At 34.0% G+C, this 255,417-nt stretch overlaps 10 protein-coding genes, 3 long non-coding RNA genes and 1 other non-coding gene across 20 annotated transcripts; 6 read left to right on the top strand and 8 right to left on the bottom strand.

Moving 5' to 3' along the window:
- The first annotated feature begins 88,754 nt into the window (after positions 1–88,754).
- On the top strand, positions 88,755–88,825 carry Trnag-gcc. Its single transcript has one exon. It is a non-coding gene; the product is annotated as a tRNA-Gly (tRNA).
- A 31,356-nt stretch (positions 88,826–120,181) lies between these two features.
- LOC124531112 lies at positions 120,182–121,191 on the top strand. The gene is made up of 2 exons (XR_006966494.1): positions 120,182–120,682; positions 120,893–121,191. It is a non-coding gene; the product is annotated as an uncharacterized LOC124531112 (long non-coding RNA).
- Positions 121,192–121,750: 559 nt separating this feature from the next.
- LOC124531083 lies at positions 121,751–123,088 on the bottom strand. The gene is made up of 3 exons (XR_006966493.1): positions 122,523–123,088; positions 122,057–122,226; positions 121,751–121,897 (listed from the first exon to the last, which is right to left on the bottom strand). It is a non-coding gene; the product is annotated as an uncharacterized LOC124531083 (long non-coding RNA).
- Positions 123,089–133,768: 10,680 nt separating this feature from the next.
- LOC124531174 lies at positions 133,769–134,953 on the bottom strand. The gene has a single exon (XM_047105659.1). It carries the CDS (start codon positions 134,789–134,791, stop codon positions 134,033–134,035), a length of 759 nt encoding a protein of 252 aa, XP_046961615.1. The 5' UTR covers positions 134,792–134,953; the 3' UTR covers positions 133,769–134,032.
- Positions 134,954–161,315: 26,362 nt separating this feature from the next.
- On the bottom strand, positions 161,316–164,268 carry LOC124530813. Of its 3 annotated transcripts, XM_047105126.1 has the most exons (6): positions 164,038–164,268; positions 163,321–163,521; positions 162,636–162,840; positions 162,260–162,490; positions 162,028–162,183; positions 161,316–161,860 (listed from the first exon to the last, which is right to left on the bottom strand). In XM_047105126.1, the coding sequence occupies exons 1-5, from the start codon at positions 164,125–164,127 to the stop codon at positions 162,059–162,061; spliced, it is 852 nt and encodes a 283-aa protein (XP_046961082.1). In that variant the 5' UTR covers positions 164,128–164,268; the 3' UTR covers positions 161,316–161,860; positions 162,028–162,058. The 3 variants fall into 3 exon arrangements, with proteins under 3 accessions (XP_046961082.1, XP_046961083.1, XP_046961081.1); XM_047105127.1 differs by lacking the exon at positions 161,316–161,860 and having other exon boundaries at positions 161,900–162,183; positions 162,636–162,804; positions 164,038–164,264; XM_047105125.1 differs by lacking the exon at positions 161,316–161,860 and having other exon boundaries at positions 161,900–162,183; positions 164,038–164,262.
- LOC124530978 lies at positions 161,900–173,153 on the bottom strand. The gene is made up of 4 exons (XM_047105351.1): positions 173,012–173,153; positions 170,766–170,962; positions 170,308–170,431; positions 161,900–161,945 (listed from the first exon to the last, which is right to left on the bottom strand). The coding sequence occupies exons 1-4, from the start codon at positions 173,081–173,083 to the stop codon at positions 161,916–161,918; spliced, it is 423 nt and encodes a 140-aa protein (XP_046961307.1). The 5' UTR covers positions 173,084–173,153; the 3' UTR covers positions 161,900–161,915.
- Positions 164,771–169,412, top strand: LOC124530812 (importin subunit alpha-4). Its single transcript, XM_047105124.1, has 6 exons — positions 164,771–165,076; positions 165,167–165,865; positions 166,747–166,989; positions 167,434–167,706; positions 168,102–168,278; positions 168,420–169,412. The coding sequence occupies exons 1-6, from the start codon at positions 165,014–165,016 to the stop codon at positions 168,501–168,503; spliced, it is 1,539 nt and encodes a 512-aa protein (XP_046961080.1). The 5' UTR covers positions 164,771–165,013; the 3' UTR covers positions 168,504–169,412.
- A 765-nt stretch (positions 173,154–173,918) lies between the features above and the next one.
- Positions 173,919–183,837, bottom strand: LOC124530847 (cytoplasmic protein NCK1). Of its 2 annotated transcripts, none has more exons than XM_047105178.1 (7): positions 183,326–183,837; positions 180,634–180,827; positions 179,997–180,254; positions 179,832–179,919; positions 179,541–179,749; positions 179,317–179,464; positions 173,919–178,823 (listed from the first exon to the last, which is right to left on the bottom strand). In XM_047105178.1, the coding sequence occupies exons 1-7, from the start codon at positions 183,428–183,430 to the stop codon at positions 178,611–178,613; spliced, it is 1,215 nt and encodes a 404-aa protein (XP_046961134.1). In that variant the 5' UTR covers positions 183,431–183,837; the 3' UTR covers positions 173,919–178,610. The 2 variants fall into 2 exon arrangements, with proteins under 2 accessions (XP_046961134.1, XP_046961136.1); XM_047105180.1 differs by having other exon boundaries at positions 179,541–179,731.
- Positions 183,838–184,059: 222 nt separating this feature from the next.
- Positions 184,060–189,184, top strand: LOC124530925 (transcription elongation factor SPT5). Its single transcript, XM_047105296.1, has 6 exons — positions 184,060–184,404; positions 184,478–184,556; positions 184,969–185,100; positions 185,584–188,079; positions 188,215–188,382; positions 188,564–189,184. The coding sequence occupies exons 1-6, from the start codon at positions 184,193–184,195 to the stop codon at positions 188,696–188,698; spliced, it is 3,222 nt and encodes a 1,073-aa protein (XP_046961252.1). The 5' UTR covers positions 184,060–184,192; the 3' UTR covers positions 188,699–189,184.
- A 373-nt stretch (positions 189,185–189,557) lies between these two features.
- Positions 189,558–238,069, bottom strand: LOC124530819 (long-chain-fatty-acid--CoA ligase 4). Of its 3 annotated transcripts, none has more exons than XM_047105134.1 (13): positions 237,924–238,069; positions 214,175–214,214; positions 198,873–199,008; positions 197,076–197,291; positions 196,163–196,340; positions 195,490–195,741; positions 194,843–195,061; positions 194,394–194,509; positions 193,949–194,092; positions 192,915–193,093; positions 192,611–192,710; positions 191,866–192,019; positions 189,558–191,327 (listed from the first exon to the last, which is right to left on the bottom strand). In XM_047105134.1, the coding sequence occupies exons 2-13, from the start codon at positions 214,195–214,197 to the stop codon at positions 190,897–190,899; spliced, it is 2,148 nt and encodes a 715-aa protein (XP_046961090.1). In that variant the 5' UTR covers positions 214,198–214,214; positions 237,924–238,069; the 3' UTR covers positions 189,558–190,896. The 3 variants fall into 3 exon arrangements, with proteins under 3 accessions (XP_046961090.1, XP_046961089.1, XP_046961091.1); XM_047105133.1 differs by lacking the exon at positions 237,924–238,069 and adding an exon at positions 230,818–230,968; XM_047105135.1 differs by lacking the exons at positions 214,175–214,214; positions 237,924–238,069 and adding an exon at positions 211,765–211,875.
- A 495-nt stretch (positions 238,070–238,564) lies between these two features.
- LOC124531327 (E3 SUMO-protein ligase ZBED1-like) lies at positions 238,565–241,463 on the bottom strand. The gene is made up of 5 exons (XM_047105846.1): positions 240,748–241,463; positions 240,451–240,538; positions 240,216–240,364; positions 239,920–240,135; positions 238,565–239,814 (listed from the first exon to the last, which is right to left on the bottom strand). The coding sequence occupies exons 1-5, from the start codon at positions 241,060–241,062 to the stop codon at positions 238,585–238,587; spliced, it is 1,998 nt and encodes a 665-aa protein (XP_046961802.1). The 5' UTR covers positions 241,063–241,463; the 3' UTR covers positions 238,565–238,584.
- An 87-nt stretch (positions 241,464–241,550) lies between these two features.
- On the top strand, positions 241,551–242,518 carry LOC124531326. The gene is made up of 2 exons (XR_006966510.1): positions 241,551–241,661; positions 241,979–242,518. It is a non-coding gene; the product is annotated as an uncharacterized LOC124531326 (long non-coding RNA).
- A 492-nt stretch (positions 242,519–243,010) lies between these two features.
- On the bottom strand, positions 243,011–249,211 carry LOC124531325 (sentrin-specific protease 1-like). 2 transcript variants are annotated; one of them, XM_047105844.1, is made up of 7 exons: positions 248,996–249,211; positions 248,687–248,784; positions 248,198–248,457; positions 246,846–247,930; positions 246,076–246,262; positions 245,276–245,500; positions 243,011–245,109 (listed from the first exon to the last, which is right to left on the bottom strand). In XM_047105844.1, exons 1-7 carry the CDS (start codon positions 249,079–249,081, stop codon positions 244,948–244,950), a joined length of 2,103 nt encoding a protein of 700 aa, XP_046961800.1. In that variant the 5' UTR covers positions 249,082–249,211; the 3' UTR covers positions 243,011–244,947. The 2 variants fall into 2 exon arrangements, with proteins under 2 accessions (XP_046961800.1, XP_046961801.1); XM_047105845.1 differs by lacking the exon at positions 248,996–249,211 and adding an exon at positions 248,856–248,986.
- Positions 249,212–249,775: 564 nt separating this feature from the next.
- On the top strand, positions 249,776–251,526 carry LOC124531094 (dTTP/UTP pyrophosphatase). The gene is made up of 4 exons (XM_047105549.1): positions 249,776–250,037; positions 250,119–250,360; positions 250,547–250,693; positions 251,159–251,526. Exons 1-4 carry the CDS (start codon positions 249,948–249,950, stop codon positions 251,298–251,300), a joined length of 621 nt encoding a protein of 206 aa, XP_046961505.1. The 5' UTR covers positions 249,776–249,947; the 3' UTR covers positions 251,301–251,526.
- Positions 251,527–255,417: the final 3,891 nt, after the last annotated feature.

The raw sequence follows: 255,417 nt of genomic DNA, 5'->3' as shown, positions 1-255,417 counted from the left end.
TCTCTCTCGAATCAAATTCAGGCGTTTGTTACTTTACATTTAAATTAATTTCGTAAATTAAAGATTTAAAAGTGCAATTGAAATAGTGATTGAAATACTTCTAAATATATTTTAAAGACACGTCATGTAACTGACGTTAATAGGTACTTACTGAGATAGGATACATTTTTCGGATAATGCCTAGATACTTCCATACTTATACACTTGCAACTACTCTATACTTGTTGGTACAATTACAAAAACAAAAATATCAAATTATTTTATCATCAGTCATCATAGTCATAAACTTTGATGGTTTTGTTAGCAGATATTAAATATTTATTTCTGATTACGCGCCCCAACCTTGGAAACTAAGGTGTTACCTCTTGAGTTTTTATTTGGTGAAACTCGCTCACCATTCCAACTGGAACACAACAATACGAAATCACTGTTTAGCGGTAGAATATCTAAGGCGTGGTACCCACTTTGGACAAAGTCCGACCACCAAGTAAATTTATATTACGATGAATAAATAAAATATCAAAGGGGAAATTAATGCCTAATTTATATGATTAAAATAATAACATATACCTACTGCTTCAGAATTATTTTTGGGTAGTTAAATGAAACGTATAACTGTAATAAATGATGTTTTTCAAACCCCTATTTATTTGGCTTATCTCCGTAAGGCAGTGGTCATATACTTAGTGCATATAAACAGTCGCTATTTTCACGTATAGCTCCGTATAGACAGTCGGTGTTTGACCAGCATTACTGCGGTGACATAATGAAGTGCACGGCGGCCGGCTCGGCCCCCGAGACGCGTCGATAACAACGCGTTAGCATTTGTATGGCGACCTGTTTGCCGCTAAATCCCGCAACTGACAAACGATTGCACACCACACGTCAATATACAGTGCACTGATTTATAAATTTTTTAGTATTGGAATGATGTTCTTTGACGCGGTATTCAAGAGAGTGAACTGATAGAAAGCGTCACGAAAGAGAAAGAAAGAAAATTGTTATTTACCCTCCAGACGGCCTTTCATTTTTTGTTTTTTTTTTCATATTTTGGACATAAAATTGGACTTCAATACATACTACCAATCCCTGTTGTAACCCCAAAATGGGGTTGATTTCTAAAGACATTATTAGTACACCATCACACCATCTCATCATCATTATAAGAAATCTACCTGACAAATTTCAAGTTTATAAGTGTAATAGTTTCAGAGATTTAGTGAATAATTTGTAAGTGTTTTTTTAACGTCTACTTTTGTATTCGTTGGCTAGCTAATGTCATTTGTAGCCAAAGTAGATTTTTTTCTATGTCAAGCATACACAATTAAGTACTAGACCGATCATGAACTATTGCATACACGTTGTCACGTTGCAACACTTAAATAGAAACATAATAAAAGCGATAAGGTGGCACTCTCATCGCCCGAACAGCAAATACGAGAGCAGCGTCTAGTCGTCGATGCGGCGTGCATAATGACAGTAACGAGTCACATTGTCGCCGACACCTGGTCGCAGAGCCACATCAGGGACCATCAGTGGTGCTGTGACCATGCATTAATTGATCAGCGTGACCATGACTAAACAACCGGCGATATTCAACACGTATTACGGCATGTTTATAATGGATCTTTACATTTAGCAAATATTATAATGAAGTTTGTATTATGAAAGATTTGTCATTTGTTAAGAAATTTTAGCTCAATTAAAATATTCAAGAAGTAGAAAATCGGCACAAAAGCATATTTTATTATGTGAGTGCTAAGTGGTAAGTATTTGTGGTAGAATAAAATATGATGTGTGGATGGTACCTATCCATACTTTCACAAAGCCCTACCACAAGGTAAAAATCATAAGGTTTAAAAATCATAATAAAATATTAACGGTATAACAAAATTTCGACGATTTTTTTAAGACCATCCTAAGTTTTGTTTAACAACTACGAACCATATTTGTATAGATCTTTAATCCATTGAAGAATTATATAGACTTTTATCTGAAAAAATGACCTTCTTATATTATGAAACAAAGGATTAATTAATATGTAGGTTTAATAAGTAACAAAGACGTATAACAGATCAAAGGAACAAACCAGGCATGTCGTTAAACATTAACTATGTATTGAGACAAGCCGACAAAGGAGCTGAAAGGAAAAGTCACTTACCATCTCGTTGATTGACTGTAAGTCTCAAAAACAATAACGTCGAAAAGAAACAATTTGTCAGCTCGCAAAACAAAGAGCTGAATTCATTATTTCCCCAAAACACCTGATTCAATTAGAAGGTAAATAAGTTGTAGACGTCGCTGAGGAAATACATAATTAAATTTCGTTTGGACTCGGCTCCTGCTAAACAAATAATCTATATACGTATAATTAAACTGTAACGGGGTCGTGCCTGACAATTTAATGTTTTCCTTAAAATACTTACCGTGTTATGGGACGAATTCAAATAACTTTACATTTATTTAGTTATTGATAATATCTGTTTTCAATCTTACTGGGTTTACAATGATTTAACAATATGACAAAGCGAGAACACTGACTTTCTAAGCAGTTTCCTTGGAAGAACCTACCTTCCGAACTTGTGTCTAAAATATTGTGTACATTTAATAAATATATATTTCAATAAATTATATTGTGATATTAATGTATTTATTTTTCTTAAAAATAACAATGTGAATCAATTTTAAATTCATAAACCTTTTTGATATTTTTTATAACTTATGGCTTGATATAACTAGTTGAGATAAGCTATTTTAAAACCAAGCAGATTATTTTTATTATAATAAGAGTTCATCGTGTATAATTTTTTAAGCCATAAATAGTAGCCAGTTAAAACTAGCTCAGAGCTGAACTTTGTTACAGAAACTTAGATAGTTAAGTTAAAGTTTCTTCGTGATTGATTGAACAATGTGTAAAATAAACTTAAAACTATTAAAACCTAACTTTAAAACTTTATCTAGGAAATATATAATAGCCAGTGAGTTTATCTAACATGCTTGCAATCGCTATCGATCTGAATTTAAATTGAATTTTCTGATAATATTCCAATACATTTTTGTTGATTATGTGCAAGCCAGTCTAGGACGATACCAGTGATTCATCAGATATTCTACAGCTAAGCAACAGTACTCATTATGGACGTATTCCAGTTTGAAGAATGAGTTAGGCAGTGTTACCACATGTACTAGAGGCGTAACATCTTAGTTCCTAAGGTTGGTGGTACATAAACGATAAAGAATTGTTAATTGTTATATTCCTTACGGTGCCAATGTCAATTAATAATGTGAGGCATTTGCCTCTCCGCATGCCAGTATTACAAAAAAGGTTGTATACGTCTTAGGTGGCTGTAAGATATTTCTTACACACACAAGCTTCCCATTACGTTATTGTAGAGCCGAGATCGCCCAGTGGTTAGAAATCGTGCGTCTTAACCGATGATTAAGGGTTAAAACTCAGGCAATCATCACTGAATATTCATGTGTTTAATTTGTGTTTCTAATTCATCTCGTGCTCGACGACGATAGAAAACATCGTGAGGAAACTTGCGTCTATCTTATTTCATAGAAATTCTGCAACATGTGTATTTCACAAACCCGCATTGGAACAGCGTGGTGGAATACGTTCCAAACCTTCTCCTCAAAGGGAGAGGAGGCCTTATCGCAGCAGTGGAAAATATACAGGCCGTTGTTATTACATCATTATATAATTTTAAATTGTCTTAAGAATATAACTCTAACATAAATAAAGTAGAATATAAAACCACAGTTACTACACTTATCTGATCCATTGTATCATACATTCTAAACGTTTTCAGTGATCACGTGACCTAGAAAGTAAAGTTGAACATTTCTATTAGAAGCGGTGTAATGCAAGGGTGAGATAACGAATGATGTATTTGTTGCTGAACTCTGAGACGGCGTGTGCTTTGAAGTAATTTGTAAGATTTTATTTCATTCAGTTCATTGCTTGCTGTTTGCAAAATGAGAAGAAATTTGATAGCCATTTTCATTAAGCATTAAATGGGTGGCAGGGCTTTGTGCAAGCCCGTCTGGGTAGGTACCACCCACTCATCAGTTATTCTACCGTCAAATAACAGTACTCAGTATTGTTGTATTCCGGTTTGAAGGGTGAGTGAGCCAATGTAACTACAGGCACAAGGGACATAACATCTTAGTTCCCAAGGTTGGTGGCACATTGACGATGTAAGGAATAGTTAATATTTCTTACAGCGTCATTGTCTATAGGTGATGGTGATCACTTACCATCAGGTGGCCCATATGCTCGCCAACCTATAACATAAAAAAAAGCTTTCATAGTTTAACGGTGTACGAGCGATCTGAAAGTCTTGAATTTTATCTAGACCGGCCATTGGCTACTATCTCAAATCTTAACACTTAATTTGAAGTATTAGGAATTAATTAATTAACACCATTAAAACACAATGCAGAAATATCATGCGTTATATACATATATATTTTATATGACTCATTACCCTATTTTAACTCCTAAAGTACATGTCATATTATATTTAAAAATATACCAAAGGGTCATCTACACAAGGTAACCTAAGTAAGGTAAATAATTAATCAATCAAAATATTCTTTATTCAAGTAAGCTCATAAAAGCACTTTTGAATCGTCATGTTTTAGTATTGGATTAAATTTAAAGTTAACGATTTGGAAAGTATTTTTAACACAGAAGAACCGGCAAGAAACTCAGTAGTTAATCTTTTCCATTGCTCTTACATTTAGCATTTGCTTTAATTAGATTAATAGTATGTTCCCACATCTGTTCACGCAAATGCTCTCTGCGAACATCAGCTGTGACTTAACCTACATTTTCAGTCGTCGGTTTGCCTTTACTACCTCCAGACTATGAAATAGAAGGTTAAGGCTTATAAAGGACACAACGTGCGTGCACTTTATGCACCTGTGTGTGTGTTAGTTGCACGCATTGCACAATATGTCCTGAGTAGTTGAATAGTCTTTTAAATTTGATTTTAAATTGTTCTTAGTGCACAACATAAGTTATTAAAAATAAGTAGCGACTCCTGTAATATTAAAAACAATTGTTAGGTTATTCTACTTTAAATAACGAAATAAAAATAATGAACGCCAAACCCACAGTGTAAATATAAAAATTCATAATTCATTAAAGGTATTTTAACAACCGAACAAAAAAAACAAGCAATGAATAACAAACAACAATAGATGACGTGATATAATTTGTACAAGTTAAACGCGAAACACTAAACCAGTATTAAGAATGACTTCGAAACATTCAATCCCCGTATCAAAAAATATTTTTACATTGCTAGCTTAGTATAGTAATATCAACATTCTTAAACCAAATATTAAAATATAGACGGCAATGCATAGTGTATTTGATAAAACATCGATTTATGTCTGTGGTTTATGGTGGTAGGCGTAACGGTATAATGGTGGTAGATATTACGCGATAGCAGAGCATCGCACGCGAGCACGTTCCGACAGACACCCTCATAAACTATGTAATACATATGTACAAATGTATCAACTATGTTATTTATAACCAAGCGTTTAATGTTATTTATGGAATATAACTACCGGTATGTTTTTAAGTAGGGTATGCTGATAGCGATGCGGTATATGTGCGGTTGAATTATTTAAATATTTTGGCAGATTTTTTTATAAATGCATATAAATTTCACTGATTTATTTGTAATATCAGCTCTATATAATTATGTTGGAAAATTCTGATATGAAAAGCTTTATATTCTGTAAGAATAAACTCGCAACTCACCGCGGCGAACTCCGCTAAACTAGTTGCAATAAACTCTCGGACTTTGCGTCGCGTTTAATCGTATATCATATATAAAACCTACATGGTATAAAATTATACAAAGAATAAATTACATCATACTTACAATTTAAATAAGAAAAACAGCTTGTAAATAAATATATGAGACAGCATCACATACATTAATCTGATCCCAATGTAAGTAGCTGGAGCACTTGTGTTATGGAAATTAGAAGTAACGACGGTACCACAAATACCCAGACCCAAGAAAACATAGAAAACTAATAGTAATCTACATCGACTCGGCCGGGAATTGAACCCGGGACCTCGGAGTGGCGTACCCATGAAAACCGTTGTGACACCGTTGCGACACATGGAGGTCGACAAATTTATAAATATTCCACTACTGGGCTAAGGCCTCCTCTACTTTTCAGAAGTTTTGGTGCTTAATCCACCAAGCTCAAACGCGGTTTGACGGATGTCTCACATGTGACAAAACATTTGATATACGAAGGTTTTCCTTCCTGAGCATGTTATGGCATATAAACACAAATACGAAAATAGATCCGAAAATTCAATTTGAAAATCATTTATATTGTACATAAGGTTCACTGGAAGTATTCATGTATATTGTTACAGTTCCGATTCGAGCATTACAGAAGTGATAAAGAAGAATTTAGCGTTACAGACAACCTGTAATGATACAATTTGTAACTACATCAGTAAGTGAAAAGAATCGAGGAATACAGGAAATACTACTCAACTCCAAGCGAATGCCCCAAATCAAATCGTAGATTGTGACATCAGTTACATTGTACATAAACGTATTAAACGTCAGTCTATATTTATGTACTAGCTCTTTATTTAACCGGACCAAATTAAAGAGCCTTATGGCTAATTGCCAAGGTCTGTTTTACCAGAACAAAATTAACGATTCCTCGAAACGAGATGGTGTTTAAGAAAAAAATATGAGCGCCGGAAAAACGGTAGCGGGCGATTTATTCCTTACATCTGGGACTCGTTTACAGTCGCTGTTCGCTGGCTTACAGTTTTTAATTGCTAAATTTTAAATACAGGAACACGCGATGTTTACCGTGAATCAAGATAACTTCCGTTTTAACCTTTTTTGGAAGTTTTCCAACTTTTTTATGTTTAACGTACTGATTGTGATCACGTTAATTATATATAACAACATACAGCAGGGCCATCTGATTAAAACTACATGATTATTATTGTAAGCTCCTGTAAATAATGGGAGATGACATCGTGTGGAAAATGCTTAAGATAAAACTATTTATAACGGATGAATCGCGTATATTAATTATTTTTAAACATCCCGACGTTTCGAGCACTTTGCAGTGTTCGTGGTCACGGGCAGACTAAGATGACATTTGTCTATTTGAAGAACAAAGGAAATATTATTAACAACTACCGCCACGAACCACCACGAACACTGCAAAGTGCTCGAAACGTCGGGATGTTTAAAAATAATTAATATACGCGATTCATCCGTTATAAATAGTTTTATTTAAATGTGTAATCATCGCGAAAATTTAAGACAACATAATGCTTAAGATAACTTAGCCGAGGCAAAAGAAACAGTTCTTCAAACGTCCAGCGCCAAGATGGGTCGACAATGGGCCGAGCAAAGAGTGAAGCCCACAGTCAAGATTTTTTGAAGATGGGAACCAAATATATATTCTATCTAGAGGAATCGCCAACAAACTCAATTGTAACTCTTTATCATCGTACATATTCACGTATATATAATCACATACGAGAATGTTTATGTTTCCTGTATGTAAATCAACGAAACTAACACGAAGTTAACGTTCTATGTAAATAAATATACATATATATATTTTGGAGGAGGAGGAGTTAGGCTTCAACTCGTTACCAGCCATGATGATATTCGAAATATAAGTCTTGTCGTTCTCGTTTGTAATATCCCTTTTTTTGATATTCCATAAAATATAATTTGTTGGCTGTCCTGTGTTCTTCTACGTCATACCGACGTTTCCAGTATGTGCGATAAAAAAATCCTAATTAAACTTTTTGATGCTTTTATACAGATAACACTCATTGCGAGTTCTCCAAAATGGGTAATCGTCTCTCGCGAAGTAAATGTTCACTGTAAAGGATTTTTAAAAATTTCAACTCATTTTACATTCGAAAGACAATTTTTTTTTCTTATTATATCCGATACAATTTTTACAGATAAAACCATGATATTTCTTATAATCTCATTTAATGATTCGTCACGTAAAAATGACAAGAAAAATGATCCATCAGCTTTCATGAATTACGGCGTAAATTCGCGGCCGTACAAATAGTCGCTTTGAAACTTTTAATAAGAATCAAATTTAAACTTTGCGTCGCATTACTTTTCATTTAAAAGATTGAATAAAGCAGTAACAGTCAAAGTTTGCAACGAAGCGTTATTTATAAACGAAAAACTAGAATTCATTTAGGCCGAAAAGTTTTCCCGTAAACAGAGAAGTCGAAAGGGGTGCCAACGTAAAAAGACCGCTTGATTTTAAGTTGATAACAATAGGCGTGGTTTCTGTACCACAAATATATCGTGATTAAGACGACGATTTAACAAAAAATACTCCTTCGATATCCATTGCGGTCTGAGTATTGGAACAAACATGGATCAATTCTACGTAACTTTCAATGGATAGGATATATGGGAGCTTTTTTGATTAGTGTGTTAAAGGAAGTTGTAAAGTAAACAGGGATGTTTATTAATCATTGTGAACTAGCATCGTAAATAAAGTTATTTACGTCGCTTTATTAAGGGGTGCAATTTCAAGACTCTCGCTTTGCAGGTATTTAAAAGAAATAATATTAGTGGTACCTACTACAATCTTATTTTTATAATTTTCTTTTAAAATTAAGGTAGTCAAACTATCGACTGGGCCTCCTGATGATGACCATCACACCAGACATTTGCACTCTAAATAATTGCAAATCATACATACCTTTTATTGCCAATACACCACAAACCTTTGGAGCCTTAACTCTAAAGGTTCAAATAAATCATCTTATTTTTACACTGGCAAACTCACCTGTCCAACCTACGCTACAATACTACGCGTTTTTGTTTGGCGACAGAACAAATGATGGACGCGTGGCATCTACGCAGATGGGCTTGCAAACTAAAGCGGAAAGCCCTACCACCTGGTGAAGTGCAGCGTATTAAGCCATGTCGCTAAAAATATGCAACATATTATTACACTATATAGCCTCTATACACTATATGTCCTATTAAAAATATATGAAATCTTTATATCATTCAAACTAGCAGCGAAACGAGAAAACACACGGACAATACACAAACGGCTGAATAAATAATTATCAATTCCACTTAATTCTGATTTCTGAATTCTGAAATAATTAGAATTTTATAAATATTAAAGTCAAACTTTAGGAAAAAAATGATAAGTTGGAATACAATTGGAATTGAGTACAAAAGTTTAGCAAAACTTCCAACCATCGTTTCAAGTTGAAAAATAACAGTAAAACTAAGACAAAACTAAGACTTCAATTATTTCTCTTAAAACAACTATAAAACATCAAAATCGTCTTAATTAATGCAGTTCTGTGTCTTCTTAAGACTGAAATAAAATTGAACGAGTCTGTGGACTCTCATTGCAAGCAAGGTAAGGCTAGTAAACTACTTAATATATAGTATGATATAGCGCCTGGTACAAAAACTGTAACATATCTTACATTTTAACAAATTTATGGCCGAACAAGGAGCCTATATTTATCTTTATTACATTCAGTATAACTAACCTACAAAAAAATAAACTTTCTTATCTTTAAATTTGGTTTATAACAAATGCACCTCTCTCTCTTAATTAACTTATCTGAATTGGAGCATCGTGGTGGAAAAAGCTCCAAGAATGTTTTTCAACAGAAGAGGAGATCTTTGCACAGCAGATATAGAAAGGCTTCGCTTACATCACGTCTCTTCCAACAACCTACTATGTTCATATACCTCAGTGCCGAATTTAGCGCATTTTAACTAACGTGTCCTTCAAAATATACTCTAATTTTCAATTTATTACAAAGTATTCTTAAGTCTTAATTAAAGCTAAAACAAACTAACCTCATAAAATAAATACTAATTACTTAATCATATTTACGTAAAATTATTATTATTGCAATATGAAGACCCGAAATTGCTTCAAGAGTCCACATGAATTAAGGTTAATTTGATATTAGTCAATACTAATACAATACCACAGTAAGTAAACGAATGTTTATTTACAAGCAAAACAAACTACAATATCCATGTTCAAACCTGGTAAACCAATCCTTTCATCAAGAGAAACATGCAGCTCAGTAAATGACATAACGCAAATTTGACCATTTATTGACCAGACCAGAAATAAGACATTAGAGAGATTTTCCAAAAATCACTTATATAAAGGAATGAATGACATATCTATGATTAATGCTTTTACGACTTAATAGCAGATGTCGAAAATGAAATCTACATAATACATAGCTATACAAGATGACGAGTACAAATTGCCTGAAAAGAAATCTTTGTATAGACGTTCTCGTAGTTAATAGCTTAATAGTGAATCGCACTACGCATTTACTGGATACACGTCATTATATTTCCAAGTTTCTGCTATCAAAGGATAAAATACCCATGAAGCTGCCAGAAAAATGTTTGCGAGGGCCTTTTAATTAATACCCTGGAAATATTAATCTGGACGATAAGTCTGATATTAATCCGTATCTCCTCGAGGAAAAGGAAACAAAAATCAATTTATTTATATCCTCAAGTATTTTCTGTGATTTAGGTTACCTTATTGAATTTAATCGACAATCGTAAAAGAGAGAAGCAAGACGAAAATAATATAACAATTGATTTAAAGGTATACGTTATCAAATAACTTCTAAATTATAATCGTCAAGTTATATTTCGTCTTGAAGGCGTCTGGTGATCGGATCAGGGCTGTTGTGAATAGGTAATACGGACTCAAAGTTATGTTACAAATTTAATATTCGACACGCACCACGAGACAGCGAATTCAATTTCAACACCTACCGACATAGTTTCAGAAACTTGCACTTGCCTGCAAATCGTATTAAATTGTACCAATTGACCGGTTCCCCCTTCGCCCCGAGTTTCTTGGGGCAATTAAACTTGTGCACGGGGACAGCATCAAGTGGAGAAAACAGCCTCCCCCCGTAAGTAAACTTGGAGACTGGGAGCAAGTTGCACGAAACTTGACCGGCTTTATCCGTACTTGCGAACTCCGTAACTATCCGATCGGCTCTCACAAAAGCTTTACGAGTAATTTGCTAAAAGTCCGGCCCTGAGATTCGAGATTAGGGAAACAGGATAATGACTGGCTATGTTTGTTCCGCTCGTTATAGTTGAGTCGTGATCGGTGATGTTTGTACTTGAACTTTTAATTGCTATTTATTTACTTTTTATGTTTTATTTAATACAGTAAAGAACTCATTACACAAAGTTAATAATGTTAAACCAATCACCAGTTAATTGTGTTTTTGTGACGTCATCACCGTATTAACGTTATGTCTTGATGTACTAAAAATCTCACTGCGCGGACTGTGTGGAAACGAGGCGTGACACCCCTAAAATCGAAATTACCACAAAATCTTTTCCTTAAAATCTTGCAGAACAAACTTTGTATCCACGTTTGGATCAATCAGGAAAGTCACATAGTTAATGGAACAAGATATAACGACACTGTATTAAAAAATAATATTATATAAACTTACAATACAATTAGTTATAACCAGTTATTATTCATTAAAATCTAAGTAAGTATTAAAGACTGCAATTAATGATAGCGGTAAAATTGAAGAATTAATAAAACGATGAGAACACTGTCGCACTTATAACATTAAGAACGATCAAAGGAAAAACCATAAAAAAATAAGTGCTTTTGAGGATCTGAAAAACTTTATTTCACCTTTAGCCGATAATGGATTCATAGCGCTTATTGAACATGCATTCAGAATAAGAATTAAAATGCAAGAAGTTCCTGCGACTTAAGAAAAAAAGTGAGAAAATTTAAAGTTCTCCGTAGTCAGCTTCGGACTCGTCAGCGGCATGAATATTCCACCAATATCTACATTAGAAAAATCCGGAACGCTGTCCACGTTTTAATAAAAATGGTTTTAAGAAATTCGTTCCCAATTAAAGAGATCACGGAAACGGAAAATGTTCGTCCTGATTCATTTATTGAAAAGTATCTCTGTCATGTTCTCGGTCAAGATGTTGTCTGTTTCGACATTTATATTAATCCCTTCAAAAACATAAAAGATACATATCCTAATTTGTAAGAAACATCATTATTTTACAGGAGTCGTATCGATGAACATAAATAAAAATGTTAGCAAAAAGAAAAACCGACTTCAAACAAAACACTATTTTAAAACAAATTAATGTGCACTAAAAAGTAATAAAAATAATTGCGTATTCAACATATTTTTTAGACTCGTCCTAAGTAAGATGAAATGAAAAATAATTAGACTACTTAAAAGTCGATTTACAATAATGTAACGTAGTTTAGTTATTGCTATATTTGGAGCCGGTTTACCAGAATCAAAAATTACCAAACGATTCACCCAGTGAAAAGTTATGAGGTAACAAACATAAAAAAGGAAATAGAGACGAATTGATAATCTCCTCCTTTTTGCTTTAAAACTTTCATAATTTGTGTTCATAATCAATCTCGAGACATGATAGTGGAGAGGATAAATTGAAATCTGCCAAAGGAGTGTCCACCAAATCACACCGAGGTAGCAAGGTAGGCTGAAAAAGTGAAACATTTAATAGGTGAGATAGATTTGCTTTACGTTAACACGAAGTCTTGCTATCTGTTCTATAGAATTACTGACTAGTATTTGTTAACTTCTATTTATACAAAACCAAGTTCTAAGCAAAGTGGTTACAGCGCTAGCGGTCTGGCACGATTTATCTAATATACGCAGTATCTCATTTACGATGTTTGAATAAATTACATAAGTAGCTTTGTTTCTGTATATTATTGACGATTTAAATATTTCGTAAAGTTGATATTGACGAAACGATGAGAACCATGACTTTTTAGAACGACTTTATTCTGATGTCCTTTAACTTGCTCTCAGGATAGGTGACGTTTCATACATTTTATTAGGAAAAGAAATTGTAAATGTATGTAACTATATTAAGGTATACATTACTCTAAAATAGTAAATGATTTGTTTTGGGCACTTGTACCAGGAAACCATGCATTCTCCCTCACTGAAACTCATCAGCAAGATAGTTTACTTAACGAGTATTTTTTAGATTATATAATCAAACCACACATAAAGCTCTTCCCAGTTATCGTATTTAGTATCGTAATTTATAAAAAAAACTTCTAAAGAAAGAAAATTTTCCAATAAAAACTGTGAAGACATTAAATTTTCTCGTCTCGTGCGACCGCGTCTATCCGACGGTATCGCCAGGAAATCTGTTACAAAAGCCCGGGAAAGTTGGCGAAAGTCAAACTATTGTAAAAATTGGATCAAATTATTCAATTTATGATTAAATATTCTGAACATATTATTATCTTTCTTCCGTTAAAAAACTTAAATATTCTCGTTAACTCGAATTTCCTACGAAGTATTGAGTTTCAACTACTTGAAGCAAGTGAATAATCTAAAGACGGTGGCTCTGGTGCGCCTTGGGGGAGCCCTATATACAGAAGTGCATTGACTGATTTACTGATTTGACACAAAAATAACCAATTTCCATATGCAATCTAATGATAATAAGTATTCCTAAAAGGATTTCAAATCGAATATATATATCTTAATGGATAGAATACATTAGGCTTAAACAAAAAATACGAATTCGAATTCGGTCCAGCACTGGACTTTCATATTGTGCATAACTTTTGTTTACCACGTCAATTCTCTCATGCTCGGTGTCGTGAAATGGACACTTCACAAGTAGATTATTGTTTTAAAAAATCCTTTTTTTTTACAACAAACAATTCAATCTCTACGATACATACGATAAGTTTACAACTTTTCATTATATTATCTATACAAATAAAAAGGTACACAAACTCACATAACCCATTCTGCAACCATGAACTATAATTATAAGCTCTAAAGTTATATGTATAAGGTTCATATTTAACCGTGTGCATTCGAGTATTCAAGATCTCGAGAGTGCAGTCTCTCGACAATGCATTGGTCCAGGAGGTGCGTTTATTGCATTTTTGAGCACCGCCAATGCAAAGGCCACATGTGATTTTGTTTTTAAGTTATCAGTGAAATTAGCCTTTATTCCTTGTGCAAGAAGGGTCATGATCGTGTTGTGTTTTTATATGTTTTCGTAAAGCCCCAATATTTCACTAGGAGTTGCAAAGCATCTGCATATTTGATGCTTGCATGGCGACATTGTTAAAAAGGTAGATGTCGTTGGATTCGTTGACTCTCGTATTGGCATACATAAGTTATGAGACGCTTTATAAATACTGAAATCGTAAAGGGTAAGACATCCGAACTCAAAGAGAATATGTTAATATGCAGAATGTTATTTTGTATGAAACCATCGAATGAATTTAGACGACGAGTCTCTGAAAGCGAGCGCCATGTGACACTAGAATTTGATATTATCAATATCATCGTAGCGCTTTACCGCTTAAGAAGTGGCGATATTTGAATCTTTAATTTTTTTTATGTGGACTGGCAAATGGGTCACTTGGTATGTGGCCACCAACCCCTATAGTCATTATAATCATTCCTTAATTATCAGTGTGCCACCAACCTTTGGAATTAAGAGTCCCCTGTGCCTGTAGTGTAGTAGTAACTGCCACGGCATGTGCGGCCTAATCTAACTTCTATACTAATATTATAAATGTGAAATTAAAACTGGCTGTCTAACGCTCTTTTGCTACCAAACAACTGAATCGCATTTGATGAAAATTGTTATGAAGCAAACTATTGGCTATTTATTTTTGCCTAACACATGAAAAAATAGCGTGAAAAAACTAGTAAAAAATAAGCCACTAGACTAACAAAGCCTTAAAAAGTTTAAAATATAAATTTAAATAGTGTTGGCAACTTGTCAAATCGAGTTGTAGTCTATTTATCGTATTTTTATAAAAAAATACAGCAAACAGTCCGCCACAGTGAAACGGCTGCATTAATACCTGCGACTGACGAATACCAGCGTCAAAATAAGAACTCAAAAAGTATACATTTCATTAACCTACACTAATATTATGAATGTGAAAGTAACTCTGTGTGTCTGTCGCTATTTCACTACTAAATCAATGAACCGAATTTGATTAAATTTGGTTTGCAACAAACTTAAACTCCAAGAAAGGACGTAGACTACTTTCGTACCTAACACATGACAACATACTCCCCAAACGCGAGCTAATCCGCGGGCGAAAACTAGTATCAGCATAAAACAGTAGATACTAATTAATATCAGGACAGTGGTAATTTTTCTCCGCCAACCTTACCAGAATATAGCTTATAATGAACTAAGTCTAAAACTCAACTACTAATTCTAGTTATTAATTAAATTTCAACAAAATTAAAACTTGTCTTCTAAAAATGAACTTAACAATAGAAACTTAAAATATTAAGCTGTTTTTTATGTCTTCATCACGAAATTCATGCTCGTCACGTCAAACGCCTAAAAAAGTTCAAACTGCTTTGTGAAACGGATAAGGAACCCTATTAGTGTGATGGTGTGGTCCGTGATCGCATCCAAGGGCATTGGGTGCTATACGTCGTGGATTGAACCATACAAGACCAACAACAACAACATCAACAACAGCTCGTAAAATCCCACTGCTGGGCTAAAGGCCTCCTCTCCCTTTGAGGAGAAGGTTTGGAACATATTCCACCACGCTGTTCCAATGCGGGTTGGTGGAATACACATGTGGCAGAATTTCTATGAAATTTGTCACATGCAGGTTTCCTCACGATGTTTTCCTTCACCGCAGAGCACGAGGTGAATTATAAAGACAAATTAAGCACATGAATCAGCGGTGCTTGCCTGGGTTTGAACCCGCAATCATCGGTTAAGATGCACGCGTTCTAACCACTGGGCCATCTCACTCAACAAGACCAGCCTAAGCGAATATATGTAATTACTAATTACTCGACTCCCACAGCTCGAAAAATGGTTTCCTGGTGATGACGAATACATTTTTACACACGACTCAGACCCAAGCCATAATGCTAGGAGCGTTTTACACATCTGGGTGATATAAAAGGTTACCATTTTATCCTGGCCGGGTAATTCGCTCGACATGAACCCTATTAAGAACATGTGGGAAACCAAACGGGTAGGCTTTTTAATTAGGCATAACAAAAAAAGACCCGCCATTAATATATACCTATCTATTTTTCTTATATATTAAAAGAGTAAGCCGATTGTTATCCCAGTGATTATGGGCCGATAGCCTCACTTAAAAGATTGGTAATGGTCTTATTTTGATGAGCGTCAGCCGCAGATCTATAAAAAATTAGAGAAGATTCTTAGTTCCAAATCCATCAACGAATAATTTTTTGAAAACAAGAAAAAACATACTGGCTGTTTAGAGAGCTGCGCCATGGTTGTACCTATATGAAAAAAAGTTAAAATTATAATTATATCAAAACATAACATCTCATTAGTACCAATAACTTCTGACTCCTGGTTGTTTTTTGAAAATATATTAACGATTTACATTAGTAGTAACAAATCTATCATTTGAGTAACCTGCCTTCAATTTTGTTTCTGAATTTAAAAGTACTGAATATCTTACCTGCGCGATTCAGAAACTTAAACAAACAGTACAGTGACATCTATTGGCAGTACCCTGCAACGCAAATTCTCGTAACACATTTTCTCGTTTGAAAATTTGAATAATTACTTAATCATCTTAATCTTATTACATCTTATTACATCATCTATTAAATCGCTGTTTCATACATTATATACATACAAACAAATAATTTTAATTTAATGTGTATAGTTATAAATCGAAAACTCATTACCAAATATCTTGCCTGCGCGATTCAGGAAACATAAACAAACTAATCAGCGCCATCTCTTGGCAGCATGTTGTAACACACTTTCTTTCCATATATATTATAGTTCGAACATTTGAATAACTATTAGATTACTTAAGTTAGTTGATTTAATTTCATAAATATAAACGTAAATTTTTACCTCGAATATTGATTAGCAATTATATAAAAGTAGGTCGAAATATACGTATACTCGGTTGTAGGGTTTTTGTACAAGCTCTCTGAGTTGGTACCACGCACATATCATATATTATACCGTTAACAATTATTGTTCTTCAGTTTATGAGGACCTTATTATTTAATATGAAAAATAAACTTATTAACTTACTATATTACGCATAATATTAACCTCAACTCTACATGTTTTCTAAAAGGTCTCCTATATTAAAAACTTTTAACAGTTCTTGATTGACACGAATATCTTTATTTAAATTTCAATTCCATTTAACTATTTATATCTTCTTTATTTAATTTACAAAGTTCGCAAAATACTATACGATTGCTTTAACTCTACAGTGAATATAATAACTATTAAAGATTTCGTTAATTGATATCACGTCTAAATCGTTTACATTTTGGCTCTATTGCTTACGAATCTGAATAGGTTATATATAATTTATCCACATTTACTAAATAGATACAGTAAGTATCGTGCTAAGCCTATTCGCCTGAACTGTGCTAACAAAACTTTTCGCTCGCCTCTTGGCTTTATTCAAATACCGTCTGATTTGGTATTATGTCTAAAATTATCGGTCTATATTGTACATCAAATTGAAACGGAAAATTTAATTACTTATCATTTATATCAATAACAAACCAATTGAACTGGGTTTGAAATATCTATTTATATAAGGTAATCGGAGACGCAATAGGACCTACAACCCTTTTGGATTTGGCTTTACACGAATTTATTACATATTATTTTGTCCAACTTCAATCATGAAAAGGTGATGATGGTGATAATTGTCCTCCTGGATCATTTCTGCTACGAGATACTCTATAGGAAGACTAGCTTCATCACTCTCAAAATTCGATGGGACGGACAATCTGGAATGACTTCAAGCAGAGGACCAATGTTTTTTTGTTCTCTTCGAGGCACGAGAGTGAGTAATTTCCTCTTAAATGGTTACTGGGAATGCTTTGACAGTAAGTTTTCACTAAATTGGGGCTTAAACTCAGGAACTGCGGCTTTACATCTAAACGTAAGGCCAACGATGCGGTCTATAAAATTAACAATAAAGATAGATAGATACCATTTTTTTGAAGGTCAAAACCTGCAATGAAAATTAAGTAACTCCAAATTGCAAGAACAAGACGTTCTAACTCTAACAAGCGATTTAAATAAAGTGACCTATAAAGGGGCCGCCTCCTGAATGTGACGAATTGTAAAATTCCGAAGTCGTAACAATTTCATAAGTCAATTTGCCGATACCTGGGGGAAATTACCGACCACTGATAGCTGCTTAGAGCCGAGGGGCAAGATCGCAATAATCGTTAAAGAATTTTGAAATAAACGCTATTTGTATTTTGAAATTATTTGATGACATGATAATACTTTAGCTATTTTGAAATTATTTGATGACATGATAATACTTTAGCTATGATCTGGGGGCACGGCAGTGCCCCCACCAAGTCGAGCAAAAAAGCAGCACGGCCGTACTATCCTTTTCTCGAAGCAATTCAGGCCATTTTCGACCCACTGTAACTTCGTTGTGGATAAAACTAGAAGACTGACTTTTCAGTAACCATGCAAACATTGTAAAGACACGGTATATTTCAAATTTCATTCAATTTGAAGCAGTAGTTTAAGAATTATAACGGGTCAAAGTTTCTTAATTTTGTCACTCACTCACTGACTCACCGATCATCAAAATTCTAAGGCACTTCTAGCAGACCTAGAAGCTTCAAATTTGGAATATAAGTAGTGTTTGGTGTATGAACCAAGGAAAAACTAAAATAATTAACAAAATGATAAAATTAAAAAAAAATCACACATTCAAAGGAAGATTATTTATTATATTATTATAATAACAATATAATAAATTATTATATTAATAAGCTTTCGAAAATGTTTGTTAATTGTGTAATTACGTTCTCAACTAGTGCACACATATCATTACAAGACCAGACTAAACTATGACCATGTTTCTTTACATATCCAAAGACCGCTTTTCCTGTATTTATTTATTATTTTTTAATTTATTTTATAATATTATTAAATATTTGGATATTATATATTATTATTATTAATAATAAAATTAATATTATTAATAATAGTATATATTATTAATAATAATATACATATTAATATTTTAGTGCATTAATTACATAAAATATGGATATCGGTTCTGCAGTATTGACATCCGGTCAAGCTTACGTGGCACTTTCGAGAGTTACAAGTCTGGGCGGTTTACATCTAATTAACATCGACTTTGGAAGTGTTAAAGCGCAGGAATCCTCAATTTGTGAATACAACAGACTAAGAAGCATTTACCATCCAGATTTGTCAAAAATTTTAACATCAAGGCCTCCCAGAAAAACACATAGAGACAGGGAGTGGGCTCTTAGAAAAACTGTAGCTGAAGCTCAAGAAGTAGTACCGGAAAAGAGAAAACGGAAGGCTACCTACAAAAATAAGAAAAGTTAATAAGTCAGAGAGAGGGCTTTAAGAAAATACGTTGCTGGTAGATATAAGTAGAAGGTACCGAAAAGAAAAAAGTAGAACTGTCTACAAAATACAAAAAGAAATGAGATCCCATCAAAAACAATACTTGTCAAAAAAACCAAGTCTCGCAACTCAGTTGTTCTACGGTAAAAAGTTGTGAGATCCATGTAATACCAAGTCTTATCCATGTAATACTTAAGCGACTTCCTGTCTTAATACGTCCACTCCATATATTGACTTGGTCATCGCACTAAATAATTTAATTAACACGTGTTTTCATGCGATGGCCGAGTCAATATACGGACCACGATCGTGGTCTTAAGGAGTGGACGTATTAAGACAGGAAGTCGCTTAAGTATTACATGGATAAGACTTGGTATTACATGGATCTCACAACTTTTTACCGTAGAACAACTGAGTTGCGAGACTTGGTTTTTTTGACAAGTATTGTTTTTGATGGGATAAAACATTTGCGAAAACTTTCAACGTTTGTGAGTATTTTTCATTTTTATGTACCGTGCTTCTTACCAATGTTTGTCTAGCCCTGTCATATGTACATTTATCTTCTTTGGAGTATAAAGTTACTGATGAAGGAAAGTAAGAAGAGATTTGGTCATTTGGTCATTGGGCTTAGTTTGCAGTTTTCTTGACAAGACTTTGTCTAACTACCTGGGTAAATACAAACAACCCATCACCATCAAAATTTAATTTTGCCCTATTGAAATTTAAAGGATGATTCAGGAAATGTGAGTAACATTTACCAACAAACAATTATTTATAATATTCAATCTGGGAGTGTATTTAATCTGTTTACTTTTATTCACAATGTTCTATTGATGCTATGAAATAATTCTCAGATCAAATATGTATACTAAATCAAGATACATTTTCATTATAAAAGGTAAAACAATAATGATAATGATATAACTAAAGTTCTTTAAGCCTGGTAAATCATACGAACTGACTGAACATATCAATAGCCAATTTTCCAGTTCGATTAACGATAATGGGTACTGTACTCCTGAAGGTCGCAGGGCTATGTGACACATTATAAGTCTTCCTCCATAAACGGAATACGGAAAGAAAAAATGTTTGATCAACACTTTCACTTATACAAATTCTCTATTTGACATTTGATTAACAATAGGAAATTTACGTTTGGTATTTCAGTAATCAAAATTTATGTATTAGCGACTCGCCTCAGCTTCGCATCGAAGCAATGCTAATACTAAATATACTTAAGAATGTCACAGATTTTCAGTCTTTAGACAATACAAACCGCTACATTATAAACTAAAATCATCCGTGTTTCTCCACTATATTGTGCGTGTGTCATATATATAAACCTTCCTTTTTAATAAATCTAGCTACTCAAAAAACCGCATCAAAATTCCATGTGTATTTTTAAAGTTCTAATCATACATACATAGGGACAGAAAGCGGTAAGCGACTTTGTTGTTTACTATGTAATGATGATAATTACTACTTTTTCCAATACTTTTCTGAATTTTGCCCTGATAGTTTTATGTAAATTGTTTTAATAGATTTTGCAATAACAAATAACAAAAAACAATACCACAATTATTAGTATACTGGATACATAACACTATAGAATAAATGAGAATGATTATATTTGTTAAATGCAATATCTGTTTACCAGACAGTGCTTGTCAAATGTTTATCTATTAACGATTACCGGTTTATTAACCGGCTCTATGGCTCCGGTAATTGAATTTAATGAACACTCCGAAGAACAATCGTTTATTAGTTAACCACATCACTGGTCACGTCAAGATGGCGTATATTTCGCGCTACTCAAACTTTTTTAATTTCAGTCAGAAACGTTCGAACGCCCGCACCGGATCGGCGTTTTTATAATCAAGTATTGGCAATTGATTAGCGAGTAATTCGAAGTTTTAAAATTAATTATGTTAACGCCGGATTACGGCTCGACTCTGATAGCCAATTATCGAAGCTGATGAAATGTGATTGTGGATCTCATTTTGATGCATAATTTATGTTTGTGACGTTGGAAAATCAAAATTTGTCTGAGAGTGATATGATTTGACAACATCATAGCGACGCCCTATCAATTTCTAATATAGATATAATGTGCAGTGAAAAAAAACTTTTTAATATATTATTTAAAAACTTTGTAATAACAATATTTAACACGTAAACTGGTAATAAATATAAATAAAATTTTAACAAAAAGAAAAACCGACTTCAAACAAAACACTATTTTAAAACAAATGAATATGCACGAAAAAGTAATAAAAATAATTGCGTATTCAACATATTTTTTAGAGTCTTCCTAAGTTAAATGAAATGAAAAATATTAGACTACTTAAAAGTCGATTAACGATTATATCATGTAGTTATAGTTATTGGTATATTTGGAGCCGGTGTCAGCCACGGTGCCCTTGCCCCAACAATCAAAAGAAAGAAGCGATACGAGCCCCTTGATTGATCCAGTATATTATTGTGTAAAAGGTAATTTGTAAAAAACATATTTGTTAAAGTATTCTCGTATTGTTTTTTGATAGATATACTGTAGGGTTTTATTGGCTGACACCGACTCCAAATATAACAATAATTATAACTACATGATATAATCGTTAATCGACTTTTAAGTAGTCTAATATTTTTCATTTCATTTAACTTAGGAAGACTCTAAAAAATATGTTGAATACGCAATTATTTTTATTACTTTTTCGTGCATATTCATTTGTTTTAAAATAGTGTTTTGTTTTAAGTCGGTTTTTCTTTTTGTTAAAATTTTATTTATTTTTTGATTTTAAGTGAAGCTGATGTTGACTAACTAATTTTTTTTAATATGGATAGATTAAGCGTTCCGTTTATATGAGTCAGAAACTACTTCGAGGACAATTTCAAAGGAAACTTGCGAATAAAGCAAAAATAGACTTTCGAAAATGCGGATTTAATACGTCACGCGGCGTAAACTACAAGGATCCCTCGAAAGAGCTGTAATCGAACTCAGCAAAAAAACTTTGAAAAAGACCAACTATATTTCGTACATCATATGACATCACATCACATACACAAAATTTGATTAAAGATAGTAAGAAATTCTGCCCCATATCGCACCCTAACTGCGAGCCGTATAGGAGTTCCATCACTACATAGTATAAAACAAAGTCGCTTTCTCTGTCCCTATATCTTTAAATCTACGCAACGGATTTTGAAGCAGTTTTTTTTAAAAATATAGTGTGATTCAAGGGGAAGATTTGTGTATATAAAACATGAACAATATAGTAAAGAAACACTGATAATTTTAGAAGTTTGCGATGTGATGTCGTATATAAACAAATTCTGTAGTATATTTAGTATCAGTATTGCACCCGTGCGAAGCCGGGGTGGGTAGCTAGTTGATTATAATATTCGACTATGATAATTACATAAACATAACCACATTACGGAAGGTGACTCAAATTTCCAAATAACCTATAAATAAAAGATTCGACGGAGTATCGCTAACGTGCTCCTCAGAATTGTTCCGTTCTCTTCCGTTCCGTTACTTTGTCATGGATCCTGTGATCAGAACGTTACCAAACTTTCACCAAATTACCCTTGAAGTATATATTTTATAATAAAAAAAGAATTATCAAAATTGGCTAACGTGATTTTCAGTTATTCACCTATTTGTCGCGCATATACATAATGCAAATTTAAGACTTATGTCGTTTTCACATGGATACCATCATCGGAAAAAAAAATAAAAAAAATGGGATCCCACGGGAAGCACTACCTTTCAAACAAAAAAAAAATTATCAAAATCGGTCCACCCAGTGAAAAGTTATGAGGTAACAAACATAAAAAAAAAAAAAAAAAAAAAAAAAAAAAAAAAAAAAAAAATACAGACGAATTGATAACCTCCTCCTTTTGGAAGTCGGTTGAAAAGCAGTTGCTTGATCGAAGTCAAAATATGGTGACCACTCAAGGCTACTGCTTTAAATATAAAAAAGTATATTGATTTATGTATACTTTGATAGTTTCTCCAATAAAGCTTTAGTAGAGTGACGTAGGTCAGTCAGTTAGCTATTTAGAATTTCACTAGAAAATCTTTAATGTCTCTAAAAACTGTAATACCAATTATAGTAAGATTTATATTAACTATTAATAACTAAGTAACTGTTGTTTTACATTAGGTAAGGAAAATAACAAACATTTTATTAATGAAAACCTGAGATTTTTGTCTCAAGTGGAAAGCTATTGGAATTAAGTGATTTTTTATAACCTTTTTTACCGTAATTTTCAAGCTTATATTATTATTAAGCGTTTCGTGTATTATATTACACTGTATGCAATGAAAATATTTAAAAAAAAAAACGGTTTTCAAGTAACAATACTTTTTTATTATTTAAAAAATTATGAAAAAGTAGTTTACAACTCCATCAATAGATGGCGTTGAACTGTTTGCTCATAAAGCTGAATCGCGCTGGCAAGATTTTCGGCAATTTAGTAAGTGTAGAATGTATGTATATTTAAATTGTATTATAAAAATCCTTTGCCCGAACGTTTTGGGTATTTATTATTAAATTAATATGACTATCATCTAAACTGTAATTGATTACAATTATTTTAAAATATATAATAATATAATATACTAACAATTGGTTATTCATTACTTAAGCCAAATACGATTTATAAGTAAAAAAAATAATGATTAGTACTAAATACATTTTATTGGTTTTTTCGAGTCGATTTAAGATAACAAGCTAAGCAAAAAACTAAAAACCTAATTGTGCACTCAGCAGCAACACCAATTATTTTTACGGCACAGAATGAAGCAAACGGTGTAAATCTTCAAAACAACATTTTCAGTTCCACTAATATTTATATCCATTAAGAAATAACCGGAACAATGTTAGTCATACAAAATTTATGATATTCAGTCTCACCTTTATTTTTAAAAATTGAAAACTGTTTTTTTTTTTTATTATAATATAACTCACAATACTCACATGACGGCATACATAATAATATGTATATGTACTAATTTTGCGAGTACACGGTTCAGTTACAATTAAACATTTATATGATTGTTCATTTATAGGCAACATTGTAATGCTTAACTACAAGTTGCACGTCTAAAAATTCTTTAAGCACGTTGAGACATAACATCTGACGAAGAAGGTTAGCCCAACGTATATAACGAAACGATCTGAACCAAACTATAGCGCGATTTAATCGACTACTAGCGCCATCTGTTATCAACCGAACGATCTAAACTCTCAACTTAATTCTACTTAATATGTAAAATATAACATGAAGATCGTATTAGAATGTGTATTATTTTTAGTAATACCGATATATTTTTATCATATCTATTTTTAAGAAAGTAACTAAATATGGTGTAGTCGTATAAATAATATATCAATAGCAACCAATCAGCGTCAAGCGCAATGAAGCATCAAGCAAAAGAGTGAGATAGGAATACTCAGTGACTTCAATATCGGCAGATGAGGTCGCGCCATACTTGTATTCCAGCTTTTTATTACAATTATTTCTTTTTTATTCTTGTCTGGCTGCAATTTTAGTACCGCTGAGATATGAATAGAGATGCCGTAAACTGTTTCCTATTGTAATATTTGAATAGATTAAAATAAAAAATCAATATTTTAATATACATTATACCACCATAATCAATAAAATAAAAATCTTGCTATATTCGTAGGCATAATCAAATAATAATATTGTAAGTCTTCGAAATAATTGCTTTATCACTTACAAATAATTAATTTAAATTAACGCCTAATGAAAAAAATAGCAATTTTGTATGTCATATCTTTGCTATTTCGTTCTTTAAGTGAGTTTTGAACGATTAATTTAAATCGATTAAATCGAATATATTTTTGAATGCGTTTTACCCGTGTATTTTTTCAGTGACAAAATTTTACTATTTTATATATAAAATCGTAAAAAAGTTTATGAATGTTTGCACTAAAATTTTTATTGTGAATCGCGCTAGTGTTTTGTTCCCCTCCATATATGTATATCTCGATACAAAAAAATGCAGATGTATTATAACTATTGTTATTTCAATATTTAAAATTCTATTCCATCAGATTAGAGTTAAGAGTCAGTATTTATATCTGAATACTAGGTGTTACCTGACTTACTTTGTCCTTATGGAAGTTGAATCGGATTTGGTAAAACTGTTGTGGGTTTTAATATTTTTACCATTTAATAAAAGTTATTCAACATAACGTAAACTATCCGTCAAAGGAAATCCGCCAGCCAAGTCAACAGGTCTTAATTCCAAGCATTTTATCATCTTCAAAATCGTGTATCTAATAATATGCCTTCAACGCCGAAGAAATTACTTAATAGTACATTTTGCATGCTTACTGAACTATTTTACACTAGAAGATCCCATTTCCATAAAAGATAAACAACGAGAAACATACCTACCCTAATAAAAGTTCACCTCTATGATTTTAAAGTAAGCTAAAAATATATAAAGTAAAAAAAGTTGTCCCGGGAAATTAAACAGAGTTAGAAAGCTATAAATCCAGGCAAAAAATCACAAGACCGGTCACGGGTTGAGCCCGTCTGAAAATAAAGTATAGTATAGTAAAGTAGGTATACGTAATAGAAGGAAAAGAAAAATTTAAAATAGTCCAGACACAGATCTTTTCTTTTCCTAATGCCCTTTCAAATGAAGAGGTTTACTAAGAATGCAATATAAACTCTATTTCTTGCGACTTTCACCCTTACACCGCTTGCAATAAGGAAGTTAATAAACATCACCGATTAAATTAAGAGGGAAATCAATTGACGCGGAAAAAGCGTTTTTTAATCAAATGGACCAGAAAGGGGCGTTCAAAAATCGGCCATTAATTTTAACGAGAAAGCATTGTCATATTTTCTTTTGAATCGTTCGTAATATCGAAACGCAATTAATCCGCGGCCATTCCACCCTTATCCCTAATTGGAATTGATGCATTCTTGGTCATTGCCAATACGATTCTAAAAAATACTCTCGATAAAATACGCAGTGAGGTATGAGGTTTTTTTTATTACTTTTAATCGTTTAACGTTAACATCACTTATCGCGTTACGTTTCAAGTAACGTTAAGTTAATATTATCACATTTCGTTGGTACAATCCTCGTGCGTTATCAGCGTTATATTTATATTCGTGTCTCAGAAACCAAGTAAAGTCAGTGGTCTTGGGCCTGGGTCTTGGGTTTCCGGTAATATCGGACGGCAGTCCCATCAAATCATGACAGACAGGGAATAGATAGTGCACCTGCGTTTGCGCATATACTTGAACATTACCAGATATCCTGTGAGTAGTAGTAGGCCATTGAAACTAAATAAAGAACCATAAAGATCCCATTGAAATTAGTAATCCGCTTCAAAGAGTAAATTTGTTTAAAGTGTTTCAGCCTGTAATTAATTTCTGTGTATAGTAAATTGTATTAATATATTGATAATACTACATAGAACGAGGTAGAAACTAACAATAAATCAACATACTTTTCACAACTAAAAACTCCTTAACGGTAATCCAGTCAAAATCGATGGAAATAACAGAAAGAGGCTTTCGATATTTACTTGTAATCAGTGTAATGCAATCCTCTTGTATGTCCGGAGAAAAACAGGGACATAACATAATTTATCTCATGAACAAACTAAACTCAATCAAACTATGTCAGTTTTTCCCGTATACTTAGGTACAACTACATCCTTTATATTAATATCTTAGATCGTCTCAGTAGATGATACAGAATGAAAACCACTTCGACAATTCTTATATTTATCCGGTTCCGGTTCGGTAGTGTTCCGTTTTGACGGGTGAATGAGTCTGTAGAACTACAAGCACAGTGTACAAAACATCTTTTTCCCCTCGGTTGGTGGAATTTAAAGAAAACTCTTCGGTTAAAATTGGTTGCGCGAAGTAGTAGTGAGAGGTATAAAAGGCTTTAAAAATTTCACTGTTACGGATTTCTCGATATTGAGGTGTTGTGGATGATGAATGATAAATTTGAAATTCTGACGCAATGCCGCAAAGTGATCTCTGATCTCTACACAGAGCCAAAAGAACGAGCCCGTTGAAAGAGGTTTGTTCGTCAACAAATTGAACCGCTCCACGTTGATCGCAGTCATACGGAAGAAGTTGGTAATGGGAAGCTTGGTACTTGCCCAAACAAGGGAGAGTACTTCATATGCGGCTGAGTTTAAGCCTTGTAAAGTTTTAGAAACAACAACAGCCTGTAAATACCCACTGCTGGGCTAAAGGCCTCCTCTCCCTTTGAGGAGAAGGTTTGGAACATATTCCACCACGCTGTTCCAATGCGGGTTGGTGGAATACACATGTGGCAGAATTTCTATGAAATTTGTCACATGCATGTTTCCTCACGATGTTTTCCTTCACCGCTGAGCACGAGATGAATTATAAAGACAAATTAAGCACATGATTCAGCGGTGCTTGCCTGGGTTTGAACCCGCAATCATCCGTTAAGATGCACGCGTTCTAACCACTGGGCCATCTCAGCTCAAACAAGTAATATCAAAATTATAAGTAATCTATCAATGAAATTACATAGAGTTGGTCAAAATTACAGTGAATTTTACAATTGGCATATTTTGTAAATCGTGAGCTATGACAGATATGAGATATGACAAAATCGTGCGCATCCACAAATATGTCGTGATATAAATTTCAAAAGCTTGTTGTCGTCATTGGAAAACATTTAGTATAATGGTTCAGTTGAAGTGTTAAAACGAGATTGGGTGTTTTACAAGTTAATGAATAAAACAATCAAAGTTTTCAGAATAAATGCTCTTTGCGATGGCCTGAATTACATTTAAAGTAGTCATTCTGAAGTTTTAACAGAATCAGTCGTGTAATAATGGGGAGCCCATGGGAAAACATTTTATTATTTGTCTTTTACTTATTAACAAAATATAATAATGTATCGAACTTCCAATATACAAACCCTAATTTCATTTGGTGATGAATTTTCAAAAACGCCATAAGAACCTTGATACCGATATATATAAATCAAACATCAAAAAGGCGATTTTCAATACGAACCTTCAACTAACATAAGCCTTTTTCGTCTACTAAGGCCTACTGTCCGTTATAGTTCAGACTTTTTAAATTTTAATTATTTATAACGTCAAAAACAATATCAAAATAAGTTTGAAAAAGAGAGTGAACTAAGTACTTATATTATACTAAATGTATACCCTCTACTGATAAAAAAACTTAGTTAGTTAGTTAGTCTATTTATCGATTGAGCAAGTGTGTGTTGAGGCAATTTGCATACGAGCAATGCAAAAATAATGTGATCAACTCGCTATTAGTTATGTATTAGTGGGATTCGGATCACAATATATGTGATTATGGACACCATAGATCCTTTGTTATCATGTCGATGTTAACTATGAATGTAAGTTCGATTTAAGCTCTGTTAAAGTAATTTCAAAAACTCAAAGTATTATCTATATACATATAATAAAATTGGAGTGTCTGTTAGTAATATTAAAATAGCCCTTTTTTACTCAATGCATATGTATATATGTATACACGGTACATATATCAAATTAACATTTTTTTTTTAAATTTTTGTCCGTCTGTTTGTTCTGGCTAATCTTTGGAACGGCCGGACAGATTTTGACGACGATATAACTGATATAATAAGGTGTAACTTAGGCTACAATAATGTATTTTTTGTTATACTCAAACGCGTACAAGGTCATGGGCGCAGCTAGTTAAACATAAAAAACCTACTTGATGATACATCTCTCTAGTTAAACGAATTAAGTATATACAATGCGAGTCTTTTGAAAAATAAAACACAATTAATTGATTTTTAAGTGATACGGGCCTAAGTTGATTAAACTGAGATTAAAGCACTTTTTTGAGAGGTAACGAATCGTTGTCCATTAAATTCTTTCTATCGGTATGCAGATTGTGTCTTGATTATGTGAGCTAACAAGATTGTATTCATTAATAATTTTTCAATCATAAAAGATTATCTGGTACTGCACATGACTCGTACAATTTTGATTAATAAAGTTAACCATGAATAATTAGACAGCGCGATTTTAATTGATCATATGCTGTTGATAAACAAAAAATTAAAACTAAAATTTCAAAGATTACAAACCTATTATATTTGATGTATTTTTTTTAATTTATTACAAAGATAAGAAATGAGAAAATTGGCCACCTAATGGTGATACATTTTTTATTTATTTATTTTATTTATTGATAAAGATTATTAAGTGAAATTACAATTGTATTATTTTATTTTTCCGATTGGACTTGCCGGGGCTAATACCTCTATATGTGATTAAGACTTATGTATTTTAACCGCTGGGCCTTATCGACCCCACAACGAGCACGGTAGTCTTAAAAGGTGATCGCATCCAATCCACGGCAGCTTATTCAAGCTACAGATGAAATACCCAGTGACCCCGATGGAGATGAAATCGTGTTTTTAGAGTAATATAAATAGAAATGGTATAAAAAATGAAACAGGTAAAAGTAACACTTAATGGTAAACCGTCGAAAAGGTTACCTGCTTCAAATATTAATCCCGCGATTAATACCTAAATCGCTCAAATGCTTTAGTTGATTTATTTAGTGGCAAGTAATCTTCGCGAGGTATCACCTTTACTTATTCTACAGCTAAACAACAATGTTCGGAGTTGTTGTAGTCCGTTTGGAAGTAAGTTAAAGGTTGTAACACTGATAATGTCAAGAATCTACACTGATATTAGACTTGAAGTATCTGTTTGTAATATTAAAATAAACGTTTTTTACGAAATGCATATGTTTATGTATGTGTATAGGGTAAATATAATATACAATTTTTTTTTAAATTTTTGTGTGTCTGAAAATAGCCATAACAAACAGTTGTGGCTACTTTCTTGAACGGCTGAACCCATTTTACCGGGACTTTCACTGGCACATAGCTGATGTAACTAGGAGTATCATAGGCTACAACAATAACTTTTTTGTTAATTTTTTTTTATATATTTTACGGCGCTGATACGGTACTATACATTTACGATAACGACTATTTTATAATTAGATTAATATACTTATTTATACTAGTTCTATTTTTAATAAATAATAATAATAATAAATAAACTAAAATAATAATATATTCCATAATAATGAATGCCACTTCCATTTTCCTCGACACTGTGTCCGCGCTTGTATTGTTGCATTTTATTAAAATTTTCAAATATACATTTCTCTTCTTGTATTCTTGTATTCTCAAACTACTTTTTATTACGAGTTCAACGTTTATCATCGCGATGAAACTTTGATTGAAGGCACTAAAGGAAATGCAACCGAGACTATGTATATGAAATCGTTTTCAAACATTGGTTCTAAGATTCTTATGATATATCTTTATCTATACATAAAATAAAATCGTAACTAATTAAAATGTGGGTATCAGGGAAAAATATATACTGAGTTTATTCAAAACTAACTTACTTGGAGAGGCCTGTGTCCAGCAGTGGACAAAAATGAACTGATGATGTGATTTAAAACTAACAACATATGTATGATTTTTAGAATTTTTGTCTGTTTAGTAGCGGGAACCAAGTAGCGAAAATATGAAATATCATAATGGAAATGCAAGGTTGTATCACTAAGAAACTAAGGGGGGCTGTCTACCAAAATAATCGGATTAAGGCAGCATGTAGCGATTGCAACTGATTCCAAATGACAATATCTGCTTTTGCTTTCTTAATGGTTTCGTAAAGTTGCATCAGCCACAATATGTATAACCGACCAGGCGTGGTTCGCAGTACTGAGTTGTTCCTAGACCATGCGTTGTCCTTAATTAATCGACGCCTCATTTAACGCCCTATCTAAATTCTGACTCAATTACAACGTTAATAGCCATAACATTAAGTTAAAACGTGTGCATTCCATACATGCCATGTAGTAGTTATCACTTCATAATATAAAACAAAGTCGCTTTCTCTGTCCCTTTATCCCTATGTATGCTTAAATTATTCTAATTACGCAACGGATTTTAATGTAGTTTTTTTTATTAGATAGATTGATTCGAGAAAAAGGTTTTTATATATAATACATGGAAAATTTAGTAAAGAAATGCTGATAATTTTAGATGTTTCTACTGTGATGTCATATCATTGTACCCGTGCTAAGCCGATGCTGGTCTCTAGTGTTTTATATACACGTGTAACTTATTATCATTGTTATCTGTTCTATAGTAATAAATGTTCAATGTTATTTAGGCAATTTAAAAAAAGCACTGAAAAAAGAATAGTAGCATCGCCCCATTTTAAGTAATTACTAATACTCCTATTCACCCTTTCAATTAAGCCTAAAGCTTGTGCTGTAAGGTCGATAATATATTGCGACTTTATATCACAGTAACCATTGCTACATTGATGTTTTAATTATTATTAAATGATTTAATTGTTATTTATTTATGTAATTTATTAATATTTGTTTGTTATTTAAAAATAGCCTTATTGTATTAATATAATTGTAATGAGTAGGCGTACATGCGTAGGAATAATCTTGCTCTACATTGTGTAAGCATGTTATATTAATGTATGCTATGATTGTATTATGTTTGTATATAAAATATATAAATAAATTTATTTGTTTAACTTCTATCCAAATGATTTATTATATATTGTATACAATACAACTAGGTTTAATACTATCAAACTCATGTTCCAAGTCCAAGACATAATGGTGATAAGAATACGTTAATTATTACAGAGGTTGGCCGATACAAATCGGAATGAGTATCTACATCACTGACCTGCACTTAAGCAGCGTGTTGGGTTGAGCTCCAAATTTTGTTCTCGTTTAGTTTAGCAGGAACCCTTGGGTAATGTACAAAGGCAGGAAACTATGATTGTTCTTTAATTAAGAGTGAGTTATATAATACGAGTGGTTCACCAATTTGTATGCGGAACTCTAAAATTGTAATAAAAAAGCGTCGCCTCATAAAGAGTCGGAGATGTGCCAGTTCTCTTTGATATTATCACATTAACTTTGTATGTCATAAAAATACAGCCTTAATAAGCTTTGTTTGTGAAGAGCACAAAATTCGGAATTATTTTTACTGCAACACTCATATTTTTAAATAAAAGTAGTTGTTTTTTTCTTATATGAGCACGACATACTACAATTATACTACTAAACAGTAGTATAATTGTAGTATGTCGTTACAGTACAGTTGTGTTCAAATGTGATCATCCCTTTAATAGTTATTAAAAAGTCATTTGTTTTATTTCAGAGGCATATGTACTATTTATCTATACATACTTAGCAATTAACTAATTGTTTCGAGGGTATCGCGATTTTGATCACAAGGTTGTGGTGTTACTTACACTCACAAATGAGCTCTATTTTCTCTCAAACTCCGATATCAAAGAAAGAGAGACTATCGGAAAGATTTCAGATACGAATTACGAACTTACAGTGTCTAGGGAGTAGCTTGCCGAGCTGTTGGAATATTAAAAATATCTGGACAGAAAACAACAAATATTTAAATAACTGTATAGATCCAATGGGGGGTTTGAATCCAAAGCCTTGTAAGTTAATAATTACATCAATGAAGCAATCAATCTTTAAGTATGTATGTGACAAAATACCTCGTGATTCTTTGCGTATGCTTATCGATCTTGAAATAATATTTACAAGCCTTGAATAATTACATTAACAGGAAACTCTCAGTGACATTTCGCATGAATTTTATGTTAAGTCTATTTGGCCGTAATTAAGTTGTACAGTGGTTGCGCCATTAGGCATTTTTCATCCAAAAACAAATGTTACATTTTACGAATTGTAATTCAGAGTTGTATATAAATAAAGTAAATAAAATGCAAGTACAATACGCGTTATTGAGTTATATCCGGGTGAAGTAATTTCACGTAACGCGAACAGCGAACAGGAATAGCCGACCGGGGGCTCGTAACGAAACACCCGCACCTAACATCCCGATACATTACTACCCGATACACTGCCAATATACTTTTATGTCACTGCATATTATAAAAATGTATGCGTCTGTCTGTACTGGCTAATAAACCGGTTAGTTTTTGTTTCACTTTACTCGAATTAATATTTATTGGGGTTCGTGTTTACCCTTATTGGTAATACACATAATTACTAACTTAATTTGATATTACTAACGTTATAAGGCTGGGATCGTAAAGTATCGGACCCCCTGTAAGGGTGGACGGTCTCGCCGCTCATAAAAGTATTCCCTTGCTAAAACCGCAAAGGGTCGTAGTGGTGACATCCATACGTCTTGGAAGGCGGGTGCATTTCAATCAAGCCTGGGAACTTCAGTGAAAAAGGCGATCTATTCAAGCATACACACATCGTCGGTGCGGAACCTTCCTTGGGAATTAAAATGTTATATAGTTACACTGAGTCACTTGCCCTTCAAAGTGGTACTCGGCAGCACTGAGTATACCTCTTAGCTGCTTGGGTGTAGAATTTATTATAAGTAGATGCTACTTACCCAGACAGACTCACACAAGTGAATCTTTTATGTATAGCTAATAAAAATATTCAACATATTCAGAGCAAAAATGTTAATAAACATTTTCATATTACGACCCAATTTAATACATTGTAAAGGTGTGTTGATAGGATTAGATTATAGTTAATGACAAATCTATTGAGCCCTCTGAACAGACTTTAAATGAAATTAAATCGCAAATATCTTTTTTTGTGCTATTAATCATTTCGCAATTTATCAATCAATATACTCAAAACATAATCTAATTAATATCTAAATCTGCACTATGATTTAAAATGTTCTCTTCGTAATTTCCATAAATATACATTAAACAATTCTCTTATCGTTATTTTAGCCAACGATATTAAATTCATTTCAATTGAATTATCCGAACGTGTCAGTCCAAATTTGTTTTAAAAAATTATGAAATATCCAATGTCATAACTATAAACACATACTCGCATAATATTAAATTAAAAATTTATACAAAACACCAAATCTGTATTTTACAGGTTTATTATATAAATAAACAAAGCTCGCTGTTGTAAACAGGTTTAAATAATTTATTTCTCATAAATAAATAGTGTTTCATTTACAGCGAGACACAAATTAATGTAAAGTTACATTTACATAAATTACATTTGTAATTTGTTGCAATCAAAAATTTTACAATTAAAAAAATTATGTCACATTAATTTAACTTAATAAAACACAGCAAAAACTAACACTTACAGAACTAAACAATACGCAATTGTGTTCAGCACCTGTAAATTAATTAAGGAACCCTTTTAAGATTACTTTTCGTCCGCCTGTCCATCTAAAACACGAAGATTTATAAAGTTGCAAATAATACCAAACACTGAAGTCAGCAGTTCCTTAGAGCTGTGATAAAATTAAACCTATAAATCTAAGCGGACTAAAGATATAAAGGTTTATGGTGCGTTTTCCATTCGATTTGGGAACCTTCAAAAAGAGAGTGTACTTCTTCCTTAAAGGCCAGCAACGCACCTACAAGTTCGGTGTTGCAGATGTACATGGGCGGTAGTAATCATTTTCCATCAGGTAAGCCTATTGCTCGTTTGCAAAACATCAGCAAAGGGAATCTAGACATATCGGGTATTTCCCGTTGACCTAGATAGGATAGGGTTTGACTGATTGTATCTCGCGAGGATGTATAACACTTACTTGTTTTTTTTTATAGATACATATTTACTGCTTCTGTTTGTTTTTGTGTATAATATTAGTAACGAATTCTGTGACAAGTTATTGTATAGTTGATAACGAGCGATGCCGCGTACAGCGACTAGTTTCCGCAGTTTCGGTTATATTAAAAGACGCTCGCTTATTTGCCATTGTTTTTTCAATTTCTGCAATCGTTTGATTTTACAGTTATCGACTCGAACCCGACCTGCGTGTGAATATCTCATAAACGATCGCTATCGAACGTGTGCATACTCGTGTAATACTATTACGTCAATAAATTTCGCTGGAAATAATAATGAAACGATCATATAAATAAATAATGATAGGACGGTTATTGTTTGTACAGGATCGTAAAAAAATAGCTAAGTTCTTGAAGTATATTAGACCAGGGAAAATGGACTTTTGCAAATCAATTATTTTTGTATGAATCGTTTGTTAATATAATTGCATATTATAATATTATAGACATACCCATTACATAGTGCCTTTGAAAGAATAATATTTTATTTAAACGAATAATATTTAAAAAAAGAATACTCTCTACTTTGAGTGCCATCAAACTACTAAAAGTTGCTTTTTTAAATAATTATGTCCCAAAATTAAAATCTTTAAAATAAACATCGTTACCAAGATTACCATTTGTATATATAAATATTATTTACTTACACTCGCAATTCAGCAAAACTCTTGATAGCGCGATTCAGAAGACTTGTAACGCCATCTAGTGGCAACCCAGGCACTAAAAGTCGCATTGAAGCTCACAAAGACCGAGCCTTGAGAATATATTCTGCCCTTGTGCTAGATAAAGTTTCAATTCTTTGTTGCCAGTTATATAAATCAGATATTTTTCTGTTGTAAAGGTTTTCACATTAATAATGAATTATAAATTATTCATTCAAACCATAACAATGTAATAATATTTATACTCGTAATAAAAATGTATACAATCACCATAAGATCTTATCTACATAACAGTTAATATCGGTGTAATATTTGTATGAGCTTTTATTTCAGGATAAACTCGATTCTTGGTGGTAGGACTTTGTTCAAGCCCGTCTAGGTAGGTACCACCCACTCATCAGTTATTCTACCGCTAAACAACAATACTCAGTATTGTTGTGTTCCGGTTTGAAAGGTGAGTGAGCCAGTAACTACAGCCACAAGGGACATAATATCTTAGTTTCCAAGGTTAGTGGCGCATTGACGATTTGAGGAATAGTTAATATTTCTTACAGCGTCATTGCCTATGGGTAATGGTGACCATCAGTTGGCCCATATGCTCGTCCGCCAACCTATACCATAAAAAAAATTCTCAACTGTAAATTAAATCTTCAATGTCAGAAAGTTAAATTCGACGTTGATTACAATAATTATAACGTGCGGATCGCATCAAATGGGTGTGACGCGAAGTGAGTTCTGTCAGAATAGGTACTTAAATGTAATAATCATAGTAAATATTATAATATAAATTTATTTAGGTGAAAAAATCGGAAAGTAATATTTTAATATTTTCAAATAAATTGGATGAAAATTTCGAAATGGAATTATAATAAAAAAGTCAGATTATTTTATTAATAATTATAAAAACTGACGTGTGTTTGACTAATAATCAAAATTCAACTATAATCATTATTGAAATTAACAAAATTATTAATTTACATTTCGAACATTTTTTATTTCCATAAAAAGAAAAAGAAAATTCGTTGATAAATTGTAAAGAAAGTCACGGCCTGTTTTTATAGACGAGTATTTATTATTATCATGTCAGATCTTAAATTTATGATCAACTAGTTGTCGTTCCCGGTTTTCTGCGCGTGTTAGGGAAACACCTGTAGCTCTGTCTCTCCTTGGAGTTTGAACTTGCTTCGCATATTCGCATAACCGCTTGAGTAAGCGATGGTTACCATACTTTTCCAGCAATAATCTATGTGTAACTTATACCTAATTATATACAATTTAAATTAATTACACAAACAAAAATGATTTATTTACTTGTAATCTATTAATTGAATGTACTGAACCGAATTAATAAAACCTTTCACCATAAAAAATCAACTTCCAGTACTAACATACAACAACAACAACGGCTTGTAAATTTCCCACTGCTGGGCTAAGGCCTCCTATCCTTTTGAGGAGAAGGTTTGGAACATATTCCACTACGATATTCCAATGCGTGTTGGTGAAATACACATGTGGCACAATTTCTATGTAATTAGACGCATGCATGTACTTACATGGGCTGTATTTTATTTCAATATTTTTATTTAGTATTTCTACATATGTGAATTTACATTGACGCGGACTTACTTACTCGGTTGTAGTATTGTCTGGGTCAATAGAGCGCGTGGTATCTTCACGCACTCTATTGATATTCACCGGCAGAACAGAAAAACTAAATATTATAATCGCAAGGGACATGACATTTTAGTTTCCAAAAGAGTTGGGTGACCATCTGACCGTTCACTTATTTATACCAAAAACAAAATAATTAAAACATTTTTATAATTATAGCAGATATATGAAATAAAGCGGTTCATAATGCAAATAATCTCTGTGTTTTGCTATTTGACATTCAAGAAATTGTACGTAACAATTATATACTTGTGTACCTACGTCTCTTTAATTAACATATCCGTTTAATATGAATCTTTTATTACCAGCTATATTAAAGTTCCTTTGACGACCCAACTAATTAGATTTGACTTAATTACTTTGTTAAATAAATACCCTTATATATAAACTAGTATGAAGACTGGTGGCCTAATTTAAAAAGCCATTTTGAATGTAACTAAACTTACTAAACATATGTTATCAAGTATCACTTAATATAAATTAATGTTTGTAATCATCACGGTTTTTTTTAATAATAATAATAATAATAAAAAGCCTTTATTAATCCAAGACATAGGTTACAGTAAAAAAAGTAAATTAAGTTAATAAATACTACAAGCTAAATATGTCATGGCCCCTTTCGGGTATAGGCCTCCTCCAGTTGCCTCCATTTTATCCTGTCGGTAGCTGTTTTCATCCAGTCCCTTCCTGCTACTTCTGGTATGTCGTCTACCCAGCGAGCTGTTGGTCTGCCCTTTTTCCTTTTTGCTCCGGGACCTTCGGGGCCCTTCCAATTAGTTGCTCGCTTGACCCATCTGTCAGCAGAGGAGCGGGCAATGTGTCCTGCCCATTTCCATTTTAAGCGTAGTGCGTGTTTCAGTGCGTCAATCACTTGGGTCTTTTGTCTAATTTTTTCGCTTTCCTGTTTATCTAAAATTTTTATACCGAGGATGCTCCTCTCCATAGCCCGCTGACACGCACGTATTTTCAACATATTTTTTTTGTTAAAGATCCAGGTTTGGGCACCGTATGTTAAGCAGGGCAGGAGGCATGAATCCATCACTTTCTTCTTTAGTTTTATCGGGAGTTTTGATTTTAATATTTCCTTGTTACTCCAATATTTTTCCACGTCATGTTAATACGCCTTTCTATTTCATCTAGGTGTCTTGTGTTTTGGAAAGAAATTTGTTTTCCGAGATATATATAGCTCTCTACGTAATCCATTGTTGTTCGGTTTATTGCTATGGGATCTTTAGTGCCGTTAGTAGCTATCTTTGTCTTTGCGGTGTTTAGTTGTAGTCCAATATTTTCGCTGGCAGCGCTTAGTTCTATCAGCATTTCCTGAAGTTGTTTTGATGACTTGGCAAAAAGTACTATATCGTCGGCGAATCTCAGGTTACTGAGGTTATTCCCGTCTATATTTATCCCTTTTTGATCCCAGTTTAGGTCTTTCATTATATTTTGTAGGACGGCTATGAAGATTTTTGGTGATAGCGGGTCTCCCTGTTTCACGCCTCTACGAATATTAAATTCTGGGCCTAATCTGTCCAATTTAACTTGACTTGTGCTTTTTCTATATATATCTTTGATAATATTGATGTATGTAGGTTCAAGGTTCTGATTCTCCAATGCGTCCCAGATACTCTTATGCGAGATAGAGTCGAACGCTTTCGCGTAGTCAACGTACGCTATATAGAGCTTTTTCTGGTATTCTACATATTTTTCAATTATTTGATCTAACGTATGTATATGGTCGATTGTTGAGTACCCTTGACGAAATCCAGCCTGTTCTACCGGTTGGTTCTCTTCTATAGTTGGCTCTATTCTTTTCTCCAGGCACATAGCAAACAACTTATATATTGTAGGCAGTAGACTAATAGGTCGGTAGTTATTTATGTCCTCTGGGTCTCCCTTTTTGTATAAAAGAATTATCCGTGATCTTGCCCAATTGCTCGGTATTTCTTGTTTTTCAAGTATTTTATTAAAGAGTGTAGTGAGCGGACCTAGCAATAGGTGCCTTCCAAGTATCAAAGCTTCATTTGGGATATTATCGGCGCCAGGGCTTTTTTCTTTTTTCAATTTTTCGATTCTTTTTAATATTTCGATGCCGTGAAAGGGTTGAATTGTCTGGTTTCTATCTGATGTTTTTGAAGACTTTTCGTAGCTTCTATTATCGGCAGATTTGTCATCATACAGTTCTTCGAAGAAGTTGGAGGCGATTTTTACAAGGTCTTTCCTAGTTTGTTGTTCTTTTGGCATATTTTTTGTCTTCAGTGTTGGAATCCATTTTTTCCCTGTATTTAATTGCTTATATGCTTTCCGTTGGCTTCCAGTGGTGCGTAAATGTTTTTCAATTATTTTCATCCTATACTTATCGTATTCTTTTTTAAGTAGTTTATTTGTATTTTTGTATAGTTCTGAAAGTTCTATTTTCTCTTCTTTCGATTTGGCGGATTTATATTGTAGATCAGTACGTCTTTTTATTAAGTTTTTTGTTTCTTCTGATATTATTTCTTTCTTTACTTTAATAGGGGTAGTGTTCTTTAAACTTTCTTGTATGGATGACTCTATCTTGAAATAATATGACTCTATGTCATCATTGTCTTCCCAGCTGAGTCGTTCAACTTTTGTTCTTAGGGCTTGAAGGAACATTTCTTGTGATTTCTCGTCAGATAAGTTGATTACTGGAAGTGAATTGAAGGTATTTCGGCTTTTCTTTTGTGTATTTAGAGTTATTGTTCCTCTCACAAGTCTATGATCACTTGGAAAGGAGAGATTGTTTAGAACTTCTATGTTAGTAAAGAGTTTTGGGTGGTTGCTCAAAATAAAGTCTATTTGGTTTTTGTTTCGTTTGTCCGGTGTAATCCATGTCCATAGATTCTTGATTTTTTTCTTAAATATTGTGTTTATTATGGTAAATTTATTTTTAAGAGCATACTGAACAAGTTTTTGGCCTCTGTGGTTTCTCTCACTGTAGCAGTATGGGCCTATTATTGTGTTTTCTTCGGGTTTTCGTTTACCTATCTTTGCATTCCAGTCACCCAATAATATAACTTTGCCAGTTGCAAGGCTTCGGGCGTTTTCTATTTGGTCATAGAAGGCATCAATCTCTTCCTCAGTTGCTTCCGAGGTGGGTGCGTAAACTTGTATAAGTGAAAGTTTCGTTATTACAAAGTTCAAGTTCAGCAGACATACTCTTTCGGATATGCCTGTGTAATTTTCTATATTATTTTTGAATTTTTTTTTTAATTAAGAATCCGACTCCATGGAGTCATTTGGACTGCCCAGTGTAGCAGAATATATGCTCATCGTCTTCAATGATATTGTTACCATTTCTTCTAATTTCTGCTAGTCCAATAATATCATATTTAATGTTCTCTAAAAAGTATAGTAGCAGTGTCATTCTTTGGGGTGTTAGTAGGGATTTCACATTGTATGTACAGATGTAGAGGTTTTGTTTGTAAAGATCTTGTTGTTGGCATGCTGGAGGGTTACAGTCTAGAGCTCCCGCGGTGACAAGCCGTGTTGGGAGTTCGAGAGAAGGCGGCGTTAGTTGCTATTTTGAATTTTGGCTAGGAGAACTTTCTTGGGACTTGCCTGGTAATGTGAGCGTAGGTTTCTTTATGATATAATTGTTTATGTTATTAGTCTTGTTTATCTTTGCAGGTTGTTTTTGGTTTTGTTTTTCTATGTTCATAAAATTTGATGTGTTTGTTGCCATCTCTGGAGATTCTGATAGGTTCCTTTTTTTATTTTGAGTTTTTTGCCATTCTGGATACTGTTTTTTATTGTTTTTAAGTAAAATGATTTTGTCGTATTTTATTACAGCTTTTTTCCCTTGTTCTTTCAGCATCTCTACTTCTCCTTGGAGTTCTTTCCGTTTTTTAAGCACCTCTAATGGGAAGTCTTCTTTTATATAGTAGGAAGTTGTTTCCAAATTCTTTTTGTTTTTCAGTATTTCTATTTTCATCCCCATAGTAAGTAGAGTAATAACAATAGGTCTGATTTTATCGCTATTTTTTCCAAGTCTTCTCACGGCTTCTATGTAGTGCTTTTCACATTTGATGTTCAAAATGTTATTTATGATATCTAAAACTTTTTTCTCTAAGTCTTGATAGCTAGTTTCTCGCTCTTCAACTCCAAAAAACAGCAGATTTTTTCTCCGGGTGAACCTTTCAAAATTTTCGATTGACAATTTTTGTGCTTCCAAAGTTTGCTCAAGTTGTAAGTTTTTGTTTTCCAAACTCTTAAATTTTTCATTTATATTATTGTTGATTGCGTTTTTAATGTCTTCTTTCATGGCTACCATGTCTTCTTTTTGCTGTCTCATTTCTTCTTGCATCTTTCTTAACATATGTTTAATTTCCTCCATTTTTAGTGTTAAGCGCCCTCTGGTGACAAGTGGCAGTATTATGTAGGCTCGTAGAGTTTTTGCTCGTTCCTTTTTTTACTTCGTTTTACTTCCTAGTTTTCTCGTTGTCCGTAAGATGGCGCTTTATGAATTCTTGATCGATGGATGATTTGACGTTTTTGTATTGACAATGAATCATCAACTTTTGAATTTTAAATATTAATTTTCACTCAAAAGTACATAGTTCTCAAGATATATACAGTTCTTGTAGACACCATACACGCGGAGACCGATTTTATAACTCTTTTTTCTTTTATCGTAAAGTCACTTTTCACTTGAGTAGTCCGATAGACCGACACTGGCACTTTGTCTTCAAAATCACTAAAATTGTCATTTCTTCACCATGTTTTCAATATTGTCCAGGTGAATTGAATCGTAATATATAAAATTTATCACTCTTCCACTGTTTTTATGCACTGTTTAATTTTTAAAGTTTATTAGAATACGGATACGAAGTGAACTGTGGCACGGTGGCGCCTCCTCTCTCCTCTCTTTTTTTTAATACTGAAACATAAATAAAATAAAATAAAAAAGCCTTTTATTTCTTGCACAGTGCTGCTTTTAGTACAATTTTGGAAAAAAGAAAGATTATGACTATTAAGAAAAGAAAGTTAATACTTATTTAATAATATTAGGAAAAATATAGTTAATTATTACTAGTTTTTTACAATGTTTAGATTTTTTTTTTCTTTTTTTTTTATAGCAAGAACCCTCCTCAGGTGAAGGTGAAGGCGTCCTCTAAAGAAGTCCATTTCTCTCGGTCTTGTGCTATTTGCGGCCAGCAGGGGCCAGCAATTTTTATGATATCATCTTCCCATCTCAGACAAGGTCTGCCTCTGAGGCCCCTTGCCCTGTGGGCCCTTCCATTTGGTTACCCTGTCGGTCCATCTCTCGTCCGCTAGTCTCGCAACATGCCCTGCCCACTTCCACTTTAGCTTTTTTCCAAAGCATAAAGCATCTTTGGCTTTGGTGATTTGCCTGATTTTTGAGTGGTGAATTTTTTGGAGCTTTTTAATATTCAACATGCTTCGTTCTATTCCGCGTTGGCAGGTAATTATTTTGTTTTTTACGGTCGTACTGTATTTCCAAGTTTGGCACGCGTATGTAAGGCAAGGTAAGAGGCATGAATTCCAGGCTTTTGTTTTTAAATTTATTGGCATGTTACTTTTAAATATTTCTCTTAAGGACCAGTACTTGTTCCAAGTATTTTGTGTTCTTCGTGCAACTTCTTGTTCATTTTGTTTACTGTCAAAGCCAATTTGTTTCCCAAGGTAGATGTAGTTATCTGTATATTTCAAAGTGTCATTGTCTACTGATACTTTTATATTTGTGCCGTTAGTCATGACCATTGTTTTGGAAAGATTAATTTCCAGACCTACCTCTTTGCTGGCTGCGTTTAGTGAATTGAGCATGGTTTGTAATTGTACGTGAGATTCTGAGAGAAGTACTAAGTCATCAGCGAAGCGTAGATGGTTCAAATATTTGCCTTTTATCTTGAGTCCTATTTTGTCCCAGTTAAGTTTGCTTATTATTGACTCTAGAATCGATATAAATAATTTTGGGGAGAGTGGGTCTCCTTGTTTCACCCCTCTTTTGATGGGAAACGCAGGGCCAGTATCGTCTAGTTTTATTTTTGCTGTGCTTCTCTTGTACGTATTTTTAATAACTTCTATGTATTCTGGTTCAACGCCTTGAGCTTGGAGAGCGGCCCAGATACTGGAGTGCGACACGGTGTCGAAAGCTTTTTTATAATCTATGAAGGCGATGTAGAGCACTCTTTGCATTTCCTTGTACTTTTCTATTAGTAGTGTGTGTATGTGGTCAATGGTTGAAAATCTCTTGCGGAAGCCTGCTTGCTCTATTGGTTGTTTTGATTCTAGTGTGACGCTTATTCTTTTATTTATGATGGAAAAAAACAGTTTGTAGATACATGAGAGTAAACTTATAGGTCTGTAATTAGTAATGTCCCTCGGATCTCCTTTTTTGTAGATAAGAATAATGTCTGATTCTAGCCATTGCGGCGGTATTTCAGCAGTTACTAAGATTTTGTTAAATAAATATGTTAAGGGTGAAGACAGTATCGCACTTGCTGCTTTAATGGATTCATTGGAAATTCCGTCGGGTCCGGTGCTTTTGTCTGTCTTTAGTCTTTTTATCTCTTGTAAGATTTCATTTTCTGATATTTGTATTATGTTTCCGCTCTCTTTGCTGTACGTAGGCTTAGCATAGCTATGGTTTTTGTCATTGGCGCTATAAAGAGTCTTGTAGAAAGTTGTGGCTACCCCTACAATTTCCTTGCGATTATTCACTGTCACGTCCCCTCGGTTTAAACCATCTATCCAATGCTTGTATGTTTTTAATTCTTTAAGAGCCTTTTTGGAACTTCCCGCTTTTTTTAAATGTTTTTCAAAAGTCATCGATCTGTATGTTTTATAGTCATGTTTTATGTATTTACTTATCAGTTTGTATAGTGCTGATAGTTCGTTTTTTTCAGCTCGAGTTTTTGACCTAGTATGTTGAAGCTCCTGTCTTCTCCTGATGAGTGTCAGCGTACGTTCAGTTAGGACTCTATGGGTATCTCTTGAAATTATTTTAGGCGATCGTGCATCACGTAAACTTTGAATTATGGCATATTCTAGTTTGTTATAGTAGTCTTGAACTGATGTTTTTCCTTGGCATATAATTATAGCTTGTAGATGAGACAGTAGGCTTTGTTTATAGTTTGATATTTCTGTGTCTGTTTTCAATGACGAGTGTTCCTTGTTTTTATATGCTGTTCGTTTCTTCTTTTGTTTTTTTATTAACAGGGTTGCTCTGATTGGTCTGTGATCCGACGGGTAATTAATGTTTAGGACTTCTATATTTTGGCATGCGTTTGGTGTATTTGTTAATATGTAGTCTATTTCGTTTTTGTGTTCTCCATTTGGAGAGCGCCAGGTCCATCTTTGGTTGGGCTTTTTTGGAAAGAAAGTGTTTAGAATAGATAATTTGTGTTCGAGAGTGAATTCAATGAGCCTTTGGCCTCTGCTGTTCCTTACGCCATAACCGTATCGTTTGGTTATTAGACGTTCGTCTCCTCCAGGTTGTCCTATTTTGGCGTTGAAATCCCCTAATATGAAATAATATTTATAAGCTTGAGTTATAGCTTTGTTGACATTTGAGTAGAAAGAGTCAATCTCATCCTCGTTTGCTGCCTCAGTCGGTGCGTATACTTGTATAAGTGACATGAATACTCCTTGAATATCTAAGTTTAGTAATGCGACTCTATCATTTATGCCAACGAAGCTTTCAATCCATTCTCTGCGAGTTTTGTTTATTATAAAACCGACTCCATTTCTGCCTGGTATTAGTCCAGTGTAGCATATAATGAAATTTTGTATTTCTTGAGTTAATGTCGCTTCGTGTGTTTTCGACATTCTTTGAGATTTCTTCTTTAGAGGATTTTGGTCTTGATCTTCCACGGTGACCAGCCGGGTTGGAAGATAAGGTTTAGTTTTTGTAGTTGATTGTTGCATATTTTCTGTTTCTGATTCCGAGGAGGGCGGTGATTGTTAGTAGTTGTTGCTTGTACTGCATTGAGCGCTAGGTATGTTGTTTGTGTTTTTACTGACAAGGAAGTTAAGTAAGCCTGGTTTCACTGTTCCTTCCGACAAACTAGACGTTCTTTTTATTTGGGTGTGGTGTCTGTTTTTCTTTCTAGCCTGTACATTTGTTACTTCGTTGGTATATGTTTCGGGAGATGGTGTCAAAATTCTTTTATTGTTATCTTTGGGTTTGGTTTTAGGTAGTATCACAAGTTTGTCATATTTGATCTTTACTATATTGCCTTTTTCTCGCTCGGTTATAGCCTGCTCTTGTAGCACTTTTCTCTTCTCTAATATTTGCTTGGGATAGTCTTCCATTAGATAGTATGTAGTTTTGCTTAGTGCCTCTTTTCTCTGTTTGAATATTTTAATTTTCGTGCCAAGTGTAGTGAATGTAGCGATTATTGGTCTAGATTTTTCCCCTTTTTTGCCGATTCTCTTCACTTCCTGTATATCCCTATGGTTTAGATCTAGAGAGAAATATTTATTAACAAAATCTATTATAATATTTTCCAGCATTTGGTATGAATTTTCGGTTTCCTCGATACCGAAGAAGACTATGTTGTTCTTTCTTGCCTGTTTTTCCATGAAGTAAATTATTTTTTCTTGGTTTTCTAACTTTTGTTTGAGGTCTTCAAACTTTTCATCCCAAATTTTAAATTTCTCTTCTAATATGCTATTTATATTTTATGTTACGGTTTCTGTTACTTTTTTGCCGCTTTGTAGGATGGTGTTCTTTTGTGAGTCGAGTTCGTTCTGGATTTTACGTAATGCAATCATATCTTCCATGACTATTAAGTTACTGGTTTTGTTGGTTTGTTTTGAAACTTCTAGCGCCCTCTGGTGGAATGCGCAGAACTAACACTTTTCGATCACTGACGGTTCAATACATTACTTGACGACGTAATTAGTTGGTTGTTTAAATAGATGGCGTTCGTTTGTAATTATAGTATAGTTTCATTTATTTTTTTATTTTTTAATTATTAATTGCCCAGCAATATATCGTATTTCTCTCTTATCTGTAGTAGAGAATTGAGAATTTAAAAATAAATATGATACTTCTGTGGATTCGGTCGGAATCGATCTCGGTTCTGTTGGTTATTCACAGTTCTTCAAAGGTATGTATGTATGTACCTTTACACCAAACGAGCTTTAACTTGAGTAATGAAATTTTTCATCAGTATCCGCTCGGTCTTAGTGACTTTGAGGGTAGTTCAATGAGGATGTTTTTTGACCACCTTCAAACTTTTTAATTTTTACTCTTATTTTTACTATTATAATAATAATTTGTTTGATATGATTTATTATTAACTTCACTCTCACTAGTGTTTATTGTTTTATTTTATTTTTTTATATAGTTCACCAATTATAACGATTTTAATGTTTTACTATTGTCAATTTTTATAATGTTTGTCGACACATATATAATCACTCCTTTTTTTCACTTTGTCTGAATATTCACTTTGGATAACGTTTCTGCATACGATTCATTTGTAGATATGTCTTTTACACAAAATAACAACCACTATTTCGCACATATATAATTTTAAAAGTTTATTTTTTACGGATCGAGTACTGTAAACTTTGCGTGCAGCGCCCTCTCCTTCCAAATCTGAAACATAAATAACTAATTTAAACTTATTCTTATTATTTATATATGCGATTTTCCCATAAAAACATTTAAAAAATCTTAAGAATGAGATAGATTTATAAGAGTATAAATTTGTACAATTTACATTAAAAATACATTTTATTATTTTGTTACTATGAAAGTTTTTCTTCCGCCAATTCGCATTGGAACAGCGTGGTGGAATATGTTCCAAACATTCTCCTCAAAAGGCAGAGGAAGCCTTGTTGTTGTTGTTTGTTGTTGTTGAAAGTGTTTCAGATAAAATAAGTGTCTTTCGTAGTTTAAGCTTCATATCTGATAATTTAAGAAACGATGTCAATCGTCAAAGATACCCTTGAGTACTGTAGATGTTTGATGTTAGAACATTTATAACGAGCGGTAAAGCCTTGTCGAACGGCTTATAGCAACTTCACTTTATGTAACTAATAGTGTCAGTAAAGATACCTATTTGTATCGATTCGAAAATTTTCAAGAACAACTTGTAAAACTTGTTCTCGAACAAATATACTTTAACTACTTACTTCATTTAACTATTTCTCCTACAATTTCGCTCGTATTTTAGGAGCGGTTGTCACGATATTAAATAAATAAAAAATACAAAATGAATCAAATTCGGTTTAGTGATTTGGCCATGAAGGAAAAAACACGCAAATAAATAGATAGGTAGATAGATAAGATAATTTCCCTCTCGGAAATTACTTTCGTATTTACAATATTAATATATATTGAGTAAATATATAGAACCAACAAATAAATAGAAAATGCCCCTTTTTATTCCAGCTTGGAATGCTGAAAGTATTGGCTTACTATAATATGCATTATACATATAAACCTTCCTCTTTAATCTGTTTATTGATAAAAACTGTATTAAATCGGTTGCATATTTTAAAATATCTGCGCACATACTATATAGAGATAAATAGTAAAGTAAAGTAAAGTAACAGCCTGTAAATTTCCCACTGCTGGGATAAGGCCTCCTCTTCCATTAAGGAGAAGGTTTTTGGAACATATTCCACCACAAATAGTTGCGTTTCACAATTTCACACCCTTTTACTTTAGACTATTGACATAATGGGCGTTACGTTCCTAATTATTATGATTTATTTATTTAAACTACTATAAAGTTCTAGTGTAGACGCAACCTTAAATCTCTAAAAAGATTATGCTAGTAAAATATGATTTATAACTTAATCACTTTCCATCCGCCAGGGAAAGATATCCATTAAAACATTTCGACTAATAAAGGGCTCGAAGGACCTAGCCCTCCCACTCGAAGGGCTCACTTAAGCTAATGGATTTACTTAAACATTTTTTTCGGATCTTAAAAACGTAATAATCCTTCCCTTTATTAAATAGAAGCCTCATTATCTATTCCGTCAGGCGAGTGCGTGGTTCGTGATACCCGGTTATATCAAAATATACCCGGCCATACCCGGCTACACGGCTACTAAGTAATTTATCCGGGATTCGACTCGACCGCTCTACATCCGAGTCGGATTTAAAATAAGGACGCCATTAATATGCGTCTCGCAGGCGGCAAACAGCAACAACCGAGTCGAGGGTGAAGACGAGAGGATCTTGGAGTATTTATTCGAATTATATTTAAAAAGGATTGTTAACTTGTTTATTAAGAACCTCTTTGCTTCTGCTTCGTTTATTTTCCTTTTTTTTTCAATATAATTAGACAAGGGGAGAAGGTAAGAGAATCATGGAAGTTCGAAAATAATTCAATATTATTAACAAACGCTGTCATACTTTATAATAGGTTTTGTTACTATCAGGCCAAATACCAACCAATCGTCAGTCATTTGACAAACAACACTTCTCAGAATTTCCGTAATCAGTTTAGAAATTTGTGAATCAGTTACTATTGGGACCAAGGGCATGACATAATTCCCAACGTTGGTGGTGCATTAGCGATGTAAGGCATGTTTAATATGCTTAAAGTGTAATCATAACGATATAAAATAAATAAAAAACCCTAATTTTAATAAATGATTCATCAGAATAAACTAGAAAATTAAGTTTAACTAAAATATTACGCGAGTTACTTACCTAGCTTATTCAAAATGTTTTGATTGAAACGTGGTTTCTAACATGTTTGTATTTCGAAGTATTTATTCGTCGAAAAAGTTTTAAGAGTAACATGGAAATTAATCAACAAGTTGTACAAATTAATTTACTCTGGTAAGACGTTATTTAACACCAACAGTTAATCTGTTGGGTCCAATGTTGCAACTAAATTTAAACTTGTATATTATATACCTACTTGTAATTTAAAAGTGTATGTAAGCTACAAAATTTGCAAATACGTTTGACCTTCATACAAAAAAATAAAATAGTATATTCATAGATTATTCAAACACAGGCAAGCACTGCTGTTTCATGTGCTTGATTTGTCTTTATAATTCATCTCGTGCTCAGCGGTGAAGAAAAACATCGTGAGGAAACCTGAATGTGACAAATTTCATAGAAATTCTGCCACATGTGTATTCCACCAACCCGCATTGGAACAGTGTGGTGGAATATGTTCCAAACCTTCTCCTCAAAGGGAGAGGAGGCCTTTAGCCCAGTAGTGGGAATTTACAGACTGTTGTTGTTATGATTGTGGAAAAAATGATCAAAATCGCTTTAGCGCTAGTACGCTTTTACAAGCATTTTTGAATTGTCATTTAACAATTCAGTGAACCTACCACGGGTTCGGAAAGAAGATTCTACCGAGAAGAACAGAAGTGCGAAGTGGGTCGCTAGTATAATCAGTAAGAAGAAGAGATTATGCTAGTATAATCAGTATGAATTCTGAGATAAACAAAACATGTTATTCTTCCTTAAAGAAACGAATTAATTTTACGCGGAGAAATGTTAAGTATAAACATTTTAATTGTGACTATTCAGCTCGCTGAATAAACTTATAAATCGCGGAGTCTGCGCGTCATAATCTGTGCGCGCCGGAGATGTCTAATTGTTTTATTGCAGCTAAGCTCCTCCATAATCACGAGATTCGTAAACACGAGACGCTTGTTCTTTGTAAACTTTTGACATTTTATACAAACTTTTAAGAAGTGTTTTCGTTAATTCTCGGATGCGTTCGTTGGAGGTTGATATTTGCTGCGGTTTAAATATCGTTTGCAATTTTGTGTCAAATCTAGATAAGTAATTGATCAAGAATTTTTTTTTTTTTTTTTTTTTTTTTTATGGTATAGGTGGCAAACGAGCAGGAGGCTCACCTGATGGAAAGTGACTACCACCGCCCATGGACATCTGCAACACCAGGGGGCTTGCAGGTGCGTTGCCGGCCTTTGAGAAAGGAGTAGGCTCTTTTCTTGAAGGTTCCCATGTCGTATCGGTTCGGAAAAACCGCCGGCGACAGCTGGTTCCACAGAGTGGTTGTGCGAGGCAGAAAATGTCTAAGAAATCGCGCTGTTGTGGATTTTCGGACATCAAGATGGTGCGGGTGAAACTTAGAATTTTGACGAGATGTCCGAAGGTGAAATTCAGCAGCCGGGATTAATCCGAACAATTCCTCGGAACATTCCCCGTGAAAAATTCGGTAGAAGATGCAGAGTGATCCAACATCTCTACGCAAAGCCAAAGGATCAAGGAGATCGGAAAGGGCTTGATCGTCGATAATTCGAGCCGCTCTACGTTGGATGCGGTCAAATGGAAGGAGCTGGTACTGGGGAGCACCCGCCCAGAGGTGAGAGCAGTACTCCATGTGAGGCCGAATTTGCGCCTTGTAAAGTTTTAGGCGATGGGCCGACGTGAAGTACTGTCTCGCCTTGCTGAGCACACCGAGCTTCTTTGAAGCCAATTTGGCTTTGCCTTCCAATTGACCGCGGAACTGAACGAGGCTCGAAATATCAACGCCAAGTATTCCGATACTACCTGTAGCGGCTATCGGGATGTTCTCAAATCGTGGAGATACGACAAATGGTGTTTTTTTAGCGGTTAACGCGCAAACTTGCGTCTTTTTGGGGTTGAAATGGACTAAATTTAGCCGGCCCCAGTTCGAGACTTCGTTTAACGAAGACTCGATTTCAGACACAAGTTTGTTCCGGTTTTCTTCGACGTTTTCCCGAGAAATATTAGCGCGGCCGGTGTATAAGGTGTCAACGGTACTGTCGTCTGCATAGCAATGAATGTTCCCGATTTGCAACAAATCATTGATATGCAGAAGAAACAGAGTGGGTGATAGAACGCAGCCTTGTGGAACACCAGCATTGACGAATTTTAAGTCAGAGCATGCACCGTCGACAACGACCTTGATGCTCCGATCTGCCAAAAAGCTGGTAATCCAATTGCATAATTTCCCGGGAAGCCCATAAGAAGGAAGCTTCGAAAGAAGCGCTTTGTGCCATACGCGATCGAAGGCCTTCGCTATGTCCAAGCTGGCTGCTAATGCCTCCCCCTTGCTCTCAACTGCTTCAGCCCACCTGTGAGTAAGGTAAACTAGAAGATCACCGGCTGAGCGACCCCGACGGAAACCGTACTGGCGGTCACTAATCAGCTGATTCTCCTCTAGGTACCGCAGGAGCTGGCAGTTAATAAGGGACTCCATTATCTTGGAGAGCAAGGAGGTGATGGCTATAGGCCTATAATTGGACGGATCTGAGCGGTTGCCTTTTTTAGGGATCGGATGCACCAAAGCAGTCTTCCAGGAGTTCGGGACGACGCCTAATGCGTAGGATTGCCGGAAAAGACGCGTTAAGACCGGTGCCAACTCGGGAGCACATGTCCGTAGCACGATTGGAGGGATGCCATCGGGTCCACTCGACTTGTGAATGTCCAAGGAAAGAAGTGCTTTCCGAACTGCACTTTGCCGAAATTTAACCTCCGGCATCGTCGTATCACATCGCGGGATTGATGGAGGTGACTTTCCTTGGTCATCCAGAGTCGAGTTCGACGCGAAGAGAGACCCTAAAAGATCGGCCTTCTCCTTCGCGGTATGGGCCAATGACTCACCGTCCCTGTGCAAAGACGGAAAAGAAGGCTGACAGAAGTTCCCTAGGACAGCCTTAGCGAGAGACCAGAACGCACGTGTTCCTGATGGGAAGCGCACCAGTCTCTCGCCAATTCTGCCAATGTACTTCGACTTCGCCTCAGCTATCACGTTTTTGAAGGACCTGGAGGCAGAGTTATATTCCTTTCTGAATGTGCTGGTGTTTGTATCACGAGACGCCGATGCGTTAGCCCAGTCTTGGTAGCGTTCCCATTTTCGGCGTGAAGCTGTCTTACAGAGGCGACCAAACCAGGGCTGGGACTTGCCACCAATGGGCACCGCAGAATATGGAATGAAAAGTTCCATACCCTGAAGCACCACATCGGCGACAGAGTCAGCAACAACGCTCGGATCATCCATCGAGAAACAAACTCGCCCCCATGGGTAAGATGCAAAGAAGGACCGCATCCCATCCCAATCTGCTGACTTGTAGTGCCACACGCGACGACAGCCCGCGAAACGAGGTCGTGAGTATCGTGTAACTGGCACTGTACTCCGGACGAGACAGTGGTCCGACGAGCCCAGAGGGGGATCGACGACAATCTTATAGCCGTCCGGATGCGAAGTCAGCAGAAGGTCCAACAGGGAAGGTGTATGATCCTCCACGTCCGGTATTCGCGTTGGCGAGGTGACCAGTTGTGTCAAATCATAAGCCAAAGCGAAGTCGAGAACAGATCTACCCGCATGATCAGTGGTGCGTGATCCAAGCCACTCTGTATGATGAGCATTGAAATCGCCCAGAATAATGATCTCTGCGGATGGAGTCTGCTGCAGCACGGAATCTGTAGCCAATTGGACGTGCTCAACCAGTCGGTCGGTTTCGGCATTACCGCTATGGGACCTATAAAGGCACGCGTAGATTCGCGGATGGTCGTCGCAGTCTACGCGCAGCCAGATAATTGATAGGTCCTGCCCTTCAAGGCTGCCGAGGCGTCGAGAGCAGATATCATCTCTGACGTAAACGCACACCCCAGCTCGTGGCACAAAAGTATGCTCCAATTTGTACCCGGGGTAAGAGAGAAAAGACGTATCGGCAGGAGAAGATATCTGGGTCTCGGTAAGAAAGAGCAAGGCCGGCTTCGCCGTCTCAAGGTGAAAGTGAACGGCATTCAAGTTGGAGTTGAGTCCCCTTATGTTGCAGAAGTCCACAGCGAGTGTGGTAGGGGTTGCCTTATGATGCCTGCTCCGCTTGCCCCGAACAGTGGCGAGCGCAAAATTGCCCCCCCCAGAATTCGGAGGGCAGCCTGGGCATCCCTGCTCAGGCGGTGTACGTCCTGAGCATGGATGCCCAGAGAGGGATTCTCCATCGCAGTCGCTGATGGTACCCTCCTGGGGTAATGTCACCAAATTCTGCACAACCATGTTTTGGGGGGAGAGGGATCGGGCCTCCGGAACTCTCACTTACCGGACGAAACGCGGTAGCATAGCTACCACTTCACGCCGATTTTAAGTGAGAGAGTGGTACTTCCCCGGGCGTGCCGGCCCATTCGACTGCAACCGAGAGGTATGCAGTGTGGCACTACCACTTGCAAATATTATAATACAGAGTATTTAGCGATAGACCGCGCATACAATCATGGAACCTCGCGAGGCAGAATTTTATTCGACAAATGCATGTCATGTCTTCCTTCAACGACAAGCATTTCATGAATGATTAATCTGGAATCTACAATCATATAAATTTAATATATTTAAGTGAATTCTATATGATATGTCAATGAATTATATTCAATATTTAATGTACATCCAATCAATAGATGATATCATGCGCTCGTTCGACGTCATAAGCTCAAACTACTTAGTCATCGTTAAACCGGCGATCCTAATTCGAGTCGGCTTTCAAAATGGCCGGATTTGACTATAATTTCGATCCCAGCCATATTTGAGTATAATGTGTATTTCTACATAGAATTAAGGCTTAGACTATACATGACAGTGCTACGCGGCGCTATTTGATATTAATATCGAACACATAAAAGGTTACTAGAAAATCAAGGTTCTTTAAAATGTAATGCTATTGTTTAGAGTTTTAAAAGGCTATGACTCTCTTAGCGCTTATTTCTCGAACGACGATAACTGATATCAGTGGCGATATAAGAAATTTTATTTTAAAATTATAATTTAGTCTAAATAATAATTCGATTATATAGAAACATAAGAGTTTCGATTATAAAATAATTTCATATATTTTTTTATGAGTCTAGTACTCATACTCATGAGTAGTACACAGACAAGCGTAAACGTAATAAATAGGTGTTTATGGCTACCTGATGGTAAGTGACCAGTGTCGCCCATACATAGGCGCTGTAAATATATAATAATCCTTCTTTACATTACGCAAACGCGCCAATCCTAACCCTCATATTTATGTTAGTCTAAAATAAATTTCTCCAAAGCGAAACGGTGTCTTCAAACGCTACAGTCCTAGTCAAGAATATACCTTTAGTATTGAAACGTATTCAATAGGGAGGGATTATCGTTAAGAGCACATCTGAGTTTATTTACTTCCCTATTACGAACTAAAATCGTAGGATAGTTGAGGCAAATACAGGGTCGACTTAATGCGGATGAGGCGAAGGAAACCCCCGGTAATAGGATGGGGTAACTAATCTTGCAATAGAAATCATTTTAAATCCTTCAATTAGTTATGTATCCAGGAAGTTTCTTGACTCGAGAAAAAAGACAAACGAAGTTAGCGTTGTGACGTCAGAACAAATGTTTTATTATGATACGACGACGAGTAAAGTGTACACTGGTTTTCATGGGTACGCTACTCCGATGCCTCGGGTTCGATTCCCGACCGAGTCGATATAGAAAATTTATTAGTTTTCTATGTTGTCTTGGGTCTGAGTGTTTGTGATACCGTCGTTACTTCTGATTTTCCATAACAAAAGTGCTTTAGCTAGTTATATTGGGTATTTTAGTAATGTATGTTATGGTTTCGCACGGGTGCAATGATACTAAATATAATACATAATGTCTTTATATGAAGCGTTCACAGCTTTTCTATCATTAAACAATACAAACCGCTATGGTCTAAATTTGTAATATCTTCGATAATATTCATTTAAGTCACACACTGTAAAGAGCCACATTGATCTGTATTAAATGCAAAATGCATTTAAGGTACAAATATTTTAGTAAGATGTGATTTGAGTAGAGTTACATGATTAGAAAAATCAATAGATTGAAATCATGTATCTACGTGAATATTTTATATGGCTTAGAATAGTAATTAGATACTGAATTTTTCTTTTCTTTGTTCTCTATATTCTATCTTCATTCAAAGCTGATGGTGGCTTATGAAATGTATCTGTTAATATAACAAACAATATGTGGATGCTACTTATAACTAACTTATATATAGTTCATTTTGATTTGATTTGACAAATATGTCGCTGTATTCAATTCGAAAGGTAAACAGTAAACCATTACACTTTATGACATTACATTAGATAACATGTTAGAAGGGCTTTGAACAAGCCTATCGGGGTAACCACCCAAACAAGTATTCTACCATCAAACCCAGTATTGTTGTGTTCCGATTTAAAGGATTAGTGAGCCAGTGTAACAACAGGCATAAGGTACATAAATCATCTTACTTCCCAAGGCTATTGATCCACATGCACATGCACATTATCTATGGGTGGTGGTGACCACATCAAGTGACTTATTTGTTCGGTTCACCCTACCTACATCATAAAAAAACATTGTCAACGATTACGATTTACACGAAAACTTACCATCAAGTGGTTGATTTGCATGTCTGCCTGTCCTGCTACGAATAAAAAAACGTCACCCAAACCTACAGAACACGGATATACATCGAAAAAACCTTAGTTCATTTTTGTAGCTAGGGTTTCCATGTTTCTTATTTTGATGGACATTTTTATAAATGTTTAATGTTTGTTGTGTATGGTTTTTTACACGATCAATTCAATTCATAATACAGAATATTTAGAGGCATATATATCCTTACTTTACACACTTGTCCACAATATCTGACCAATATCTTTTTTTTTTTATTTATGTCTAAAAACAGCAACAATTCGTATAGCTTGTATTCGTTTCATTATGAAGCAAAAATAAACCAGTTATGATATAAATAATAAATAACAAATAATTATTATAGGTATTAACAGTTTAGAAATCTTGCAGGTTACAAAGGAAAATCCGTATGATAGCCGTATTATTATCTATGCATATAAAAAAATTAGAAAAGTTTTCGTAATTTTAAAATAACAGCTTCCTACTGAATGTATATGTTCATGGTACAAAAAAATATTTTTTACAATTTTGGTCCCTCTCTCTGTTAATCTTATAATATTTGTATCGGTTGGCCCGATTTTGATGGGACTTTCACTGGAATATAAAGTTTTTAACACACGCTGCAATATCAGACTTCTTCTACACATGCCCTCACTCCACCGTCACGTGGGGTGCCTCTTACCAACGACTTAATAACACAAAATCTGCCTAATATTGTATAAATAAGCTATAGTAGAATCTGCAAATCAACAGTACCTTTTTCATCAAATTCAAACGTGCACGAAGTCGTGGGCATAGCTAGTTTGCTGTAAAACATTTATCGATTTGTCCTCCCTGTAATCATAGTCACCCCGAGCCAGATTTCCGACTATCCGAGGCATACATATTCAAGCAACCGAATTTTTGACGCAGCTCCCAAACTTGAAGCTTCACACCAACTTTCCACTTTTGAACCGAAGTACCAAAGTGTGGAACGATTATTCCCTTTGACTTTGGTGAAAAATTCGTAATACCTGAAACTGATGTTGGCGTATTAAGGCAGTTTTTGATGTTAAATTCTTTTCTAATATGTTGAATACAATTAAAACTTTATCTATAAAACAATCGCTGTTCTTTAACAACACGTAATAATCGCTGAATATTTTGACATAAAAATTTTGCCATTGTGCTCAACATGTCATGCGGTTTTTATATTAATACTAGTTGTCGCCTGCGGCTTCGCTCGCCTTTTAGGGGTTGGTTGTCATGTAGGCAAAAAAAAAGCCTATGTCCTTTTCCTGGAGTTGAAGATATCTGCATACCAAATTTCATCAAACTCGGTTCGTTGGTTTGGTCATGAAAGAGCGACAGACAGACAGACAGAGATACTTTCAGATTTAATATTAAGTACAGATTATCATACACTATACGCCATTACTATGATAATGCCACACTTTGATTATATGATGCTTAAAATAGCTTCTAACTTCAAATAACTGCTACTTGCTTCTTTTCTTTAACAAGCTTAAAAAATAGAACAAATTAATCATATACCCAATACAAAACTATATCAGGTCAAGAGGGAATCCTTCTCGTTCAGAACATCTTACCACTTCATAATATTGATATCATAAATAAATCTTTAAAGAAAATATTCTCCTTTATAGTGCTTAAACAATACAATATATAAAAACAAAGTTCGACCTCGAATCCAAAGATAGTAAACTAAGCACTCTTTATCAAATATCTTGGTTCTCAAAATCTACTTATTTATAACAAAAGGTACTCGCTGAAAATCCCTTTACAGGTCAACAATCGGGCAAATCCAGACATTTGGATTTAAAATCTTATAAAGCCGATCATCCATGGAGATTACTATGCGAGGCAACAAATCATAGGTATTATACGTTTTAAAAAGCATTCCTATCTCTCCAAGCTAGCTAATAGACAAATTTCAGTAGCGCCACATAACTTTAAAAAGAAGTGGCCGTCATATATGTCGGATAGCCTTACTTTTCAATAGTCAATCAAGTAACATCGCAAATGACCTGTTATAGAAATATTTTGTTAATAAAGAAATATATTAAATAGTAACATGGAATTACGCTTTTAAAATACAATATAAATAATTTAAATTTATAGCGATGGTAAATATGACAGCATTAGACAATGTTGTTTTCTGTATTAGCATACGAGCCGGTCAAACTCTCAAACCATATGTTAAGTATTAAAAAAAAAATTGACAAACTGCGTTGTGTAAGTAATGTTTACATTTTCTCATCATTTCAATTATACAAAATACTTGAATAATGGAGATGTCACGTTTACGACTTAAGGCCGCCTTGTGCAATACTTTCTTCTGCTTCTCTTGTTTTTTTGTTTGTTTTGTTGTTGGTGTAAAATAAAGTTTGCTTGTATTGTATTCTAATTGTTCTATTGTTTCATTTTAACGCCCTCATAAATTTCTGCTTAGCTTAAACAAGTTCAAAGGTTGAATTGTACATAATACCTTCAGACATAAAGCTTGCTCTTTGTTTTATTGTCTGCTTTTTTCAAATCAATCACATTTTTATATATAAGTAGGTGCGTATAGCATACGTAACGTATAACTTCGATATACAAACACCAGAATTACTTTTTAACTGAAAATGACGATGTGTTTTCTCTGATAAGAGTAATCTTGCAGAAATGTAGAACAATAACTTACATAACAATAGCTTGTAACGGACGCTCGTCCTAACGTCGTGTCTTATTTTTAACATTCACCTTAAGAGGATTAGGAGGGCGGTTAAGAAAATTCACAGCAGCCCTTGTGATTTATCTCGGTAATGACTGCGAGCTCGGCCACGCCTTTTTAAGATCTGTTTAAGAGAATCAAGACGAATTTAAAACGGGAATTTTCTTAAGCGTTCATTTTGCAAAACAGCCATGATTAAGTGGTGGGCGCTCTCCCCGGGACATGATGGATGCGGAGCACGGATGAAATAAATCTAGATTTGGATTGACTTTGTTTTTTGTTAATCGGACACAGGCCGGATAAGAGAGACTTATGGGAATATTTAATATTTGTCGTTTACGCGCAGAACGGTATTTTATTACGCAAATATTTACTCCTACTATTAAAAAATGTCATATCGTTATAGACTAATTGGATTATTATTTATTCAATTTTCATCCATCTATAACTCAGCTTCTATACGATATTATGCAATATATTAGCTATTGAATAAAATCTGACCTGAGAAGAACCGTTGAAAGAAACTCAGCTCGTTTTGTTTTCTGCCTAGCTTTGTAATTGCTTAATCTAATAAAGTAATATCAGTTAAGCGATCGTTTATTCCCAGGGCGTGCTATCGGCTATGATCTTGCTAATTGAATAATAACCTTTTTCACACAAACATTTCTTTGCCATTTTTAATTTAGCAATACAGGAATTTCAACCGCTTCATATTATAAAACCTTTTTAAGGGCTTCTTTTTATTCCACTACTAAATAGCAAGTTGTTTATAGAGTGACCATTGTCAGTACCGACTCAAGGGCCGTGACAGGGTTATGCAAGAAATAGTCAAATATTCGATTGACGCCAATAACTACGTACAAGGGAAGTTTGAAAGTGGCATCGGTAATCGAGAAGATATGTGGAAACTGGCTGCCATGATATGGGCATATTATGATGAGGAACGAGGACCATCTTGCAAGGAAGGTCTTGAGCATTGATGTCAATGGATACAGAGGTAGATGACGACCAAAGAAATGAGAGATGGATTGTGTGAAAGAAGATATGGTTAGGAAGTATGTTACTTGTGAAATGACGTCCGACAGAGAATATGGAAGGAGAAGACATGCTGCGCCCATCGATTTAGAATCAGGATAAGGGCAGGAGGATGATGATGCCAATGACTGTGTGCAGTGGTGACTGCTTACCATTCGGTAGCCCATTTAACCGTCCACACCAATGATATAAAAAAAACATACATACATAGTTCGACCAAATTATTACTAACTCTATATGGATAATAGTAAGTATATAAGTTAATTAACAGAGAAATAAATGATTATTATTATTATGCTATTTATACGAGAGGCGTGATCTTAAACGAAGGGTTCGAGAATTTGGGCGAGCAGCGCCGCGGTTTAGCTTAATTATGTATATGTCGCAATCAACTCGTTTAATAGGCTTTTCAATTAATAGCCTAGCCTTCCTACTAAGCGCCGCCATTTTACGATTAGACTGAATTACATAAATACATATAACATAACATTTAATGCTGCTTAGCCATTCGTTGAATAGGAAGTTTAGTTTTTAATCTCCTGAAGATAAAAATAATTATATGAATTGGTTTAGAACAGGTTGAAATAAAAAATATATAAATTAAATTGAAAATTTACTTGTTAGTAGGGCTTTGTACAAGCCCATCTGGGTAGGTACCACCCATTCATCAGTTATTTTACCGCCAAACAACAGTACTCAGTGTTGTTGTGTTCCGATTTGAAGGGTGAGTGAGCCAGTGTAACTACAGACAGGAGGGACATAACATCTTAGTTCCAAGGTTGGTGGCACATTGTCGATATAAGGAATAGTTAATATTTCTTACAGCGTCATTGTCTATTGATGATTTTCATCAGGTGACCCATATGCTCGTCCGCCAACCTATACCATAAAAAAAAAACAATTTTCAATATAAACAATTGCGAAGCGAGTGTTTATCTTTTATGAAACAATATATTTAATAAAAGATAAACATTAAGTGTTTTTTGGACGTAGTTACTTTACTCGGCTCCCGGTAGATTGAACTGGCATAAATCTTCACGTAAGGAAAAACGTTGAGCCACCTCTAGGCTATGTTACTCTTTCTTCCTCTTTCTTTTATATACGCTTATTTTTTTTTGTAACTGCTCTGATTCACAAAGAAATTTTAATAAAATTTTTTTGATTGGAATTTAATTAATAATTCTCAAACTTTGTTAATTTTTTTAGAGTTAAAGCCTGTAAATATCTCACTGCTGGGCAAACTGCCTTTGAAAAGAAGTATTGGATCATATTCATCCAAGCTTCTCAAAACGCTACAGGGTGGAAAAGGCTAGCGACTGTTTGGAATATAGATTCTACCGAAAACAACCGGCAGCTAACTCAATAGTTATTCTTTGCAATATTTTAACTACAATGATACAAAAATTAATTTAGAAGTGTTGATAACACGCTTTTTATCATCTATACAGGTAATAGCAATACTATTTAGTAACATTCAACAGAGTATATATAAGTCTAGTCGAAAATATTAGCTAAATCTTATGCTCATAAAAACAATGGCACAGGAAGTATGTAAATAGTTTGCGAATCTCTTAACGTGCATAACGTGGTAAGCGATAAAGAGTATAAGTAATAAATCCAACAATAGTAATTTAGTAAATTGCATTCTTATTGCGAATGCAAGATCAATTTGATCTCCAAATCTCAACGTAAGAGAAAAGTGTTTGGCTTACCGCAGGCGACGTTACCATTTTTCTCAGTGATGGTTTTAAAATCTTGAGGAAATCATACGCTTACTTCCTTTTCGATGTATATATGTAAATATGTTTGTGTGTTGTAAAAATCGTATTTAAGATCGTTCATAAAGTTTTGTCTATTTAAGATCTCTTCTAGTTACTTAGCCTTCTTAATCACATAGCCTTCATTTTCTACTTTTTAATCAGTCACTTTATTTGATTTAACAAAATCATTTAATAGATAACATTGCAAGAAACTATTCAGATCGTTATTCAACATATTTCTATCTCGTAGTCATAACAGCTTAACTTTGCGCAAGCAAGTTTGCATACGGTTCAGGTACTAGCGAGTTAAACTATTTTCAAACAGCAATGCTCGGTATTATTGTCTGTTTGAAGACTGAACGAGCCTGTAATTATAGGCACATGGATTTTAGACGGTATATTTGACGGTGGTTCAATCGCAATATCGATTATTTGCGTGAAATAATAACGAGGCCTTCTATCACCAGTGGTAATATCGTAATCCATATTTTAAAAATCTACAGCCCAATTTCTAATACCTGTACTATACATCAATATAAGTCCTGCTACTCATAGATACTTCAAGTCCAAACTCAAACACAAATTCCTTTAGTCAACTTAGAAATTATTACACTTATTTATTGATGGTCAAATTAAACATTAACACCGTTTTGGAAAAAGAAACGCCCTGACCTGAAAAGCACCGACGAAGGAAACTCAGCGATTTCCACTAGATGCTCCAATTATCAACAACTATTGTATTATCAACAACTTTATCCACTAATCACAAAACTACACTACGATTGACAAATAAAACACATTTCGAAATTTTCTACGATGTCAGAATATTTCATGTACCTACTCTAAATTTACCACGTCATTATGGCTTTAAAATGCATCGTATAGAAAATAGTTTCAAAAAAATTTGAAAGTGCGCTTAAAGATATTTAATAGAATGCACTTCGCACCTTGACTTTACATTTTGTTTAGATTTGCTTCGGGCAACGGAGAATCGAGTTGGGGCCATTGAACGGGACATTATAAAACTTATTTTTTATTTAATTTGTTTAAGGTTTCGAAATATATCAAGATGCATCTTGTGGGTAGTTATAAAGGCCAAGGATCCTCTCTAGGAATAAAGCCCGGAGTCCGGAAATACGAAGTCTCTAAACTCTCTTCTTTCGCATCGGATCAGATCGAATCGGACACGATTTCTGTTTCTGATTCTCTATTCTGGCATTCTCATAATGCAATTGGACGACACGGTGATCAATTGTCGTTGTATTATGAGAATGCCAGAATAGACAATACACATGCGAACATACTTGTGGATTATAATAACTAGTCAGCCAGTCGCTCTTGGGAATGGTCGATTATAAATCAATTCAATCGAAATATAATCGAAAAATAAAAAAAAATATTTGTGCTCAATTCTAATTTTATAGTTTATCTTATTGGTTTTATTATATAGTAGTTAAAAAAATGTATTATGCTACTTATTTTTAATTATTGCTTATGATAATGCATGGTGACTAACTAGTAGTTTTAAAATTTACTTTTCTTTATTTTTGATGTGATATTGTTGGTTGTCCTAATGACATTAAAATAAAACAAAATAAAAATATATCTTCGAAACTAAGCAATCTTGTTCCTTTCCTATATTTTAGCTCTATGTTTGCTCTTGCCAAGTGGTCGTTTATATAACCGCCACTTGCACTAATACTAAATCGATGGTAAAAAGTAGCAACCACCGTTCTAGTAGGTCATTTTCGGTCATACCAACATGATGATCAGCAGATAAATTCCAGTTTTATTCAAACATATTATCTCTGATTCCACTGTGTTTCTTTCGCCCATTTGGGCCTGTACCAAATCTGGCAAAGGCAGTATTAGGTAGATTTCTTATAAATTGTACCACATGAGAAGAAAAATCCGAAGGCGTGGCTCCACTAAGCCGAACAGTGGGCCGCGAGATGGATTGTTAAGCCGGTACTCAGACTGCACACTTTTGTTAGCTGCCGGCTTCGTTCGGTGTCGCCATTTAATAACTCCATCATTGTTTTCGATTTCATGACCAAAATACATGAAAATCTAAACTCATTTGAAAAATGTTGACTATTTTTCACGATTGCACCTAAAAAATACTTAAGACATCCATGAACATTATTTATGGTACATAAGTTAATTGCATTCCCAATGTACATTAGCAATATTTTATTGCAAGAAAAACAAAATAAAGGTTTCCACAATAGAGAGGCAAAACTCAGTAGTTACTCTTTAAAACTCATTATCATTAACTACAAAAGCTTTTCCACGACAATTTTTACAAGGCACTAGAGAGCTCTTAAATAATTTAGTGCAAAAATGAATAATGAAGCCGGCTATCTCTTTCGAAACAATTAAAAAGGCAGGCCTAGACCAGGCGAGCACAACGTGCCGTCATTACGCTTAATTTATGACAATTATAAAATTTTTAAAGCGAAGTAAAGTTGTGCGAGGGGAATTGTCTTAAAATATTTTATGTGGGATAGTGGCAAAAAATATAAAAATCGCTCCGACGCGGACGTTATAAATGGCCGGTAATTAGGGCACACACCGCCGCGTCTGGAGCAAGAGGCACACCGAGCGCTGCGTGACGCGATGAACTGAGCATAGGCTTACTTGTATAGTCACATCACGCGAAGATAAATTTGAAATTTTTAAGTAAACGCATAACTATTCTCCATATGAGATCAGAAAACCCCGTTGGTTGTTTATTTTGAAGCTATGATGTTCTTTCCAAATAATCCTGGTACATTTTAGTTCACTTGCATTTTCGCTTGGGATGGAAGACTATAAATGGGAGAATATTTACCCATAAACTTTTGGCATGGTTAGTGTATTCTATGTCATTTCCGCTGTAGATGTTGTATTATGTGAGATTGGCTAGTCATTTTCCTTGCTCACTCGCACTTACAGATATTATACCGAAGAAATAGGTTCCTCTCCATTTTGAGGATAAGGTAGGTAGTAATGTAATATGTTAATTAGTATTTTATAATACCTTCATTTAAGTACAATGTTGACAATGATGCGCCCTCATTCGTTAAGATTTACGCAGTATTCAAAATGTTCATGAATAAAATGTACGTACGTATACGCGTAGGAGTGAATCACTCGCTATGGAATTGCATCGATTTCGTTCGACGCGTGTATCATTATGTCAAAGATATATTGTTGTCATTGCGATGCGATATTTAGAGACTATGGTAAGCGTAATCGCCATGAAAATGAACCAATATCTTTTAAATCCTATCAAAAAAGAGGGATGACGTTTAATGATGACAGAACGTTAATATTCATATAAAGTGGCACACTGATATGCCAGAGGTTGTTTTTTTACACAGACAATAAGCCCGTGACCAAAGATCGAAACCCAGTCGATTATGTTAGAGTTATTATAGCGTAAAACTATGTACATGGACTCTGTTTACACAGGCTTCTCAACAAGGAATCAACAGCTTAATCTGCTAAGACTTGAGCTAAGGCCAAGGGGTGCCAATTCGACAACTTTTATCTCAAACAATCAAAAGACGTAACAAGAACAACTTAAATAGATAGTTTCATCATCAGCACCTGAAAGTCAAACCAACCAAGTCAGACAAACCAACTCCGAAACAAATATTATTACAAGTGTATCGGAGTAGTACTTTGTATTGATGCTAAGGAATTTAGTAAATGAAAGTTTGATTCACTTGTAATAGATGTATATATAACACAAAAAGTAACTTTTTCCTTATAAATTCCCTACGAATAGATCCGCTTTGGTCATCATCATAAATATTTTAAGTAGCTTCTGTTCCATGCGGAGAAAAACAAAAGGGAACATACAAAAAGAACACAATTCGCAACAAAAACATGTCTCAAAAGAATTGTATGTTACCTTTGTTTGCGCGGCCTCTCTCGCTGTGCCGCCGCCTTACAACTTACCTAGCCCAGTTATAGGGTTACGCGCACGGAACAGACGACTTTTACTGGATATGATATTCAGCACTTCGCAGAGTTTTTCTTTTAACGGCTAATTACCCATCTTGTAATATGTTCAAATTTGGAACATAATCGTTATCATGTTGAGTGATGTATATATATATATATATATATATATGTGTGTATATATATATATACATATATTGTTGGAGGAATACTAATATTTTAATTTAGCAACACCACACCTGCCTATATAAGACGAGATATTGGCGATAAGAGCTCATTCATTCGTTAACTTTTGAAGTGTGCGGAAGCTCTGCCCAAATAATTACCGATTACTAATTTTTTTATGTTTGTTTAATTTTGTTTAGTCATAAATTGTGTATGTATTTGAGGTCGAAGGCCAAATAAATCTTTTTTTTATTTTTATAACTGTTTGATTTATAACAATATAATACATATGTATTTCGAAGTTTCTATCTTTTTTTTAATATTAGATGTATGTGATCTCTACTATTGCTTACAAAAACTTTATACCATCTCCTTTTTTTAAATTTGAAAATTATAGTGATAAGGCACTCAAAATCTGTTATTTTTAGCAAAAATTAAATATTCTATTCGAGAAATCAACTTAACTCATAGGGCGGATAGTTTAAATCACACACAGAATATATATGTACTTGGAAATTAAACGAAATGACAGAGTAACAGTGAGTAATTCTAAGCGGCTTATTGGCCTCTATTGCTGATATTAAATCTACTACATATGTCACAGCCAACTGGTTAAATCAGCCATTCAATGTAACGCCTGAATGACCTTAGCCAATAACCTTCCCTGTATTGTTATCTCACTTGTGAAACAGTATACAACTATATATTACTTTTGAGTGGTTGAATATGTGATGAACGGGTGGTACCTACCCAGAGAAATATCCACAAGCTCCTACCACCAGGTAAACATTCGCAAAATAAAAATCAAAATATACTTTATACCACCTGTTTGGAAAGTAGATTCTATCGAGAAGAACCAGCAAGAAACTCAGTAGTTACTCTTTTTCACCATAATAAAATACAGTAATTTTAGTTAAATATAATTATATATGAATATTACGGTAGTACATCATTAGCGTACATCATTAGCGTATTAAACTTATGTATTATATAGCGCTATTATCATTACATAGTTATAACACAAAGTCGCTTACCACTGTCTGTCCCTATGCATGCTTAGATCTTTAAAATTACGCAACGGACTTTGATGCGGTATTTTTTAATTGATAGAGTAATTCGAGAGGAAGGTTTTTGTTGATAATACATGGTCAATATAGTAAAGAAACACTGTCAAATTTAGAAGTTTCTAATATGATGTCGTAAATAATCAAATTCTGTAGTATATTTAGTATCAGCATTGCACCCGTGCGAAGCCGGGGCGTAATAAATAATAAAAGCAATAAAATAATTAAGTATGAATATTTTAAAGGTCATTATAAGCCAACAGGGAGGGACAAGAAATGTAAATCGTATGCATATTCCACGGCCGCTGATCTGAGGCCGCGGCGGCCGGCCGGGCTTTTTGCAGATATTATCCTTTAGCACTCGTATTATAAGCGTTTGCTGAAACTCACAAAGCCAACTTTTTGCTTTCGCTGGATTTCCGCATATAAAAGTACTTATGTAATTATCGTTACACTTTTTTGAAATTTTCTAACGCTTCTCTGAAATTACTAACACACTGCGCGTTTTTATAAAGTTTTTGTGCGAGAACAACTTAATGAGTGAATGACTCACTGAAATAATAAAATAATTATACATAATAACTAGTTACAAGTATACTACGAAATTGTAATATCAATATATGTATCAGTTTGTATTGAAACTGTGTTACGTAATAGAGTGTTGTAGTCATGAATGTCAACAAATTGAAGTATTGTATAATTAAAGAGATTGATATTAAAATAATATTTGTCATAAAATATTTTACGTAAACATAGTTTTTAGTTATTGGTTGCTCCGGTAGAGTCGGGGCCAAGTTTCGGAAAGGATCTGGGGTGTCCACAATAGCCCTTGTGGAGCCTAATATAATTAGAGCCCTGACAATATAAATTTGTTACACTAAAAATAATTCAAATTCCGATAGATATAGTAAAATAAAAATATTATTCTAGTAGTTTACGATTGTTATATGATTCTTTAAAAAAATCAAATACATATTTAGGAGAAGTTACAATTTCGAAAACTCTTTAAAAACTTCAAAAAAAAAAAAAAATAATTAGATAATTAGTTGCGTGTGAACTTGCAAAACTATGAATTTGAAAATATGTAACTTCTAAATTGATAGTAGTTTATCAATCCTGATGACAAATACAAATAGAATATGTACGATTGCACGTGAAACATTAAAATCAATTTTATTCAAGGCGGTTGTACAGAGCTATCAATATATCCGGAATGTAACATTCCATCGAGAAAACCCAAACTAATCGATAGTTACATTTCTTTATCCAACAAATTATTACAAATGCATATTAAACCCTCTACGAATAACATAACAATTTAGTTATAGTATTTGTACTATTTAAACTATAATTTCTATACTCCATTATAAATCTTGAACGTTTAAATTCTTAGTCATTAATAACCAATCACTTTATAGTCGAGTTCGCAATCAATTCCCCAAAGAATTATAGTCGCAAACAAGGGAAGTATGCGCAAACATCGCTAGGAAATATATTCATACCGGCACTGCGGTAATAAGTAAAAACGGACAAAGGGGGAATATGAGTGGCGCTAAAACAATAAATGTCCCGCTAGAAACGCTCGGCGGCGTGCATTGTTTAAAGCAGGAATTTTGCAGCCTTTGTGCATTCCTAATATTTTAATATAACGGTAGAAGTGGTAATCTCTTATCGCGGATGCACATGAGATTAACTCGAGGGCCGGGTTTGTGTGTGGGCAGACTGCACAATATTTAAAAATATATATAATATTAAGACTACTGGATATTTTTCTTTTTGGGAATATATATAGAGCATGTATCATTAAGTATATAAACTTGGTTTTGGATCTTAGTCTTTATTTTCCTTTTTTGGATTAGCATATATACCGAGTAATTGGAGCAGCAACATTGGAGCTGTAACTTATATCAACCACTTGCCAATGTACTGCCAACCCCAGAAACTAAGAAGTTATGTCCACTGGACCAAAAAGTAACGACACAATATTGAAGAAACAATATTTAAACTATAAAGCAATGACAAGTATATATATTTATGTTACTGAAAAAATACTTGTCTTTTCCACTCCACACAACGTTCTTTCCCACACTTCTGGTTGGTAGAGAATGATTTTGAAGTTAATTCATAAATTATAAAAGAAATAAATTAATGTCGATGTAAACATTATAATCAAAGAAAGCAGATTGACCATACAAAACAAAGGAAGTCCTCTACACCGCAATTCGTAGCCAACCACGAACGCTTAGATCTTCTGAGAGAGGAGAAGAGAGAGTTCTTTGAACTTGTTACAAGGCATTACGAATGCCTGACAAGCCATAAAAAAGCTATCGCTACTAAAAATATCATCTATCCTTGTCAAAACAAAAGCCAGTTAGAAAATATCGCATAAATATATGATAATATATTTCCGTTGAGCATAAAATTACGCGCACAATTTCATAAATCTATTACAATATGTACTGTATGTATATTGTTATCTTTAAATCTAATAATACCGAAATAGCTTTAGTCCAACAAAACAGCGCAATATAGGTAGTTATGAATAAAATTGAACAGTTAGTTTTAAAAGCGCACTCAGCGGATTTGTTCGGATCGCAATGTCACACCGACGCCGCCATAATGGCTCGTAATCCCATAATAAAAAGGAATTTGTTTTAATCCTATTACTTTTCACGCTATTCACTTCATGGTTTTAACATTACGTTTTATTTCATATCATTTAAAAGTTTTCTGTCCGCGACGTTGTTCACGCGGATCAGAATTATAATCACTGTGAAACGATTTGTCGTCATTATTATAATTATTCTATTAAAATAGGTTTTATATTATTTAAATATAAATAAATATATATATAACGCATACTTACTTTTATAAAAAAAAAAATTGATATGCTCAAACTTAAATTGAAATCTGTCAGGTAATAAAAATTACAGGCACGATAAAAAAAAAAAAATTGAAGATAAGTTTACCGGAGGCACGGACAACATATTTTTGGAGCTAAAAATATTACAATTAATAAAGAAGATAAAAAAAGACACAAAAATATAATATAATTTAATCCGCTCCAAGGCATGTGAAAGTTGAAATATTTATTCATCAGAACAAGTCATTGTAATGATTATATAATTACGATTACGTGTTCAAAAGTCTATATTTTTCCTAGTTGTAACAAAAGTAACGTGACTCTATTTTACATAACCAGCCAATATTCAATGATTAAATCAAGGAGACATCTCCATACCAGCGCGCACTAAGTTTCAAAGTTTAATCGCTACGTTCATATTAATAGTGGTAATTATACAAGTTCTTAGAATTAATAGTCGAAATATGAGGCTTTCACGGATTTAATTAAAGCCCGTGATCGCGACTCGACATATATTTCAGGAATAGCAGATCTATAGGGCAAGTTATATCTCGGGACTGGACCCTCGTGACAATTATTACAGTCATTGTAAGAAATTAACAATGGAACTGTTCTCATATTTCTGATGATCTTACCACGGAGCAATTGCGTTTCTCAGGAGTTATTAAATTAAGAAGGAGTATTATACATATGGTGAAGTATTTGTAAATATGACGCTCAAACGAAACAACATCGCTCAGAAAATTATGCTGACCTATTCGAGTAGCCGCGTGCAGAACTTATTCCACGGAGATTATTATTATTTATTTAAAATGGGCCTCTCCTATCATAAATTCAAAAACATTGGTTTATATCGCATGACAAACACCTAACAATGGTTAATTTTTAAATCAGCTAAAACATTTATCTCTCATAACACCCAAATGAATTTCAATACAAAAACAAACACATGTGTCCCCTTTGTAATATTCGAATGAAATAATCCAGCAAAAGAATCAAGGTTTAAACAATTAGAAGAGATAGCGTATAACAGGGGACCATTTAGTGATAGTGACACTATAAAGGCATCAATGACCATATGCCACGTTTTTGACGCCTCAGCGCGCCCCCAACAAATGTAGCGGAAAGATAAACCGGGATAGTCGGGGAACCGTGGCATATACAAAATACATATTTTCCTTACATAGACACGTCTAAAAATAAATTTATACTAAGCCCTGTCGCAACGACAAGAGAAAATGGTTAAAATTATTTTGAAACATTTCGTCCGTGCTTCTAAACTTAGTTGTTTAAATAAAGATACATTTACATAATTGTAGCTTGCTTTATATATGCTTATAAAGTTTCGCCAGAAGTTAATAATAATAATGTTTACTTAAGTACTTTAAATTTCGTTATAAGGAACACTAAATGCCGTGTTTGTGTGGACTAAAATAAAGCCAGCCCCATCTTAAACCGCGCGTGCCGTAAGGGATTTTTGCTTAGGAAAACTTTTGTGGCAAACTAACCCACCAGCAAGAGCATTTCCGGGCATTGTTGGCGGCCAGCCATCAGCAATAAAAGTTTGAAAAAAGAATTTCATGCAGAGCTGACGCTGATAAGTAAATAACACAAAAAATACACTCTATCCAGAATCGTTAGCACTGCAAGAAATATAAGGCATACCTCCCTCGCTACATCGTCAATGCGCCGCCAACAATAGGGACTAAGAACTAATGGCGAATGATTGCTCATTCACCATTAGCACAAGAATTAAACAATATAGCATTATTTCACTTGGAAAAGTGAGACTCAGTATAAATACAGGAAAATAAAAGCTTAGATTTTAACATAATGCTCATGTAAAATTAATTAAATCGTTATTTGGTTATCTCTCTCGAATTGAATATCTCTATGTCGATAAAATCCATCCAACTTGAAGATATCAATAAACATCAAAACTAAACGTAAAAGAAAATAAAATTGAAATAAAAGCCTGTAATTCTGTTTCGGTTTGCATAAAAAGTTATTAACCGATTTTATTGCTTTTGTTAACTTTCAACATAAAACTATTCGTAGAAGAGAATCTACATTAATTACAAATCTTAATCACAAACGAATCTGGTACAAAACTCGGGGCAACTAGCTCTCGCATGACTGTTCACAATAACAGAAACTTTAAAGTATCTTCGAAAGTAATAATTTCAAATGGCTCACAAAATTAGCAAGCCCAAAGAGTTCGTCAACTATCATTATCTTTTTAATAATATGTCTGCAGTCTAGACGTTTGGAGTCGTAAATTTAACGACTACACACGACTTTACTGAAATCTGTCAGCTCAACTTAATTGCTGAGGCTGCCACATTATTATCATCATTAGCTTACTAGTTTCTGCCCGGGACTTCAACAGGGTGGAAAATTGTGATAATATTTTTTTTATTTTCACAAAAAAAATTTTTTTAAAAAAGTGCATTATATTATCCTCATGAAAATTAGGTGTTTCGATCCAGAAAATACCATTAGTATTCGAAAGTTTAGAAATGTTTATACATGCATCGGAACACAGGTCTGAAGGGAAAAGGTTAAAGTAAAAGGTCAAGTGGGCTTTTTCTAATCTTATAAGATTTGTCGTCCCATCAGATTATGAAAGTGAAGGAACAGAGATTGTACTTGTCTGTATTCACATTCGTGCACTATATTTTGTCCTAAACATTGGCGTAGTTTCCATTGGGAGTTAAGATCATAGTAATAACTTTTTAAGGGGATATTATCATTCCATACATAAATCTGTGGTAGGGCTTTGTGCAAGCCCGTCTGGGTAGGTACCACCCACTCATCAGTTATTCTACTACCAAATAACAGTACTCAGTATTGTTGTGTTCCGATTTGAAGGGTGAGAGAGCCAGTGTAACTACAGGCACAAGGGACGTAAAATCTTAGTTCTCAAGGTTGGTGGCACATTGACGTTGTAGGGAATAGTTAATATTTCTTACGGCGTCATTGTCTATGGGTGATGGTGACCACTTACCATCAAGTGGCCCATATGCTCGTCCGACAACCTATTCCATAAAACAAAACAATCTAGGGAAGATTATTGAATCTCTCTACTGTGTCACAAGGTCCATAACGAAACAGTACAGAAACATTGCAAACTTTTACAGACAACGAAAAGATCGAAAATAAAGGCAGTCTTACTCCATTATTCCTCGGGTATGTTTTAGCTTATAGTTTATAAGGGCTTAGCCGGCTGTTGCAGCGCCTACTGGTGATGTGATGATTTTATTCTGCTTTGTTCATTATTATCCCTTACAAATACAAAATGACTGACATCATTAGATCCCCTATAAACTTGTCAATGCTACTGAAATAGCATGTTTTATACATACAAGGTCAAACAGAAAAGTCGTTCTATAAGTTTTCTGACATTCATGTCTTATGAATGACACACAAAGTTTCGATTCTGATTGAGCATCACTGTATCCTATGTGCTTAAATTGTGTTTATAACTCTTTGAAATGATAATCTTCAAACTTAACATCTATCGTAGGCCAATGACAACAAATTTTCGTAGAACTTTTTCGTTCGCAAGCCAAAATTGAAAATTAACAAAAGAATAATTATCCGATGATAATATTGAATTAAAATATTCTCAAGCCTGATTCACTGCAAACGTATCTGTCTGTTCCTGATATATCATTTTACATACGAAATGATTGTTTTTCGTTCGCTAATAATTAATAACAAAATGAATATGTGGAAGAAAACAAATTTGAAATACTTTATTACATGAAAGGGAACCGCAGATACCTTGGTTCATTAAAAACATTCTCCGAGTCAGGTTTTGTGCGTATTATACACGGTAGAATCTCATATTTAATTAATTTGTCAGCGAGGGCCGTAACGAATTAATTAATTTAATGAAAGTAAAGTTTGCCTAGCAACGGCGTGATCAACCAGACGTCTTTTGATGGATCAGCTTGACAGTGGAAATTCCACTGGGGTTCTTTGGACCGACTGTTTGAAGTTTATATTATTGTATCTGGAATTATAATATTCAACAAAACACAAATTATATATGAATGTGCCATACATAAATAAAAATGTAAATTGTGTTTTAAAAAAATTACGAACAGATTTTCAACAATATAATGTTAACCTCACTTCGAATCTCACTCGAGAATCATAAAAATCAACCTATAGTGATACACTTTTTTGATGAACGTATATTTTTAATGTTAAGATTAAAATATAATATTATATAGTCAGTGCGTCACGATTTTCTTCTGCAGTGAATTTCAAATTTCCTCTTTCAGCTTACATAAAGAAGTATACTATTACGTATCACATATATTCCAACAAATGGCGTTCGTAAATATAAAGCTTCCACAAAAAAGTTATGTCAAATGCAATTCGAAACGTAAATAATTAAAGACGAGAACAAAAAGTCACGTTTGACGTACATTTTATTTATTAGCTGGCGAACCGCATCGATTAATAATGCTCTGTCATGCGTTCGTGACAAAATAATAGCCCATAAAGGCCACCAACCTTGCCATATTACGATATATATGTATATAGCATGGAATAGGATCATTATTTAGTTTCAATTATCAAGCCACAGCCCGTCCAATAATTTACAATGATACATCATGCTTCAAAAAATTTTCCATAATTATGTTGTTGTTTTAAATTCAAAAAATGTATATTAATAACATCAAAATCTTTTTTTTTATTTTAATCTACTATTCAATCTAAGAAGGCGGCTGTAGGTCAATATTAATCTGGCATCAATGCGTTTAATTTAGTTTATAAACTGAAGGTGACGACGGTTAAGGTAAACATCTCGACACAAGAGGCAAATTATATTTTTCCTCCTTGTGTATTACGGCCCATGAAATTAATTCCAAATCGACTTTTAAAGAAGAGAATCACGGGGCATAAATGAGCTCGCACCTTTTTTTTTGAAAAAAAGATCTTTCCATGTGGAAATAAATTATAAGTATACGAGCTTGTATGAAAATTTAGTCATGTTATATTTTCATCCAATTTAAATGCGTCTAAATAATAATTACATAAGATAACCTTCCGAAATAAAAAAAAATAAAAATAATAATAATAAAAAATATTATTTATAAAAATGCTTTACGATTTTAATTCTTAATAATCACAGAAACTTTAGGTTTGAAAATTATGTTAACATACTTACAATTTTTCTTCTGTTATTATTTTTAGATCAAAAACAAACATTCCTTTTTTAAATTTTTAATAGATTATGGTCGAATTTCTGTCCACTGGTACATTTAAAATTCTTTACCCCTGGTCCTTACTGTCGATCCAGCAGCAGTCACGGGTTAAGCAATAAATATGCAAAGTTTGGGAACATTTATAGACAAATCCGTATCTATAGGGGATGAGTGTTCGCGTAACAAATTGTGAACAGGTGTGGTTAATCTGAATTTTAAGCCAAATATCATCGGTTGCTATGTCCCTGTTTACTATACGAGATAATAGACTCTATTCGACAGCCTCCTTGGTGTAGTCGTTCACTTATAAGGCCTATACTTACAGTCTAGGTTCGAAGCCAGCTCTCTTAAAAATATTGGATTTTTCTCTAAAAATTTGCAGCAGCAAGAGGTTTGAAAGTGTTAATATGCAGTCAGTGACAATGATTTGATATAACGTAATAAATATAATTGTGTTTATTAAAATTTAAAAAGAGAGTTCAATGTTCTCGTGAAAAACTATCCGATAGTACCAACACGCAACCTTAATCTACGATATTCAGAAATGTTTACGAGTTCAAAAAAGACTTGGTACTTTTACACAGTGGCTAAGGCCAGCCCAGCTGCTACGCTACCACCAAGAACAACTGTACAAAGTATCAAGTCTACTCACGTGATCGATGTGTGAATGAATCAAATACTTAACCTAAGTATTGTAATATACTAGCAGTTATCTGCCAGTGAAAGTCCCGTCAAAATCGGTGCAGCCGTTCCAGAGATTACCCGGACCAAACAGACAGACAGACAGAAAGATAAAAATTGTATACAATGTTATTTTCAACCGACTTCCAAAAGGAGGAGGTTATCAATTCGTCTGTATTTTTTTCGACACCGGCTCCAAATATACCACTAACTATAACTACATTATATAATCGTAAATCGACTTTTAAGTAGTCTAATATTTTTCATTTCATTTAACTTAGGAAGACTCTAAAAAATATGTTGAATACACAATTATTTTTATTACTTTTTCGTGCATATTAATTTGTTTTAAAATAGTATTTTGTTTGAAGTCGGTTTTTCTTTTTGTTAAAATTTTTATTTTGGTATATGTACTGTGTATACATATGCATTGAGTAAAAAACGGCTATTTTAATACAACAAACATACAATCTAATTTTATTATATGTATAGATATGTAGATTTCGGCACTGTAGTACATTAACATCTAATCTATTCAATCGAAAAAAATTAAAATCAAAATATAATTTATTAAACTACCCGGTCGGAACATAGAATCCACAGCGGACTCTTTTCTAACATTTAAATTTTAAAGTATAAAGTTATGGTAGTTCGATCAGTTCTGACAATATTCGTTCTTGATAATTATATTTATGAACAAACGTTTGGCACCTTTTGGTACCTGTTTGAGATATAAAAATAAATAAAATAATTAGACTAAAGAATAAAAAGAGAAAAAAAATATATCGTACGAAAGCACGAGCTAGTTGAATGACTGAAGCTATAAAACGTATTTATATCTAAAGACTTGAACTCATATGATACAGTAGCTAGACCGATAGACTGAGCTGTGAGGTGGAGCGGACGTGATTATACCCAGGATGTAGGGTGCACTGCACATCCGCGCCACGGTTCACGGCCCCTTTGATGGACCCATCCCTCTATCCTTCTACAGGATAGACGCTCTCATTGTGCAGGGATCACCTGGTAAAGGTAATAGCGTGCTCGATTTTACTTAGAGATTGCTATGAAAGCAAAATAAGATATGAAATCGGGAACGTCGAAGTCAAAGATAGTGCTTCTCATTTATAATGACAGATTCCGTATATGACGTTGTACTTTGCTTGACATTTATAGGGAGAAGATAATTGTTAAGATATATTTTTAATCGATGGGAATATTGCCTTGTGAGTCTGTATGAAATTTGAACCGTCCTTGCGTAAATGTAACGCAATTTATTGCAAACATAAAATGAAGCATAGTTATATTTACCTCTGCAACAATCTCATCAACTAATTATTAAATTAAATTATATCAACAAAACTCTTATATGTACAATTAATTTTTAAGTAATTATGGGCTCGAACTATTAGACCAAGTGATGGTACCTGGTCACTATTTCCCTAAGACATCTATCGCCATTCCATACAACACCAATGCTCTACCAACCTTTGGAAAAGAAGTTATATATTTTGTGTCTGTAAATACACTGGTTCACTCACAGATTTCTAACCAATATACTAAGTATTATTAATGTTTGACCTCACTCATCTATGGTAATATTATAAATACGATCTCTCTCTGTTACTCTTTCACCGAAACACTGAACCGAATTTGATTAAATTAAGAATTAAGGAAGCTTGATGAAAGAATATAGTATAATCTATATTGAAATCAAACGCCTACAACGTAAGCGAAGCCACTTGTGACAATGAGTGTCAATTATTTATTTTAAACCGATGATTGCGGGTTAAAACCCAGGCAAGCACCACTATATATATGTGCTTAATTTGTGTTTATAATTCATCTCGTGCTCGGCGGTGAAGGAAAACATCGTGTGTCTAATTTCATCGAAATTCTGCCACATGTGCATTCCACCAACCCGCATTGGAACAGCGTGGTGGTATATGTTCCAAACCCTCTCCTTCATGGAAGAGGAGGACTCATCCCAGTAGTGGGAAATTTACAGGCTGTTACTTTACTTTTTTCACTTTTGTTTACTATTTATTTTAAATAAAACAAGCTATACCCCGTTTGTTGAACGATTGGTGCGGTATGCTGATACAACTAACGCGTATGAAAATTATCACCATCAGGGAGCAATATATCGTTCATTCGAACTGAATATCAAAAACGACACTGAATATCAAACAATAACGGTACACGATATTACGATACGGAGGCATTACGGTCGGTGTTACGCGGCGGGTATCCAAAGTAATGAAAACTTTTCTAAAATTTTATCAAACCTTTAGGATAATATTTCATAATTATTTGCAGATTTTTTTTAAATTTATTTCAACTGTCAATTTTTATACAGGGACTGGTCCAGGAAGTCCTTATTTAAAACAAAATTGATCAAACAACAAGAATTAAAGGCATATTTTTTAATGGTGGATAAAAATTGAAGGTTACCTATAACTTTCCTTTATTTTACATTTGGATAAATATTTTGTAATGTTGGTTTAATTGTCATGGTTATTTTAATACAATCTTGTAAACTTCACAAATTAAAATATAAGAGTTTTATTGTACACTATTTATGAATAATTCCATTTACGTTTTCGAAATTCAAATTTAAATAAATATAACGCACAAGAATAAATACCCATCGTCTTACAGAACACAGCGTCGGCAAAACAAGAGCACACTTTAAAAACGATAAAGTTAAAATACACTGTCAAAGGTAAAAGCGACCGAAATGAACCTGAAACTAATTCCAGTAGGAATAAAATGTTTACGTTCCCAACACGTCCCGTATACAAGCACCTGCAGACTATAACTGTCGCTTTGTAAGGAACAATCCAATTTGGTTGCTACAGAAACAGACCTATTTTAAAGTGGATCCGAAACAGGAAGGGTCGTAGAATAATCGAATAGTTGCTCTTTAAAATATTCTGCGAAATACAAAATATATTTACACATTTTTAGGTTATGCGAATAATTTTTTAGAACATATAAAAACTGTTGCGTCTATAAATATGGGTAATTTAAAATGTTATTTTTAATACACTTTTAATTACACTTTTTTTTCAAAATAATTGGAATTGATGGCTGTACTCGTGTTACAGCACAAAACATCAGTGATTAAAGATAGGTATTAAACAATATGCTGCTTTAATTAAATTATATTCCATAGTTAGGAAGCAGAATTAGTACATGTTGTTTTTGAATTACTAATCACAGAATCCTTCATGTAGACGGTATATATAAACAAATACTTTACTTAGCGTTAGGACTTTGTGCTAACCCGTTTGAAGAGCAAGCCAGTGTAACTACAAGCACAAGGGCAATAACATATTAATTCCCAAAGTTAGTGGGACATTTTCTGTTTGAGAGATGGTAAATATTTTGACTGTGCCAATGTCTATGGGTTTTGGTGGCCATTGTGACCATCATCAGGAGATCGAAACGCTATCTGGCAATAAGCATTGAAAGTATTGAAGCTAATTATATAGTAATAATATATATGCTCGAACTATAAAATAATAAGATAGCTTTGATAGTAACATGATATGTGAGTGTTTAAATCAAATTCCTTGTTTCAATATAGAAGCGATCGATTCAATCCCAAGGTGTGCTTCAACCATGAACTCACCAATCGTATAACATCTCGCACACAAGCGCATCTTTATGTATATTTAAATTCACCAGCGGAGGCATTTTGAACGCTTCCTAGGATCTTGTTGTAAGATCATATGCATTGCCCCGCATAGAAGTCATTAACTCTGTGCAGTCGATTAATTAGTTTGTAATGATTCTTGTACAATTGTCCCTAGCAAAAAAAAGCATTAATATATTTTTATACATAAAAAGCATTACATTTTATATATTGAGCAGATATTCAACTCTCCTGAAAGTCATTCAATTGAAAGAGTCATCTGCCAAGGTAACCACGTTTGTATGTTACCCTATGTCTTTAATTACAAAAGGTGACGAGCCTTATACTCCAAATCAGAATATTAAATGAATTCAAATAGGATAAATGTTATGAACTTAATTATGCCAAACTGTAAACGATTAGTGCCAATATTCAGATCAATCGAATTTCATATTATTACAAAATCATTTTAATTTTTCCAACATTTGTCTATACCGATTTAGGTATATATGAATATTTGTTTGTATTATACAAACGTAACAATGTGATAACTACTAAAACTTCAAGGACCTCGTAATAAAAAATACAGTCATAACAATTAAAAAAATATAATATTTACATCATGCTAATCCTTTGCCGTATATAATAGGTTGGGGAAAAAGTTTCTTCGTATTTTATATGAAAATTCAAAAAGTTTTTTTTTATAGTTTATTTACATTTGACTAAAGTATGTAGGTGCCATTTTGTTCCATAACTTTTTGCCATCTTGTTGGTAGTGACATGATCCCATTGCTGTAAAAATTTTGGGGCTTCTGATCGAAAAACTGCGACAAGTGGTTTTGGCAGTCCTCTCGTGATGTTAACCTGACACTGCCTAAGGAATTCTGCAGAGACCGAAACAGATGAAAATCTGAAGGTGCAAGGTCAGGACTATACGGCGGATGCATTAATGCCTCCCAGCCAAACTCTCGTAATTTTTGTTGAGTGGCTAAAGATGTGTGAGGTCTAGCGTTGTCATGGTGAAAAACCACACCCCTTCTGTTGATCAATTCTGATAATAACAGCTCATAATGAATGATGTCCTTCCAATCCCACCATACACACAGCATTACCTTGTTGCGAGTTAATCCGGGTTTTGCCACAGTCTGTGAAGCTTGACCGGCCTTTGACCACGATCTTTTTCGCACGTTCTTGTCGTATGTGATCCACTTTTCATCACCAGTTATCAGCTTCTTCAAAAATGGTTCGGTTTCATTACGTCGTAATAAAGAATCACAAATGAGTACACGGTTCATTAGGTTTCTTTCAGTGAGTTCATGAGGCACCAAGGCATTTTGGGAACGCTACCAAGACTGGGCTAACGCATCGGCGTCTCGTGATACAAATACCAGCACATTCAGAAAGGAATATAACTCTGCCTCCAGGTCCTTCAAAAACGTGATAGCTGAGGCGAAGTCGAAGTACATTGGCAGAATTGGCGAGAGACTGGTGCGCTTCCCATCAGGAACACGTGCGTTCTGGTCTCTCGCTAAGGCTGTCCTAGGGAATTTCTGTCAGCCTTCTTTTCCATCTTTGCACAGGGACGGTGAGTCATTGGCCCATACCGCGAAGGAGAAGGCCGATCTTTTAGGGTCTCTCTTCGCGTCGAACTCGACTCTGGATGACCAAGGAAAGTCACCTCCATCAATCCCGCGATGTGATACGACGATGCCGGAGGTTAAATTTCGGCAAAGTGCAGTTCGGAAAGCACTTCTTTCCTTGGACATTCACAAGTCGAGTGGACCCGATGGCATCCCTCCAATCGTGCTACGGACATGTGCTCCCGAGTTGGCACCGGTCTTAACGCGTCTTTTCCGGCAATCCTACGCATTAGGCGTCGTCCCGAACTCCTGGAAGACTGCTTTGGTGCATCCGATCCCTAAAAAAGGCAACCGCTCAGATCCGTCCAATTATAGGCCTATAGCCATCACCTCCTTGCTCTCCAAGATAATGGAGTCCCTTATTAACTGCCAGCTCCTGCGGTACCTAGAGGAGAATCAGCTGATTAGTGACCGCCAGTACGGTTTCCGTCGGGGTCGCTCAGCCGGTGATCTTCTAGTTTACCTTACTCACAGGTGGGCTGAAGCAGTTGAGAGCAAGGGGGAGGCATTAGCAGCCAGCTTGGACATAGCGAAGGCCTTCGATCGTGTATGGCACAAAGCGCTTCTTTCGAAGCTTCCTTCCTATGGGCTTCCCGGGAAATTATGCAATTGGATTACCAGCTTTTTGGCAGATCGGAGCATCAAGGTCGTTGTCGACGGTGCATGCTCTGACTTAAAATTCGTCAATGCTGGTGTTCCACAAGGCTGCGTTCTATCACCCACTCTGTTTCATCTGCATATCAATGATTTGTTGCAAATCGGAAACATTCATTGCTATGCAGACGACAGTACCGTTGACACCTTATACACCGGCCGCGCTAATATTTCTCGGGAAAACGTCGAAGACAACCGGAACAAACTTGTGTCTGAAATCGAGTCTTCGTTAAACGAAGTCTCGAACTGGAGCCGGCTAAATTTAGTCCATTTCAACCCCAAAAAGACGCAAGTTTGGGCGTTAACTGCTAAAAAAACACCATTTGACGTATCTCCACGATTTGAGAACATCCCGATAGCCGCTACAGGTAGTATCGGAATACTTGGAGTTGATATTTCGAGCCTCGTTCAGTTCCGCGGACAATTGGAAGGCAAAGCCAAATTGGCTTCAAAGAAGCTCGGTGTGCTCAGCAAGGCGAGACAGTATTTCACGTCGGCCCATCGCCTAAAACTTTACAAGGCGCAAATTCGGCCTCACATGGAGTACTGCTCTCACCTCTGGGCGGGTGCTCCCCAGTACCAGCTCCTTCCATTTGACCGCATCCAACGTAGAGCGGCTCGAGTTATCGACGATCAAGCCCTTTCCGATCTCCTTGATCCTTTGGCTTTGCGTAGAGATGTTGGATCACTCTGCATCTTCTACCGAATTTTTCACGGGGAATGTTCCGAGGAATTGTTCGGATTAATCCCGGCTGCTGAATTTCACCTTCGGACATCTCGTCAAAATTCTAAGTTTCACCCGCACCATCTTGATGTCCGAAAATCCACAACAGCGCGATTTCTTAGACATTTTCTGCCTCGCACAACCACTCTGTGGAACCAGCTTTCGCCGGCGGTTTTTCCGAACCGATACGACATGGGAACCTTCAAGAAAAGAGCCTACTCCTTTCTCAAAGGCCGGCAACGCACCTGCAAGCCCCCTGGTGTTGCAGATGTCCATGGGCGGTGGTAGTCACTTTCCATCAGGTGAGCCTCCTGCTCGTTTGCCACCTATTCCATAAAAAAAAAAAAAAAACTTTTTCAAAAATGTCATCAATTTTGTCCGTAACAGGGCGACCAGAGCGAGATGCATCTTTGATATCAAAATTTCCGGCTTGAAAACGCTTAAACCAAACTTGCGCTACTCTCACAGATACTGAGTGCGGCTTGAGTTGCATTTTTACCTTTTTTATAGTAAAATTTTATGTTGTAAATGTATCGAATTTCTTCTTTAGATTCACACATTTTAACAACAACAAAAACAAATGAAAATCACACAAATTCCTAATTTGAATTTGGAAGTGCCTTCTTTAAAATGAAAACTTTTTAATGATACCAAAACCAGCCAGACACAAATGGTATAACCAAAGAGATTTTATTACAAGTTCATACATACTATATGCGAAAAGACTTTTTCCCCAACCTAATACGTATGTATACCGATATCAAAAGAAATAATTAATGTTTTTTTAATTTCATTATGAAGTTCTTTATTTTCAAGTGGATTATGTTGATTTTCATCTGCAATAATGACACACTCGTAGAGATTATAAAAGTGACGCGTCCGAGAAGTTAGACGACAAAGCGGTATTATTTAATTGAAAACAGCGGAATCGCAGTGTTTTGTGATAAATTTAATTAAAGTCCCGATCACGAGCGTGCGGTTATGGCGCAGGATTTATTGACTTCTTCGTCCATTGTTTTCTGTGTGAAATTATTTCTCGTGTTGACATAATTATGCTCTACATTGAAGTCATTCCAAACTTTTAATGAGATATCATATTTTGAATAAAATATTAAATAAATTCTTGTTCGAATTCAACCATCGCTTACTGATTCAAAATTTGAGAAAATACGAATATTTATATACAAATGGAGTCTAGATGGTCCGGTGGTTAGAACGCGTGAATCTTAACCGATGATTGCGGGTTCAAACCTAGGCAAACGCTGAATATGTGCTTAATTTGTATTTATAATTCATCTCATGCTCGGCGGTGAAGGATAACATCGTAATGAAACCTACATGTGTCTAATTTTATAAAAATTCTGCCACATGTGTATTCCACCAACCTGCATTGGAACAGCGTGGTAAAATATGTTCCGACCTTCCTCAAAGATATATTAATATACAAATACTCGTCAGTATCGACTTATCTATTACAAAGCGATCCATCCAGCGCTTTCCGAATACTTTCACCGCACGCCTCGCGTATTTTTCTCTCTCGTTTATTCAAATGTCTTGAATTATTTCTGAAACTACTGGGTCCGATTTAAATTGCAAACGGTAATGTTTGTGTAGAAAATAGCTTTAAATCATGCTTTTTAATTTGATAAAAGCTGATATCGTGTGACGTAAATTAAACTAAAATTAAGAAAATTATCACATTGTTTAAACATTTTCCCCTCAATAATATATGATATGATGGCCTGGCCTTTTGTTTATAATGTGCCATCGAATACTTTTGTTTTAATTTTCACGTTTACGAGTAGTTACATGAACAAAAATGCTAGATGAATATATCAATTTGAAAAAAGTTGTTTACAAAAATCGAAACACTTAGCAGTACAAGCAAAAAAAAGATGAAGTAATCAATTAAGTTTCGCAAAGAGTCTTTATGCATTCACGAGGATTAAATTAAAATATTTTATGCAAGGAGCGTGCAGCTCCGCCTCGAGAAATAATTAAACGGGCCGCAAATCCTGGCTTTCCATAATTCACTTAACTCATCCGATTTACATATCGCCGGTACGCTAATATGTATAACTTATCAGCGGGTTTGTCGACTTCGGTACGCTGCCTCTTAATCTACTGGACAGATAGATATATATACATATGAACAAGGTAGCCCAGAGATTTGGCAAATTCAATCGAGTGGGGAGCTAAGGGGCTGTAGAAGAAATTATCGCAATTTTTACAGTTATTTAATACGGGATATTTACCATGTTGGTTATTTGTAGTTGGTGGAGCTCGATATTTCAGCATTATCTACGAATGTCTTGTTCACGAGAACAATAAAATATTTTATAATAATAAGTATGTTAATTAAAAATAGTATTTCGCAATTCTTCCGTGAGTTAAACCGAAAATTAACTTAACTACTATTACCAAATTAACCTTTCTAACAAGCACTACGGTATTACAAAATGTTATTTTTCATTTGTAGTGTTTATTTTTCTAAAAACCTACATTCAGCGGTGTCAAGTCCCTCCTAGATTACAATCTTGGACTGCTATTGGCCAGCAGATAGAACATAACAAAAGATTCCAGGGTAACATTATATTACGATCAATTTCGCTTATTATAAGGAAAATAATTTCTTTCGTTTATTTCTTTTCTTATTGATAAAAAATAATTGTTTTATTTATACTACATATACATACACACTGTTAATTTTCGAAACGATTTAATTACACTGAAAATTAATTACCGACCGTTAGGTTGGTATTTAATTATATTTTAATTGATTTTTCGTGGAAAACTAACCTTTAATCGACGATTCGTCTTTCATCATGTTTTCTTATTATGTTGTAAAAAAACAATTAAAAAACGTATCTGTATAAAATCTTCCTACATTAAATAATAATTAATCAATCTAAATCATATATTATTAGTTTTTAGTACATGTAGTATTTATACAGATAACGAAAATTGATTAAGAAATAAAAGCTTTACTCTTGCTTTTTCTTTTGACTTCATTAATTACACCAAAATAAATACAAACATCCGACGGGGAACTAAGCAAGTAAAAACAAACAGAAGGAGCACATGACATCACGGAGTAATTAATTATTGCAGCAAGATTCCTTAGCGATCAGCCGTTCTATTTGTTTACAGCCACGCCACGAGCGTACGGCGTACGGCGTACAGCGTACAGACAGCTGGCAGCATTAACAATTCCACCGCCGTCTAGCGACGTGGCGTACGCTCGCCACTGATAGCTTAATCCCGAGTGTATGAAATACGACGTATCTATCTCAATCGTACAACTTTGCTATTTTTATTTCTTATTTCTTAAAAGTGTAATGCGCTCCGTGACAGTCCCGTCTGAATTTGTTTGGTTTTAAAATTCCGGATGAATTTTTAAAAATAAGAGTCTAAATATAAGCAAGTAGAAAAAAAGATCTATATATGCTTATTTTTAGCACAAATTGTGATAGAACAGTCTGTTACATATGACGTTATTGAATGTTTAATATGCTATTCAGTAACTGACGTCTTCAGTAAAAACTTACATAGAATTTAAAAATAATCTTATCCCAATACGGATACCAGTGACGGATTTACCAATAGGCTAAGTAGGCTGGAGCCTAGGCCGATTTAGAGGGGCGGCAAATTTAGCCCAAATTTGTTATTATCTTACAGAAATTAAAAAAATAAACTTACAACTATATGTATACACATTACGTCCGTAATCCGTATACTCGTCACTACATAGCGGGTTGGAAAAATAATCCAGTAACTGACAGAAATATCACCTAGTTTCATATAAATACTCATACTAATATCGGGGAAAAACCGATGTAATAAGGACAATAGAACACAAGTCATAAATGTTGCAAAAAAAAGTAGATGTGGCAAAAATTGAATAGCCTACTAGCCTACTAGCGTCAGATTTTTAAATCCGCCACTGACGGATAATTATATACCGAAGATATTTGCAAAATTGGAGCTAAAAACGTTGAATTGAATTTATTTAAATTTCTCTTGTAAACATTGACCCACACATTAAATCTTGAAGATAAATAAGAAAATAAATTTAAAATTTTTAAAGGGTAATTAATTATAATCCTAAAGCGTTCTACGAGAGTCGTCAAGATAAACGACGGCATTTTTGGTCGCAAATAAAAAGTAACAATATGATGAGGAAGGAACAGCTAAGAGCCATTGATTCGTTGGAAAAATTTCGACCTTCGATGGAGTTGACCTTCGGTAACGAGGTATTTGACTCAGGCTGTAGCGAAGGTAACGCAACCGATTCAATTTGCAAATTGCTTTACGCTGGACCGTCTACCCTTTGAATCTACGCGGATTACATGTGTGATTCAACGCTAAATGTTCTGCTTCGGCGTGTGGCATCTTCACTGCTTTAACTAGCAAGTCTAGTTAAGAGTTATGACTTTATATATATATTACTCGGGCTTGTTTTTTCGTGTTACAAATGGACCGGGGTGCTACTAATATGATTCTCAAAACAGATTAATAACAATATACATATGTGAGATAAAAAGTCTATGAATCGCCCTATCTCTCTCTTTCTCTACACAGTGTTTGTTCTACTGACACAGGGTATTGGTATAATCAATAACGATAATAATTTGTTTATGTCAAAACTACTAGTCTACTTTCATTCGTCTAAGACGACGAATTTGAAGCGTTATTGAAAATTGAGATCAGCTGCGAAACCCACGACTTGTCGTTGTTTTTCTGGAATGGGAGTACTGAATTCAAAATAAGTACTAAGAATTTCTTGAGGAAAATTATAATAATTTTTATTTCGTCTAAGCCAGAATTCAATTCCGGGAACATCTATAACCGTTAAGCAAACAAGGCAGTTCAAATTTAGGCCAGCATCAATAATATAAAAAAAAAAACAAATATTTTTCATAAGCTATTTAAATGTATCATTGTTACTAAAACCAGCAATAAATCAAAGCGAAGCTGCTACTAACGTCTTCGTTCAGTGTTACCAGAGATATTTATAAATTAAATGAGAAACTTGCATTCGTACTTTAAGCATCATATTTTTCTATAATTACACCTTTACATTTTAGCTCTGGTGCAGTTCCCGCTTCCTCAGACGATATATTTTTAATTTCCGGCAAGCGCAGACGCGGTTTGTTTGTGTGCGGAGATCAGATACGAATAAATGAGCATACTATCCTTGTAATATATCTGACTATTTATATTTTATCCAGCAACGAACGGCAACCGTTATTTCGTTCGTGGATTAAAATTAGACGAAAAATTCAAATTTCGAATAGAATATTAAATAATGATTTTTTTTAAATAATCTGTTTTTTTTAATACCTCTTTGATTAAGGATTATATTTTTTTATTTCTGTGAGTCGGCTCGTATTTGATTTAAAAAATTGAGCTGAATACTTTCAACATATTCTTTTGTATTAATATTTATTATAATAATTAGAAAATAATAGAATAAAACATACAAAAAATATTTTTAATTTAATGTATATCTATAGGTTAGGTTCAGATATGTAAAAGAAAGATTATTTATTTTTGAGTGATGTCGTGTTAAGGACGAAGTAACTTTGGCCGTGTACGTTTAAAAATCTTACCTTAACAATAAAAAAATCTCGTGATTAAAAAAAATAACACACAATACATAAACAAAAAGAAAGATGGAAAGAGAAAGAGTAGGCAAGGTCGCCTAGAGGGTAAAACGCTTTATCCTTACGTGTCGATTTTTACCAGTTTACTCCGTAAGCCGTGTTTCTTAATTCCAAAAATAGTTATGAGAATTCTACATCTAGGTATTATGTACCTAAACTAGTTATATGTATGTGGTTATGGGTAGGTGTACATAGTAGAGTTATGTTTGCGCTCACATAAATTTAATTTTTATGCACAATTGATGCAATGCACAAGGGCAATCTTGTTTTAATATTTTATTTTAATATCATTATTTAGAATGCAGAATTTACTTATTTACTGAAAATTCCAGGGACCTTAAACATTTAGAGTTTATTAAGAAGAGTAAAAATTTATTTTCTTATAACGATATAATAAAGATCGGACTATTCAGCCTAAGCGTTTGTAGAATGTGGATATGGCTTAAATCGACATTTGCAGACGCCTTAAGACGTTAAGAAAGACCGAACCGAGTTAGGCTTGTGGAGTTTGAAATATGCCCCATTTGACCGAGAGCCGGCTATTTATTTACGGACAAGGACTCCTCCGTCACTAAGCCCCAAACAGAACGGATAAAGGCACCGGCACTCAGTCAGCGAGTGTGCAACATAATAGTATAAATATATTTGAGATGCACAGTAAGACGTCTTATCGCTGACTAGCCTCGTCCGGACGACCTAGAATTAAATGCCTCGAAAAAAGTGGCCTTGAAACGAATTCAATACACAATTTTTATTTATATCAAAAATAAAATTTAAAAATAAATTCTGGTAGGTTGTTAGTAAGTTATAGTAAGTTAAGTTCTTTTGACAACATTTTACAGAGAATTTCGTGACTTGACACAAATCATTATCTAACGGAAAAAAGACTAAAATGCCAAGAAAACGTACCGAATACAATAGACTTACTGGGCACCTGTACAGATGTTAAAATATTTGTGCTATTTAAACAAGTTATAATAGGTAGTTCAATTACAACTGACTATAAATTTGTACGTACCCAATGTAAGCATCGGTGGTTCAGTGGTAGAATGCTCGCCTGCCACGCGGGCGGCCCGGGTTCGATTCCCGGCCGATGCAACCTTTTTATTTATTTTTTTAATTTTTATTGAGTAGGCGAACTGGCAAATAAACCACCACCACCCTTAAACTGTTGCTGTTAAAAATACATTTCTCCGAACCGTAGCATAAAAGTACTAAATATAGTGTTCTATATGTGATGGTACTACACAGAACATATTACTACACAGAAATAATATGTAAAAACGATTTGTACATAATAATTTCCATATTTAAAATTTAAAGTGTTTTATCTTTTATGTGATTGCAACTTACTGGAACGATTTTGATGGTGTTTAGAAGAGGACGATTGCAAACCTGATATAATAAGTAATAATAATAATAAGTAACTTTATTCACCAAGAAGAAACATACACAAAATTTACCTTAATTTTGTTAAAACCTTAAAATAAGAGTTAACAATATGATATTTGATGATTTGGTAAAAAGGTCGTAGTCTCAGCTAGGCTGTACATATGCTGCCAACACAAACGTTACAGTTATTGCAGTAAAAGGTAAACGAAGATATAATTACCAAATAATAAAATTGAATACAATTTACACGCCCAATAGGCTAAAATAAAAAAAAACATGCAAGCATTATTAAAACAGAGAGGTTTGTTTTTTTTTTATTCTAGTAAAAGGAAAATATTTCATACTGAATAAAAATAATAATATTTAAAATGTATAAGTAAATAGCGATATATATTTTAATAAATTACAATAACATTAATAATTAAATTTAATAAGTTTATTTACGAAATATATGTATAAATTGTCATATGGAGGTTTGTGCCACACTCATAATGTTTTTTAAATCAATTATTAACTTTAGAGGGTGGAATCAAGAACTACAAAATTAATATATTGTATTTATTTAAACACAGATACTCTTTATTGTAATAATTATGTAATTAGATATATGATTAGCCTTACACTACCGTAGTGTAGGGAAGATGTACAATAACGATTTTATCGCTGAAAAATTTTCCATGTGAAAAATGTATTATTTAGAAATTATTTTATCTAACACAATATTTCGTTTATTGTATTGTCATCGAAACCCAAAGTATCTACAAAGGTCGAGTCAAAAGAAATAATCCCACGCGTACTAAAAATATTCAATGATAGTAAAAATATCTCTTTGTATGAGAGCACAAATATGGCTTAATAGCGAGGCGATTACCGATCTATCCTACACTAGTTTCAATAAGGAGCCATTACGATCAAAGCTCTAGTTCAATTCCATAACTTTCAACTATTGGTCAGGATCTTCGGTGGGAAGTGGAGTGGTCACACGCCCGCTCTGTACCACATTATTCTAATATCAATCGACCATCTTTTATATTGAAACTGCAGAGTATTAGCCGCTTCGTCTGTGATAGGCTATAACATAATATTGTATAGCTTTCATTCTAAGACAGCATTTTAGTTTTATAAACGAGATGATCGTTTGCAATTCAAAAAGGAGGAGGTTATCAATTCGTCTGTATTTTTTTATGTTTGTTACCTCGTAATTTTTCACTGGGTGGACCGCTATCATTTTTTTTTTTTTGTTTGAAAGGTAGTGCTTCCCGTTTGGTCCCATTTTTATTTCCAGTTCTGATGATGGAATCTCTATGAAAACGATATAAGTCTTTAATTTGCATTATGTATGTGCGCGATAAATACATGACTCATAAATTTTTATAAATAAAAAAAAACCGCCTTCAAAAATGAACTAAAAAGAAAAAAAAAATCAGTTACATCCATATCCAATCAACGATTTTTTAATCACCTCTCAAAGTCGGTGCCAACATTGCTAATATAGGTACATAATACATAATACATACATACAAAAACTAAATCTATTTATTGGCACCGACTTCAAAAGGTGATTAAAAAATCGTAAATTGGATATGGATGTAACTGATTTTTTTTTTCTTTTTAGTTCATTTTTGAAGGCGGTTTTTTTTTATATATAAAAATTTATTTACTGCTTTTCAGTGTGGTTTTATTATTTATAATTACAATTGGTAGTGTTTGTCATTCACTTTATTATACTCAGTACATTTCGGCTTTCGACTCTAAACATAACTCAACGCCGTTTCAATACGATGTGGACTGCAACTCAAATTAAGCGTTACCTAAGTTACAATAGCCTAATGTTAACTGCTCATCGCCAATTAGACAATATTATTTTTCCCGATGCAATGCCGTTAAACATTGAGGAATTCTCCTGGTAGTCCACCATCAGCTAGACTTCATCATAGGCATGTTTACTAACATCAATTGCTTGGCGACTATCTTAAAGAAAACTAAACCCGTAAAATAGTTACTTAGGTACTAATAGGTTCTAATTACCAGTTGTGGTCTTCATCATCAGTTCCACTTCATCAAATGTCACTTTTCGTGAGCATATGACCAAGGCACTTTGAATAAAACCGAAATCACTATAGGTGTGCCTATAAAATTTGAGGAGTTCCCTCGATTTCTCCAGGATCATCAGATCCTGATCTCCTGACAATGGGACCACCTGTAAAACATGCCCTTTCAAACAAAAAAAGAATTGTCAAAATCGGCCCAGCCATCTTCGAGTAATTCGGTAACATACATAAAAAATAAAAAAAAAAAAAAAAAAAAAAGGCCCCGACGAATTGAGAACCTCCTCCTTTTTTTGAAGTCGGTTAAAAATTGTGCCAACCAATTTTGATGATTTATTTTTTATTATAAAGGATATAGTTCAAGGGTAGTTTGGTGAAAGTTTGGTAAGGTTCTGAGCATAGGATCTATGACAAAGTAACGGAACGGTAGGGAACGGAACAATTCTGAGGCGCACGTTAGCGATACTCGGCCGAATCTTTTATTTATAGGTGAATTTGGATATCTGAGTCACCTTCCGTAACGTGGTTATGTTCATGTAATTGTAATCAACAAGCGACCCGCCCCGGCTTCGCACGGGTGCAATACTGATACTAAATAGACTACAGAATTTGTTTATTTGCGACATCACAATGCAAACTTCTAAAATTATCAGGGTTTCTTTACTATATTATTCATGTATTATATATATCGATTCACGATTATATCATTCACTATATTTGGAGTCGGTGTCAGCCAAAAAAACCCTATCTATAAAATATGTTTTTTTCAAATTACCTTTTATACAATAATAATATACCGGGTCAATCAAGGGGCTCGTATCGCATCTTTCTTTTGATTGTTGAGGCACGTGCCCGTTGCTGACACCGGCTCCAAATATAACAATAACTATAACTACGTTATATAATTGTAAATCGACTTTTAAGTAGTCTAATATTTTTCATTTCATTTTACTCAGGGGGACTCTTAAAAAATATGTCGAATACGCAATTATTTGTATTAATTTTTAGTGCATATTTATTTGTTTTTTAAATAATGTTTTGTTTGAAGTCGGTTTTTCGTTTTGTAAAAATTTTTATAGTTTGTGATATTTTATTGAACAATATTTCATTAATTATTATTATCATAAATTGACGAAAAGTGACGACCTCCGTGGTCGAGTAATGTGTACCCCGTTTTCATGGGTACGCCACTCCGAGGTCCGGATTAAATTCCCGTCCGGATGTAGAAAAAGTTCGTTATTTTTCTATGTTTTCTTAGGTCCGGTATTTGTGGTACCGTTGTTACTTCTGTTTTTCCATAACACAAGTGCTTAAGCTACTTACATTGGGATCAGAGTATAGAGAATAGAATGTATGTAAGCCCAATATTTATTTATTTATTTATATATGACAAAACTCAGGAACCATATTCTTATTAAAATAATGACGTCATCTCAGTTGACGTAATTATTGATATAGATTGTGACACTAAATTAATAGCAAAGATAAAGTTTTTGCAACACTTCAGCGATTAGCTGTTGTTTGTGAACATTAGATTTTACATCATAATTCCAAAGGTGATATTATTTTATATCATAAAAATATAACCAAGAAAACTAAAATTTTATTATAATAATCTTTTTTATAGCTTCTCTATCGCTCGCAATCGATTAAAGTCCTAACACAAACCGGACACGACGAGCTCACAGAACGAATATAATAATAATTTAGTATTACCTGAAACCATTCTCTTTGGAATTGAAAAGCCATTATTTTATAAGATAACATATGGGATTGGAACCGTGGAATCCCATTGGAAAACGAGGACTTTATTCCTATGCACATTAACGCATAACTTCTATTTAAATCCGGTTTTAGCCGAATTACAATTGTTGAAAGGCGGAATCTGAATGGAGAGTTTTTCAAATGTTCCTTGAGTAATATTTTAGTTAAAATTTATTTGTATGTGGTAATAATCTCCGAAATTAATGATAAAATAAAAACATTGTCACTGGTAAAGCTACATTATACCCAAGGACCGTTTATAAAAATGTTAAAAATGCGAAAGTAGCTCTGTCTGCCTGAAATCTTGTCCTACTCACTTGAACCTTAAAGAAGGACACAGGCTACTTTTTAATACTAAAACCTCACAACGTATAAAACGCGAGCGACGCTGCGAGTGACAATAACATGATTTGCTCTATTAATAAAATCCATAAATCCTGAACAGATAAATTAACCAAATGGTTGTAAAAACCACTACAAAACCCAAGGCATAGCTCTAAAGAGCTAGCAAACAAAACATTTCAAGAATAACCAAAATATTTATTCTAATTATACTAATTTTGGCGATGTTCACTACTTACCATCAAGAGGAACGTTTGGGAGTTAACAAACTAATTTAAAAAAAAACATATTATGCGATTGATTTCGAGTATGTGTCTACAGAATATCTCTACAGAGCTGAGTGTTAAGCCCGAGCTTTTAGTTATAAATGGCATTAAATTAATTTCAATACTCGTCGAATACTCGTATGTAAAAATATTGAAGTAAAACAGTTAATTTCTGGAGTGGAAAATCATGTAAAAGGGTTGAAATTAAAAAATCAGGCACACCCCTTAATCACCAGGGCTTATCTCATTAAGTGATACAACGCCAGCCCCGTTATGGACTAATAAACCTCGAGATAAACTTTATTACATTACGCGTCTCTGAGCGCCGCCGATAGCATCCAAGGCACACGACTGTTTTACGATCCACGACTGTACTAACAGCTTACCTAAATCTTGAATTTGTTGGGAATTCAAAAATTAGACGACTTATTTACGTACCACTAATTTTGATAATAAATTCGAATGGGTTAAGTAGCTGGCTTGTGAGGCTTCTTCGTATGGAATTTGTCAATTATAAGCATGCGAAGAAAAAAGCCAAATCAACAAAATTTGATAGCACACTGACGCATTATCGTTCGTCGAGAGCTTGATTATTCTATGATATTGTCTATGAATTTGCGAAAGAATGACGTTTTGATCGTAGACGAAATTGTTATCAAAATTTTGGAAGTAAAATTAAATTGGAAATAAGTAGATAAGTGTAATAGTGTTGTAATATAAATAAAAATATTATATTATAAACACATAGTCATAAAAAATATAGCTGAAATCTGAATGCTGTAAATCGCATGAAATACGTAACCTAAGGTTTGTTTTAACTTTTTTCCTGCTTCCATTGGAATAGGAAATTATTCATCAATTCATATGAATCATATAAATAAATCTAAGGACGAACATGTCTTCTATTTAAAAATATTTCAATTAAATTGTATATAACAGCAAAGAACAAGGAGGAGGATGATAGGAGCTGAGATGGCCCAGTGGTTAGAACGCGTGCATCTTAACCGATGATGGCGGGTTCAAACCCTGGCAAGCACCACTAAACATATATGTGCTTAATTTGTCTTTATAATTCATCTCGTGCTCGGCGGTGAAGGTAAACATCGTGAGGAAATCTACATGTGTCTAATTTCGTCAAAATTCTGCCACATGTGCATTCCACCAACCCGCAAATGTGGTGGAATATTTTCCAAACCCTCTCCTTAATGGAAGAGGAGGCCTTAACCCAGCAGTGGGAAATTTACAAACTGTTACTTTACTTTACAAAGAACAATATTAACAACAGTTTTACGATAAGTCAACCAGTACACTACATTACCATAAATGTACACTAGGCATAAAACACCAGACACGCCGGATATTAGATCGTATAAAACAATACATAGCAAGCGAAACTAATGTTTTATTCCGAAACAAAATATAAAATTATTGCCGTAAAAAGAATTCCACTAGCGAATACATAGAGGTTCTACATTTGAAAGTTGCGAAAAATTAATAAAATACGGTGCGAAAGTTTTTCTATAAAGATGGGAGAAAAAAATATCTTTTTCTTTCATAACGTGAGTCTCACATGAGTCCTGTGTGTATTATTCATTTGTATGCGTCGTGAAGAATAAAGTATTGTGACTCGGGACATTTGTATCGGAAACATATTCTCTTAGATCGAAAAGTTATCAACACATAATATCATATCGGGGTCCTCATCAGATTTATAGTCATCATTATCATTACGTAGTATAAAACAAAGTGTCTTATCGCTGGCTGCCCCTATGTAAGCTTAAATCTTTAAAATTACACAACAGATTTTGATGCGGTTTTTTTATAGATAGATTAATTCAAGAAGAAGTTTATATGCATGTTACATGCACAATCAAAAATCAAAATAAACTTTATTCAAGTGGGCTTTTACAAGCACTTTTGAATCGTCAATTAACAATTAAGTAGCTACCACCGGTCCGGAAAGTAGATTCTACCGAGAAGAACCGACAAGAAACTCAGTAGTTACTCTTTTTCAACATTAAAAAATACAAAGTCATGTTTTTTGATGACGATTTGAATTTACGAAGAGGCAAAGATAAAAATGTATGCGGAATTTTATTCACTATATTAATATAGAAACACTGATAATTTGAGAGGCTTAAAGTGATGTCATAAACAAATAATATTTACAGGAGTCCACACAAACACACAAAGAGATATTCGTTTAAGTAGATTCATAGAAGTTCAGTTACATTATACACGTGCATAAGTTTTTTCTATATAAAGACAATTTAATGTTTAAAATAAACAAAATTTCGCGAATTTAAAGATATTTAATATAAAGTTTTATTCGTAAAGTTAGGTACGTGTTTAAAGAAAACCCGTAGTTACAATATAAATATTATACAAGTTTATTCGCAAGTATTTAAATATTGCTCACGTTATTATTCATAAGTTAAATATTGGTTCGAAACAAATCAAATTATAACGTAAGCATAACGAAAACAAACGGCGAAGTAATGAACAATGTGCCATTGAATTTATTATAACCGAACTTGGGAGTGACGACGTGACGTTCCCCGTGATGAGAGGCTGAGACAAAGTTTCTTAGGCACATAATATATAGCAGTACTAAGTACTTGTTCGGGATTGTTTGCATTGCAGCGTCACGATGCATAAATCTGTGTTCAGCGACGACTTGTTCAAGTATTTACTAAAAACCTCATGTGTGACAAAAGTCTAACGAGATTTAAAAGAAATAATCCATCAGTCTTTCTGTTTGTTCCGGCTAATCTCTGGAACGGCTGGACCAATTTTAACGGTACTTTCACTGGCAAATAACTGACATAATAGGGAGTAACTTAGGCTACAATACATATTTATTTTTGTTAGGTAAATTCAAACGCGTACAAGATCGCGGGTACAGCTAGTAGTATATATTATTGTTATAGTTATATCGTTATTATTATAGTAATAACCTATTGACACTTTATATTCGAATGTTTGTGAGTATGGATGTATGCATGTAAAAAAAAAACTACTGGACGAATTTTGATGAAATTTTACAGTAACATAGAATACACAACAATAACTCATAGGCTACAATTTATAATTATTTGATGTAATTTGGTTTGAATGGAACGATACATATCAAGTTTAAGTTAAGTTTATGTTTATTTTAGCTTAAAGGTTCCACACACAAGAGGACAAAGAGCGTGACGGATTATGTGAGCGTCATGTCGTCACGGCATGCGAGTCGGTCTTACCCCAAAGGCACGCCGATACATGTTACCCATTAATAACAAAACCTAATTTTCTTTTAAATTTGCTTTACATAGCTTGAGTCATTACAAATAATATTACATATAATTGTCGAACAGAACAATCGGCGTGATAATCATCAGTTACTAAAATGCTCTTCAATAAAGTGCTCGGGCCGATTGTAAATGAACAACGTATAGTAGGACACAACTTAGATGTAGCATCGGCATTCAATAAAAGACTCTCGCGTCAGTTCAAACCGAGAAAGCAAGTGCATGTTAAACGACGTGTCAAATTGACGAATGCATTAGGTCATATGATATTACAAGTTATTACGTTTGCGTAAAGATCATGTTCACATGAGAAATAAGTATTGATATTGTAGGAAGGCGTACATAATTCGGATGTGATCGGTTTTATGAACTTTGCCGATGCTACATCTAACTTGTGTCGTACTATAACCGGATATACATTTACGTATGTGAAGTCGTCGGCAGATTGTATGATTCGTCATAATACAAGCGGCGTCGTCTGTTTGCAAATGCTATGAAATGCCGAAGGCAAATTGTAACATTTCTCGTCATTTTGTAATTGTCTATGAAACCAAAATGACGATTCGAACACCGTTTACAAAATGCTGCAACAGAATTTATAGCCTGGTTTAATTTGTTTGTCTGAGGTTATTCTACAAAATACCCAGTCTTGAAAACTGAAATTCGAAGGACTTCCAAGGGATTTTATTAGCTTTCATAATGGAGAACTATAAGTAAACTACGGTCTTATTTGACAGAGAATTGGCCTCATGGCGATATCAAACGCTGGCTGAACGCTACTAGACAGATCCAAATAATGTGCTACAGTATCCTAAAGTCTTCAAAAAAGTCTGCGACGACATGTCTATCTTTTAGGGATAACCCACAATAACCATTTTTATCCTGTACATTCAACGAAAATATTTTTTATATTTTAAAGAATAGGCACTTGCTTATTACTATTTTAGTTAACAATATTTAAATACGAATATCATTCTACATTCCGGTTGTGACCGGATTGTATCCATTAGGCCGGTAAGCAACTGTTTCGAGGACATGATTTCAATACCTCTAGACACACCAACAATTTTAAAACAAAATCAAAATTAAATAATTTTAAATTTAACTTAGTTAAACCATATTGTTCTCCTAGAACGTGGCACATTTTTTTAATAAACAAACTATTCTCGTAAACATGGTCATGAAGGGTTGTATCAATAAATGACGTGTGACAATGAAAACATAGTCCGATGTATCAAATTTAAGATGGAGGAAGCTCAACACCTTTAAGAGCTATAAAAACATAAGCAGCTCCCTCACGTTCGTCATAAACGTTGCGACTCAATTTTGCGACGTATTCGACAGTTCTGCACTAAACCTAGATGGGTGAGCATAACTAACATTGTCCGTATGTTGAAGCAACCTTAAAATATTCAGATGATATTGTGGTCATTGTTACAAAATACTAGCGAGCCTTCGAACGGGTGCAATGCTGATACTAAATATACTAAAATTATTTTCTTGTTTCTTTGCTAGATTCATAGTTATATCCATATCCATGTTTTATTATTATATACAAAACCACATCAAAATCCGTTTCGTAAATCGAAAGATGTAAGCATACATAGCGACATGTTGTATACAATTGTTTGATATTTCATCTTCGTTCAGATTTTGGAAGCATGTCATATTCTATGTTGAGGTGAGTTCGATTATGTCTTTATATAATAAATTTCAGAGTCTATTAAAAGTTTTTAGTCTAGATTCATACTAAAAATATCAACCTATAATAAATATATATCTATAATAATACTAGCATGCACACGAAATAATATTCACAGTCAATAGGTTCAATTTTAACTTAATGCGATAAAAATAGTAAAGTTATTTAATATTTTTTGTTTAAATCCATAATCAATGACTATAATTTGCTTCATAATACTTATAATCACTATAAAAAATTAGCTCTTGAATTTCACGATTTTTGTAGGCACCTAAGTAGAATTCATATTATGAGCCGGAAGCAGCTTTACTTTTAATTAATCTTGTGAAATGACGATTCAAAAGCGCTTGTATAAATCTACTTGAATAAAGATGATTTTAATTTGATTTGATTGGATTTGTTCAGCGTTATTATTTTCCATTCAATTCATGCTAACTTTCGTATAATTAATCTCCAAAAATATGACATATGTGGGCTTTAATATACATAAATAGAGGAGACAATTGCACTGTAAGAAGTATTAACGATTTCTTTCGTCAATCAAATTAGTGTTTCGAAACTAATACGTAATGTCCCTCGTGCCTGTCGTTACTCTGGTTCAAACCGGATCACAACTATATAACTACGTACCTACTTCTGTTTGGTGGTAGATTATTATAGTACTAGGTGGTACCTACCTAGAGGACACCAACACCAAGTAGGTAATCTTCTCAACACTTCTCAAATTCCCCTTGCAAAAATGTACTATTTTGTAAGAACCATTTTACGTTTAAGCCTTAGATCAATATCACGTTCTGATAAAAAGCATTGCCTCGCACGACAAAGGATCTTATTAAATATGAGAGTGAATAATTCCGTCTTACATCAGTAATAATGAGGCGTGTTACGCATGTAATCGGCTGGAAAGCCTTATCGGCTGGAACGTTCAGCGGTTTGCCGGCGGCTGCTACAGCGCACCGAGACCGCAAATCCTTTTCCAGACATTCAGCGTTTTCCCATAATGACGCTAATTTGTTAATTAGCACAAATGTGTGTTCGATGTAAACTGGGCGTACCGCGCACGTCGATTCATTGCGGAATTTGTTTAACGGGTTACGTAAAACTAGTCGTTCTGTGTGATGCAATAACGCAATGGAAATTCGAAAAAATAAACCATTAATATAGAAACGACTTCGTTATAAATGGTCAGTTTTGCATATTATAAATACTTTCCAAATGTATTTGCAAATTCATCCATCATACCCAGTGAAAAGAAAATAAGTTTACAGTTGCAATTCAAAACTTGGAATTATATGATAAAACGCTCAAAAAAAGAAAAACTTAATCTGTCATTAAACCGTACATACAAACTATATCAATTGAATATAAGTAAACGAAACGTACAAACACAAGATACTCACCGACTTTTAAATCATTAATTAAAAAATAAAAATTCAACGATTTTAATAAAACTGCATATTCGAAAATTATACGTTACAAAATACACAATATATTAATTGAATATTTATAGAAATACACTTTCATTTAAAATTGAGATAGAAAATGGATAATTACAAATGTGAATCATTTAATTTTCGATGCCCATCTCAACTAGAGCACAAATGAGAGTGGAGTCGCGCGGAGTGGTCGTGCGGTATACAAAGTTACCGCGAATATGATTCACAATAACGCAGAGCGCATCGGGCGTCCCGAGCAGGCTCAGCGACGGCGGTGCGCGTCATTGTTTCAGCGCTCGTATTTCTGCCGCCCATTGTTACTTTTTCCTTATTACAGCCCAACCCGCGTATACGGTAATAAATTCATTCTCGCAGAATCGCCACATTCACCATTTTCGCTGAAAACTTATTATTTACGGAAAGAGTGTAATTACGAAACCGAACTTTAACTATTAAATACGAATATTGCGAGCCATTCGAGAGCACGCTAACACGAAAAGAGATATGTTTTGTTTGTTTATTTCGTTCTACGTCCACGCAAATGTATTTAACGTGCAATTTCCACTTTATAATAACGTTTGTTGTCACACAAACAAAGTTTATGTCCAAGTGATCGAAGACAAATTCATAGCAAATTTTAAGGATGAAACAGTTCTTACATAAAGAAAATTATTTTATGACAAGTCGAAATCGGAACCCTTATAAGTCATAGGATAACTCCAGTGTCAGTCTGTTGGTGGGATTATATCGATCAAAATTGATTAAAGCCTACGGATTCGGACGGCATAGTGTGGGCGTAGGTGGGCTTCGCACAAAATGTGACAGCATTTCGACAAAATCACTGTACACACATTAATTAAATATAATAATAATCAAGCGATACATTTTATACACACAATTTTTATAAAATAAAATCAGTAAGAACGATGTATTGTTTGCCGTTTTTTAGGTTAGGTTAGTCATAGTACATTATCGTAATATCCATTTAACTAGTTCACAAATATTTTAAGATAAAATCAGTGACAGCGATATATTTTAATATGTTGTCGTTTCAAATACCTTCATCTTCAAATGATTATTCAGTCTCTTGCAGGTCCATTCTTCTTCTCTTTACTAATATCTTAAATGATTCGGAGTCTGCGCAGTCACACTCCATCCATGTATTCTAGCCCTCCTGTGACTTCCTCCGTTATTAGCGCTTCTGATTTATTTATTTTTTATATGATTAGCCTACGAGCAAATGGGCTACCTGATGGTAAGTGGTCACCTCCGCCCATAAACAATGACGCTGTGAGAAATATTAATAATTCTTCACATCACCAATGCGCCACCAGCCTTGGGAACTAAGATGTTATGTCCTCTGTGTCTGTAGTTACACTGGCTCATACATCCTTCAGACCGGAACACAACAAGACTGAGTACTAATGTTTGACGGTAGAATATCTAATTATTCTTTAAGGATTCTTCTTCTGTAACCCTGATAGCATGTATGTGAAATTTCATTTGGATCAATTAAGTAATCAGGACGTGAAAGCTTAAATTACTTACTTTTGCATTTATACGTGTTAACTAGCCGTTATTCGTCCACTTCACTGGGCATTAAATAAAAAAGGAAGCAACGATGGAATAAAAAGAAAAGCCTACAGTCCACAGACGATTCCACGTCGATAGTTAAGATTCTCTTACCGATTCGTTCAGTATTTTTCACATGGTTTACTTACAAAGAAATAAAATACATCATCATCATCATTACATAGCATAAAACAAAGGCGCTTTCCGCTGTCTGTTCCTATGTATGCTTGGATCTATAAAATTACACAACGGATTTTGATGCGGTTTTTTTTGTAACAGTAACATCAATGTATATTTATTCAAGATGAAAGTTTATACCAATGTATAATATAGTAGAAAATATACTAGAAAAGTACTGATAATTTTAGTTTCTAAAGTGATGTCGTACTAAACACTTTTAGCTTCCATTCTGCACAAAAGTAAACTTGAGGATGTCGTGATCTGACATAACTTTGGTTTTTGATCAACGCAACAAATGCTAAGTCTTGACAAATAATTATAAGGTAAGAAATGCTAGCTATATCTCATTTCCTTGCAAATTCTCATGAGAATACATATACAGATAAGGAATATTACTGCATATTATGTTTGCGGTCGGTGTATCATTAAATAAACAATAATTCTAAACGCAAACGTTGCTGGCATTGAGAAATTGCATTTTCTACAAGTCAATAAGTCGAGCTCCGTTCTCGAGTCCTGTGTAAACGCAGCGTGTGCCCAGAATGGACAACATACACGAGTATGATATTATTGCAGCTTTCAAAAACACTGTCTTTGAATTATTACTTGTGTACAAAAATTTGTGGTGGTTAGGATTAATATACGTCATCAGCGTTTGGGCAATTTCTATGACATTTTATGTAAATAAATATAAGAAAACATCACATACATTACTCTGATCCCAATGTGAGTAGCTAAAGCACTTGTGTTATGTAAAATCAGAAGTAACGACGGTACCACAAACGCCCGGATCCGGGACTAGAAAACTAGAAAACTAATGACAATCTACATCGACTCGGCCGGGAATCGAACCCGGGACCTCGAAGTTGCGTATGCGGCCCGCTGATATCAAGTGGTCACAAAGTTCCAGGCATTGTAAGAAATATTAACCAATATTTAAATCATCAATGCGCCCCCCAACGTTTCACACAACACACAGATTTCCACAAAACTCAAGAAATACTTGTTAAAGTAGTCATACTTCTATTTTCTTTTGAAGGTTTATATAGAAAAAATAGTAGCAACAGCGTCTAAATGTTCCATTGCATAAGGTAACTCTTCTCTTTTGAAGAAAGTTTTGGAAATCTTTCATCATGCTGTTTATATTACGACTTGGTAAACACATGTGGCAGAGCTCCATCCAACCAAATAATATGCAGTATTTCCTCGAAATATTGAGAATAAACTATCGATTCCGTGCATTAATTATAGTCAAATCATTAATATTTTTATAGAACCTTATTTTAAATGATTTAATTTAAAAACAAAACAATCTCCCAAAGTATAAATTACGCAGAGGAGCGGGCGAGCGTATTCTCGTAATAGCATTATTTGTTATTCCCAATAATATTGTTCTGAAACAGAATATGAAGTTATAAAGACAATCGTAAGAAAGTTAACGAAAGAAAAACACAATGTTTAACGGCCGCGGGGAGAGTCCTCTAAGTTTCGTAAGTCACTTAACCTCCCTGAGGTATCCATTAATATCTACGAGAAATTAGAAATTACCCATCGGCAATTAAACAAATAATAGACGAATTTACCAATGTTTTTGACCAGCACGATTAATAGGGAAAAAAATCAATAAAAGCTTATTAAAATAATTAGTAACTTCTCTCTAGCTCTGGGGCAATAAATTGTGCACAGCATTGAGTCTACCGTCTGCGGAGACAATGAGCATGCTTGTTCGGAAATGTCACTCATAATAGGGTTATGTACTACTCTACTATCCCTACTGAACCAAATGGCTTTTAATTATGATGTATATATGATTTCAATTGAATCATATGAATATATAACTAACATCCAACGCGCAATACTTTTAGCCACAGGTAAATTTTTACAGGTGGTTGATTTCGAGCGAACTCGGCTGGGTGACTAATTTCCGTCCGGCGAACTAAGTAAGTTGCATCCATTCGTTCATGCATTGAAAATTTAAATCGTCGATTTACCGCGTGTACTGGATCGCTTGGACGCCATAAACAATACGATCACGGCGGCAGGTTAGATAAACCGGATTGTGGAATAAAACGTTTATTTACGACGGACGATTTGTTTACGAAATAGCGAGGTTTCAAAACAAATCTGTTTCGCGGTGCGCTCATTAAATTTTTTCTTCCGTTGTGAGAGAGCTTAATAAATACTCCCTTGGATTTTGAGATGGTCCACCACTGGTTGGGAGGCGTTTTATATTTGAGACCACTGGAAGTGATGGGTGCTACGATTCTAAAAATCAAGACGTAAATATTACAAGACTCTGGTTTTTTGGGTCTAATATCTCCGGTAACTCACCTGCAAATCCTTTGATTGCAGATGTCCTTGATGTTGCAGATGGTCGATCAAATTCAAATTCAAAATATACTTTATTCAGTAAGGCTTTTACGAGCACTTCTAAACCGTCATTTAACAAACTATAAGTGAAGTTACCGTCGGTTAAGAATGCAGATTCTAGAAGTTGCAGAAAATTGTGTGTGTGTTTGTGTGTGTGTGTGTGTGTGTATGTTTGTGAAATTGTGTGTGTGTGTGATTGTGTCATTATTGAGTAAGCTAGCCTAACATTTGCTTTTTATTGCTTTTTTAAACGCTCATTTAGGTAAATAAAATAAATCTATGTCAGCATAAAATTTATTGTATGTTTTAACCAAACGATTTAAAACTGAGTTTTGTGCATAGTTCGTATTAACTTTAGGGGTGTCAAATAGATCTGTATGTCTTGTCCGTCGTTGTGGCGCTCGAAGAAACAAGAGATTCAAGAGTTCGCAGCAATCAACATGTCCGTTCCAAATGGCGTGCAAGAGCATAACATCGTATTGACGACGCCTGACTTCTAGATTTTCTATGTGGTAGAATTTGGATGCATCTGTGTATAAATGTATCACTTTGAATTCTTCGCAGTTTTATATGTCAAATTTAGGTTTGGTAATAATTATTATATTATGTATATCATAGCATACTGTAGCCTCTCTCGTTCAGTATATTCCGCCCGAGCCCCGGCGTTGCCTGTCATGTTGATACAGAATGATTTAGATGCCACAGGTTTTCTTTCTTTTCCCTTTTTTTATCTTTCCGGAACATTTGGCGCCGGTTCAGACCTTCCGGCGCTTATTCTGTTCAAATTTAATAGATTCACGGACGCATTCGTTCAAAGGGTTCATCTGAGGGACGTTTATTTGAGAAACTATAGTCCCTAAGATTATGTTAAAATTTAGTTAGTAAATCTAAAAGTTCAAGTTACAAAAAATATTTATTGTTTTTGCAAAACGATACTTTGGAAGTTACTGAGGATTTTTTATATCAAAATATTACGTTTGTTTACAGATATGTATTATATTTCTACGTACCACACGAACTAAATCGTATTCGAAACCTACTATTTATTCGTATGTAAAAATTTATTTTACAAACTGGGTCTCATAATGAAGAAATCAAGTGAAGTCCATCTATACATATAATAAAATTGGAGTGGCTGTTTCTAACATTAAAATAACCGCTTTTTACTAAATGCATACATATGAATTTAGTAAAAAGCAGTAATTTTAATATTATATACATACATATGTATAAATATTAACTATAGCAACATACATGCATACATTTTTTACAACTTTTGAAAGATTCTCACTTTAATGCTGAATGCTTATTGGTTACCTAAAACTTTGTTACTAGTTAATACCTGCTGACTTCCAAGCAGGATATATTAAATTAAATAATTGTATTTAACTAACATGACTTCGTATTTTTTAAATGTTGTAAAAGAGTAACTACTGAGTTTCTTGCCGGTTCTTCTCAGTAGAATCTACTTTCCGAACCGGTGGTAGCTTCACTTAATTGTAAAATGATGATTCAAAAGTGCTTGTAAATGCCTACTTGAATAAAGTTTATTTTGATTTTTTTTATTTTTGGTGTTCACGATCAATCAAAATTCAATTTAACGTCAAATTAATTATAAAAACTTTGTATATTGATAATCACCATCACCACCACCATCACTATGACGACCTCCGTGGTCGAGTGATGTGTACACCGGTTTTCATGGGTACGCCAATCCGATGTCCCGGGTTCGATTCCCGGCTGAGTCGATATAGATTGTCATTAGTTTTCTATGTTGTCTTGGGTGTGGGTGTTTGTGGTACCGTCTCTGCTTTTGATTTTTCATAATGCAAGTGTTTTAGCTACTGACATTGAGATCAGAGTTATGTATGTCTCATTTTTTTTTATTTGTTAATAAAATATATATATTTCAGAACTATTATCGTAATCAGTCAATACGAGTATATCTTAAGATTGAATAGGTTACAGAGAGGAACGCCTCAAGCCCTCTAATTAAACACAGTGCCAGAGAAAGCACAACTATTTAGGGACAGAATATTCCATTAAAATCTGCGAAGGAAGGCATTCTAGTCGAGTAAATATCCTTCCTTGCTGCTTTACTGCTCCTTACAGGCACACAGTTCTAACCGACGCGGTGCGAGACCGCCGCTGAGGGAGATGGGACCCTGTCGCTCTCGCTATGCTGTTACAAACTATATAGGGAGTCTGTCTCAAATTCAATTCACTTTATATCACTTTACAATTGAAAAACAAAAGCTTTTAAAATTTTAGTAATTTCGAAACTTTTACTATGAGACAATGTTTTTACTTCTGGAAAAAATATACTTACTTATTCTAAAATTAATTTTAAAATAGATAAGTTTTGATAGACTCATATTTCACCGGAACTGGAAAGTTTTAGAAACTAGGATAATTTACTTCTAACTTCTGCTGATCGTATATTATGTACCAGCAACCCGCCCCGGCTTCGCACGGGTGCAATTCTGATTATATTAATAACTCTCCTTTCAGGGACTTCTGCGTGAGGATAGTGATAAGGATAGCATCCTGCACTATGCACTCTAGAACATGCTGTGTGTGCTGTGCTCAGTTATAAAGAGTTTCTCGGATTCGCTTATTAATACTTTATTTAGGCTATATTACAAAATGTCTTATTTATAACTTAGTTATTGAACTGTTTCTGTTTCTAAATTTTATCTATATTTGTATTAAGTGTTCAGTTAAGGAAGTGAGTAAGTTTTTTTTTCATTGGATATTTTTTTAGTGGGAATTTTAAAGAGCTGCCTTTAGTACGAATACGTTGAGGTTCTAATACGAATTGTCACCACCCTCCTTTCTGGTTATTTTATTTCGGTTGCTTTGGAATGAATTCCTACTTTTTATACATTTTTGAAAAGCTAAGAACACGGTTATGTTTTAAAAAAACTGCAGAACAAGTTTCAAAAATGTTTTTTTGTTTTTAAGGCATTTTTAAGGAAAAAAAATACTATAATAATTTCGTTTTCCGTCTCTCATTTTTAAATTTGGACCGATAATTAATGTTTAAATATTGGCAAATATTCAGTGTTTAACTGTTTTTATAAAACAGAAGAAAAAAATAAATTTTGATTGATACTTTTTTTAAATACATTTTTGAAGTTGCATTTTTGCAGATTTTAGAAAAAGCTAAAAAACGCAACAACTCAAAAATGATCATTTTTCCATTATGCGTATGGGGGTTAAAATTATTGCAAATAGTCATCCCTATCACCTCCTAATTGATATATGTCGAGTTACCAATAACCCTGTATGTTATAGAATTTGTTTATTTACGACATCATATTAGAAACTTCTGAAATTATAACTGTTTCTTTACTATATTGACCATGTATTATGTACAAAAACCTTCCTCTCGAATCACTCTATTTGAGTTTGTTTTATACTATGTAATGATTACAATTTATATCACAATTTTATTAAATGATTTCGTAACAACAGATACTGCAAGATAAAAAGCGAAAAATAAGATAATTTCTGAAAAAGCCCAAGAACTCCTCAGCGCCCAGTTTATGACGCACGTGAAAATTTTATAGTTCCGACGTTAGGACTCCTGAAGGGGCGTGTGTCCATTCCTACACTACATAACTTTCATATTTACATATTACCAATTTCGATAGCGATAACATTCGCAATACTTTATTTATCAATATTAAAGAGGGGATTCATGCATATTTTAATATTAATATAATATTTTAAATAACAATATCAGTACGATTAATGCGAGATATTTCATATTGGTCAAAACACATTGTAGAAAAAAATATCTTGCACATAAATACGTAATAAATGAATGAATGAATGAATGAATGAATGACAATAACGTCGGTTCAACCGATTTAGATTGATCCGAAGTTTCAGGTTGGCTGTAGAATATATGATGAGTAGTGAAACCTACCCATACCCAGATGAGTTTACAGAAAGTCTCACCAAATTAGACTGGCTCTATTTGATAGCACGGAATCGTTCAAAGATAAAAGTAAGTTCTTTTAACTCTTACAAGCGAACTAAGATAAACATCAATACAATCTATATATTATATATACATATATAATAACAAGTCCTGACTGACTGATTGATCATAGCCGAGCGTAAACTATTCACGTCATGGCCATGAAATTTGGTGAGTAGGGTTGTTTCATTGAATAGACACTCACTAAGGCAGGAATTTTGGAATTTCTACCCCTAAAGGGTTAAATATTTGTATGGCAGCCAAACACTTTTTAAATTAGAAATATGAAACTTTATTTTTGGGATAAAAAACGATCTTTAATTAACGTAATGGCTATAATTATTCTGTAATATAATCAATTTTAACGCTAACAAAACCGCGTGCAACGACTAGTACAGTATAAAAAGTATATATGTAATGAATGCTTATAAATGCGATATTGACTTGATGGTTGAAAACACCAGTACATTTCTTCTCATTTTGCACTTACAGTCCATCATATTATTGGAACGTAAAACTTTGTGAGGAAACCTACATTTGCCATATATAATCATGAGCATTGGATTAACGTACACTAAGCCCCAAAGCCTCAAGATCAGCGAAGGCATTGTCCAATAGTGGATCAAACCGTTACAATATGTTTGAAAATAAATACCCGTTTAATAAAGATTTTCTCACTTCTTTTGTCAAAATATTGAAGTATTCTACACCGTTATAAAGCCTTTCAGTAACATTAAGTAGAACTTTCATATATCAGCTATAAAAATATCTTCGAGGAATTGGAAAATATAAACGTAAACCGAATTAACTGTTTCCCATTATGTATTCTAAGCCGTTACGTCCTCGCTATAACTTTTAGCATAAAGTCTTCGTCATTTCCTCAAGCCGCATATACAGTTCATAAATAGGTCGGATTTTTTATCAGTAGAATGCATAAGAATTTAAATATAATAATAGTAACAGAATGTAATTTTCCCATAGCTATTCTAACACCTGACACTGCTCCAATGCTAGTTAGTGAACTCAAATGTTGTTGTGTTTTGTTGAAATTAGATACATTTAGGTTTAATTATGATGGATTATAAATACAGCACATGTAAATTCAATGCATGGGTTTGAACCCGCCATCATCGATTAAGATGTATGCACTCTAACGCGCGTACTGGACCATCTCGGCTCTAGTATACATAATATAGTATTAAGTATATACATATAGTACATAGGTTTTTAATTTTCGTATATATTATTTATTTTTATAGTAATATTACTAGCTATGAGACTGTCGTTTTTTAATTAATTCGAACATGTATTTACTTTGTACATGATTTTTGGAATTATTCTAATAACACTATCTTAAAAGTATTTTTTTTCTCGCTCGAAAAACGCATTACGCGCTTCCCCCACGTGATGGAAAGTGGGGGGTGAGTGAGACTCCCCGGAACCCTGGGCGCCGAGTGCGCCCAAGCACACCGGGCTTACCCACTAAAAAACCAGCGGTACCCTCTCCGTCTTTTGGCGGACGACACGGGATCGCTTACGCATGCTACCGTGACGCCCTGACGGTCGGCCCGCCTATACAGGCCTGCAACACCTAGGGGGATTCCCAGGGTCTTACTGGGACCCCCCTGGTCCCTGCAGCGCCCATTGAGGCGGGGAGAAAAGGGTCGTCTTCTGCGGAAGCGAGTCAGCGGCGGCATATCTGAAAGATCTGCTCAACAGGATATTTAAGAGAGAATCTGTCTTTGTAAGATTTAATTTTCTTATATACTAAGTTAACTTTTCTACTGGTATTATTTGACTACGGTAAATAAATTAACAAAAAAATATTTATACATTAAATTTCTGCTCGTGATAATATAAAAAAAAAGACACAGAATCGTAAAGGATACTCTTTCAACTCTTTGGAAAAGCGAACAGAGATAAACGTCATGCCAACACAATACAATAAGACGTTGCTAATTCATTTGAATATATTAACAACATGTATGGTATTATTGTAATTAACAAAAGGCATAAAGGTTGGATGTAATAATTGCTTCAAAACGAATATCAATTCGACAGATGTTTGATGTTTCTAAATCATCTTTCGAAGTGTTATCGTGCTATTGTACATTTGAAGCATACTTTGACACATTTTGTATATAATTCATATGCCACACACACTGATAAATTAATTCATTTGAATTAACCTCTAGAGACTCCATACTTCAATCTGTATCAGATTTTTCAAAACAGTGAATATATTACTCAGTACAAAATTAAATAAGGTAAAAAAAGCCTGGAATGAGTATTTATTGATTTTACGACAGGATATAACAACAATTTCATTGGAACTCCGTGGTCGAGTAGTGTGTACACCAGTTTTCATGGGTACGCCACTCCGAGGACCCGGGTTCTATTCCCGGCCGAGTCGAGATAGAAAAAGTTCCATAAGTTTTCCATATTGTCTTGGATGTAGGTGTTTGTGGAACCGTCGTAAGTTCTGATTTTCGATAACACAAGTGCTTTGGCTAATTTCATTGGCATCATAGTAATGTATGTGATGTTGTCCAATACTCATTTATTATATTTATTATTATAAATTAGTGTCATAATGTCATAAAGACGAAGTCTTTACTTCTACTTTCCGAACTAGTGGTAACTTTACATTTAATTCAGCACTTCGAATAAAGAATATTCTTATTCGATATAATATTCTGATGAACATATTGTTTAGAACATTCGAAGACCACTAACATCACAATAAAAACGAACAGATTTTCATAACTCATATCTTTTATCTCTGTGCATAACAAATCGTTTTTATATTTAAATACAAAAGCTCTCTGTTGTATACACAGATAACAATATCCTTTGTTCAACCCGTATTAGGATTTCATAAAATTCGACAGAAACAAAAAAAAAGGTTGGTCCGTAAAATGTAGAAGCGCAGATTAAGACATGCATTGTTAAAGGTGGATTGAAGGTACCACGGCGCGACATCAAATATGCAGGATACCTCTGACATTGTCAAGATTACCGTTTAAAAAAAAATGAGGGTTTAAGGTTGTTTCTTTTAATAAACAGCAGCTTTAAGCTATAAAACATTTTGCACGTAAACTCGTTTTGAAGATTCATACTATTTAACAGCGACATCGAACAAAGTTAAAAAACTTTAACTAATCCTTGTTTTTTTGCAACAATATTTATGATTATTGATTATGTTAATAGAATCAGTGAAAAGAATTGTATAAATACGAAGCGTAAAGATACATACACGCAAATTTTGAATGCCAACAAAACTCTTGTCAAGAAAAGTATTATACCTACTCTGAAATAATATATAAAATAATATGCTTAACAATAAGCACAGCTACAGTTATCAATGATCCTATTTAACTGACCTCACAATTTAATTTAATTACATGAATACTCAAAAAAGCTATCATAAGTACAGTATGTACCAAGAAAAGTCAACGCTCAATAAACGCATTCATCGACATTTATTCAGACAATCGTTCTCAAAAGTTCCGTCGTGATTCAAGTTGCTCTTTACATTGAAATGCTCATTTTATCCAGCTTCTTCTTGATAAATATAAACAGTTAGATAAAAAATACACCACATGCACTCCGAGTATGTCGTAACAGATGTTGTAATAAAGGGTAAAGCTATCCCCGAGCGCCTGATACCCAACAAAAAATACCTACAATTTATCTCCACGTGAAATTTAATTTCGTTTCCTTATACCAGTCGAGTGCGAACGAATCACTTGTATTTTTATCATACTGAATACACATTATTATGATACGAAATAATAATGACACTCATATAAAAATGTCATCAAATTGTAAACTCCATTTCAAAATCACGTAATGTTGTACCCTATACGATTGATTGATTGATGATTGAAGAGATAAAAAAGTATATAAAATAAAATAATCGTTTTGATACATGTAAAAATAAACAATTTATATTTTTGAATAGTTTTAAATTCAGCATTTAGATGTTTCTCTGATTTAAAAATAAAAAAATAAAAACTTATTTAATTAACTCAAACAACTAACAAAATAGATCAAATATTTTTGTTATATGGATACAAAAATATTTACAAAAATATACACCCAATCAAATAAATTGAAATAAATTGCTTACTCAATCATTTAGATATACATATATAAAAAACATATATAAAACATAATAAAAAAAATATACAAAAATTAACATAACCCTTCGAGAACCCGAAAACAAAATGGCGGTTCTTAAAGAGCTTTCCTTTTTTATCTTCACAGCGGCAGATATGAAAAAATCTCCTAGCTATACAATAAGAATAACATTACAATTAGAACTTTAACTGAAAATACAGGCGAACCGCTAATAAGTTTAAAGCATCAACGCCTTAAGAATAACGACGCTCAAAAGAGGTTCTGAAAACAAAGTTTAACCTCACAAAAATATTTTCCTTAGATCTCATCTTGCGGTATAAGAACGCTTGTAACATTATAGCAGCTGTAAAATGCATGAAGCACGTGGGAACAATAGAATGAACAACCTGATTTTTTAGTTCTTACCCCGAGCACATAACACATTCATGATCGTTACACAAAAACATTGGGACGATAATTACGTAGGGCTGCCGTTGAGGATGCAGAATGAAACCGAACGAATTTAACTTATACGTTTATTTAAATAATTTAATTTAACAATTAATTATTTCTAATTTATAATATACGTGACAGTCTGTTCGATGTTAGAACAAAAAGTGAAGTTCTGTAGTCTGAATTACATATTTATATACGAAATCGGTAAATCACTGAATGGTCCCCACGGTATGGTGATTCTTGGTAGCGCTCGATGTTCGGGAGGTCTTGCGAAACAAAGCAGCGACGCTGGCAACAGGTGGTAGCTTCAAGGAATGCATGGTGTGATTATTTCTCACGGTATGGTAATTCTTGGTAGCGCTCGATGTTCGGGAGGTCTTGCGATTATTTCTTAACAACTCCCTCCGCAGGATCAGCAGCTATTTGGAGACTTTTGTCGAAAATAGTGCTGATAGAGACATAGGATCTCTGGGGCTGTCCTGGACTTCTTGTGTTCTGGTTGCCTCATTGTCCTTCTGGTTGGTATTTCTTAAATGCATACATTTGCGACGAATGAGGACGATGCTAATAGTGAGTACTGATGCACCGATGAGTAGGTAGACAGGTATAGTCGTGTGATAGAGCGTGTCTAAGTTCGACAATTCCAAAGTCACTGGTTCTTGAGAGGCAATCCTGGTATTGGTTGAATGTAAGTGAGTCAAATCTATACTGTTCAATTTCAAGATGTTCTTCGCTGTCGCTTTGTATGGATCTTCATTACTATATTCTATATTCAACATTTTCAAAACTTGTCCTTTTACTTGATCATGGTGGTTAGTGATGGTGAAGATGGACGTTTGTAGAGCACACCCTTTAGGTATTTCAGCTAGATAGCTTCCGAGAAGGTTTTTGTATTGATCTTGAGAACAGGTTAAATGAACTTTCGTTAAGTTGGGAAAGCTCAGAACATAGTGACGATCATCCAATTGTTCCATGGCTTGAGAAGATAAGATTACTGGAGTAACCCGACAGGTTTCATGGATATGTTGCTGGAGTATAAGATGTTGAATGCAGCTCGTTTGCTCTCCATAGTGTCGGTTTAAGTTGTCCTCGCAAAGATGACCGTGACTGTACTTCGGACATTCTGTCTCTATATACAGTAGATCTTTCTCGTGAATTGCTACGTATGGATAGGTAGGGATTATAATTTTATCATTACTATTAGGGGCTAAGGACAATTTGTAAAGGATGTAGTTATTGGGATTCATGATTGGAAACTTAATTACCAAGATTATATCATTATCTTTATAATAATATCCTAATCTTAATAGATCTAAATATTCCCTAAAATTAATATCTAGCACTACATTTGAATTGTATAAACCTTTTAGTTTATTTAACATAACTATATAAGTGTCGTAATCGAGAACGGAATAATGGATGCTTTTAGCTCTTATGAATGCCAATAGATTCTGTAGTTTTGACAACTCTTGTGACAAATTGTCTATGTCATCACCTAGTATTGTAAGTAGCTGGGCTAAATGAAAATACTTAATTGCATCTTCTTCTTTCCTAACATCATTATCTAAGATGGTTTTAATAATGTTCTCTATTTTCCTCTGGTTTTCTACTATCCTATCTGTAACATTTGAACTCTGAGATGCCCACTGCTTGCTTAAACTTATTTGATGATTTATTTCAATGGCTAAGTTATTTTCGTTCTTTTGTAGAATAGCAATGGCATTTTCGTACTTTAGTGCGTCCGTATAATCTAAATTTCCGGAGATACTTTTGATTATGGAACCAAGACCGTTAACGAGGCCTCTTTTTGAACGTTTTCCTTGAAAGGTTAACAGTTGCTCTGACATGTCATTTAATTTCGTTGCAAGAAATTTGATATGCGGGGCGTAAAGTAACGAAGTTTTATTATTTAAGTCAGGTGCTAGGTTGCTTAACTTCTCTCGAACGGATTCTAACCTATTTCGCACATTATTTAAATTTATAATTTGAACAAAAGAATGGAAATGGGAAATTATTCTAGTAGGTCCTAGGTTGAAGGGGAGAATACCCGGTCCATTTTTTAAGCTTTCAAGTGTTATCACGTCTGCTTGTCCCAGCTTCAGGATCTGAGCCAGCATTAACGCGAGTAGTGTTTTCTGTATCATGAACATGTTTCGGTCTCTCTGCGTTATCGATGTCTGGATACCTCTCGTGCAGCACTACTCGTAGATTCGGATGCTACGGATGCAGCAGCTAGACAAGCTACGGCGGGGCTTCACGCGATTACGGAAATCTTCTACGCGAAACGTTCCGCGAGCATCCTACCGACTGCGCCAATTACGTAGGGCTGCCGTTGAGGATGCAGAATGAAACCGAACGAATTTAACTTATACGTTTATTTAAATAATTTAATTTAACAATTAATTATTTCTAATTTATAATATACGTGACAGTCTGTTCGATGTTAGAACAAAAAGTGAAGTTCTGTAGTCTGAATTACATATTTATATACGAAATCGGTAAATCACTGAATGGTCCCCACGGTATGGTGATTCTTGGTAGCGCTCGATGTTCGGGAGGTCTTGCGAAACAAAGCAGCGACGCTGGCAACAGGTGGTAGCTTCAAGGAATGCATGGTGTGATTATTTCTCACGGTATGGTAATTCTTGGTAGCGCTCGATGTTCGGGAGGTCTTGCGATTATTTCTTAACACGATACACACTTGTACGCAGTTGCATAAACAAAGTGAAATTAAATATTCACTTATTCGCATTTATGATGACGGAAACACAACAAGTATACCAGACTTGTGTAAAGAGAGTTCTGCAATTTTATAGTAAAATATTTTAAAGAATAAAATTACGAAGAATTTCTAGTAAAGGAAGAGAACGTGCATTCTAATTCTCGAGGCGAGAGTGAAAACAATAAACTGTTTTACAAAAAGCTTTAATTTATTTAACGAAACAAATCTATATTAGGTAGTATCAGTTTATTTATTTATACATTTAACAAATGTTAGTAACGTAATAGATTGGAAAAAGTATAGCTCTCGTAAGTATTTAATTCCAAAACAAAATAATATAAAATTAAAAATAATACACACAGACTTGTCACTTATAGAATGTCAACACTATTTCGTTCCTTTAATAAGAAATATGTACTACTAATTTTCAATAATAAATAACAGAACGTCTACAATCAAGTTCATTCTGACCAGCTTGGTCTTTTGACCTTGAGATATTGGATAACTCGGCATCTTCCAAAGCATGATTCACATGGAATTTCCCGAATATTTGTATGGATTAATCCTGACCACTGAATTTTACCATCGCACGCCGATTCTGAATTCTAAATTCCATCTACACCACATCGATGCCTGGCAATCCACAACAGCGCGATTTGTAAGGAATTTTCAGCCTCGCTCAATCACCTGTGGAAAGCATTCGCCCGCTTCGAAAATGTTAAATAATATAACACTTTGGATATGCAACAAAATATGATCAGTTGTAAAAATTTCAATGAGCGATAACCAATTCCGCAAAAGATATTATAGCGCACAATCGTGTATACAAACACAGATTCACACACACACACTTTATTTCGGTTCAGATACAACTGGGTTGCAGTTGCAGAACAACATTCTCTCTTTATTTTTAAAAAGGAAATACTAAAACGTTCACAAAACTATTGCATTATAAAGCACTATTAAGACAATATAGCAAACCATAAAACAAAACATCGATCTTGTAACGTAGTTTAATAATTTCGTTACGAATCGGAAATGAGCTTTAAAAAATTGCGATTAAAGCCGAAACAATGTATTCGAACCCAATGTTATAAAGCTATAAACAAGGCAGCGTGGAAATAGTAAAAAGTTGAAAATTCCCAGTTTATTCGTTCGGTCGTTGCATTATTCATAAGTGATGGGACAGCGTCCGGCGAGCCCGCGGGCGTTAATAAATATTCAACCGAACTATAACCCTTCTAATACAACGTCCTGACATCATCGAAATAAAACAAATACTGACAAGATCATTTTATAAACGAACTTATTTTGTGCGATCTTTTGAAAACAGAAGTTTCAAGCAGCATTAGATATACCCATAGGTATTTAAAAACAGCAAAATATAATCTTTTCATAATTTTTTTCTTCATATAACGGAAACAGACAAGATAACATACAGGATTTTCTTAAAGAAAATTTGTCTGGATCTGATTAAGTCAAAGACAAAACATACGTGAACATCAAACTGTTTAACTCATTGATTACGCTTCTTTTCAGCCGTCGGTTTGTCTCAGCATATATTCCTAAAATCAACCGGTTGGAACAAGTTCATTTTAGTACTCATACATAAGTTAGAAATGATTGCGGACGTAGAGTAATTAAACAAAACAAAACAGTACAACATGATCCATTTCTAAAGTTACGCTTCAGACGAAATCAAATATGTATAAAAATATAATATATCAAATATTTCTTTAATCGTTGTCTTTATTTTACGAAATTTAAATCAATAAAATATATATTACACTAACGCAGTCCTATTCGAATTGCGTTGGATTCATTGCACCAGTGGAATTCTTTCTTCCCGTACAGATAAACTCAGTTCAGCAAACGTGATTACGAAAGTTAGACGAATAACTTACATCGAGAACTCGATTAATATATTTTGGCTATTTAAATAGTATCATGTATTATTAGATATTTAATTATCTAATATTAAAGAGCTGAGATGGCCCAGTGGTTAGAACGCGTGCATCTTAACCGATGATTGCGGGTTCAAACCCAGGCAAGCACCGCTATATATATGTGCTTAATTTGTGTTTATAATTCATCTCGTGCTCGGCGGTGAAGGAAAACATCGTGAGGAAACCTGCACGTGTCTAATTTCATCCAAATTCTGCCACATGTGCATTCCACCAACCCGCATTGGAACAGCGTGGTGGAATATGTTCGAAACCCTCTCCTTAATGGAAGAGGAGGCCTTATCTCAGCAGTGGGAAATGTACAGGCAGTTACTTTACTTTACTTTATGTATTATTTGCACATAATTTTGACGTAATGCTTTAGTCGATACAACACTCTTCCTTATTCAAAGTCGTCCAATAAGTGTTGGATTTCTTGGAGCTATAGATTATCTTCGGGAGGTTTTAAGAAAGTTGCAACAGTAATGGTAGAGTCCATATATACATATTTATAATTTTATATCTACGACTTTGAAAGAAAAAAGTCGTGCTACAATATCGAGATTAATGTTCTTAAAAACCGTTCGCCTTTAGATAATGCATCCTGAATACCTATAATAATTTATATTTCATGTTAACTCAGACTTTTTTTTCATGTTCGTCTCAGTATGATTTCGAACCGATAGTACATATAAATTTAATTAAACGTGTTTTATAAGTACCCAAAAATGTTTTTACAGAATATTCGTATTATAATCATATAGAAAGCGATCATTCGTTACAACATTGAGTACATTTACAAGTGTTATTAAAGTTTAAATTAAACCTATTAACCTTACACGGAACTTATATAATGAACTGAAATCTGTGTACAGAGTTAACAACGGTCGGGTGGCCGGCATGTTTGGAGTTCACAATCAAACATTTTAAGCAAATTGTGTACTCTAGGATACGTAAATACGAAACTGTAATTAGGTATATGGGTTTTTTATTTATTGCAACATATTTTTTCAATCTTCGTAATTTATTAAAGTGTATATGGACAGATTTTTAGGATAGGATTTATTTTGAATAAATTGTACACTTTTTGATGGTACTCTGATTTGGGAATCGTTTTTTAAGGTCACATCTCCTTTCCCATTAAATATGGTTACAACTTTCCATCAACTCGAAATGTGATTGGTGGACGGAGATCTGAGATGTACATCTTACGCTTTCTTCCAACCTATCCAGTTGTCACAACAAAGTTTTCCTCCAACGCCAACAAATAAATTAATTAAAGTCGGGAAGACATGAAAAATTATGTTGTTTTTGCTTATCGTTTAAACTAATATCCTTGAGTTTAGTTCCAATCAATGATGTTGTAATAAACACATATGTTATTAACGCGCAAAAAGTGAAGACTAGAAAACGTCCTAATTGGGACGATTGCCTTTAGTTGTTTTACGTAGTAATACGTTATAATACATCATAATTACGTAGTAATACGTTTTGCGCAATTAAAACATCTAGTTATCCCTTTTACTTTTAACGAAATGTAAAAAAAAAAACTAAAATAAACGGTCCCCGGCGCGGCACACTTTTTTCTGTTGTTTAGTATGGATATAACATATCTGTTTATTAGAATATAATTGGTTCCAGTGCAGAAAAAAGTTGAATCACAAAATAAATCATTCAGTTTCGTATTCAAATAAAATCAATATTCAATCACGATCCCTGGTCTATTGTGATCCTTAGACTATAATACAATTCGCGCTATAAATAAGAGGAAAATAGATAAATAAATTCCAGAACAAAAGTCCAAGCAAATGGTAAAAGTATTATTAATTTCACATGTATATAAATAACTCAAACCCTTCACACAATATAGGAGCGGGCTTAATTCCACAACACTCGAAATAAATCATTAGCTTAGGAACACACGCAGTATTTAATGAAGTATATCCTATAATAGGAGCTTAGCACCGACTAAAAGATGAACAACCGCCCCGCGTTAATCCGCCGCGGACCCACGGCCGTGAATTATTTATACCAGGCTGTCTGACCACCGAATGTCTTTAAATAGTGCAACCAGCATTTGCAAATAACTAATAAGCGTTTGTTTTATCTTTTCTATTTTGTAATCTCTTGAATTTCCAGCCTCTCTTTAAGGATATCGTGTTTTCCCACACCTTGTAGTTATACGAAGCTTCGAATAAATATGTATAAGAGATACTTTAGTTAGTAGACTGTATTTATATCGGTGCCCAATGACAATATAAGCATGAGTACATGTTCCTAAAATATATTCGTTCATTGTCTCATTAACATTTATACAGAAAATAAAACTAGAGTGTCTGTAATATTAAAATAACCGCTTTTTACTAAACGCATCTCTGTACACGGTACATATGTACATCAGATAACATTTTTTGTTTGAGTTAATCTCTGGTACCGCTGGACCGATTTCGACGGGACTTTCACTGACAGATAGCAGATCAAATAAGCAGTAACTTAGGCTACTTTCATTTTAGAATTATAAAAGCTACTTTTATTTTAGAAATAACAAAGAACGCGGCATAGCTAGTAAAACATAAAAATGAGATTTACAGTCAATCTTATTTCTAGTTATATTTTTAAGAATATAAGAGGAACAAGATTTAACGATAAAGGACTCTTCTCTCTATAAAAGTAGCGTTGAGGTTTCAAATCACATTGAATGGCATTCCATACACAACGTCATTAAAACCTCACCATGATTATAATATATTTAATATTTTACGAAACAATCGAAATAAATTCTTGTTTAATGTGTAGTGTAAATAGTACCTATATATCAAAGGCTATATTGAATATACATTGTATGTATTATATCTACTCTGAGGGCCTAGCCAAGTTACATTCGTTTCATATCGAATCTCTTTCTACAATCGTTAACGCTTCGGCGTAAGCGATTATAGAAAACGATAAGTTGCTAGCCAAATTGACACGCCTGAGTCGATCGCTCATTCTACAATGAACTTAGAAAAAACCTACATTTTAATCTATGGTTAGCGTTCTTACTAACGTCAAATTAACATCAAAGTTGCATTTGTAAACTTTATACGAAAGATAAACTCTTGTTTTAATTTGAAATTTGGAAGAATTTGTGATAAAATAATAAGTAAATAAAGTAGGGTGGGTGCATGTAATTAGTAATTCCTTTATGACAATATTCCATTGCGGAACGTAATTTAACATTACTGTGACTCGAAATTATATATTATTATCCTCATTAAGGATAAAAGATACCTTAAATGGTGTGATAACTTTTATAGAATGGAATATAAATCTTAAGCAAGCCCAGAAGAATTTGCAGCTTTATTGGAATTCATGGAAAGGTACGATAATTATTAGTTATTTCATAAATATCTTTCTTTATTTGAAAATTTCTAATACTTTAACACTTGAAAGTTTGAAACAAAAACAATGATGTGATATGCGACACGAACTAATATTACCATTTACAAAACAAACAAAACATAATTGTATTTTATTTTTTACTTATTCAATATACGCTTTACTTTTCTAATAGTTTTAACTTGTTCTAGTTATGGCAATATAACGAGGCCCCAGCAAGAGACTCAAGGCCGAATTAAAACAGACTGACTGTGGCTGGAATTAGAAGAATTATTAAGCTTCATGTGTGTGGAGTATTAACAAAGTTAAAAGAAAAAATGTTGAAAAACCTTATGGCATAAAAACCACTGTAAAATTATCATTTTACAGTTTTCTATTATTATCATTAATTGACTTCATTGTAATCAATCAGTTATGAGTTTCTTGCTTTGTATGTTGATTTTTTAATTTGTGAAATTCTTTTTTGTAATATATAAGAAATCCTATTTTACCTGCATTTTTTTATTTTTGTCCTTATGTACATACCTCTACTAAATTATATATATATTTTTTAATAATGGATTTAGTTTGATTATAAATGTAAATGTTTTCATTTATATAATAAAAAAATTGGTTGTAATAATAAATTTGTTTTATTATTAAATACATTACATTCAAAATAAAAACTGGACCTGTTTAAAATACAATCACTATACTTATTATTAATAAATACAATGAATAACTTATTATTTAGATAAGATTAATTAAGTAAAAAGTACATAAAAAGTTAATTTATAATTAGGAAATGTAAAATAAAATCATATTAGAGGTTAAATAAAGTAACTATATCCTATTCAATAAACAACTTAGCATGGCTATTCTTAAGATTCACTTTGGTTACCTACAAAGGCAATGGGTGTGGGATCTTGCATAATTTTATCATCTCCATTATCATATGCAGCGGTAAGTGGTTGGGGTGGTGGTAAGACTTTGTTGCAAAGCTATGTCTTATAATACACAACATGCCATTTTAAATTTTGATAGCTACATGAGGACAATAGTGAAGTCTCTAAAGCAAAGATCTCCACTGTGCTTTGAGTAATACAAAACAGCACTCTTGAGCTTGCACATGCATTTGAGTGTATCTTCCCTAAAGTCATGAACGGCATTGAGGATAGTTGTCATCGGCCAAGGGTGTTGTGGATATCCAGACTCACCTGAAAATTAGTTTAAAATTTTAGTTAGTCACAAGTAAACTGCTATAGATTGGATGTATGACACCGGAAGAGTCAAGTTTCTTAATAACCTTGTAAATTAAAATGTTATGTTTATTAAATGCACTTGATAATTTAAATATTGTAATGTTTAATATTTACTCTTATAAATGCTGTATCTTGTTGAGTTTTCCTATACATGATCCATTTTTCTATGATAGCAGTGGTTCAAAGCATTAAAAACTTCTAATGCATGTATAATCCATTGGGCAAGATGATTGACACCATCATTTCGCTGATCCTTTAGTTAGAAAACTAAAAGTGCACGGCACCTACAAAAACACAAAAATTAAGGAAATTAAATTTATGATAGACATGTCCAATAAAACGATATACTATATTATAGAATATTTAATATTGCAATATTTAGTAGTTTTTTGTATTTATGATATTATTAATATATATTTATGTACACAAGATATAGAATAATATATATAAATATATACTTAATAATATGTCGCACACTTCACTAGAGTGAATGAGTTCATTATTACATGAGTAAGTGTTGCGACTGCTGATAGTCCATAATAATTATAAAAAAATATCAGTCAGATTATTAATCACTTACCTTAACTTTAGAAGGAATTTCTTTTGTTCCTTTTAACGAAATCTTGTGTCGTATCGTTCACGACAAAGGGCTTCGAAAATAGTTTTATCCAGCCGAAAGTATTTTCTTCTTGCACTGATGATTTATGTTTTTTTTGCGCCTAAGCCGCACTTTTTCATTACGAGCACACCACAACATATTTAAATTTATGCATTAAAAAGGTAAAAATGGTTTTAAAATTAGGTTTAATAAACAAAACACTTGTCGGTCATCATATAAGACGCCATTTTTTAGCGTTAACTATTGGGTCTTAAAGATCGCTTAGTTATCGATCAAAATCTTCGAAATCTATTCGTCCGCGCTTGTCAAAACTGCAACTTGGCTACCATTTTGTATGGAGTTAGCGATTATCGTTGTAGAAACGATTACATTCAATTCTATCACTTTGAACGATTGTCAACTTGTCTACGACTTTTCTATTCGTTTGTTTTGACCACGTGACTTAGCGTTGAGATGACGTCATGCCCATACATTTGTTTAGTTTTCTATTAGCGATTACGATTGTAGAATGTCAACTTGGCTAAGCCCTCTGATTTGCTACGTATTTATTTATTATCCTAAATAAACCCTCACTATCTCGCTAAGAAAAATTTTGATTTTACGTTACAAAAAAATAATAGTGAATAATCAAACCCACAATTAATCAAAAAATTCTCGTAGAAATATATTTAAAAATTGCAGTGAAAATTGCTTATTGATTTTTGATTCGAAAATTTTACGAAAAATTAATTATTCCGAATAAAAACGTTGCACGGCGCTATTTTATCGGTAGATGGTCACCCTAAGACAACCTTCAGATTACATCGAATCTGAGGAATATGCCCTTTAACAGCTTGTAATAAGGTACACAGCGGCGGGCGAGAAAATCTTGTAAAACAAAAGGATTGAATATCCAGACCGTAAAAAATTATACAGTGACTTTTCAATTTTCACTTCGGAAGTTTTGTGTTAAATAAATTAGTAACTACAAAATAACTTTTAGACATTTTATATTAAAAATACATGGTCGAATACACTTCTCTTTCCAAAACAAAGACGCTGAACTTGACGAAACAATGTAAAAAAAGGGCTAAGAAAGTCATTGTGAAGATTTTGTTTAATTTTTGCTTTTACCTTTTATTTATGGCTTTATTTAAAAAAAGACATTCCTCTCAAGTCTTTTCAACGTGAAAACAATAAATCGCTAATGAAAAGTAATTTTGTTTCCAAAACACTCAACTTTTTGCGCCGTCTGGAAGGGTAGCAATTATTTTGACGCCAAGCGGTTTGTTTTCCATTGTCATTGTAGAGTAAACGAGACCTTGTATTTAGAGGACTTAAAGACATAACATCTTAGATCGTTTCGTTGGCTTTAAGCAGCACAAGTGTGTTACAATTGTGAAGAAATCCGACCCTCTTGTGATCAATATAATTAAGGTAGTCAATCAAAAACAATCGGCTCGAAAAAGATGAATGTGGTGCTTCAAATGCATATAGCTATTCGATCATTTTTAGTGTTATTGGTATTATTTTATCTCTATTCTCTGCCCGCAAACAGCAAATACGGCATTATTCTGGTTTATATTATTCGAAGCAGCGTCGAGCGACAGTTTACGAGGCGATGTCAGCGGCAGTGCATTTGGCAATAATACGGCGGTATAAAAACGACATATTGTGGATAACGCATCGGATTTCATATTTACTGCGAGCCGCTCCGTCGCGTTGCTGCAAATATTTTTTGAGAGTCAGCTGAAACGCGATATATGGTTGCACGTTAGTTAAAAGACTAGCGAATCAGCCCGACTTCCCACGAGGAGAAAATATTAATGAAAATGAGATGTAATGGTAACAAAAAATATGTCCGTATAAATTTTACAAAGCCATTTGTAAGTATAAATATTTATAAAATAATTACATAAGTTAGTTATTGTATAGTTATATAATTGTTTTGGTTGTATTTGCTGATTTCTATGCAAGAGTCCGTACAATAAAACAAGCGTCGAGTATTATTTGTTTTCTATGTAGAGCGAATATAATTGAGTGTAGATTTTTTTTTCATTAAAATTGCTAGTCTCAAGAATCTTTTACAACTATCTAGTTTCATTGCTAGCCTACTGGAATAAAGCATACTTTGGTTATTCCCTTTCTACATCAATATCATAATAAACAAAATGTTTGTAAGGATAGTGTAATCTACACACCTAAAAACCCAATTCTTAATATTTTTTTGCCCAGTAAGAAAGATACATTACTCCTAAGTGCTGCTTCTAAGTCAATTATATAATATGATTGCGGCTTGATAATATGAATGATTGATATGATGATGATTTATAAATTAATTGCACTCGTGAATAACCGCGGCGGATCGCTAGTATTAAACTAGAAATGTGAAAAGAAATAAAATTACACCAAGCACAAATTAAAATACAACCCTGCATACATTCCGCCCTCAGTATTTGAAGTATGTAAGCATTTAAATCGCTTATGAATAATAATTAATTATTCTCTTATTGTAACCAGACATGACATGTTTGTATGCTATTGGATAATTAATTTCTTACTAAATTAAAATATACGACAACGAATTATTTGAATTAAATAAACGCTTACTAAATTAAATAGCAAAACGTATAAATTAACGTAGTGATTTGTGACACTTTTTGGGGGTAGGGTTTGTGCAAGCCCTTCAGGATACGTACTATCCACTCATCAGATATTCTAACGGCAAACTGCAATACTTAGTATTTTTGTGTTTCAGTTTGAAGGGTGTGGAAGACATAAAATCTTCCTCCCAAGGTTCCTTACACCAATACACCATGTATTGGTGTTATGTAAGGAACGGTTATTTATTTCTTATATATATCCATATATATGCGTAGTAGTAACCACTTACCACCGTATCATCTATTGTCTCGTCCACAAACCTATTAAATAAATATCAAAAATGCATGCAAATAATATGGTTAGATTTTACCCGAACGAGAAAGTTACACATAATAGACAAATACCTTTAGACAAATAAAGGAAAACGATGAAGGATAAAAGCAATGTTATTTCCCAATGTAAAAAGCCTTAAAAATACGAAAGGTCTAATAAAAACGATTATAGTGTGAGGTTATCAAATGATATTTACCGAACCTCGGCCTAACGCGGCCTAACGCGGCCTAACGCGGCCTAACCTAACAAAAGCCGCCCGATGGACTCGTAACTTGCAATAGTTTGTGTCTTCGGATTCGTTACACCTACTGGCAAAGTTAAGCACCAATCACTAATTTTATTTAAAACGCTATATTTTGACAGTATGGTTCTGACATCTGTCACATATTTGAAGGTTATGTCAACAAATATTAATTCGTTTTCGTCATCATAGAAATTGAACACAATGTTTCTGAAATTCGAAGAAAGGAAAAATCGTATATAGAATTAGATAAGTACATAATTATGTAAATCATTGTAAAAATTATATGTAGATATCAGTACCTCACAGCATTTACAGTTCCACTGTTAAAGTACCTCGTATCAACTTAAGGTTGATAATGTAATATATAAATCAGAAAAGTAAAAGTAGCATACTTATGCCGATTTTTACTAACCTGAGTAATTAAATAAAAATAAACTTTATTTACTTAAGGATTACATCACAAACAAGTTGCAAGGGCCCCTGTACTAGGTGCAAACCCGTATTACTGGGTGCCCCGCTCATCCACTAAGACAACTAGAAAGTCAACAATAACTTTGTTACACAAATTTATAGTAATATCTTAATAAAATAGTTAAACGATGAGTATATGTTAATTATTTATGAAAAAAATATACAATTTAAATTAGGTAAATTAACGAATTTCTTTTTTAAATATATGTTACACTTCACCGTGCCTGCGGTATATTCTCCGTCGCCCGGGAGTTCTCTCAGTTAATATCAACATTTTCTATTGCGCTCTGCAAATATGGCAATCAGACGGTCCTACTGCACGAAAGTTATGTTAGCGCAGTTTGTATTGTAACAGAATTAGTTGTAAACGTGAAATATATTTAATTGTTATTGCTTGTACCATTTACTAATATGGTAACAAATTCAAATATGCTTTATTCAAGAAGGACTTAAAGAGCATTGATATCATCATTTTATGGAAATATAATTAATGCATACCGCTAATAGTTATAACGAGATGAACTACTAATAGTATATGTTAATGGCGTTATCAATAACATTCTTAGTATATTTCATCCATTAAAATAAATTAAAAATATATTTTATAAATATACAAACGATGTAATTTTATAACAGTGACTAATATAGCTATATTAAAATAGCCTGTTGTATCAGCATATTTTAATTCATATATTAGTGTGTGTTGGTTAAATCTAGATAATTGTATAAAAACAATTTCGACTATTTTTTCTTTATGTCTCTCCAACAACTGTTTTTTTTGTATATAATATATTTTTATGTATGGAATAGGTTAACGGACGAGCATATGAGCCATCTGATAGTAAGTGGTCATCATCACCCATAGACAATGACGCTGTAAGAAATATTAACTACTCCTTACATCGTCAATACGCCACCAACCTTGGGAACTAAGATGCTATGTCCCTTGTGCCTGTAGTTACACTGATAAATAAACTTTACTATGCATTAAAATGTAATTGTACACATACATTATAATAACCATATTTTATCCTGTAACTTTACTTCGTAAAGGTCCGTGGAGCGTCAGGGCTTTAACAAAGGGATATTGTTTATGCCAGCAATTGCACTAGCTTAAGTTTATTTTAACCAGGAATGTTGTATTCCTGGTTAAAATAAATACAAATAATTGTCGGTTGTACCATCTTGTGCTATTTTCATGTGAATACTTTTTTATTATTACCTTTTTTATGTCATTTCCTTGTTTAGGGTAAAGAACTTTATAGCTATATATACGAGGGACAAAACTGAAGAGATTGTACAAAGTTCTCCATCTAAACTGTTAATTCAAAGCCCAGTCGAGTCCTCTCGACATTCGACAGCTCTCGACACCGGTCGGTGTGTGCGGAACACTCCTGCAGAGCAGGTGCCAAGGATAGATTTGTTATACATTCTAATTCTTTCTTGTGTAAGAAATTTATATGTACCCACAAATTTTTACTAAAATATTGTTATGTTCAGTGTATAAAAAGAGCTGAAAAATCATTGTTAGTCAGTCGGTCGTTATGCTGCTGGTCGTAAGGTTCGATCCGTGAGAACCGTACATGTAAAAACGCGCATATAAAGTTATTAAAATTTGTAGTTGTGAAGTGTAAGAGTGAAAACTATGTTCAATTTGTGAATTGTGTAAAACTACGTATTGTGTAATACTGTGTATTGTTGAAGTTCATTGTATTCAGTGAGTGATAATTTATGGAGAATGATTAAAAAGTGTTAAAGTGCAGTTGGTGTTTTTATTATAACCGCTACCCTTCTGAGATTATTTTATAAATCTCAGAAGTGGGATAAAACGCGGAAAAGTACTGACCGTTGTTTCACCTACGCCTAGAGAGATGGAAAGTCGGCAATCCAAGCGTTCACTACATAAACGCCGCAAGAGAAGGCGAGAAGTTGAGTATACTAGCACGTCATCGAGTTCGAGTGATCCAGTTATAGAACGACACCGTCGTTCTGGACAGAGACATACTAAAGACGGATCTCATAATGCTGGCCGGAGTCGTGGCCGCAGTCGTGGCCGCAGTCGTGGCCGCAGTCGTGGCCGCAGTCGTGGCCGCAGTCGTGGCCGCAGTCGTGGCCGCAGTCGTGGCCGCAGTCGTGGCCGCAGTCGTGGCCGCAGTCGTGGCCGCAGTCGTGGCCGCAGTCGTGGCCGCAGTCGTGGCCGCAGTCGTGGCCGCAGTCGTGGCCGCAGTCGTGGCCGCAGTCGTGGCCACAGTCGTAGTCGCAGCCAAGGAACCAGTCGTGGGCGCAAGCAGAGCAGCAGCCAAACGCCGCATCGAACTGATGTTCAAGGTACAGATTCTACCAATATTATTTCACGCGATAGTAATAACAGTACGCAATCAGATTTAGAAAAATTTATTAATACCTTATCATCGGCTTTAACCGGAACTAATAATACAGATAAATTCCAAAATACGGTAAATACAATACCAGAATTTGATCCATCATTAAAAAACCAAACGACGTCTATGTGGTTAAATAAAATAAATGAGTGTGCTTCCATTTTTGGTTGGTCCGAAAGACAAACTATTCATTTCGCTTTATCTAGACTTAATGGTTTAGCAAAGACGTGGTACGAAAGTCTACCCTCACTTCTTTATTCTTGGTCCGATTGGCAAAATAAGTTATTAGATGCATTTCCTTGCCATGAAAACTATGGTCAACTTTTAAATGATATGCTTTTAAGGAGAGCTAGATTCGGCGATTCATTAGAGGAATATTTTTACGAAAAAAGTGTTCTTTTAAATCGATGTAGTATTAGTGGTAGAAAAGCAGTTGACTGTATTATTTTTGATATCGATGATCGAACAATTAGAATGGGTGCAGAAGCTGCACAATATGAAGATCCCAATAAGTTATTAACGTTTTTGAAAAGTGTTAAGGTTACAAAAAGAGTAGATAAAACAATTGTTAATAATTCTAATCAAAGTACCCAAAATGTTAATAATAATAAGCGAACATTCCCTGAGAGACGATCTAACGTACATTGTTACAACTGTGGTCAAACTGGCCATTATAGCTCCAAATGTCTTCAACCTATTAAACGTTGCATTAAATGTCGTCTCATTGGTCATTTAGCTAGTGAATGCACAAAAGAAAACACATCTAGTGAAAATAATCAAAACTCTAATTCGGTTAATACAGGAAATAATAGCGATAAAACTGTTATGAATATAAATAGTTCGAATGATGACGAAAAATACTACAAGAAAGCTTTCGTTAATGGTGTTATGGTAGAGTCGTTTGTTGATTTAGGTAGTAGAAAAACATTATTACGCGAGACCGAAGCCCGAAAAATATTGAGTACGTGGAATAAAAGTAATACTAACACTTTAGTAGGGTTTGGTAATACGAACGTCACACCAATAGGTAGTAGTGATGCGCAAATCATTGTTGACGGTGTTTCTGGTATAACAGAGATTCTTATTGTACCTGATATATTTTTGCCAAAATATCCAATGTTAATTGGTCATTCGTATACTGAACAAAGTCATATTGTCATAATTAAAAGTAAGTAAGTAAGTAAGTAAGTATTCTTTATTGTACACCAAAGAATAAATAAATTATACAGTAATTGCAAAACTTGATCTAATTAATGTACAATTGGCGGCCTTATCGCTAAGCAGCGATCTCTGCCAGGCAACCATGTTACGTAGGACATAGTAATCAGTAATTAAACATTTCAGGTGTACATATATAAGAGAAAAACATACTTATACGAAATTAAACATATACATAGTAAACGTATATATACTATATTCAATATATAATAAGTTATATGTATAATTTGTACTACAGTTTAAATATGACTATAGGTAACATGAAATAATAAATATAAAATATAAGCCAGATACATCGCAGAGTAGGAGTTTAGAATAAATAGAAAAATAAAAATAATAAATATTAAGGAAACAGGTAGACAAAATTTAAGGGGGATGGAAGTTTGCTTTTAATAGCCGTTTGAATGTTGCTAGGGATTGAGCACGCCTTATGGTAAGTGGTAAGGAATTCCAGAGCCGTACAGCTTCCACAGAAAAGGATTTAGAATAGAAGGTTGTATTGTGGGAGGGGATTTTTAAAATGAGGTTATCGTTAGAGCGAAGAGAGCGACAATGAGTGTCACTCAGGAATTCAAAGCGCTTTTTAAGGTATGAGGGAGAGGTAGGATTAAATAGGATATTGTATAATAGGGAAAGAATGTGAGTATTCCTGCGAAGGCGGATTGAGGGCCACTTGAGTTTTTCGCGAAATTCTGAAACATGGTCATATTTACGAAGTCCAAATATGAACCGTATACAAAGATTTTGGATGCGTTCAAGTTTATTAAGCAATTCCTCACTTAAATTGGGATAACAGGTATCAGCGTAATCGAGAATCGGTAGCAGGAGAGATTGTGCAAGCACAATTTTAGTTGGTATCGGTAGAAAATTTCGCAATCTGCGAAGAGATCCGATAGATGCAAACACTTTCCTGCTCACCTCGCTTACTTGGGGGGTCCAGGTCAGAAATCTATCAAAAACAACACCTAGATTTTTTACAGTTTCACTGTATGGAACAAGTGTTCCATCAACAATTATATTAGGCAAATTGGGCCAATCAATGCGGGCGACTAGTTTTTGACTGCCGATTATAATTGCCTGTGTTTTTAAAGGGTTAACTCTAAGTCCATGTGATTTACTCCAAAGTACAATCGATTCAAGGTCTTTATTTAATGTTTGTATTGTTTGAGGCAAATCAATTAATTTTGACTGTTTATATATTTGGAGATCGTCGGCATACAGGTGATAGAGAGAAGATAATTGAGAAGTAATGCAATTTATGAAAATAGAAAAAAGGAGAGGAGACAACACGCCACCTTGCGGAACACCGGCCTTGATCGTGCACCAATTGGAAAAGGAATCATCGACACGAATTCGTTGCCGGCGACCGCAAAGATAATTTTGAAACCAGTCAATCACTTCAGGAGATATGTTAAGAGAGCATAATGTAGCTAGTAAGAGCTCGTGGTCAACATTGTTAAAGGCATTGCTAAAATCTAGTAAGATCAACGCTGTTAGACATTGATTATCCATAGCAAGGCGTATATCCTCGGTAATTTTGACTAAAGCAGTAGTCGTACTATGACCTTTTCGGAAACCAGATTGAAAAGGGTTAAGGAGGTTTTGTCTAGATAGGAAAAGGTTTAATTGTCGATGCACAATACGTTCAAATACTTTAGATAGGAAAGGAAGTATGGAAATAGGACGGTAATCGGAAAAGCGGGAGGGATTTGATTTTTTAGGTAAGGGAATAACTTGGGCATCTTTCCAGGAAGAGGGAAATGATCCTGTAGAAATGGAGTAATTGAATATACTTCTAATAATAGGAACTAGGATGTCCATGATAGGGATGATCATCTTACGGCTAATGGAGTCAGTACCGATAGCATCAGAGTTCACCTCTACAATACCTCTCTCAACATCACTATCAGTGATATGACAAAAAATGAAAGCTGGATCATTAGAAGTGGGTAAAGCTAGAATTTGATTTTTAGTATATAATTTCGTGGCATCATCGATAGAGCAAGAAGACGAGAAGTGCTGATTAAGCTGATTCAAATCAATGTTACTAGGGTGATTATTATGACGTGCTTTCCCAACTCCAATAGATTTAAGAAATTTCCAAACTCGGCCAGTATCTTCTTCGTCGAGTATTGATTTATGAATGTGGCGTCGTTGTTTATCTCTACACAACCTGTTGCAACGGTTCCGAATATTTTTATAACTGATTCTATTTTCGTCAGAACTATCGGCCTTGTATTTTGATTTAGCCATGTTTTTTTTGTGTTGCAATGTTTTAATGTCCTGCGTAAGCCAGGGAGCAGGAAGATGCCTAAGCCGAACAGGTCGAATAGGGGCATGTTTGTCATATAATTGTATTAGAAGTGTGTTGAAATTTGCCACTCGGTTATCAATATTACAATCAGTGACAACATCATTCCAATCAATTTTTAAAGCATCCTCCCTTAAATGCTCCAAATTCATACCACTAAAATTGCGCTGCAGAAGGATTCTCGATTTAGCTTTAGGGGGGCGTATTCTGTAGGAAAGATAAATCAAATCATGATAGGAGAAGGCTTCAGCAGAGCATTGGCCATGCTTAGCGACATAATCTGTGGAAGAAACAAGAATAAGATCTAGAAGAGACGGGGTACAGTTAGGGAAACAATGAGTTGCAGAAAGAGGGAGTATATGAATATTGGCAGATTGGACTAGTGATCTTAGCCGAGAAGAGCGAGAGTCAGATTTTAAAAGGCACGTATTAAAATCTCCCATTATAATGGAATGTTGATACAGTGGAATATACTGGTCTAGAAGGGATTCAAAGGTAGTAAAATAGTCAATCATTGAATTGGGGCTATAAAACACACCGAGTAAAATTTTAACTTTCGAAAATGCAAGTTCAATGATTAAATATTCTACTCCTGGTGTTGCTTGAGCCCTAGACGTGCCAATGATCGTAAAGGACAGGTGGGAGCGAAGATAAATAGCAACGCCTCCACCAGTACGATTAGGACGATCATTCCGAATAAGTTGGAAACCAGGGAGAACATAAGATGAAGAGGACAAACATGGTTTAAGCCATGATTCTGATATCAGAATAGCATGGATATTCCTGTTATCAAAAGAAGTTAACATATCTGGATAATGTGCAGGAATACTCTGAGCATTGATGTGTATAATATTAAAGGTTTTCAATACATCCGAGAAAACAGTATCAAGTGTTTCATTAAGAGTGGGAAGACTGTGAAAGCTACAGTTTGTGCTCAATTCATTAGACGAAGACACTGAGAAAAAAGAATCATCGAGGCTTATATCTTGACATGTCATCGAAAGAAAGAAAAAATATATTTATATATAATAACTAAAAATAATAATTACAATAAATAATAAATATATAAAAAAAATAATTATAAAGTGTACAATGTCCCACCAGCAACAAAGTCCTGTTATAATAACCTTAAAGTTACAGGTTTGTAGTTATACAACAACATATAACAAAAAAAGAAGACACAAAATATTACTAAACGAGTCAAAAAACCCACTCAAAAAATAAACAAAAAGAAATTTAAAAAAAAATAATTAAAATATAATAATTTACGCCGATTATGTTATATCTATAGTACTACAGTTATCACTTATAATATAGGTAATAAGTTATTTTTGTTAAAATTCATTTTTTTTTTTTTTAAACTAAGATTACATACAAAACAATGATAAACTAAAATGACGAAAACAGAACTGAACACCTTACTACAAGTTATTTATTATAGCAAGGTCATCCAAAGGTAAGATATACAAAAAAAAAAAAAAAAAAATAGTACTAAAAAACAAAAAAGAGAAAAAAAAAAAAAAAAAGAAAAAAGTAATAAAAATTAAAATTACATCCTAATTACTTTAGTTAAAAAATACAGACCAAAACAATTAAAAACAATTATAAACGAGTGCAATATCAGTACATTGAAATAAAAATAAAAATATCTAATAATAAAATAACAACAACAAGAAATAGTAAATTAGCGCAAATCTATGGCATTATAATATGCGTGAAGTTCGTTTATATTGTGCGCGTTCAGATAAGACTTGTTTACTCGTTTACATTAAAAATTGTAAGTGGGTAGAAATTTAATAAATTTACTACGTTGAAGCTATATTTTAAGCAACAGTTATAAATGTTTATTTTATACAGCATTAGAGTACAGTAGTGAAATACGAAAAAGTGCAGTTGAATTTGAATAATTTAGTGACAGAGTACCAGATAGTTATTTCTTAACCGCTCTTCTTGTACGAGAAATGGGAAGCCTTGTCTCAGGGCTCCTTACCACCGTTCCTGGGCTCAGGGCTGGGGAACCCTCCTCGACTGCAGACCTCGACGCAACAGGAATAAGTTCCAGATCACCCCGACACTCTACTTGGTGGCGAACTCCGTCTGGGCTGATGATGTACACATATCCATCGCGGGTCCAGCAGTTGGTGACGCCAAAGCGCTTCCGGGCTTCAAGAAATAACTCGTGCCGAGGCTTAGTTAAATACTCTGACTGTGTGATGCCCGTGCCCTTCAACTTTGTTTTGGCATACCATACTTTGTTGCGAACCACGACATCAGTGAACTTAACCACAACGGGCCTTGGTTTTTTTGTCGGTGAGCGACCCAAACGATACGTCGTTTTTATATTGGAGCTGGAAAAGTTCGGCAAATCTAGATGCTCAGCGAAAACAGACACAACCCGTGAATTAAGGTTTTCCGTCTTCATCTCGGGGATACCGTGCAAGAGCAGCACTTTGCGCCTTCTTCGCATCTCCTGACGATCCAATTCCGTTCTAAGGAATTCAACCTGATGTTGTAAGGTGTTCAACGTGGCTATGATAAAATTTTTAAAAGCTTCAAAATCAGCAGCAATGGATGAAGTGGTCGCAGCAATTTTGCTACTCGAGTTCTTCTGTAGTTCGTGCTGGAACTCGTTCATTCTAGTGTGAAACATCTCAGACATAGCAGTGAAAGACTGTTTTAATGAGTCCATTCTTTGTCTTCTAACAGTCACTTTTTGAATTTTGAATCGTAGTAAAAATACAGTGGTTATATCAGTGAAAAAATAAGGAATATATCTTGCTGGCAGGTATTGTAACTCACATGTACATAATTTGGATGAAATAAATAAATAAATCCCAAATTGCTTATTATTTTAAAATAAAAGATCGAATTAGTGTGTTACTTATTTGACACCTGTCAACTATATGATACTTTAAAAATCATTACTAATATAAATGAAACGCACATTGAAAAATTCGATATTAAATTAAAATCTAATGTTGTTATTAATGGATTGACAATAACTGATGTTTATTGTGAGCCAAATTATAAAGGTGAATTGTATATAGAAGGAGGTCTAAGATTAGAACCGCGTAAAGAATATTTTGTGTTAAAGGGGTTATATACGTTTGATAGTGATAATAGTAAAATACTTATTAAATCTAAACCAAATTCAAATGTTACGTTATTACAAGGAGATACAATAGCAAGAGCGTTTAAAATAAAACAAAAACCAGAGTTAAGTGAAAACGTGTTGCGTATCGAAGAAGAAAATTTATGTGAATTTGATAATACTAAAAATAATATAGAAGTTAAAGATATAATTATAGACAATAGTATAGAAAAACAATATCGTGATATGTTAATAACACTGTTAAATAATTATAGAAACTGTTTCGCTTTTAATTTAAGAGAATTAGGTTGTACTAAAGATGGAGAGCTCAATATTAAATTAACCGATGATCGACCAATTGTGTATAGACCTTATCGTTTGTCGTTTGATGAAAAAAAAGTAGTTAGGAATATGATTGACGAGATGATGACAGCTGGTATAATACGTGAATCAAATTCTCAATTTGCTAGTCCAATAATTATCGTTAAAAAGAAAACTGGCGATCGGAGATTGTGTGTTGATTTTAGGGCGCTTAACCGGAAAACCGTTAAAGAACACTATCCCCTACCTCGAATCGAAGACCAGCTGGACAATTTGTCAGGTTACAAATACTTTACTACTTTAGACCTTGCCTCTGGTTATTATCAGGTACCAATTTGTGAAGAAAGTAAACATATAACTGCATTCGTTACGCCAGAAGGGCAATACGAGTTTAACCGGATGCCCTTTGGCCTGGCAAATGCTCCAGCTGTCTTCCAAAGGATTATAAACAAAGTCTTAAGCAAAACGAACTCGGATGTAGCCATGGCATACATGGATGATATTATTATTCCTTCAAAAACGGTTGAGGAAGGATTACATAAATTAAAAACTATTTTAGAACTATTAAAATCATCAGGCCTAACACTTAAATTATCGAAATGTAACTTTTTCATGACCACTGTAGACTTTCTAGGTTTTGAACTTTCCGAAAGCGGTATAAAGCCCGGTTCACAGAAAACCGATGCAGTAAAAAAATTTTCCTCGCCCCACCTCACAACAAAATATTCCTCAGTTTTTAGGATTAGCTAACTTTTTTAGAAGATTCATTAAAAATTTTTCCATTATAGCCAGACCATTAACTCAATTGCTTAAAAAGGATAGTAAATTTATATGGACCGATGATCAAGAAAACGCTTTTGTTCAACTGAAATCTAAACTAAGTGAAAGACCGACTATGGCTTTATATGATCAGCATGCGGAAACAGAATTACATACGGATGCGTGTAAAATAGGTATTGGTGCTATCTTACTCCAACGATCTGGTTCGGGACCGTTCCGTGCCGTAGCTTACTTTAGTCGTCAAACTTCCCATGATGAACAACGGTTTACGTCCTACGATCTAGAAACGCTCGCGGTTATTTGCGCTTTACAACGTTTTAGGGTTTATTTACTTGGTCTAGAATTTAAAATTGTAACGGACTGTAATTCATTGCGAGCTACTTTTGAGAAACGTGACCTTATTCCCCGTGTCGCGAGATGGTGGAGCCAACTTCAAGAATTTAATTGTCACATTGAGTATAGAGCCGGTAACAAAATGAGTCATGCAGATGCTTTGAGTCGTAATCCCGTTAATAAAAGTAAAGGTAATAATATAACGTTAGAAGATTCTGTCTTTACTATTAATTGCAATGACTGGCTAGCTACTGTTCAAAACACTGATCCAAAATTAAAACGTATTATTGATATCCTCACAGACAAACAAACTGACGAAGTAACTGACATAAAAAATAATTACCGTTATATAAATAAACATTTATATAGGAAAACCGATTCAGGGTTAAAATGGGTAGTTCCCAAAGCATCTAGATGGCGAATCGTTAAGCAGTGTCATGATGATATAGGTCATGTGGGAATAGATAAGGCCCTGGCAAAGATCTCTAGCGACTATTGGTTTCCAAAAATGAGGCCATTTGTTCAAAAATATGTGCGTTCGTGTCTAGACTGTGCCTACCATAAAGCTCCTGCGGGTAAACCAGAGGGGTTTCTAAACCCGATACCAAAAATTCCAAGCCCATTTCATACAATCCATTTGGACCATTTAGGTCCTTTCGTACGAAGCCGAAACAGAAATACCTATTTACTTGTTGTAATTGATGCATTTTCAAAATTTATATTGATAAAACCAGTTCGCGGCACTGATACAAAATATGTAATATCAGTATTAAAAGATATATTTTATACTTTTAGTGTTCCAAACAGACTAATATCAGATAGGGGTAGTAGTTTTACGAGTCTTGCATTTAAAAAATTCATGAATGAGTTAAATATTAAACATATTATGAATGCTGTGTCGACCCCCCGAGCTAACGGGCAGGTTGAGAGATACAACCGCACTATAACAGAATCATTAGCAGTTGAAAATAACAATTGTCCTGAAAATCGTTGGGATGATCATGTAGCTAAAATTCAGTGGTCTTTAAATAATACATTCAACAAAGGAATTGGACGTACACCGGCTGAAGTGCTGTTTGGTTTTAAAAAGGTTAGCATGTCAGATAGTCGTATTAACGGTACAATCAATGATGATCTAGAGCGTGTAGTAGAAAGCAGAGATTCTATCCGCAACGAAGTAATAAATCACATATCTAAAAACCAAAAATATCAAAAAGAACAATTTGATAAACACAGAAAGCCACCACGTACATATCAAATTGGCGATCTCGTTCGTATTTCACGTAATCAACCTTCGACGGGTCAAAGTAAAAAGCTCTTACCTAAATTTCAGGGCCCATATAAAATAACAAAAATATTTGACAACGATAGGTATGAAATCGAAGATACACCGATAACAAAAAAAAGTAAAGGTAGCTATAAAGCGGTTGTTGCTGTTGATAAAATTCAGCCTTGGGTAATGTTCGATCGTCTTTCAGAGGATAGCGATAGCAATGAAAATGATAAGTCAAACGAGTCTAATAGTTCAAGTGACTCTAAATCTGATTGTGATGTTGAATCTAGTTAATAATGAATAACGAATAAATATGTATAAATGTTTATGTAAAAATATAATTAAGGAATTGTATGAAAATTAATGTAAGATAAGGTTAAGAACTGAATTATATATAAATAATAATTAACTTGTTTATGGTTATGAATTATAAAAAAAGCGAATGTGTAATTTATAATTGATTAAGGATTTAAGATTAAATTGAGTCATGTTTATTTAATCAGTAAGTAGATTCGGTGGGCAGATTGCCCAAGTAGGCGGGCAGATTGCCCTAGTAGCCGGGCAGATTGCCCTAGAAGCCGGGCAGATTGCCCTAGAAGCCGGGCAGATTGCCCTAGTAGCCGGGCAGATTGCCCTAGTAGCCGGGCAGATTGCCCTAGTAGCCGGGCAGATTGCCCTAGTAGCCGGGCAGATTGCCCTAGTAGCCGGGCAGATTGCCCTAGTAGCCGGGCAGATTGCCCTAGTAGCCGGGCAGATTGCCCTATATGTATAATAGTTGTAGTAATTATATATTAATAATTTTAGTTATGTATGTTATGTCTTGCTGTTATTCATTTATTTATTTATATTTTTTTTTTTTCTTCTTCTTTTCTTTCTTTTTTGGAAACACGAGGTCGCGTTTCGGTGCAGGACGGCCGAACTGTAAGAAATTTATATGTACCCACAAATTTTTACTAAAATATTGTTATGTTCAGTGTATAAAAAGAGCTGAAAAATCATTGTTAGTCAGTCGGTCGTTATGCTGCTGGTCGTAAGGTTCGATCCGTGAGAACCGTACATGTAAAAACGCGCATATAAAGTTATTAAAATTTGTAGTTGTGAAGTGTAAGAGTGAAAACTATGTTCAATTTGTGAATTGTGTAAAACTACGTATTGTGTAATACTGTGTATTGTTGAAGTTCATTGTATTCAGTGAGTGATAATTTATGGAGAATGATTAAAAAGTGTTAAAGTGCAGTTGGTGTTTTTATTATAACCGCTACCCTTCTGAGATTATTTTATACTTGACACCAAATAAAATGACGAAAATACACAAACAATGAAACAGTGTAGACCAATTAAATTAAATAGTAAGACAAACTTAGCAAATAGTCATTTCAGATTTCTATTGAAGTTAATTTACCTAGAATGGTAATTCAGATATAATAGCTAGAAAACATTATGCAAATACATGATAATGTATATCATATTATAAATTATAATATTACGCGATAGCACAATAGACTCAATTGTTTCTCAACGAGAAACAATAGCAATGCGGAAGATTTGACTGCTATAATTATAGTTTCGGTAGTTAGGGGCACCATTTTGAATCAGTATGAACTATCTTCTAACTAAAGTGTACCCTCTACCCGTAACACATAATATAATTGTGAATGTGAACTCAATTCTATTCTGTTACGGAGTGGAATATCATGTTATCTGTTGTGTAAACTCAATTGATTTTCTTGGTTACTTACTTTTATACTTACAGCGTTTTTCATAAGGTTGAAGAAACAGTCCTTTGATTTTCACTCACCTGATAAAACCCTTCGATATCATGAGATAAATGTTCGTAATATATCACTGCGTTCCGTCTATGTTGGAAAGTTTTCGTTCACTAATTCCCTGGGCAACAAAGTTCCAATATTCTATCACGCCAAGCTATATTACAGAGGTGGAAATTTGTAACTGAACGGAACAGCAAGACCATACCCTAACAATGGCTATAGTGTCAAAATAGTCTTAAAAAAAAACAAAACATTTTATAATAAAGAATCAAGTATTATATTCGATATCGTGAGCTATTGACTTGAGCACTGTTTTTCTTTACATACGGTTATAATAGGAGTCCCAGATGACGTCACAACGGGGTCCGTGTAAAGTTCCAGCAGCTGTTTGCTTCATGTAACATTTCCTGGATCCTAATTTGAAGGACAGCTATTTAATTCAATGGTTTGTAACTTATATTCCAGTTAACCCAAAGAGCCGTAACTTCGTAGCGTAAAGGGCAAATCCCTGTCTTTGATTTCACACTCAAACGCTGATGTAATTACATTTAGAAGTCATCAGATCGACGACGAGATATTGTCGTCCAAATTAAAAGCACTTTCACTTTTAAATATTTTTAAAATTTAATTGAATTATTTGTGACTAGCGTTAAAACCACAACTTTGCTCGAGTCTTAATAGAATAAAAACATTTCATTTCTTCTATTATTGTATTTACAAAACATAATTATTAAACTTAAGATTAACAACCATAGAAATTTCATATCTTATTTGTCTGTTCCATACGACACCTAAATACAAATTATGTTGCACGAAGAGTTTGGGCCGTGTGTTAATATGTTAGTCAGTGAATCAACTTCTCCTATATAAACTTGTAATTGTCTTTTATTGGGTAGTGGAACCATATGTTGACTTTGTAAGTCAACTGAACACAACTATTTGTTGTGATATTTCTCGCAATGTAATTTCAAGCTATTATTACTACTTTTTGTCAAATCATAAGCAAAAATGGAAGGACACTTTTTAAATATTTTAGGATATACTTATTTAGGAACGCAAATAAACAACTTAATTGTCTTGCCGTTGAATATACTTTACTCAAAGATACTGGCTCACTATAATAACTATCAACACTATAATAAATAATAACTCGAGACAAAACTCATTAAGTAATACACTCAAATGTTTTCAAAAGTATAAAATGAGAAACTCGTGGGACACTTAGTATGACCGAAGTTGAAACTAAATGAAATAGATTACCATTGTATAAGAATAATTAAATAACAAGAGAATAAAATTGTCAAAAAACCCCTAATGAAACGAAATAAGCTTAAATAATGTAAAAAAATCCGTATATTCAAGAAAGAGAGAGAAATAAAGAGAAAGAGAAGGTAAGGTCGCCTCACGTGACGATTTTTACCAGTTCACTCTCCTAAAAGTAAGCCCCGTAAAAGAACTTCGCTCCAAAAATATCATAGAAGTTAGAGTCTCCAACAGGTATTTGAATGAAAATTAATAATGAATAATATAGTCTTTACACAATTGTAGCTCTACAGCTACATTATGGAGTACTATACATTTGACTAAACGAGTTCCTACTTTTCACTGAACGACGACGTTAGAAATTACGATATGTCCACATTAAGAAAATCTTTTTATAAGGTAGCTATAAGGCATATATTATATGGTAACTTATACTGATGACACATAGACTTGGTAGGTCTTGCATAAATGCGAGGTAATTATATTCATTCAAATGCAAGATAACTCACAATTTGTACTGTAAATCAACGGTACTGATGCTTTATGCTATTATATGCTATTTAACCAGAGTATGACTATCATGAACAGATCTGTACTCCTTGTTAAATCATTATCAAAGTGCTTGAGTGTGTTACTTGCTTACAAGATGTCTAGATAGATCTAAAACTGTTGTGAAATGCTCTTGAGGTTGTATTCGTAACGATATGCCTTCTGCTGATATTTATGAATTAATAATAATAAAATAAAAGTTTCGAAAATAAAAGGTCGCCGCTGTACGTTCGTAACTTGCTGGGGACAGTGAGATTTGATTTCACACGCCACTGCCCACTAATCCCGACCTCTCCATACTTGGAGTTGGTTTCGAAGTTTCGATAGATACGTTATGTTGAGGGTCACTTTAACAGTGTCCTCCTTTTTTCCTTGTTTTCCGAGAAGTGCAAACTTTATTGTAGCTTTTTGTAGACGAAAATATGATCACATTTTTACTTAAGGATAAAAATATTTAGATGTATCAAGCTATAAATATCTAATGTACAAATATGTACATTTCGTGTCAATATAATATCGTGCCATCAATTTGCATGAAAATATTGTTGTATTGTGACAGAAATGTTAACAATTCGAAATTGAAATGAACCGTGAAATTAAATAAATGTATCACATATCCATGATATATCGCAGTCATATATTAAAAAGCTCCGTTAATTTTATTATAACAGCAGAGACAAAAACTCAGTGTTTAGTGTGCGGTATCACAGCCGATGAGGAAACATAAAAATAATTTATATGTCGTCCGCGCGCGCCAACAAAGCAACGCGTTAGTTGCGCAGCAGCCATCTTGTATTTTTTTGTTTTTTAATTAGATATGACTACAGAGTATTCAGCCAGGGCTTGTTAAATATTTTTTTATTTTATTATATTTAGATTTGAATCTCCATGACATCTTGTTTTAATTTCATTCCATTTTATCTATCCATGGCTGAGGGAGCCTGAACAGCAGATTTGGGGGTGACAAAATTAGGTAATAAGCATTTGTGAAAGCAATAAAAATATTTAAATACGTTTATCGAATGTAAATAAATATTGTGTAAATATGAGCAACAAGACAACAAGAGTGAGTAAAACTTCCCATTAACCAGGAGATATAAGAAAAATATTTCTTTTATTTTGTAATATAAACTGAAATGCTGCATTAAAATTTAATTAAAGACCTCAGGCACGGAAAAGAAAAACAATGCAAGTAAAATTCGACAGACTATATTATACACTTGGAAAATGTGTGAAGCGTCCACTGGATCTATCGTATTGTTTGTAAATATAAGTAAACACAGGTTTATTTATTACACGCTTGCGGTACGGTTTGCTTTAAAATAACATTAAAGACAACATTTCTAAGAAATCATTTGTTTTTGATATTCACAACAGCAATACTGGCTAAAAAAATTACTTGTTTTACTAATGAAGGAATAATGAACAGGACAATAAGGCGCACGTATTAGATAATATAATTAATTATACATTTCAACAAGAGACAATCGTAAATAGATTTCACGCTTGAAGCAACGCAATTACTATAAGCAACAATCAATACCGATTGTTATCAAAATATACACGGATTAAGTGTACGCAGGATATATATTGTAGCAATAATTCCATTATGATATGCTAATACGCGAGGGAATCGATCTGTTATGTGACACACGGATCGGAGGATCTTAAGTTACCAATATTATGAAGCCAGTAAATGCCACTCTGATTCAAAACAATTTTTATAACACAGTTATATATGTATATCGCCTTACTGAACGTTAAATAAGTGTAAAAGGATGCTCAATACTGATTGTTATACTAAACTATTGTTTCAAAGCAACTTGACGCTTCTTTCATTTTTCTGACGCTCACTCTCTGTGCCTGTCAGTGAAATAAATGCTATGCTAATGAACCATGTACCGTTGTTCTCGAAGGATCTTCCTCTAAGGAGCAGAACATCACATTAATGATAATCTTAAATCTAAACTTTAACACGTGACTATTAAGTGGCATTTTTGACAGATAATTGTAGCTGTCAATTACCTGTCAAAAGATGCCATTATTTGCCAATTTTTTTTTTTTATTTTCCTTTTTTAAATTAATATTCAAATAATATTAGCTCTATATCAGATCATAGCTGCATATGTTTATTACCTATCTCGTATATTATGTTCTCTAAACAATTTTCATCCACATTGCTAGTACTGGCTTTAACGCGACTAAATATACTAATTATGCTTATGTTTCGTTAATCCCAAGAGTTAGCGCTATACTGAAACTGTTATATGGTTATGTAGTCAATGAAGTTAAATATACCGATGAAACATGCGTCCTCACATACTGCATGTTATATACTAATGTCCGACGATCACGTATTCGTTATTGTTCGACTAATGTGATTGAATGTTGGTCAAATATTCAATTCAGTAATTGTGTTATGAATTCATTGTTTAGTTTAAACTTTTGAAACAGTGATACTAATATATCAATTGCTAAATTAATTTTGTGATACGAATAGCTAAATTAACATTCAATGATTATATGTCAAGATTATAAATGAATTGAGTAAAGAGGCGTTCGCATGGCAGAATAGCATGGGTCGTTGCGCGTTAACTATTGAAATTTAAATAAAAAAGAAATTGACACATGAATCTTGCTTTAAGTCTTATTCTCAAATATTATAAAGGAAATATGTGTGGTAATATTTACAGGCTGTTTGTTTTTACTAACTAGTTTCCACAAGACAATTGCAAGCTATCAAAGCGTCTGGTTTGGTAGCGTAGTTTTAACTATCATTCACTTTCCCTCACTTACCATCTATCGATAAATCATATTCACGAGTTAGCAATTGACGACGTCCACAAACACGCTGCACAACCCCTTTTCGTTCACTCGAAAACCGAAATTCATTCGATACACATTTCCAGCATTAAGCTCGTAGCTTGCATACATGTTCTTGAAATGCATCAAATTTGCACATTGAGATTATTTATGTGTTTTGTTTGCATTGATCACTTAAATATTTACTTTATACGAAAAACGATCATGCTTCGCGATAATGACTAGCATTTTTTAATGAAATAACCAAGCAAATATTGGTCACTGGTGTATTTCATTCATTCTATTGGAATGATTTATACAGTAAATAGTTTTAGTTCACATTTGTATATATTTAAGCATTTAATGTTATTAATACCTCGGAATGATTAAATCGAAATATGTACTTCATAAGTACATTTTAATCATCCCACTTCTCAATCTAAATGCTACCGAGGTATTATGATATACATATTATACAGATATCATGATATACATACAGGCAAAGAGCATAAATAATAAATATTGAACATACATACATTACTCCGATCCCAATGTAAGTGGCCAAAACACTTGTATTATGGAAAATCAGAAGTAACGACGGTACCACAAACATCCAGACCCAATACAACATAGAAAACAGATAAAACATTTGTACATCGATTCGGAGTGGTACCCATCAAAACCGGTGTACACACTACGCGACCACAGAGGTCGTCAAGGATGTATTGTCTTCGCGCAGTCAGAAACTTAGAGTTATTATTCAAGCAAATGGACGTAAGTAAACTAATGGCCTGTCCACATCTTACGCCATGCAATATCAGCGAGGAATGCTCGCCACTCGACTTCAGCTCCGGTAATTGATTTCGGATTCCGGATACATCACCGCAGGGCCTGTTGAGTATCGAGTGTAACTGTACTGATGGAACGGTTCTCAATGAATGCTTTATTCCATTAAAGTCAAATAATTTTAATTAAGAGATCCTAACGGAATCATAGGATGGAATATACATAGCTTTTTAACTACAATTTTTTTTTATGTGAAGCACCTATTGTAGCGCTCGAGGGTATGACCTGTCTGTCCGTCGCCGCATAGCTGTACTTTATAAGTAAATTATATTAACAGTAGCATTAGCCCCGGTTTTGGACGGGTGCAATACTCTTACTAAATAAACTACAGAATTTGTTTATTTACAACATTACAGTAGAAACTCCTAAAATTATTAATGTTTGTCAACTATATTGTTCATGTATTAAATACAAAAACCTTCCTCTCGCAACACTCTATCTATTAAAAAAACCACACCAAATCCGTTACGTAACTTTAAAGATCTAAGTATACATTGGGTAAACGGCTCTGTTTTATACTATGTAAAGAGAAAGTAGATAAAGAGACGATCAAGATTATTAATAAATAATTAACTCTATCTTTAATTATTATTTTAATAACAACGGATTTCAATTTTCCATGGGTTAGGTTTACCTTGACTTGAATCCCATTGGTGTTGCGTGGCGGAATAAGTTTTTAATCTTTGTCACCAAAAAGAATGAAAGCCTTAGTAAAGTAGTGGGATATTTTGGGGCTACTTTTACAGGCTTACTTTACTTTATTGATAGATTGATATGAATTACTTTTAACACCAAGTCACAAAACTCCAACGATATTGTTACATTCCGGTTTGAATGGTGAGCCAGTGTAACTATAGGCACAAAGGACATAATTTTGTAGTTCCCAAGGTTGATGGTGCATTTGTGATTTAAGAAATGGTTAGTATTTCTTACGGAACCATTGTCTATATTCAAAAACGTGAAGTTTACTTGAATAAAATTGATTTGATTTGATTTGATTTGATATTCACGGTTATGATCTCTTACCATCAGGTGGCCCCTTTGCACAGTTGTCTATCTTTATTAGGTTATAAAATGATTTAGAAACTTTTTTAAAACGTAATTAGAAGCCGCAAAATCTATTTCAATAATAAGGCAGCGTTAATTAATAAAGGAGGTGTTTTTGTGTTTCCTAATCAAAAATCTACTAAAGCAATTTTCATAAAACTTATAACTGAAGATGCAACGCGTTTCTTAGAAGGTTTTAATATATAATACATAACAAATAACGATTGCTGAGGATTTTAGATAAAGGTATATTATATAACACATCAATAAGATCAGTGTGTATTTTCGAATAACAACAAAAATTGATTTTCTTCTTTGCGGAGCAAAAAATGAATTATATATTTATTCAAGCTCGCTAAGTTAACCTTGCTTAGAATTTCTTAACGTATTACATAAATTATTGAATGGTTCTAATATATAATAATTGGTTGTCAAAATCAAAATGTTTTTTATTCGAATACTTGAATAAAGTTTACTTTGAATTGTCAGGTTACAATGTAAAAATAAATGTAATGCTAACACCGGTTCAGAAAGTAGATTATCTCAAGAAGAACCGGCAGGAAACTCAGTAGTTGCACTTATCCACCATTTTGATTACAGAATATATCTGGAAACTACAACTATACTTTTATATATCCTACTTTGAAATCAATAAATCGTGTAACTCATTTACACGTTCATTATTTCACGTTCATCCACGTATTTTTATCATAAATATAATCTTTTATTAATGATATGCCTTACTTATCAATTTTTCATAGTTTTGAATTATTATGATGAAATTTAACTAAACCACCTACATGACCGAAAATCCACAACAGCGCAAACCACAAACCGATACGATCTGCGAACCTTCAAAAAAAGAGTACCCACGTACCCATTTCTGAAAGGTCGGCAATGCAAGCCGGCCATGGATATTTGCAAGCCTCCCGGTACTGCAGATGTCAATGAGCGATGTTAGTCACTTTCCATCAGTAAGTCTTCTGCCCTCTGCCATATATATTAACTTATCCAGAAGGACACAATACACAAAAAAATACTTGCAAATTGAGCCGTTGGAGCAGAAAGCATCCGATTTATCACAGGTGTGAGGGGCTGTGAGCATTACAAATGATTCTACCATTTGCGTAGGCGTTTTGTCCTTTCATTTTCATCATGTAATTAAGCAGACATTAATACCATTGTTTACAAAACTTATTCATATGAATATAACTCGAAATATAACATAATTAGAACGTCCATTCAGGTATGACGAACTTAAAATAAACGCGAGCTACCTTTTCTCTCGCCAGCGCCCGATTACAAAAGGACGAACTATTTCTATTATTACTCAATTAAGATTGTTGAAAACAATACAATTTAATATCGTACAATACATAACAGTTCATTCTTGGAAGTCTTGGTAGTATTATTCGATTTTGACCAGTTATTCGATCGTCAGCCGCAAAACATACTCTGTGTCACCATAATTCGATTCGTATAGTAACTGACAACAACAACAACAACAGCCTGTAAATTCCAAACTGCTGGGCTAAAGGCCTCCTCTCTCTTTGAGAAGAAGGTTTGGAATACATTCCATCACACTGTTCCAATGCGGGTTAGTGGAATACACATGTAGCAGTATCTATGAAATTTGAAACATGCAGGTTTCCTCGTGATGCTTTCCTTCACCGCCGAGAACGAATTGAATTATAGAAACACCACTGAATATCCTGTGTGTAATTTAGTAACTGAACCTGAACAATTAAAGACACACCACGAAACCTAAATTTCCTGTTTTATACAGACATTTTAGATTCCGTGGTATTTCTATAATTAGTTGAAATTAATATAAAAAATGAATTTATGTACTTTTAAATTTAGAATCCACCGTCTTATTACTTCCACTGGTGACAGTAGAGCTGATTCATTCCTCGCCCAGAGAATCAAAATTGCAATTCAACGGGGAAATGCTGCAAGCATTCTTGCCACCGTTGCACGCGGTCTTGATTTATACAGTAGTTATTTTTAATTTAGAATTGTATATACTTATTGTAAATAACCCTTATACGCATAAAATATATGTGAACTCTTTATAGCCGCATAAAATGATATACATATATGTATATCTATGTCGCAGATGTCAGATCTTGCATTTATTAAATAAACAACTATGACGTTGTAAGCAGTGCCCTGTCGCGGGTTCTTGGTTGGTTTGACATAAATAATTTAGTACTAAATGCTAAAAAGACTAAATGTGTTTTGTTTTCCTTGCCAAATGTCAAATCAAATCCTTCTGCAATAACTTTGAAAAATGAAAGGCTTGAGTTTGTTGAGTCGACGGTCTTTTTAGGGATAACCCTTGACTCCAAACTGCAGTGGGGCACCCATTTGTATGCCCTGGCAAGAAAACTAAGTAGTGCCATTTATGCAATAAAAATAATTAGAAAACTTACGGACATAAGTACTGCTAGACTAGTTTATTTTAGTAATTTTCACAGTATTATGTCATATGGAATGTTGTTATGGGGTAATGCAGCAGAGATTGAAGTTGTTTTTATTCTACAGAAAAGAGCTATCCGATCTATTTACAATATTAGCTCCAGGACATCATTACGCGAAAAATTTAAAGAAATAGGTGTATTAACGGCTGTTTCACAATATATTTATGATAATATAATCTTTATACAAAAGAATATTAAAAATTATTCTATCAATGCTGATGTACATACTATTAATACAAGAAATAAGAATAAACTTGTAACCCCCAGTTTCCGTTTGCATACGGTAAATAGAACGTTTTTGGGCAATGGTATACGCATATATAATAAGATACCGGAAAATATAATCAATTTACCATTTTCAAAATTTAAAAATATTATTAAGACTAAATTAATAAATAAATCATACTATTCATTAAAAGAGTACTTTTTAGAAAGAAACGCCTGCAGTTAGGCTCGGGTTCCATCATAGGACGCTAATTACTGTCAATAACAGCATTGTAAATGTGTTTATTTGAAAAGAGCAACTATGCGAGTTTCTTGCCGTTTCTTCTCGCTAGAAGCTGCTTTCCGAAACGGTGGTAGTATTTGATTATTGACGATTCAAAAACGCTTCATTATGAAGTTTACTTGAATAAAATTGATTTGATTTGATTTGATTTGATTTGATTACTTAAAGGAATGAAAACATCGTCTTTAGTACGCTTGAGTGAAGTAGATGGAAAACAAAGTCGCTTACAACTGTCTGTCCCTTTGTATGCTTAGATTTTTAAAATAACGCAACGCCTTTTTTTTTAATAAATAGCATAGACAATATAGTTAAGAAACAAGAAAAATTCTGTAGTAAGTATATTTAGTATCAGTATTGCAGCCATGCGAAGCCCGTCTGGGTAGGTACCACCCACTCATCACTTGTTCTACCGCCTCACAACAGTATTCAATATTGTTGTGTTCCGGTTTGAAGGGTGAGTGAGCCAGTGTAACTATAGACACAAGGGACATAATATCTTAGTTCCCAAGGTTAGTGGCGCATTGACGATTTAAGGAATAGTTAATATTTCTTACAGCGTCATTGTCTATGGGTAACCACTTACCATCAGGTGTCCCATATGCTCGTCCGCCAACCTAAAAAAAATTAAATAATAATAATAATATAGAACAGAAACAAAAAGATCAACGATTATGTAAGTTAAGTTAAACACGAATGTTTAAATATATAATATTGTAATGTACCTACAAACAAAATTGTTTTTTCTGATGAAGTACAGGCAAAGTAAATTTTATTTAAAATTATTTTAGTGAAATGTAAATTGATTATCTTCCAATTTGGTTAATTTACCTGAAAAATTAAACAAAGTATCAATAACTAACTATTAACTTTTAAATTATTAAATGCTGAAAATATTCGCCCGACATTTTCGATACTTGCCAGTATTGAATTTAATAAAATTTTAATTTTTAATTATACCATAGAGGAGTCAAATTATTAGCTTATTATGTAATTATATACTGTTCGAATTACAAATAACGATTAAAATGAATTAATTAATATTTTCCTCTCAAAAGCGTAACATTTAGATCAAACCATCCTAGCATAAGCAGAGCTTAAAACTCCCAACATAAACCTGTCAAACATGCAGAGTTTTCTGCCACACATTTTTATACGATACAGATATACAATTCTAAATTTCCCGGCGTATTTATTGCATTTTCACCCTTATGTCAAGGGCATTAAGAATTACGTTTTATGCAAGTTTTCTCAATGCATTTTACAGGTACGCCAAAATTCTAACCTGTATGGATCGTAAATTCCGACCGTTGCTAGTTTTTGGTTTTAGAAAAGTGCATTTTGTGAACGAAAAATCGTTTCGAATCAGATACGGAAAACATATCCGCGAAATCGTTGAAGAAAGTCATAATCTTAATAGAAAAGTGACCAGATAGAATACGAAAAGACATAGTTTCGTTATAATGAAATAAGAATTTTATTATAGAATAGTCTCTTCGCGACAACAGTACTATTCGATACCGAATCATTCTACCTCTAAATCTCATTAATTATTATAGTCAATTTCTCCTAAAGAAATTCTATAATCTTTTTCTGCGGTGACCGATACTCACACACAGTTTGCTTGTACAAAGTAGTTCAACTTAACAAGTGGTTATATGTATGTCGTTTACGTTGCTTGGTTTTGTGTTAGCGATCAAAATTCCCCAAACAGATCTCACACCTATATCATACATCAATATAGTGCAAAAGAAAGTTTAAGGTTCCCTTGGAATTGTATCATTTAATATGACGGCATTAATTAAAATTTTTTGTCATAACTATCTTATAATTAAAGACCTAATAATTACTAAAACAGAGAGGACTTTAATATATTATTTTTTATTCATAACAATATGCTGCTATAATATACTTATACTAAACGAGTTTGTTTGGTTGTTTGCTTGAACTAGAAAAAAAATGTGATAACCATTCCTTTAGAAGGTTGTGTCGCCGATATAATGTAATGCTATGGCCTACAAGGATGAAACTGTGAAAACGGATGAAACAGCTAATTAAAACGGTATGGAACAATCAAAAGATTTTAATTGTTTTCATAAAGAAATAACAGAATTAATGAATGCTATATTAAAGATATTGGATATACTTCCGAATAAGTTTTTGTTCAATTAAGAACACATTACCAAAACAATCAAAAGATTACCGTTTCTGCTAGCAAAATTATAAACAGGATGCGGAAATATAATTGAAAATTAACACAGTCCGTCGGTAACATGTTTTTTGTATTCCATTTGTATATTGAAACATTATAATTGGATATTAACGTAAAACTGATGAATTTTGTAATTATGACCGATTGAGCTCATTATAAACGATGAAATTATCGAATTCGAACTTAAAATGAAATGATTTATTACGATTCGCTTTATGTTTGACTTCCAACGACGCAGTTTTTCGCACAACTCAGATGTTAAAATAACCTTATTTTCACGTTATCTGTGCGCGATTTTTATGATTGCCTTATTGGGATAATTCGTATAATTACGGGAATATAAATTGAATAATGTGGTTAACTCTTACTGGCTTATATACATAATGATATAATTTATTGGTTCATAATTTCAATTACTATAAACATTAACACTAGCCAAGCCACTGTCGCAGGCGCTAAATTAATTTTGTTTATTTTCGTTTTAAGTACATATTTATTTTTTTATTATATTTCGTATGAATACAAAATGAACGGTGGCTTTTTAATACAATACCGTTTAATGGGTCACCAGATGGTAAGTGGTCACCATACTCGTGGAAATTTGCGTCTTTATAACATTAACCATTTCTTACATCACCAATTCGCCACCAACCCTGCGAACTAAGTCTATATATGTATATTTTAAGTCCGTTACGCCTGTGGCTACACTGGTTCACTTGCTCTTCTAACAGAAACATACTAATTATGGGTGCTTGATATCAGAATAAGAGTAAAAAAAGTAAAATAACAGCCTGTAAATTTCCCACTGCTGTGTTAAGGCCTCCTCTCCCATTAAGAAGAGGGTTTGGAACATATTCCACCACGCTGTTCCAATGCGGGTTGTAGAATGCACATGTGGCAGAACTTTGATGAAATTAGACACATGCAGGTTTCCTCACGATGTTGTCCTTCACCGCCGAGCACAATATGAATGATAAACACAAATTAAGCACATATATATTTATAGCGGTGCTTGCCTGGGTTTGAACCCGAAATCATCGGTTAAGATGCACGCGTTCTAACCACTCGGCTAAGAGTAATCAGACCCTATTTCCTATATAAGAATAAAAAAATTCTTATGGATTTCATAAGCGACGGATAAGACAATAAGAAACAGACATAAATATCAATTCCATCACTAATTTTAGTAAAAATCAGTTATTATTTTGTTGATAGTTGCTCAATATTACTTTATTTCTGTATGACCTTTTTCATCACTGGAAAACATGTATGCATCCCTGTACTGCTTAATGGGACTTTTGTCTGATCACGATGGCTACATTTTTTGGGAACATCTCGGAGTCGCTTGCGCATACAAGAATATCGTTGTATCGGATAATCTGACGGCTCTGGTCTGAACGCGTTTTGGAAATAGCTCTCGCTAAAGACCACGTGGTTCTTTTTAGTTCGCCTTTTTGCAAAATCGGTACGTAACCTACAATTTAATAGCAGCAAAAAAGTTTATCGCCCTGCACTCGACGCGCCAGTCTCATTGTTTTACCGAAAACTCGTACCAAGTTCGGTCAAACCGCAATAACGTCAGACATTCAAAATATTGATTCGCTCGATATATTTAAAAAGCAACTGTCTCATTATATTATTACAAAAACATCTTTCTGAGTATGCAAAATGGAATAATAGTAGTTTTCAAATCATAGTGATATTTTGTTTATGCATTATTGATATGATAAATGTACGACAACGAATGTCTGTAGATTGTTTTTATTTTTTCAATTATGTTCTCATGTAAGTGATGTAATTGTCTTTATGAGAATAAATAATCTTTAAACCTTACCTTGCAGAAGTCTACCCAATAAAGGAGTACTAAATATGAGCTTTGAAACGTGGTGATTAAAATTTGCTCCGAAACTCCATATCATATGATACTCACATCCAAAGCCTTAAATATAATATTGAACGCATCAATTGGTAATAATAATAATAATAGTCAACAATCTGTTAATATTATTTTAATATTCTCGGAACGTACTCTCAAAATAAAAGAATGAAACAAGAAAGTTTGTCCTGTAAACTTATTAACGGTTAAACGAGTCCCAGAAATTTCCGAAGAACCAAAAGGGCCCACAAGTTTGATTAAAATAGTTGGCAACTAGCCGCGACAGGACTGCCGCGAGCACACTTCATTTATATTTCGTTTGTAACTTGCCTAATCTTGGGACAGAATGGAAAAAATAATAGTATTTTACAATTAAACATTTATTATTTACAAAATGGTTCTCACAGAGGTAACAGATATCATCATTATAATTACATAGTTTAAAACAAAGTCGCTTACCGCTTTCAGTCCTTATATGTGCTGAGATCTTTAAAATTAAGCAAAAGATTTTAATGGTTTTTTTTTAATAGTTATAGTAATTCGACAGGAATGTTTTTGTATATAATACATGAATATTAAAGGAACAGGAAACAATCTGTTGTATATTTAGTATCAGCATTGCACCCGTGCGAAGTCGGGGCGGGTCGCTAGTCAAATATATTTTGATAACCTTTGAATCAAATAATATGATCGGTTAATTTATGTAATTTAAAAAGTAATCAAATAGTTACTTACGCATTTGTAATAAGATGGAGTATTCGAAATGATGAACGGTGCAAACGAAACTTTATATATACATTTATATTAGATCTTAGATAATATTTGAAAGGTACATTGATAATAATGTAATATACGTTTCATAGCAACGCTATATAGAAGTTTTTTCCCCAGCAACTGCCTCTACGAATCGTAATATGTAAAAAATGATAAGGAAAGTAGACCCAGTAATAAAACAGTACTTAATCTTATACGTATTTAATAGCATATTAATATTATATGTATATTTTTATAATAATGTACAGTGTTTAATTTATTTTTCTTGTTTTGTATTATCAAAATCGTAAAAACTACCGCTACACTACACCCAATATGTTACTTTAATTTATTTAAATATTTATTTTGTGTAGCAATATCCTATTTGTTAATTTCTTGTTGTTGGTTTCTGTCACAAATATTATTTGGATTGTTGCTCGCAGTGGCATAACTATCGTTGGGCCAGATGGTGCAGTGCACCAGGTCCCCGGACTTCAGGGGGCCCTCTAAACTAAACCTTAAACTTCTGAAGCTCAAAAAGCTCATAAAATCACGACCCTGCAAACAAAATTTCTTATTTGGTGTCTATAATTTTAAAGGATAATTATTAGTTAAAGAGGGATGGAAAAGAGGGGATGAAGGCCCGATTCTTTTTCTATGCACCGGGCCCTTCCTCACCTTGGTACGCCGCTGGTTGCTCGTTTAATATAGTAATACGTACAATGATCGTATCTTACGTAGCTGTACAAGTAAGATTATTTATAAAGAGAGTACATTAATATTTATAATATTTAAATTATTAGTAATACATCAAAATAGTAAAATTGTCTATGTCCAAATCTCATTGTCTTTGATTAATTATATTTGACAGCACGTCAGAAGGCTATGTAAGAGTAGGGTCTATGCCGAATAACTGTCATAATAATTAGTATAAAGCTTATAGTAGTTAAGCAAGACTTATGAACTTAATAGTTGTAATAATAAAAACCAATAAAGTTCTTAAAGTGAAACTGTCAGTTGACGTTATGAATATACAATGGCAATATTTTTTGTCGAATTTATTTGTACCTCTCGACACAGATAATGTTACCAGTATAACGTGTGATGAAAATATCAATTATATTAGTTTAAAACGGTGACTCCTAAGTTTAGGAGTTAAAATTGAAATTTTAAATTGAACTTGACCAACAGAATACGCAAAAAAGGCAAATGAAGAGAAAACTAAAACATTTTCCAGCTTTCCAAAAATCAATTCGGTTACAATTCTCTTATTGGTAAATGTTTACCTGGCTCTTTGTAAATTCGATATCAATCAAAACCAAAATGAAAATGAAAATAATACACTTCATTTGATCACATTTCTTTTCATTTAATTATCACGTTATATGATACAATTGAATATAAATCTACAAAGAGTTTTAAATGTAAATTTCGCCAAGAAAACTGAGAAAAAGTTCATCCGTTAATGTTTTCCTCGATAAAATTACAAATATATTTTATGAAAGGAAATTTACGTAACCTGTACATCTTGAAACTGAAGGAATTAACATACATCATTAATTATTAAATTGAGTGACAGTACTTTGACGAATTAACAAAAAGATGCTTCGTTTTGCATCAGGACCCGGAATGTTCATCCGATTTTGATTTTGTATTCGCCCTTGTTTCGGCACTTCAGTGTTCCAATGGCTTTATCTTCCTCTTGTTATACAATTAGGGTACCGTGATTATAAAACAAACTAGAATAATCTACAATACATTTGTAAGCAAACCTGGCATTTCGATTAATCTACCTCAAAGTCAAAATCAAAGTCAAGTTAAAAACCTTTATTCAAAATGGAAGTGCTTACACTTTCTTATTGATAGACGAAAATCTACCACCGGTTCGGAATATAGTACCTCAGACCTGAGAAGAACCGGCGAAAGAAACTCAGCGGGATCTATTTTTTTTTTTTCTTTTTATAATACAATTTACAATATACAATAAACATATTTTTGTAATTTGAAACAGCGTGGAGGTGATCATCTCATTGCCAAGGTGTGCAGTCAACTAGAAAATCATTAGTGCTGTAATATCCTTTAGTACGTAAACGCTCTTTAACGATTCTTTTGAATTTTATAATTGAATATTGTTGAACGTTTTCTGGGATCCTGTTATAAAAACGTATAAACTTCGAAATAGCTAAAATACACAAGGCGAGCCGTATCCACATCAGTCAAAAGTCCAAAAATCTATGATATATATGTTTTTACCCGTTAAGTTTTAAAAAGACGCCAGTATTTATTTTTCTTTCAAATGGCAGCGCTCAGTGCAACAAACGGAAATTGTAATTTACGAATCAATTCATAGACAATTATCTGTCAGCGTATTGTCGTTGTAGCGAGTGGTTAACATCCTTTTATTGCTATTGTTAATGTCGGACAAGTAATCTATCCGCTCGACAAAACATAGACACAATATTTTCTGAATATTTAATAGTTTTTCGTAATCCCGTAACTTTTGTTCACCCTTTACTTGCGTATTAAAACCGATAATAAGTTATCTGTAGTCATTGTAAATTATGATTGAGTCTGATATTCTCAAAAAGACATTTGCATGATGAAATTAAATCGACCCGAGGGAAATTAAAATGGATCAGTCAATGTGTATATTTAATCGAGTTGGAATTCAGATAAGGATTCATAGTTGGGGTCGAAGTCATTTAAATATTCGTCAAATAAGTATTAGTAGGCCTTCGAACCAAAACAGACCTCATTAAAGTTTATCAGACCCGCGCACTTATCATTTCAATATATTTATCTCTATTACATCAAACTGTATAGACTTTACTTACTTTATTAGATAGTAAGATAAAATGATTTTAAGTTAAATCAACAGAACTTATCTGTGAAACATAACAATAGTAAACTTTATCCATTATTAGCGACCCCGGTTTCGCACAGATGCAATACTGATACTAAATATACAACAGAATTTATTTATTCACGACATCACATTAGAAACTTCTAAAATTATCAGTGTTTCTTTACTATATTGTCCATGTATTATATAAAAAATCATTCCTCTCGAAACAGTCTATCTATGTATTAAAGAAACCGTATCAAAATTTTATTTGAGCATACATTGGGACATACAGCAGTGAGCAACTTTGTTTTATCCTATGTAATGATTAAGAAGTACTGACGTATATTAAGTTAAAAATGATTAAGTTTTAGACGTTTTCGAAACCAAGCGTGGTCCATCGTCAATCACATGGTATCCAAGCGTCGTTTTAAGATATGCAAATTAACTAAAGTTCCCACTGAACCACAATACAGCTAGCCTTTACAATTGTATACTTGTAGTTATAGTTAATAATCTACGGTATTTTAGACATTATAATCTACAACAACTATTTATAACAAAACAATATACAGTAAAGAATCATATCGGAGGTTGGGCTTTGTAAAGGCCGCTCTGCCAAACGAGTGTGAACCAAGCACAGGGGAAACTTTAAATCACGGCTGTCGTATAATCTATAATGCCTATATCTGCCTAAAGTCAATTATTATGAGCAAAAAACGCGGTAAAAATGTATATACCTAAGTTATCGATAATAAGACCATAAAGTTATTTACAAAATGAATCAAGACAGGTATCAAAAAATGGCAAATATATAATGATAGATTTTTTTTCTTATTAACATGCGATTAAACGTTGGAAGTTGGAAATCAATCAGATGTTAATTGACGGCATTTTCAGATCAAGTGTTTGGTAAGAAATTAAATAAACAAATAGTCTGAATTCCTCTCGACAAACATACCTACAACATAACTCAATTCGAATACGTATATGACAACGTATTAACCACTATTATATTTGATTGCTTGAATAGTTTTTTCTACGATAAACTACAATCTGTACCGGCTTCGAACTAATCCACGACAGAATTTCGAAATTAATTTTCATCACAACTCAGCGTTAGATAAAACAGCAAGCAATTTTGCGAATCTATTAAATTTTTTGTCAAACCTTTGTTAAGGTGTTCTTAGTATTTGATTTGGTCATCTCAGTTCTGGTTAAAGATACCATTACCACCTCACACCTTCCTAATTAACTTGGGCATACCATTCTGGGTAAGTACCATATACTCATCAGATACTCTTCCGTTAAACAGCAGCCAGTACTTAGTATGTTTGTGCTTCAATTTAAATGATAAGTCAGTCAGTTAAAATACAAGCTTCGATCTCAAGTTCAGGAATGCTTAATATTTCTTACAGCGTCAATATCTTACCAACTTTACCATAAGGAGGGCCATTTGTGTATCCGGCTACCTTAATAAAAAAGGGAATTTTCCTTATTATTAATTTGTCAATGTATTCAAATTTAACACAAGTGGTTTATCTTAAATAGCCAGAGACTTACTGACAGTATTAAATCTAACGAAAATTTAATTTACAAACTAAATCCTAACGAATCCTTTGATTAAAATCCACTCTCGCCTCGACGCTCGATTTTCTTTATATACCTCGAGACAGCGCAGTACACATCCAATGGGATTAGACATTAAGCTGCTAATGATCATGAACGCAGATATCTCCCGATCTCCGATACAATGGCCACTTATAAAGGGGGAAACATCACTGTATCGCAACGCTTTAAGATAAAGCCAGCGTACTCTTATAATAAGATTTGCATATCTTAATACGAACCGTGCATTCCGATCTAAACTTGAAACTAATGTAAGCTCAATAAACATAACACGAACAAACACAACGAAAGTGGAATAGTAATTTTGGATTAATAATAATTGATCGACTTAATTGACTGCGGCCGTTGTGGATGTATACGTAACACGCGGTATTATCTGATGAAATCCAACTAAATTAATGTTTATCGACGCAATAAATATGATTAAGTTATAATAAACATCAAACGAATTACCGCAGGGGTTTAGCCCCCGTGTAATCGTTATTGGTAGCTCATTTTAAATAGAGCTACTAAGTAGAGTACTTTAAATAAATTACCTCGACGAGCTAAATTAAAAGATTTTAATAATTACTTGATTTTATCTGCTTTTTCAACATTGCGTGTTTGTATGAGACAAAAAAATGCAGGGCATCCATCAAAGATGACGTATTTGTGACTCTTCAAAATTAAATCGTTATAATATTTAGACAACTTTTAAGCAATTTCAAGCTTATGAACCTACAGCCTAAATTTGACAATCTATTTTTTTTTACTAACCCGCCTTAGGTTTTAAGCCTGGGGTTATAAAGCCTAGCTACTATGGCTTGATAGATAACATTATTATTTATGCGACCTCTATACGAAATTATTACATTTTCTTACAGCCGTAATGTTATAGGCAGTGGTGACGTCCGCACATCGACGGTAGCAAAAAAATATACTTCAATTATTTAATCTTAAAATACATAAAAAATACTTGCATCGGAATAAAAATAATCCCATTTGCATTACACTAGTTACATTACTATATATTCACTGACTTATTAAGGCCTGTAGTAGGGAATAATGAAATGAAATGGAATAATGAATTACGTAATGTGAGGTGAGGGCCCCTCATCTCAACTAATCTTTTTTTTAAAGGGTTCGCATTATAGTAATAAAGGCCTTAGGACATGTAACTATCTGGCCCTTAAACTATCTCGCTGCTGTGTTAAACAAGGAGAATCAATAAGAAATAAATTGATTAAAATTAATTAATTAGCTTTTAAAACCATTGCTGAAACATTTGTATGTTAAAAACTAGAAAATTGTCATACTTCGTATAAAATCAACAATTTTAAAATACCTTTTAAATTTTTAAAAGCATGTGTATGCGATGGTTGCATTTTATTACGAAAAATACCGCAACAACGTAAAAAACTATATATCAGAAAATTCACGTGGAAATATCAAAGAATAGCCATTCATGCGGCAACAATGCTGCCAGCGTGTATGCACATCAATGGCGCGAAGCCGATGGGACGCGCGCATTCTATAAAATTCAAAAATGGAACTGTAGAAGAAAGCGCGCGTCGTATATTCTGCCAAGTTTTGTCCGCGTACAATGGCGCCACCCCCGTATACGAATTTATTCCCGTTTATTTATTATTACATAGGTTTTGTGCACTATTATGCATTCTTTATAGCAGAGCTTTAAAATTTTACTATAGATAGATCATATTCTTTGACTATCATTGTGTAAATATGAAGGATAAAATATGACGTTTTGCAACTTCACGACAAAGGCATTTATTTGATTTTATAAAATTTAATATATGCACATTTTTAATTTCAATAATGTTGCTTTTGACGCTAAAAATTAAGGTTTTTAATTAATCTTTTCTTCACTAATGGCTCTGATGGGACGTTCAAAGTCCGTAAACTGAAATGGAATTCAAATAAATTCATTATAGGTACTCTTTGGGCTGTAAAAAATACCAGTTGTTTTCTCTTTTACGTCTAACCATTTCACTTGCATGTCACATTAAGATGTCGCTTTATCTACATATAATATTAGATAACAAATACAAAAATCTTGTTAAATATTTTCTTCTGCAATAATCTGTTATGTGCATAAGCTAGATTAATAAATAAACGTAACAGAAAATGCCACAATTACTCTGTTTTTGATATAACACAAGGATTTGAAAATAAAACTCATTTTGAATACATAGACATTTATTCTATGGCCATAAAATATTACAAACTAAATAGTGGATTACAAAGGCGGTACTCATATAATAAATAAACTTATCACAAACAATAATCACCGTTAAGTAAATTAATATAAAACTTAACTTATAAAAGATTACGTCAATAAGTAAACTAAAATACAAACTAAATAACACATGATACTTAATTTAATAATTTTAGTAATACCGATGATAATCCATAGACAAGTAGAGATGATAAACCGTCTTTCAGCGTCATTCTTCTCTCTATGGTACCTAACGATACCGCTACGTGTCTATGGTTTTACATAGACTTGATTTTCAGGACTTGGTCCTTAGAGATAAATATTTAATATACTTTTATTACATGGATGTCACTTATGTGCGTTTATTAAGGAATATATTAATAAATCACTAGATTAAGTGAATACACTTACATAATAAGGAACTAAATAGCTCTATTTAATCAATAATTATAAATGCATTAATGAGTAGGAAATAATATCTTTGTTTTAGATTAAAGCCAGCTTTGTTTTTTAATATTAATGAACGGTTTTTATCATTGACCAATACATTGTAATTTATTTTATATTAGCAGGACATGATTTCCATTGCTAAAGCTTATTTTATTTTATTTATTTATTTGATTATGATTATATTGAATTCCATATTGGGCTTTATATCCCATCAATAGATAGATGTTCCCTCGTTCCCAACCCTTTATGATTTAAAAATGTTCATCATTATGAAAAATTATCACTGACTTAGCTTAAATAAAATAAAATTAATAGGATGGCCATAATGATAGTCCAATTGATATTCTAGGATTATATATAGACAATAATAGTGTGCAGAAACATGTATCACGAACTAATTCTAAACATTCATATAGATAGAATGAGTCGTGGACATAGGAATATTTACCATCCTGTTACATAGCTAGTAGTTACATAACACCTTCATATACAGATATATATTTATGTATTTCCTTCCTGTGTCATATACCTTACAGTTCAAATTAATTTTAAACAAATTTCTATGATTTATTTATTCCCTAGAAAACAACGACTGTGTTTTTAAAGGACGAATGTCTTCTTTATTTAAATATGATGATATATTTTAAATTTTCTCTACCTTACCACAAATTCTACGATCTCCTAAGCTATATAGGAAAGTTACTTGTGACTTTTATAAGTCGTTTAGATTCCAATAGATGTTACCAATTTTTTTTTTGTTTTTACTGTGCCACTTTAGTAAAATAGATGGACAGATATCGATACCTAGTAGTGGCACCAATTTAGGATACAGTCAATAATAAGAAGGCATAATACTCAGCCGGGTAATTGTATCGAACTCGCACCGCCGAATACCCTACGTCCACAAAGTTGGTAGTTTAAGCTTTGTTCTGCCTCTCGTACTCCAGGATCTCCGGCAGGTTGTCGATCTTGATCTCCTCGACGTGCCGGCCCGAGAACTGAATGTAGTCGTGAGTCGGCTCGTCGGCTGACCGCTTGCGGACTACAATTTACAAAAATATCAATTTTAGCAGAGAGCAGGAAACGCTCGTGGTCAGTCGTGAACGGCTGGTACGCACTGGCCTGGTCGCGGTGCAGGCGGTACACGGGGCGCTGCGCGCAGCGCGCGGCCAGCTCGGCGGCGGCGCGCCGCAGCTCCGTGAGCGCGGGAAGCGCGGCGCGCAGCGAGCTGCGCACGCGCGACACGTCGAACTGCGCGCCGCTCTGCAGCCCCGAGATGAACAGCTGCGGCGTCAGCACCAGCTCCGGCTCCAGCTCCATCACGAAGCAGCGGTCGTCGTCGATTATGCCTGGACGGGGCCGAGGCGGGCCAACGTTTGATTACTTAGCGGGCGACCTTCATTAATACTAGACGTGAGTGACGAGGCGTAAGTTAGTTGCCGTTATATATATATGCTACGAGCCTAGTGTCTGGTGCGTATATTATTGACTGACCGGTGGTGTTGTCGTTGAAGTCGTGTATGAAGTTGACGCGGTGGCCGTTGTTGACGACGGAGATCTTCTCGACGGTGTCCCCGATGTCGAGCTCCTCGTGCAGCGCGTCCTCCAGCTCGTCGGTGCCGGAGTGCTCGGCGTTGATCAGCTGGATGTCGTCGGTCGACCACTGCAGCGGCAGCGAGCGGAAACCAGGGTCGATTGTCTGATTGATTATTGTTATTCTTAAATATTTAAAATATCATTAACAGTTACATAATGTTAATGATATTTTTCATTAATGTTTAATGTAATAGAAATTTACAAAAACTGATATAATTCATAAATAAACTATATTATATGATATATGTTATATGTACCATTCAAAAGATCCCACTATAAAGCAATCAAGAATTTAAAGCAATAATAATGAACAAATATTCACATAAACATTCATATAACTTAAATACAACTCTCTATTCAAACATCAACAATATAGAATTTCATTGGATTGTTTTGTATTATGAAATATGAAACTAATATTTATTATTAACAGCATTTGAATTGAATTATATGAGACCATGATATTAGTAATATCCTGTTTACAAAGCAGTCATAATTGCTGTTTATGTTGACATTTTTAAACTTATAAGTTGATAAAACAAATATTTTACACTCTTAAAAATTATTAATAAATAATTAAAACCTCTTTGTCATCACTCGGAATCGGTATGGAGCAGTAGCCCTGGTAGCGACGGATAGTTGTAGGCCTCAACATATCTCGGCACAGCAAGAGACCACCGGTGAAACCCAGTAGAGCAAGTAGAGTTGCAGTAAGCGATAAACACATCACTCCATTGGATGAACGCTTCGGCCATTCGGGACTTGAATGTATTTCAATTTTTTCCTAAATATCAAAGCAGTGTTATCAAAATGATAGTTTATACAGTGTTCAGAATATCCACAAGAATGTGTTTCAATTCAAAAACTTTTTAATCGCCTTAAATAGTCTAATAATTAGTTCCTCGATGTATTCGCCAATTGCATTACGTTTAAATGTAAAAAGGGCGAGACACTATATACCTACCTATATATATAAATATATGTATTGCGGAAATGAAGCGCAGTTGCACATATTATTGTTAGGATGATATATCTTCTCATTAATTTACTTCTAGTACGAGTATTCAATATTAATTGGAGATCGATATTATACTTATTATTTCTTTAAGGTATACGCATATAAGTCAATCAAAGAAAGTATTGATTTTACTCTCTATTTCACTATGGACATAAAAGGACTTATAAAAAAGATTTCTACAGTATTTAAGCGACTAATATAAATATAAATTTACTCGAGGAATTAATAATAATTTATTTGATTTTTCGAAAAATAATAAATAAAAAATTAGTTAATACGCACCTCGTCACCGATTGGTTTTTCAACTAAAGGAGCATCAGTAATTATCTCCGGTTTCTTAATAATAGCACTTGGTTTTGTTAAAACAGTCATGGTTAATTACTTCTTCAGTACAAGAATTAAATGGAAAATATTTCAGAAAGAATCTGCAGATCCGCCGTATTAATTTTATTGTATTGATCGTTGAGAAAGCAAATCAAAACAGTGTTGACTGTTAACTGGCTAATAAATGATTGCCAGCTGAAAATCTAAATGTAAACAAAGATACCCCAATAAGTAGTATCGTAACCATTTGTAAATTTACTAGTTATTATAAAAACTTATAATATTTTATTGTTAATATATATTTTTAAATGTTTTTTGAAGAATATTACTAATTGTCATTACATTCATCTGTATTCTATATTAATAATATTAAGAAGTAAAATTTGTTTGTTAGAAAAAAAATATCTCTGTCAAAATAACATCAAATTAAAAAAAACAAATATTAAGTTTTATTTGTAGGTACATAAAAAAACTCTCATTTTAAACGTACACCTTTCTAGTTTATATTAGTCGAATGTGATCATAATTAATTTCGTATACATCTATTAAATTACATACAAATTACTATAAAATATAATAGAATTAATGATATTAATATTTATTTTTCTAAATTATATTGTGCATACGTAGCCTATATAATAACTAATTAAGTTTCTTTATGTATACAGCTTAAAATACCATAGACAAATTTTGATAGAAAGATGTAAAATAAATTATTTATGGCATTAAAAAAGAAAGAATTCAAGAACATAGGAAGAAAACGGACGGTTTCGTTTTGTGGAATATTCTATGGAGAGGTTAATGAATCACCAACGCTTATAGTGACGTTAAAACATGTTTGATTAGTTATCTACATTATTCTTTTAAATTGTTTCTTTATTTCATTGTGTACTACGTATAATCATTTGGCCACCACGACTACGATCACAATAAAATGGCGACTGACCAAATGAAACACCGCATGCATGTTTTCAAGAATACTGGCAAAGATGTTGATGTAAGTATACAAATAAAAAATACGAACATAAAATTATTTATATGAAAATAACAATCTAACTGGATAACATGTTTGCGTGGGTTATTTTAGGAAATGCGCAGGCGGAGGAACGAAGTGACAGTCGAATTAAGGAAGAATAAAAGGGAAGAAACGCTACAAAAACGAAGAAATGTTCCCGTTAGCTACTCAACAGACGAGGATGACATCGATAGGACACTGGCATCTACCGACTTGCAGGAGTTGGTTATGAAAGCAGCTAACGTTGAAAACCCCGCAGCGCAGTTGGCAGCCGTTCAGCAATGTAGGAAACTGTTGTCCTCCGATAAGAATCCTCCTATAGACGACTTGATTAGAACTGGAATACTGCCTATACTCGTTCAGTGCCTTTCGAGGACGGATAATCCGACCCTACAATTTGAAGCTGCATGGGCCTTAACAAACATCGCGTCCGGTACGTCTGCACAGACCAACAAAGTTGTTCACGCCGGTGCGGTGCCTCTCTTCCTGCAATTGCTCATGTCCCCTCACGAGAATGTGTGTGAACAGGCTGTATGGGCCCTTGGTAACATTATCGGTGATGGCCCAGTACTGCGAGACTTGGTTGTCGAACTAGGAGTGGTCAAACCCCTTCTTAGCTTCATTAAGCCAGACATCCCCATTTCCTTCCTTCGCAATGTGACATGGGTTATTGTGAACCTGTGTAGAAGTAAGGATCCACCACCACCAGTCAAGACTATTCAGGAAATTTTGCCAGCCCTGAACATGCTCATTACACACACGGACACCAATGTAAGTTTGCTTGTCTCTATTTACAAATAAAAACATTCAAATAAATAACAAAATTGCATAACAGTTATAGTTACTTTTTACATCATGCAAGTTGGTGACAGGTAGCAAGTGACCAAAATCTAAATTATTACAATAATTTAATAATTTACTACCTATGACATTAACATAATATATTGTTTAAAAATATGACATGAATATATAAATAAAAGTACAATTAACCTAAATAAGCATTGGCTGAGTCTAATTATGTTGTATTTCAAAGATAATTCTCAAAAACAAAGAAAAGATATGTTTATTTTTGCAAATTGATCCATTGATTAATGTATTCAAGTAAAAATGTGTTTATTTTAATAAGCACAATAGTTAAATCTAGTCTTATAAAAGCATTTATCAGACTTTTTTTTATTTTGAAATATTCTTTTAATTTCAAACACCTTAATATTGTTCTAATGTGTAGTGTGGATAAAAAGAATAAAGCAAATTTTATAGTTTTGTCAAATCTGATTACAGTTTTTGTACAATATAATACAATACAAATGGCAATTTTGCCAAAGCTATTTTGTGTATTTATATTCTTGGCTTTAAAAGTATTTTATAGTATTACCAGTTACTTAGGTCCAACATACTCTTGGGATTTTGAAAGAAAGTTTGAGACATTATCAATATATTTCGTAAACTACATTACACAAAATAAAAATTGACAACTGTTAGATTTAATTCAATATTTTTCACATCAAAATGACTAGAGAAGCAATATAATTATCTCAAATATTGGTCGAATGCAAGTCACTCTGTCTAATTTGCTACTTAATTACCCTAAAAAAAGTCAATTGAAACAAGAAAACTTGTAAATATTAATCCTATGTTTATTTTTATTTCAGATCTTAGTAGACACAGTTTGGGCAATTAGTTATTTAACAGATGGAGGTAATGAACAAATCCAAATGGTTATTGATTCTGGTATAGTCCCAAAGTTGATACCGCTGCTATCACACAAGGAGGTTAAAACGCAGACAGCTGCTCTCAGAGCTGTGGGCAACATTGTAACAGGAACAGATGAACAGACGCAAGTTGTGCTCAATTGTGATGCCCTATCTCACTTCCCGGCCTTATTGTCACATCCAGTAAGTATTTTCTTCACAGCAATAGTTTTAGTCTCATGTATGATTTTTCTCATTATGCACAATGAATTGGATCAGTAAAACCTTATAAACATCCTAGTCAAAGGATTCCTATCCTCTTAAGGAGGCTGTTTAATAGCAAATAAGAATCTATTTTTGTGGAAAGCTCAGTCTCACTAATTTCAATGGAAGTCAGTCCCTCTAAACAGCTCATGTATTCCCAAAGAAATTTCATTATGTTAGAGTTATTTTAGCATGCATTAATAACATGTCATAAAATGGTGTATAAGATTATCTTTATCATTTTTTTATATATATATATATATATATATATATATATATATATATATATATATATATATATATATATATATATATATATATATATAAAAAGCAATAAAACCGTGATAATCTGGACAGTAACAAAAGTTATCTGTGAATCAATAGAAAGAGAAGATCTGCAAGGAGGCGGTCTGGTTCCTGTCCAACATCACAGCGGGTAATAAGCAGCAAGTACAGGCCGTCATCGACGCGGGACTGCTGCCCAAGATCGTGGAAAATCTCAGCAAGGGCGAGTTCCAGACGCAAAAGGAGGCGGCGTGGGCCGTTTCCAACCTCAGCATCAGCGGCTCCAAGGAGCAGGTAGCCGCGCTCATACAGTGCGGAGTCATCCCGCCCTTCTGCAACCTGCTCTCGTGCAAGGACACACAGGTCATCAATGTAAGTTGAACAATAATTTATTTACATTCATTTATTTTTACTCTCACCTCATATTGAATAAAACTTGCTGTCTCTTTAAAGCTTTGTGTTCATACTCAACATAATCAAACAATGTTTTTACTACCTTCAAAAGTTTTATTTGTTAAAATTAGACAGTTGATAGTTAATTATGGTGATTTCTGCAAAGAATCAGTCAATGTCTCCGTTATAGATCATCTTTATGCCCAGAAAACAAAATATTGTTAAAGGTTTCGTTTTGTACACAGTTTAGGTAGTAGATCTTATTTATATATTTACTTACTTAAGTTATAATAGTTTTGCAAACTTAAAATACATTAATGATCATCCAACTAATTAGTTACAAGGAATATTATAAACAAGTGTTGTCGTATCAGGTGGTGCTGGACGGACTCAGCAACATGCTGAAGATGGCGGGCGACAGCGCCGAGCAAGTCGCGACCATGATCGAGGAGTGCGGCGGCATCGACAAGATAGAGGAGCTGCAGGGACACGAGAAGATCGAGATCTACAAGATGGCCTACGACATCATCGAGCAGTACTTCGCCGCAGAGGTCGGTCTTCACTAGTGCGAGGATTTTCGAAACTAGTCGTATTGTTGCAATATTATACATCGATATTACAAAGAAGCATCATATAGAATATTGTCTATTAAGCCGGAGCGTTTGTTATATTAAACTCATAATTATTTCTAGGAGGAGGATGCGACGTTGGTTCCGGCCGCCGTCGACCAGGCCTTCGCCTTCGAGCCGGCGAACCACGACGCCTTCCGCTTCTGAACGCGCCGTCGCGCCGACACCACCGCGTCGCCGCCGTCACCGCCGCCACCGCCGTCGCCGTCACCACCGTCACCGTCACCGCCGCCGTGGCGCGAGGGCGCTGCGGCTGGGTTCACGACTCACTAATGAATTAAACTGCATGCGAATCTATTTGTCGACGGTTAATCGATGAGCTTCCGATGAAATGTGTTATGAAATGCAAAACTTTCTTACGATATTCAATTAATTGCCTGCGAGCCGATACAGGTACTCGATTGACTCGTCATAATAGAATCGTGTCCGAGTAACGTTAACGACGGGATCGGTCGGTGGCTAAATTTGTAAAAATTACAGTCCAGAGTAACATTTATAGCGGCCGTGCGCGTGAACCATTGTTAAAATGTTTTACGACGGGCGTCCCGAGCGCCGCCCGTCTTCATGTTGGTATTCAATTCATAGGGATATTTGATTGCGCTCGCTGCAGCCCGGCTAGCGGAGCCGATAGTGTATCATAGTAGGTTCCGGTGAGTTCACGAGCGACTCTAGTTTACATGTAATCGATTGTTATTCGTTTTCTAAAATCGTCAGATATCGATAATCGAGCGTTATCCGGCGAGAGGTTCGGGGCGAGGCGCGAGTGATACGACTCTATTGTGATGTTTGAAAATGTTTCATTTTGTTTTTCGTTTTCGTATATTATAGAGAGGACGAGAAGTGGATAGCTTTAAAGTTAAGTGCCGCGACGTACGCGAGCGTGTACTCCGCTTACCGAAGATATGCTTTTGATATAACATAGTATTTATGTTTCGATTTTTAACCCGGAAGCGACCGTCGTCGGCGAAAGGCCGGCGTGTCGCCTTTTATAGTTGTGAAATTATGTTCTGACATTGAACCCATTTGTAACTATATATCAATAAATTCTGTCCAATATTACTTGTATTTTATTTAATCATTTTCACATTAAAATATTGAAGGCAGCTTGAGTTCATCCTCCAGTGTTTCGAAAGTGTTGTTCGCCTGGAAAAGAAAGACATCTTTACGTTCTTAGACTTGTAATGAATGTTGTTAACGTTAGTTGTTGCTGCTTTGAATTATTTCGGTAGTCAAAGAGATAATACACCTTGTTCTTCACACGCTTTATATTTATTAGTAAATTCAGGTTTATTCACTTTGATAGTAATAATTAAAATTATTAATTATTTTCCAGTCTATGTAGGAGTACAGATAAATAAATATATTTGACATATCGTCTAGATTGAAAAAAATCAGTGATTTTCCTTTTCTTATGTTTGACTACTTCGTTTGAAGGGAGCTATACTCCAGATTAAAGGACTTTAATTACTCAAAGAACATTACAGTTCACTTTACATTGAGCAATACATATAACTTATATACAAAGTTTGTTTTAGTGTTAGAATCTGAATTTTTTCCATATATATTTTCGGTATTAAAAATTTTATACTGGACTTTATCCTTCAAAACGAATTTAGTCTATACATATAATAAAATTGGAGTGTCTGTTTATAATATTAAAATAGACTTTTCTTACTAAGACTTTTCTTACTTGAGTAATGTATATACATATATATGGTACATATACCAAAATAACATTTTTTACAATTTTTGTTTGTCTGTCTCTTTGTACCGGCTCATCTCGGGAACGGCTGGACCGATTTTAACGGGACTTTCATTGGCAGATATCTGATATAATGAGGAGTAACTTAGGCTACAATATATATATGTATTTAAATTCAACCACATACAAGGTCGCGGGCACAGCTAGTGAATAATTAAATTGGTATGATAACAAAATACACCACGGGACCTTTTTCCGGTGCTCGCAAGCGTAGCACCTGACGGGCGGCGGCGCCTCGGCCCGCGGGGGCGCCTCCGCCCGCCGCGCCACGCCGGCGCCGCTCGCGCGGAACAGGCCCACTTTCTGGTGGAAGCTATGGGAATCAGTCAATTATTTGAGAAGTATTTTTGTATTAAGCGCAGATTTGTCATTATTTTTATTAAATCCAAAACAAGTGTCATGAAAATACTTTATACATACAAATATATCATTATTTTCTTATGACACCTATATACAAATAGGCGAGTGTAATATTTATTACTAAACGTTACACAGCATTCGCCATATACATTACTATTTAAGTAGGAAAAACAGATGTTTCAATGGGGAATATTAATCCATATCACATATCTTAAACCTTAGCAATGGTTTTATTAGGGCTTTTGTTTTGGCATATAAATTAGTAGGTACTAGTGGAGCAAGCGTACTTGGGCAGTGGGCGGTCCCAGTGGTTGTCGAGGCGGTTGACTGCCATGAGGCGCGCGAGGCGCTGCAGCAGGCTGAAGTTGTCGGCGCACAGCTTGTCGCGGCGCTCGCGCTCGCGCTGGCACTTCTTGAGCTTCAGCGCCACGTGCGCGCGACGCGCCGGCGCGCCCGCCTGCACCGCCGCGCGCGCGCACGCCACCTGCGACACACGCCCGCCGGTTACGGGGACTCGCATGACTCGATGCGGCCCGCGGTCAATGGCGTAACTATCGTAGGGCAGGCGGTGCAGTGCACCAGGGCCCCCGAGCTCAGGGGGCCATTAAACTAAATCTTAAGCTTCTTAAAGGGTAATTATTAGTTGAAGGGGGATGGGAAAGAGGGGGTGAAGACCTGATTCTTTTTCTGTGCACCGGGGCCTTTCCTCAACCAGCTACGCCACTGCCCGCGGTGGCCGACGACTGACATCTAGATTGCATGTTATTACGACAGGATGTAGACATCCGTTAGGATTTTACGAATTTCCATCTCTAAAAGGGTAAAATGACGGTTAGAAGTTTGTGATTTATAAAGAGCGGGTAAAGCCTCAGTTTCAGCAGGTATTTTATATTTTCTGTCTTTTATTTGGGATAAGATATCTTTATCTAAGGGATCTTTTTGATATCCTATTTAATTAATCGTAAGGAATGAGTGTTTTGGAAAGCTATATATGTACTTATTTTAGTGAGAACAATTTAAACCCTATTGGAAATAGGGTTTAAATTGGTGTCTACGGTGTTTAATAGTACTTCAAAATGTTGTATATACTCATAAAAAGCCACAAAAATATATTTTGCCAAAATAAACATCTTTTCTTGCCCGTAAATAATATTAAAATTTATTTTTATTGCCGCAAAAAACGCTGTCAGTCATTTTGGTGACGTCACACTTGCATAAATAACAGTTCATATTCATAAATACGACCGGCATTCAGCTTTTACAAATCCGGTTTGCTTGTGAATAAATAAACACGTACAAATAAAATTTACTTTGTTTTTTTTATTTAATGTTAAAGTAAATCCTTGAAGTTAGTCGATATAGTTATATAGTTTAGCTGTTCATAACTTAACACTGAACTGACCGTATTTGCCGCACTTACGTCACACCATGGTGGCCCGTGTTTTTATAGATTAAAATTATGACTTCCTAATTTAATATTATAAAAAAAGGCCCCGACGAATTGAGAACCTCCTCCTTTTTTGAAGTCGGTTAATAAAGTAATAATATGCTTATTTTAATTTTAATATGATTATATGACTCAAAATCAGAATTTTTAAGTATATTTCTATATAATCTTTATGTTTTATCAACTATCACAATTTATATTTCACCACCGATAGTACCCTATTGTAGGAGATATTAGGTCCTTACAAATGAAATTAGCGTTAGTGTAGCACTCATTGGTTAAGAATTCCAAATTCAAATTTACAAATTCGTTTAACTTGTACATTTAAGTTTTGTAACTGGCTTTTCATTGATATTTTACTCATTATGTTTTTTTGGCGTCGTTTATTACCGCACAATTGGAAACTTGAAATATTACCACCAGCGGCACCAGTCCCTCAAAAACAACTCGAAGGGTTAATGATGTGTACGGCGCTAGTGTCACCAAAGAAAGCAGGATACTTTATTGGTTTCAACGTTTTCGTTCTGGAAATTTCGACCTTTAGCTGTCCACCGTAAGTTAGCTGTGGACAGCTGAAGCTGGACAGCCGAAGGAAAATAAAGAATTAAAATATAATATAAAAGCGGATACATTACAAAGCACTACATACATAGTTGTAGACTTCGGGGTAAGAGGTAAAACCGTATGTAACCACTCCAAGCATAAAGGAAAGTAACAAACTTTAACGATGGGCACCTCATGAATTGAGTGATTCGAACTTGCAAACACGCGTCGACAGTTTACTTTGCTCAACCGACATAATAATGAAGATATTTTAAATAGAATTATTACTTGTGATGAAAAATTGATACTGTACGATAGTACATACCGTACTCCCTGAACTTTGCTCGATCAGGTTACTATTTGTTTTCCGGAATTTGGAAAATTTCTTATAGGAAAAAAAAATCGACTGACCGATGCCATAGTCCAAACCACCTTCAAAGAGATAATTGATTCTCACCTCCATGGCTCTTTTAGTAAAGGGATCAATGAAATACCTATGAGATGGCAAAAGTGCAACTTAAAATATATCACAAATTGAAGCACCTTTTGTCGATGGTCCTTGTATCGACGAACTTGCCACGGCTGCACCAGTAACATTTCTCTCCGAGATAACATTATATCTACGGTTCAAACACTTAAATGAAGACGACTTTTAGACCCAAACACGAGCAATGGTTAAATCGATTAGATACGTTACTATGAGTTCATGTTATACCTAGTTACTGTTTAATGTTTACCATGACTACCATAAGAGAATGTTCGTGGTAATTGCTATAATTATAGGGTATTTACTTACGTAGAATATAAACAGCTCACCGTATATAGTTAATTTACTGGTTAATCGTGTACACTACTTATAACTCAGCATTTATTCTATCATTTTCTATTAGTACGGTCAAATTTGCTTCTCATCTAATATAGATCCTTGTTGATTTTTAATTTTCTCATTTGATGCTAGCCCTCGAGCTTGACCTTACAACCTTAAAGTTACGACTTGTATGTCAGCTTCATTGCTTTTCTTTGTTTTATTAAGACTTTGATTATATATTTTACCTCGCTTACAGAATAGCTGAGCACAATATCGCACACTATTTAAAGCGCTATCAAAACAGTAGATTACTTTTATAGTCGTAACGCTATTACTATCTATATTTAATCGAATACCCAGATATTTTAAATGCAACAAACATTTTTTTTAAACCCAAATCATATTCCGTTTTACAACTGACTCCTTAGACGTAGATCTAAGTCAATTCATTCTATAATTAGGCCTTTGTCATATAATAAAACAAAAAACAACAACAGCCTTTAAATTTCCCACCGCTGAAAAGGCCTCCCTTGAAAGAGAAGGTTTGGACCATAATCCAGCACACTGCTCCAATGCGGATTGGTAGATTAAACCTTAAAAATACTTTTTAAATATGGAAAGGATAAAAAGGAAACACAGTTGGCAAATTAATAAATAAATTATAATGTTAAATATTATACACTGCACTTACATTGGTATCATAATATGCTCGTTACATCAGATAATTATACACGAAAACATACAAACGCGTGGTTACATACAAATAAAAAATATACTTTGTTGAGCAATATAAAAATAAAAACCGAATCACTCTATAATCTAAACCTATATTTACTATCGAATCAATGATCATGTTACATTTAGATTAGTCTGAAACGGCGCGAGCGGTCGGTACGACGTACCGCAAACAATCACTCGCAGATTAAATTAAGACAGACGGTGAAAAGCGTAGGAATGTAAGTCGGCATTAATTTCTGACCACGTGGCAATGTTTATTCATAAAGCGTTAGAAAATAAAGTCAGCAATTTATCTGTGTACTTAAATTTTTAATCTTTACACAAAATCCACACAGACACTCAAACAATAATAAATTTACACTATACTTTAATTATCATTTTCAATAATACATAATATTCCAGTGCCGCCCCAAGTATACTTTCGGTTATGACTTCATTTTCATGGGAAGACTTACTTTAATTAATAATAAGCGATTAACGTGGTGTACCGGACGAATGGCGGCTATGGTGACCATCGGCTCGAGATATACCTATACATCTATTTGTTCCTAATAAATTTCTAAATTACGTGAGTTATCTCGCATTTAAAAACTAATTACAATATTGAGTATAAAACGTAATAAATATATCAAAAAGATCTAGTAACTTACGATCCCTCCGCTTTGAGATATGACTTTGCAATGCCGTCTCGTAGTCGAATCCTGACTAGCAATTAATTATTACATATATGTATATATTATAAGTGTTTAGGAATGCGGTTCAATTTGAATAACCAAGTCATACCCCAAACGTATCACATTATAAACCAGCGTGTCGTCGAATAGACGCCTTGAGAATGATTATATCCAAAACAAAATGTACAAAAAAAATTATAAGATTTATTTATAAATGGAAATTCAATAAATGCAAGTTTCAAAATAATAAACATTAAAAACATATTCGACTAACAAATGTACAGCGTACGATAACCTTAATGCTACGTTCGCATACAAGATGTCTACACTTGGTGCTTTCGTTACAGCTGGAAACAAACAATCGTAGAAAAATAAATCGTCCCGTTTCGTTGGAGTGATTAGCGGCGGACTCTAACGTCATACTTACTTGGATTCGTGAAAGGTTCATTAAATTATGGTTTACCGTAACATATGAGTAATGTTTATCTAAATAGATAAATTCAAAACTCGTCGGTAAATTCGTATGGAAAATTTGATAAACTACCTAAGTGTTATGGTTACAATGATAATTATCAAAAAGAATAATTAATGAAGGATGCATTTTTATGTTCTTTTTTTTTTGGAGTTATTTTTCTAATTAAATGATCGATTTGGCACGAAAATCGAACATTTTCCCGGCTCAAAGGGAACAGGGACTTTTGTAAAAGTAGTAAAAGCGACACAACCGAAATAAAGTACAAAATAACATTACAAAAAGAATAATAGAATACTGAAAGTCGAGTCGATATAATTTGCTAAAGAATTTCTAAAGAAATGTCTTAAAAACAACACAAAAGCTGCCGCAAATAAACTTTACTTACAGATAATAAAATATAATGAACACTTATAGGGATTCTATTTTACAGATAACATAAAAATATGCGACTATTATTTTATCTGTATCCACTCCAGATAATAATAAATATACATGCCGTCATATTGCATTGCTAAGTATTGAGTAAATCAACACGAAGTATTGTTGAGTAAGGGCTATTTGAATTATGTAATGATCAGAGGGACTGAATGGTGATTATAATGTAATGTGTGGTATAGCGGCGTTTTCAATTAAGTAAACAGCAATTTCTGAAGTTGCAATGTTGCAATCTTCCATTACACAATGTTAGTTATAGAAATTGTATCACTAACGCGTGGTGACAATGCAAATTGACGATTTTTTTATGGAAACGCGGCTAAAAGTCTAACACTACAATGAAGGGCGTCAGCCTATCAAGAATTTTGTATAACAACATAATAGGGCATTTTCTTGGAACATCGTGATGAATGTGTGAGTGTGCAATGTCGTGGTGTGTGTGTGTGTGTGAGGGGGGGGGGCGTTTGTGATGTCGGCGTGTTGACTAGCGACAGTCACGTCGCGGGACCGCGAGATTCAATCCAGACGCGCTAGTTTAAATTTTACGAGAATATTTACAATATTTTTAGACTAATCACTTTTCCCTAAACGATTGAATAAACTTAATTAAACTAAATACAATGAGCGATTTTGCAGTGTCATATACAAACTGAAACCAACTTGAAACATTAGTTTTTTTTTTAAAAGCTCAGTTCCCTTAAATACTATTAATGAATACAGTAAAAGTATTTGTAAAAATATATAATAATTACATAACTTAAGCAAGAGTTGTTTTTCCCGAACATTAATTATATTATAATAAAAAAATAATAAAAAATTATATATATAAGAAAATAAAACATTCGTATAATTTAAACTTGCGCGACACATTCACGTTTGGGATTATCCTAGTTCGTTGTAAATATATTAAAATCCATTCTAAGATCATCATCATACCCTTCAAAACAATGGGAAACAGTTTTAAATTAAATGGTATTCTTAAATTAAAGTTTAATTTGTGACAAAAGTATGAAAATAAGGCAATAACAGATGCGAAACCGGAACCAATCATAGACAATATCGTATGGAAATGAGCGCTCAACTGTACCGTCCTCGTATTAAAAGCAAGTCGATAAAATATTTACCTTCATTTTTCTATCGTATCTAAATTATGAAATTCGCGTGTATAAATGCTATCTGCTATGTCTCATCGTAGAAAAAGATCCCCGTATCAAAACGACATTCCCATCGAGTGACTTATAATAACTTATTTGCCAAACATCACAAATTTGCATATGCATATAGTTTTTTACATACGAGTGTATATCACATGCCCGCACGAAGCACTCGCCTACCTGAGCTTACACTAACGCGTCAATACGGCCGGCCATTGCGCGCCCGACACCCAGACCCCGCCGGCGATGTCGGTACAGCCGAATACATCGATTACTGATTCGATTCGATTCGAGTGATCAACATTAAGACAATGTATAGCTCCTATGAAATATTTTTTAATTAAAAGTTTCAAATTTGTCTAGTAATCGTTATTCGGTCTCCGCTTACGTATTCAATAGTAATCGACATTGTAAAATCGAATAGATTTAAAAATCGAATTATGCGAATTCGTCACATCACTACGGCGTCCGTTCCCGTCTAAAATAAAACGATAGAAGAGAACGACGTCGGTCCGGCGGGCACGCAATCGGACATACTTCATCGTCGATTACCCTAGGTCTGGGTACACACTTGGAGTAAGTTTGCTTGTTATTTTAATATAAATTGTTCAGTGTGTACGCAGGCTAACTATGGGACTATGAGTACATTACATAAAACACAGTTTATCTATATAAAAAAAAAAAACATTTAAAAATTACGCTACATTACTTACCAAATAATATGATATAGAAATCGCTCTTACGTTTATTTATAATAGAGAATGAAGAAGCCGTTTTTGGTTTATTATTGTAATAATTATAATATTTTGGCGTTGTATCAACGCCTTATTATTCTACATAATTATATAATTATCGGGGACTCCGGATGTATACACCCCGTTTATAGAACACTCTATATGTATATCTGACGACACTGCACGTGACCTGCTATGACTTTTGTCTGTGAACGTTCTCGCTTACATCACTTCATAATTTTTAATTAACATTTTTCAAACAATTTCATTATTATGAGAATTATTCATAATTATTTGCGTTGACAACATTTAGTAACGGCAGATATTGAATGACCTTGAAATTTTACTACCAATCCTTCAGAAGCCTCATTAAAAATAAATGTATATTTGTTACAGATTTATAATACTATACTATATCGAATTATGCTTCTAAAGCATTAGTCTCGGCGGCAGTTCGCAGGCAGGCTGGCTAGCAGTTCACGCGAGTGTCGCTCGCATTAAAGTAACTCGAAGTTGAAGCTTCAAAACGTCACTACGTGTGCGTTCGACGTCTACACTAATTAATTTGCCTAAACCCAATTAGATTTGGTTTACTTGATTAGGATGCATAAGTCCGTCCAACATCTTACCCCTATACCTACAAATTGCCTTCAGGTTAAAATATACGAATTCGATGCGGCACTTGTCTAATGTTAGGATGTTGATGATCGATTGATTGATGAGATTTGGTGGCTTTATCATTGACTACGTCATTACCCAATTGTTTTAACTAAATGCACTTCTCTAACCAAGATCAAACGAAAGGGAAAGCCCTCAAATGCTTAGGCCTCATTTTTAACTATTAATAAATTATTAGAAAAAAATGAAGTAACGCAATTTATACAAACCGTAATTGTATAATTCGTTGACAAAGTCGTAAATAGTAACGCATTAACATCGATTGCTAACTTTCACATTCGAAAAGGTCGTAACGAAATTACCGGATTTTTAGCAAAACTTACTTTACTAACGGAAGTTTATTTACAAATTGAAATCGATTAGTTAATTTTGACATGGCAATGGAGATAAGATAAGGCCTATGATATACTGAGGTATTTCCAGGTCGGAGGCTCGAGTCGGGGCGCTCAGCAGGTGGGCGGCGCGCGCGGTAGCGGCCGCACCAAGTACAGCTTCTCGCCCTGCTTGTTGGTGTAGATGGGCGCGCGCTGGTAGTGCGCCACCAGCTGCTCCAGCGTGTTGAACTTGCGCTGCCCGATGCAGTACAGGCTGCCCTCCACCTGCACCCGGAAGTGCTTGTTGCGCCCCGGCGCCTTCAGCGACACCGAGAAGTCCCCGACCTGAAACCGCCGCCGGACACTCTCACTCGACCGGCCCACCGAGGCACGACCTGCGACACCGACTCTACGACGTCGGCCATTAATGTTACAGTGGCTCGGTGGTCCACATATTCTATAAGTAATTTATACTGTTCAATACGGTGAGTCGAGATGGCCCAGTGGTTAGAACGCGAGCATCTTAACCGATGATTGCGGGTTCAAACCCAGGCAAGCACCGCTGATTCATGTGCTTAATTTGTCTTTATAATTCATCTCGTGCTCGGCGGTGAAGAAAAACATCGTGAGGAAACCTGCATGTGACAAATTTTATAGAAATTCTGCCACATGTGTATTCCACCAACTCGCATTGAAACAGCGTGGTGGAATATGTTCCAAACCTTCTCCTCAAAGGGAGAGAAGGCCTTTAGCCTAGCAGTGGGAATTTACAGGCTGTTGACGTTGTTGTTGTTGTAATACGGTCTAAGAGGACAGTAATGTATTCGAGCGGGCTCACATTGGTCTCGGAGTCGCGGATGAGGAAGTCGCCGTCGTGTCCGTGCTGGTTGAGCAGCGCGTCGCAGTGCGTGCGCGTGATGGCGCCGTAGTACCACGCGCGCCCCGCCGCGCCGCGCGCGCCGCCCGCCGCGCCCTCGCCCGCCTCGCTGCAACGCGGCCCGTTAGTACACGCACTGCACTCACACACTGACACTGCGCTCGCCAGCCGCGCGCGGCGCTCACCTGTAGGGCTGCGTGAGGTAGTCGGCGAGCTCCTGCAGGTAGTTGCGCGGCACGAGGCCGATCTGGCCGCGGTTGTCCCGGGCGCGGTACCACTCGGGGTCGGACGGCGGCCGCTCGATGATCTCGAGGCGGTCGCCCTTCTCGAACGACAGCTCCTGCTCGTTGTTCGACGTGAACGAGTACAGGGCCACCTGGAACGACGGTACATGCTGACAATTCAAAGTATTAATCACCTTGTACAGTCCGATCAACCTCAGGGCCCTATGCGATTCGTAGGATTTGACTACTTACAACGATATCCAGGACGTTCTCGGCCATGGCGTACGTATGCACGGTGTCCTCGTTGTCGCCCTCCTCGCTCGTGTAGTTCGACGGGAACCTGGACAAGTTTCGACGGTTGAATGGGTGTCGGCGGCGAACGATCGAACGATAAGCATGCAACGGATAGGCGCGCACCATCCCGTGTGTCCCTGGTACTGCCCCCGCCACCAGCCGTCGTTGCTCTTCTCGAGGATGAGGATGCGCGTGCCCTTGGTGAGCGACAGCTCGTCGGGCTGCTGCGCCTGGTAGTTGTACTTGACGACGGCCGTGCCCAGCGCGTCGGCGGGCTCGGGCCGGCGCGCGCCGGGCGACTCGGGGCCGGCGCCGCGCACGGGCGAGCTGTTGGACGGCAGCGTCTTCGAGCCGGAGCCCTTCTTCACCTTCTTTTTGATACTGAAACATGAGTAATATTTGGGTGTTAGAAGCGATTGCACCTTTTCAAATTTGTTTTACCTTGCATCCATTAGATTTTTTGCCGTCGCGATTACGACACTGATACATGATATTCAGATCTATATTATAAAATGATCTATTGATCAACATATTAGTAAATATGTTTTTCGATAATTAATCATTTTACTGCATAAGCTATGAAGCAGATGATAGGTAGTCTTTGGGCCGCTGAATATAGCTATATTAAAGTGCATCTAAGTAGTTATGCAACTCGTTTCGAGCGCTCTTTATCCCACAGTAATACGATTACATCGTCAGTAAATGTATTTTCCTTGCATTGTTATTGAAAAAGAGACATACTAAATTAGAGTCAACCCACCTATCGAAGAGCGAAGGTTTCTCCTTCTTGACATAGTTGCTGGGCACGTAGCCGGACTGACTGCGAGCGTTCTGCACGCGCCACCAGTGCTTTGAATCGTCGAGGAGAAGATAACGTTCGTTCTTCCGCAGGTCCAGCTCTTGAGCGCCTTGTGCCGCATAGTCATACTTTGCCACTACGTAGCACACATCGTCCTGAAGATGAAAAATGTATTTTGTTTAATTTGTGCTGTATGTAATCAAATATATTTTTAAAAAAAAGCAGAAACTAAAAATGACTAAGTAAGTTAATGACGCACGTATTTTTATTTCCGAGTTTAACTTTTCATTTGACATTATTGTCAAATAATGTGGACAGTGGAGGTAATGAGTGATAGTGACACTGGGTTTATATAATGGATGAAACACAATAACTTCATAACTTAAGTGGTATATTAAGTGGAAATATAATATAAATGAAAATAAATATGAACAAAATGTAAATAATAATGAGTGTGAGTTATAAATTTATTGTGAATAGATCATTATAGTTTCAAATTGGGTAATTGTTCATGGCAAAGTCAAAATTTTATCATCACAAGTTAAAAGAATGAAGTATCAAATTTATTCCCAATGATTTCTGTGGTTGCACATAATTTGGGGTCGGAGAGAAGTTCAAAATGCATTAACCATTTCAATGATAATATTAATAGATCTTAGGTAACTAATATATTTTCCTACTAAATAAGAATGAATATTTACTAAAGTAAAGGTAGGTAAAGTAACAACCGTTTACCACATTTTCTACTGTTATTATACATTACTTATTTTATTGTATCCCAATTTAAAGAGGAATGAACCAGTGTAACTACAGATACATTAAACATTTAGTTGGCCAGTGTCAAATCTAAGGTTGAGCCAAGCTGTACTGAATGCACCTGTGTTAAAGATAATTGAGAACTATATAATCTTCAATGAATGGTTGACTACATTTTGTAAAAAATAACTGTCAGAAATCAAAGTCAGGTTTATCATATGATCACAATTTGAAATTGGAATCAATATTAGATAGACCAAACAAAACAGTGATTTTGAATCTACATACCTATAAGAAAAACCACTATTCAACTGAAGATATTTGCCAATCCTTTATTTCACATGCTATTCCCATTTTATGTTAATTCTAGTAATAATAAAAGTATTTTATTGTTCTTTTATTTCAATTAAGTAAATTGAGAGTTAATATAAGTATACACTGCTAATTTTTTAGTAAAAGATAAGCAGAATAAAATGAGGAAAGCCAACCCAAAAAAAGGAGGTACATGTAGTAGTTTTCAATACAGGTTATTGAATATTTAAATTGAAATTCTTATACAAAACTGATCTAAAGTCTGACATTCATAGATATTTTTTTAAATAAGATTGTTTATTAATTGGACCATTTACCAATACATACATATCTCATTAATATTTTCTATCTTAATTTTACATATTTCATTTTGATTAAGTGTAATTTATAATCCAATCCAATGTAAAGTCATAGCTTCATGTGCTTTTCTAATTCTGCAATAAATAACTAATCCCTAATAACTTTTTTTTTAATGGTGTTTATTTGTGACAAAATAAGGAATTTGTTTCATAACGAATTATTTTATATGGATGTTATTTCAGCAGTGATTTCATCTTTATATGTATCATATATTAAACTATTCATAAGGATGGTTTTATTTGCTCACAGTTATAAGAAAATTTTCCCCTTATTTTATGCATACCTAGTTGATATTTTAAAGAGAGAACTCTTTTTACAGGATGTCTACAAACTACCATATGTTACATAATTTAATGATATTAACTTAGATTTAAATGTCTTAAATTTAATAAAAATTAAATCTCATGTATTCTATAACCTTATGATAAGAATTCATTATTTTAAAGTCATTAAATGTTTAAATTACAGGATTTTAATCATATGACTGTGATTATAATTATTCAGTATTGATAAAACTTAGTCTATGATTTTTTTTCAATAATTAAAAAACATATGCAATACCTCTCGTATTGCATATTGAAAACTTGTTAAAAATATGAAATATATGCAAGAATTTGATGAGAGATCTTAATCTTAGTTTAAAAAACAAACTAAGTACTGTTAAGTAATTTATACAGTATATATATTCTCATCATTTTGATTTTCCAGTCAATTCATAATTTAACTTTTAAACACCTTGAGCATTTGTAATGACATATTTTGACCTTAACTGAGTTATGTACAAAGACACTATGCAATGCCTTCACACTCCTACACATATGAGGTAGGAAGTTAGGAAGGTTAGAACAATACAGTTAAGAGAGAGCAAAGGAAGTACTAATATTAATTAACATTAGCATAAATTGTGTAATTACAATTTACAACACATGCCATTGAACATTGCTGGAAATAGCAGTGTTGAAATGTTTTACATTTATTACATACATTATACAGAAATAATTATTTTTATTTATAATTAATAAATAATTAGATGATACTAAGAATTATATACTCTAATTGTTATATATAATTCTTGGTGTCATTTTGATATTTATCATCACTAATTTTAGAGGTATACTATACTGAGAAGAGATATATTTTTTTAATATTATTTTGAATTGAGTATTGATTTAGATTTTTTTCGTGTAAGATATTTCTGGTTTAACAGATGTATTATAAATTTTACCTGGGTGTTCTTCCCGTGCCTGGAGTTAGCCATGGCGTGAGGCGCCGGCAGCGGCTTGTTCGCCCACACCGAGTCAGCGGTACGCACCGACCGCGTCTCCAACATGACACCCGGGAACCCTCGCTCGGCACTCGCCGTCCTCACTGATACATTTCGACCGACACCACTGCACTGCACCACACTGCACCACTACACTTTTACACTTCTTACACTATTACGAATATTGGGAACAGCTAATTCGCTGTAAAAACTTGCAATTGTTTGTAATAGGACGTGCGAAAATACGATCGAAAGCTATTTGACGATCAGCAAGAGATGTATACTACGACTGCATTACTCTCACTTTCTTAAAGCTATCTTATAAGAAATGTACTTATTAATATAATGTTAATCCTGTATTCTTCGGTTTCTATGTAATTTTCACACAATATTATCACATTTGTAATGTTTAAGAAAATTTTCACATCAGTCGGTGGGGCAGCGACGAATCAATAGACAAAAGAAAGGATTTATTTTTATTGGTCGTGAATGACATAGACAAAATGAGAGTTGGGTAAATGAAATATTTTTTATTAATTAAAATTTTACTGTTTAATAGCATTTCAACTATTTAAGCAACATTATAATGTATTATAAGCGTTAATAATATATTACAGATCAAATCATTAATTAATTGTTTTTTTTTTTTTACTTTGACATTTGTTGTGGTATACCCAAGTAATACAAACTTTGAGTTTGCTGCCATATTTAATTTTGTCTGTGACTGTCACGTTTACTAGCATCGACGTATTCGTCAAATTTCGCTGAAAAAAGCTAATTTCTGCTTAAATGTTTCCCAACATAAGATAATTAAATGCTGTAGTGACAATGTCGGATTCAGAAGGGAGTAATTTTTCGGGAAGTGGTTCAGATGCAGGCAGTGTAGTGTCGAATAGGTCACGAAGAAGTGCTGCTTCCAATCGTTCGGCTAAGTCGGGCTCTCGTTCGCGATCCCGTTCGCAGTCAGGTAGCCGAAGTCCCTCAAAATCACCTTCGAGGTCACGTTCTAGATCCCGATCGCGTTCACGCTCCCGTTCCAGGTAATTATAATACCGAAAAATGACAGCAATCGATCACTATGTGTCGTTAAGTTCATTACGTGCATTGTAACAGGAGCCGTTCAGCTGGATCTGATGGCAGTAATAACAGAGACGATGAAGCTAAAGAAGCTTCTGGTGATGAGGAAGTTGAGGTATTGGTTCATTTTATATTAATTTAATTACCCAGTATACATCATGGCTTTGATCTCAAATCACTTGACAATATGTCAATAATACATAAAGGAAATATATTGGATTGATAGTAATGACCTACTTTTATTAATTGAAATTTGATCAAGTAAGATGAGTAAGGTTTACTTTATAATACAATAAATTAAGAAATAATACCTTGGGGTGTCCCAAGGGTTTGAACTTCTTATCTTTATTACTATCATCTAGAAAATACATCACTATGCATAACTTTCACATGACATATATGTAATGGAGGAATAATATGAAGAAAAACAATATATACTTATGAAACTATAAATATATTTGATTGAATATAAAAAAACAAGGTTATTAGATGCAAGTTTTTGACATTTTAAATTTTTTTTGTAATAGGATGAACAAGAGCCTGAAGGAGATGATTTAGTGGACTCAGAAGAATATGATGAGGATGAAGAAGAAGAAAGACGCAGAAAGAAAAGGAAAAAGGATAGTCGCTATGGAGGTTTCATTATTGACGAAGCTGAGGTTAGTTTATTTTATTCACACTTACATATTCCTTAGTTGGTTTAGATATAACTGTAACTATTAATAAACATGTAAACATTTATAATTGTCATTGGTCAGCAATTGTAACATTTTGCATATACTGATATATCTTTTATAAAAACAAGTAATATTGAATTTAAAAAAAAAAACATTAATAACAGGTATTAGAATAATTAAAATTTATATATCGTCAATGGAAGAGACTGGGTAAAAAATCATAGCGTTAGTTTTAGAAATTGAAGCTTAATGTTAGTTTAGTAAATCTCGTTTTGTACAAGCACCATTTTGGGGCTTTGATATCTATCTTTACTTAGCTTGCATATCTATCTTTTTCAGTAATTATAAATATTGCAGCATTTTCTATTAAATCTTTTAAAGTTAAATCATTTTTGCTCATATACAAATCTTGTTGTGACATAATTTTGCATTAGTATGTTTTTCCAAATTTATTTTTATTCATAGGTTGACGATGAAGTTGACGAAGATGATGAGTGGGAAGAAGGAGCACAAGAAATGGGTATTGTTGGTAATGAGGTTGACGAAATTGGACCCACGGCTCGAGAAATTGAAGGACGACGCAGAGGAACAAATTTATGGGACTCTCAGAAAGAAGAAGAAATTGAAGAATATTTAAGAAACAAATATGCTGATGAATCGGCTGCCCTCAGACATTTTGGCGAAGGAGGTGAAGAAATGTCCGATGAGATCACCCAGCAGACTCTTCTGCCTGGAATCAAGGACCCTAACCTATGGATGGTTAAATGTAGAATAGGTGAAGAGAAAGCAACAGTACTACTGTTAATGAGGAAGTTTATAACGTATCAGAACTCTGAAGAACCCTTTCAGATAAAATCGGTAGTGGCACCTGAAGGTGTAAAAGGCTACATTTACATAGAAGCTTACAAACAAACGCACGTAAAAGCTATAATAGAAAACGTAGGAAACCTGAGAATGGGTATTTGGAAGCAAGAAATGGTACCGATTAAGGAAATGACAGATGTTCTAAGGGTAGTCAAAGAGCAGTCGGGTTTGAAACCGAAACAGTGGGTTCGACTTAAAAGAGGTCTCTACAAGGACGATATTGCTCAAGTAGATTATGTTGATTTAGCTCAGAATCAAGTACATTTAAAATTGTTACCTAGAATAGACTATACAAGACTGAGAGGAGCTTTAAGAACAGTGCAGAGTGAGAGCGAGGCTGCTAAACGGAAGAAGAAGCGCCGGCCCGCTGCGAAACCATTCGACCCTGAAGCCATCCGCGCTATCGGTGGCGAAGTCACTTCGGATGGTGACTTCTTGATATTTGAAGGTAACAGATACTCAAGGAAAGGTTTTCTTTATAAAAACTTCACAATGTCTGCTATATTAGCAGAAGGTGTCAAACCGACACTTACTGAATTAGAACGATTCGAGGAGCAACCCGAAGGTATCGATATTGAGCTCGCAGCTCCGGCAAAAGACGATCCAACAAGTTTGCATTCGTTCTCTATGGGAGATAATGTTGAAGTATGTACTGGCGATCTCGCCAATCTACAAGCCAGAATCATCGCTATAGATGGTTCTATGATAACGGTTATGCCAAAGCACGATGCTTTAAAAGATCCTCTCGTATTTAAGCCCAATGAATTAAGAAAGTATTTCAAACAAGGAGATCACGTAAAAGTATTGGCCGGTAGGTACGAAGGCGACACCGGTTTGATTGTGAGAGTCGAACCGCACCGAGTCGTCCTCGTGTCCGATCTGACGATGCACGAGCTCGAAGTACTCCCGCGAGATCTGCAGCTGTGTTCGGACATGGCCACCGGTGTAGACTCCCTCGGGCAGTTCCAGTGGGGAGACATGGTCCTCCTCGACGCCCAAACCGTCGGCGTCATCGTTCGCCTCGAGAAGGAGAACTTCCACGTCCTCGGCATGCAGGGGAAAGTCATCGAGTGCAAGCCTCAGGCGCTTCAGAAGCGTCGCGAAGTTCGCTTCACGATCGCGCTCGACTCCGAGTCGAACTCCATCCAGAAGAAGGACATCGTCAAAGTGATAGACGGGCCGCACGCCGGCCGCGAGGGCGAGATCAAGCACCTGTACCGGAACTTCGCCTTCCTGCAGTCGCGCATGTACCTCGACAACGGCGGCATCTTCGTGTGCAAGACGCGCCACCTGCAGCTGGCCGGCGGCGCCAAGAACAACGCCAACGCCAACGGGCTCGCGCTCGGCTTCATGTCGCCGCGCATCCAGTCGCCCATGCACCCGTCGGCGCGCGGCGGGCGCGGGCGCGGCGGGCGCGGCGGGCGCGGGCCCGTCGCGCGCGACCGCGAGCTCATCGGCCAGACCATCAAGATCACGGGCGGGCCCTACAAGGGCAACGTGGGCATCGTGCGCGACGCCACGGGCAGCACGGCGCGCGTCGAGCTGCACGCCGCCTGCCAGACCATCTCCGTGGACCGCGGCCACATCGCGGCGGCCGGCGGGCCCACCGGCGCGCCCCGCGGCGGCGTGTCCAGCTACGGCCGCACGCCCATGCGCTCGGGCGCGCACACGCCCACGTACCGCGAGGCGGGCCTCAAGACGCCGCTGCAGGGCGCCGCCACGCCCGTGTACGAGGCGGGCAGCCGCACGCCGCACTACGGCTCCAGCACGCCGGCGCACGACGGCGCGCGCACGCCCGCGCACCCCGCGTGGGACGCCGCCGCGCACACGCCGCGCCCCGACCTGGACCTGGCGCTGGCGCTCAACCTGCCCAACTCGCCGCCGCCCGCCTACGACTCCGCCTACTCGCAGGGGCCCTTCACGCCGCAGACGCCGGGCACCATGTACGGCTCGGACCACACGTACAGCCCGTACCGCCCGAGTCCGAGCCCGGGCGCCTACGCGGCCGGCTACCTCGGCACTCCGAGCCCCGCCGGCTACTCGCCCAGCTCGCCTTACCCGGACGAGGACGCGGACTGGCACACGCCCGACCTGGAGGTGGGTATCCTTTCCTACGAAATATACGTGCCGTGGAGCTACATTTTATTTGAAATATACAACAATAACAAATGTTTTCGAAATATCCTCGTCACGTATAACCGAGGAGTAACGTAACGTGGCGTCGCTGGGCAGGTGCGCGTGCGCGGCGGCGCGGAGGCGGCGCTGCGCGGGCAGACGGGCGCGCTGCGCGGCGTGTCGGGCGCCACGTGCGCCGTGTTCCTGCCGCACGAGGACCGCGTGCTCAACCTGCCGTCGCACCTGCTGGAGCCCGTCGTGCCGCACAGCGGGGACCGCGTCAAGGTGACACAGTGGTTCTTTTTTTTAAATCTCGGCCCCGAACTGTTATTGATACATTCGTGACCTTTGTCCTAGATTAACCAACGTTACTAAAATATTTTTTTGTTTTACTTTAAGTCAATAAAATTTTCTTGATACTAGGGCCATAGTTTTTCCGAAATACGAAGATAAACTTTGATTTTAGGTGATAGCGGGCGAGGACCGCGAGGCGGTGGGTCAACTGATCTCCATCGAGAATCAGGAGGGAGTGGTCAAGTTCGGTACCGACGACATCAAGATCATGCAACTGCGACACCTGTGCAAAATGGCCGCCACATAGGACCGCACCTAACGAGAACGCGAGGATAACAGAGATACGATATTTGAAATGTATAATCGTAATATATTCGTTGTTAAACCTCATATTTTGGAGCTTACACCATTTTCATTTTCAACCTATAATGCACATCCGTATACATAATTCCCATTTATATGTAAAGGATCCGTTCAAGTTGTGAGGTGTGAGATATATTTTTTTTATCATAGAATTCAGTGCTAGCAAATGTTCCATAATTTTCAAAAGACAATAAAAAATATCTGAACACAAAAATATATTAGAAGCCATTATTATCCGCTATACTCATTGTGTTACTCCATGTGTGGATTTACATGAAATAGATAATTAATATGACTGACTTACTGACGGTACTTCATAACGAAATCTGAAAATACGAGATGCCTTAATAATATGAACCTATGTTTGTTTTACGGTCATAATTCAATGGAATTTCACAATTGTTTACTGAAATAAACATTATGCAAGCTAGATTGCTTTTTTTTTAACCAAGTGTTATTATATACAAAAAATCATAATTAATCCAAATTTTGATGAGTATTATTTGAACTTATCGCTTAAAAAATTTAATAAAGTAGTTCAATCCAAAACCAACGTATTTTTTTAATAGCCTTATCTTTAATTTCTCTTTGTTAATTTGCCTGTATTTTTTATTAAGAGGTAACATTAAAATTTATATTTTAGCAATTGTTTTTATGTAGTCCCATCTTCATGTACTCTGAATAAATCAATGAAGAGTAATGACACCCGTCATTAGTCATCATTCGTTTAGACGGTTGTAGTTTCGGAAGTATTTAAAATACAAATTTTATATTTCAACATGGGAGAAATTAAACAAAATAAATGATTTTATAAACATTTATTGAATAAATAATACAAAAATGTTATTTAGTTGAAATTTTAATGAATTTCAAACGTAAACATGAACTGAGCAAATGACTTCTACTTATATTATGAAACATCCAATTTTATTTATTCAAAACGATTACATCGAAAAATATGACGCTACCGATCACGGCAACACACAGATATTCCACGTGAAATATATCATGAAATTTATATCTCCAATACAATAATATTGTTTACAGTAAAACTTGACTCGATTGCTATCTTTAAACAAGAAACTCTAAAGACAGCAGTAGAGTTTCCTTCGATTAATAATATTTTATACAGTAAAATTCAACGGATTATCATTATAAGGTATAAATGCCTGGCGAAATGCGACAAGCGTTAAATAAAATGCTATTTAATATCGGTTCGGACTGCGCTTTCAACACATGATTAGTATCGATTAATTTTATAAACGATTTTTTTAAAGATCACACGCAGTCAGGCTAACCGCAGTTACACGTTAAAAATAATAATAATCAACAATTTTTCACAATTCAAACATAGACCCATCGTAATCTTTATACAAATAGCTACAAGCGATACCTCGCTTACAAACTAAAACCATTTGGTTGATTATGCTGATGATTCGCCACAGACGAAATTACATTAAATAAAAGCATTATTGCGGAATTATTACAACAGTTGCGTATGCCCCTCCCCCTAAGTACTAAAACGATAACTTAGCCTAACAAGGTCAAAAGTTTCTTTATACAAATTGCGAGTCACGGAACTATTGTCTGCGGACATGTTCGGCCGTAACTCCCGCACACGCGACGCGCTTGCTCCATACAAATCTACTCTCACTTGTATTTATCCAATCGACATCAGATCTATAATTTATAATTATCTATGCTATTAATATATTTTTTTTAAAGATTTCGACGAGAAGCAACATATACCATTAATCAGTCGCGACCTCGCGAGTAAATTTACACGAATATACAAACTACAATTTCATTATTCATAAATAAATATGTACAGACTTATCGAAATTTAACACGTATAAACTAAACGAATCGAAAGCGTAGGTTCGCTTCTAATTTATAAATTATAACGATCGACGATTGAAATAAGTTCTGCTAGTCTACAATCTCCGATATAAATTTGGCAATACAATAATTTCTCTATACAATCTCTTAGTTACATGTGATGTGCTCGATATACAAATAATCATACGAAGGACACCTCCCAATCTCGATGGACTAGGACGAAATGAAACTTACAAAAGGATCACCGAAACTAAATCATGCAGATAATCGTTCGTCGAGAGAAGGGTACGAGGGGGGCGGCGCTCAGGACGCGTACATGCGCTTGATGTCCTCCTTGTAGCGCTCCTGGATGTCTTTCCGCTTGATCTTGAAGGCGGCCGTGACGAGGCCCATGTCGGGCGACCACACCTCGGCGCACAGCTTGACGGCGGCGGGCACCTCGAACTTCTCGAGGCCGCACTTGCGCGCGTGGTCGGCCAGCTCGCGCAGCACGGCCTGCTCGGCGGCGCGCGCGCGGCACAGCTGCTCGAAGGGCAGCGCCGGCAGCCCCGCGCGCGCCGCCAGCTCGGCCAGGCGGCGCGGGTTGGGCACGAGCAGCGCCACCGTGTACGTCTTCGAGCTGTCGCCGTACACGCAGATGTTCTCGACGATGGGGCACGTCTTCAGCTCCGCCTCCACCTTGCCCAGCGACACGTACTCGCCCGCCTGCAGCTTCACCAGGTCCTTCTTGCGATCTGCGCGATCACCGGTATCGTTAAAGTTTATTTTTTTTTTATTTTTTTTTTTTTTTTTTTTTCCAAACTATCATGGCAACCTCATTTAGATTATTTACAAACTAAAATAACATCACTGACTGGAGCTTTACGCAGGTGTGTCCGATGTATTCCATAAAAACATACTGTCAAACTTTATAATTATGTTTGAATGTTTGTATAAATAAGGTCACCATTAACTATATATATGTTTATTATTATGTTACTAGTTTAAGTTTCCTATGTAAGTGAACTTTGTTCTTAATGGGAAATAAATCATCTTATCTCTAAATCTAAAGTTATTGCATTTATTTACTTTTAACATCAGGGATGCGTCTGACCGGCGCATTAGAGGTGTTACAATGCTAATATGTCGTAACATGTAAAACCGAACCGGTCAACAGAGCCCCCAAAGAAAAATGTAGGGCAATGTTAGTGAAATATTTATCTGATAAATGAAACCTCTTTAACTATCTTAAACTCGACAAAACCGATATAGACAGTAGCGTCGTGTCAGTACCTATAATTTTGATGCAGCCATCGTGGTGCAGCTCAGCCACGTCTCCGGAGCGGAACCAGCGGCGGCCGGCCGAGTCCAGGAACTCCTCGCGCGTCTTCTGCGCGTTCTTGTAGTAGCCCTCCGCTACGCAGTCGCCGCCGATCACCACCTCGCCCTGTTATAATATTATCATTAACACTACTTGTCGTTATTACAAATAGGCTATTTGACTGGTTTTTAAAATACATTTTATATTATTTAGTAGAGGTTAAGGAAGCCAGTAAAAGTTGATTTTTTTTATTTCTAGTACATATTTGCCGAAAATTATCAAATTAAAAATTACATATTTAAATAACGCGCGAAAACGCTACTTGGACAATATGGCGCTGCAATGGGGTCGGTGACGTCACTTTGCTGTTTTTTAATCTGTGGTACATATAGTAGAAAAGCAAGATTTACAAGAAAGTGACTTCATCTTAAGCCCGGCCAATCAGAAGCGTTTTGTGTCACGTGACAAACGTTTGAAAAAATGCATTTTTATTTATTGATTTACGAATAAATTAAGTATTATTTTCAAGTTTCGTTAGTAAATAACCATTTTTAAACTCATAATATACACTGATTACAATAATTCACAATTTATTTTTCGCATTGTCAAATAACCTATTATTATTAAATTTAGATTATAATTCATAAAACATGCACAGACAGGAATAAAAAATACACCATAATATTTATGGTCATGGTAACAGGTTCCAGTAGATACCTGAGGGTATGGCTTGTTTTCAACGCGGTAGTTGCCTTCCTCCCAGTTGACCAGCTTAATATCTGTGCCGGTGGTGGGCGCACCCACGCGACCCGTCGACCTGATGAAACAAAATAATAACTTAAATACGATCGAAGATTTCTCGTCGGCTACAAATCGAACTTTTGTCCAACTATATATAAATGAATAAATTATTTTTCACGTGAGATGATCGAGCGGATGGAACACACGGTTAACGAATTATTTCTTTTGTGTGACTTATTGCAACGGCACATTTGTGGTCTGCTACTGTATTTGCGTGTACCTGTCGAGCGGGTCCATGACCGTGGCGCAGGATGTGGTCTCGGTGAGTCCGTAGCCCGCCACCACGTCGCAGCACAGGCACAGACGCACCTGTGTGTGCGTGTCGGGAGCCAACGGGGCGCCGCCCGAGATCATGAGCCGCACGCGACCGCCCAGCAGCATGCGCACCTTCTGGAACACCTGCCGACACACGCACCCATTGATTGAGATTCCTATGTCATGTTGAGGAACTGATTTGATAGGGGAACTTATCATGACTGGCGATTATTGTATTATATAGCAATCATTAATATTTATAAGATAATTATTCGAAAAACGTTTATCAGCGTTCGATCAAACGAGCGTCTAGACTACCACTAGGGCGTACACTTTCATCCATATAAATAGAACAAAACATATTTTTTATAATTAGTTATTTATTTTATTTATCTTTTTTCTATCGCTACCTACGACGTGACGTTCGTAGCTACTGGCGACCACAGAATATCAGCGTTGAAGCTCACTTGACAATGGTTTCAACACAAGCTGAGTGGTTTACCAATTTGGGCATTACATTATTTTTGTCTTTTGTTACTTTATATAATTTTAATGATTTGTACAACGTGTATGTCTAAATAAAGATTTATTTGATTTGATTTGATTTTTGATTTTGAAAGAGCAGAGATGGCCCAGTGGTTAGAACGTGTGCATCTTAACCGATGATTGCGGGTTCAAACCCAGGCAAGCACCGCTGATTCATGTGCTTAATTTGTCTTTATAATTCATCTCGTGCTCAGCGGTGAAGGAAAACATCGTGAGGAAACCTGCATGTGACAAATTTCATACAAATTCTGCCACATGTGTATTCCACCAACCCGCATTGGAACAGCGTGGTGGAATATGTTCCAAACCTTCTCCTTAAAGGGAGAGGAGGCCTTTAGCCCAGCAGTGGGAATTTACAGGCTGTTACTTTTTGATTTTGAAATAAAATTTATGTGTGAATATTGTAACGTCAGGAGTGTAAGAGCGTGCGTGTAATCTCAAGGGCGTACGTACGACGCGGTCGAGCACGGGCGTGTCGTATCCGCGGCGCTGCCACGCCTGCTTGTAGGCGTACGCCCACTTGAAGAAGGCGCCCGCCAGCGGCCCGCTGCGAGACACCTTGTCCGTGATGCCCTTGCTGATGCGGTCCATGATGAGCTGCAACCAGATACATCAACACTTAGATGATAACATTCACCAAGGAACTTAATCTCTTAAAGCTCTTAAATAGGAACATCAACACTTAAATTAAACATTCACCAAGGAATTTAAACACGATTAACGAATCATTTTCTGCAGGTATCACCTCTTAAATAGGATCGAAGCTAGGTCATCGAACTATCATACATGCACATATGCAAATCCACTTAATTTATTAAAATATTTGCATATTATGGCTCGAGACACTAATTTCAAGTACACAGTATGAATAATCATATGTATGTGAGAGCTAACTCACCGGTACTGTTGTAATGCATGTGGGTTTGAGAATCGTGGCGTCTCCCATTGTTCCTTTCATAATTTTACTTGATGTATCCAACATTGTGAGCGGAGTAGAATACCCGATTGGAACTCCTGGAAACATAATAGTAATATTAATTAGGAGATCATATTTTTTGAATAATTGTAATGTACATATGTCACCGTAAGACTATAAAATTCGTTAGATTACAATCTGTCCCGCGTCAAACTGTCAACTGTCGAAATCCCTTCTTGATTGGCCGATCTTATTGTAAGAGCGACCAATCACATGTCGTAGTTATTATTCGGTAGTTTACATTCTATTGAAGTAAGCAATAGCTTCAGAGATTCATTTATCAATTAAAGAAAAAATAAACAATTGAAAGTTATACAAACAATTCTGTCAGTTACACAAAGGTAACAATATAGTATTCACTCAATATTCACCTCCGATGATGCACAGACTCTCGGCAAGCAGCTCGAAGACGTGCGCCAGCGGTAGGAAGCCCATGAGCACGTCTCCCTGGTAGATGGGCATGGCGTCGGCGAAGGCTTTGAGCGTGGCCACCATGTTGCGGTGCGACAGGATCACGCCCTTCGGAACTCCCGTCGAGCCCGACGTGTACATTATGATAGCCGTGTCCGACGCGGACGGCGTCACCGGCTCTGTGGAGAGAGCATGGGTTAATAATATGTATATGACGTCAGAAAAAGAATATGTATTGAGTTTCTGGCCGGTCTTTTAGGCTGAATAAATAAATATGAGACAACATCACATACATTACTCTGATCCCAATGTAAGTAGCTGAAGCACTTGTTTTATGGAAAATCAGAAGTAACGACGGTACCACAAACACCTAGACCCAAGAAAACATAGAAAACTAATGGTAATCTACATCGACTCGGCCAGGAATCGAACCCGGGACCTCAGAGTGGCGTACCCATGAAAACCGGCGTACACACCACTCGACCATGGAGGTCGTCAATCAACATTTCAAGCCAATTGTTGTAAATTAAATGTATTTAACTTTAACAAAATCAATGAATACCATTTTTAAATTCTATTCGTTTGCAAATGATAGTCTACTACCAACCTATTTTGGATGTCTTGCCCATTTCGAGCACCTCTTTGTAGCCGACGATGTTGATGCCCTCCTTGAAACCGTCCCGCTCTGTGGTCTTCAGCTGGTCTTCCATGAAGATGATGGTGTCCACGCGCGGTGTCTTCGCCAGGATCTTCTTGAACTTGGGCAGCAGTTCGTGCGTCGTGATCACGGTCGACACTTCCGTCTCGTTGATACCGTGAGCGATGGCATCGTCACCGAGCGTCGCGTAGATTGTCACAACTGGAAACAATTGACAGAATAATTTAGTTAACCTTGATGATATGCATTTGTGCTGTCTACCTGGGTATAGTACGGCACAAATTAGATGTAGCATCGGAAAATGCAATGGAATGAAAATAAAACCGATTACTGCCGATTTACATAACCAATAGAAATAGTTCCCTATCGCGCCATTCGACGCTATTCGTTGCTATAGATTCGCGCGTCAGACAAAGCAAGTGCATGTAAATCGACGCGTCAAATTGACGAATATATTAGGTCACATGATATTGCAAGTTATTACGTTTGTGTGAAGATTATATTCGCATGAGAATTATTGGGATAGCGTACTCAATTCGGATGTGATCGGTTTTACGAATTTTGCCGATGCGACATCTAAGTTGTGTCGTACTATACCCTGTAGCGGGTAGCGGGCACTCACCGGGTATGCTCTGCGTGAAGCAGCCGTGCGCGGCGAGCATCCACTCGGCGCGCGTCTCGGCGAACATGACGACGTTGGCGCGCGGCGCGCAGCCGAGCGCGCGCAGGCCGGCGCCGAACTGGCGCGCCTCCGTGCTCACGTCGTTGTACGAGCGCCACGAGTAGTCGCCCATTTTGTACTGAGGAATCACGTCGTCACGATTAATACGGCACGAGAACCTTTACCATTCATAATTTAATAGCTTTAATATCAAAACACATTATAGTCTGTTCGCGTTAAGAATGCAGTAAGTTGTCATTGTTTGACCAATCAAATCTTTTTAAAAGAAGGGTAAAGGTGTATGTATATTTGTGTTAAAATTCCAACAAATTATATTTGTTTCAAAGACTCAGTGTAATGAATTTAAAAAGTACACATTAACGTAAAAAATCGAAATTAAGTCATTAATATTTTAATCACTATTACTTACACTATTACTAGTGTTGTTGTTAGTGTTTATAATAAAATATTTTTCTGCAGCGAGTTCCATAACATTATCTAAATCCCACATGGCAATTTCTTCTTGTAAGACGTGGTGGCAGCATTTCTCGCACTTTTATTTTTACAAAGTGGTGTGGTATTCATTTTTTTTAATATCAGTTAATAATTAATTAAATCCACAACCATCACGTTAGAACTTATGTCTTTACCTGTTCAATGTGAACTTGACTTTGTAATTTGAAAAGATTTGATTGGTCAAAGGTTTGAACAATGACAACTCACTGCATTCTTAACGCGAATAGACTATAGTTACTATTAGTTTTTAATTTTTTATTACAATGAGCTGTATCGTTATAAAATATACAAATATATATCTACACAGATTTAAAGTTGTAGGTCATGGTTCTATATCATTAGCTGCGGTTTGGTTTACCTTTTTAAAGACCCGTCCATTGGGTTGGGGCTCGTCCTCCTCGCTGAGCACGGCGCGCGTGCCGAGGCAGGGCCGCTCCTGCCAGCGCGCCGCCGCGGCTCGCAGCATGCTCTCCATGGTCGTGACTCTGTCTTTGACCAGGCGGAGGTGCAGTTCACAGGGCTCCGACACGGATCTGACGGTTATGCTGTCTGGTGTTGTTTCTATTATTTTTGCCTGAAAAAATTTTTTTAGGTATTAGTTACAGCTGATCGATTACATGTAAATTGAATGAATGAATGAACTATCATAACCTTATAGGTTATACGTAACCTATTTTCTTGCTAATTAAGAATCTTAGAAATTCTAATTTCCACGAGAAAAGAAATAATATTTTGAATATAATAACAGAGGTTGAGCCTTTACCGGAGAGTAAACGCCTTTTAGACGTCATACCTATTACTTAGCTACTATATATTTATACTATTAAATCCCTTATTTTAAAGAACGAGAATGAATAAATTATTTCGCATAAAGAATGTACGTTTTAGTTGAAAAATATTGTCTTCTTTCACTAAAGGAAAATATCAAACGCTTTTGAAAATTTCAGAAATACTAGAATTGCAGTGACAAAAATTGACATTTTAGCGAAGTCGCGAGCGAATAGGTAATTAAGTATAATAAAAGTGTTAAGTCTTCTTCTAGTATTTTCCTCAACGATTATACAAGATTTATTCATTGTAGCTGTAATATTGAAGCATAACGACTATGTACGCCACGGCGTATTATGTACTATCGTAACAGGTAATGTATTATTGTACATAAGTGGAATAATGGAATTGATATAATTTGTTGTGTACTATTAACTTAGTTGTTGCGTGATGATTGAAAAATTAAAATAATAGTATTAATTATAAACCTATATCTATATGTAGCTATTTATATATTAGGAAGGTAACGTCACGTAATAACGGACAATAATTATAAATGTACATATATATGTTTGTGTTATGTTACACAGTAAATGTGCAAAATTATCTATGAAATTAATTTTTAATAGTTTATTTTATTATAATTACGGTTGTTTATAGTGTATTCAATAATTTGAAAGTAATAATATAGCTTTTAAGAGCGATGTATGTATCTAACATTCGACTAATAGTTAATTTTATACTTGTATTTTCTTTAAATAATTATGCTTAACAATTCTGTTAGGATCATTACTCTGAACACATTAGCTAAGTATTTGCTACGAAGACGTCTACAAACGTAAACTGTCTCTGAAAGTGTTAATATTCATTTGATTGTTATGTATGTAGACTCATTATCTGTGCCAGAAATTAATCAAATCGAGAAAATGCCATAAGAGAAATAATCGAATATCAGTACTAAAACCATGATCGAATTAAATTACGTGTCTCGGCACTTTTCGTAAAACTATAGTTTGCTGGCTCGTTACCATGGTGATGATTGATTTATCATATAAATGTTTTTACTTTAAACTGTTATTATGTAAACATTCAAGATATAACCACTGACCGAGCGTAAACAGTGAAGGGCATTGCTCTAAAGCTGAGTGCGCTTTCACTCAAGTAAACCAAATAAATTATATTATAACTACTACATACATTATATAGAATGTTTAAAAATGAATCTTACTACTCTGGTCGGGCAGTGTGCGTTTTTTTTTATATTGTAATGCAATGCCATTCGCTGCGTGTAATTTTTTAAAGATTTCACTTCTGTTACGTATAGCTGTTTCAAGTATTTATCTTATATTATAATATCAAAATTAATTCTTAAATTTAAACTCCTCACCTTGATTCGACGCGAGAGCTCTCGTTTCCTCCATGGTCGCTGGATGATGAGGTGTACGGGGAAGGTGATGATGTCGAAGACTAACGCGACCGCGCGGATAGTCCGCAGCACTGCCGATACCCACCATGATTCCGGCCTGAGGGAAACAAATTATACAAATTAATTTACATGCCAATATTAATACACTTGACCCTAGATCGAAAAGAATATAGAGCAACAAGGTTCATACTTATATGGAAAAGCTACTGGACAACGAACTCGACGAGAAAAGGTATGGCTATAGCTATTGCGCCAAGCTGTTCCAGTATAGAACAATAAATGTATTGAACGTATAATAAAATTACGCAGACATTTTTAACTTTGCCGTTTCCTAAATTCAAATCGTTTTTAAAAATTGGAGTGTTAATACCTGTTGACTTCCAAGCAGGATATATTAATTTAAATAATTGGATTAAACTAACGTGACTTTGTATTTTTTTAAAGTTGAAACACAGTAACTACTGAGTTTCTTGCCGGTTCTTCTCGGTAGAATCTGCTTTCCGAACCGGTAGTAGCTTCAGTTAATTGTAAAATGACGATTCAAAAGTGCCTATAAAGCCTACTTGAACAAAGTTTATTTTGATTTATGATTTTGTATATATGTACTTAGTTAAAATAAAGGGTCTTAGAAACGTTTCACTGTTGGATCGAATAGTAGTACTTCGACAAATATAATTACGTGTAAGGCGCATAATCGTTACTATTTAACTGTTTCCTCGATCTACTAAGACAACTAGCCAATTGCGGTTCGGTCGAAGTTGGATAAGGTTAAATAAAATAAAAATCGCTAAACAAAAGTCGGTAGAATTTCCCCAGTTATGATTCAGCTGAGGTTTATTTTTGTAAGAAATAGAATCGGGAACATATCGTATGTTACGTATAATTTAGTAGAACGGCCGCATGAACCATCTCGACTCTTTCTAAAATTAATGCATAATATTATAAACAGACTTTTTAATATTAAGAATCTTTTAAAACTAGTGGAACAAGAATTAGTTACAACTGTTTATTTGGTTATGCTTCACACAAAACTCAGTGCCCTGTAAATCAAAAATAAAATCTACCCAATATAACCTCTGGTCGTGTTTTACGAATGAATTTCGAGTATCTCTTTATTCGGCAGGTTCCTTGACCCAATTGTCTTGTTGGATTTTAACGGAATATTCAGTGGCTTTAATCCATAATGAGTTAATTGAAACAGATTGACAACAGAATAATAAATACCCAAAACCCATTGAGTTTGAAACTAATTGATTTATTATATCTTTCCATTCATACCCAAATTATGTAGTATTTATGATACATAGAAGATAACAGTAACAATAATACTTTAAAGGCTTTTATTTTATTTTTTTATTTAAACTCGTTGGGCATATGACTCCACTGTAAGTAATGGTATGTGGTAGTAGCGGCCAAACGCAAAGACAGCCACTACAACCAACCAAAAAGAGTGAACAGTGCTAGTCGCCGGTCAGCCCGCAAGTTACCTCATCACGTTTGAAGGAACCTACGTTGTAAGAGGAGGGTAACTTGTACAAGTTATAGTCGAAATTCATGCCAGAACAGTAATGGACATGTGTATTTGTAATTTGTTTCGCCAGGAAGAGTGTGAGTTTGCCAAGCAGAAACTAAAAATGTACATAAAATATGAGCTAAAATGCATTATATTAAATATTATTTATAATATGCATTATTTATACATTCACAGTTTTTATTCGTATTGCCAATCTCAACATAATAATGTATGTCAAACTTTAACACGAATGCAGAGTTTTTGAGTAAAATCTTACATTATTATCATATTATTATAATGAAAAAGGTTTCAGATGTCGCTGTCAGTTTTTATTTTTATTTGATACATGATTTGCACCAACTACTTTTCTTAAATTTGGCGAATCTATCATCATATAAGACAATGGATAATAATATACAGCATTGGCAAAAACACACACTTGTTTGTTACCTTGGCCTCTTGAACATATTAAAAAAATACAAATACAACGAAATACGAGGAAAACAAAAAAGTTGTTAAGATAATGGTAAGCAAAAAAGAAATATATACTAAATATATTTTGTTAAGACACATCTTCTGTTATAGTCCGACATAGTACATTTTATCATCTAGCTCTTTTTTATTTAATAAATTGAAAATTCGGGAAAAATAAGCTTAATAACTATTCAATTATATTTCTCTTCTATTTCCAAGGCTGTAAGGTATCATTACACCACTAAAAGTAAGTTGAAATCAAATGACGTTGGAATTAATCGTGACCTATAAGAATAATTTGCCAAAACATCCTTACATTTATGTCTAAAGTTTTCGACGGTAGGAGAAAAATCAAGGTTAAGGCGCAGTTTAAAATAATTAAAAACTACTTCAGTATGAGGGTCAGGCTCATTATATAATATTATTGTAATCATACGAGAACGTTTTTTGTATGATAATTGTAATTGAAGTGTTGTATTTTTTACTACTTTATATATCATAACTTTTGTGGATTATAAGACTGACCTGGCCCGACATTCGGGTAGCATATCAGGAGAATTCCATTTCATTGTAACTGTCAGATTCGAGCATTACGTAAGTGAGTAATAAGAATCGGGTATTACAGTATGCAACATTGCACATTTTGTCGATTTTGAAATATGTTGTGACACAAGTGTCGTTTCATATGCTTTTTTCTTCGTAAATAATACAATTTAATCAATTGAAAAACACACTGACTTGACTGTAGGCGAATGAATGCTCAAAACATAATCTTAGATAGTTAAATTATAGGCATATACTAGGCAGCTGGCTAGGCAGGCTAGCTGTAAAGCAATGCCGCTGAGGGACCGCCCCAATAAATCGAAATTTAGCAGTGTTTAGACTCTCGTGCCGTGGAGAGTAGGTAAAGCTGTTGGTCCGCAACTGAACCTTTATCGATCGTACTAGATTGTCATCCTACCGGATTGTGGGAATGAAGGCATGTTAGGGTGAAATGTGATTGCGCATAACAATATATCCAGAAATAAGTAAGATTAAACAGGAGGATATCATTTTTCATTTTAGAACTTGTCGAATTTAAAGACTTCTGGGATAATGTTTTAAAAGCGTTTACATACACCCACAAAAGAGTCACTAATCCTGTGTAATTAGGTACTTGGAGTAAGAAGTTTATTCTTGTTCCTAGTGTTAATAGTATGTACGTCACAATTTCTGGAAAAAACTTTTAACTTTTTGCATTCATACATAACATTATCTAAAATATATTGAGAAACAATTGTCATTACTAGTTTTTATGTCACTACAAAAAAATAACTTTAGGTAATAAATAACGGGTACACACTGACAATCAATTTTACTATTACAGTAATCGAGTGTAATTCTTAGGTAATCAGAACGGTTATCGATACGCTACGATACGCACCAGTTTCGACATAAACATGGCTCGACTTTATAATATGTCCCAAGGTACTATCAGTAGATTATTTATCACAGTACATTTATTCCTTTTGATAAAGCAGGGATTAGTCCCTGATTAATGGGAATAAATAGAGTCGCCATAGTATATATAGCGCTGTGTATAATACTTCATCATATATACCTACATTTATATATAGAATATCACTTTAAATATTTAAACGCAACAGTAGAATAACAACAATAGGAGAAAAAAAAACACCGGTCTACCATACTGTGATAAAATTAAAAATCTTACAAAACTAAAACATATATCGGAAGTAAATTAAACCTTGAATAGTCAAACTTTCCCATGAATTACTTAGGTTTCTCTCATGGGAATGCATTTTATCAGCGAGAAATACGGTAGGTTTATGTTTTCGAGGCAAAGGTTTGATCAAATCTTATTTAAACAAACTGCTCCAAAATTAATATGAATATATTATACTCTATTGAAGTAGACTCGTGCAAACAATTTAATTTGAAAACCGTATTTAATTTATTTGGAACTGTCACTTGTTATGCGGGCTGGCGGATACACAACAGATTTTCATTAGATGCATGCCGATCATATTTCGCGTCGTCGGCGAGCACGGATGAAGAAATCAGTGGAGAGTTACCACCGCTGATATCTTGCGGGTTCTTACATGGTTTACCAGGATACAACTCGCAATGCTAGACAAAGGATCACGTGTAAGTGTGTGGTGAAAGACAGGGTCATAACATATCATAAATATACACGATTGCTATTATATCAAGTAGTCTGGAAAATTGAAATTTAAAAAATTATAAATTTTTAGTTATTAATAACATTTAAACATGTTAATACAGGAGGTAACAACGTTCAGAATTTCAATCAGTAGATTGGTCGTGTAAGTATACCACGGATAATCCGTTATATTGCGGTTTTACTGACTATCTTATAAAGGTGCAAGACTCGAAATCTTCATTTCAAATCCCGCGTCGAGTCAATTATCTATATTAAGTTTTTTATAGAGAAATTTTTAGTAGTAGCGTGGGAGCTTTTTCAGGATATTTTATTTTTTATAAGAGTTAAGAATGTGTGCGTGTGTGAGTTTGGGATCACACTTGTGCTTACGTAATTAAATGCTACTTATGTAATGTCCCTCCATATATATTATAATTAATTTTCTCGCGTTTGATGCAATTTTTGCACATTTTGCCAACGCTGCTTCTAAATAAAAAACAAATTTTCAAGTATGCCCGTGAAGCACTTTTAAAGTATCATTTTAAAAATTAATTAATCCTAAAACCTTATATAACGACGATTCTACAGAGACGAATCGGCAGAAAAACTTGGAGTAACTTTTTTATTATAATAAAAAAAGTGCAGATGTTCTTGTGGCTCTGTGCAAGCCCCTCTGGATAGATATCACGTATTCTAGAAGAAAACAGCAATACTTGATATTATTGAGTTGTGATTTGAGGATGGAGTGAGAGATTGTATATAATCTAAATGTTTGGAGAATTAGTGCGGAGTTGCCGAGATAATCTCGAAAGACTTTGACCTTGACCTACAAAGTAACCAACAAATACTATCTGGAGTGCACATTGCGGTGACAAATGTAGCATCTTAAGACTCATTTCCATTGAGAGGTAATATTTAATCTCGTAATGTATGGGAACTCACATTTGCGGGTCACGGCCATGTCGCCGTTCGCATATGACAGCCGACACTGACCTACCGATCTTGGTACGAGCGTCGTGTTATCGATCGAATCGTATCAACCCATCACGCTATTCAACGTGAACTTTTAACACAAAGATAATAATAATTGCAATAATATTTCCGTTCGTACCTTTCCGTAGTTGATATTAAATGTTGATGTGATTCCAACATTTACTGCGTATTTTAACGTTTCATTAGTCAAATCCAGCCATGACGGAAACTACATTTTGCACAAAGAGTTTTCATTCAAAGCATGTCATTTGACCTCGATAAAGTAAGGCGGCGCGGCGCTGTGATAAATGCATCAGCATTTGTTGCAAATTAATATCTTTACATTTTTAAACAAGACTTCATTTAAATTCTTTTTAATAGATTACTTCTTCTTCGTTCTAGATAATATAGATGTGGTTATGGCTCGTTGGTCTTATGGCTAGCTATACAATATAAAGCTACAGAGCCAATTCCATGTTCAAATCTCGGGTCGGGCGACAAATGTTTGCCGTTGATGTATTATCAAAAGAATAACTCAAAACGGTCAGGATGTTATCATTTTCTTTTAGTTTTAAATTAGGAATTCTATTTTTTTCTCAAGTTACAGGACAAAGAGTTCAATGTTTGAACGGAGTTCATATACCAATTTATATGGAAACCTTACCAGAATGTCTTACCTACTTCAAAAGAATCTTAAACAGTATGCGCCAAATATGCTGCAGTCCGTAATCGAACATTCTAGTATCTGCGAAGGAAACCTTGGATACCCAGCGAGGTGAACGAGGTACTACTCGGGCAACAAATTTATACGATTTTTTTGCTTATAATATATGCTCTATTGTCCTCTAAATATATGAGAACTGTAATATTATAATGTGAGTATTATTTATTATTGATAAAAATCTATTTACTAGGCCGTGGTTTAATCAAAAATATAAAAGCAAAAATATTTACCTACTCGGTGGTAGGGCTTTGTGTGAGCCCGCCTGGGTAGATACCACCTACTCATTACCAAACCGCAACACTGAGTATTGTTAGGTTCCAGATTGAAGGGTGAGTCAGTGTAACAGCAGGCAGAAAGGACAAAAATCTCAGTTCTTAAGGCTAGGGGCGCGTTGAAATTACAAGGAGTGATAAATATTGCCAAGGTGACCCATTTTCCAGTCAAGTTGCCTATTAGGAAAACAAAACTTAACATGAAGTTTCTTATAAACTTAAGATACTGATCCAGCATTACAATGACCTTTAAAGTTTAATATGCTTAAGCTTTAACGCGTGAAAGACATCCGAACGGATCAGCAACATTTTGGCAAATAAATGTAAGTACATATTTACATTGACATTCAAGAAAGAACATATATAAAATGACGTCACTATATGAAGTGACATTGGGTTCATAACTAACATTATAAAGACAGATATATATTTATTTATTCTTGATGATTATTTAGTAAGAGAAGCTATCACATCATATTCATGACTTTACTCTTTGTATTTTCTATTAAGATTCTTCCCAGAGACCGGCGAATACGATACGAAGAATTCCAATTCTTTTTGTATGTTTTTATCCAAGGTCCCGTTACCATATTCTTAATTACTGTATTTAAGGGCATTACACGTTGTCGGAGAGGCGTAGATTCCGCGTTGAGGATTTACAGTCACGCCACGAGATCGAATCAAAAATCGCAACCATCTGTTTGAGACGGCTCCTTGAATACCACAATTTAGTGTCACTTGGGAAAACTCATACGATATACGATAGATCAATAATCACGAAATCAAATAATATTTTATTATTAAAATACAATGGTTATTTGCATATATTATTTTGTCACGAATATAACATAAGGCAAGTTGTATCCGTTGACGACGATATATTAGTATATTTGAAATATTTACATAATTTATATTATATGATTGGAGTATTCATCATCATAATTAGCATCATCATCATCATCATCAGGCAATCATAATCCACTGCTAGACATGGAGAGGATTATGGCAGAGCCCAAGGAGGGAACATTAAATACTTATCAGAAAATGTAAGTAGTTTCCTTAATCACATAATTTATTATTTAAATTTAATCAATTTATCGAAATCAGCATTTCAATGTCATTATTAAAAGAACAATGACATATAAAAACAATGACTACGTCTGTTTGTATGAACGTTTTAAAAGCATACAATTACAAGTAAAATTTCAAACATTTGTAAGTCTGCCTGTACAGATGCAATAACAAAATGTCTTATAGAAATTCTGTTTTTTAAAGTCAAGATGCTTCGTGATAATTATGTGCAGCTTACGTTTGACATTTTGATATACAAGGTGTTTTCATCTAATAATAAAACGTGTACACACATGGCCATAACTTCTTATAAGGAAAATATAAGCAGCTGAAACTCATAGTAACGGCTGGTTGTAAAGAAATGACATTTTAAGCACAGTCCAACTTAACTGTGGATATTTCCACACTAAAATTCGTGATGAAATATTTAAGAATCTTAATTATAATTTACTTAGTAGTAGTAGTAAAAATGGTAGCCGTTTTTTTTGGATTTTATTTGTATTATGTGTTGCGTGTTATACACATTTAAACTCAAACAAAATTGTATAATTCCTTACTAGGCCTTAATATAAACATCGAGACAGGTGAAACTAAATATCAAACAATGCAGTATTAAAACGCCGTTGAATTAAAAAAAAAAACACAAAACGTTGTATAATTTAATTACATTCCCTTGGACCCTGAACTAGAATAAACCGTAACCTGGGGATACTATACTCGAACTAGTTTACATTATAAATAAAATTCAAGAAAAACATTACGATGTTTAAAAAGGTATAAAGACAATATTTTATATGAATGCTATCACAACGAAACGGAAATAAAACAATAGCGTACTTATACTAACAACAAGATGCCCGCGTTTATGGGGTTGCTCATCGGGTGTTATTTAAAAAAAAAATAACGTATGTTCTTCTATGGGATGCAATGCTTTATACCAAATTTCATCAAACAGATAAGGGTCAGATCGTTAAAGCGTAACAAACAGAGTCACTTTCGTATTTATATAATTAGTATTGGTTAACTATTTTAATAACTTTTTGCTAGTGTTAAAAGATTTGAAGTTTGGATTTTAAGTAGTTACCGCCGCGCCGTCCGTAAACATGGGCGACATAGAAATATAAAACAGACAAAATAATTTTAAATCGGGTAAGCGTTGTTTTAGTGGAGTCATCAAATAATTCCAAGTCGAATTAAAATGTAACGATGCATGTGCATATATTGCATCGTAATGATAAATCGCTTGACGACCAGTATTGCCTATCATTATAATTAAAACAATTTGTTTTATAGTATGAGTTATGAAATAATCGGATTACAATAATTATCTGTGATTTATGCATACAAAAAACCAATTTAGGTAAATATTACTTTCATAGTATTACTTATCTATAATATCTTTTTATTATAATATAGAAATCGACCGTTGCGGAATAAAGATCTACAGTAAGAGTACAGTAAAGGCCTTTGAATTTCAGAATGCTGTGCTGAGGCCTCCTCTCCCACTATGGAAGGAGTTTGGAACATATCCCACCACGCTGTTCCGACGCGTGTTGGTGGATTGCAGATGTGTCAGAATTTCGATGAAACGCTCCTTCACCCCCGAGAACGAGATGAATTATAAACTTTTATTCAGCGGTGTTTACCTGGATTTGAACACGCAATAATCGGTTAAGATGCACGCGTTCTAACCACTGGGCCATCCCAGCTAAAGATCTAGTTTTAATTTAATACCCATTGTTTTTTTTGTTATTTATTCAAAGGTAATGTAGGTAATAAAACATATAACCGTCCATGTCATATTTTAAGTGACCATTATATACTATTATAATAGCTGTGACCATGTCTTCACAAAAACGTTTTAATTTGGTTCGCAGATTTTACTGCACTGATTAATTCTGTATTAGCAGTTTTGGTGTGATAATACAATAACTTAAAGCTACCGTCGGTTCTAAGTAGTTTTAGCGAGAAGAAACAAAATCAATAAATGGTTACGCTTTTCCGACAATGCATACATGATAAAATACAATGTTATTATTCAATTATTCCGTATAGAAAACAACGAATACTTACTACACACCTTTTTACCTTCAAAATCTTTGTATCGAATAATACGCTTTATTTATCAAAGTTCTCTTATTAAATTTTAATTTATTAATTAATTGACAAAACTAAAGTTATTTGACAAATTCTAATACAGAAGCGAGCATCTTGTCCACGGAAAGATCAAAGATCAATCGAATTTGCGAAGATAGAAACCTTGTATTACGAGTTTTTATGTACTCCTCGTGCTTGACGATTAAAATATATACTGTTACGATAGAAATATATAATATTGTTGTAAGGCCTACGTTACGGATCAGTTGCCGAGGGGCGGCATCGTGGGTATCTCAATAATTGGCGTATACTCACAAGGTTACGGTTACGGCCTTGTGTGTCACCTTGCATGTCGGACTTTGCACCTGTTTTTTTTCCGCAAACTAGATTCTGTATCGCTGGAACTGCGTCGAATTGTCTTAAATGATTTTGATAAACAAATCCCATCACAAGACAATTTTTTTTAAATACCCCGGCGACTTTGAGTCTTATCATCTATGAAATATTATGTTAAGCTATTTATTTTTGTTTTGTAATATTAAATATAATATTAATAATATTTTCTACACATATTAGAATATAGGCGCACGTCTGCAGTTATATTTTACAAAGGTATTAATTATTATACTACATTTTTACGTCTTTGTAAGGCAACAGTGAAAACAGCCAACGACGTATTAAAGTGGCATTCAATCGAGTATATTTAAACTATTATTGTCAAATAGTAACATTACGTACATTTTATGTATTGAGTATATATATATATGAGAATTGCTCCATACGAGGATAGGACCAGAATCAGCGTTAAGTGAAAGTAAAGAGTTGACGAGACCCGTTACGCTCTGAAGCGTAAGGCACCAATATTTCGCGCATCAATTGCACTGCGAAACGTGCCAGCGTGCACTTGTGTAACAGTAGACTTGCTTATGAACTATAAAGACATAGAATACATAATGCAGTATACAATAAAATGCCTAAAGAACCGATCTATAATTTACTAAAATAACATCTGTATAATTGCCTATGTTACAATACGGTAACGACAGATGGCGCTGATTGGAAATGTCATTTTGCTGAATCGCGCTGGTTAAATATTCGCTACTGGGTATAAATACTCGGAGTGATCAGAAAAATGTAGTCGTGAAAGGAGGAAATTACTTCTCTAGTCTCATTGATCCGTCGATAGAATACATCGGCGTAAATAATATCAATGAATTCCCATAATTCCTTATTGATATATGATATATTATCCGTCATATACGTGAGTCAGTTTTAATTCTATATACATATAAATCTATTTAACTGTGTTGCAGGACTATCGATAGTTTGATTATCGATAGTTGACCTCGAAAACTATTCAGGACATCGATAGTACTATCGACAATTTCGTTTTGATTAATTATGTCGATACTATCGATAATACCATAGATAGTATTGTTCACAGGCAGCGATTAGCATCGATAGTATTTATAGTATCGATAGTCTTTTTAACACTCAATTATGTTTAAATACAAATATATTTAAAATTATATTATTATAATAAGGACATTTTTATCTTTTAGCACGTTTCCCATGTGGTTTTGTTATCTACCTTTAAAACAAGGATATCAATACGGCTTCGTTTTATTTCGTGTACGTTACTCGACATCTTCCGCGATGGTCAGCTGATTCATTTTATTTTGAAGAGACTGGAGTATGATCTCGAAAAATGAAAAAAGGATAACTACATATCTATGTTGGTGTAACAGGGTGACTTGATTTTGAGGTGGGTAAGTTAAACGACCACCAACATGTGATTTTTTTTTTTTGAAAGAAAGATTTACAAATTACATATAATACTTATTATACAAAAAAGCAATAACGATATTAAAGTATACATTCATTTCTAAAACATACAATAAAATTAGTTTGTCGTATGCGGAACATACTTAAAACAAACAACGCATTTATCTAAACAGTCTTTTAATTACTAAGAATGTTGTCTTGAAATCTGATGTAGCACTTAATTACTAAGTATAAAGTAAATGTCTTGACTAATAAAGATGAATTTAAGTCGTATTCGAAGCCACTTCACGGGTATACTAAGTACTTTATTTGAGGAAGAAGACAAGCAATCGCTCTACCAGATGGCAAGGTATCCTACCTTATGCCATAGACAAAGATATAGCAACAGGTACCGTTACAAGAAATTTGACTTTTAAAATTTAAAACCCTTGGTCGATTTTGGCTTGGATTGATTGATTGGTTTAACGGTAAAGTTATCATTTCTTGTCTTAGGGTAGTTATGACTAGCCATCAGATAGACCACTTGCGCGTCCATCTACCATAGTAATAAAAATATATAGATATATTATATTCTCTGTACCTGTAATTACTCGTTCATTTTTCCTCCCTCGGGAAAGCTCAAAAACTGCGTGAACGATCGTTAACGGTTAACGCTCAAATTAACATATAAATATTATTTGTGAAAATGTCGCATTCCCCATTCTGATACAATACAGTGAGTTTAAAATATGTTCTAGGGAGTAGCTTTACTGTTATACTATTTTTGTAACGGCAGTCATAACAATAATAAACGTTGTTTAGATTTATTAATTCATCTGAAATGATTAATTGAATAACATTTCCAATATTTTTGATAATTATTGTATCATTAAATAAATTATAATGACGACTAAGTAATCAACTTTGAATATAATTCCACAGAAGATTCAAAGCTTATAAAAGTATGTTTGTTAATAAGATGAAGTTGTTATTATAACTTTCGCATTTATTTTAATATTTGATTTATTTTTAAATATTTATTATGGCATGTTAAGAAATATTATATCATCTGCATATCTGAATTATTATTTGATAATTTAATTAACTACTCTCAGCAAGATCGAGTTAAACATCGAAAAATTCAATTTCAGCAGTCCATTGAATATTTTTTTCTCTTTTTCACGGTCATTTTCAAATAAGATTGATGCAATGAAAACCATCATAAGTCGTCTGAGAAGAAAGTCCAAATTTTAATACACGTCATATTAATATATTTTAGAAGAATTTAGGAATCATCGTGGTATAATAATGGATACATTAATCTAGAAAGATTGTTGAGTTTTAAATATTTTTGAGTGGTGTATAAAATTTACAACAAATAGCATAAAAATATATAAGAGAAACTGTACATATTAATTGCAATGTAAATTAATAGAGATATTTAGCAAAATTTATACACTTAAATTATGATAGTAATTTATTTAGCTCAACGGATACAACCGTGAATTTTGAAAGACCGCGACAAGCATCGCTGATTTAACATACGTTTAATTTGTGTTTATAAGTCATCTCGTGCTTAAAAAGTCGAAAAGATCGTGAGGAAACATGCACGTGACGGATGAAATTATTCCACGTGTCATCACAAATAATCCACTACCACCCAATCACAATTGTATTCGTTATTAAACTGTATGATTCTATAATAAACCTAAATTATACACTTGTAGGTAGTTTTATATTTAAAATCTATCACTTGTTTATTTATTATTTACGCTAATAACTTTAATAGGTAATTGACTCACTCGTTTCTGTATAACAAGCTCATGTCGTCGCAATTTATGTCACTTAATCCGTGTATCGCAGAAGCGTGAAACTTAATAGACGTGATAATACTGAGAGAGTGTGATAATCATTTATGTTTTATACATCGCCTTGCGATAAGCTTATCTGATAATTAATGTAGAACCGGACTTGAACGGACGGGACATAATCAAATGACAACTGTCTGTTTACATAAGAATGTACGCTTATTGTGAAATGATCGCATTGACATTTACGATTAGTTCAAACGCTAGTATTGGAACTATATCGATTATTAGTCGGACTTTGTGTAATTTTGGGTATGTATCAACAAAACAACAGCTATTCTAGCTTTATATCTGGAATTGATGTTGAACTGCATTCACATTAACCGATTTTCATCCATTACCTATCAACGAAGAGCCTAGATATTCTAGTGGTTAGAACGCGTGTATTTTAACCGATGTTTGTGGGTTCAACCCAGGCAAACACCACTGAATATGCATGTGTTTTATTTATGTTTATAATTCGTCTCGTGCTCGGCGGTGAAGAAAAACATTTTGAGGAAACCTGCATGTGTCTAATGTCATAGAAATTATGTGACATGTGTATTCCACCAACTCGCATTGGAGCAGCGTAGTGGAATATGTTCCAAAACCTTAAAAAAGGAAGAGGAGGCCTTAACCCAGCAGGGGTAATTTACAGACTGTTGATTATGATGAACTATCAGCTTCTAAATCGAAAGTGATTAGAAACGTCTGAACAGTTTTTAAATCAAAATAAGGCTTTGACAAAATTTAAAGATAAATGCGAGCTTTGTAGAACTCTGTTATGTATAAAACAATACTTATCTGTAGTTTAACGAAATAAGCGAGCTATTATTTCAAATTGTTTGTACGAATATTTTTTGTTGCCAAAGTTGAAGTTCACAGTATCGATGCGGGCGGACACATCCAATTAGAATGTCCAACTCGTAAACGTTATTAATTGTTACGGAACAACAGCCCCTATATATGTAAACAGCTAGGATTTTATTTATTAAATTGTTATCATTTCAATAGAGATGAATAATATAATTCCATTGGATTATATGCTTATATTATAAATTAAAATATATAAGTTGGTTTGGTTTAAAATTATCGATGACACTGTTTGACCGACAATACATATACATGTACCTACTTGTATTTAACTAACATAATTATATTTTTAAATGTTGAAAAAGAGTAACTACTGATTCTTGTCGTTTATTCTCGGTAAAATCTACTATCCGAACCGGTGGTAGCTTCAGCTTAGCTTAGTTGTTAAATGACGCTTCGAAAGTGCTTGTAAAAGCCTTCTTGAATTAAGTATATTTTGATTTTGAATATAAATTTGGTATGCCATACATGTATTTCGGTGTATTGACGCCGTTTCTTTCGCAAATGAACTTCTATGCTGATGAACGGATCACTATTAAAATTACACAGGTTCACACATCATTCGATTAAGTTATAACATGCTAGGAAGAAGATTTTCGGCATAGTAGTATCAACGTATAAAAGATTCCGTGATATTTGATTCGGATTATCATTTACAATAATATATCAAATATACATCAATATACTATTGGAGATAATAAATATTTTAAATATACATACTGAATTTTAAACTAACAGCAGTTGTTTTTAATTGGATTCTATTTATAACGTTATTTGTAACTTCGCTCAACTCCGATAGTTTGCTTTGTTCTGCTCCCAGCAGGGTTAGATATTGGATCACAATGTTACATAGTCTATAATTCTATACATTAAGCGTTTTGAAATTGGAACACATACAAACGAATTACTTCTGTTAGTAATGTTATTAACAGCTGGCTTGTAGAATTAAGACGTAGATCTGCATGATATACTACAATATTTAATAGTTAGATTTATATTTTTATAATTTTAATTCGTAGTAGGGATTTGTGCTCATCGTATTCTACCGCCAAACAGTAATTGGTTGACGGCTCATTTGCTAAGTCACGTATAATATCTTTTACATCGCCTACGATAATATCTATAGGTAGTGTTAACTAAATGCCAATTGGACACCATTTAAGGTGACCTGTTAAAAAAAACTAGAATGTGAACCAAAATAAAATATTTACGAAAGAGTTTGTGCTTGTGTATTTTTGACTTATGACATTTATCCCAAATTTAATATATAATTATAGTACAACAGTGCAATGAGCGTACGAGTAAATCACTTAGCAATTAAAAACATTATCACGCAGACGATAACATTATCGTTTAATACTTTCAACAAATATTAACTATTAGGTAAGTAATTCAATTGATATCAATTTGGATTGAGTTAATAATAACTATTTCATAACACGAGATAACGCTACCGAGTGATAAAATAAAAAAAGTTAAAAGAAATACTCACGTCTCATTCTCGTCTATAAACATTTCTGTACGCTTTCGACCTGTAAAAAAAAATATTAAAAAGTTAATAACTTGCGATCCTTTTCGCGAAAATTTCACAAATAAAACAGCTGTAGTGTTTGTATCAAAGTTAATTACGAATAAAGTTTCATTCCAAGTTTAATTATAACTAGAAGGTTTTTCTTTATAATTTTGTTCCTTTTAACGCGAAGAAGCGTTAGGGTTTGGGGTTAGATATTATGCATTTGAAGATTATTTTCGATTACGAAACTACAATTTTATCATTATTTTAATATCAGTGTTAGTGTAAATCAATAAATTTGTCGGCACAAATTAAGCGACATAAAAAAGGTACCGTGTAGGTATGTATTTATATTGTCTCGAAGTACGATCTGATTTTTGACGTTTTTTTTTTAATTAGAGTAAGCTGTTTGTCTAATACTACTAAGCTAAGTATTCCACAAAATAAAAGGTACAAACTTTTAAATAATATCGTCAAACATCATATTTATAATTTTACTAACGTAAGACATTAAATCAAGAAGAATATTAATAAGTGACTTTGTACAAGTCAGCTTATCGTTTTAAGAGTTAGCATCAAGACTAAGCATCGTCAGTGTAATAAGTCAATGTAACTGGGTATACCTTTGTCATCAATTAAGTAACCGACAGTGAACAATAGTCTTGCAAGAACTGACTCGAAACTGTCCGCAGAAAATAATCGTGTAATGTCACAAGTGAAATGCGAAATGGAACGTAACAATTATAACACAAAGGATATACGCATCAAAATGGCGTATCGCCGTATGTGTGTTTTTAAAATTTCATGAGTGAGACAAGAAGTGTCGTTTATTCGCACTAATATAACACTCTGAATAATATATTTATGTGTTTTAACAGACTTCTGGTCGAGTTGTTTTTTATGATGCAAAACGTTAATGTGACAAAAGTGCATTATTAACACAGTTTGAAAAATAGTTCACTGAAATGCCAGATCAGTGATGAGTCATTAAATTAGTAAGTATAACACACAACATACAAGTTTATACACATACATTGAAATGTCAAGTATTTACAGAAGTAATTTTTAAAAGGGGCATCTTCGAAATCTCGTATGTATCAATCAATACTAAAATCAATTGTTCTTCAAAAAATATTAAATTTTGCCAGTGGTAAATAACTAAAAATTGTATGTATGTGTGTGTGTGTGTGTGTGTGTGTGTGTAAAATGACATAACATTTAGTACCGTTAATATATCGCATCACTTACAACTCAAACGAATCGTAACAATGTCTATACATCAATGATGATCGTGTTTGGCATATTAATCATAACGCATAGGTCGATGGCATTGATGCGCCAGAAGACGCTTTCCACGCCCGGACGCGCCCCCGCGCTAATTATAGCAACGAGTCGTGCAAGTCGCACTCCGCGACTACCGAGTACTACTCGTGTACACTGTAGACTGTAGGCACGAGGACGAGTAACAAGACGTGTACGAGAAGACCGCGGAGTACTAGCTGTAAGACAAAACTAAATCTGCATTCCGGTGCTAAAGGGGCGAAAGTAAAGGACATCATTGAGTAAATGTAACCACATTTCGTCTTTGTCGAATCAATACATTATTAATACCAACATGTAACAATGTGCAAAAAGGCACATCTATACTGATATTATGAATGCGAAAGTATATCTTGACTGTCTGATTATTTTTCACGTTCAAACCACTGAAATGCATGCTCACGTTCTTAGAAAAAATATAAGGCTTATGTCTAAAATCGACCGCTAAAGCGCGAGCAACACCGCAGGCGACAGTCAGTGATAAATAAAGCAACCAGCATCTGTTCATTGTTTCTATACTCAATACTGAATACTAAAAGTAAGTGATATTGGTCCTTTCAGCACAAGGTCACGGAAATATATCTGAGAGTAAAATTTCGAGGTCAAATTTGAGTGTGTGTTGTTTGTGCCGCTTGAGTGACACGTGGAAAGTATATACCGCTATATTTAACAACGGTAAATAGTAAGTTATACAACCGAATCGAAAACCGAAATTTTTCTTAATAACGGTTATCATTTTACTATGAATGAATACCGAGTACTCGAGAGAAATGTTATCATTTAAAATCAAGTGTTGTGATAACAAGATCGAGTGTAACGACCTAAATAAACGATTACATTTAAAGATGAATGATAAACTCTTATCAGAGTCTACATTTGTTCGCGACGATTGGAAATAAAACAGAATTCGGTTTTCGATGCGACCACCATATTCTTCTTCCTAATAAATAACAATTAGCGGCCAAAACAAGAGTTGTTCGTTGTATTCGTCCTTTAATTATAAACATGAAGCCTACATAAGCCTACAAAAGTATCATAACTAAATACCATAGCTAGAAAAAAAACTAATCCAAATTCAATCTCAAGAGATACAATTCATAATATTTACGCAACTATGTGGACGATTGACCCGAGTCGCATACGAATGAAACGGCTCGGGTTAACGCAAGAAACCCTTTAAAATAACTATAAAACCTTATCTTCTAAATATTATAATACCATCTTACTCATATTAAAATTAATTTAATGATATTACAGGACATGGTTCAATGGGTGAAGCACGTAAATCTTACACAGAAATATTCAAGTGAGTCAATACTAATCACACTGCGAGGACGGCCACGTGTTTACCGAAGGAAGGAGCAGTTTGGTATTCCCACTGCTAATAGAAGTTGTCATTATTGATAGATAAGAAAGCCATTTTTTAGAGATTTCACTACAACTTTTTTAATAAGGTTCAAATACCTATTTCTAATGTTACTGCGTTGATTTTATTGCGTCCGATTTAGATTTTCTATTACGATTTCTTACAGATTTATTCTCATGGAATTTCTGCAGTAGTAGCTGAGTCTGAATAGGTAGCAACCCCTTATAACATATCCTACCGCCAAACGGCAATACTTAGTATATTGTTGTTCCAGTTTGAAGGATGAATGAGTCAGTGTAACAACAGACGCAAGGCCGTAACATCTTAGTTCCCCAAATTATTGACGCATTGATGATGACGTCAGGAATGGTTCCCATCTCTAAATCAATCTTATAGGTAATAGCGTCACATATACGTGCCTAAATAGAATCAAAACAATATAGAACAACTGAACTTAGTATTTTACAATTTGTACCCTCAGACTAAATAACATCCGCTCTTCAGACTTCCTTCCGACCTAACCCTGTTATGAGCTCTCAGTTATTTAAACTGGGTCACTTCCTCTAGCCATAAAATAACGAGCAAAATACTTTTTCATAAAAAAAAAACTTGTCTCTGTCATAAGAGACTCATCAAAATAATGCTATCCAAAAACTATAATAACATTGTACATATGAATGTTTTGTTTTTGTAAACCGTTGAATGATTCTGAATGAAACTCGGAGGGTTGTTTATTGACTCATATCAGGTAAACTGTTTTGAATGATACAGCAGAAACGAATGGTTTTTACGTAATAAAAGTACATAATATCAGGAAAACATGAACCAGTACGTATCAGGTCTGGGGCAGAGTCACGTTCGCCGTTCGTCACCCGATACCATATACCGTTGCGTTAGAGGACAAAGGTCAAAGGCAAACAAGGTAAAAATACTAAAGATATATGCTGTTTGAATTTGAAACTTTGAGTTACTTTTGTCAATTAATAAATTTCCAACTTAATAATAAAAATTACACGAATTAATCAAGTTAATCTAGTCTATATAAGATTATAAAGAACATAAAAAGCGTTTAATTGTATATAATTGAATATATAATTACATTTCAGAAAGAGAGAAACTAATATATTTTGACGGTTTTCGTTTTGTAATTTCGTTAGCAAGCAGTATTCAATTAAATCCTAGAGATAAGATAAGTTGAGAATTCGAATGTAGAATATGTTTTTATAAATTACCTGCGATAAGACGCAGTTATATACGTTGCTTTACAATTGAAATGACATCCAGTAACGAACTTATGGTATACGAGAACAGCGTACTTTAATTACTCCAGTTATTCAGCCTTTAATCATTACATTCGATGACAATTGATTATTTCGAGATTACTTTTTAATTATAACTAGAAATTATTGAAGTATTGTACATAACAGCTTAATAAAAGAAGGAGAAATAATATCTTGAATGACTTGTTTATTGAAATAGTCTTTGTTGTCGGAGTAAGTGGGAGTGACATATTATCAATTCTTCATACACAAAGGGAAATATTATCCTTCGAGATAATTAATCTATACTCCAGCCACATTCGATCTGGAATTTTAGTAAACAAACCATGTGTCATCATAATTAGGGTTGATACACTCTTAATAAAAAATAATTATTATTATAATTACAACTATGTTCATTATAACACAATTTCCTGTTTAAACACAAAAATTTTAATTAAATACAGAATCCAAAAATTTTATTTAGCCGGTCAATACATAATTTATATCAAAATTAGCTTAAAATAAAAGTTTAAAAATTTTTAATTACCACTATAATATTACTACAAAACTAACAACCCTATATTTTAATACTGACGTAAAGAAATCGCAGGTTTGTAACATTTGGAGTGTTTTTTAAGCAATTGGCAGATTTAGGAAGGTATATAATAGCGATATAGGCTCTTCGTAATTGGTGCTGTATATTTTTAGTCGTATAATAATGGTAGTATAACCACAACAGGTTAAGAATGTTAACATTACACACAACGTTTCATTACACATAGATTAAAAAAAGACATCTTGTTTTGGCTAGCATAAACATATGTAGCACTAAAATCACTGTTTCAAATTAATCTTAATGAGTCCTGTCGTTTGGAAGGCGATAGATAAAGTTAATAAAGCGAATTATATAACTACGATGTAATTTCTGATATCATTTTAAAATTGGAGGTATTATTTTTGAGATCTACATTATTCCAGATGATCATAAGTATGAAATTAAGTAAAATAGTTATTAAATGCGCTTAGTCCTTTGTCTTAAATATTTTATTATTAATCATCAAATTTAATTTTTATTAACATCAAAAATAATTGTGGTACATATTTCTAAAAATGTTTTGAGCATCTGCCTGACGTTGGTTGCTAAGCAACGCTTTGTTATTAAACATTCCACATCGAATTTGGCTGGAGTATAGACGTGAAACGCGATATTCGGACATTAACGTCATTATATAACATTTGACAAAGAATATAATCAGAATTGTTCGTAAAATAACTTATACAAATAAGAAACTGTAGTTGGATTGGCAATCTTGACCTATTTAAGCATTATGTATGATATGAGTACACGTTGAATAAATAGATTTATATTGAAACTGGTTCTCGTCTGATATTTGCTGGTTGGACTTTACACTTGCTGGTAAGGCTTTGTACAAGTCCGTCTGTTTTCTGTTTTCCAGACCACTTGCCTATACCATAAAAACTGGTAGCTGACACTCGAAAATGAAAGGAAATTTTATATACATAATGTATTTCAATATAACAATAGTACGGACCTAGTACGAACTATTGTCATGATACAATAGAATTTCTAGAACATTTAAAAAGAGATGTGAAAACTATCAAAACGTTTGTAACACTATATCTTTGTTTAGTCACAACTTCAGAAATACTCACCTACATAAAGCAATTACGTTAAAAATCGCTTGAAATATAACTTTATAATTATATGGGTTAGTAGTAGTCGCGTAGCGTTATAGTGTGTTATTTGTCATGTGTAGACAGACAAAAAGTAGCCTGTCTTTTATTGGAGTTCATGTTTGCTTCATACCAAATTTCATCAAATTCGATTCAGCGGTTTGGTTTTAAAAGAACGACGCACAGACAGAGTTACAATCACATTTATAATATTAAAAATTATAAAATCATATTAATATAGATTTTAAAATAATCTAGATTAATTCTACGTACTTATAAAACTAATATCATATTGGACACTACGTTTGAAATTAACGAGTTGTTAGAAGTAAAATTGAAATCGAGAAGAATTAAAAACAATTAGTACATCACTAAGCGAGGTCGCAAATGTTAATTTCATTACAGAAACGACACATCTCATTGCCACGTTCATATTTATTTTGTCACGTTTCAGTATCACTAGAAATACAAGAAAACAGTACTCTGTATTTACATACATATTTCTGTATGTTAGTTTAATTACTAATTTGAGTTGAAAAACGAAATACTTGCTTTGTTGGTCTTTTGAGAGTCGAGCTTACTAACTTAAATAATTCTTGGTTGCTGCTTTGAATTACATTCCCTGGGAAGTACATATCAGTAGTCAGTGTCAGTAGTCATCAGTCGCTTGGACGCAATATATAAATAATAACAACATATTATATATTTTTTTTTTTTTAATTAACCGTCGTTATTTTCTTGACTTTTAATTATCTGTAAGCTGAATTCAATTATTATGTAACAGTAAACGGCTTACGTAAAATTCTGAAGAGTATTTATCGCGTTATGAAAGCGAAATACTCGTATTTTGTACAGTCATTATAATTATTTTACAGCGACAGCAGATTGCCGTTGGGACGTACATTGTTGCTTTTGTTATAAAGATGAATTGTATTAGATGGCAGTATTAGACGCAGACACAGATGTTTGCGACAACATTAACCTGAACTTTGGACATGACATTTCACTTGAATTATATTTTTTACAATATAATTAAAATAATTGTTACAACATTTAGAAACAAGAACACTATTGGGCTTACGCAGCAATTTTAAATGAACTCTTAGTTACACTCAGCTTATAATGAACACAGCCTATAATCGTCTAGTGGTTTACAAAATCGTATCATCAAATTAGATAAGTACAGAGCTACAGACAAACAATGCGGTACGAAGTCCAAATGGGCAATTGTCGCAGCGCGGGCGCACGGGACCGCCGGATGACTTCACACAGAGGAATTGATCTTGAAACGAAAACACGGACTTCGGACCCGGAGCGAATGTCAACGGTAGTACGCTATTGATAAAACACAGTCATTCAGACTTCTTTGTATTGTGTTACTTAAACACGCTGTTTATTCGTTTAGCTCTTCAGAATATAATGGCTTTGCGTAATGCCTTACTGTTAATTCGAAAGGTCAACAATTAAAATTCTTGTTATTGTGTTTTTTATTAATCCATACTATAATCCATACTAATCCATACTATAGCAAGTGAATCATTGGTTACCATGGATACAGAAGAAGGACAAATATGAATATTTAAAACAATAAAGTTACGTGTTTTGTGCTTAGCTAAAAAACTAGCTTTTTAGGCTTCACATGAGTAAGGGTAAGGGTCGATGCAGAAATTTAGATTTTAAAACTCTTTGCTACGTAATTTCACACTGTCTACTGTAAAATGCATGTTCATACAAAAAATAAATCTTTTAAATCACTCGGTTTATCGATAAACCAATAATAATTCGCAGGAGCAACGGCTTAACAACAAACATTGCCTAACGGATACACGTATCAATATTAGATAATAGTGTATCATTGTAAATCGTTTTTCAATCACGAGATACGAAACGAGTACCGTGTAGGTATAGTGATGCAAACTCTCATACCGAGGCCTTGAAAAACATTTGTATCTGAGTTTTTTTTAATTGTTGTCATTTTTTACCTTTTTTTTAGTTTTAATATTGCTCACATTCCGCGGTAACTCACTCCATTGGCTCTGTTCCAAAATCATGTTCTAGTTCCGTTGTTATAATTTGTTACACGTAATCTTTATTTTATCCCTTATTCTGTACTAAATGCTGAACATTTAGCGCGACTGTTAACAATGAATTGTAACATACCAATTTGGTGCAAGATTATCTGGGTAGGTCACTTATCCAATATTCTATCGCACAACAGAAATATTTTGCATTTGTGTGTTTATGTTTAAAGGGTAAGTGAGTAGAATTGACATAGAATTTCTTATAGGGCTAATCTTTATTGTGTCGATGACTACCGCAATACTATTTTATATAAAAAATATCTTATGTAAATTATATTATTAATCTGTTTGTAGTTTGATTTATTGAATTAATTATTTTAGTAGTATGCTTATTCAATTACATTGAGGGGTGTCATCCCTGCTTAAAATAAGTAACCAAAAGAACAAGTCAATAAACACACAGACAGCAATGATGTAAACAAAACTTAATGCCTCCATAATTGATATATTAAATATATATAAGTCTAATAGAGTATCTAGGTTAACAATCTATACATTTTAATGCAAATATACTACGTACATAATTACTGGAAAATTACACAACGAAAATTAACTAGAACTTTAATCTGTTAAACCTCATTGAGTTTTGAGTTTTAGCTTTCAGAATTTAGAACTGCCTTTGAACAAATCTACGCAGACGACGAATACCCAATTAAATAACAATTAATACAAAACTAATAACAATTCTATGTAGTTATTGTATCGCACTTCAGAATGGACTTAGGACATAATTTTAAATGGACCAAAACGATTAAACTACGATTTATAGTTGGACTTTGTAGCACAAGTGAGTGAGTATGTAATTGGGGCAGAGCCACGACGTTGGTAAATGATTGATAAAATATTGTCATAATTATTATTTTAATACTTTAATCGATTGATAGCGCATATAATTTTATAATTGAATCGCAAGGTCATGGTAGCTGAGTTCGTCTGCCGTTACGTTTTCTGTCACCGTTACTCAAGGTATTTATTTTTATGGAACAGATGGCAAACGGCAGTGGACACCTGAAACGCTAGAGGTCTTGTCGGCCTTTAAGGACGGAGTAGTATTTTCAAGTCGTATCGGATCGGAAATATCGGTACCACAGAGAAATTTTACAGAGCAAAAAATAGCTGAAATCGCGCTATTGTGGACTTACAGATATGGATGTAAAGATGAAAGCAATGTCCACAGGTTAAATTCAGCGCCGGGTTTAATTTAAACATTCCTCTTAACATTCCTCATGAAAATGAAACCCCTACTAGCACCCTAGGCCTAAGTTTATACAGAAAATGAATAACTTATCAAAGTAGTTTAAAAAAAGCATAAAAACCGTGTCATTGGCGCCAATGTTATTGTAATAGCGTAAAAATACCTTGACAAAAATAAAACACATTACATAATATGTACATCCAAATGTCAATTATTCGTAAACATCTTATCTGATGTCATTGTAACTGATGTGATTATAATTAAATTAGGTCTGAATTATAAATTAGTAATAACAAAAGAAAAAACTAATATCTAATTAGAATATAATCAAAAATTCACGTTCAAAGTCTACGTGGTCAAGTAACGGTGATAAAATTAAATAGTGTTACAAATATAGATATTTATTGAAAAACAAGTGTATAATTATCACGATCCTCCACTCATCGCATGAACCGCGGGCTATCAGTCACTTATCGACGCATGTCAATCGTGTCCGATAACCCCTAATTGATAGAGTACCTCTATGCCGTTAGGACGTCTTGTTTGACATTCGCCCTTTTCTAATTACTGTTTAGTCTCACTCAAACCGTGTAAACAGCAGTGCATATTCTGTCACTTAAAATTTGAAGTTGTTTATGTCCTCCTATAAATGTAATAATACAGTCAAGTCAATGACATCATGACATTTGACGATCGTCTTCTGCGGTTAGTTTCGTGTTTATTCACACAGAATAGATTTATTGGCTTGATATTCACTATTTTAATTCCGTATTGAACGAATCTATTTGCAACTTTGTTCCTTTTGCTAAATATAGATATTTATCTCATAGCAACCAAGCCGATGCATTTTAATCAATAACTTATATAATAAAGCACGTTGCAATTATAAGATAATAAAACCTATTAATAACTTTATCGAGGCCACCGTTTTTTTCATTTCAAAAGATGATCGCTACGAGACGCCTCAATGGGATGTAAAGATTTTCTGAATGAGTAAATACATTACGTTACCAAATTAATATTATAAATATTTATGATTTGCTGCGAGTACGATAGGTCTTACATTGGGATATGTTATATTTGTGACCCTGAAAATGCGTGAATTTCATGACAATCCGTTGAATTGGATAACATGGTACCGTAATGAGCAAACCAACTAATAATGTTCGAATTAACAATATATGTTATCACCGGAAATTGTTTGTGTCTCGATAGTGCCACCAACCAATATAGCTATATTCTATTCTAATCGAAGAAAGTATAAAGATAAATAAACCGTAGATAGACGTATTATATGCGAGTTTCTAATAGCTTTGCTGTATTGTGTATTAATAATATTTATTGAACACTAAGCTAATCATGTTCAAAACGATATTTTTATCGCAAATCCATAATAAATATCAAATTATTGAAGCTCTCGACACATTCAAATAAATATAGCATAAATTCAATGTCAAATGATTATTAGAATTTTGCCCTTGTGATTGAAATAGACTATAATTAGGATGGGAATTATTTGACCTATTTCGGCAGTGACTCAGACAGTAGATCATAAAACCTTTGAATAAAAATATCTAATCGAGTTATTTTTCACTTTTTAGCACATGCTTAGCGTTTAATTTTGAACCTTGTTTCATTTTTATTTCTTTATATCATGATCCTAACTTATCTAAGAGATACTAAGGCGATAAATAATTGTACTTATTTATAGATAATGCTGTGATTAAAGAAAATATTTAAAATTCATCAGAACTCATGTTGAGCTTTTCGATCTCTCGACTCGTTCTTAAATAAAGATATATCATTGAACATTTGCGTCATGAACTGAAGAAGCAATACAGGGCCACGCCATTGACGCATTTGAATGATGGAATATCTCGCTGAATGTTATGTTTACTTCAACCCAGGGGGGTGTATTCACTTACAAAACAAATATTACATTCATCTGTCAACATGAATACGGTCACAATTATTTGTCTAGAAGATTTATTCAAATTATACATTGGTGTTTACATGTATATTTTCATAGAAACTAACCACTTTCATACTTTATATGTAATCCTAACGTACATTACGTTGTAATATTTTAAAGAAATTATAAAATACTAGCTGCCGCACGTGGCTTTGCCCGTGTGGTTTTCGGTTTGCCAGAGAATATAATTGAGGGTTTGAGACTCTTTCCACCACGGTGCTCAAAGGTGGGTTTCACGCGACACATGTAAGTTTCCTCGTGGTGTTTTCTTTTTATCCGCTCAATTTAAACACAAAATTCAGTGGTGCTCCCCTGGGTTTGAACATCTAATCTTCGATTTATGATAATAAAATAGTACAATTTAATCAATTCAGAATGTCATATCGATGAATGTAACTTTGTATTATTTCTTAATTCATAGCGGTCCGTCAGTGCTATTAAATAGAAAACAAAAAGAATTTATATGTGTACCATAGTTGAAACTTACGGAAATTATATTTCTTTGTGACAATATCTGTATGAGCAATTATTGAAGATATAAAATTAATGTTCTAAACATTCATAGTACCTAATTAATAAAAATTTAGAGCGGAAAGCCACCAATCAGTTTATTTATAACACAAACAGCATATTAACATTATGAATACAGAACGTATCATAATTTTTTATATTAGTCTAAAATTAGAAGTAGAAAGTACACAAGTCAAGTACTCTCACAAAGTTTGTCCCACTCAAACAAAGTTTGGTAGGCTTGGATTTGGTTTCTTTTTCAACCGACTTCCAAAAGGAGGAGGTTATCAATTCGTCTGTATTTTTTTTTTTTTTTTTTTTTTTTTTTTTATGTTTGTTACCTCATAACTTTTCACTGGGTGGACCGAATTTGATAATTTTTTTTTGTTTGAAAGGTACAGGACACCGGCTCCAAATATATCAATAACTATAACTACATGATATAATCGTTAATCGACTTTTAAGTAGTCTAATATTTTTCATTTCATTTAACTTAGGAAGACTCTAAAAAATATGTTGAATACGCAATTATTTTTATTACTTTTTCGTGCATATTCATTTGTTTTAAAATAGTGTTTTGTTTGAAGTCGGTTTTTCTTTTTGTTAAAATTTTATTTATTATTCCTATCTACCCGGATTTGCATACTCAAGAAAAGAAAATGGACCCTCAACTCTCTTGATTTACGCGGCCCATACCGATAAAACTTCACCTTTTTTACTGACATCTTTAATCATCATTATATTTCGGACATTAAATCTTAGTCAATTGTATAACTGAACGTTTTCCTAACATCAATGTGAATGTCGGTGAAAATCGAACGAAAATCTTTTAGGTAGTGAATTCGAGGATAATGTCAACAAATACCGTACTTATGATATATATACAGCCTTGTTACTGACAAACAGACAATTCTACTTATCATCTTACAATATCACATAATTACAATCATTAACATTTGTGTATAAGTATTTTAAGTGCTAGTAGGTGAACTAGCTTCTACACCCGCATATAGTGTAGCATACATATGACATTTTTCATTAAACGGTCTTTTTTCAAAGCGACTTTTAAATCTGTAGATAAGTACATTCTAACATATAAATTGCCCGCGGATTCATCAACGGGTCAGGGACATATAAGTCATAAATTTTAGGTACAAAATATATGTTCTATCTTAGGGTTAAATATTGCTTCGTACCAAATTTGTTTCAGTGGTTTAGTTCAGTGAAAGCGTAACTGAAAAACAGAATTATTTTCGCATTTCTAACATTAGTCTGGATTACGTTTAGAAAATTCTGTATTTGTCTCATAAATATATAATTTTCATCAACAACAACTAGATAGAAAATTATTCTTACTGAGAAAAACAAAAGACGTTGGTACGAAATGTAATCGACAATCTAGAAACAAAATATATTTACGTATTTCACTCGGTAACGTGTATTGTTACCGCTCCTTTTGACATCATTACTTTAACGAATTCTACTGCGCACACTGGAGACTTTTACAAAAGAATTTTTATTAACCTTTCTACAAAAACAACGAACGTGTAGTTCAAAATCAATCAAATGTGTATAAGTTAGGTTCATAATTTATCTCAAGGAAGTGAACAGACCTGAATCTCGCACATATCCACCAACCTCTCCCCAATGGAACTTGATCAGATTACACTCAACGCAAATTCTACCGTCAAATGAGAATACTTCATACTATTGTGTTCTAGTTTGAACGGTGACAGAGCCAGTGTAACAACTACTCAGATCCCAAAAAAATTAGCGCGTTGATTATTTACGTAAAAAATGGTTAAAACTTTTATACGGCGTCAATACCTACGGGCGATCGAGACTACTTGTGATCAGATGGCCCATTTGTCAGTCGGCTAAAATATTGGCAATAAAAAGCAGAAATATGGAATACATAACGAAGCTTCTCATTAAAATGATTCGAAGCTTTTTACTCAACAGTGAGACGTTTTCGCATTTTTACTGAACATATTAAATTATACATTGTGCACCGACGTTACCAAATAAAATTTTAAGTTATACGAATTGCTCTATCTTGGGTCCAACTACCAACCAAACAACGTAATGGCATTACAGTAAGAATATAATAAAATTACATGATATTACATTTCGCAGACGTGCTAATTTAAATTTAAAACTACTCAGAATTAAACGTCTGCTAAATTTGATTACATTCCAGATACAAAAATGTATCTTCATGATGACAAATTAAACGTGGTCACCATCATTAGTGAGGTGCAGACACTATTGTTCATCACGTCTGTTTCGAGAGTCTTCGCTTCATTTGGCGAATGTAGTGGGGATGTGATCTGATCCTCAGTACAATGTACAGATGTCGGATTCATTTCCTGAGTCCGATCTTGAGGTCAATTGAACCTCGCTGACCTAACTTCCAGGGGTAAAGTTCATAATTACCTCTTTTATAATATAGTAAAGTTAGGTTACGTTAGTTAGCTCACTCGAGAGATGTGTCATGTCTCTCCCAAAGCACCCGAAGATATATAATTCTTAGTAGACTGTTAAGTTATAAAACCTCCAAAGATCAACTATATAACATATCACTCAACTAAGCCACCAAGTTTTGTAAGTACATATATGATTGTTTAATGGCAACTAAGCATAAACTGACGTTACTTAAATGAATGGAAACGCTTCTTTAGTTACATTGTCGCCGTCTCACGATTAAATAAAGAACTAGACAAAGCCGGTTAAAACTGGACGTTGATAAAAGGAATAGCTTTACATAATGTTTTATTAATGCAGTTTAGTAGGATAAACTAATCGAATCAGCTTGTATGTAAAAATAAATAAACCGAATTAGAAAAAAGATAGCTCATGCCATCTACGATAGCGTTTCTTGAACCTTGAACTGAGTTTCCATGTACTCAGCGAAATCCCATATCATAGAATAGGGACTTAGACCCCGTTCTAACAGACGGACGGACTGTGTCTTCTAACGGAAGACGGCGGCCGGATGTGCGTTTTCACACGATCACCGGGCCTGATCAGTTTACGTTTAGTCTTAGTACACAGGGGACTACGACGATATCCCCGTGCTGTGGTGATATTTAAAAAGATTTTTGTCCCACAAGAAAACTTTTTTCCACTAGTGACATCAAAGTGCCTTTTCCGTCACGATAGCAGATTCGTTCAGACTATATTCAATTCGGGCGTTAAGGCTCTCAGTGGCAAAACGTCCGTGTAAGCTCCCTCATCCGTTCCTTTTTCGGATCCATCTAAATGTGAGTGTTACATAAATTGAACAGCTCCTGACTTTTAAGACTAGCGTACAAAAATCTAAACTGGATATATTCTGAAGGTTATTGGCATTATTTTTCGAGATATCGAAAGTGTTTATCGATTATGAAACTATTCTATTAAAGGAAAGTTTGCTTGATGGGATATCCCGTCGGAGAAAACATTGTATCTTAGGTAGGTACTTATAATCCAGGCAGATTCCTAATTTACAAACATCGAAAATTAACGAACTTCTATATGTATAAGCTATCACCCTAAATTCAACCCCCGTAGGTGGTAAAATTAAAAAAATCTTTAACATCTGTCCTTACCTCTTTAACACAAGCTTAAATACATCAATATAATATCAATATTTCGATTTATATATTTATATATAGATATTTCGATTTTAGCTTTCAACCCTATCTTACCTCCTTAGGGGTTTGTGAGAAAATTCTCGTTCAGTTATTACTTACGTTCCATAAGAAATTTCTGAGTATCAGGCAGACATTTTAAAATTGTAAAAATTTCCTAAATTATTTACTTTCTTATTTATTATTGAATTGATGAGCCACGCGGTTTCAGCCACGTCACTGACATCATGACATTAGCGTGATGTGTAAAAGGTTATACATGTTTATAAAAAAAAAAAGTAGATAAAGATTTTTTTCAATAAGCCCGCTAGATTCTAAATTTAGCACATTTAAAAAACATTATCTTTACATGGACAGATTACGGTTACTTATATCGGTTTGAAAAGCCATATACATCATTGAAAATAAAATGATTACTTGACAAATAAAAAGCCCAAGGGTCATAAAGTTTTAAGTATCATGGTTGGCATGACAGCGCATTGATGAAAGGAATAGTTTGTTGGTACGACATACAATACCAACGTCTATGAACTTTGGCGAAATAACGTTGCCTCTCATTGGTAAACAAAAAAAATAAAAATATTTTTGATTTAAAATTCCAACTTAGCAATAAGTTCTACTAATCAAAACAAGATTCGATATTCAAAGTTTAAATATATTTGCACACCAAACAGACTTAACAGAAGGTATTGACCCCGAGACACATGTGAATCATAACATGCTATGTTGTACTATAAATGCTGTTTTATTAAACTGGACTTTTTGGGTAATAAGAATGTGTCGTTTCGCAGAGGCAGAAATAAGTCTTGAAAATGTTAATTATTTGCTTGTAGTGCACACCATTGTGGCCATCAACCACCATATTTATTTTATTTGTATTTTTTATTTATTTACTATATTCTTATATTTAAAAAACAATTATTCTCAAATTGTTAGTTATTCTTAAATCTCATTTATTTAATGTGTGTTGTCGCCATCATGTTTTTTTACTTTTAACTTGTACATCGTGAGTCTTGAGACTTGGGATTTTACGACAAATAGTATTCATCACTCACAGGATTCTTGTTAATTTTTAATGAAAACAATGTTCATTTCGTTTCGTTTTTTAATTCATTCATTCATTTAATTATTTCGTTTTAAAATGGTATTTTTTCCCTCCCAATTAAACTAAGAAGGCAAGCAGACTCTCGAAAATAATCTTTCTGAAGTAAAAAATGTAGCTGACGAGCTATCTTCGTACTCATTAAAGATATAATCCTTGTTATAATTCACTTTCATTCACAAATACATCAATTAATTGCAACATTATGGATTATTTTAATATTTTATGTTTAACATTTACTAGTTATTCGTCATTACCTTCTTCAGTACACGCGTATATAATTGTTCTATTTATTCGCAAAGGCCACAATGATACAACTATCTAAATAACTAACAATATTTTCTGTACTGGAAAATGTGTATTTAGGATAGTTGTTAAAAAAAATAACTACGTAATTTCAAATAATAGTATTATAATACAATAAAAAAGTAACGCGCCATTTAAACTTTGCACCTCACGTGTTCGAGTTACGAAACCATCGACTTACCTATAAAAACTCGAGAGTTACTGAACTGTCACTTATCACAGCCACTGTGTAAAAATAATATAGTAAACAAAAAATATAATATATTTAGATGAAGGTGGTAAGTCCGAGCGTCCAACGCGACGCTCGATCGGAAACTGAATTCGAAATTCAAACGACGCCGGTCGCGGTTCCCGCCACTCGTGACCGTGATCCGAGCGTCTGCAGGGCTGCCATGTCATCACAAAATCATACGACTTCTCAGATCGTCGACTAGACAGTTCGTCTGGTGAAGTATCATATCGTATCTTTATCTCGAGATCAGATTTCGAACTTTCATTTTGTTTGTCTTGCATTAGTAATGACTAATATATTTCTGAAAATACACTGTTGTGTTTTTATGTCATTTCTTTTTAAAATTGTGAAATATAAAATTTGTTGTGATAATAAATCACTGACAGCCCTATTTACTGACATCTCGTAGATAGTACCGCTTAAGCCGGTCTATTTACTAAAGAATAAACGCGAAGTTAACTCAGGTTGCGCATGATCAGTTAAGCACAAAACAATTAAATCATATGATAGTGTATTGAAGTCTAAGAAGAACGGATGATATGTAACCTATATACAGAAAACCGTTTACAAACAAGCATAAAAATATGTTTAAAAAATATTTCAGAATTAATAATAAAGCACATCTTCTTTCCTTCAGCCTTTGTCATAATTTAAAAAAATATACGTATACTGAAAGGAAAAGCGCGCATAGACAGCCCTGTTTTCCCCGAGAAACGCACAAGCATAAATAGAACGCTCCCAGTGCACTTGCACTCTGTTGACCGCGTCATGGCATTTGGAGCGAGATTCGAATATCGAACAAGTACCATATTAAACTCATTATGGTAGGTTATGGACGAAATTAAAATATTTAAACTTCGAACAAAACTAATATTTATTTATTTTTTATTACATATAAAATCTGACAATGAAAATCATATTTATTTTAGTTTAAAATATTTGAAATGTTATTTATTATTTTATATATAATAATAGACATTAGGAATTCACGAACAGTGGATCAAGGAGAAAACAACAATGCAATAAATATCAATGTATTCGGAGGTAGTGTATTGCAATTCCGATACTGCATCTTCATACAATCCATTCGAATCCTCTTTGTTCGTAACGTAAACTCAATAAAAGTCTCATTGGATTTAGTGGTTAAATTATTTACACCAACAAGACTTTACAGACAACTCTATCGTCGTTTTAAGTGATGCTATAACGAAGATAAAAACCAAAAACCATTGAACTATTTCTCGGTTTCAGAGTTTCTATGATATGCTAACATGTTTAGATATATTTAAATGTATGTATTTTTCATATTCGATTGTTAAACAGATAATATATTTGCTGTTAAATTATCAAACTAAAGATTCCATCAAAAATTAAAAAACCATTAGTGTATTGATTAGTGTTATAATAAGTTAAACTGTTTACAATTATAATAAACAAATAATTGCAAGTATTTTTGGCAAAGCGCCTCGATCGTACATAATGTGACGTAATATTTAATAATAATTGATGACGTAAATATATGTAGGGCTAATGAACTATCAAATATCCGTCGAATTACTGCCAAATTCATTGGAACACATTTCTATCGTAAATTAAATTTATATTATCAAAGTAGACACTTACTTTTTTTATAAACGTACTGGTTTGCTATCCAAAAGAGGTTTTAGTATATTAGTTATTTTTAAATCAGTTCTATGTAGATTTTTATTTTATTTACATATTATCTATTTAAAGTTTAAATTACAATTAAAATATTTACGTTTTACAGTTTACATTTAATTATAGCATTACATTATACAGCTCACGTTAATTAATTGTGACTGTGTACATTAATTACTCGCTTCAATTGTTATCGAAATAAATATCCTAAATTGGTAAATAAAAATTTGAATATTTTTTTTTTACTCATTCATTATCATTGAAAATAGGTAAGCCGAGCCGAAAATGATTACAATAGGTCATAAGCATTATTATACAGCAATTAATTTTAATTAATTTTGCCAGAGTACTAACCTCGGCAACTAAGATGTTCTGTGCCTTATAGTACATTGGTTAGTCACCCTTCAGCCCAACTATTACCTTAGTATTACTGTGTGGCGGTAGAAAATCTGATGAATAGATGGTAAATAGACATGCGTGGACGAAGCCTAGAACAGAACCTTTTTTCACATATTTTAAATCGAATAAATCATATGAATAACTCGAGTAACTTGAGAATATATCTCAAGTTACAATCGAAGACAGAAGTTGCTATTATTTTAACATTCAATCAAAATAAAATCACAGTCGACACGCCGAGATAAAATAATAACACGTGAACCACACTAATCACCAGTAATCACTGCCGCTATTACTCTACGGATACGGTAATGCCAATATCGAAACCTCGCACCGGAATATGAACCTTATTCAATTAAATTATGACCTATCTTCGTCTGTTCACATCAGTACCTCGTTTATTAAGACTCCTACACACGTGAGACAATAGTGGAACGTGTAGAATGACTAACTTAAGAAACCTGGTAGGGTTACCATGTTTACTACTAGGAGATACTAGTCTCTTCATACAAATTTCATGTCACCACAGAAAAAACCCAATTTTTTTCATGTACGTGCAGCATTTCATAATTACATTTCAGACACAGTGTTTATATTTTAAGAAGTTTCTTTATTGTTTTGCTTGCTAGTATATGTTTAAACATAGCTGAGATGTTTGTGTGGTTTTAAGAGCATGAGTAGAAACAAACAAAACAATTATAAGATATGGACAGATAATGGAGTTATATTATAAATAGAGCTAAGTTTTATGAAAAATAGAGATAAAAGGTAGAAAATAACACCGCACTATAGACAAATAGAAAATAAAGTAGAGTTAGATTTATACTTTACATTTCTTATTTGTTTCTTAATATATTTCGGTCACAGCGACCAATCTCAGCGGAAATTTGCCAATTGGGAAGTAGATATTACCACGCATAAGTGTGCGTGCAAACACTGTCGTATTCTCTATTCCGTCATACCCTTAATCCGGTGAGACGGCTCCGACACGATAGAAAGTTTAGTTCAGAACTAACTGCTTTACGTTCTGTTACAGGCACGGAAGTTTAAACAAATCAAACTTCGAGCCGTAAGAATAACCCAATGACTTGCAATCGAGACAAATAGGCGTTTTTATTTAATAAATTTAATTTTTCGAAGAACACTAAGATAGATATTCTACCGCCAAATAACAGTACTCAGTATTATTGTGTTCCGGTTTGAAGGGTGAGTGAGCCAGTGTAACTACAGGCAGAAGGGACATAACATCTCAGTTCCCAAGGATGGCGGTACATTGACAATGTAAGGAATAGTTAATATTTCTTACAGCGTGATGGTGACTACTTACCATCAGGTGGTCCATAAGCTTGTCCGCCAACCTATACCATAAAAAAAAATTGTACCCTGCATTTGCATCCTTCAAGCTGGCTGCTATCGCGAAGTGTAATATGCATATAGTGTTAAAATTTAAAATACAGCTTGATAATTGTCACTATAAGTAGACGTCTAAGGACAAGAGAACAATAAATCCCTCGTGAGCGAGACGGATTGAATTCTTGCATCGGAAACCATTGAAAATTTATCTGGCATTGTAAATTATAATTGCGTACAAATGCAGTTCAATATAAAATGAAACCTCTTATCTTCATTGTTGATAATTCCTCTTGTTTTTTCCCCTTTTTTTAAATTTAGAAAGGCTATCGCGCCATTGAATATTTTTTATGTTATTGCACCGGATGTCAATGAACTTATGAAAAAATCTCCGTCTGATAATATTGATGGGATGAATACAGATGCGTTATCTGTTGACTGAACTTTGAAGATTTTATTTACAAAGGACGCCCGCCCGCTCTTTATTAATATTTACTATGTATTGCGTTCACTGTTTTGCATCAAGTCCACAGTATTCAAACAATACAAAAACAAAGGCTATATACTTAGGTCTTAACAAAGGAACATAATTTGATATTATTAAAGTGCAATTTCAGCTTTATATTTTTATTTCCTTGTGCTACACCAAACGAAAACAACGAACGAGTTTAACTTGTTCGCACATGAATCATTCGCAAACATAAAATAGCGTTCCAATTAATATATTTTTTTATATTTTAACTCGATTCTAGTAAGTGTCTTGTTTAATGTAAAAAAACTTATAAGACGAGAATCGTCTACAACTTAGGCACTTAGATACGTTTAATCGATTTAAACGAAAATATTAAATATATGACTGCATTGTCTTTGGTAAATCAATTTTTCGTAGAACACTAAGAAATTCATAGATCGTATTGATCATATAACGAAAGAAATTCATAGATAAGTGGAAACTATCCGATATGATCGGATTGCGACGCGATAGAACAGCGTACCGGATTGAGTTATCAATATTTCCACAAAATTATTACCTTTTTTTAAATCCTCACATATTAAAAATCATGGTGACTTTAAAAACGGATGGTAGATAGCGGAAAGCGACACTCGCGGCGCGTTGTCGTGTCGGGACCGGCGGGCGGCAGGCGATGGGATAATGGTCCGGGGGCGAAGTCCACCGTCCCGGACGAGAATAGACCTACGGACGCGGATTACTTCGAATGCGATAAATACCGTTTTACTCGTTACTGGGGAAGTCATACAAGTTAAGATTTAAGATCGTTTGTGCATAGTGGGAATTCAGGGTTCAAAGCGCAAGGAAATTTGGAAGAGAGCCAGGATCCCTAAATTTTTATCAAGATTGTATTTTGAAGGTTAACTGTCTGTTAGATAGTTTAGTTTGGGAAATTATATTACTCGTATAGAATATATGTATTTTTTTGAGGAAATTTTATTAAAAGTTTATCGAACTACGCGTGTCCGAAGGCACTTATTGAGTTGACGATAAGCATTTTTTAATTTCCTTAGAAAAGGGACAGATACACAAGAAGCGAAAGACCTATAGTTAAGAAAAAAAGTTCTTATATATTTTTTATTATTTAATAATTCTTAATAGAAGGTGTAATGCATGTTTGAATTTTAAAATTGTTTGTTCGAGCCTGTCGAGTCCGAACGTGAGTTGTGTCTGGCGCTATGCATACAACTAACAGGGTTCTGCGTTCAGTTAAATCAAACACATTTCGAAATGAATTGCACAGCTTTTTGAAATTGGCACAGATAAATATGATGTAAAATATTCGTTCTGGATAATTAATAACTGCTTTTTTAAGTTTCGCTTTGATCAAATCTATTTAAGTAGTCCCCTTAGACCTATTTTGAGTCATTTTACGGAAGCGACGTTACTTATCAATGATCTATAGTCTAGTAAGTGTGGGTAACACTGATGATATTCTCCACACCAAAATTTCCCTTGAACAGTTCTCAGTAGTTATAAGGAGTAGACTATGGCAGAGGTGGTTAGGTTAACGCCCTTTACTACACTTTCGGAAGTAGCAGATTAAAATGCTTAAGCCAAGCAAGTAAACAACAGGGAAGTATGATCCAGTAAATATTTGCATCCATTGCCACTGAACTTCAGACCATGTTATCATTGACTGAAGGTCAAAGATAGCATATCAGGGGTCTGAAAGGGCTGCCTAGTGTCGGGTTCATGTTGATAACTTGGCTATCTTACTAATAGGAGCTGATATTCATTTCATTTATATGAGAAAGTTAGTGTGTTTGTTAAAGGATTTTTATGAAACAAATGAGGTTTTATATCGAAACAATATAAGCATAAAGAAATGTGTTCAATATTTCTATAAACCATTCCTTCACATACATCCATTGTCTATCTGATAAAATTTAAACATTACAATGTAAACATTTAAACCGTAAATAATTATTTCATACACATACTTACATATTCATAAATATACTTAAACATGCACATTCAAGTTGTATAAACATATGACTCCAATTATAATTTTTCAGTATTTTTAATGAAATCAAACTATAAATCACATTAATGTTAATTATAAAAATATTTCATTTAAAATATAGGCACTGTGTTAACCCTGATATTTTATTTGTGCCACTGAGATAAACGGTATTGATGTTGTCCGACATTTTAAACTTCAAACAAAGATTAACATGGTTAATTTATTGTACTTTGTACCTTCACTCTTAACATGTAAACAACACCCTTCTTATGTTTCTTTGTGTGGGTAACATGAAATTACTTAACACATGTCTTTCCACCTACCCACAATATATTACATTAAGAAATGTGAAAGGTATATATATAAGTTGATATATAACATATTTATACTGATATTATGGTTTTAGATATATAAATGGAGCTGGATTTAAAGAAATAAGTAATTTTTTTTTAATTTATATAGTTTCAATAGTATAAAGACTTGGCATGTCTGAAATAAAGATGAGCAGATTGAAGTAATCTGCCAAAACAAATCACATTTTGACTAGGTCCTGCTATGCTATGGCATTGTATGCCTTCAAAGTAAATTTAAATGTTTTTTTACAGAATAAGAACAGACTTTCATTCATATTTCTATGACTCAATATGGAAACATCAAGACTGTCTTAGCCATGTATTATAAGCAATGAGAATGCTTATAATATGTATATATCTTCAAATTTAAATAGTTCTTCAAAAATAGGATTTATTTAATGATTGAACCAAGTAAATTGCAATCTACTATTGCGTATTTTACCAAAAATATTTTATTACTAAAATCGAAACAATCAATTAGATCATTAATAATGAATCTAGGATTTTTCTAACATTGTCAAACTTACTTAGCTCGATATTTTAAATAAATGCAAAATAATAAAATGTAATAAGAATACCGAATACGTAAAAATATTGCGCGCCTCATATAACACGTTCTATATTAAAAAATAGACATTTAAAAATTATTTCATGTACCTCAAATATATTTTTTGCTTTACCTTACCAATTATAAAATATATCATTAGAACAAAGTAACATTCTAATTTGATAAATTCTAGGTTATGAAAGGTAAATTATAAAAATATCACCGACACTGATTATTAGTAAGCATAAAACTATAAATTCTAAGACTTACCGCAGGCTTTTTCAAGTTTATCTTTCCGGTTTAAATAACACTTTTAAATTATCACAGAATTTTCAAAATTAACTTAATAAACACTAGCAGAACCTACAAATCGTCTGCGATCTTAACCAAATTGAATTGATAGTGAAGCACGCACTAAAAGTTCTTTAAACGTCAAAATATCGATATTACTTAATCGAATAGGAAATATTGGCTATAATATAAAAGAAAAATGATGATTTGTTCCTGTTAAAAATTGTTTCATAATAATTTTTTTTTATTTTACGTGATTATCTTTTTCAATTATTTTATTAAAAGTTTAATAACATTATTATAAATTTATAAAACTCGATTATACTTGAAAGTGAACATCGATTTGATAGCACAACCCTGAACATGTTGAATGTGCAGTGTTTTCATTCGGGGTAGGGATGTCGGAAATGCAATAAAGTATCGATATATATTGTATCGATAATTTTTGAATATATCAATATCGATATTGATATTTTTATTTAAAAATATCGATATATCGATATATCGGTGTGATAGGAAAAAAAAATTATTTGGCCTAATCTACTTCAATCATCTTACATTACTAGATAAATACTAATCAATAGACATCATTTTTAAATTTTTTAAATCAAGGACAACAATAAAAAATATTAATTATTTATTAATCAAACCAATATTTATCTGATACAGACATAAGAAAAACTCTTTGATTTACATGCTCGGCTGTAAGCCGACTTCTGTTATTGGGTACTGCGAGATTTACAGCAGATGCCACTCTCTCTGAGGAAACCGAGGACGCAGGCGATATCAAATACTTTAGAGCTATGTCGGAAAGGACTGGAGTAAAATGACGACAATCAAACCAGAATTTTGTAGGATTCTCTTTTCTGGGTATTATAGGCTGATCTAGATATTGCTTTAGTTCGCTAGGCATACCATCACAGGTTGAAAGTAAACTGGAGGTTGCTGCAGCAATATCTATCATAATTTTTTCATGTCCGGACCACAACGACGGCGAAGAATTTTCTGAATTTGGAATTATGGTAGTGGTTGTGGGTCTGAGTTCAGGCGAAAGTTGTCCTCTACGTCTATGTTCTAAACGTATTTCTTTTGACAATGCGGTTATTGCAGTGGAAACAGCTAGTGCTGAATTAAAATGAATACGCTTAAAGCGAGGGTCTAAAATTGTTGCTATAGCAAGATGTAAATGTCGCTCTAGTGGTTCTAGTTTGGCAATAACTAAGTTGAGCAAACTCTTCTGAACAGCAACACCAAATTCAGTGAAAGGTTTTACTTCTTCAAGTCCTTTCTGAAGTAAGTTTGCAATGGGAATCGCCAAACTAGAAGTCACGTACTGATCGCCGCTAATTTCTTCAGTAGCTTGCTTAAATGGGGTAAGCAATATTATCAGATCTCGTATGACACTTAACTCTGAAGAAGTTATCATATCAGGTGCATTCCGCCTAGTTGCTAAAATCTTAGCCACAATAGCTGATAATGTATTGAATCTTTCCAACATATCAAGACAAGAATTCCACCTTGTGCTTACTGATTGTATAAGTGTTAATACTTCTCCCTCTTTCTTTTGTCCCTCTTGTTCTGCTCGCAAATCGTCCATTGCGTTCACAGATTGTTTAAAATATGTAACAATGGCTTTGACACGATTGGCAATTTCAAGAACTGGTGCATTATCTCTTGTTGCGCCATCCACTATTAAATTCAGCAAATGCGCCATGCAAGGAATTCTTTTTCCATCTTCCAAAAATTTCTTCACTGCAGCAACCATGTTAGCACCACCATCAGTGGTAATTGATAAGATGCAATCCTTTTCTATTGTAAACTCGTCGGTAATATTTTCAAAGCATTCTTTTATATAATCAGCTGTGTGCGCCTGCAGGAAAGAAGACCAATATTAGTCCACTTTATTAAATTTATTATAATTAACTATTTATTTTATTTTTTATAATTTGATGCATTTATTTTATACTTTACTTACCTGATACATTCTTCGTGCTGTCAATGTCACCATCTCATGCTCAGGAGTGCAGTTATTAGCTGTGTTAAGAAAATGTGCTGTCACTACGATGAAACTTCGTGTCGAGTTAGTAAGAGTTAATATATCACTTGTTAAAGCAATATTATTTATCTCACTTAATTTTTGTTTTAAAATGGCTTTGGTAGTGGCGTATCGTTGTTCCATGAGGCCAGTTATCTGGAATGAGAAATGAATAATAAAATAACATTTAAAAATAAAAAGGATAAGATAATAATTTAATATTATAGTTCGCTTACAGTAGTTCGTGATGGAATTTTATAGCGTGGACAAATGACGCTCATAAATCTTTTCAATCCTGATTTTTCTACACAAGATAGAGGCATGTTGTCTTTGCAAATCATGTAGATCAAAGCTTGATTTATTTGGCTAGTTTTATGACCCCCTGCTAAATTGAGAAAAATAATAAAATTAGAACATCCTCATAGAACTAAAATGTAAACAATACAGTAATCTAATATAAAAAAAAAATACCTTCATAGCTTGAACTTCTTTCAAACATATCTATGAGTGTAGTCTGTTTCCACAAGTCTTTACTCTGACCATCTTTGGAGGATTCAGTCTGAAAAAAATTATTGAATATTTTGTATATATTTCATTACACTTGTCGTCATAAATAGTATTAAGGTTAAGTGAAAACACCAAAATTTTAATTTATCGATATCGATACTTTTAGTAATTACACATCATTAGTTGACTGGTTATTGGTTATGAACAATTGATATTTAGATTCTAAAGCTACGTTTGATCTTTCACAAATAAAATACTTACACCAGTATCATCGTAAATCGCAATTTCAGACAATTCCATGAAGTTATTTTCTATCTCAGCAGGTTTATTAGTATTGGTAATAGTTGAATTAGTAGACGAAACAGGTGAACTAGTTCTTGTTCTTGGTGTAATATTCACTTCACTTGACCTTGAGTTTTTATTTTTAAGTTGCAAAAACGCATGGTGATGCTTATTTTTAAGATGTGTAGATAAATTCGTCGTATTGCCACTGGTTTTATATATTTTCCCACACACATTACATGAAACGTTTTGTCTGTCTATTTTTTTGAAAAAGTTCCATACAACACTAGACATGACTGGAATGCTCGAATTATTTTGTTCACATACGTGAATTAATTATTGATTTAATTAGTTAGATTGTTTGAGAACTATAATCAACTCAAATGCAGGCAGAAATACGCTCGCGTTGAGGTTATAATACGGATAACAGACGGACGGATAGTTGAAGCACAGACACTGACACCGAAATGACATTGACAGACAGAGTTGCCAACTTAAAAGCCAACTTAAGTACCAAATTAAAACGCAGTAAATCAAGTCGACCAAAGACAAAAAAAATGTAATTTGTTAAAAAATGTTAGTATAAAAAAAGTATTCTTTTTTAGGATTTTTTAATTATAAAAAATATCGATTTTTATACCTTTTCAATACTCGTAATTTTATATCGATATCTCGATACATCGAAACATTAAATATCGCTCAAAAATATCGATACATTGAAAAAATAATATCGATATATCGATGTATCGATATTTTTTCGACGAGCCTAATTCGGGGTGAGGGATTCATCCAATCAGAAAACAGCAAGCATTCTTGAAAAGGTGGCGTGATCACTACGTCACACCTTATACATACCTAGAAAGCTACATAATGTATCCGTATTGATCAATACAGTAAGTAATTGCGAACTATTTCATATATTGAGTTTTTAACTATGGGATAATAAAAATACATAATAATATGACCATCTCTAACACATTGAGTGCAAATATTATTACATTCATTTATTGCAAACCTCTTTGCTACTGTTATAATTAAAGTTTCTGGTATAGTGACATCTACCGCACACTATTAACAAGTAAAATTTTACATATTAGCTAATGAAAATGAAGACTAAAATGTAAATATTATGTTTAAAGCAAATATAGGTATACATTTATATTAACTGGTTTACACCAATATTACATTCAATTTTTATTTTGAACCTAAGGGTCTCCAATCATCCTAGTGCATTAGAGTGTAGCCCAAGCTGTAGCTGGCACGAGGATGAATGAGAAACGGATATGATATTTCATCAAGATTTGCGTAGTCTCAAATTAGCAAAAAAGCAAAATAAATAAGCAGTCAAGTTTTATGTAACAAATATGTTACCGACATATGCATCTCATTTAATTGTTTTAGAAAAATGTCATGGTCATGAGAAAATATTCTTTTAACTGAAAGAACCTTAAATTTTATATTAACTTTGAATTTTCCTAAAATTGATTTTTTCTTTAATTTCTTCGTTCGATAGACTGACAAATAAGTCGCACGATGTTAAGTTACCACTGTCATTAAATATATAAGAAATGTTTAACGTACCTTTACCTTGCCAATGCGCCACTATTTTAGAAAACGAATGTTTTCTTTTAATGACATTATATCAGTAACTTCGGTATGGTTTGCGCAAAACCATACCACCAAGCAATAGCTATAAATTGATGACAAGATACATATCATGTATGGTAAAATAAAATGCATTTGGATTTGATATTCTTTTATTTATTTAATCGCTTAAAAAACCTTTGATAACAGATTGGAAACAAAACAATTTTGTTTTATTAAATATTAATATTTTACATAGTTTCTACAACTCTACAAACCATGACAGAAAGAACTTAATAATTAGGAAAGTTACATTTTTTTTATTTTTTTAAGTTTCAATTTATTTCGAACCTGTCCAGCAGATAAGTCATTCCAGTTCGTCAATTTAATTAGTAACATACTTCATATCACATCAATTTAAGTTAAAGATTTACCTTTAAGGTTTTTTACATGTAATCCTTGACTATTGAGATATTCATTATATTCAAATCTTAACCTAGGTTGATAAGTTGAAATTATTTTACTGATAATTCCATACACGTCTGACTTAAAAAAGCGTTAGATCCATAAATCGAATGATTGAATGAATGAAACTTGCACAAAATTATGAATAAATCTTGTGGTATATCTAATTCTCGCTGTTAAATTTCTCTTTGTGCCTTAAATGGAAATAGTCTTGATACGAAACTCATCCTCCTATTTTCTTTGTGTATTTTACGGTCTACGATCTTAATTTGACAATGGACCTTAAATTGTTAATGAACTTTTAATTTCTTTTTCTTCCTTAATATCATTTTCAAATAAATACATGAACAGTTCAGCTTTGGCTCCACATAAAATTATTGTTTTCAATTAAAGATGAATTCGCCTGCCAATTAATATTTGTAAATAAATAAAACTTTCTGTCATGGATTTCGTGTTCGGGAGTGTATTTTCTCAATTCAACTGAGAATTTTTCATCGAATTTTAACATCGTATACTATGACTAAATCATATATTATTCGATATTTAATTTCATAGTAATTACAAATTAATGTTTATTCATGACTTACGTAATTTCCACAAAAATTACTTGACATACATCAATATTTTATTTACTAACACTAAATTTCAGTTTCATATAATACAATAGACTAACTCATAAATGCAGTTTTAGTATTTAAGTTCAAGACAATAAACAAATCAAGCGGGCTCTAATATATGTTTACATAAATAAGAAGCATCTACGATAAAATAATAATCTGAGTTATTTTACCTCACTTTTAATTAATACCAGCAGCCTTACTTATAAACATTGATTCATCTCATTTTTCATCATTGATTTGAAATTAGAAACAAGTTGTTTAATTCACCCCTAAACAACAATGAATCAAGGCCGTAATTGCTTGATCAAATCACATAAACATGTATGTTACATTGTGTATCCTTTCACTACTGGAAATTCAATGGTCGTTCAAAGAAAATTATATACAGCTAAATTATACATTTATAGCTAAGAAATATCCATCTAACATTCTAATCAGTCTTGAATTTTAATAATTGTTGTTCATGTTTTAGTATAGCACAAACAAGTCTGATTGGAATAGTTAGGTTTACACTCAGATTCCGCACCCATAGTGATGTGGTGTGGTACAATCAAGACTGATTTTGTTGTAGGCTTCTATCACACTGACTTTGAGCATGTTGGAAGTTATAACAAAAATCATATGTACATGCCAATCTAATTTACAACATGGTGTCACTTCTCTAGTTTCAGTCGGTCTTCTTGTTGGATACTTATGACCTTGCTCTGTACAGAAGAGTCGATGGCAGAAGTGTTACCTTTTTAATTTATTGATTTTGTGTTGTTAAAACTAGTAGCTTTACCATGCTTTGCGATGTTTATGGCAAAAATTCTTTAGGTTGTTTTTTTATAAATAAGAAATCCAGTAAGTAATAATTACATTATTTATTTTTATATCATTAAGTTATTTGTGTATATATAATGAAATATTTTTCGAATGTTGATACTTTTTACAAGACTGTTCTATTTGAGAGACAAATTACATGACGCAAACTAAAACAAGTTTGATACAAAAGTGTTTTCCACTCTATCTATTGTTCAGAAAATAGAATGTTTATGATGGAAGTTGGTAGTCCGTCAAGTACTTTTTTAAAATAAATAGATTGTATTGATGTTACATTTACAATTATAGCAACAATTGACAATGTCAGTGTGAAAGAATCCTTATGCTCAGTACAAAAAATTCAGTCAGTAATTTCACTAAAATAATAATCTACCACCACTTCACTCGAACAATACTATCATTCATACAGCTTAATACCAACTTAAAAATAAATAAAAAAAGTTCTATGTGGATCTTTAGGAATAGCGGACGCAGGATTCTGTATAAAATTATAACTACTACATGTGAATATGCCTCTTTCAAAGTATTTGATTGACACAATGATAGTTCGAGATAGTTGCTTAGTTTAGAACATAGAGATTGGCCACGGGGACAGGGTAGCTACAAACAAGTTTAATACCTATCATTTAAGTACTCTGTTCGAAGCGGATGAGGAAGTGTCAGATGTGGGTGCGATGGGGGGCGGCGGTTAGAGCAGCAGGCGCGCCTGCAGCACCTCGAGCGCGGCCTTGCGGCGCAGGTAGGGCATGTGCGCCTGGCCGAACGTGTACGGCGCGTCGCGGCAGCTGAACTCCGCGAACGTGCACGCGAACATGCCGCAGTCGCTGCCGTTCATCTGCTGCGGAATGTCCTGGAAACACAAAATACTTTATTATTTATGAACCAATCTCTTTTTCGAGAGAACACTAATATAATACTAATATAATAAGAACAACTATTATAACATAAATATTATACAAATACAAACTACATATTATTTGTTTTACAATTTTTTTGAGATTTGCAAACTAGGCTACCTTAAGATTCTCTGTGGTCCAGCCGCTATCATCAAAAGGTTGTCCCTTTTTATCTCTATGCTCATCGTGCAGGTACTGTAGCAGTGCTTGGAGGCAGGGCTGATTGGAGCTGCCCATGCTGTCCAGATAGGATATTTTCTTTCGCCGGAAGTCGATGAGACTGAGGCACCAATGCACACCGAGGTGTACCGGCACCACCATTATGTCGTGCGCGAATATATCTACCTGTATAACATCAATTCACGGGTAATTTATATGTTAGCAAGAGTCATTAATTAGACATTTTTTAGACATATAAAGACTTGAAGTGAAAATTAATTTTAACACAAATTATTAAATTATACATATATAAATTACATTTTGATTATAAATACCATCTAATAGGAATTTACTTAATAAGACTTTCATATTAAGTGATTGAGATATACTACATACATTAAAAAATTGAGTAAATATAATTGCTATTAAGGAGCTTTATCAACTTTTTTAAAAACATTTAAAAAGTTTAGGTTTGAATGAATTTATAAATTCATTTAAAATTTGAAGATAAATTTGAAGATGGTATCGCCAGTTTAACAAATTCCTCCTCCAGAAGTTCATAATCTATATAGTTCAAAATGTACTAATACTGTAGTCCTATTCTACATTTGATTTAGCAGATGTTTATCATGGACCTCTTGGAATAAAAAGCTTTTATATCTGTGCAAAGCCAGATATTTTCTTAAATGTCATAAATGACGAATATTATGAAGTACAATGATTAGATATTTCTAGTCTATTTATAAAATTATGAAGGTTACCTTTCTCGTCCACCTGCGAAGTCCAGCTTGTCCGCTTTGCATAAGCTTAGGGTAGAAGAATGTGTTCGTGGCATACACCTTTGGTAGATCTTTCTGTTCCTCACTTCTTTGCATAAGCAAATTCATATAGAAATTTATAATTTCATCATTTAACCAGTTTAATCCTGATAATGTTTGTAGATCACGCCTAGAACGAACATTTTTGTTATAGTGTGTATAGTTTCTGATTAGAATGTTATTAACTTTCGAATTATGAAAAAAATACATATTGAGGGTCATTGAAGTTATTACTGGATTCAAAATAAAGTCCATTTAAATAGTACACAAATGTATTATGTGGTACTGATATAAATGAAAATATATTAACAATTCATCGACAACCATTTGTAGTGCAAAATATGATGGAGTAATTAGTACACGGGGAGTGAATAATCTAATGTTTGCTGATTTTAACTGCTTTCATTGGAATAGGCTTTAGTAATATGGTTACTTAAATATTCATTGTATAAGCTTACTTCATTCCAAAACTATCACACCAAATGGTTCATCTGAACCATTGCTAAACAGATGTTTGGCTATAAAGGGCGACAGACAAACAGACACATGAAATTACTTTTGTATTTATAATATTCAAATAGGTAACTGTTAATAATACTTTACCGCAACGTACATTGGTAGTTACAATTTGTGATTTACTTAAGTGAGTATGTTTAGTAGTAGAGTATCATTCTTGTTGTATTAGTACTTATAAAAAAAATAAATTAATATACCTATGTATCCGTAAATTAAATTTCTCCACTAAAAGCTGTCCAGGAGGTCCAGGGCCTAAAGCCCTTTTGATTATTTTTTCTTGTTCTGGAGTTAGAGGAGGTAGCTCTACAGTGGGTGGTACTTCCTCTATGAGACTTTCTGGTATACTTAATTCATACTTCAGTTTATGCTCTAATTGTGCTAATTTCTGTTCATAATTAACTTTTGAAATAATGTCTGACTCTCTATGTGCATCTTTTAACTTAGCCTGGGTTTCCTGTTTTTTCTTTTTATACTTAGAGTCTAATTTTGTGAGCCAATCTCGAGATGTGACAGCACTGTCTCTTAGTGACTCCCTTAAGGTATTTATTGGGTCTATCTTAACAGAAGAAGTAGTGGAAGAGTCTGATGGAATTATTTCTATTTCTGAATCAGAAGAGTTTATAGATGCAACAGTGATTGGATCATATTCATTCCCAATGTCTTTTCCTTTATTCATACTAATATTCCTTTCCATTAATTTTATCTCATTTAGCGAACTCTTTTGTAATCTCTGTGTTTCTCGAAATGAAGCAGCATCTTCAGCAATTTCAATAATATCTCTGGGCTTTCTTAATGACACAGGTGTTGTAGTATCAGAGAACTTTTTAATTAACTCTTGATAATTTCTCTTTTCATCTAAATTAAAAACTTCTGATAAAGTTGATCTTGTGTTACCATTTAAATTTGAAAATCTACTTTTGGGTTGGGAGAGATTCGTTTTCTGGGTTTGCATCCACCGGGGCACATGGACAGGTACCTTTTTATATACTTTAGTTACTCCACCTGGGGTTTTAAATTTATTACTTGTTCTAGGAGAATTATTCAAATTTCTATCATTTGGTTTATTACACAATTTGTAAAACTTAACTCGTTGCTCCTCTTGAGGTTGTGTTTCACCTTTGGTGACAAAGTACTTATATGGATTGACTGAAGGAGGTGTTGTGACTTTCTTGACAAATATAACATCATCTTCCTGTTGCTCATTATTTTCATCATCATCATCGTCTAGGTTTATGTAGACATTAGGTGTCTTATTGTTTGGTTTTGTTTCTATCCATGTTACCTGCAATTTATAATGATTACATATAAAACTACCATATATATATACACACACAATTTTGGTTTTAATTCTGAATACAACATATTTTCTTTATATTCTTAAGCAACTGAAATCTACACCAAAAACTATTGAAACATGTTATATGAAGTATAGTTATGATTTTTAGTAATTCATTGATACAAATGGTAATCTTTTGACTACTGACTAATCAACAACATGAGATGAATTAATCAAATCTAATCAATAACTTTTAATGAAAAGACAAAATACCTCTTGTTCATTCTCATCATCATCGTCATCCTTAATAATAGCTCGTATGACAGGTCTAGCTTGTGTTTGCATTCCAGATTTCCTCTGTGAAGTTGTTGGTCCATTACTTGATACATCTACCAATTTGATTGGAACTGTTCTTACTCGACTACCTATATTTTGTGTACTTTCTTTTGGTGTGGAAGTGCTAGGATGTCCAGTTTCTAACCGTATTGGAACATATCTAAAACTATTGTTTTGCTTTCTTTCTTCCCACATGTCTGTAAAAAATAATTATAAATAAGAAAATGCTTAAGTTTTCTGTCAAGTTAAAAGTTAATGTAATACAATTATAACAGTATTCTATATTTTTTTAATGTGTAATTACATGCTGTGGTATCTTATAATTGAAAGAGCACACAATATGTAACCCTTATATTGTTTTATTTTAGGAATTTATATTTAGTGTGTATCTTTGTTGGAGATTGATAAATTAAATTAATTAAATACCTTTGGAGTCCATAACGTCAGGAAAAGATGTTTTTCTCATTGTTTTTAGCCGTTTCAAAGTCGGTGTATCATTGCCCAAACAGAAATCGTCGTCGGTCCTAAAAAGAATAAGGTACTCGTTATTGAAGCCTTTCATATGTATACAACACATTACAAAACTTTCACTTACGACCAAAATCTAGAGGCAACTTTTAAAGGTATTTTGATCATATTTAATTTCGTCTATAATTCTTAAAATATCACTTTTTTACTAACTTTGCCGCCATAACTAAATTATAGTGTTGTAAACAAGAAATGTCAAACCCATACCTGTCTCTTTTGAAGCTTGTCCTGATAGTAGGATCATCTTCGCACCAGCCAAGTAAACTTCGCACATAAGCCACTACGGACTGCATTTTAATTAAATTATGTTTCCATTACCTTTATTACTGTTTTGGAAGGTTTGAAAATTAGAAAAACTATAAAACACAAGTCGTCACAACGACACTCGACAGAGCACGATAATCGGTAGCGGTGAAACATAGCCACAGATTACTAATTCTAGGCATGTAGATTATAAATATATAAAATGTATCAGTAGATAATATCATCATCATCTACGAATGTCTTGTTCACGAGAACGTAAATGTAATAATCCTTACAAATTGTTTATATAGTAGCTGGTGCCGGGTATTTTAAATGTCTATAAATTATTGAGCATATACTTAGTTGAATGTAATTACAGGCATAAGGGACATAACATCTTAGTTTTCGAGAACCCCCCCGATTGGACGCACATCTATGTGTGGATACTAATATTGATATTCGTTTTTTTTTCTAAATATATTGGAATAAGAAGTAAGAACGGAGCAGTATTTTCAGATCAGGAATTTGATGAATTAATTCCAAGCATTTCGTATAAGTTGCCATTGCCAAAAGGTGCACATAATAATATAAGTAAAGTTATAAGTTTTTTATTTTACATATAAATTAATAATTTTTTATAAAAATAGACAGAAACTAAAGTATAACTTTGCTTTTTGTATTCTATCTTTAACTGTACTTTATCTACTTTTCCTCTTTTAATATATATTATATTAATACGTTTGTTAAGGTTCCACAACCAACCACCGCGCCCGCGGTAATTTCAAGACAAATATGACAGTATCGAAATATATAAACTAACCTTGATTAATTTGATAAGATTCGTGTGGAAATAATCGAATATAGATTTAATTTAATTTAAATAATTTCTGTACAATAACAGTTTTTATACGCAATAATGTTACAACCGGTGATGCATGTGCTAAAACAAAAAAATATAATATTGGCGAGTGGGTCACCTAGAAGAAAAGAGTTAATCGAAAATATTGTAAGTTATGAGTGTTGTTGTACATTGATTGGTCTGCAATTTGAACATTCATATAACTTATATTTTGTTTTGTTTTTCTAGGGTTTGAAAGTTGGTCTTTGCCCATCACTCTTTGAGGAAAACCTCGATCCCAAAAATTTCAAGAATTTTTCAGAATTCGTTGAGGAAACAGCTCTCCAGAAAGTTCTGGAAGTAGATAACCGATTAAGGTCGCAGGGTAATCCTCCTGATGTCGTTATTGGTGCTGATACAATGGTTACTCTCGATGGAACTATGTTTGGCAAGCCCACATCAGAAGAAGAAGCTTTTGACATGCTGAACAGGTGTTGAATTGATTCACTTGTATAAAGTATTGCCTTCTCTATTTTACAATTTTTATTTATCATTCATTGAAGATATTGATGTATATATTTTAATATTTTCTCTAGTGCTTTTTAATTTAGTAAAGAACAAAATTCATCAAAATAATACCAATGTGCTTAATATTAACTAATATAATATTTTATTAGACTTTCAGGAAGAAGTCATACTGTATATACCGGTGTTGTGCTCAAGGCGATGGATAAAACAGTTAAGTTCACTGAGAAAACAGACGTTACCTTTGGAAAATTGGATGAAGAACAAATTAAGGGATACATAGCCACCGGGGAACCTATGTGAGTTATGTCATAGTATATGTCATTTAAGACTTTATATTTTATATTGCTTTATGTTACATAATGATGTTTCACTTATAAATTATGATTTAGTTATTATGTACCATAAAATTATATATAGTACAAAACAAGACAGTGAGTGATTCTCACTGCTGTCTGTCCCTATACATACTCAGATCTTTAAAGTTATGCAATAGATTTTGATGCGGTTTTCTTTAAATAGATAAGAGTGATTAGAGAGGAAGGTTTTTGTGTATAATAAATGGACTATATAGAAAATTAACACTGATGTGATGTTGTAAATAAACAAATTTTGTAGTATATTTAGGCAGGTTGCTAGTGTTCAAATATATTTACCATAAAATATAATTTTATTTCTATATATTTGGCAAAAGTATGTGTTTATTTTATAGAAAGATTTAGATTTATTTTAGATACTGATAATAATTTTGTATTAAATTTCAGGGATAAAGCCGGAGGATACGGTATCCAAGGTGTTGGTGGAACATTTGTTGAGAGGGTTGAAGGTGACTATTTCACTGTGGTTGGTTTGCCGTTATATAGGCTGTGTTCTGTGCTCTATGACATGTTTAAAGAAACTAAATAAGCTATTATGAATAGCTTGTAGGATGAATAAATAAATAAATGTACATATTAATATTTGTATGAATAATGCTTTTATAGTGTTTTAATCATTTTTAGTATAGCTAATTATGCGGGTATATATTTTATATTATTATATAAGAACGAAATATTTTGTTTTTAATTTGTTATGAGATTGTGTTTACCAATGTTTTGTTAGATAAGAAGTTACAAATACAATATTTTTCAGATTGAGTTGATTTATTTCATATTTTAAATATCAATGATCTAATAAAGTATATTATGTTGATTACTGTGTTGCACTACAAATTATGAGAAGTGAAAAGATTGTTCAAATATTTGATTTTGCATACAGATGTTAATTTATTTTTACAAAAATTCAGCAATCACTGATTTATTTGATTAGTTAGTAATTAATTTAAAAAACTAAAAAACAATATATAAATACAGATTACTCCCTAATTTCTATGGTATATTCTGTTATAAGTGCTTTTAAAAAAGTTCATCGCTTTTTACAGCGCCATCTATACATTTCTTTTTCAATTCTCCTTACACCCATAGATGTCACTACGGTTGCTAATAATGTTTGAATTAAACTCAAGTTCGAATTTTTGTAAACATATAGGCGGTGGTGTGATACTATGAATTTATTAACAAGCATACGATATATAACTAGTTAAAGAGTTTATATAAAACGACTTTGCATACATTAAAAGCCAAATAATTGAAAGAAGGTTATTTTTTACTTGGAACACTGATTTCTCTAATATTTTTGGCTTATATTTTCGTTATTATAAAATACAGGGAAATAATGTAACAACTTTGACCCTCAATGCTATAAGCTAAATTCGGGTGACGGGTTTTGGAATAACCCGGTTTTTGGTTAAGTCGATTACGGAATTTGGTCATTAGTGGAAAATTGAGCTATTACTGAGATGAAGATGGAATGAGGAAGTGGAAACTGCACATCATCCAATTGAGTCTTGGAACTATTATTTTTGCATTTTGTTCTTGGTCGGCCATCATACTAGTATTTCATATATATTTTTTTAATTTAAAATGAAATTGTTTACCTATTATAATATATTTGTGATTATTTCATAAAAATATACTTATTATCTATGAATATCCTTTGTTGAATATGACCTCAAATCAAAATGACCTAGTCAGCAGACCAAATAAATCTATCGTGAGGAAAACTGTATGTGAAGCACGAAACGTGACTCTATTGGGTATTACCTAGCCACGAGCGGATTAACAATTAATCCCTAGGAAAATTAAGTAAAAAATATATTTCTGACGCAACGGATTTTCATTCAAAGTTACGATAATTTTTTTAACCCTAGGTGGGTTAAAAAAATAATCGTAAAATCGTAATCGTAACGAATATATACCGTCACTGTCATAAATAATAGCAGTACTTGGCTTTAACAATTTCATACACAACGAATTTTTAAAACTTTATTTTACAATTTTTTGGTGCTTAATGGATAAACTTCCCGTGATTATGTGACATTTACAGAATGTATCTTTTTAAAATATAGATATAATATATAAATCTAGCGTATGATTATCTAACATTTTCTCAAGGTGCTCAGTCACTTGAGCTGAAGTATGTAGGTTTCCAATTAGTTGCCGTAACGAAACCCCTGATACGACGCTTCAATAGTTTTTAAGTTACCGTGACGGAATTTGCGTCCACCATATTATGATTACTATAATAATTGGTATATTGTCACAATAGTATATTTGAATGAAGCTGATGCCTATTATTCAGGATAATACCATTATTTTTCTTTTGAAGCTTGGAGTATCAGTAGAGGTTCGAAAATCATGATTACTTTTTTTTTTAATTTTCAGATTACTCCTGTTCCGAATCACGTGCTAAAAGGCGGATTTTAAGTTCATACTAAAAAGGCTTTTTACGTCTATATATATACCAAGCTTAGTAAATATTTTGTTGGCATGTAAGTGCGCTTTTATAACAGGATCTAAAAAAACACCCAAATTAACAACCAACGTTTCTTTCGGAAGGTTATTATAAAACTAACGACTTTTTAGATTGAACGCCTTGGGAATGAAACGCTTGCCTTCGTGTCGTTTCAAATAACAAATTATTACTGTAAAGAGAATTAACCCACTGTATTTACTTGTTGGAGAGCTGTAGATAAAAATATATTTAATCTAAAATTAAAAAAAAATTAAATTAAAGTTTATTCAAAAGGTAAGGTAATTTCGAAATCTATGGTAGGTTTTATTTAGATTTCATTAGCAAAGACGCAAGATCTACATTTGGCGCCAAAATTATCAAACTTTATTTTAATGAAATCTTTAATGTCTTCGTTTAGTTCTAATTGAAGTTTGTCTATGTAATTGTTTACTTTAATTTCGTTTAAGTGGTTAATTTTTTTTTTTGCTAACGCCGAAATTCCGCTCTAACTGGTCAGTAGCTTTTTTCGCTGTCTATAATTATATTGTTAAATTCTAACACTTTAGTTAATCACAATCAAGAATCATCTTTATTTTTCTGCACATCTACGGCTGTAGCTCTTCAAAACGAGATCATAATCGTTTTTTATGTTTAGATATCGTCCCATAATCATTCGGACAAAAATCGGCTGACGTTATTGAATGTATAAAATGTTTGCGAATAGGGGTACATATTTGGTAAGTAAATTGATGGTTTGTTATATTTAATAAATATTTTATATGATTTGACGAAACTATACCCCAACCGTCTTTGTTATTTGATAAATATTATTTCGTAATAAGCCAGATCAAATCAAAGATAATAGTTAACTTTGATTACCTACGTTTATAACTTTAGATTGACTTAATTCAAGATGTCGTTACTAAATGAGTAAGAACGAGGTTATCATTTAGGCCTTTAGGACAATTAAATCTTGTCATGTAGTCATGAATGCAATTTGTAACCATAAGGTACCTGTGAGTCAGATTTATTCACTTAGCTTTGGGTATATTTATTGCATACGTCTCAGCTAATTGGTTAAATTAGCCATTTAATAGCCTACACAAATATTTGATCTAATAAATGTTTCAATATAGGTGTGATATTATATTTAGCATTTAACCAAATAACTATGTTGCCCAAACTATCAATACAAATATTTTTATATTCATGGGGATAGGGCCTTTATTCTTTGAACGGAAGATAAATTGGCTCAGTGTAATTAGGCCCCTGGTGGAAGAGTGCCCTTTTGTAAAGTTAGCATTTAATAAAAAAAGATGCACTGCGCATGCGGTTTCCTTTGGATTAAGACGGTTCTAGAATTTATCCTGTATTGTATAATAACAAAAACTTGGATGTAACGGATCAAAGACTACCACTACCAGGCCTGACGTGTCTGTCCACCAAACGGTACCGAAGTACCATCGTACAATAACTTTGAAAAATGAAAGGCTTGAGTTTGTTGAGTCGACGGTCTTTTTAGAGATAACCCTTGACTCCAAACTGCAGTGGGGCATCCATTTGTATGCCCTGGCAAGAAAACTAAGGAGTGCCATTTATGCAATAAAAATAATTAGAAAACTCACGGACATAAGTACTGCTAGACTAGTTTATTTTAGTAATTTTCACAGTATTATGTCACATGGAATGTTGTTATGGGGTAATGAAGCAGAGATTGAAGTTGTTTTTATTCTACAGAAAAGAGCTATCTGATCTATTTACAATATTAGCTCCAGGACATCATTACGCGAGAAATTTAAAGAAATAGGTGTATTAACGGCTGTTTCACAATATATTTATGATAATATAATCTTTATACAAAAGAATATTAAAAATTATTCTATCAATGCTGATGTACATACTATTAATACAAGAAATAAGAATAAACTTGTAACCCCCAGTTTCCGTTTGCATACGGTAAATAGAACGTTTTTGGGCAATGGTATACGCATATATAATAAGATACCGGAAAATATAATCAATTTACCATTTTCAAAATTTAAAAATATTATTAAGACTAAATTAATAAATAAATCATACTATTCATTAAAAGAGTACTTTTTAGAGAGAAACGCCTGGAGTTAGGCTCGGGTTCCATCATAGGACGCTTATTACTGTCAATAACAGCATTGTAAATGTGTTTATTTGAAAA

Source organism: Vanessa cardui, chromosome 7 (assembly GCF_905220365.1).
Source record: "Vanessa cardui chromosome 7, ilVanCard2.1, whole genome shotgun sequence".
NCBI classification, from domain to species: Eukaryota; Metazoa; Arthropoda; class Insecta; order Lepidoptera; family Nymphalidae; genus Vanessa; species Vanessa cardui.
Note: the sequence above shows the minus strand (reverse complement) of the source record. Positions and strands in the feature narration are given on the sequence as shown.

Excerpts from the sequence above, each read along its gene's own strand:
- LOC124531174 (XM_047105659.1), bottom strand. The coding sequence starts at position 134,791 with ATGGACTCATTAAAACAGTCTTTCACTGCTATGTCTGAGATGTTTCAC.
- LOC124530813 (XM_047105126.1), bottom strand. The coding sequence starts at position 164,127 with ATGACTGTTTTAACAAAACCAAGTGCTATTATTAAGAAACCGGAGATA. Across the intron at positions 162,491-162,635 it reads CTTCAACGACAACACCACCG|GCATAATCGACGACGACCGC; the intron begins GTCAGTCAATAA and ends GGCCCCGTCCAG. Across the intron at positions 162,184-162,259 it reads CCTGCACCGCGACCAGGCCA|TCCGCAAGCGGTCAGCCGAC; the intron begins GTGCGTACCAGC and ends TGTAAATTGTAG.
- LOC124530812 (XM_047105124.1), top strand. The coding sequence starts at position 165,014 with ATGGCGACTGACCAAATGAAACACCGCATGCATGTTTTCAAGAATACT. Across the intron at positions 165,866-166,746 it reads TTACACACACGGACACCAAT|ATCTTAGTAGACACAGTTTG; the intron begins GTAAGTTTGCTT and ends TTTTTATTTCAG. Across the intron at positions 167,707-168,101 it reads AGGACACACAGGTCATCAAT|GTGGTGCTGGACGGACTCAG; the intron begins GTAAGTTGAACA and ends TTGTCGTATCAG.
- LOC124530978 (XM_047105351.1), bottom strand. The coding sequence starts at position 173,083 with ATGTTATCTCGGAGAGAAATGTTACTGGTGCAGCCGTGGCAAGTTCGT. Across the intron at positions 170,963-173,011 it reads ACAAGGACCATCGACAAAAG|GTGGCGTGCGCGCGCGCGGC; the intron begins GTGCTTCAATTT and ends CGTGTGTCGCAG. Across the intron at positions 161,946-170,307 it reads CTTGCGAGCACCGGAAAAAG|GTATCGATATCTGTCCATCT; the intron begins GTCCCGTGGTGT and ends TGCCACTACTAG.
- LOC124530847 (XM_047105178.1), bottom strand. The coding sequence starts at position 183,430 with ATGTTGGAGACGCGGTCGGTGCGTACCGCTGACTCGGTGTGGGCGAAC. Across the intron at positions 180,255-180,633 it reads AAACCTTCGCTCTTCGATAG|TATCAAAAAGAAGGTGAAGA; the intron begins GTGGGTTGACTC and ends CTCATGTTTCAG. Across the intron at positions 178,824-179,316 it reads TCCGCGACTCCGAGACCAAT|GTCGGGGACTTCTCGGTGTC; the intron begins GTGAGCCCGCTC and ends CGGCGGTTTCAG.
- LOC124530925 (XM_047105296.1), top strand. The coding sequence starts at position 184,193 with ATGTCGGATTCAGAAGGGAGTAATTTTTCGGGAAGTGGTTCAGATGCA. Across the intron at positions 184,405-184,477 it reads CGTTCACGCTCCCGTTCCAG|GAGCCGTTCAGCTGGATCTG; the intron begins GTAATTATAATA and ends GCATTGTAACAG. Across the intron at positions 188,080-188,214 it reads GGCACACGCCCGACCTGGAG|GTGCGCGTGCGCGGCGGCGC; the intron begins GTGGGTATCCTT and ends GTCGCTGGGCAG.
- LOC124530819 (XM_047105134.1), bottom strand. The coding sequence starts at position 214,197 with ATGTTTATAGACGAGAATGAGAC. Across the intron at positions 197,292-198,872 it reads AGCTCTCGCGTCGAATCAAG|GCAAAAATAATAGAAACAAC; the intron begins GTGAGGAGTTTA and ends AAATTTTTTCAG. Across the intron at positions 195,742-196,162 it reads CTTCACGCAGAGCATACCCG|TTGTGACAATCTACGCGACG; the intron begins GTGAGTGCCCGC and ends AATTGTTTCCAG.
- LOC124531327 (XM_047105846.1), bottom strand. The coding sequence starts at position 241,062 with ATGTCTAGTGTTGTATGGAACTTTTTCAAAAAAATAGACAGACAAAAC. Across the intron at positions 240,539-240,747 it reads CGATTTACGATGATACTGGT|ACTGAATCCTCCAAAGATGG; the intron begins GTAAGTATTTTA and ends AATTTTTTTCAG. Across the intron at positions 240,136-240,215 it reads AAATTCCATCACGAACTACT|ATAACTGGCCTCATGGAACA; the intron begins GTAAGCGAACTA and ends TTCTCATTCCAG.
- LOC124531325 (XM_047105844.1), bottom strand. The coding sequence starts at position 249,081 with ATGCAGTCCGTAGTGGCTTATGTGCGAAGTTTACTTGGCTGGTGCGAA. Across the intron at positions 246,263-246,845 it reads TTTAATTTACGGATACATAG|GCGTGATCTACAAACATTAT; the intron begins GTATATTAATTT and ends TGTTCGTTCTAG. Across the intron at positions 245,110-245,275 it reads GGACCACAGAGAATCTTAAG|GACATTCCGCAGCAGATGAA; the intron begins GTAGCCTAGTTT and ends TTGTGTTTCCAG.
- LOC124531094 (XM_047105549.1), top strand. The coding sequence starts at position 249,948 with ATGTTACAACCGGTGATGCATGTGCTAAAACAAAAAAATATAATATTG. Across the intron at positions 250,038-250,118 it reads AAGAGTTAATCGAAAATATT|GGTTTGAAAGTTGGTCTTTG; the intron begins GTAAGTTATGAG and ends TTGTTTTTCTAG. Across the intron at positions 250,694-251,158 it reads ATAGCCACCGGGGAACCTAT|GGATAAAGCCGGAGGATACG; the intron begins GTGAGTTATGTC and ends ATTAAATTTCAG.